The sequence below is a fragment of the Capricornis sumatraensis genome, chromosome 3 (assembly GCF_032405125.1).
Source record: "Capricornis sumatraensis isolate serow.1 chromosome 3, serow.2, whole genome shotgun sequence".
Classification (NCBI taxonomy): Eukaryota; Metazoa; Chordata; class Mammalia; order Artiodactyla; family Bovidae; genus Capricornis; species Capricornis sumatraensis.
The window spans coordinates 138,815,555-139,077,654 of NC_091071.1; the positions used below are offsets into that span (position 1 = coordinate 138,815,555).

The 262,100-nt window shown below is 40.0% G+C and overlaps 4 protein-coding genes and 2 non-coding genes across 10 annotated transcripts; 3 read left to right on the top strand and 3 right to left on the bottom strand.

The window, feature by feature from the left end:
* Positions 1–20,175: 20,175 nt before the first annotated feature.
* INO80D (INO80 complex subunit D) lies at positions 20,176–58,517 on the bottom strand. Its single transcript, XM_068969357.1, has 9 exons — positions 58,300–58,517; positions 52,980–53,722; positions 46,044–46,152; positions 36,094–36,318; positions 32,202–32,311; positions 30,338–30,471; positions 23,642–23,859; positions 22,760–22,917; positions 20,176–21,341 (listed from the first exon to the last, which is right to left on the bottom strand). The coding sequence occupies exons 1-9, from the start codon at positions 58,515–58,517 to the stop codon at positions 20,176–20,178; spliced, it is 3,081 nt and encodes a 1,026-aa protein (XP_068825458.1).
* A 53,525-nt stretch (positions 58,518–112,042) lies between these two features.
* Positions 112,043–145,226, bottom strand: NDUFS1 (NADH:ubiquinone oxidoreductase core subunit S1). 2 transcript variants are annotated; one of them, XM_068966951.1, is made up of 19 exons: positions 145,111–145,226; positions 142,529–142,593; positions 141,759–141,850; positions 139,560–139,667; positions 138,803–138,879; positions 138,098–138,179; positions 137,876–138,006; positions 137,263–137,448; positions 134,547–134,681; positions 133,761–133,875; positions 130,927–131,072; positions 130,447–130,575; positions 126,636–126,765; positions 121,622–121,782; positions 118,170–118,324; positions 116,486–116,661; positions 115,694–115,828; positions 115,520–115,592; positions 112,043–114,346 (listed from the first exon to the last, which is right to left on the bottom strand). In XM_068966951.1, exons 2-19 carry the CDS (start codon positions 142,587–142,589, stop codon positions 114,255–114,257), a joined length of 2,184 nt encoding a protein of 727 aa, XP_068823052.1. In that variant the 5' UTR covers positions 142,590–142,593; positions 145,111–145,226; the 3' UTR covers positions 112,043–114,254. The 2 variants fall into 2 exon arrangements, with proteins under 2 accessions (XP_068823052.1, XP_068823053.1); XM_068966952.1 differs by having other exon boundaries at positions 142,529–142,590; positions 145,111–145,205.
* A 311-nt stretch (positions 145,227–145,537) lies between these two features.
* Positions 145,538–148,669, top strand: EEF1B2 (eukaryotic translation elongation factor 1 beta 2). The gene is made up of 6 exons (XM_068967849.1): positions 145,538–145,853; positions 146,302–146,424; positions 147,403–147,529; positions 147,801–147,867; positions 148,270–148,395; positions 148,483–148,669. The coding sequence occupies exons 1-6, from the start codon at positions 145,774–145,776 to the stop codon at positions 148,635–148,637; spliced, it is 678 nt and encodes a 225-aa protein (XP_068823950.1). The 5' UTR covers positions 145,538–145,773; the 3' UTR covers positions 148,638–148,669.
* Positions 147,646–147,724, top strand: LOC138077304 (small nucleolar RNA SNORD51). Its single transcript, XR_011144752.1, has one exon. It is a non-coding gene; the product is annotated as a small nucleolar RNA SNORD51 (small nucleolar RNA).
* On the top strand, positions 147,995–148,128 carry LOC138077306 (small nucleolar RNA SNORA41). Its single transcript, XR_011144754.1, has one exon. It is a non-coding gene; the product is annotated as a small nucleolar RNA SNORA41 (small nucleolar RNA).
* A 10,992-nt stretch (positions 148,670–159,661) lies between the features above and the next one.
* CMKLR2 (chemerin chemokine-like receptor 2) lies at positions 159,662–209,876 on the bottom strand. Of its 4 annotated transcripts, XM_068967998.1 has the most exons (5): positions 182,555–182,662; positions 178,855–179,020; positions 173,955–174,017; positions 163,297–163,378; positions 159,662–161,873 (listed from the first exon to the last, which is right to left on the bottom strand). In XM_068967998.1, the coding sequence occupies exon 5, from the start codon at positions 161,850–161,852 to the stop codon at positions 160,785–160,787; it is 1,068 nt and encodes a 355-aa protein (XP_068824099.1). In that variant the 5' UTR covers positions 161,853–161,873; positions 163,297–163,378; positions 173,955–174,017; positions 178,855–179,020; positions 182,555–182,662; the 3' UTR covers positions 159,662–160,784. The 4 variants fall into 4 exon arrangements, with proteins under 4 accessions (XP_068824099.1, XP_068824098.1, XP_068824097.1 ...); XM_068967997.1 differs by lacking the exons at positions 163,297–163,378; positions 182,555–182,662 and adding an exon at positions 209,835–209,876; XM_068967996.1 differs by lacking the exon at positions 163,297–163,378.
* Positions 209,877–262,100: the final 52,224 nt, after the last annotated feature.

Consider the following 262,100-nt stretch of genomic DNA (forward strand, 5'->3'; position numbering starts at 1 on the left):
CTCTTCAATCGTGTCTGACTTTGCAATCCTATGGACTATAGCCCACTAGGCTCCTCTGTCCATGGGATTCTCCGGACAAGAATACTGGAGTGAGTTGCCGTGCCCTCCTCCAGGGGGTCTTCCCAACCCAGGGATCGAACCTGTGTCTCCTGCAGCTCCTGCATTGCAGGTGAATTCTCTACCCCTGAGCCACTAGGGGAAGGAAAGGGGGACAGTCTATCCCACTCCAACATTTTCTAATCCCATCCACCGCTCTGGGGGGCCTTGAGGACATGCCCAGAGCAAAGTAGAGAAACCCACTAATTTAGCTGAATTCTTGCAGTTTACGGATAAGGAAACTAAGGTCCAGAAAGGTGAGGCTATTTTTCCAAGGTTAAACTTTTAGTTTAGAGAAACAGCTTGCACATCTGAGCATTTCTTCACACTACAGTGCTGTTTCTAGTAAACTATCATTTCTAAACTGCCACACAGCTTGATTTAGTAATACAAAATCGCACCAGTAAGGAATTGTTCCCAAGCAAAACTGACTTTTAGAATTCTATTGTTCTGAGACTGAAATTATACTTTTAAAATTCACTTTTTGGACATCTCTGGTGGTACAGTGGATAAGAATCCAACCGGCCAGCGCCGGGGACAGGGGTTCGATCCCTGGTCTGGGAGGATTCCATGTGCTATGGAGCAACTAAGCACATTTGCCACAACTACTGAGCCTTCGAGCCAAAAGTACTGAAGCCCGCCCACCTAAAGCCTGTGCTCCACAACCAGAGAAAACACTGCAGTTGAGAAGCCCGCTCACCACAAACCAAAGAGTAGCCCTTGGTCGCTGCAACAAGAGAAAGCCTGTGTGCAGCAATGAAGATGCAGCACAGCCAAAATAAATAAATAGATCACTTAAAAAATTAATAAATAGGACTTCCCTGCTGGTCCAGTGGTTAAGACTCTGCCTGCTGATGCAGGGGACATAGGTTTGATCCCTGGTCCGGGAAGATTCCACATGCCTCGGGGCAACAAAATCTGTGCACCACGACTACTGAGCCCAGCTGCCTTACAGCTCAGGAGCTGGCAACAGAAAAGCTACTGCAGTGAGAAGCCTGTGCACCTCTGCTAGAGAAAGGCCACCTACAGCAGTGAAAACCCAGCACAGCCAGAAATAAATAAATAAAAATAAATTACTTTTTTCTTCTACTAGGCTAGTTCCATGGCATCAAGAATAGCTTCTATTTTTAGTAATTTAAGCATTACAAGACATTTAAGAATATGTGACTTTAATGTTTCATTGCATTTTCTACCAATATTTTAGTCTCAGACATAAAATACTTCCCAAAGGAGAGCATCTCCAATTTGTAAGTTATGTCAACAAGAAAATATGATGAATTAATATAAATCAGATTTATTGCCAACTTTTCATGAATAAATGTATTTTGTTAAGTAGCTTGTTAATTAAATAGGAGTATGATAAGATAAATGATCATAATACAAATAAGTTATAGCCCCATGTTTCTTGTTATTTTCAGAGAGAAATGTTGTAACAGCCATGAACAGGAAAACGTTATACTTTCAATACCAAAATTCAAATATAATTTTGGCACTGCTGTTCCATCATTATATGAAAATTAAATTAAAAAGACACCGGTACATACTCTTAATGATTAATATTCTGCACAGGTTTTGAGCAAGACATGGATAAATGAAATGCTGACAATTTAGCATATGCTGTGACAAATGAGTGTAATAGACAAGATCACCAACTTTGAATATCAAGATATATTTGAAGATTCCTTGTCTTCTCCCTACCCAAAGAAACCAAATGTATTATCTGGCTTCTGCTTGCATCATAATGAGCAACAATTTATTGAGGTTCTGCAGCATGCGTTGGGCCACCATCCAAAACAATAAGGGTTTTTAGAAAACAGCTATCCTAATGTAGCTTGTTCTTCTTGAGCAGGCATAGGACATAGAAAGATAAATAAGTCAAGGAAACATATTTTGCATCAAATTATTACTAGAGGCAATGGATGCAGCCCCCAAACAGAAGTGACAAAGGATTTCTCTAGAGGAGGGAGTCTTCTTGAGGGTAGGATGGCTTGAAGGAGAGGAGTTCTTAGATAAGCAAAGGGAAGGTCTTCACAGTATGCACTATCACAGGTCTGCTGCTGCTAAGTCACTTCAGTCGTGTCCCACCAGGCTCTCCCGTCCCTGGGATTCTCCCGGTAAGAACACTGGAGTGGGTCGCCATTTCCTTCTCCAATGCATGAAAGTGAAAAGTGAAAGGGAAGTCGCTCAGTCGTGCCAGACTCTTAGCGACCCCATGGATTCCAGCCTACCAGGCTCCTCCGTCCATAGGTCTAGACAGGACTATGGGTGTATGAACTGAGGTATGTATGGATGAGTTTGGCTGGAAGAGAGGAGCTGGGAAGGGAAGCACATTTGTTGTCGGTGATCACACAATGAAATGTGGTTCTTACAGGTTAGAAGAGACAAGATGAGGATCCTTGAAAACAAACCTATGGGACTTTCCTGGTGGCCCAGTGGTTGAGAACCCACCTGCCAATGCAGGGAATGTAGGTTCGATCCCTGGTCCATGAAGATCTCACATGCCAAGGAGAAACTAAGCCTGCGCACCACCACAAAAGAGGCCTCCACAATGAGTAGCCCACACCCTGCAACAAGAGAGTAGCCATAATTTGCTATATCTAGAGAAGGCCCAAGTGCAGCAACCAAGACCCAGTGTAGCCAAAAATAAATAAATAAATAAACAGTTAAAAGAAAGAAAAACAAAAACCCAAGCTATGTGGGGACCTTCCAACAAGGAAATGCAAGGAGACTGAATGAAGGAGGTTTCCACTGGAAATCATAAATTACTATCGGCCAATCTGGGAGTTTTGGGGAAGGTCAGTCTGGCAAGAGCTACGTAAAGGTTTGGTTTGAGGAAGATTAGAAGCATGAATACCAGTTAGAAAACAAATGTTTTAGTTACTGGTCTAGTCACCCAGTGATGAAAAGCTGGGAGAAATCAAGATGACTGAAGCTTCTAGTACGGGTGATTAGGAGTCTTTATAGTTGCTGAATGAATGAGAGAACAAGAAAGCAAGGGACGAAATTCAGAGCAAGCGCTGGTTTAAAAGGGAAAGATGGTAAGTTTGGGTTAGACAAACTAAATTTATAGTGATGACTGAATAGAGAGGTGAAGGTCCTCAGGAAACAGTAGGAGCTGGGAGGCTAAAGTCTAACCACAATCAAAGCTGTAGACATAAGTTTGGAGTTAATCTCCAGAGAGGTCAACATTTAAGCCAGGTCAACATTTAAGGCAGTAGAAGCATCCTACACTGGAAGCTCGTGTACAGAAAATAACAAAAGGTTGAAGAATGAGTTTGAGACATGTTCAAATTTAGGGAAAAGAAAGAGGAGTTGGAACTAACAGAGAACCCAGAAATGACGTAATCTGAGAATTAAGTGGAGACACAGGACAATGTAACGTTGTCCAGGTTGACTGGGTCAGAGAGGTTACAGAGAATGGCATCAAAGTTCATTAATAACTTTGGAAAGAATAGCTTCAGGAAAATAAGGTGGAAGCTAAAGTGCAATGGTTAAAGAGTAATGGTGGAAAAAGCAAGTATAATGTTTAGCAGTAAATAGAAATGACAGCTATTGAAAAGTAAGGGAAAGATGTTAGTCTTAAAAAAACATCTGTGACACAGAGGCTGAGTACCACAGAGCACCATATTGACCTCTCTGCATTGCAGGGGTGATACATGGTTTGGCTCTGTAAATTTGATTTCTACTCTTTAGTTTAGTAGGGGACATGCACATCTTTTGATAAAGGACCCTCTACTAATTCCTTATATTCTATTTTCTTAAATGCTTAAAAAATAATTATATATATTTATTTTCGGCTGTGCTGGGTCTTTGTCGCCACACTGGCTTTGCTCTAGTTGCGGTGAGCGGGGCCTATTCTCCAGTTCAGTGTGCAGCCTCTCACTGCAGCGGCTTCTCGTGTTGCAGAGCACAGGCTTTAGGACATGTGGACAGTAGCTGTGGCACACAGGCTCAGTTGCTCTGCGGCCTGTGGGATCTTCCTGGATCAGGTATTGAATCTGTGTCTCCTGCACTGGCAGGTAGATTCTTTACCACTAAACCACCAGGGATGCCCTCTTAAATGCTTTGTAATCCAAACTATATTCTACAAGTCAGATACAGTGATACATTTTGTTCCACTACATAATACTTTGTACTATGAAAGAGTAAATATAGGACTTCCCTGATGGTCTAGTGGTAAAGAATTTGCCTGTCAATGCAGGGAACATGGGTTTGATCCCTGGTCCAGGAAGATCCCACATGGCTCAGGGCAACTAAACCTCCGTGCCACAACTCCTGAGCCCATGCACCCTAAATCCTGTGCTCACCAAGAGAAGCTACTGCAATGAGAAACCTTAGCACCACAACTAGAGAGCAGCCTCCGCTGGCTGCAACTAGAGAAAGCCCGAGCAAAGCAACGAAGACCCAGTACAGTAAAAAAAAAAAAAAAAAAAAAATTAAATGTAAAATCTATAAATGTTAAAAAGCAAAAGACAAATAATAGTTAACAGGGCTTCAGTAACTGAATCCATCCTAGAATATTTTGGAACTTGAGTAAACGTAACCCTACCTGTTGGTGACCCATATCCTCTTATGTTACAAAAATCAGCACTGCCTTTTTCTTTAGAAACTTCTTGCCCAAGCTTCTTGCCTATCTGCATCCTCCTTCTCCACAGCTAACTTTTGTTCATTTCCCTATTTTCTTTCCACTTTCCCCCAGACACCTATGTTGTTTGTATCTTCCTTGAGTCATAAAATGAGCGTAACTAAAATAACCAAGTGTTTACTTAGTGTGTGCACTAGCCACTACACCTACTTTCCATAGGTTGTGTCATGTAATCCTCCCATTGCATTTAATGGTTGAGGAAAGCGAAGCAAGGAGAGGTTAAATGACTTACCGGAGATCACAAAGTTTGTATAGTGGAGCCAAGATTAGAATAAAGGAAGTCTTACTCCAAAGTCTGTAGCCGTCACCAGTTGCCACAGTGCCTCTCACCTGATCCTCTAAGTCTCTTCAGATCTGCATTCTTTCCAGTTATGAACTTCTTCAGGGTACTGAATTCATTCAGTAATACTTTCCTGTGATTATGGGCAACCACACTGTGCTAGGGGCTGGGGCTTCAGGCGCTAATTGTACGGACACTGGGTGTCCTGTCCAGGTGGGATGAGCAAGTCATTGGAAAGGACTGTGAGGGGTGAATGTCTACAGGCCCTCATGAGGCCAGGGGTGGGGAGGGCCTTTCCTCAATACTATCACCCCTAGGCAAGTCAGTCTGCTAGCCTCTGTAAGAGACTCTGGAAAGATTATTTAAGCTCTTTTAGGCCTGTAAGTAAAATATAATAGATTATGTAGAAGTGGTCTCCAAAATTTGTCCTTATCTTTCTTCCTCATCATTTATAGCTGGCTTCAACAAGCAACTCTATGTCCACAACTTCCGATCTCTAACTTCAGTTTGATTCTCTCTTCTGAGCCCTAACTCCAACCAGTGGGCCATGCCAACAGAGAGGATATCCCTGTTTCTGACTCAACCTTTATGTATTTAAAAACATTGGAAAAAATAATTGACTCTGAAAACCATTCTGTGTTGAGAGTGGTGCTGTCCACTCTTACCATCAGTACCACTGTTCTTCCAGAAATCCAGAGATGAAGTCTTGTTTTCGTTTCTCTTCCTCCTCCCTTGCTCCTGACATCTGAGTGGTCCCAAGCTTTTTTTTATTCCTCCTTCCTTTCCACTTTTCACTGCCACAGTCTTGACTTCATTAGCAAGCCTAACCATTGCAGTAGCAACATCCCAACTCACCTCTCTATCATGAACCTCTTAAATGATGGTATCAGATTAGCCCCCATCCCTCCTTTGTCCCACCGCCTGATCTAGCCTTCCATGCTCATTATGCTCTCATCCCTATTAACTTCTCCGCTCTATTCCTCACCACCCTCCCTCATACATCTTATACGCACAGGTCAAGTTAAACCTCTCACACAAACCATGAGGCACCTGACCGAGTATGCACCTCTCTCTCTGCGGAATACTTCCTCTGTTTTCGGATGTCCAAATACTGTTCATCCTCGAATGCTCTGTTCAGACGCACTGTTCTCTACAAAATTTTCTCTCCCCTTTGGTTGGAAACGATCTCTTTTGACATGAACTTACATAGCATTTTGCTACTCTTTTAAGCACTCGACAATTTCTACCTTGTTTGTATAGTTACGCATCTTCTCTCTTCTATGCGGTAGTCTTGAGGATGTAGAAACTAGTTGAGATTCATTCTCACATGTCCCATTGTCCTTAACAGGAAGTGCTCAAACATATAAACAAGTGAATAATAATAATAAAAAAAATGAATGGAAGGCCAAAAAGACAGATCAATGGGAAGACAGAAGAACAGAAGCAGCAATAGCATACCACCAGCAGCTTGAATGACATTTCAGAATACTAAGCAGTAGGCATCTCTCTATTACAGAGATTTAGAGTAGGAAAAATAACTGACTACAGTCACAACACGTTAGAGAATTTTCCAGGACACCAGTTATGTGAAAGAAACAAACTAATACCTCCTTAATGTTCAGATCCACACATTTCTAAAAGCTACAAATTAATGTAAACACCAGTTATGTGAAAGAAACAAACTAATACCTCCTTAATGTTCAGATCCACACATTTCTAAAAGCTACAAATTAATGTAAATGTTTTTTAACAATACAGGTTTTTTTTTTTTTTTTAAAGAATTACTGTTAATGAGGCAGATGATAGGGTAAGGAGCTGGAGATATGCTAATAAAGAAATTAAGTATATTATCTTCTAAACTTGAATTTTTGCTTGTACTTGGTAATCCACAGGTCCTCAGCACCAACCCTTTAAAGATGTTGCTTAACTCAAACATGTCACTTAAAAGCTTGTCTCCTTAAGGCTACCTTTTAAAAATCAAAAAACTCGGCACAACCTCAAGTTTTTGCACTTAAGCAGATATTTATAAAAGCATCCTTAACTTCTGCACAACAAAGGCAACTATAAGCAAGGTGAAAAGACAGCCTTCTGAATGGGAGAAAATAGCAAATGAAGCAACTGACAAAAAACTAATCTCAAAAATATACAAGCAACTCCTGCAACTCAATTCCAGAAAAATAAACGACCCAATCAAAAAATGGGCCAAAGAACTAAACAGACATTTCTCCAAAGAAGACATACAGATGGCTAACAAGCACATGAAGATGCTCAACATCACCCACTATCAGAGAAACGCAAATCAAAACCACAATGAGGTAACATCTCATGCCGGTCAGAATGGCTGCTATCCAAAATTCTACAAGCAATAAATGCTGGAGAGGGTGTGGAGAAAAGGGAACCCTCCTACACTATTGGTCGGAATGCAAACTAGTACAGCCACTATGGAGAACAGTGTGGAGATTCCTTAAAAAACTGGAAATAGAACTGCCATATGACCCAGCAATCCCACTGCTGGGCATACACACCAAGGAAATCAGAATTGAAAGAGACACGTATACCCCAATGTTCATCACAGCACTGTTTATAATAGCCAGGACATGGAAGCAACCTAGATGTCCATCAGCAGACGAATGGATAAGAAAGCTGTGGTACATATACACAATGGAGTGTTACTCAGCCATTAAAAAGAATACATTTGAATCAGTTCTAATGAGGTAGATGAAACTGGAGCCTATTATACAGTGAAGTAAGCCAGAAAGAAAAACACCAATACAGTACACTAACACATATATATGGAATTTAGAAAGATGGTAACGATAACCCTGTATGCGAGACAGCAAAAGACACACAGATGTATAGAACAGTCTTATGGACTCTGTGGGAGAGGGCGAGGGTGGAATGATTTGGGAGAAGGGCATTGAAACATGTATATTATATGTGAAACGAATCGCCAGTCCAGATTCGATGCATGCTGCAGGGTGCTCGGGGCTGGTGCACTGGGATGATCCTGAGGGATGGTAAGGGGAGGGAGGTAGGAGAGGGGTTCAGGATGGGGAAACACGTGTACACCCATGGCAGATTCATGTTGATGTATGGCAAAACCAATACAATATTGCTAAGTAAATAGCCTCCAATTAAAATAAGTAAATTTATATTTAAAAAAGAAGAAAAGCATCCTTAAGTAGAAAAGAACAAGAGTTTAAAATCAACTACCATATAACCAAAAACATGGATAGATCAATGCCAAACATTAGTCTTCATAACTTGTCAGTTTCAAAGGCAGAGAGACGGATGAATGAAGCTCCGTCAGTGTTGGCCGTTACATTAGTGCTGTGGACATCTGCTGCTAGCTAGCTGCAGAATGTTAACTTTAGAGAAGCAAAGTACAATTCTGGAATGTACATGCCTGGTTAGAGATCAAGAAAAAAAAAAGTTCAAGGGGCTTCCCTGGAGGCTCAGTGGAAAAGAATCTGCCTGCCAATGCAGGAGACAGGTTCGGTCCCTCATTTGGGAAGATCCCACATGCCACGGAGCAACTAAGCCCGTGAGCCACAACTATTGAGCCTGTGCTTGAGCGCCTGGGAGCTGCAACGAGAAGCCACCGCAGTGAGAAGCTTGCACACTACAACTAGAGAGTAGTCCTCATCTGCCGCATCTAGAGAAAAGCCCACGGAGCAACAAAGACCCAGCACAACCAAAAACAAATAATAAAAAATAAGCTTTTAAATAATGTCCCACAAAAACAAAAAATCATACATCTCTACAAGAGGAAAGTGTGATTAGAACATCACTAATTTTTCTTTGTGAATTTTGTCCTAGCCTCTATCAGTACCACACAATTCCTCAGCATAGAAAATGAAGCATTCCAATCTAACATATTAAAAAAAAAAAAGTAATTCAATTTCAAGGAGATACAAGGCAGGCACTTGACAATGCCTTAAAGGAGGAGTGTTAAAAGTTTTTTGTTTGTACTACTTTGGTTATACAACATGAAGTTGTTCTTATACTTTTCAAACTATGAAAATGAAGAGAAAAAGGTGCTCCTGATAAATTAAATAGAAACTGACTTGCAAGACCTCCATTAGAGTACATAACAATTTCCTATGCAACTTCTGCTTGGATTTCAAGGTTGGATACCACTTTAAAGTCACTTTGAGTAGCACTTAATTGATCCACAGATATGATACATATTAATCACTGTTAGTCTAAATATAAAGAACCATGAATAAAGCCCCCCGGAGTTCTTGCCAAAATATAAGATATAAAAAACATGTATACATACTCCAGCTAACAAAGGGGAAAAAATCCTTACTCTGGATTAACAGCTTCCATCAACATCCAGGCAAAAGAAATTAAACCAACAGCAAGGCTACTTCACAGCAAGATTTATTAATACATCCAAAAGAAAGAAAGAAAATCATTTTGTCACACTATATACAGATAATACATACAGTGTTTTATACACATATTACATCAGTTTTTACACAAGAAAAATATACATAAAAATGTAAACTTTTGTATACAAAAACCCTTAAACAAATTAAACAAGGACCAGAAAACAAAAGGAGACCAATCCATTATTATTTCATCAAATTTTTAAAATGGTAATACAGTACATTCATTGAGATATACATGGAAAATGTGAGCCATCTCTTGTTTAAAGGGAAATTACAAACCAAAGCCCATCATTTCCCCAAATGTGGTCTCCCCACCAGCAATAGCACACCCAATACCATGGATACGCCTTTCCTCAGAACTGGGGGCCCTGTCCCCAAACCTGCCAATCTCATCTTGCTCCTACAATCTGAGTAGAAACAAGTGGCTTCTAGCTTTTGTGCATATAACTAAGCTTCTACCACTATTAACATAGAGAAGAGTCTCAGTTTGTAAGTTCCCTTTAAGCAGCTTTAAATTTTTTTTTTTTTTGTATCTATATTCTAATGTATGGCCTGTTGAACATACTTGTGTGCCAAGGTAAAGGAGAACACTGAAAAGGGCTTTGAGGACGGCTCGTCCTTGCTACCGTGCAGCTACTTTGTTAGAATATATTTCAAAACTGTGCAACCTGTTGTTTTACTGGTTTTGAACCTGTTACCTCACCTTTGATTTCCCACTGCAACTTGGTTTCAGCGTGCACTTCAGTACTCTGGTTAGTACCATACAACTGCCAAGAGGCTTCTGTTAAAGGCTGCTTCTGATATCAAGTTTTAGCTAAGCTAGTCTGAAATCCCTCAAACCCCAACTTCTCTATTTGTGTCTTCAGGGGTATTCTTACTCCATCTGTTTTTTGCTAACATCTTACAATTTAGGATTGTCCATCTATACTCCTCTCTCTAGAAGGTCTTGAAATGGAATCTGCTGCCAACTCATCACAAAATAAAATACTGAACAGGTTTTCTTAGTATTCTTCCATTCAGCATGTCAAATTGATATACTAAGGAAAAATACCTGAAGCTGTGGGGAGTAAGAATTAAATCTAGGTCGGGTACATGCAGACTGGGAGTTCTTTAAAAAAAAAAAAAAAAAAATGTCTGGGAAGACCTTTGACTAAATAAATGTAAAACCTGCTTAAGATAGCTTCATGAGAGAGCTGTCTTTTCTCAAAGTTGAATTTTGAACAAGGCAGAATAACAAGTAGGTGATAAATTTCCCTGCAGCTAGAGAGTAGTTAACTTCCCCCAGGCAAAATGATCTCAATGATCATTAATTATTAACGAAAGGAAGAGGCAAATTGGTGAATTAAGTTGATCTGGGAGATGGTGGATGACATACGGTAATGGAAATGTTAGGGTTGCTTTATAACTGAAATAAACAGGCTGGTTTGTGGTATATCTCCATTTCAGAGAGAGGAAGACATGTAAGGGGCCTCAAGTGAGTCTCCAGTTCTCTTCCTCTCCTGGGATAGGTGGCATTTTTAAAATGACAGTCTCCCTTTCAGTTAAAAAAAAAATAATAACAATAAAAGGAAAAAGAGGAGAAATAAATAATGTGTGGACCTCTTTAGATGAGACTTCTAAATGTTCTTTAAATAACTTTTGATAATGTATTTTAAATCATTACATACAACTGCTATCGCAGTGACAATATTCCAGTAGGGGTAGCATTTTGCTAAATGTAAAAGATTGCCATTTAAAACTCATACATATACATGTGTATATACAATATATCAACACTATTTATATACATATATATCTAGAGAGCAACATTTCATTGCCTTTGAATATCTATATATTCACTCACACAGTATATACTAGAGACATACTGTGTGAGTATATAGGAAAGTATATGTACACATGCTCCAACATGTATATATACACTTCTGTCTGTGTGTGCATAAAAGCTTTAAAGGCACAATATATAGGGATGCAAGTTTTCCAGAAAGCTGCAGCAAAGTTAAACCAGATGTCACAAATGTGAGAAAAGTCAAAAGGAAATATAGCAGAATTCATTAAAGCAGTTTCATCATGAAGAAAATGAGTTATAGAATTCAAGAGGCTTTCCATTAAAATGAAAATGGTAAAAGTATGATCAAATCACAAAGTAAAACAAAATTTTAAAATGACAAATTAGTCACAATAAATGACAAATATAATACTAATGTCAATCATAAAAGCACAATTATATTTTTTCAATTTAAGTAAAACATCCCCAAATTATCTAGGTAAAACTTTCAAAGTAGTTCTGTTTGAATGTTGGTCTTTTGTTTATTGGTTGGTTGTTTTTGAGACAAATGATGCCCAATTTTCAAAATTACCATAGAAAGTATTGCCAAAATTTGTGTCTTCCGGGAAATTTCAGAGACAAATGAAGTGTTAATGAAATATGGTTAGGCCAAATGATTCTGGCGAAAAGGACCTAATAAAGGAGAAAGAAACACAAAGAAGTGTGATTTTTAAGTGGTGAGAGACTGACTTAGAAGTCAATGAAAATGAAGAATAGTGGGATTGGCCAGTAAGAACAGTTCTAAGAGGAATTCATAAACAAGACTATAATCCTAAGGACCTTCATCTTTGTATGTTCTGATAATTACGCTAGACTGTCCCTCTTCTTGCTTATAGAATAATCCACAATTCTCCAAAGATGTATAATCTTGCTTAACAAAGGCTGTTTATCTATTATACACACACTTTTTTTCTTTTAGGGAAATATATGTATATAGATTTATCTATACACACACATATACATACGTGTATATATAGATTTATACAAATGTATAAATAAACATAATATTTCTCAATCTTTCCATCGACAAGGCAAGTTCACATTCAGCAAAGTGCCACCACATCCCATATACACATCTCTGTACAGATATACACAAAAGGGCTTAGCTTCACCCTTCAATCGGGGGAATTTATTCTAGCAAATCCCATTTACCAGTAACTGAAGGGAGAAATGGCACCAATACAAACTCCCTTCTTTCATTTGCATGCATATGTACAAGAAATACGCAGATTTTTAAAAAATCCATAAAGCAAGAGTGAATGAAACTGGGAGATGCTGCAAAAAATACAACTGTAAAAACATACAAAAAGCTTTCCTAGGTCTTGAGTATATCTAAAATGAATGAGGCTTCAAAGAACAACAAATCCAGACGTTATTTATCAGAAGTTGTTTTAACATGTTTCAAAGTACGATTTTTTAATGTTAAAAATAAATGTGATTGGAGCATTTAATAAAACTCTAGCTTTGACTATTTTAGACCACCAGACACTTCAGTAATGAATGTATAGCAAAATGACAAAACTCAAAATACAGGAATGCATTTTTAAAAAATTGCATATAAACCAGATAAAAAGTCAAGGGTAGCATAATTTTCCTATAGCCAAAATATGGTGGTTTGGGGGCATGCTAACTTCATAAAATAACAACACAACTGAGTAATTAAAAAAAAATTTTTGGAAATAACTGAAATCAACCCAGCTTTGAAATGTGCATGGTGAAATGATCCCACCAACTCTTTAAACAAAGGAGCCCCTTTAAAAATGTCATTCCTTATAAAAGGCCTCTACTTTTATTTCACCAAGAAAAGGTGATCCATAATATTTTATAACTCAGAATATGAAGAAATCATTATTAACATAAAAAAGGTTCAACTGATCTCTGGTCCCATCACCCCAATAGACAAACACAGCTCATGTCCAGGTCTGTTTTTCTCTTATTTTTACACTCAAAAGCAAGAGACTGGTCTAAGAACCTGCTGTTTCTTGTGTTATTTTAAAAACGTAGCATAAGCTAATCAAAAGCTTGAAATAAAATGCACATGATATCAGAGCTAGCCTTTTAACATAACACAATCAAGAATTTGGTGTATTTATACAACAGAGACAATGAGAAAGGAACTCCAACGCCCTCAACTAAATAAATCGTATTTCTACCATACATTCTGTTGCCTTTCTCTTTGTACGTAAGCACACATTCATTTCTCTCATACACATGCCCCCAATGTATATTTTTGCATGTGTGTAAAAACACAGACAAATACATGCACACAAGTACTTTAATTCTATTTTTAAGTCACAGTGGGAATTCCTTAGTGAGGAGGGATAAAAAGTTCCTGAATAAGACACTGAGAACATCTAGATTTATTATTTTTCCTATTTTACTTCCCAACTTACAGAATAAACTGTAATTAAAAGAATAAATCCATAGGAAATAAAAGAGGTCTTAAAAACTTAATTTACAAATTCCAGCTACAGTAGTTGGGAGTTTTTACTTGATCTATGTATTTCTATTTACCCTGTAACTAAGCTTCTAGCCATCTTAAGTGTAAACCACAGATCATTGACTAAGGAAACGTGATTTCTCAACGGTTCTATGAGCAGGAATAAATGGTCTAAAGGTGTTCTACATTTTGAGGCCCCAGGATATCCTTCTATTTTATATATCTGCAAGGTAGCAAAGGATAGCTATACACCTTGACACGGCAGAGATCCAGTGTAAAAAGGTGCTTCACTAGTTTGTTTTGTCAAAAAAAAAAAAAAAAGCTCATATATAATTTTTTAGCTATTAAACACATAGGCAACATAATTCATTACACTCAATACAGCTTTAGTATAAAACTTATAATTTATGAGGTGATGTTAATAGCATAAATTAATATACCTTTTCTCTTAAAATCTACAATAAGTATTCTGAAAGCTCATTAGGGAAGGAAAATTTTAAATAAAAGTTTTAAAGCTGTGCATGGTGGGAAAGGATTCTGTATGCTGAGGCTGAGATGAGAGCCTGAAGGAGAAGGAGAAGCGTCCCAAGCAAGACACCATGGGCTACGAAACCAAACGTTTTCTCTTTCCTGCGCTCTCTCAATGATGAGTCACCTTTAGTTGCTTTTAAAACTAATTTCTTATTTTAAAAACTGCCCTAATTTCCACAAGGAATCCCTGAGACATACTCAATACTATACAGTGAAAAGATTTATCACTGTTGAGAGGAACTGATTCAACCCTTCTGAGCAGATGAAGACAACGTCCTAAGTACCAAACTTCCCAGTCCCTTCCAGGCTCATCAGCTGGAGCCAATTGTACTTCAGTGACGCAGGGTGGAGCCATATCAGGGCAGATCAGTCTATTCTCCAAGTAAAAGCAAGGGTGGCGTTTAAACTGCACTGGAGCCTCTGCACTGCATGTTGAAAAGTTTTCCATGAGGAACTTTGGGTGCATATAGAGCTTACTTCAGTGGCCCCCAGCTTAAAAAAAAAAAAAAAAGAACCTAGTGAAAGAAAAGGTTCTCTTGGGCCAGGAGCAGTACAGTGGGCCGAGCAAGCAGGCAGAAGGGAAAAACGGAAGGAAAGCTGTGCTCTCCTACTTTGCTAAGAGGGAGACAGGTTTTCTCTTAGAAGACTGTTTTCCCAGACTGCACTTGAGACCACCACAACGCTGCCATTCAAAGTAGCCAAACATTCCCAAGCTTTGGGCACCTGGGGGGAAAAAAGTCATCCCACATTTGCTCTTTCACTCTCTCTCAAATGCCACATTTCCTTTCCTTTGCTCTGTGTCACAGTGCAGAGAGAGGGAAGCTAACAAAAAATCAGAGGAGGAGTAAAAAGAGAGAATTTTTGCTATTTAGAAATAAGGCTAAGTTTGACCCACAATTTTTGCATTAATGACACTGGTTATTAGAAGAGACATAACTGCTCATTTATGGTTTATGTTTTCTTTCCTAACTCACTGATCAGACAAAAACACTTGAGATATTCAAATATATTCTTCACTGACCTCTTATTACATCTTTTTAAAGATAGTATTATTAAAAAAAAAAACATTGCTTTAATTTACTAAACATGGATTTTGTGTCCCTCCAATATATGATATTGGGCTTCCCTGGTGGCTCAGAGGGCAAAGTGTCTGCCTGCAATGTGGGAGACCTGGGTTTGATCCCTAGGTCGGGAAGATCCCCTCGGAGCTAAGGAAATGGCAACCCACTCCAGTATTTTTGCCTGGAGAATTCCATGGATGAAGCAGCCTGGTAGGCTACAGTCCATGGGGTGGTAAAGAGTTGTACACGACTGAGCGACTTCACTTCACTTCAATATGATATTAGAAATCTTTATAAAGTTCAAGGTATTCACTATATTGTTTTACTTTTCTATAGAATGCCCATTAAAATTCAGTTGTTTTCAATGTATTGGGGGGGGGAACAAAACCTATGTTCTGTCACATATATATTTCCACACTCACCTTTCTCCAAGAAATATAATTCTCGGCAGGAAAAAAAAATCCTTGGAGCAATGTAGCTGTCTGTGATGAAACATTCGGACTGACTACACTTTCTTCCAGGGAATCCTTTAAATTGCCTCATTAAACTGCAGAATTCTGTTGACCATTTAAACAACCACTGCATTATTCTATATACACCAGATTAAAAACAGAATTTAATAAGTGTTAAAAGAAGGCTAAAAAGAAAGAGGATGAAGAAACCAGAAACTAAATACCTAAACAAATTTTAAATGAATTTCAAACCTATTAGCTTGAAATGATAGTTTAGTGTTATTAATAGCCTCAGCTCTTTGCAATAACAAACCACAGCAACCTCTTGAACTAACTTGGAGAAAAAAGCAACTTCCCTCCCACAAACACTGCGGATGAAGCTACCACCACCATTACCAGCCCCACAAGGCAGGGGCACAGGAAGGACTGCAGGCAAGTACCAGCGAACTTACAGGACAGGGGTGACCTACACAGGCTCAAATTCTAGTGCCAAATGATAAAAGCCCAACAGTATGGATCAACAGAAATATTTTTTTCAGGTAAGAAGAAAATCACACAGGTAGGGCAGCTGTGTGTATCATGGACACTGTCTTTGCCTCTGTGGATTTACGATCATGGACCGAACGACCTCTGATAAGGAAAAGCTTTAGTGTTAGTCACAGAAAATGATGCTACTTAACTTACAGTTGAGAGATTAGGCTTATTTAAGAAATAAATCTTATAAATAATTATTTGGCAAAGATAAAAGTATTCGCTTTCTTTAGCCTTAAACCACTCAATAACTATGATTTTAAGGAAAAGAAAAATTTTTTTCCAACTTTATGTCCATACCTACTATTTGCTTCTCATTAAATTATACTCTTTTCATGGAGGGACTCTAGGCACATCAAACTGCCAGCCAACATGAAATTGCTCAAGAAGTCATTTATGAGACAGTTCTAGTTCACATGGTAGGTTACTAGAGAAAAGAATTCTTCGCCATATAAGCTATGTGGTGATAATTAGAAAATTTTTCCATTGCATAGTCTGTCACTTGGTGGGTTAAATGTAATTGCTATTTACTATTGTGGATTGTTTACTAACTACATAATCTACCCAGATGTGCAAATAGCTAAGCCATTTTTACAGGGGAAAATCAATGTCTTAAGCACTTTAACTAAAATAATATTAACAGTTATGTAGAGACGGTAAAGGAGAAAAACACATCTTTCCTTCAGATGCTATAGATCACAGCCAGTGAACATTATACATTAGCATGGAATTCAGATTCTCAGAGCACAGAATGTATCCATTAACTGCAGCAACTTTGTAAATTGAATCACATTAACATAATCTAACTGGCCTTTATAAATGGTCCCAAAGAACTGCAGAAACAGAGTGAACCTTCTTTGCCACTATTTCTCATGAGTTGAGTTTTAACACTAAAATGAAAACTAGTATCCACGTAATAAGAACTTTATATAAAATTTGTTTCTGATTCCAGTATTGCCTTATTGGAGCATTAAGTGCTATTTTAAAAGACACTAATTTTCATATTTCTGGAGTAAAAGATATTTCATTCCTTTCTTTCCATGTTAATAGCAAACCTGCTGCTAAGAGACTAAAATTGCTCCATTAGCTCAACCAACAACGTAATGGTTATCTCTGGGTTCACAGATGTTCTTCTCTTTCCAAAAAGGGACTCACAAGAAACATCAACAGTAAAGTGAATCGCAAGCTTGGATATTTGTTTTGAAGTAGACAAAGTGAGAAGAAAAAAAATTTTTTTTGCTACTTTCTTAAATCTACACGGGTACTTTCTACGGGTGCCGTTTCTTCAGCTATTATCATGGGCATCTACACAAAAACGAATTTACTCAAAAGTTTTTGGTGTGAAGCTGTAACTGGCAACATTCCTGATCATTTCATGCCTCCTTACCAGAAAGCAGGAAAGGGCTTAAAAATGCACAGAAAACAGAAAATTGCAAACAATAAAATGTGCAACTTACTGCAAACTCAGTTTTGATAACTGAAGAATTTTAAGCAGCTACCACGAGGGACAAATTGCCAGAAAAATTCAAATCGACATCCCATGACTTTCCCTTCACTGTCAAAGAAGGGCTGATAAGAAAGTCAATGTGTATGTACCACTTTTACCTCAGTAAAAAAGAAAGTCAACGGGCTGCTCTGCTACAACCTGTGATTAGTACACAATGGAGACGGAATCGAATCACTAAGAATGGACAATTAGCATGTGATGGTTATAATGGAATATGAAGAGTTCAGTGAACTAAATGACACTTTTGAGCGGAGGTAACTACTCATAATCATTTCATTACAGTACATTAAAATTAAAAAGCTTACTAACATAGGTTCACAGGTGAGAAATATTCAGATTATCTGTTCTCACCATTCAGAATAAAAATTTACGGTGCTACCAAATATAATTTTGCTTTGTGACATAATTTTATAATTTAGAAATTTCTCAATCTGCAAAAAAGGCAAAGCTATTAAAAAATAAATCTTCCAATCAATTATCATGATTAAAAAAAACCTAAATATATTACAAACATATTTTTGGCCCACAAAAAGAAAACTTCAATAAATACAAAATAGGGCATATCATGATTTCATACAGTCATGTGACATTTCCCCTCCATAATCTCAGGCACGTGATATCTGCATAATGCCTGCTGATCACCATCATTCCTTTAAAAAGCAGAGAAAGAAAAGCTTTCAAAAGAAGGGACTGGTTAGAATTAGCATGGCATAAAGAGAAATACATAGAGGAAGTAGGAAAATACATCCAAATCTTTACCTATTGAAAAGGAATTAAGATCAAATATTCCCTGACAAATGAATTATTATATCACATCATATAGATATGTTCTCTCTACGCATCTTTTAAAATATATATATGTAAATTAGACTAGATTCAGGTATAAATAGCCAATGGTATCTCAAGGGACAGTGAAACTTCTCAGCAAAAGCAGAGAACAGATGCCTTTAAAATCTAGTTCCACCCTTGGGCGGAGGGTGGGGGGGTCGGGGAGAAGGCAAGTTAAAAAGAAACCTCACATATTCATCTCATAGTCACCAACTTACTAAACTATCCAATATGATTTTTTACCTTCAAGATCTGGTATTTCAAAAAAATTCCCCAAACTTAAACCTAAATACTTAAAATTATTTTAAAAGTACCAAAGGGTGAGTAAGATTTATGTCTAATTTCCATATTTTGCTTTGAAAGAAAAATTTAAAATGTATATCCTTCAGATATTACATGTCACTTCACAACTGGTACATTGATTCTACAAGTGTCATCAACATTTTACAAACTTTACCAAAGAATCACTACTGTAAACATGAAAAATCCCAAAGCAAAAGATGGATCAAGGAGTTCACAGATCCCATCTCTCCAAACCAATCTTGAACTATCCTGCTTTTCACATCAAAATATTTTCTTTAATTACATCTTGCGAATATATTCCATGGAAGAGGGATTCAGAAACAAATGTGTGTCTAAAAAGGCAATACAACCAACCACCAGACCTCAGAATCGCAGCAACCCCTGCAGTCCCTCTGGCCAAGCTCTTCACCACATCCGCCGGGCACTGATGTGAATTCAGCTTTTTGTGTTCTGGGCTAACTTAGCAGAAAAGGGTTGTGCTACTCATGCCGCCAGACCGCCACCCTTCTCCATTTACCAAGGTTGGCTAACTCAGTGGGAAAGAATGGCCAACCTTATTAGGGCTCTGAGATGTGGGAAAGGAGAAGAGACTTCTACTTATTAGGAAATAAGAAAACAAAAACAAAAACAAAAACAATGGGACAGCTGCTTCCTGCCCTGCACAGAAATACACGCGTGGGTGCACACATACACACAGGCAGTCAAAAGACTAATTCTTTTTCTTTTTAATTAAACATGACCACAATTAGGAATGGAATCCTGGCCTCATGTGGTGTTTGAGCAGTTAGTGCTAAGACAGAGGCTTGAATCTGCCTCTGCACACCATTTGCCATCTCTTACACAGAACTCGATGAACAGGCTCATTCTAGCTAGAACCACCTGTGTAAAGACCTGGTATTAGAATGGAAAGCGTTGATCTGCAATACTAGGAAATAGTAAAGGGCACTGGTAATCTGAGGTATCTTCCACTTCTAGGACTTGCTGCTGAAAGTCGATTCTATCCAGTCACTGTGCTGAGCCGCTAAGGAAACCACTGGGGGGAAGGTGGACCCGCCAGGAGGGAACGAGCACCAGTGCCAAGGAGCACATGTGAACACTGAAGCGAGGTCCACCGCAGGGGGAACTTGTTTTAACTGGAAAAGGGGAGTTCTCCTCTAGTCCCCGTTTGTTATTTTTAAAATCTTCTTTAGGAAAAAGGGCAGAGGGGGTGGGTGATAAAGAGGGAAAAGAAGATAGAAAACACCAGGTTCCCCACCTGCCTGCAAACACACAGACACGCTCAGTTAGGGGAGGTGAAGGGAGGAGATGCGTTATTGGTACTTGTAGCTGTGGCACCTGTTACTGTGAAGCCTGTGGGAGGCGCTATCGAGCTGTGGCTGGGCTGCAGGTCCTTGGGAATGCCACTGTGAGAACTCAGCTGGTGGCCGAAGGCTGCGCTGAACTGAGGGAGTTGCTGCTTGGGGGAGGTGGAGGCCAGCAGTTCAGCGGAAGGCCCCATGCCACTGAAGCTGGTCTGCGGTAACCCCGGAAGCACACTGGAGCTGCTGGGGGTCACGGTGGCGAAGGCAGGCTGTGTGGTCTCTGAGTTCGAAGTGGTGGGCGGCGTGGAGAGGGACGTGGAAAGAAGATGCCCATCAGCGACGAGCAGGTTGCTGAACGGAGAGGGGTCTCCGAGGTTGACGGGGAGATTGCCCCAGTGAGTTCTGGGGTTCACGACCCCTCCGAGTGGCACCTCAAGTGGCGTCGGGAGCAAGTGCTGCGCCATGACGGGCATCTCTGCTGAGAAGGTAGCTGCCATGTTATCACCAGAGTAGGATGTCGTGTGGGGAGAGGTGATGTGGTCACTGTAGGGAGACGGCACGTGCTCGCTGTCATAATGGCTTCCATGGGGCGAGGAGTGTGAGTGATCACTGCTGTATTGCTGTCGTGAGGTGATTAGGTCATCTGCCTTGCTCAGCAGCTGGGCAGGATGTGGCCTCTGGGAGGCATGGCTGCCATCATGAAGTCCATGAAACTGTCCTGGGAAGGCTCTCTCCCCAAGGGCACTCTGGCTCATCAGAGTGGCAGAAGTAAGGCCGACGCTGGCGGGGGCAGAGAACTGCCCCTGGATCTGCCCTGCCAGGGGTGTAGGTGGGTTAGACAAGGTAGCTGAACGGAGCAGGCTCTCATCCAGCTCTAGGCTAGAGAAGTTGTCATGGACTATACGCCCATTCAGCAGCTCCCCCAGGTCCGTGTTGACCTCTCGGCTCAAGGACGGGATCCCCGACGCTCCCGTCCCTGTGGAGAACACCCCTATTCCTCTGTCTGACAGCTCCTGGACGGGCACACCGTCTGACTGGGTGAGCACCCCAATGGTACTCAGGCACTCGAGAGAAGTCACGGCCTGCAAGGCCCGTTCAAGTTCCTCGGCCTCTTCGGTGGTGGGGAGGAGATCTCCGTTCTTTCCTGGGTAAACAAGAGCTATCAACAAGTCAGTGGGGCTTCCACCATCCTGACCACAAAAACCATACATTGGAACTATCTGTCACGACATTCTACTAAGGGCTGGGTTGGAGAGCAAGAGTGACCTATTCACGGCAGGACAGGTGAGCCTGAACCACATTTTCGGGTCACTGACAACACTCTCACAGCCATCTCAACACAGTGTGCAATGCTCAGGAATCTAAGGATTACCTATTTAAAACCCGGGGTCACTATCTGATTATAGGTATGTTTTTACCCAAAGTTATATTAAGACATTAAAACACAAAACATATCAGTCGGTTCACATTTGAGACAAAAGGCTGTGCAGGAGGAGCCCTGTTAGCTCTTCTGCTTTTGGGCTCTTTCAGCTGGAGGGACAGCCGTGAACCCAGAACACAGAACTCACACGTATATCTCAGCACAAAAGCAAGTGCTCAGCTCACTTCGTTGGTTACCTTTTCCCACGTTTCTGTGTTACTCTCTGCTCTTCCCTCTCACATGTCTCCCATTTCTAAGGAATTTTCATAAAATGGAAGCCACACTGATTTCCTTTCCAATATCAAAAAATCTACTGTTAGTAACTGGAGTAATCTCTATAAAAATATCCAGTTTTTAATGGTGAAGGAAACATTCTCAGAGTAGAAAAGATTTCCCTTGAAAGCACTAAACAATTGGTGGGGTTAAGCAAACTTTGTTGTGGAAAAGTGCACTTCAACTGAAGTACCGGGTGGGATATCAAAATGAAGACAAGTTCTGAAAAGTTCAATAAACTCAAGTTTAAAATGTCTTTATTCAAAAACAAACTAAAGTAGGGACATTCCCTGGCGGTCCAGTGATTAGGACTCAGCGCTTTCACTGCCATGACCTCTGGTCAAGGAACTAAGATCCCATAAGCTATGCAATGTAGTCAAAAAGAAAAGGTTAGAAAATAAATTACTGATTTTGGGGCTTCCCTTGTGGCTCAGTTCAATGCAGGAGACCCAGGTTCAATCCCTGGGTCGGAAAGATCCCTTGAAGAAGGGAATGGCAATACACTTCAGTATTCTTGCCTGGAGAATACCATAGACAGAGAAGCCTGGTGGGCTACAGTCCAGGGGGTTGCAAGAGTTGGACTCAATTTAGTGACTAAACCACCACCACCACCACCACCACCACTACTCATTTTAAAGGAATAAAGTTATAAATCTAGCTATCAAACCTACTGATTTACTAAGCCTAATTTATTATTTTTTAAAAAATGTATGCCTTCTAAAGAAAATAGCTTCAGGCACTTTATATTTTCTGTCCATGTTACATGTGAGGAGGAATACTTTGAACATATTTTTAAAAAACTATTTCCCTTTTTTTTAAAAAAATTCATTTGAAAAACGAGTTTTCTTGAGTCAAAATACTGACCATACCTTCAAAAAAATCGAAATCTTGTAAGTCATCAGGTAGCCGCGGAAGGACGTCAGAGAAGTCCTCCTGGTTCAATTCCAAGTCGTGTGGAATGTCAGTGATCTCATTGGCAATGTCATCCGGCAACTCATCAGCGCTCAGCTCCGGTGTGGATGGGCTCCTGGGGAAGATGACACGGTTGGCCCACCATTCCCACTTTACCTTTGCACCAAGTCACCAGAAGCAGAAATGGAAAACCCTAACTCAAAATAATCTCCTCACCTACTTTAAGATCTGAAACCAGAACGGCAGACCTCACCATATGCAGTCACATATTTCTACAATTTTTCACCCATGTATTAAGAGAAGGAAACCAGTTTGAGATACTATTTTTACTGCAAATTAGTAGAGTGAATTGCAATTTGGTGTACTAGTAGAACGAATTACAATCTGGTCTATCAAGTGTGTCTTACTATTTTCTGGTAGAATTTTCAATCTGGCCAAAATAATTAAAAAAAGAAAAAGATAAAACTGAAATTTGCAGCTGAAACAGAAGCATCATTCATCGGGTCAAAATGCTTTCCCCTGTCAAAATTAATAATGCATCACATTTCTGATGGAATGTTTCTGTTGGAACATATATGCAATTTCTGTTGAAACAGAAAAATCTGAGAACAGACAATTAAATTCCCAATATCAGCATCTGCTCTCTTGGGTTTTAATCAAAAACTTTACTTCAGATCTAAACCCGTCAGGTATCTGGTAAAAATCCTACTGGAAACTACAGAGTCTAGGCTGATACACCACAGGGTGCCTTTAGCCTACTTCCAACAGGAAAGGAAGCCGATGTTCTGAGAACAATCAGAACACGTAAAGGAGACGTGAGTCTTGGCGCAGTCACTGACCGCATGTGGGAGGCCTCCACTGGCAGTGAGACGCTGGTGGGCATGCTGAGGTTCCCCTGGGGGACTGCAGGGGGGATGGGCTTCTGGGGTCGACGAGGTCCACGCCTTCTCTTCTTCTTGTGTTTTTTGGTAAGTGCAGGAGGCTTGGTTTTTTTCCTGGGTTTCCTCTGCTGCTGGTGCTGAACTTTACGGGAGCTATCTCCTCTCAAGAAATTATCCTTTGGAATGAATAAATGGGTATTTTTAAACTCAGATTATTCAGGAAAAAGCAAACCGCTATCTGAAAAAAACACTTATATCTCTTATTATACAGTGCCCCAAACTATTGTAACAATAATTAAATAAGAAATTCATTTAAAAATTTAATTCACATCAATTCAATATATACAGAAAGCTCATTCCGCACTTAAAAAGGCATTGTCACAGGTGCTGTGGTATAAAAGAACCGAATAAAACTTGATTTGCACTCCAGAGGAACTTACTTGGTATCCCATGGGGAAAACATGAATACGAGTATACATAAATACTATAGGAAAAACTGGGCAATGATGATATATTACCATCTAAGGGTATGCAAATGGAGAATTCATTATTTGTAGTTATGTGGGATTAAAGGATAAACAGGACTTTCAGTTGTTGGGATCAGGGGGAAGACCACTCTAAGCTAAAGGAAATAGCACAAATGAGACAAAAAGGACAGCAGATAACTGGGGATGGCCTGTTGCTTGAGGATATGATGGAGGGTCAAATATAAAAATCAGCTGTGAGGAAGTCGGGCACCAGATCCTGTATGACTCTGAATACTCTGCTCAGAATTTTAAACTTTATTTTGTAGGCAATCGGGAATGATTCTTGATGACAGAATGTTTTAAAAAGATTAACTGGACTTCCCTGATGGTACAGTGGATTAAAACCCACCTGCCAATTCTGGGGACGTTGGTTCGATCCCTGTTCTGGGAAGATCCCACATGCTGTGGAGCACAGCTAAGCCTGTGTGCCACGACTACCAACCCGCACTCCAGAACCTGCGATGTAACTACCGAAGCCCATGTCTTAGAGCCTGTGCACCACAACACGAGTGCACCCCTGCTCTCTACAACAAGAGAAAGGCTGTGTGTGGCAACGAAGACCCAGTGCAGCCAAAAAGTAATAGGGATAATAACAAAAGGATTAACTAACCTGCCAGGAGCACTGTAAATGAATAAAGAGAAGAGGCAAGTGAGTGAAGGCAAAAATTCTAATCAGAGGGCGATTTCAACAGATATCAGAAGATAAACAGCTGAGGGCAAAGTGAGCAAGAACAGAAAAGCAAGGGCCTGCTGAGAGAGAATTCTCAGCATGTGACAGCTGCGTGGATGTGGTGAGGATGAGGGGAATATAAAACTCTCAAGTGTTTCTAGAGTTTCTAGTCGAGGTGATTATTAGGTGAGGATGCCGTTCGTGGGATACCGAACACAGCAGAATAAACAGAATCAGAGTTAAGGAATTCAGCTGGGCTCACATACAGTTTGAGGTGTGAAGATGGCAGACGGGGGGCAGGAGAAAATTGTATCTGGTGCACAGGATGCAAGAAAGGGATGGAGGTGTAGACTCGGAAGTTGCGACACAGTGGAAGTCCTTCAAATAATTCACATGGTAAAGAGAGAAGACAATGGGGACACAGCTTTATAAAACTGCTGCAGTTAAGTGAGGAGGGAAAGGAAAAAGAACCAGCAAAAACAAGCAGCTTGCACTATAACTAGCTTTCTTCAGCTAGTAGCCTTAAATCTAAATACGGTATTTCATCAATTCCCAGATGCACATTTTACTATCACTACAGTGGGGGAGCATTTTACAATAATGGCATATTATTATCTCTGTCAGCCAGGTCATTATAGTTGCTGCTGCCTACATGTTCGAAGTTGGTCGTAGCTCTCTGTACTCTCCTTGTTTGAACTGAGGTTCGTGCATTGTTGGTTTTACAGTGTAGAGGAAAAACACGGGTATGCAGAAAGGCACAGAAAGAAGCAAGGTAGAAAACTGTTATTAGCGAAGCAAATATTCACTATTAAAGAACTGACCACAATCCCCACCTCTACCTTTTTTTTTTTTTTTCGCAAAGCAACAACCAAATGAGAAAGGAAAATAATCACAAAGAGAACAAAGCTGTGTTATAGCACATGTTATATACTGCCTTTCACACATCAAGAATTAGCTGAAATCAGGAGTGAAATAGAAGATAAAAATATTTATGTCTAAGTCTAAAAAAGCTATTTTGATAAGTATAAAATAAAAAATTTAAGTGATAAGAAATGCACTGTGCAACATTTTTTCCATCTAGGTGGTATATATAATAATTGTGGTTTTTATGATTGATTTCACCTTTGAGTTGATGAATTCAGTAATAACTTTTATAACCAAATACATTAAAAGATCTGAAGACTAATAAGTGTCAGTAGCAACAAACATACCAAGAAAGAATAAAATTAAGCATTAATCCAAGAAATCTAAAAGACGGTTAATCCCAGCCAAACACCTGAATCCAAACACAATTACAAACTCAAAAGTTGCAAACAAATTTAGAAAACAACAGAAGACAGGCTGCTTTCCAGCCTCTGTAATTCCTTTTGGTTCAACACTTGATGTCTACATTTTTTATGCCCACTATGCAGTGAAGAAGCACCTGCCAGTCCCCACCAGGAGCTGGCATGCACTCCAGGATCTCCCTCTAGCACCAGCGTGGGTCTTGAATATGAGGAAGTCAGAGAGCTCTAGTTAGAAATATATAAGCCCTACTAGTTCTGGTTCTAGGCTTCTTCCTTACTCTTCTATGCTTATGCTGTGTATCCTGACAACACTCCACATAGAATTGCCCATGACCGAGGCCCCGCCTGGCTCTTGCTATCCCCTTACTTGGCTCCTCCAGAAAGCCCAGCACCCATGTCCTAGAAGCATTCCTTTACTTACGCGACTCACAAACACTGTTCGCAAACACTGTTCATGAACACTGTTCACTCCCAGCGTTCTCAACCGTCCCCTTCTATTTATATTTCTCTGCAGGACAACAACCCATTTAATAACTTACCCTCTGTTCTATGAGTTCATTCCTGTTGAATACCATGTTCTGTCTGCCAGCCTGGACCTCGTACAGCTTGAGTCGCTTCTACCAATGGCTGTCCAATCCAGCGGCTGAGTCTAATCCAGAATCTCCCCCAACCCAACAAGCCATGTGCCTACCAATAATTTATTCAACAATTACTTATGGAGTATCTTTGCTCCAAGCACTGCAGATACAGCAACGAACAAACAACGCTCCTGCCTTTGTGAAGTTTACATTCTAGTAGGGGGATTCAGAAAATAAACAAATGAATAAACAACATGAGGTAAATACAAATGTTAGGAAGGAAAATAGGTAGAGTATGAAGATTCCCTGGTAGCCCAGTGGCAAAGAACCTGCCTGACAATGCAGGAGACTTGGGTTCAATCCCTGGTTTGGGAGGATCCCCTGGTGAAGGAAATGGCAATCTATTCCAATATTCTTGCCTGGGCTTCCCTGATAGCTCAGTTGGTAAAGAATCTGCCTGCAATGCAGGAGACCCCAGTTCGATTCCTGGGTCGGGAAGATCCACTGGAGAAGGGGTAGGCTACCCACTCCAGTGTTCTTGAGCTTCCCCTATGACTCAGCTGGTAAAGAATCCACCTGCAATGCGGGAGACCTGGGTTCAATCCCCGGGTTGGGAAGAATCCCTGGAGAAGGGAAAGGCTACCCACTCCAGTATTCTGGCCTGGAGAATTCAATGGACTGTATAGTCCATGGAGTCGCAAAGTGTCAGACATGACTGAGGGACTTTCACTTTCTTTCACTCATTCTTGCCTGAGAAATCCCATGGACAGAGGAGCCTGGTGGGCTATAGTCCATGAGGTCACAAAAGTCAGACACGATTTAGTGACTGAACAACAACAAATGGGAATAAACAGTGGCAGGGTAGAGGGGAGGTAGAAATGAATGGACATTTGATCAGAAACCTGAATGATATGAAGGAGTGAGACATGGAGAATTTGGGGAAAGAACATTCCAGGAAAAGACAAAAACAAGTACAAAGCCCCTGAGATGGGAGCGTGCTGTGCTGTGCTGTGCCGTGCTGAGTTGCTCAGTCATGTCTGACTCTTTGAGACGCCCCTGGACTGTAGCCTGCCAGGCTCCTCTGCCATGGCAAAAGGAGGCATGAAGACTGGAGTGGTTTGCCATGCGCTTCTCGAGATGGAAGCATATGTAAAGTGTTTAAGAAAGAGCAAGAAGGCCAGTGTTGCTGGAGCTCTAGAGGTGAGGAGAGGGTGTAAGATGAAGCTGGAGAAGATGCTAGTGCCAGATGAGGAAGTGCCTCACAGGCACGATTAAGAATTTTGAACTGGATTCTAGATGCGATGTGAAGCCAATGAAAGGTTTTGAGCAGGGAACTAAAACGATCAGATCTATATTCTGAAAGGCCTGCTCTAAAGGCTACATACTGAACGATTCCATTTATAAGACACTGGAAAATGTAAACAGAGACAGAAGTAGATCAGTGAGGATAAAAAAGGGCTGACTACAGAAGGCAGCACTAGTGACTTTTGAGGGGGTGATAAACTATTGTGTATCTTGATTGTGGTGTGTTTATGCAACTGTATGCACTGTCAACATTCACAGAACTGTACAATGAAAAGAGAGAACTTTATTATATGTAATTCAAAGACAGTGGGACCCATGTACACGGTCTACACCGACTGATAGGCAAGCAGCACATGTGGGTGCAGGAGGCATGGCACGAGGAAGGGAGCCTAATTATGAGACTTTTACAATAATGTAGGGAAAAATGATGGCGTATAGTTGTAAAGTAGTGCCATGAGATTAGCATGGTTTTTACCATCGAGATTCTCTCACTGGTGCACTGATGGAATACAAGTGTTGCTATACTCTCTTATGTAATTTTTCACTTAAAAATAGCTCAAACCAGTGTCAGATTCTACAACTGCCTCCAGAGAGAAAACCATTTGTATCATTTGTATCACTGTAAAAACTTTGCATTGAAAATACCTTTTAAAAACCTGATTAATATAATTTTATTTACACTATATTTTTTATTATATAATAAATATTATTTTATGACTAAGTTTATTATACTAATTCAACCTTATGTTTGCCCAGCTGAATTTGTCTAAGTAGAATATTTAACCAGCTGAAAAGAATGAACTGCTTTCAATTTCTTTAGAAGTATTCACATATTGTTATACTGATCAACTCACTGAATCAATAAAGCAGATCCTGAAGTACAGACCCCCGCTATTTAACAATATTTTCCTAGTCTTATTAGAAGTATGCTAGAATGGTGATCATTTACTTCAGTGGTTTGAAAGCTACAGAGCCTGTGTTACCAAGGGTCCATGAGACCACAAATGAAGGGCCCCAAAAGTGGTTCAAAAAACATATGAAAGTCATTCTTTAACCATGATAAAGCCTCAATGAGCTAACAAAAATGTCTTTATTTTAAATGTTAAAATAATTACTCAACATTTGTATGCATAATTTTAGTATACAACATTTCAAAATATATGGTCAATAACGTAAATCTAAAAACCAAAAGACATTCAGGAAGAAGCAGCCAGTAAACTTAATATATGACAACTGAGGTCTAAAAAGAATGAGGTCTAAAAAATCCTCAATATGCACTTAGCTAGTGGCCATGCCAAGACCACGGTGTTACAATACGAAGTCCTGTGCAACGGCCACTGGGTGACCCTGTCGCAGCCCTGCAAACTGAAATATGCTCATAGCAAGTAAAGGCTGTCTTACTCAGTTTTTTAGCACACAGGCACCAAGCACAATCCTTTGCAAACAGCAGAACTCAGGAGTGGTCTCATGGGGAACTGCCTTTATCTTAAGTGATTATATAATTCAGACAGTTCACTGATTCAGACTTGTCTCTCCTCTCAATTATTCTGCATTAATTAGGGCTTATGCTACCAGCACTAACTAAAGCAATAATTAAATTCAATGGGATTATAATAGGGTTTGGCTTTTGGCTGAAATTTTACCAGATAAGCAAGACAGTCACAGAGTTATATACAAGTAAAGCAAAAACCTAGAGAAATGAGGCAAGAAAGATCTTGGAAACTCAGCTTAAGTATAAGAAAATGTATCTTAAGAAGTATAGACTAAGGTATAGATAATAAGCAAAATGACCATATCTAAGTAACTACTAAATATTTTCTAGTTTCTTTTGTAATGAGGGTATAAAATTAATCAATAGTTTATTATCAACTTTTTTTTTTAGTGAAATAGAACAGACTACAAAATAAGAGGTACTAAAAGAGCTTCACAAAACTTGTTTCAGTGATATATATACACACATCGTTTGTACCAAGCCACAAAATATTTCCTACTGTGGATAGCTATCAAACCATTTAAAGCCTCAAACTATTATATATAAGATGGATGAACAACAAGGTCCTATTGTATAGCACAGGGAACTATATTCAATATCTTGTGACAAACCATAATGGAAAAGAATATGAAAAAGAATGTATATACATGTATAACTGAGTCACTTTACTATAGAGAAAAAAAAAATCAACACATCATCATAAGTCAAATATATTTCAATACAATTTTTAAAATACCAATATGAAAAAAAAAAAACCATGAAAGCCTATGTTGCAGAAAATAAAATCTGAACTTACCATTTTTTTGGCATGTTCTTCACACAGAGGTGTCTGGTGTGTAATGTCAAAGACGGGCACAGAACACTGCTGTCCATCTGCGAACTTGGCTGTGCAACTTGAGAAGAGTTGCTGAGAGCGGTTTAAAAGGATATCTGGGGTTTTTTTAAGTTAAGAATAAAATATACTGAAACAATTTAATTTTTCAATTTCTATATAAAATGTATTTCTTCAGTTACTTGTGCTTAGTAATCATAAATTTTGTTTTCTACAAAAGCTAAAGAACCAACCCAACTACTATTACAGAAAATGGTAACAGTTGAATTTATCATCTTCAATTATCAGAAGATACTTCTAAAGGAGTCTATTTTGCTAATGAGCTCCTAACATGAGTCTCGCTTATGACCATTCTGATTTCTGTTATTTAGAGAAGCAGGGTCATTTCCTTCCTAACATACTAACTCCTAAAAGTTACACTATGATGGTTTAAACAATAACAAAACTTTCTTTTAAGGAAAATTTCTGCCTAAGATACTAATCAAGAATAAACAGTTAAAGATTTAATTACAAAAAAACTCATCTATCCATATTTGAATTTTTCACTTCACATTTCCAATACCAAACTCAAACTTCTAACTTATGAAAAATTACTTTAAAATTAAAACTGTACTATTAAAAGTGGAACATCAGCTTTTTGTCATCATCATTTTTAAGCATTGATACTTTTAGCCACTATATATTTCCACAGATATACTTTATATCTATTAAGGGAATATCTTTCATTTATTCCTTTATGCTTTTACAATTAAGCATACAGGAAAAAAACCTTTACTGCACAGAAACTGTTGCTGAAAAAGCTGTGAAAATACAATACCAAGAGAAAGGAAGGAAAAACTCAGAAAGATAGTAAAGAAAAGTAATTGCTACTATATTAATTTTTAAAATCCTACTCAACTTTAAATGTTTAATAGAACTGAAAGTAATAAGATTTCATGATCACCCTGAAGTTCCTTAACACAGGTTTTCCTCATGTATATTCTGTCTTATGATATCGTCTTTCCTAGTTAGTGATGTTTGTTATCTTTCATACATTTCAGATCAGCAATGTACTCAATAAAAAGAGCAAATTAATCCCACAATTAAAAAAAAACACAAAAAACTGTAAAACTGTTTAACTTTCTTGGAAGACTAAAGACACGGTTGTTGAATAACGGGGTTTGATTTTCCTGTCAATGAGTGTCATGGTTATCTCTTACAAACTACCTACAACTACTGGAAGGACCAGAATCCTATTTTTAAAAAATTTTATTTAAATGACAGCCACTGGAAGAACCTACTACTTGCTGTCCATTTTGCTCATTTTGATATAATTGCTGAATACAGAATTATAATGACATAAGCAGAAAAACGGAGAAGGCAATGGCACCCCACTCCAGTACTCTTGCCTGGAAAATCCCATGGATGGAGGAGCCTGGTTGGCTGCAGTCCATGGGGTCGCCAACAGTCAGATACAACTGTGCGACTTCACTTTGACTTTTCACTTTCATGCATTGGAGAAGGAAACGGCAACCCACTCCAGTGTTCTTGCCTGGAGAATCCCAGGGATGGGGAGCCTGGTGGGCTGCCGTCTATGGGGTCGCAGAGTCGGACACGACTGAAGCGACTTAGCAGCAACAAGCAGAAAAAAAAAAAGCTATTCAGTTTTTGGGCAAAACAAATGCAAGAAACTTTGAGTAAACACCAAGAAAATCAGAAGTAATATAAAAACTATTTTAAATACTAAACAGCTATGATTTCAAAAATCATTCACTTGACCTAAGAATGAAATATATCACCCAATGAGTCAGTACTTTCCAATGTGCACTCAGGTAAGTTAGGAGGATACGTTGGAAGCAATGTCTGGTGAACGGAAGGGCTTTGTTGGTGCACTGTTCGCCCTTCACGGTCCCACTGCACGCTGCAGCTTCCATCTCCTTCAACGTGGTCCGACTTATGCTAAGGAATGAAAAACATAAGAATTTTTTAAAATGCGTTAAGAATCTAGGGCAATTATTCCATAATGTTACTATTTTATAACATTCACACTTTTAACTACCTAGATTCATTAATTAATATGCAAGTATGAATTATAATGACCAGTTCTAATATTTCCCCAACTGACAAAACAAATAATTACATTATAATTTGGCCTCAGCTATGTCTATCTATTTTGAGGTTTTGTTTGGCTTTTTTTTAAGTGATATTTTGGTTTCTTTTACTTCACAAGGAAGCAGTAGAAAATAGTGAAGACCACGAGACTAGATCAGACGAGACCTGGTTCTGAATTTTGGCTCTACCTCTTACTAGCTCTGTGATCTGGGGCAAGTTACTTAGCCTTGCTTAAGTCTCAACTTCCTCACCTGTGGAGTGCAGATAGAGTCCTCTAGCTGACAGGCAAGCATCAAAAGACACATCTAAAACACCACATGCAGTATAGAGTATGGTACATAGTAAAGAATCAATGGTTGTCAGTCACCACTATTGTCAACGTTGTTAGATTTTGGCCTCAGAAAGCTTCTAAACAATACATCTGCAAAATAATGAACCTAATACATGAGGAACGGGATGCCGGAACAGAAAGCTAAGCAATGAAGAATCTCCTTTCCACCCCTGTCTCAATTTGCAGCTTCCACTTGCTCTATTAATTAATATATGTTCATTTTATTAGTTTGTAATCCTTCCATTGTTTCATACAAACATTAAATTTTTTAAAAATTTTAATTCTTGGAAGTATAAAAACTATGCTATCTATGTAATTCTATCAAATGTCATAAACTATTAGGCCTTTACACGCGCCTGAGTATGGAAAAAGAATCTACTTGGTGCATTGAGTCACCAGTCAGGCATCAAAAATTGAAAAATCTTTTGAACTGTTTGTTTCTAGTATCTTTCTAAGGATTTAAGTGAGATGATATACATTAATTAGAAAAGGTCATATAGAATCTAAGTTACATATAATATTTCTATTACAATTGTAACTTTCATATAGTGAATGTAAAAAGGTGCTGCCTCACAAGCTGCTTTAATTAAGAGTTCTACTAGGTTTGTCAGGATCACGAGTGAGGAAGTAGGTCATTAAGCTCACAATTTCCAAAAATTGAAGCTTTACTATTTTGGCAGCTAAGCCCAATTTCTCTTGGTCTAGATTTAAATAGAAGGTAGCTCTCTAATTTGAATGGATAACTTTCATTGAACTCTTTAGTAATTTACTCAACCATCTGCCAGGCCTAGTGGTACAACACAGCCCTCACTTACTTTATGCTAAACTTCAAAGTAAACCATTGGCTTCAATTTTAGAATCATCATTATGTTCTAACTCACCAATCTATCTCTTAAAATAAACCCAAAGTCAGGATTTCAATATCCCCATAGAGAATAATCCCAACAAAACAAGGATTTTGATGCTGTTAACATGAAAATATTTACTGTGGGCTTCCAGTTTATATGCTCTACTGGATCCCCTGTTAAAAAAGAAGATTCCACACAAACACTACTATCTTTCTGCAGAATTGTGGGCTATAAGATATTGAGACTCAGGTTTATAAATTTTAAGCTATTTCAATGGTTTATTCTACATGCTCACACATAAATGACAAAGTTACTAGATAAAGAATATTTTAATGTTTAGTTTATATCTAAACCATATTTTAAGAATACCTATTAGAAGGTAGCCATTATAGTTTCAATTTCTAAACTATTTAACAGCAACTTTTTAAATGTTTTCTGTGGAACTAGGCCTCTGATAACACAAATATTAAATACAGAGGAAGTTAGTCAACTGAGTTGATTTTTGAAGACCTTATATGTAATGTAAAGAAGTAAGGAACTAATCACCAAGGAATGATTATGGCACACTGGCATATGATTATCAGCAATGTAGTGAGCAATAAAGCATTTTATTAATCATGGGGAACATAGATGATATCACATAAATTTGAGATTTGTAATTTGAGTTCATCTTGGTGTCTGTCTTGCAACACATGGTTATCATGAAATTTTCTGAAAAACATCACTAAAGGTGGTTTGGGAGATGATAAGAAGGGGTCGATTCTGCCAGTTAAAAATCATAGCTAAGTACAGTTTCCATACAGATAGCGAACTGTCCCAAACTCACAGTATAGTTTCTTTATACGTCACATCTTTGACAGAGTTGTACAATATATGAGACCCAATATACACAACAATCTACATCTAGATTGCTTCATGCTGGACAAAACTAAAATTTCTACTGAAATTATACACTTGAAAGCATTATATCATACAAATGTTAGATATCTTTATTTTAAAACGTGTATCAAAATGAGTGAGTTCTTTTGACAAATAGAAAACAGACCCTCACTTGTTCAATTCTATTCATTCATTCATCAACGCTGGAGATTAAAAACAAAATATACATTGTCCCTGCCCTCGTCTGGTATGACAGAGAGACATTAATAAGTATAAAATTCTACAATGAAGCAGAGTACAGAGCACAAGAGCGTATGTATTAGGAGATCAAACATAGTCAGGGGAATCTGGGAATGTTTCTCTAAGAAAGACAAATCTCTGACCACGTAAGAAGTTAAGCCCTAAATACCTTCTAGTGCACACACTACCTCCATGAGAGGAGGCTGAGAGTTCTAAAAGCGAGAGGAAATACTGCAGGCTGCAGTCACTATGGAGGTATGTCAGATACCCATACATAGTTTCAAACCACTCCAAATATGCCAAGAAGCAGAAAATTCTTAAGGGCATATTATTTTTTGAGATACTCAACTGGAAAATAGGTTACTTTCTTAAAGCAAATACAATGAAAATCAAAATACACAAAATGAAAATGAAATTTCAAAAAGTATAGTATCGTTACGTAAGGAATATGATCAATAGCTACAAAGCAAAGGTTAATTTTTAGTTTTCAGCTTGTTTTAAACCCCTTTTCCCTCAAATGGCTCATGATCGTCCATGAAAAATTAAAATACACAAACTACAAATGTTTTTAAACTTCATCAATAATCCCATCATCTTGAGATAATTCTGGTAATATATAGGTATATAAACCCCAAAATGTTTTACATATATAATGTTTATTTGCACACACACACACATAGAGAAAAAGACTAGAAGGAAAAAGAATAAAAATATTCATAGTGCTCATTTTGTTTTGTGAATGGTGATATTATGGAGATTTTCTGCTATTTTCCATATTTTTCAAACTTTCACAATAAGCAAATATCTTCATTATAAACAGAAGGGATTTTTTCCCCCCAAAGAAATCCAATGTAATAAAACATTCTGAGTATGATATTTGGGATAATGTATATATTACCAGAAAATGTAATGGAAATCCTCATCTAAGAAAAAGCTTATTATTAGTGTCAAAAACATAAAACACCACTTTGGTAGTTAAAAAAAAAAACTATAAGTATTACTTTTACAAGAAAGTACTTAACAAGAAATGTTTTAGGCCTTGTATTTTTTAAACACAGGCAGCATTCTCAAATTCTCTACTAAAATTCTAATCGAACTCCAGCAAACTTCTAGTAATACATTTTTTTTTTTTTTTTTTTTTTTACGGTCAGCTGTGGCAGGATTATTTTGCCATCACTGTAGAACTTTGAGCAACAAAACCAAAATACAGGGCTTAAGTGCTTCAGGATAATATGTCCACCACTCTCTGTGTCTTGACTATCCTCTCAAAAAATAGAGAAAACAAGACAAGGTGAGTTCTTAGAAAACAGGTGGCTGTGTGGAGCTCTGACCTGGCTCGACTGCGTGTAGCTCTCTGCAGTTCCTGGATCAGCTGGCCAGCACACTCCGGTTCTCTACTAGCCGCCTGCAGCAAGGCCTTCCTCAATGTGTGCCGGCATTTCTTTTGACGAGATTCTGCCCGCTCCAGGCGGCAGAGGTGCTTATATTTCTGCTGAAAGTAAGTGCAAAGTTGGGTCACCCTGGAGCTCCTACTCTCCGTGTCATCATCATCCGACCTAGAAAGCGCAGGGAGAGAAGCAAAAAACTTGATTACATGGGAGGTGCATTTTAGAAAAGGGAAAAGCAGGTTGAGGAAAGGGGGCTGGATGTACAGGGCTGAAACTGGTGGCTCATGAACACACACGATAAAACGAGAGGAACAGAATTCAGTAGAGCAGCTGAAAACGAGTACAGTGTTTTAACACTAAGTGGGCAGTAGAGACAATCCAATGCTCTAAGAGGCTTAAACTTCTTAATCTGTCATAATTAAGACATTCCATTTATCTGTGTCTTCTAAATTTTAAGTGAAGAGGTATCTGGGGGAAGAAAATAATTTCTTTACCTCTATTTACTAAAAAGTCTGAACAAATGACATGAAGGTTATGATGAAACACTCAGCATAATTTCATAAAAGATAGGTCATACCAGAAATGGAGCAGTGAATACATCTAAGAGCTGCCCTTTCAGATGCACTGGTTTTTAACTACCTTCTTTTGCTAAGCATTAAAGGAATTTTGATTGTAGGGATCACAATCATTCTACAGCATTTGCTCAAACTAAGGAAATATCCTAAACATTTCACATCCCAGGGAATTACACAGAGGCTTTTCTGTCTTTGGGTTCCCTAGGTGGTGCAGTGGTAAAGAATCTGCTTGCAAATGCAGGAGACGCCAGCAATGTGGGTTCAATCCCTGGGTCAGGAATATCCACTGGAGGATAGAGGAGTCTGGTGGGCTAGAGTCCATGGGGTTGCAAAGGGTCAGACTCGACTGAGCACTTTTTGTCTCTAGGCTAATACTGATTGACGGGTGGCCCTGGCTGGAGCACTATGTTGAAAAGGATGCTGAGAGCACATCAGGCTCAAAAAGAAACAGTTCAGTGGTTAATTAGCAATGTCTACCACCAGGAAGAAGGCAATGGCAACCCACTCCAGTACTCTTGCCTGGAAAATCCCATGGACGGAGGAGCCTGGTTGGGTACAATCTATGGGTCGCAAAGAGTCGGACACGACTGAGTGACTTCACTTCACTTCACCAACAGAGAAGTTAACAAAGTCATTTTCCTAGGGAACAAATGTGACCTCATTCTTTTTTCTTTTTTACTATTAGGAATAATGCACATAAGACTGGAAAAACCAAACTGTGTTATATATTACCTTCCTTCTCTTATATGATAACATAAACAACACACGCGTGACACTCCAAATGATATATAGTATCTTACTAATTTGCAGTAAATCCTGCTCGGTTTCTCTTCTCTTCTTGAGTGGTATCACCCCTCTTTCCTTCAAAATAGCTCATAACCAGCTACGCTGTAAACTTCTGTTTAGTATATGTCCTAAGTCATGTTTTCTTCAGCACAGTTTTTACTATAGATATACCAACCGAAGGATCTCACTTCAATCTCTTCCTCTATTTGACATTCAACATTTGCTCTATGTCTGTCATGCTTTGTGAAAAGCTAGGAGCTATTAAAATTTCAATTTCCCAAGACCTACCCTAGATATGCGTGCATGTGTGCTAAGTCATTTCAGTCTTGTCCAATTCTTTGCATCCCTATGGACTGTAACCCACCAGACTCCTCTCTCCATCCATGGGGTTCTCCGAGCAAGAATACTGGAGTGGGTTGCTATCCCTCCTCCAGAGGATCTTCTGGACCCAGAGATTAAACCCCTGTCTCTTATGTCTCCTGCACTGGCAGGCGGATTCTTTATCACTAGCGCCACCTGGGAAACCCACCCTAGATCTGCTGACCCAGAACTTCCATGGCATAGAACACAGGACTCTTTTAATTGCTCCCTAAGTCTCACAGCAGGTCTCCACTTGAGAGTTCTGGTAGGGCCAGTAAATGCTGTTAGTATGTTTAATGTGAGATAGAGAACAACAAGTAACATAGGAGAGGTACAGATAAAATGCTTTTAACGCCTGCTGAAAAGACTCCAGGATGAAAGGCTTTGTAGAGTAGATGACAACAGAACAGAACCTTGAAGAAAAGGTGGAATCTGAAGATGAGAAAAGAAAGGGATCTCACAAGGATAAAGCAATATGCCAAGAAACAGAGATGGACAGGATGGGGAACAGCAAGGACTGAAGAGCTTAGGTGGGCTAAGGAGCGGGGTATGGAGAGTACTGATGGGTAAGGCCAAACATAAAGGCCAGATTAGAGAATTTAACCTGTATTCCACAGGCAATGAAGAACTCTGTAGATTATTAGGAATACAGCTAACAATAACTGAGCTGTGCATGAGAAAGACTACACATGGGCAGATATAAACGGAGAAAGAGACAGAAGAAAAAAGTAAAGAAGAAGTTATTACAAAACCCCAGGGAAGGGCTTCCCTGGTGGCTCAGTGGTAAAGAATCCACCTGCTAATGCAGGGGACATGGATGTGATCCCTGGTCCAGGAAGATCCCACCTGCCTCTCAGCAACTAAGCTTGTGCGCCAGAACTACTGAGCCTGTGCTCCAGAGCCCGCGAACTGCAACTACTAAGAAAACGCGCCACAACTACTGCCCCTGCGCACCGAGAACCTACAAGAGTTCTCTACAGTGCAATGAAGAGTAGTGCCTGCTCACCACAGCTAGAGAAAAGCCCTGCTGCTGCTGCTGCTGCTGCTGCTGCTGCTAAGTCGCTTCCACTCTGTGCCACCCCATAGACGGCAGCCCACCTGGCTCCCCTGTCCCTGGGATTCTTCAGGCAGGAACACTGGAGTGGGTTGCCATTTCCTTCTCCAATGCATGAAAGTGAAAAGTGAAAGTGAAGTCGTTCAGTCGTGTCCGACTCTTAGCGATCCCATGGACTGCAGCACACCAGGCTCCTCCGTCCATGGGATTTTCCAGGCAAGAAAGAGTTCTGGCAGCATCAATTGGCTGTGACTCGGCACAGCCAATAAACAAATAAAATTAAAAAAAAAAAAAAACTCCAGGTAAGAAATAACAAAGACCCCACACCAAGATGGCAGCTGGGCAAGTATTAAAGATGTGTCAGCTTGGCAAGGAAGAAGCCAAAGGGACAATTATAACCCAGCAGTTCCACTGGCAAAGACCAGGAAACAGCAGCAAGAGAAAATCTGGGGTAGGAAATAAATTCCATTTTGCGTGCATACATGCACAGTCAAGTCCGTCTCTTTGCAACCCTACAGACTACAGCCCACCAGGCTCATCTGTCCATGACAAGAATACTGGAGGGCTTCCCAGGTAGAGCTAACTGTAAAGAGCCCTCCTGCCAATGCAGGAGACGTAAGAGACTCAGGTTCGATCCCTGGGTTGGGGAGATCCCTTAGAGGAGGGTGTGGCAACCCACAAGATTCTCCAGTATTCTTGCCTGGAGAATCCCATGGACAGAGCAGCCTGGTGGGCTATATAGTTCGCATAGGATCACAAAGAGTCAGACACGACTGAAGTGACTTAGCACACATGCAATAATAGAGTGTGTTGCCAGTTCCTTCTCCAGATCTTCCCGAATCCACGAGTGAACCCCCATGTCCCGTATCCCCTGCACTGGCAGGAGGGTTCTTTACCACTGAGCCACCTGAGAAGCTCAAATTCCATTTTAGACCTACGTAATTTAAAATGCAGTGGAACCATCGAAGGGAGTGGTAGAAAACCCATTGGAAATTATAAACTTGAGCACTTTTAGGGAAGAGATACAGATTTCAAAGTCAACAGCTAACAACTGGGAGTCACTAAAAGTAAAACACCACAGAGATAATAGAAAGAACAAGACACATAAGGGACATTATCATAAAAGAATTCGGTGACTGGGCATGAAGGATAAGAAAGTCAATAATGACTTTGAATCTGCATAACTAAGAGAATGGAAGTGTCATAATAGAAAGAGGAGAGAAACAGCTAAGTCTTTAAGGGAAAATAAAGGTAGGGTGACTAATCAACTGCCAACACTGTTATTTAAAAAGACTATTATTGCACAGAAAATGGACTGAATGAATGGTTCTCAAGTTAACCATGGGAAGCTGCACCTGGATGTAGAGGCATGTTATGTCGTGATAAGAGTTTTCAGAGCTTATTCATAACTTTCAAATTTATCTTGCTGTGGCCCCATAACTGGCAGTTTGCAGACTAACACAGGTTCACAAACCATCCTTGGTATGGTCCTAAACTAGAGAGTCTTCAAGGTGCCTTCCACTCTAAGACGGCTTGAGAGTAATACTTCAAGGGGCTTCCCAGGTGGCTCAGTAAAGAATCCACCTGCCAATGCAGAAGACTTGGATTCGATCCCTGGGTTGGGAAGATCCCCTAGAGTAGGAAATGGCAACCCACTCCAGTATTTTTGCCAGGATAATCCCCTGGACAGAGGAGCCTGGCAGGCTACAGTCCACGGGGTTGCAAAGAGTCCGACAGGATGGAGCATGCAAGTACATTCTTCAAACCTAGTTGCTGAGGAAGATTACCAAACTAGGAAGAGAAAGGCCAGGTCCTACCATTTACCAGCAGCGACAAGAGGTTGTACCTACAACATTCCTCAGTAAGTGTTGTTTCCTTCCTTCTTTAAATTTTCTCACTGGTGAAATGAGAGACATAGCTGGCTCCTCTATCTCCCATGGTTAAGAGAAATAATATGTGTGAAATCACAATGTAAGTACAGGTATTAAGATGCTACTAATAGCCCCACGTACACAGCAGTAAAATTCTGAACCTGATTTCCTAAGACTTTAGGCTTGTCTGTAATCTCAGAGCAACAAGAAATTTTACAAATAAAATTCATGTTAATTTATTAAAACAACAAAAGAGCAAAAACTTTCCACAAAGAAAAAATTCAGGACCAGATGGATTCACTGGTGAATTATACAAAATGTTTGAAGAATTAGAGGGCTTTCCTGGTGGTCCAGTGGTTAAGATTCCATGCTCCCAATACAGGGGCATGGGTTTGATCCCTGGTCGGGGAATTAAGATCCCACATGCTGCAGGGCGCAGCCAAAAAATGAAACAAAACAAAAATAAAAACTACAGTAAGATGTCACCTTCAACCTGTTGGAATACCTACTATCAAAAAGAAATAACAAGGGTTGGTGAGGCTGTAGACAAAAGGGAACCCTTGCACACTGTTGGTGGGAATGTAAACTGGAGCAGACACTTGGGAAACAGTCTAAACAGTTCAAAAAATAAAAAATAGAACAGAATTACCACATGACCCAGCAGTCTCACCTCTGGGGACATATAATCAATGGAAATGAAATCACCGTCTCAAAGAGATATCAGCATCACCAGGTTCACTACATCATTACTCACAACAGCCAAGATGTGGAAGTAACCTCAGTGCCTACACACAGATGAATGGATAAAGAAATTGCAGGAGATGTACATAATAGAATATTATTCAGCCACAAAAACAAAAATCCTGTCATTCGTGACAACATGGAGGGACATCAAGGGCATTATGCTAAATGAAATTAAGTCAGAGAAATAAATACCATATGATCTCTCCTTGTACATGGAATCTTTAACAAAAGACTTGGTTGGTTGATGCCAGAGACAGAGGTATATGGGAGGAAAAACAGATAAGCTATGTTTTAGGACATTTTGTTTTATTTATTTTTTAGTTTAAATAAACTGAATAATAAAAAAGGATTCTGCTTAGTCTCTCATGGTAGAAAAAAGACCGCAAAAGAAACTTTTCAAACACTGATCCCAACAGTCTCACTCAGGAGCTGGCGGTCCTACACTCCATCTACATTGCCTAACCCCATCTTTCACATTCAAGCATATACATGTTTTCTCTATCGGCAAATGTAGTAATATTAAGGATAATTTAAAAATAAGGAAGAGATGTAATTTTCCTAAAAAAAAAAAAAGAAAAAAGTCAAATAGAGATTTCAACATCCCATTCTCAGTAATTGATAGAACAAAATGAAAGGAAATCACTAAAGATGAAAAGAAAGAAAATCAGAGAAAACCTCAACACTATTAACCAAGTTGACCTGACATTTACAGAACACTCTAATCTAAATGTGATCTCTGATCACAGTACAATTAAATGAGAAACCAATTTCTGATAAATCTCCAAATATGTGTAAACTAAATATCACTTCTAAATAACGCATAGATCAAACAAGGTATCAAAAGGGGTATCAGAGTTCCCTGGTGGGCCAGTGGTTAGGACTTCTAGATCTTACTGCCAAGGGCCTAGGTTCAACCCCTGGTCACGGAACTAAGATTCCAAAGGCTGCACAGAGATTAAAAAAAAAAAAAGGAGGTGGGGTGGGTATTAGAAAGTATTTTGAATTTAATAAAAATGAAAATATGTCATACCAAAATTTGTAGGATGCAGCTAAAAACAGTGTTTAGAGGAAAATGAATAGCACCAAGCATCTATGCCAGAAATATCTCAGATTTACATGACTTAAGCTATTATCTAAAAAACTTCAAAAAATTAAAGCCAAACAGAAAAAACAATAAAGAACAGAAAGCAACAAAATAGGACTTTCCTGATGGTCCAGTGGTTAAGACTCCACACCCCAGTGCAGGAGGCAGGGGTTCAGTCCCTGATCAGGGAAGATGCCACATGGTGGAGCCAAATAGAAAAGAAAGCAATGAAATAAAAAATAAGAAATTAAAAAGGAAGAAAAAGCAATGAAACCAAAAGCTTTGTTTAAAAAGATTTAAATCTATTATGAAGCTATTTTAATTAAAACTTTGAGTTATTGGCACAAGGACAAACAGGCCAATGGAAGAGATTAGAAAATGCACAAATAGACAAACAAATATATGTCAAAGGTTCCAATGCAATGGAAAGCAAGTGTTCAATAGTGTTGCTTAAATAGAAAACTCATATTGGGAAAAAAAAAAATGATCCTTGGTCCTAACTCACATCACATATAATATATACAAAAATAAATTCCAGAAAGACTGCCAATAAAACAATAAATCTTTTAAAAGATATTATGAGAAAATAGTTTCATAATCCTGGCATAACCAATGATTTTCTCAAGTGAGTCACAAATAAACTAACCAGAAAAGAAAAAAAAAAAAACTAGTAAATTGTACTCATTAAAATTAAGAACTTTATTCTGTTGAAGACATCATTAGGAATGTGAAAAGGTAAGTAATTCCTGTTCCTTAATAATCCATTTAAGATACCAACTTACTTCTGCTACTGAGAGATCTCGGTAAAATCCTGCTGCTGCTGCTAAGTCGCTTCAGCTGTGTCCGACTCTGTGTGACCCCATAGACAGCAGCCCACCAGGCTCCCCCGTCCCTGGGATTCTCCAGGCAAGAACACAGGAGTGGGCTGCATTTCCTTCTCCAATGCATGAAAGTGAAAAGTGAAAGTGAAGTCGCTCAGTCGTGTCTGACTCTTAGCGACCCCATGGACTGCAGCCCACCAGGCTCCTCCGTCCATGGGATTTCCCAGGCAAGAGTACTGGAGTGGGGTGCCGTTGCCTTCTCCGAGTAAAATCCTGAGAGCTCCGCTTTGGCATATGCATCTACAACTAAACTAAGTAACCAAGGAACCTCTGCCAAAACAAGGCCAAACTTTCTCCCCAAATTTCTTTAAGTACCATTTTAGTTTAGGAAGAAAGTTCATAAAAAGGTTCTTCAGAGGGGAATGCAGTGATCACACCGCTGTCCGTTTTTCTACCCGAAACACAATGAATGCATTGAGGGATTTTAAATGGCAAAACCTTTTGAGAAATCTCACATGGCAACAATTTCTTGAACATGTAATGGACAGGCTAGGCAGGACCAGCTTCCTAGAGCTCTCCATTTGCTCTTACAGTGGCGTACAGCTAGAAGCTGGAAGGAAGCTGTTCCACAGGTCATCTGCAGTACAGGACAAAGCTCCTGAGAGAGCACAGCAGTACAGGCAGACATGCAGCTGCAGGCATAGGAGGGATGATAAACCAACGCAACCCCAGCTTCACCCAAGGGAAAGAATGCGGTGCCCTGTGCCTGAAGCAGAACACTGCCTGAAGCATAATACGAGTTCACCGAGATTATGCTGAGTGAGTGAACAAACAAATGAATGAAGAGGAAAAGATTAAAGGGACAGCTGGGCAAGAACGAAAAACAACTGCTTGTAAAAAGGAGAAATACACACTGAAGGGAAAGAAGGGCCAGGAAAGCAGAGTATCACGGTGAGTCAAGGAAGATGCAAGTTGGCAAAACTGGCCAAGAAAGTAAAGTGCTACAGAGATAAAGACGATGACAATTGGTCACAAGTCTAACACAAATTCTGAGAACTCTGCAATTAAGGAAGAAATGGAATACAAACTGCTCCTGATCAAATGCAAATACTGCCAATACTAATGTTCAGGTCACCTGCAGAATTAAAATAGGATTCTTGGCTACCATTTGCCAGTCGTTTCTCATGAATCAGGTATTATGGTGAGCATTTACTTAAGCTACCTCATTTAGAGCAATTTGTTAAATTAACTCAAAATATTCCAAGTCAAGCTAAGCTGATATGAATATCAACCTTAGGAAACATGTTTGATATTATCTATAACTTGGAAAGAAAGCTTAAGCTCAGTTGTACTTCCATCTGAAAGCAAGAAATGCTAATGATAGGGAAATGATCTTGAACTGACATATAAAACAGAGCCTCAGAGAGAAAAAAAAACATATAGCATTTTCCAATACTAACTCAGAGACAGGAGAGACAGGGACAACTATATGGGATATAAGTCCCAAGAGTGGAAACGGAAGCATTAGGCTATTAAAAGGTTAAGGACAACAACAATTAATAAATACAGCTAACTCTCCTGCTCTAACTCTACGTCTAAATAAACTTCCGACTATAATTTGCTTCCTGTATAGTTTTGCTTAGTGAACATTTGCACCACTTAATGATTGTATTTCTGGCTATAAACTGGCATTTTGGCTTATACGTTAGTCTCTAGTGAATCAGTTTCTTAAGCTTAATCATCTCTGGGTATACTAACAAATCACATTGTATGCCTATAAATTCAGAAATCAGACCCTAGAATGTATATCCATACAAGGATACTTTGAAATTCTAGGAGCTGGCCTGGGGCAGATAGTCTCCCTTCTATCTTGTTGAACATCTATTCAACAGAACTTAAAAAAAAATTAGCTGAATCTGTAAGTCACCTTTTGGCCTCACAGAAAAGGATCTATCTCAGTCCTCTCACAGTGTACCCAGAGCATAGCCCCATGATGCTGAGGCAGTCCTCTGAAAGAGAACTGAAGGGGCTGGGCATTAACCTACAGCTTTCTGATAAGGCAGGTACCAAGAACCTCTAATGAGACTACTTTGGAAACTACTTTAACACATTAGAAATATTCAGCACATTAGAAATATTAAAGAAAGGATCAATCTTGCATAAGATGGAGGTGAAGTAAAAAGAACTATTCCCAGCTACTGTGTGGATAGGGCCAAAGAGAACATGGAGAAATCAGACAGGGGGACTCCAAGTAGGCCAGGGACACTGGCAAGTTCCTTAACCCGTCAAGGCCTCGATTTCCTCTTCTATAAAATGAGGAAATGGGATCAGATAAACTCTCAGGTCCCCTTCAGTTCTAAAATCTATTACAATTGGTTCCTTCAGTCATAACTGAAAAAGGTACTGAAACAAATTTACCAAGGAAACATAAACATCACTCTCCTCAAATAATATAGCACATCTCCTCTCAAGTGGAACCTATCTGTACCTCCATTACAATAAAACTACATCCAGTAACATTTTAAAAATTAGCATATATAGGAAGAACCCACTTACTACCGTGGAAATTGAAGAATAAAAAGGAAAAGGGGGACTCACGTGTGTCTTTCGTATCTGAGGGTCTCTCGGATGGACCAGGCCACCTGGTATGGCGAGGCCTGCTCTGAGTCCTCAAGTTCTTCTCCACTCTCTTCAGACCAGTCCAACCCTAGGACAGGGGAGAGGATGTGGCAAGTTAGAAAAAATTCATGTTTATCTAAAATTTAGATGAAAAGCTACTGGAAACACATGACCCAATACCTGTGGCAAACACTACCATAGTGTGAATAAATGCCTCCTGATGAGTGTCATCCCTGTTTCTAGCAAAGATATCAATAATGAATGTATAACATGCACTCAAATTTATAACAACGACACTGTAACAAAAAGGCTCAGAGGAACTTCTATAGGATGCGTCACAAAGGGAGAAGAAACAGCAGAGTTCAAGTCAGAAAGAAATAAAGGGTAGGATTTCTTAAGTATCAAAACATATACACTAAAATAATGTCAGAAAAACATAAGAGATATTCAAGGCAACGGGGAAAGAAGCCTAATGTATGTTCAGGCAAGAAAAAGCCAAAAGGTACCACCGGACTCATTCTATACCACAACAAAGAAGGGCCCTCGAATAAATTGCTAAAAGCCAGGCACACTGCATCCCCCCTCTCCCAACATCTCTGGAGGAAAGAACTCCATCCACAAGGCAGAGATGTGCCCAGTCTTTTGTTCCCCAGGGGAAGAGGGAAGGGCAGGACTGTTTTCAGTCACTCAGTTGTGCCCAACTCTTTGCAAGCCCATGGACTGCAGCACGCCAGGCTTCCCTGTCCTTCACTGTCAGAGTTTGTTCAAATGCATGTCCATTGAGTCAGTGATGCCATCCAACCATCTCATCCTCTGTCGCCCCATTCTCCTCCTGTCCTCAGGGGCAGGGTAGCAACGTTCTATTTCTAATGTTACTGGGGTTGCTTTTAGTTAAACAAAAGCTGTCACGTTTTGAGTTCCATTTTGAAAACAAGATTAGAAGGAAAAGCAGAGAAATAGACTATGAATAATGCTTATTCATTTTGTTAAATGCATTATTTTTAATGACTGGATAATTATTAGCTTCCAACATAAAGGTTCTGCCTTTTTAAAAGTTTTTTATCTTGAAGAGGTCTTGATAAATACTGATTCTGCAAAGCCTAAAATACAACAGTGTGTGGACTACTTAACATATTCAAAACCACTATGAAACTTTAATTAGACACCCTGATGACTAGTATTCAATGTCTTCCTTCTTGAGACCCTCAAAAATCAGAGACGTTCTTTAATATGCACAATTAGTTATAAAGGATCTCACAGATTCCTCCCATAATTCAAATGAGTTTAATGTCCAATATAATTGCTTAGTCATGTCCAACTCTTTGCAACCCCATGGACTGTAGCCTATCAGGCCCCTCTGTCCACAGAATTCTCCAGGCAAGAACACTGGAATGGGTAGCCATTCCCTTCTCCAGGCGATCTTCGCCACCAGGGACCAAACCTGGGTCTCCTGCATTGCAGGCAGATTCTTTATCATCTAAGCCACTAGTTCACATGTGCCAAACTAGGAAATTAAGAAAAGGTTCACTGAAATGCAAATTAGAAATGCTTAAAATTAAATAACACTGCCACCAGCATAAAGAAACTCTAAACCTAGTTCCAAGATGACTATTCAAACTATCAGGTCATCTTAAAAAGTTACTTTCTCTAACTAAAATAACCATTAATTTGTTAAAGAGTAAGTAAAAAAAAAAGTGATCAAATCATTAGCTTCAGGATGTTGAATCTTTCAAACACAAAGTGACACTTAAGGCACCTTTAAAAATTAGAACATGAACTGTTATTTTTTAAGTTTCCGTAAAAAGTCAAAATAATGTCTACTAAGTCACCTATGCTTTTTCTGAAAAAGCCAAGATCTAAGTCATGAGAACTGAGATTGAAGTGCTTCTCCTGTTGTAAAATTAACTGTCCAATAAAGCAAACCTTTGATCTTGGCTTCATTATCACCAGTTTCAACGTAACTAATTGAGATAACCAACCCAAACGGGATGGGAGGAGCCAAATGCAGTATTTAACTGCATTTTCCTTTAAGTATTCTTTGCTGACATGAATGCAGACTTGGTTGTAACACTACATTACAATTTCTGGTTTCTCCAGAATAACCTGTTTTAAAAACCTGGTGGCAGAAAACACACAACATTGTAAAACAATTATCCTCCAATTTAAAAAAAAAATTAAAAATTAAAAAAAAAAACGAGTTCCTCAAACATTTACATTTTCTAAAAATAAAAAGACAACACTTTTCTATGAGTTTTAGTTCTGTTCAAAATGATTGAAAATCAGCCCTCAACATAACATAAAATTTCAAAAGCTAAAATATTATCAGTATCTAGAAATAAATAGAAATACAAATAAAAATTTAGCAGATGATGTGGGTAAAAGCTGGAACCAGAGGCAGATGTGCAAAGAAAACTTAGGTCTCTGCCTCAAATCTAATGCCTAATGAGTTCCAAATAGATGACTGAAATAACAAAAGGACTAAAGAAAATGTTGGTGAATACATACATATACATATATATATACGTTTTCTTGGAATGAAGACAGCCTAAAAAAAGGGAGAGGAAAAAAACACTGATTCAAAAAGAAAGCTTAAAAACAAAGAGAGAGAGAGAGAAAGAGAGTGTACATAAAAAATTTTAACCTCTAAATTCCAAAACCTTTATGCTGCTGCTGCTGCTGCTAAGTTGCATCAGTCGTGTCCAACTCTGTGCGACCACATAGATGGCAGCCCAACAGGCTCCTCTGTCCCTGGGATTCTCCAGGCAAGAAAACTGGAGTGGGTTGCCATTTCCTTCTCCTGCTTTATTGGACAGTTAATTTTACAACAGGAGAAGCACTTCAATCTCAGTTCTTATGACTTAGATCTTGACTTTTTCAGAAAAAGCATAGGTGACTTAGTAGACATTATTTTGACTTTTATGGAAACTTAAAAAATAACAGTTCATGTTCTAATTTTTAAAGGTGCCTTAAGTGTCACTTTGTGTTTGAAAGAACTCACTTTCAACATCCTGAAGCTAATGATGTGATCACTTTTTTTTTTTACTTATTCTTTAACAAATTAATAGTTCTTTTAGTTAGAGAAAGTAACTTTTTAAGATGACCTGATAGTCTGAATAGTCATGAAAGTGAAAAATGAAAGTGAAGTTGCCCAGTCGGGTCCGACTCTTAGCGACCCCATGGACAGTAGCCTACCAGGCTCCTCCCTCCATGCGATTCTCCAGGCAAGAGTACTGAAGTGGAAAACCTTTGTAATGGGTACTAAAAGCAAATAACAAATGGGAGGGCGGGAGGCTTTGCAACAAACATGAAATATGTGTAAAAGGCCCTTACCTATCAAGTAAAAAGAGAAATGCTTAATAAAGTGGATGAAAAAATTGACAAGATAAAATAGGAAATACATATGTCCAAAAAAGGCAGTATGAACCAATAGTCAAAACTACATCATTAATCTAGAATAGCAGTTTTTACTCAAAGCTTGGCCTACAGATCCCCAGAGGTCCCTTAAACCCTTCTGGGGAGACCTCTAGGTCAATACTACCTTCAAAACAATATTAAGATATCATTTGCCTTTTTTACTGTGGTGACATTTGCACGGTTGGTAAAAACAATAACAAACCATGGTGGGTCAAACTGCTGATGCCTTAGCATGAATCAAGAGGGGCAAAAAACTGTACTAGTTGTCAATATGTTCCACACAATGACTTACAATGAAATGAAAAAAAAAAACAGACCAAAGCTCAATTCTGGAGTAAAACTTGAATTTATCACTGATGGTATAACAAATTCTTAAGAGTCAGATTTTTCTGATATGATTAGTGTTAATATTAATGAATGCAACCTAAAATTTTAATATAACAAAATATGTCAACATTTGGGACATGTGTGTAATTCAGTAAGCCAGTATTTACCAAATGACCAACATACGATGTTACAATATCATCCATGGGTAAGATATTCATTCAAAGTACAAGGCAAATCAATGGATTTTATTGTAACTGTATGCAAAATTCCTTGACATGGTTTCAAATTTCACATTGAAACTAATCTTTAAAAACTATCACTTGTCAAGTTATGGTGAAGAACCAATTACAAATATCTACAATTGTTTGGAAAAAAACTATTAAAATACCTGCCCTCCTTTTCCTACAACAAATGTGTAAAGCCTTCTTTTTATCTACTAACCAAAACCACATTGAATCAGGACACAATGAATGCAGATATCTAGCTGTCTTCTACTACACCAGACATTCAGTTTTGCTGAACAGGGACTTACTTCCCTTATGGTCCAGTGGTTAAGACTCCACGCTTCCATTGCAGGAGCACAGGTTCAAACTGTTGGTCGGGGAACTAAGATCCATCCCATAGGCTACACAGTGGTGGCCAAAAAGATTTGCTAAACAAGGTCAAAAAATGCTGTTCTTCCCATTATATTTGTTTTTGTTTTGGAAAGTTATTTTTCATAAAAATAACATGTTAACATGCAGTAAGTTTACTGTTATTTTTAAATGAATTAGTAATTTTTTAATTTCTCAGTTTTAACTTCTAATCCAGTAACTAGCAACAGATATAACTCACATATATAAAAATCTCGACAGTGACCTCAACAACTTTTGAGAGTGCAAATACAGTGATTCTAAGGCCAAAAATTTGAGAAATACTGGTCTAAAGTATTAAAGCACACCTCAGAAGTTTTTTATATGTACTGCCAAATTTTCTATCAAATTTGTAAAGGCAAAATAATAATAATAATATCTAATATCCAGATCTATAAAGAGGTAGAGAAACTCATACACTGCTGAAAGAAAAGTAAACTGAAAAAACAATTCTGAAGGCCAATTCGGCAATACATATCAAAAACCTTTTTAAAAAGTGAAAAAGCTTGGAATCAGCAATTCTGCTTCCAGGAATCTATTTGAAGGAAAAATTAAAGATGTGATGGTAATTATTTTACTGCAAGGGCTATACAGCTGCAATACTTTATAATTAAATAAAGTGGAAATGATTTAAATTAGAAAAAGAATTCAGCTGTGACAAATTATGTTGTGTATGAAAAATTACTAACTTAATACATTATAAAATTTTTAAATAGGTTATAATACTGTACATGTAGCAGGAATTTAATTTTATATATCTGAAAGAATATGCCAAGGTATTAACAAATAAGTACTAACAAGGCTTGCTTTGTTATATTTGCTTATCTATATATTTTTTCTTTAAGCTTCATTAGTTTCTTTAATAAACAAAAGTCAAGTTTTGTTGTTTAGTTGCTAAGTCCTGTCTGACTCTCTATGACCCCATAGCCTGTAGCTCACTAGGCTCCTCTGTCCGTGGGATTCTCCAGGTAAGAATACGAGAGTGGTTGCCATTTTCTTCTCCAGGGGACCTTCCCAACCCAGGAATAGAACCTACGTCTCCTGCATTGGCAGGTAGATTCTTTACCACTGAGTCACCTGGGAAGCCCAACAAATGTCATACATTGCTTAATAACGAGTGAAACAATATAAAGCTATATAACAGTTATCACTCCCATCTCCCTAAAAACACACCCTGTCCAATTCCATCCCATATGGCAGCCAATGTTAACAGCCTAATAGTGTACATTCATTCACACTTTACGCTTGTAACAAAGAGACAAACATTTATTCACATGCTTGATCAACAGATATACTGGTGTCCTTTGTTTATTCATTTTGCTTACTTTTACAAAAATGGGACAGTACAATACCACGGTATTTTTCTGCCTGTTACGATATCATGGATACATCCAGGTAAAAGAGATTTCACTCATTCTTTTTATTTTTTACTTATTTTTTTAAATAGCTGTGTAATACCTTCATAAAATGTATACATATCAGAATTTACTCAAAATTTCCCACAGGTTATAAAGGTGGTTTGCAGATTTTTTGTATTGCTAGTAATGCTGCAATAAACATCCTGGAACACATACCCTTATATTCTGGTATTTTTTTAAATACACAGAGTTCCAAAAGTGAGCTTGCTGACTATACATATACTTTTAATTAGTAGATATTGTTGCATTACTCACCAGCCACGTTTGAGATCCCATATTCTCATTAACAACGGATATAATTTTTGCTAATCTGATGGTAACTGATTGTTATTTTAATTTGCGTTTCCCCATCTGTTAGGAGGATTGAGGTTTTCATTTGTTTATTGACCATTTATATTTCTTCTTCTTCTATTCCCATCCTTTTCCCATTTTCTATTGCTGTCATATCTCATGCAAATAATCTTTCCTAAAGTTAGAATCACAGCTCACAACACAAGAATAAATTCCAAATATATCAAAGGTTTAAATGAACAAAAATAAAACAATCAAACTATTAACAGAATATGTAGAATATCTGTATAAACTTGCTCTCAGAGGATTTTCTTGATTAAGTAGAAAACTCAGAAACAACAAAGGAAAGATAGATATTTGTCTCCACTACAGTTTTCTGTAACTTTTTGCTTTTAAATCATGAACAGGCATTACTTTAAGAAATTTTTTTTAGAAAACTGTCAGCAGATGCCAACAATACTATCTTTATTCCGAAGTTCTGTGATAAGACATGTCAAGAACTTCATTAGACACACAAGGACTGAGCTCTCAGAAGTATAAACCAAACACAACTGCTTCCATTATTGCTACTACCCTACTAGAAGCTGTAACTGGAATTCTAAACTCCCAGCTCCTATTTTTCTCTATCCTGTTCACCAATTACTGTTCTCTCCAGTAGCATGTTTATGTTAAGGTGATTTATCTAAATACAGAGTCTTGATTGGACAGTCTGTCCAAGTATTCTTCTACCCCTATTACATATGAGAAGGCTATGAAAATAAAACCTTGTGCAAAAGGGCACATTTTGTTATATTACACACTTATATGACACGGTAAAAGAAACAGTAACTCACCTAAATGGGGAAACAGATCAGTGTCCAACTGATGCTTTTGGGTGCACAGTTTCACCAGTCTCTGCAGTCGACTTATACAAGAGAAGTGTGGAGAGAAGGCTGTGGCTTTCATAAGGACCCGGTCAGTCCTGGGCGGGTCCACGGCGGGAGCCCTACTGGATGGCAGGAGGGGCAGAGGCCTCTTGTGAGACAACTGCCTTGCTTGTGCTATAGTGTGTGTGGTGGGGGCCACTCCCTGCATTGGTAGGCTGGTGTTCTGAGGTTGAGGTGACTTGCAGACTACACCCTGCGGTGGCGCTGGAGGTTTTAAAGTGGGTAAAGGTGACAGGTGGGAGTGCTGCTGTGGAGGCTGCTGCTGAGAAGGGGCAGGAGGGGGACTAAAGTGCTCTTGTCGAACTTTTAAAATCTCTGTCTCTCTCTGGCGCTGCCGATTCTGGGCCAACTTGCTCTGCAACTTCTTTCTCACAGTTGCCCCTTTCTTCAGGTCATCATCTTCCTCGTTGAAAGCAAAGGGGTCTTCCAACTCGGTTTCCAGGTAGTGGACAGGGACCCTTGCCCCTGGTGGAGAGAGGGACATTCCATCCAGTCCATTGGGCATCTTCAAGGCCAGCGTGGGCACTGTCAGGCTAAAGGCCATGGTATCCATCTGGTGCCTGACCTTGACCTCATCTATAGGGTCATTCTTTTTCTTCCTCTCTTTTTTCGGGATAAAGCCAAGTACCTGCAAGTGGCTGTTGCAGTACCTATAAAAATACACACATATACAGGAGACTGTTCATAATACATCTTGAGAAAAGTAGAATACAAAGCTATATATCATAAAATGTGAATCCTTGTACGCTCAAAATGCATGACTATAATAACTCTGCATTCGTGGATGTAACATATACAACTTCCATTACCCTCAAGCAATCCGCAAAGTCTGTGCAATTTTGCTAAAGCAAATAAATGAATTGCACATGCAAAGAGGCTGCCAGACAGAAGCAAGTCATTCAAATAGTGAGTGGTCCTGGATAAGCACCTAGCTATTGGTTCTCATGTGGCTTTGTTATTCTCTATTTATAGCATACAAAGTAGCCCATCAGGAATCTAAAGGATCACTTAAAATTCTCTTCCAGAGAAAAAAATCACATGTCCCAATGCCATTCAAGTATCGGAGAGTCACAAAGATCTTATGATATAACACTTAAGAATGTCAAATGTTTACTGTGTGTTCTACACACACACACACACACACATAGAAGAGGAGAAAATAATACAACTAGTTGGTGTGATTACAGTTAAATGAGTTTCTCAACAGCCATGTGTTGAGTACATGAATTTTCTCTTCTAACTTCTACCTGCAATAGGTACCAAAATAATGCCCTTTATACAGATGAGGAAGCTAAATTTTACATAAATTAACTTACTCAAAACCACCTATATAGAAAGTGACAGAGCTAAGACTTAAACTAAAAATCAAAACTCATTTAGCACAGGTAACAATATTTAATATCCTGTGATAAACTATAGTGGAAAAGAATATAAAACAGAATGCATGTATGTGTAACTGAATCACTGTGTTGTACAGCAGAAATTAATATGTAAATCAACTATACTTCAATTTAAAAAGTAGAAGAAAAAAATCAAAGCTCTTGAAGACTCTTATTAAGAATGCATGTTCATGTTTGGGAACACATGTAAGAATTAAAGATTTTAAAATTAAATTAAAAAAATTAAAAAAAAAAAAAAGAATGCATGTTATTTGAATAAAATTACACTGAAAACCTATAGAGGTTTCTAACCAATAGAAAAGTCATTTGTCGTTTAGTTGAAGTCATGCTCAACTCTTTGCAACTCCATAGACTGTAGCCCACCAGGCTTCTGCATCCATGAGATTTTCCAGGCAACGATATTGGAGTGGGTTGCCATTTCCTTCTCTAGGAAATAGAAAAGTAGTATTTCCCAAACTGGTATACCTCATGCGGTTCTAAGGTATGCTGACAAGTATGCCATAAAGACAGTATGCCATGCTTAAATAAATTTGGGAAAATGCTGGCTTAAACAGAAAGAGATAATAATTATATCATTTGTTTCTGCTGAACAATCTCTCAAAGCATCTTGTATGAGATGTGCATTATACTCCAAGGGTGGAAATGTACCCATGTGGCACTGTTTCCCAAACTTATTTAAAATGGTGCCTATTTTTACTGCAGCATATCTCATAGAACACAGTTTGGGGAAAAAGGCAATAATGTAAATAATGTCAATTTCCAAACTCGCTGGGCTGCAACAGAAAAGTGTTTTAAAAACTGTTAAATACACAGATTCACCAAAAATGAGGACACATGGTTTTGCTGCTTTGTCTCACTCTTTCATTGTAAATACAACTATTTTGAAAAAGCTTTCTGGACTGTAAAGAGACTCTGCACTGCACGTGTATGTGTGTGTAACTAGCAGGTTTGAGCTAGGTCCTACCTACTCTAAATAGAAAAGATTCGTAAAACTACAGCTAATAAGGAAAAGGGTTTCAGGTATAATTGTATTAAGCTTCCCAACAAAGTATTGATGGTTTTTGTTGTTTTCTACTCATTTTCAAATTATCAAAAGGATTAGTATTTTTAGAGAGGAGTAATGAAGTGGGGTTTTTTAAATTTAGAAATCGAGCTGCTCTGCTCACTGACATGGGCCGTCTAGACTGGTAAATGAGACTACTATTCGTGCATCACCTAACCCAGCGGAGGCCAAGCCACAGGGACAGTCCTCCTTCAACCCCACCCTCAGCCCACTCCAGCCACTGTCACACTGCGACCACATAATTAGAATTACAACAGCTTACTTAGTTATGAACAGCATTTAAAATAAGTGTTTATTTAAAGTAAGTGTGTAAATATGACTTTCCAGTCAAAAAGAATACAGGGAAATGCCTGAAAACGTGTTCCTTTATGGGGCTGCAAATGTCAAATTAGACTATGTTGATAGTTACACACTCCTTTAAAGACATTAGAGAATACTGAACTGTATACTTCAAATGGGAAACTTGATTCATATATGAATTGTATCTTGAGCTGTTTTAGGGAAGAATAAATACAGGAAACAAGAAAATTTCTTGGTAAATACATACTACTAAATAAATATATATATATAAAACTATACCAAACTTAAATTTACAATACTATATAAAATAGCCAATTTAATATAACCATTTATCTCTGAAATATCAAGGCTACAGTACTAGGCCTTAGCTTTCCACTGTGAAAGTATATTAGAAAATAGACGTTACTTTTTAATTATAATAGTGTTAACTGAACTTAACACTATTCTATCCAAAAGATGGAATTTCACAAGTTAGCATTTATAATACACACCAGGTAAGTTATGCACTTATTCTAGCTGACTACTGACAAGATATTTTTGTCAATTAAAGTCCTTGGGAATTTGTTTTCTAAAACTATACATAAAACCATTTCAAATCCCTAAGTGTCCAAGGAGTAACTGCCTTAACGATGATAAAAGCTTATTTTCAAAAAAATATTAATATTAATCTTTTCTACATTGTGTCATATAGTATAGTTAAAAATATTACATTTATACACAGCTTTAAACATATTATGACATGAATTTAACCTGGGTTTCTTGAGGTTAAGTAAGAATATTACTTCCTACCAACATCTACTTTAATCTGCTTTCAAACAGCCCTACAACAACAAAAACACAAAAATATTAACAGCATTTGTGTTCATACGGTCTTGGATCAATTTTGAAAAAATATATAACTCAGTACTTTTTAAGCCCAGATTCTCCTGATAGAGCAACACAAAAGTCCTTTCCTTTCTTGCTCTTAAAAAAAAGAAAATTACTTCGAAAATAAAGGTGAAGACATATTAAATTAATTCAGAGAATTAATATTTTGGAGAAATTCAGAGTGACTCTCAATTTACTTCTTGGTATCTGCTGTTAAGATAATACTTTTCAACTGAATTGAAAAAAAAAATCCAAGGTTGACAAAAACTGCACCTCTGATAAACTGAATTTAAGACAAAATTATAGAAATGTGATTATAATGGATCTTGATGTGAAAAAAATAATAAAAATAATCCCAGTCCATTCATTCTTCAAGTTAAAAAGGGGTAGGAGTAAGAAATTATTTTTAGTCAGCTAAAACCAACTGGACAGACATGGTTAGCCTAATACACTGGTACCTTTCTCACCTGAGATTAAAATTTTATTCCTTTCCTCACTAAACAGCTGTTTCTAACTTTCAGGTATTGTAATTTGAACCCTGAAGTGCTCATTAGATATTCTAAGAGAGTATTTCCAAATCACCACATTATGCTGTACTCATTTTGGTGGGATATTTATCAACACAAATTATTTATTTCACCCTAAAAGTTTATAAGCTGCTCACCATGACATACAAAATACATGAATCCTTTTCAACCAATTTACACAGGTGACATTTGTTTATATATAGGAAAAAAAAATAAAGGTTGTATATGTATTTTTAAAATATAGAAGTAAAAAGTTCAAATTTTCTACCTAAAGACAAGTATTTGAAACTTTCAGGAAAAGAAGCATGCATCTCTCTGTAATATTCTACAATGATCAACATGGTTTCTGAAGAACTGACAAAAAGAGACATAAAAAAAGAGATTATATGTGAATACAGTATAAATTTTCCTAAGGATATGAAAGATGAATAATCAGCATAAAACTCCTTTAAAAACATCTCATTATTTTCTTTAACGCAAATTCATAATCCCAGTCATAAAGCCTACTTTACTATGAAAATACAGGTTCTAAATTATAGTAAACATAGTTTATAGGGAACTCTTTTTAACCAAAGAAGCCTGAGAGGAAATAAATTTTCTGAATGATTCAAGTAATCATTCTTTTGAATAATGCTTTTTCAGTAAGTATATATCATTTGCTACCTTTCAAGTGCAGATTTAAAAATTCCAAAATTATTATCATTAACTATAACAACAAAGTAGTTCCTATCATTTGTCTCATTTGTATCATTTGTAGGCTGACGAAATTCTAAGTAGAAAAATCAGAAAATACTTCCTAAGGCTGTAAACCAAGAATATCAGTACCAAGACGTCAAGAAAAAAAAAAAAAAATTTTACACACTTAAACATACTTCACAAAGAATTCTCCAAAGTTACTATTCCATTTCCTAAAAATTGCCATCTCTCATCTTTAGAACCATTCTAAAGTTTACTTAGATTAACCCCTGAACTCAACATTTAAATTCATCATATCACACATCAAACAAAACAGAACCAACTTCCAAGCTTGCTGATTCAATCAAAGGCTGCTCCCCACTGTCAGCGCTTACCTGCGGTCCTCCGATTTAGGAATGGGGTTGGTGCAGCGCTGGCTGTTATACTTGGCCACATATTCACATTGCTTGAAGGGGGCAGTCTTGTCCTCCAGAACGTGTCTGATACAGAAAGCGTAGCCGTTGAGTCGCCGCTGCTTGCACAGTTTGGGGCTATATGAGCACAAGGGCTTATTGTCAACCTCAGAGAAGTGTATATGTTTCCCTTCATACATCACGTGACTCTATTCCTTGTGAACATCAGCTAAAAGACCACCACAAAAAAAGAAACCCAAATGATAAATCAGAGAGTATAAGGCAGGTTTAAGTTGAGAATTTCACTGAGGGACTTTGGGCCCCACAGCCATACCTGATTTTAAATCTTCTGCACCATAGCAATGTTAAGAGAACCCCAAGGATACCACAGTTTGGAATGCTGCAGAATCAAGATGAAGCAGATTGTCTACAAAAATATCAAAAGGCCTAGTTAACAAATAGAAATAAGCAAAGTTTGCTCACCTGGGAAGTAAAATGCTAGGGTATCACCCTTCCTAACAGGATGGATTCGTCACTGTAATCCAACATCCCAGTATTGAATTCAAATAAGACACAAAATATTAAGTTAACCTACCACTCCAAATTGAACTAAATAATTTTTGCTTTAACTCTTGTAAATACCTCAAAATAGCAGGGTTCTTCCACCAAACTCATGTTATAACGTGACGGGTCCTTTTTTTTTTTTTCTTTACTGATGGTTTTACCTTATGCCGATTTTCAGAACTCAAATCTCTTTAAAATGGCAATGGAATGAGCTCTCCAGACCCAACCCTTCCCCCAGATATTCTACATTTTCTGATGTGTTGGCAAAATATTTAGCAAATTGTAACAAAATATTTCTATGAAATATTAAAAAAGAACAAATTCCTGTTTTTTAAAAGTTATTCTTCCCTCTAATACTCCCCCACACCTGTCCCATCCAGACTATAGCCTTGAGCCCAAAGACTAGTCACTACCACATTTCCACCATTCAGCTGAGTGCTCTGCACCACAGAATGCTCCCAACTACACCAGATAGTATAATTACCATGGCTGATGAGTCTCTGGAAGCTTAATAAGACAGAAGGAAGAAATCACACAGTAGTCACTACCTCTCAACACACAAAAGGTCTAGGAGTAACATGTATGAGAACACCATACCGTCTACAATGAAACTGAAACAACTGATCAGTCACATTAGGACACAGGGGGCTGCTGTGGTCCAACCTGCTTGCTCTACACTCCAGAAGTCACCAAGACAGATGATGAACAGCTTAGACATCAGCTACAGAAAACCTCGAGAAGCACTCTCCCCTTTACGAAACTAAATAAAAAACTCCTTACATCAGTGAATGACAAGATACACAAATCCTTGAAGAGTCAGAAGATATGTCTGCTTAAGTCAGAGATCTGCCAAGATAACTACAGTGTTTACCTTGGACAAATCATTTAACCTTGGTTTTCTCATCTGTAAAATAGAGATAATATTAGTAGCTATGTTATGAGGTTGCTTCAGGGATCAAATCACACAAAGCATGCAACACACTAAGTACCATGCCTTGAACAAATGTGAGTTATTACTCATAAAGTTCTTATTATTACTATATTTTACCTGCTGATGATAAAGGTAGAAAATTTATATTACCTTTAAGAAGCATTTCACTTACATCAGTAGAAAAAAATCTGAAATATTAACTTGGGTAATAAAAAAAAAAATCACACATTACTGAGTAAACCTAATCATGCATCAGTGAAAAACAAAAATAAGAACTTTGCCTTTTCACTTTATTAGGAGGCAAGGAAGAAAAGTTGCACTAAAAATTTAAATTCAGCTGCCATGAAGGTCTAGATGTTCAGGACAGGAAATTATTTCAAAGCAAACCTATGCAGTTTCATTTTTACACTCTCTTTGGCCTGCTCATCTACTTGGCAAACATAAATCTTTCATGAATTAGTTAAGTAAATCTATATGAAATTCAGGAAATAAATAGGCTGGATATAACTAACTGAAAAAAGGGATTTACATATTCAATTTGATTGCCATTATGAAAAAAAGCAGCCTATATGTCTAGATGGATGAGAATATTTTATAAATCACATGAAGGGTAACGTTCACTTTTTATTCTGACATATCCTAGGTGGCATCATGTCTATTAAGACTGATGATTCCCCCTTGCTTGCCAATGTTCATGCATCCTTTTTCCCTATTTGAACTGGCTAGAACTGTTGAACCAACGTTTATAACAGCAGCCACTGTTACTCCTAATTTTAAATAAGAATTGTTTCCAGTCAATGGCAGTAAAATGCTGACTTCTGTGTTATGTTAAGGAAGTATGAAGTAATTCCTATTTTATTAAGAAAAAAACAAACTCAGAATTGACAGCTAATTTTTACCAAATTTTTTTTCAGTTTCCGGGGAAATGATCATTTTTCTTTTGCACTTTAAAAAATATATACTAAAAATATTTAGTATTTAGTACTTCCTGATACCGTACTCTTCTTACACTCCTGGGAGGAAAGCAACCTGGTCATCACGCATTACTCTTCTAATGTAGACTGGGCTATATTTGCTAATATTGAGGATTTTTGTATTTTGAGAATGTCTAGAGTTTTATTCTATGTGTGTGCCTGGGCAGAATTAGGTATTGATATTTTAAAAAACAATTTATAAAATCTATGTTCCTGAACAAGTTAAAAAGCACTGGAGTTGTAACATTCCTTAGAAGGTTGCCTGGGCAGTGTTTCGTGCAGATCAGGTTTTCAAATTTACCTGTATACAATTTAGCAATGTGACCTCTTATACTTAATTTACTAAATATCCGCGACTCATCCTTGTATTTTACGTATGTCCATACACATTTGTGATATTTGTGCTTTCCCCTTTTGTTCATGATTGGGTTCAACAGGAGTTTATCTGCTTAATATTTTTACCAATATACTTTCTCCTGCGAAAAGAAAGAAAAAAAAAATCTCTTGGAATTATCAGTGAAGTGAAGTGACGTGAAGTTGCTCAGTTGTGTCCAACTCTTTGAGACCCCATGGAGAGTAGCCTACCAGGCTCTGCCGTCCATGGGATTTTCCAGGTAAGAATACTGGAGTGGGCTGCCATTTCCTTCTGCAGGGTATTTTCCCAACCCAGGGATCAAACCTGGGTCTCCTGCATTGCAGACAGACACTTTACCGTCTGAGCGAAGTACCTCCACATATTTTCTAATTCATCAATTTCTGCTTTTGTATTTGTTAATACTTTCTTTCCACTCTTTTCATTGTATTTTTTAACTTCTTGGGCTTAATTCTTTTACTTTCATTCTTTTCTTGCTTAGTAATTTGTTTACATCCATGAATTTTCCTGAGTAGTGTTTTAATCATATCCCATAGGTAGTACTACATATGCTGATTTGGATTTTATTTTTTAATTTCTCCTTTGACCCAAGAGTTATCTAACATTTTTGGATGGCAGTTTTAGGCTTCCCTTTGTTTTAGTTCTAGTTGAGAGTAAGGACCACTGCGAATTCCCTGGCAGTCCAGTGGTTAGGACTCCATGCTTCCACTGCAAGGGACACAGGTTCGATACTGAGATTCCACACACACACACACGCACACAAAAGAAAAAGGAGCATATTGGTGTCTCACTGATTCCCTGGGCCCAGCAAAGGACCAAGCTTCCAGAGCCCTGAAGACAAGGGGTAACACTCCAAAACACGGACTTATTTCCCATCCTGCCTTCACTGACCAAGCAACTGCCAAGAACAAAGGCTGCCTTTCCTCCTAGCAAACAAATGAGGTACTTCCTCACAAATGGACAGCTTCTCTGAGGGTTGCACAAGTGTATTCGGGGAGAACTCGACCAAGCTGAGGAACACCTGTCCTAGGAGGCTGAAGAGATGCCACAGAAGAATCTGGATGTCGTGAAGGAGGATAACGGTTCAGGCAGAGAGCAGCTGCTGAGATTACTAGGAAGCTGGAGAAACAGGAGAAGAAACACTGGAAAGAAACAGCTAGCTGCAACTGCCCTCCTATCATCAGAAAACAGCAGCTGTGTGGAAAAGGAGTATGAGGAAAGAGGTGCTGGGACCTTGCAGAGAGCCAGCTTGAACACACTCTGGTTCCCTGGGCTTGGCTGCCTCCCAGGAGGCTAGGACCCCAATGAAGAAAAAGCCCCAGGAGACTCCTCGGGAGAATGGAATGAGAGACCTATATCTCTTTTTCCAAACCCAAGAAGGAGAAATCTTTTTCCAAGGAGAAGCTGGTTAGCAGCGATCTTGAAGACACAGCTAGCATGGAAGTCTTCCCAAGAGGAAGAAATCTTTCCCCAAAGAGGAACCAGTTTGTGACCCTGAACTGTCAGAAACAACAGTGTCCCCAAGAAAAAGAGGAAATTCTCTTCCATGGAGGAGCCACTCAAGCAGGGGGGCCTTCAGAGTCTGCTGGCAGCAAGAAAAGCAGCTCTAAGATGTTCCAAAAGCTATCCCAGGAAGATCGGAATGGACACCTCCCTGGTGGGGCATAACCCACGGAGATATTTCTCAAATCATCCCCTGTATTCTAATAAAAACATATTTCACAAGGAAAAAAAAAAAGAGCATAACCTGCATATATCTCTGATTTTGGATTTGACTGCATTTTTATTTGGGGACTAATAGGTGCTCCTGGAAAAAAGCATTTGTTGTTTTTAGGGTATCTTGCTAGTTACACCATATATCATGCTATTAACATTCACTGTTATTTAGTTTGCTTTTTTCTGTCTACCAAGGGATGAAACAAAATCTCCAACTACATTATTTTCCCTTGTATTTATTTTATAAATTTTAAAACTATATTATTTGATACAGAGATTTCATTATCATTAGACTGTCACTTTTTATCATTAGAAAAGGCAATTGATGTTATTTGTCTTAAATTCAACCTTGTCTGATATTAGTATTTGGAGTTCATTTTTTGAACCTGAATTCGCTGGTTAGGTCTTTGCCCATCCTTTCACTCTCAGGTTTTCTGAAGCACTATTTAAGATCACAGGTCAACAAACTCTAGCTTATAAGACAAATCCGACCCATTGCCTGCTTTTGTACATAAAGTTTTATTGGAACACTGTCCTGTTCATTCATTTGTATATCGTATATGATTGCTTCCATGTTGTAACAGGAGAAGTGAGTAGCTCTAACAGACTGTACGGCCACAAAGCCTAAATATTTACTAAAATATTACTTGCTTTTCCCTTTTTAAGTGTATCTCTTAACAGGTTTTTTTCCCCCCTCCAATCTGAGTCATTTTCTTTTAATGAGTTCATCCAATTTATAATTTAATATTTACTTACATGACAAATGTTTCATCTTAATTTTACTACCTTATTTTTTGTATTGTTTAGCTTTCAATTCTATCTTTTTATTACATATTTCATTTTATAGCCTGTTTTCTTGGAAGATTTATAGTCTGTGTCCTTTAAATCACATTTCTTTACTCCAAACTAAGAAAGTTAGTGTGGTTAGCATTCCTGTGATTGACCTTGCTATGAATGAGAAAAAATTACATTTTTGTTAACTACCTGTCATCCCAACTCAGTATTTCTTCCTTATGTTATTTCTACATTGTTATAGTTTACGACACTTTAATGTTTGTCCTATATTCAAAATTATTTGATGCTAATCACTAACTAATCTTTTAACTTAGTTTTCAATCCATCTCTCGATTCAATAGTTTATAATTTACTTACCTCCATTCTCCATCTTGCCCATCAAGGGCTGACTTACTGAAAATAAGCCATGGTTTTTCTATTTTAAAATATGTCAATTGATATTACACTTAAACTAAAGCTTGCCTGGACATAAAGTCTTAGGTCATATTTTCCCCGTATTTTAACGTAACAATGAGCGTCTTCATAGGAATTCTCTGGTGATCCAGTGGCCACTTTCACAGCCAGACCTGGGTCCAACCCCTGGTTGGGGAACTAAGATCTGCAAGCTGCATGATGTAGCCAAAATAATTTTTTTTAATTTTTAAATTTATAAAGTCTAGGAATCATTTTAGAATTAAACTCATTTTTTATTGTGGGAAACGCTTCCTTAATGTCTTGAAACTGTTTTTCTATTTCATTTATTCTATTGTATTTTTTAGGGGTATCAATTATAGGCATGCTAAATTTACTGTCTTCCGTATCTGTCTCTGTCTCTAGGCTTTTACTTTTTCCATTTTGAATCGCTCAAATTTCTCAAGTTTACCTCCATTATCCTCAGCTATCGGGTATATGTGCTACTTTGAAAGTGACCTTCCTTTCTATAATAACTATACATTTCTCTTTTGTTTCATACTTTGGTTCCATTAGCTCCACTCTTATATCTTATCATTTATTTCTTGAGCATTTGTATCTATCTATAAACTTCTGTTTCAGAGGAGCCATGTCTTACCCCAACTCTCCAGACCACCTCCTACCATAAGGAACTATTTATTCATAATTTTTACTTTCTCAGGTCTTTCTAAAAATGATCATCTTCAATATTTCTCCCTTAAGGCTTGACTCAATGCTGGACTAGTCTCCCCTACTCAAAAGGGCCCACATGGCATAGATTTTGGAGGATTGATCATTTAGGCTTTATTTCTCTTCAGCTGACCAGATACACACCTATATAGCTACACGCTGCCAGTTTCTCCTCTACACTTAACTTCTTGCAAAAACAGTTCAACTCTACAGCTTGTTTAGAGAAGGGCATGGCAACCCACTCCAATAGTCTTGTCTGAAGAACTCCACGGACAGAGGAGCCTGGTGAGCTATACAGTCAATAGGGTCGCACAGAGTTGGACACGACCGAAGCAACTTAGCACACATATGGTTTGTTATTCAATCCCATCTCTCTCGCCACTCAGGGAGCACAATGTACATACCAACCTTGCCATTCCTAGTGAGGGGATCACTGGTTTTGTCCTCATGGTGTTTCCCAGCACTCTGCTTGAGTCATATAGAGGAAATCATCTCTCCTTGCGGAGAAGGCAATGGCACCCCACTCCAGTACTCTCGCCTTGAAAATTCCATGGACGGAGGAGCCTGGTAGGCTGCACTCCATGGGGTCGCTGAGGGTCGGACACGACGGAGCGACTTCACTTTCACTTTTCACTTTCATGCATTGGAGAAGGAAATGACAACCCACTCCAGTGTTCTTGCCTGGAGAATCCCAGAACGGGGGAGCCCAGTGGGCTGCTGTCTATGGGGTCGCACAGAGTTGGACACGACTGAAGCGACTTAGCAGCAGCAGCAGCAGCATCTCTCCTTGCATCCTTTCTTGCCCTGGGTCAATTCCCACTGCACTTAAATAATACCAATTCATACGTTCAAATTATAAGGTTTTGTTAGCAAAGACTGAGTTTCTCTTCTGTTTCTCATTCTCCTCATTCTTTTTAGTTGGTTTAGAGAGAACAGAGATGTCAGTATTCTGCCATCATTAACCAGAAGTATCTTTTAAAATTCTGTGTAGTAAAATATACCAAAATATAAAATCATAAAACAAACATCTAATTTTTGCAAACATATTCTTTTGCGATCATTTTGAATTTATTTTAACGAATAAACATGCTATTAAAGAAGGTACTAAATTTGATTTATAATCACTATGTCACATCCACGTGATTCTAGCTTTAATGGCAAGTATTCGTTTATTTATTAAACACTTATGACAAGTCCATCATTTTCTGAGAAGCTAGAGTATATTAATGGTAAAAGACAACTTTTTTTTCCCTTAGAAGATTACAGTCTATGCAGTGCACGTGTGCTCAATTGCTTAGTCTTGTCTGACTCTTTGCAATCCCATGGACTGTAGCCCGCCAGACTCTGTCCATGGAATTTTCCAGGCAAGAATACTGGGGTGTTTGCCATTTCCTCCTCCAGGGCATCTTCCCGACCCAGGGATCGAACGTGCCGTGCATCTCCTGCGTCTCCTGCACTGGCAGCCGGATTCTTTACCACTGAGCCACCTGGGAATCTCCATAATCTATGCAGTGAGATGCACTCAAAAGAAAGGAAATGAGTAACTGGAGGATTTTACCCACAGCTCTGAGCACCCAGGCTCCTCCAGTCTCACCCTAACCAAAGACAGGCCCTCTGTCCAGAACAATGGGTGTCTTCCTCTTTGTATCCCCTCCTCCGGCCAGTCCCAGCCTTCAGAACACAGCTTAGTTGTCACCACTAAGATTCCCAGAGGCAGAGTTAGTTCCATGCTCTTTTGAGGTACTCTGTGCATTTACCTGTTTTAACCCTCATTAGAGTCTACTTTGCTTGTTCTTCTGCTCTCTTCCCTCTTAGGAAATGAGCTTCTAGAGGGACAGTTTCCTGTTCTTCATTATTCCCAGAGCCTAGCCCAGTGCCCAGAAGTAAATAGCTGCTCAGTAAGTACACACTGCCTACATAAATGGCTTCTGTGATAGCAACTCAATTCTAGGTTGTCTACCGTAAACAGGTTACTAGATTCACCCACCAATAATTAATTTTTAAAAATCACTAAATTGGTACTTAAGTCTACACAGTGATTTCTAATAGCCATAGCCATTTGCCAAGAGAAAGTATAATTTAGAAGCTTTAAAATGTTTGAATATCGCTGTATATCTCATGAACATCAAACGTTTCAGGGGCTTCCCATGAGGCCCAGTGGTTAAGAAACTGCTTTGCAATTCAGAGGACAGTTCAAATCCCTGGTTCTTGAAGGTCCCACATGCTGCGGCGCAACTAAACCTGTGAGCCTTGAGGCCAGCGCACCTAGAGCCCAAGCTCCACAACAGGAGAAGCCCCTGCAGTGACAAGCCCGTGCACAACACAAACCTGGCACAGCCAGAAATAAAAACATATTAAAAAAAAGTTTCATCAGATAGATTCATGTAATTTGCCACTCAAGGTCTATTTAGCAAATAACTTTTTAAAAAAAACATAATGTTTTTAATAAATGTGTGAATGCATTAAAATCTGCCTATTCAACATCCTCCTAAGAATTCATTAGTCTATCCCTTAGCCCATCTTTCAGCATTTGCTACAAGATGCCAAAGCTCTTGCTAACGATCTTGCTAACGATCTCTATGCCATTACAAAGTGTTTAATTGCAACACCTTAAAAACAATTTCTCTCCAAACGTCATGTTTTTTACATCAACCTGTGATTATTTTTTCTATTTCTTTGAATTGTAACATTTCTACAATCTTACTAAAAGCCAACTTTCCATCTTCTTTTTAAATAATCACCTCGCTATTCTCCATTTTCAAATCCCTCTTTTAATAAGCCCAATTTAATCTTTATAGCTATAATTTCAATTCCCTGATGTGTTCAGACTTACTTTATACACTATAAAAGGAAAGAATGTTCGGGGAAAATGGCCTTCTGCTTTGAATCTAACTTCTTTCTTAATAAGTATTGTTTAATCAAATAATATTTGATATTATTTAATATCAAAATCACTTGTCTATAAACTGGAAATGACCATTAATACGGTCTTCCCTATCTTAAAAAAGGTTCCCCTTTTTTAATTAAAGAAGTAATCATGACAAAAGCACTAAAATAGATTTCAAAGAAAAAAAAAACCCTACATTTTTAAAATTTTGTATATCTAGCCTCCCAACACTGAAGTTCTTTACTGCTACTCCACCAAAGGTGCAGTTCACATGGCCTTCATTCACTGACTTTCGCTGTAAGATAAAATTTGAGGAAACATATAATGTATGAGGGCCACATGATCTTAATCAAAAGTCTTATATTTAAATATGATCCCACTGAAATACTATCCCATTGTCTAATCCATTTAGAACTTCACCTTTTAATATACGATGAATATCACTTAAAAAAGTCTTAACCAGACCAAATTTATTACTACAGTAGATACTATCTTCATCTGTGGAAATAGCTTGCTTAGAAACAGAATACAAACAAGTCTGTGCTTCCTTAAAGAGAATTAAGGTAATTAAGCACTCTCAGCAGCACTAGAATATACCCTTTGAAAGTGAAAGTGAAAGTGAAGTCGCTCAGTCGTGTCCGACTCTTTGTGACCCCATGGGCTGTAGCCAACCAGGTTCCTCCCTCCATGGGATTCTCCAGGCAAGAGTACTGGAGTGGTCTGCCATTTCCTTCTCCAGAGTATATTCTTTAATATACCCTTATTATTACCAAAAAAGCAAAAAATACCTGAGAAGAGAGTCACAGAAAGAAATTTTTCATGGCAAACATATCCATATACTAGAATTGAAGAGAAGGAAATATGGGTCGCTGTAAAATCTTCCTAAAAAATCCCCCTTGTTATTATGTGCCAGTCGCTCAGTCATGTCCAACTCTTTGCAACCCCACGGACTACATAGTCCATGGAATTCTCCAGGCCAGAATACTGGAGTGGGTAGCCTTTCCCGTTCTCCAGGGGATCTTCCTAACCAAGGGATCAAACTCAGGTCTCCAGCATTGTAGGCAGATTCATTAGCAGCTGAACCACAAGGGAATCCCTTGATACTATAGGCTGAGTTTAATGAAAAATAAAACAATTCCCTTCCATAGTCTCTTTTTTCTTGCAAATACAGAGGAATAAGACATTAGTAGAAAAAAAGGAAAGAAAGATAAGCTTTTAACAAAAGTAACCTACAGCCCTTTCGGTCTTCCAACAGCAACCAGAAACCAATTTGCAAAATATGAACATTAGTCTCTTTGGGACTGCCACTATATCACCTCCATGTGGAATCTCTGTGTGTCATTACTGCTCTTTTGAGTCTCCTGTTTCAGAAGCATGTTCATTTCACTGCCACACTATTTTCTCCTAATTGCCATCTGTAATTTTATATAGTCTATCCCCTTTTAAGGACCTGAACCTACAACATACCTTACAGGTTTTTTTCTAATCCAACGTGAACCTAAATTCTCAGCTAACATATTTAATACAAATGAAAAGAATTTTTGCTTATCCCAGATCATATAAAGTTTGAAAAAGCTTAAAAACTTAAAAAGTGTCCCATTAAAAAAAACTTTTTTGAAATGTTTTGACTCAACTTCATGCAGCATAGAAATGTGAAACTAAACAGATGAGTATATTGATTTAAAAAAAAAAAAAGGCAATATCCCACACATCAGTGTTAGACTCAAAAATTATAAAAATCTATCAACTGGTGTGATTCAAAGATCAGTGAGAAAAATCTGCCTATCAGCCCAAAATATAAACAATATTCAACACAAAGTGCAAAGGAGAGTATTTTAAGCTAAGTTAAATGCTTATTGAATGTCTGCTGCTGCTGCTGCTGCTGCTAAGTCACTTCAGTCGTGTCCGACTCTGTGCGACCCCATAGATGGCAGCCCACCAGGCTCCCCCGTCCCTGGGCCTGAATGTCTACTATGTGCCAAATACTGTGCTCAAATAGCACTGTGCAAATAAGTCTGCATTATGAATTTCAATTAAAATGACCTTTATGCTAGTTGAGCTTCTTACCTAATTTATTAGAAAGGTAAGGAGAGCTCATGCAGCAGTGGAGAGCACTTACTGGCTTCAGTGGGTATCAGAGATGGGGCTTAAAGCAGGCTCAGCTCATTACTAGGTGTTTGACCTTGGGCAAGTTATTTAGGTTTCAGTTTTCTCAGTTGTAAAGAGGATTGTAATAGTATGTACCTCATTGAGTCACTTAGGAGAATTAAATTAGGTATTTCAATATGCATGTATCCAGCACATAGTAATCACTTAATGTTAACTACTATTAGAAGCAGTTAAGTAGTGGTTTATTGGTATTATCATTTTAATCAAAGATCTGCAGGGCTGAAAGGCAGTCTCCAGCTGCTGGTGGTTCTCTGAATGACACAGTGTAATTCTCCAGTAAATCAGGCCCTCCCACCTTCTTGAGGCTAGAGTAACAGAATCAGCTAAACACTGTTTCCTATTATTATCCATATTAAAAATCTAACATTAAAAATGTTTTCAACATTCTGTAGAACATCTAGACACTGGCGTTCTTGGGACAAAAATACTAGCAAAATGAGCAGTGTTTGATTGGGTTACGGCATTTATTAGCTCCAACTAAGACAAATGCTTTCTGAGTTTCTATCCCTGCTATGGGGTCACTCTCAATTGTTACAGAAACCCTATATTGCATGACAAAAAGAAAAATTAAGTTATAGCTACAGTTCTTTTGTGCTAAGAATCTGAAACTAACGGCCTCTTTGTTGCTCAATTCCAGGTACTCTTTTCCATCCTTATCTCACTTGACCTCTCTGTGGCATCTGACACTGCCGACCACTTTCTCTTTCTTGAAAAATCTCTTTTTGGCTTCTCAGTCAGTGGCTTCCTTTCTCTTGAAGCCCACACTTAAATGTCAATGTTCCCGAAGATGCTTTTAATCTTGTTTTATAAGGATGCAAGGTGAAATGCCTACATGTGCCACAGGGCTGGGCAAAGACTGGTAAACTCTGCTTATCTAAAGGCAGCAGACTCAAACCAGTTTCAACAAGTTGTTGGAATTAAAAGACACACACACACACACGGACCTATGGTTTCCAGATCTTCCCATTTTTCAAAAATAGACAAATCCAAATTTTCTCACAAAAATCTTCCATGTCAGTAGCTCATTTACACTGTTAAAACACAAGGTACGTGACCCTGAGCAAGTTATTTTACAAATCTGTTTCCTCATCTATAAGGTGTCAGTGATGAAAGTGACACACAGTGAATGTCAAACAAAAACTTTCAGCAGCTTCCATTCTGATGTCTGTTCTACGTTACCCCAGGTTTCCAGCTGAATATACATAAAACTGTAAATATGTATAAATATATTTTACTGGAGCAGGGTCCAGAAAGTTTATCAGATTCCCAAAAAAGACTAAGCATCACTAAGCCAAATTTTTCTACTTCTACAGCTTCAGCTGTTATCTATACAAGGATGGATCCCAAATTGGCGTCCGATTACCCGAAGAAGACCACTTTACCTCTGTAACCAGCCTCTCCACTGACTTCTCTCCAAGCCCACTGCCATTGCCATCACAGTAGTCCAAACCTTCAATCTCTTCTCAACAGCTGTCCACTTGCCCTCCTTTGTTCCACTTTTTTAGGATCTGAATCCTCTAAAATGCAAATAATTTGGCCAAAGGCCTACATAAAAGTACGAGAAATCCAAACCTCTTAAGTACAGACTCCTTAGGACCTGACCAAGCCAACCACTCCCTCTCCCATTATAGATTCCTACTCCCCCAATTCCTACAATTTGCAATACAGAATACTCCTTTGTCAGGTCCCACCTCCTGGAATGCCTATCTAACTCCTCCTATTTGCTCAGGGCAGAAACCCACCCCTCTAGAAAAAATCCTTACTTCTCGCCCCAGGCCAGAGTAAATAAGCTTTCCTTCCTCCAAGCTAAACTATCCCTCCTCCTTCAATGTTGTAAATGTCAACTTTATTTTTCTTCTCCACTAGACTAAAAACTCCTCAAGGGCAAACAAAGTATCTTTTTCTCACAAGGCCCAGTTGTTTTCCAGTTGCTCAGTTGTGTCCAACTCCTTGTGACCCCATGGACTGCAGCATGCCAGGCTTCCCTGTCCTTCCCCATCTCCCTTGCTCAAACTCATGTCCATTGAGTCGGTGATGCCATTCAACCATCTCATCCTCTGTTAACCACTTCTCCTCCCTTTGATCTTTCCCAAACCCTAGCAAACCCTACCATCACCTCAAACAAGCATCCTACCTTCCCAAGGTGAGCCTATGAAATCAGCCACAGACTATTCAGCTTTTCAAACCCATGCAACACACACACCTGCACGCATATAGCTGCAAGTTTAAACGGAGCTAGAAGAAAACCCACCTTCTTTGCCCTCTAGTGTACTTACTTACCACTTCCTTACATTTACCAACTCAAGAGTTCAATGGCAGAGACTAGGCTAACATAGAGCTGCTGAAACTTTCTGTGAATATACTGCTAATTTTTTACTGGCACAAAAATATTTATTTGCTCCACGAAGGTAATTATTATATTGTCTCTGTACTCAAATACTTACTAGTATTATTAATATATGCTGAGTCAAGCACTCATTCACACTGAAAAAAATTAACCGAGAATATTAAAAATCTTTAAAGGAAAATAGTACAAAGACCACATATGAGGCTTTATGTGCAGTTCCTCATTTATTCACAACAGCCCTATGAAGGTGTTATCATCACCCCCTTTCACAGATGAATAAACTGAGACTTAATGAGATTAATTTATCCAAGTCACATAGGTAGGATTCAAAGCCAATGTGACTCCACTGCCCAAGCTTTTAACCAATACAAAACTATCAGTTCAGTTGCTCAGTCATGTCCGACTCTTTGCGACCCCACGGACTGTAGCACGCCAGGCTTCCCTGTCCTTCACCGACTCCCATATACAAAAGTATACAACATTGTTAAATGGAAGATCCTGAGATCACGTGGTATGCACGTGATCACAAAACAATCACAAAACAAACACACACACATCACAAAATGTTAACAATGGTTATCTCTTGAATAGAATGAAAGTGTTAGACTCGAAAAGTGTCCAACTCTTTGTGACCCCATTGACAGCAGCCCACCAGACTCCTTGTCCATAGGAGTTCCCAGGCAAGAATACTGGAGTCGGTAGCCATTCCCTCCTCCAGGGGATCTTCCCCCACCCAGGGATGGAACCCCCATCTCCTGTATCACAGGCAGATTGAATGGAATGAATATGAGAAAATATTACCTTGGGGTATTCCTGGTGGCTCAGACTTTTACAATGCCTACAATGCGGGAGACCAGGGTTCTATCCCTGGGTTGGGAAGATCCCCTGGAGAAGGAAATGGCAACCTACTCCAGTATTCTTGCCTGGAAAATCCCATGGACTAAGGAGCCTGGTAGGCTACAGCCCATGGGGTGGCAAAGAGTCAGACACAACTGAGCGACTTCATTTTCACTTTCAACTATTACTTTTAATCAGAAAAAAAGTCAAACAAGAGAAACAGTATAGAGAATAGAAGAGTAAAGTGGCCTGAAAGTGAAAATGAAAATTGCTCAGTCATGTCCAACCCTTTGCCACCCCATGGACTATACAGTCCATGTAATTCTCCAGGCCAGAATACTGGCGTGGGTAGTCTTTCCCTTCTCCAGGGGATCTTCCCAACCCAGGGATCGAACCCAGGTCTCCTGAACTGCAGGTGGATTCTTTACCAGCTGTTGAGCCACAAGGAAGCCCAAAGTGGCCGAGGGGAATAGTATACAGCACAGAAGAGAAACAGTATAGAGCACAGAAGAGTAAAGCGGCCTAGGTGAGTTAAGAGTCAAGTACATGAGTTACCTTATCTAATCTTTATATGAAAAGAAAAAAGTTTTTTCCATTTTACAGATAAAGCTGAAGAACCTGTCCAGTGCAAGAACTGGCTGGGTTCAGAACTCAAGGCCCAGTTCAAATGTGGCTGACTGTAGGGTACTATGCTACAAATAAAATGCAACCAAAAAGCTGTCTTAAAACCAAGTCACATTCAGGGAAAGAAACCGAACCAAATAACCAAGCATCCTAAGTGCAATCAGGGAAAAAAGAGGATCAGGAAAAGAGTATCTCTGTGAGTGTCCCAAAAAGCCAGGACGAGTCATTACAGTTGAGGTTCTGGGACAAACTATACCTGATGGAAGTGAGAAGAAGACTCCACTGCTGTTTGTTTTGCAAAGCACAGAGCTGCATTAGCATAAATTAAATGGGCTTAGATGGAACACCATTGTATATGCAGTGGAGTATCTCCTTTGGGGACAATTGGCTGCCTCCAACCCAGTATCATCCATTCATCCATTGTTTACACTTTACGGGGTATGTGGGGGGAAGAGACTGGGTGCTACCAGTCTGAGAACATTGCCGTCTAACTGTATTCAGATATAAATGACTTCTCCTTACCCATAACTATGGTTCCAAACCCGGATAGTGAGAACTGCTAACTCTGGGGGAACAATTCAGGTAAGACTGAATCGATCAGCCTTTTTTTTTTTTTTTGAAGTGATGTTTAATTTTGGGTGCTCTGACTTAGAAATTTTAAAATCCATCTAAACTGTAATTTCAATTCTCTGTAATAGTATTAACATGATTTACTGAGAAAAATGGTTTGGGGTAGGGTATACAAATTTCCTTACACAATCGTTCAGAGGAAAGAAAACTTGGTTACTTCAGACTTATAAATGAAAATAAACATCTACTTTTGAAACTAAATATTTAATAGTGAAAAAGTATACTACCTTCCTCCCTGGTGGCTCAGAGGGTAAAGCATCTGCCTGCAATGCAGGAGACCTGGGTTCAATCCCTGGGTTGGGAAGATCCCCTGGAGAAGGAAATAGCAACCCACTCCAGTACTCTTGCCTGGAAAATCCCATGGACCGAGGAGCCTGGTAAGCTACGGTCCATGGGGTCGAAAAGAGTCGGACACGACTGAGTGACTTCACTTCACTTATACTATCTTAGCCACTAAACATTAATTCAATATCTGCCTTGTAAGTCTTTTTTTTAAGTTTCAAATACAATGTAACTTTTTAGATTACCAAACCCACTATTTCTTCAAAAGTAAAGCAGCCCATGGAATGATTAGTTCAGGAAAGACTGCAGGGGTGGTGGGGTACAAAACTTTTGGGATTTGTACATATACACATTTGAAAGTCTGGGAACATGAAGCCAACAATACACCTTAAAAATATCAAATTAAGAAGCAGAGATTTTTTTTAAAAAACCTCAAAATGTCCTAAGAGATTCACAGACTGATTTCTTCCATACAGTATGCTCTAAAAATAAGGACAAACTATAACATAACATAAGTAAAAATTTTGGGTACACAAGTATATGAAAACATCCAGATCAACAAGCAATTTCAATAAATCAATAAAGTTAAACAACCATTCAATGTAATTTACATTTTTTGTATGAAATCCACACAATTTCAAATATCAAGCCTTTCTTTCTTAAGCAAAATACTAAATGGCTGGATGGCTGTCATTGTAGAGAAACAGTTTTATTTCAGGCAAACAAAAGGAAAAGGAGACACACTTAGTAAGACTCCACAGAAGGAATCTCTCTTCCACGCAAACAGAAGTCAGCACTGACCCCTGTGGTGGGTTACCCACTGCCCTGCAAGTGCCAGCTTCTCCTGGATAATAATACTCTGGGGGTGAGTGGTCAGTGGAACACCTCTGCCAGCCAACTTCACAGCCTGGGACGCACAGACCTACACACAGCCTCCTGCCCCAGCTCCAGGTCTACTTAAAAACAGCTGGGAAGAAAAGAGCCAATAAAAGAGGAAAAACCGCCTCCCCAGACAATCCCACGCTGGGGGCGGGTGGGGGGTGGGGGCGGGCAGGGCACATTAACATTTGACTTCCAGACACTAAAGAACACCAGGAGGTTAAGTGGAGCCACAGGAAACATCCCATGCCCGAAAACCAGGAAATTTAGATTTGGAAATTTAAGTTTTATACATTAAAAAAAAAACTTTCAAAACCCACGGCACCAAAATATAGCTAAAATTAAATCCATTTAACCATAGAAGGGGGTGGGGGGGGGATAGCCAAACCACACTGTATTCAGTTCCCTGAGGGCTCTTCCACAGACCCTTCTGAGTTGCGGCAATAACACGTTTCCTTAAAAATCCCTCACTTTTCTATTTCTAGGGTCGAACAGAAGAGTATCACAAAAATCCAAACAGTTTTTACCAGAAAAAAATAAACGGACGATCCTTAAACGGTAGACCTTGTTTCAGGAGCTGCCCTGCCCACCTCCACTTCCCTCCTCATTCTTAGTGCTTCCCGGCGGGGTCCGTCCTGACAACCAGGGTCCCCGCCTTGGGTCCAGTCCCCGTGTTTGTTTTCCCGGACAGTGACCAAACAGGACAGGAAAACTCCTCCATCTAGGGGCTGCTCCAGACATCCAGCCCCCGTCTCCCTCCCTGACAGTTTCCTCCCCCCTCCCTGCATCTTTCCCTCTGCAAGGCTGTCCAGAAAAGGGGGCTCGGGACTCGAAGAAGTCCGGGATGGGAGGAAGGGTGGGTGCTCGGTCTGAAAATAAACACTCTCGCTTCCTGGCGTAAGGGCTAAAAAAGCGATTAGAAAAGCCTGCTCAGTAGAAATACCACCTGAATGTACCTCCTCCCTTTCCCACTGCCACAAGCCCAGTCACTAACTAATCAGCTAAGACAAATCCCTGGAAAACTTTTGCAAACGGGCAGAGAGGACCCTCTCCCCAGCCGGGGGGCTCCCGGGGACGGGGCTGGAGTTTGCAGCCCTGGAAGGGCTCACCGGGGAACGGGGTGGGGCGCGGGCGAGGGGTGCAGGGGCGGAGTACCTTCCACGGACAGGAACTGGCAAAGAGTTTCAAAATAGCCGAGTGCTCTCCCCCACGCCCTCGGGGGTCGCGAGCGCTAGGACCGGGGCTCCCCGAAAGGAGGCCAGCCCCCAATTCGGGCCTAAAAGGAAACTTTCCGGGCCGCGGCTGCACCTGACTCCTCCACCGCCCCTCCACCCCACCCCACGCCCGCAAGGCCGCCCGCCCCGCCCCGGCCTGGGCCGCCCGGAGCGCAGAGGAGGGGGAGAAATAAATCCAACTATTACCGGAATCGGGGGTGGGGGACGTCGTCGAGAGACTCGGGGGAGGGGGCGGCTGGACGCCCATTCCCCACTCTTAGGCCCTGACGCCCCTGTCCCGGCCACTCCGGGCCTGCCGCCCCGCCGGGGAACCTCCGGGGGGCCCGCGCAGGCTTCGGCCCAGCAGCGCTGCTGTCCCGCCCGGAGGCCCCGAGGGACCCGAAGGGGCGCGGGGAGGCCCGGGGTGTGGGGGCAGGGGGCAGGGCGCGGCCGCTGCGGGGCCCGCCGGCCCGAGGCCTAACCGGCACCCCCCACCCCCCCCCGCTCCACACCCCTACCCCGGCCCGCGGAGGCCGCGCCGCTCGCCCCGCTCCGGCCCCGGCTGGACCCCTGGCCGGCGGCCCGCCGTCGTTGCCCGTGGGCGCCCCCCAGGCCCCCGAGTCCCCAGCCTCCGCCACCCCGGCGCCGGCCCTCTCACCCTTTCATTCTCTGCCCGGGGCCTGGCGCGGGCCGGCGAATCCCCGGCCTCACGTAAGCGTGCTCGCCGCCCGCCCTGCTTGCGCGGCCCAGCCCGCCGCCCTACGGGAGCCCGGGGATGTGGGCCGGGCCTGGGGCCGCTTCTGCTTACCTTTCAGCTGCTTTTTTTTTTTTTTCTCCTTCCCCCCTTTTCCCTCGGCTGGGCTGACAGATCAGAGTGAGAGGCGCTGGCAATGGACTAGGAAGCTCGGCTGCCGCTGCTACTGCTCCCCCCTGGGCTCCGGCGAGAGCTTTTCCCTGTCAAGCAAGAGGGGTGAGGATCATATTTTTATTTTGGAAACTAAAAAGTGCTCCCAGGGTCGGTGATTATTAAGGGGAAATCCCTGAATATACTCTCCAGCCAAGAAGGCAGGGCTGCCGGGGCTGCACAAGAAGAGGCAGCAGCCTCCTACAGCACCACTACAGGCACTGCGAGGACATAACACCAGAGAGCCGCTCCTCTGCCCTCCGAAACGACAACTTTCCTACCATCTTGGAGGCAGAGCAAAGGGGGGCCAGGGGGAAAAGTGCACCCGCTCCCGATAAAGTACAAATTTCTACTTCTCATCTCTGGAAAAAAGTCTACACCGGCCGTCTCCACCGGCGCCTGGGGGAGAAAGCGGGGAAGAAACTGGGGGTGCCTCAGAAACGTTTGCGTTTACTCCGGGGGGAAAATGTTTCTGCATCTTCTGATGGAAAGAAATCTTTACAAGACACAGGTTTTCCGGTGATTATTGATTTCTGTTTTCTATTTAATTTTTTTTTCCATGTTCGTGATAGCGGTATTTGAATTTTTTTTCAGCCTAATAATGATTTTTTTTTTCCATTACAGATCTAAGTTCTGGGTGATGGTCAGTTTATAAATTTGAACTTCAAGAGACTTCCTAGCCACTTTATTTGTCTGCTTATTTATACGTTTTTGTGTATAGAGATATTTCTTTCCTTTTATATATAAATTTGTGCTATATATTCCCTTCCAAACTGAGATTGCTGAAGACAGTTTTAAAGGGATGTCTTTTGTCTCATTTTCCCAAAGCAATCTAAATAAAAACCTCTTGACTCTCCAGAAAGGCAAGATACAGCTGTTTATTTTTCACAGTGCAAATTAAGACAGAGATCCACTGGGGGGTTAAATACAACTCAAGTATAACTGACCATGTTTCTAGAAATAATCCTAACGCTCTTATGGTCTGCTTGTGAAGAAAGATTACTGGAAAACTGCAAATAGGCTATAAAGACAGATTTAGATTTTCTTTAAGTAAAGTTGCTTACTTAGAATTATATCCAGGCATTTAATTTTGTTGTTGTTGTTTAGTTTATATCCTTTAAAATTTAGATTTTTGGTGCATTGCACATGTTGCTGACCACTTTCTGTGGCACAGAATTAAGAATGAGTATGTCTGCTTTTGTTAGAGTTGAAATGTTCAGAACTTCCAATGTGTTACCAAGCTATGAATTACTTTTAATATATTACAATGGATGTCATGAATCAGCTTTTCTTAAATAAGCAAAAGGTTAGTAGATAGAGGGGATCAAAGTTACCCAGGATAGGCAGATCAAAGCTGAGGTAACAGAGAGATGAGGGGCAGAAGGATGCTGCTCACTTGCAACAATGCCATAGAAATCATACTGGAGGAGAACAAATCGCAGAGATATTTTGCTATTTTTGTAAAGAAAGAGAAGAATACTAGAAAATGAACAAAAGATCTTTTTGTATTTCTACAGGGAGTGATGAATCTTGTACTAAAAGTTATTTTTCTGATGCAGATTGCCTGACATAGTGGAAATGAATTTGTAATATCAGTGCCTTGTATCAGTAGAATATTTAATTCCTTTAATTTAAAATTGACTAAAAAGCATGTAGAAATAACTGATGACTCACCTTAAAATGTTTATTTTTTGAGCTTCTAAATGTCAAAATTCCCATAATGTTAAAGTGAGTTCAGATAATGCATATAACAGATATTAATTATTTTCATTCTCACTCGCATCTTTATTATCTCAGATTGAATACAGTACCTGAATAGTCTTGGTTTTTTTATGGGGTTTTTTCCTTACTATTTGCTAGAAAAATCTGAGGTAATTAAAGTAAAATTAACTGATTCTTAGCATCTCAGAAGCCTCAGTTTTAAAGTTGTGTTCTAGTTACAATTTTTTTTTTCACTGTTTAGAAATCAAACACTTCGGTCATAACAAGGAAATCTGTTCCCTTAATGAAATCTAGCGGAGTTGAAAAATATGATTTTGAGTAACTTGTTTTTTATGTGTGACATGACTTTATAAAAATACTTTGAATTTTTCAAGACATTAAGATGTGTTTGATGTAAGCTGACTGCACCCTTTTATGTAGTCCCCCTTGTGACCAGCAGGCTTTTTTGAGTAATACCTGTCTGGGGATAGGGGTATGTGCATCACTTCAGTTCAGTTGCTCAGTCGTGTCCAACTCTTTGCAACCCCATGAATCGCAGCACGCCAGGCCTCCCTGTCCATCACCAACTCCTGGAGTTCACTCACACTCACGTCCATCGAGTCAGTGATGCCATCCAGCCATCTCATCCTCTGTCGTCCCCTTGTCCTCCTGCCCACAATCCCTCCCAACATCAGAATCTTTTCCAATGAGTCAACTCTTCGCATGAGGTGGCCAAAGTACTGGAGTTTCAGCTTTAGCATCATTCCTTCCATAGAAATCCTAGGGTTGATCTCCTTCAGAATGGACTGGTTAGATCTCCTTGCAGTTCAAGGGATTCTCAAGAGTCTTCTCCAACACCACAGTTCAAAAGCATCAATTCTTCGGTGCTCAGCTTTCTTCACAATCCAACTCTCACATCCATACATGACCACGGGAAAAACCATAGCCTTGACTAGACGGACCTTAGTCGGCAAAGTAATGTCTCTGCTTTTGAATATGCTATCTAGGTTGGTCATAACTTTTCTTCCAAGGAGTGTGTTTTAATTTCATGGCTGCAGTCACCATCTGCAGTGATTTTGGAGCCCAAAAAAATAAAGTCTGACACTGTTTCCACTGTTTCCCCATCTATTTCCCATGGAGTGATGGGACCATATGCCACGATCTTCATTTTCTGAATGTTGAGCTTTAAGCCAACTTTTTCACTCTCCTCTTTCACTTTCATCAAGAGGCTTTTTAGTTCGTCTTCACTTTCTGCCATAAGGGTGATGTCATCTGCAAATCTGAGGTTATTGATATTTCTCCCAGCAATCTTGATTCCAGCTTGTGTTTCTTCCATTCCAGCGTTTCTCATGATGTACTCTGCATAGAAGTTAAATAAGCAGAGTGACAATATATAGCCTTGACGTACTCCTTTTCCTATTTGGAACCAGTCTGTTGTTCCATGTCCAGTTCTAACTGTTGCTTCCTGACTTGCATACAGATTTCTCAAGAGGCAGGTCAGGTGGTCTGGTATTCCCATCTCTTGAAGAATTTTCCACAGTTTATTGTGATCCACACAGTCAAAGGCTTTGGCATAGTCAATAAAGCAGAAATAGATGTTTTTCTGGAACTCCCTTGCTTTTTCCATGATCCAGCGGATGTTGGCAATTTCATCTCTGGTTCCTCTGCCTTTTCATGTGCATGACCTGGTGCAAATATGGTACCATTTCAGTGTCTTTCTCTTTGTTCAGTTTGACTTGTACAGAGCTGTGATCCATCAAGTTTTTCCATCAGCTGAGCTAAATAGCCTAGTCTGAGGGAATTACAGCCCAAACAAAAAAGAAATCCTGCTACAATTGCAACATGGGTGAATTTGATTGGTCAGTGTTGATTTCTACTGATAGCTGAACTCATTTCAGGTGTTATATCTCTTAATTCCTAGAAACTACAGGTGCTAACAAAACTACTGACATAGTTAACCTTAAATAACCCTATTTTGCCAGGTAAAATTCCTAGTACTCAAATTTGGCTAACATTAAGCACCTGCTTCTTGAGATATCTGTATGCAGGTCAAGAAGCAACAGTTAGAACTGGACATGGAACAACAGACTGGTTCCAAATCGGGAAAGGAGTACCTCAAGGCTGTATACTGTCACGCTGCATATTTAACTTATATGCAGAGGACGTCATGAGAAATCCTGGGTTGGATGAATCACAAGCTGGAATCAAGATTGCCGGGAGAAATAGCAATAACCTCAGATATGCAGATGACATCACTCTTATGGCAGAAAGTGAAGAAGAGCTAAAGAGCCTCTTGATGAAAGTGAAAGAGGAGAGTGAAAAAGTTCACTTAAAGCTCAACATTCAGAAAATGAAGATCATGGCATCCAGTCCCATCACTTCATAGCAAATAGATGGGGAAACAGTGGAAACAGAGACTTTATTTTCGGGGGCTCCAAAATCACTGCAGATGGTGACTGCAGCCATGAAATTAAAAGATGCCTGCTCCTTGGAAGAAAAGTTATGACCAACCTATTAAAGACAGAATATTGAAAAGCAGAGACGTTACTTTGCCAACAAAGGTCCGTCTAGTCAAAGGTATTGTTTTTCCAGTAGTCATGAGTGTGAGATTTGGACCATAAAGAAAGCTGAGTGGCGAAGAATTGATGCTTTTGAAATGTGGTGTCAGAGAAGACTCTTGAGTCCCTTGGACTGCAAGGAGATCCAACCAATCCATCGTAAAGGAAATCAGTCCTGAATATTCATTGGAAGGACTGATGCTGAAGCTTGAAGCTCCAATACTTTGGCCACCTGATGCAAAAAACTGACTCATTGGAAAAGACCTTGATGCTGGGAAAGATTGAAGGTAGGAGGAGAAGGGGATGACAGAGGATGAGATGGTTGGATGGCATCACCGACTCAATGGACATGAGTTTGAGTAAACTCCGGAAGTTGGCGATGGACAGGGAGGCCTGGCGTGCTGCAGTCCATGGGGTCACAAAGAGTCGACATGATTGAGTGACTGAACTGAACTGTGCACCTAATATATCTTGTAACTTTGCTGGATGCTTTTTTTTTTAAGTTTATTTATTTTCGTTGGAGGCTACTTACTTTACATTGTAGTGGTTTTGCCATACATTGACATTCATGTCAGTGTATGCTGTACACTTTTATCTATGCGCTCTGGTTTAATTCCCCTAACAGCTCCAAAAAAATACTATTTTTCTTTCCTTCCTCCCCTCCTTCTACTCCTTTCCCCTTCTTTCTTCTTTTAAATACTGTTGGGATAATTTCCTTCACTTTCAAGGAGTGTAGATCTTCTTGGGCTTTCCAAAGATTCCAAATCCTTTTGCTGTATAGTTGCTGAGGTACCTACCACTGCTCTATACTTTATATCTGGAAATGCTGTTTCTGCCATTTTTTTGTAATTTAGTCACTAAGTTGTGTCCAACTCTTTTTGGGACGCCATGGACTGTAGCCTTTGTAGCCTTACAGGCTTCCCTGTCTGTAGGGTTTCCCAGGCAAAAATACTGGACTGGGGTGCCACTTCCTTCTCTAGGGGCTCTTCCCAACCCAGGGATCGAACCTGCGGCTCCTGCATCGACAGGCGTATTCTTTACCACTGAGCCACCTGGGAAGCCCTTCTGCCATTTACTCTTTGCCAAAAACAGAGTAGCCAGCAGTTAGATCCCCCTTTCATTCACTAGTGGCAGCCAGTGGCTTATTTCACCCTTGTGAAGTCTAGTTCCTATGTCTATCCATTGTTTTGAGGAATGCTTATATATATATAGATATTTATATGTGTCAGCTGAAACACTGTTTAAGAGAGATTTCCTTCCTGATCCTAAAAGTGGACAGTATATGTGGAGCACTAGTGTAATTAGAAATGTTATTTATGGTTGTAAAATTGTACTTTCTGAAAAATCTAAACAATGGATGAAGTGACCTGGAACCATGAATGCCAAAGTTTACCTATGTGATCTTTAAAGGAGTGCCTTAATTTCACAAGTAGCTTGTTTAGCCGTTAGCTGAAATAAGAAATGCTTGCCTTAATATTGTTACTGTTATTAGAAATTTTAATTGATCTGCCTTTTGGTATCAGTGAATTTAATTTTTCAAAAATTAACCACCTTATTGTGAACACTAGTGAAGTTATGAAAATACGACCTAGGGACTTCCCTGGCAGTCCAATGGTTAGGACTCCCATACTTTTCGCTGCATAGGGCCCAGGTTCAATCCCTTGTCTGGAATCTAAGATCCCAAAAGCCACAGGGTGCAGCTGCAAAAAAGAAAATACCACCTAGATTCACAGATTGTATGGATTTAAAGTGAAAGATTTATGCATGTTTAATGTATTAGATGTCTGTAAGCAATAAAGCCATCGAATGTGTGCTGACAGAGTCACCAGTGACATCAGACATTATTATACAGATTTAGTGGGGGGTTTTGGGAGAAGTGGGGGTGTGATTATAAACCTTCCCTAATCACAGAAATGTTTTTCTTAACATTTCTAAAGGCAAACTCTGAAGTCATATCAAGAGGTCCCTAATGTGAAGATTTCCAAAGAGGTAAAAAGAAGTGGGGTGTGTTCAGAGCCTAAAAGTTTTCAAAAATCATACTGTTGATGTCAGAGAAAGAGCAGTGAGCAGTCCTGAGGAGAGATCTTAGTTCCCTGCCCAGGAATTAAATCTGGGTCACCTGGATGAAAACCAAGAGTCCTAGCCACTAGATCACTGGAGCTAGAAGCAAAAGGGCCCTGGCTCTTGCCCCTGTTTGAAAGCAAGAATGTTTCAAGGAGGCAAAAACTATAGAAACAGGTATGAAGTTTATAATTAGAGACACTGCACAATGTGTGGGAGATCTCACAGGAAAACAGTTTGTTTATCCAACTCAGAAGCAGGGCAGAGATATACACCCAGAGAGAAAGGGTATGGGCATCCTCTCTAGAGAGGAGGAGTACAGTAAGTCAGCAACTAGGCCGAGATGCACACCGGGAGAGGAGCGCGGGCGTTGTGAGTGCAGAGCAGCGCGGTATGGAGGCGATGTAGATCACTTCTATAGGGCAGTCCTTCCAGGTCTTTGTTTACCCTTGGCCAGTTATCTTGTTTCTTTCTTCATACCTGACTGATCCGTGGGTCCTCCCCAAGATACGTGTGCAACATTTTTGCTAAGCTGGATCCCACTCTAGAGGCCTAAGAGTACATGTCCGCACTTACTATGGGTGGACTTCCCAGCAGCCTTCCTGCACATGTGCAGACAGGGAGGCTTTCCTTGACCTCAGGAGCCGGTACTTTATCTCTCTGCTCTAGCAGAGCTCAGCTTTTACCACTAGCTTTGTCCTTGGAGTATCTGGGTGAGAATAAAAGCTTGGATTTTATTCCACTTGACAAATACCAGGTGTCCAGCCCAGAGGCCCACTGTCTCCTGCCTCACTATTATGGTGGCCATAAATGTGCTTTTTTTTTTTTTCTTTAAGCGTTTGTGTTTTGGAAACATTTGTTAGTAATGTTTCTATCTAAAACAGAGATTTTAGTTTTCTTGTGGCTTTTATGCCCTGACGAAAACATCTTTGAGACAAGGATTGTATTTGGGAGATATCCTCCTCATAGCTTTAGGTTATTTGAATGTGGAATTTCTATATTAGAGATTGAACTACAGTCAAAGCACACACGGTCAGGTAATCTCCAAGTTCTGACACCTACCCAAGGGCATTGAATCCTGGAAACAGCTACCTGATACCAAGCCAGAAATGTCTTTTTTTTTTCCAATCCCCATAAGGGATAGAAGATACTCTCCAGGAGGCAGATAGTCACCTGCAGCAGCAGGGACAGAACATGTCCCTGATGCCATATCACTGCCTTCTTGTCACACTGCAGGCAAAGAATGTGACATCACTTCAGCCTTGGCAGTCTCTGGCCATTTATTTTGACCCCGACCTTCAGTTGCTCAGTCGTGTCCGACTCTTTGCAACCCCACGGACTGCAGCATGTCAGGCTTGCCTTTCCCTCACCAACTCCTAGAGCTTGCTCAAACTCATGTCCATTGAGTTGGTGATGCCATCCAACCATCTCATCCTCTGTCGTCCCTTTCTCCCATCTTCAATCTTTCCCAGCATCAAGGTCTTTTCCAATGAGTCAGTTCTTCACATCAGGTGGCCAAAGTATTGGAGCTTCAGCATCAGTCCTTCCAAGGAATATTCAGGACTGATCTCCTTTAGGATGAACTGGTTGGATCTTCTTGCAATCCAAGGGACTCGAGTCTTCTCCAACACCACAGTTCAAAAGCATCAGTTCTTTGCCACTCAGCTTTTTTTATGGTCCAACTCTCACATCCACACATGACTACTGGGAAAACAATACCTTAGATTAGACGGACCTTTGTTGGCAAAGTAATATCTCTGCTTTTGAATATGCTGTCTAGGTTGGTCATAACTTTTCTTCCAAGGAGCAAGCATCTTTTAATTTCATGGCTGCAGTCATCATCTGCAGTGATTTTTGAGCCCCCCAAAATAAAGTCTCTCACTGTTTCCATTGTTTCCCCATCTATTTGCCATAAAGTGATGGGACTGGATGCCATGATCTTCATTTTCTGAATGTTGAGTTTTAAGCCAACTTTTTAACTCTCCTCTTTCACTTTCATCAAGAGGTGCTTTAGTTCTTCACTTTCTTCCATAAAGGTGGTGTCATCTGAATATTTTGATTCCAGCTTGTGCTTCATCCAGCCCAGCATTTCTCATGACGTACTCTGCATATAATTTAAATAAGCAGGGTGACAGTATACAGCCTTGAGATACTCCTGTCCTGATTTGGAACCAGTCTGTTGTTCCATGTCCAGTTCTAACTGTTGCTTCTTGACCTGCATACAGATTTCTCAGGAGGCAGGTCAGGTGGTCTGATACTCCCTTCTTAGACTGAGGAAAACACCTTTCCAACTGAAGCTGTGTTTTAAGTAATGGTTAGTAGAAAGAAGGGGCTTCCCTTGTGGCTCAGACAGTAAAGAATCTGCCTGCAGTGCAGAGGATCCAGGTTCCTCTGTGGGTCGGGAAGATCCCCTGGAGAAGGGAATGGCTTCCCACTCCAGTATTCCTTGCCTGGATAACTCCATGGACAGAGGAGCCTGAGCCTAAGCCTGGAGGGCTGCAGTCCATGGGGTCGCAAAGAGTGGGACACAACTGAGCGACTAATACTTTTCACTTAGTGGAAACAAACACCCCCCAAAGTAGTATCAAAGGTTGGATTTGAGCAAAATTGTAAGTGATAGTCAACTTTTTCTAAAACTTTTAATGAGAAAACTATCCCAAATGTGATTGTTAGTTAAAACATTGTAATAAGAAGAGAAATCCATGGAGTCCTCAGAATAATAGGCAGAGATCAACACAAAGGTGACTTTCTGGTACGTTCCTGGTTAAGCAAGCTTTGTAGACCCTCTAGGAACTTAACTACTATTTCCATGGGAAAATTAATCCCAGGTTCCAAATAGCTAATTGACAGTGATACTCTGCAACACAATCCATTAATAAGTTTGGACTTCCTCTGCTGTAATATCTTTGCCATATATTTGTTACAGGGTGCCAGAGTTCAAGTAAGGATGGGGAAGGGGGGTGGTGGGAAATCCTCTTATTCAATTAAAGTAAGGAGTAACCATTAACACAATTTAAACAGCTTGACTTAAATTCAGGTAAAGGAGGTTTTGGAAGCTATAAAATGATGAGGCCAGTTGTAGTACACCAGTAAGAAGAAATGGCTTCAGTCAATCAAAACTGCCGTTTATCTGTATACGCTGATGTTTCTGCTTTATGCCTGAGTGCTGTATGGTCCTATAGTAGTTATTTGCATTTTGTTTTCTTCTTAAGGAAAACCAGAAAGAGAAATGAAGGCATAGACGTAGGTAAAATTTTACTAAAAATTACATAACCTAGTCTCCTGCTATTGGCCTGATGCTGTTTTACCCCACAGAGCAAGCCCTGCCCATTCCCGTCATGATGCCTCTGTTCTCAGCTCCGCCAATTAAGTCCCACTCTGCCCTGATGCTTTGCTCACAGTCTTCTTTCTGAAGCCTTCCGATGCCAATCTGAGTGTACCGTATTCTTACTCTAGTGCCTTGAGTTGTTTTCCAGAACTTTTTTTCCCCCTGATATGTGTTCTTTTGTGCAGGAGGAGCTGAAGTAGTTTAAGAGGTTAGTCTCCAGTCCAAGCTATCTGGTTTAGAAACTTGGCTCCACCATTTTCCTTGGTAGTATGACCCTGGGCAAGCTGCTTAGTCTCTCAGGGATAATAATAGTACCTACCTCATTGTATTGTTGTTGAGGATTACAGGGCATAATGCATAAGGCAGAGTCTTAGTGCCATGTGAAGGTCAGCTGCTCTCTGGTTACTTGCCAATAAACATCTTACAGGCAGTGCAGCCCAAGGTCAGGGAGTGCTGTTTTGTTTGTGTTTTGTTTTTAAACATTACCAAGACAGTGGACTTAGCAGCACTAGTCACAAGTTGAATTAACTCAGTACAGAAAAATACGACGACTGTGATTATGGCATACCAAATATCTGCACCACAATACCTACAAAAACAATCAGTTGACTCTTTTTTCTAAATACCCAGATAGTTGATAGTCTGCAGCAAAGAATTTTAAGGTTAGCTGAGATCTGGGTGTCCTTCAGACTCATTCAAGGTCTTAAAAACTATAAAATGAAATGCAGAAGAGTCCATACAGAATACAGAAGAAAAATAATGTGACCAGTTTACACCTTTTCATTAGCTGTTCTAAAGAGAAAGTCGTGTCCGACTCTTAGCAAGGCCATGGACCATAGCCCACCAGGCTCCTCTGTCCATGGAATTCTCCAGGCAAGAGTACTGGAGTGGGTAGCCATTCTCTTCTCTAGGAGATCTTCCCAATCCAGGAATCGAACCTGGGCCTCCCACATTGGAGGCAGTTGCTTTACCATCTGAGCCACCAGGGAAGCACATTCTAAAGAGAGAGAGAGAGGCATTTAAATTTCAACATGAGATCTTGAAGAAGACTTCTCTGACAAGAAGGCATGGAAAGGTTTATGAAATATCTTCAAAAGAAGTCACCCCACACACACAAAAAATAGGTGTTTGACACATATTTCTAATGAAATGTTTAATAGGTCAGGTACTAGTTCATTGTTTAAAATGTACCTACAGTGTTAAATAGTAGACAAACGGGGGAGTTTCAGAAAACCATGTGTGACTCCCAAAGCTAATATTTATTTACTAGCTGTACAAACTAAGCTTCCCCAGCCCCTGAAACCACAGTGCCCTCATTCTCAACATGATTGAATAAGATGATAAATAAACCATATAAAGTATACTGTATGACATGTAACAGCCACTCCACAACTGTCCATTCCCATTTTGTCCCTGAATTCATAGAAGGTGCCTGGAATTAAGGTAGGCTTTTAATTAGAAAACTGTAAAAGAGGATCTTGCTCTAGAAGCAATTCCTAAAGTATTGAAGAACAAACACCTAATTAGAACCCTACTTACATAATTTCCCCAGTAGCTCAGATGGTAAAGAATCTGCTTGCATGTGGGAGACCTTGGTTCCATCCCTGGGTTAGGAAGATCCCCTGGAGAAGGGAATGGCTACCCACTCCAGTATTCTTGCCTGGAAAATTCTATGGACAGGAGAGCCTGGTGGGCTACAGTCCATGGGGTCACAGAGTTGGACAGGACTGAGCAATTTTCACTTTATTTTCACTTATGTATTTACTATTTTCTTGCATGATTTGTGTGAGGTTTCTCTTTTTGACTAGTTATTACTGCTTTTGACAAAATTATTTTTTAAAAATATGATCGAACTGTATATTTTCACAAGAGGCTCAACCAACTCAAAACCACAAGTGTTTATTCACTTAGCCATGTTCCAGACAGCTATGCATTTCCCTGGCACTTGACTCTTAACAGAAAATGACGATGGGGGACTTCCCTGGTGGTCCAGTGGGTAAGACTCTGTGCTCTCAATGCAGGGGACCCAAGATCCATCCCTGGTCAGGGAACTAGAACCCACATGCCACAGCTAAGAGTCTGCATGCCACAGTGAAGATCTCAAAAGCTGCAACTAAAACCCAGCGCAGCTAAAAATAAATAAAAAAATTTTTAATGATGACAAGTCTTATTGTTCAGGGTATTGCATGATACAGTGGCGAGAGACCTCACCTCAACTCTGTGGCATGGAGTGTTTACAAGAGGGAACTTAAGAAATCAGTTTGGCAGCTTATGACCTACTGGAGAGAATAGTGATATAGAAGAGAAAATATATTTCACAAAAATATTCTCTTAAGTTACAGATGCATGTATGTATATTTTTATGGTGGATTAGGGACAAAAAATTGAAGAGATACTGGTGTATCTTATGAGGCTGACATTTGTAGTGTCCTGCAGTAGTTAATAGTGAGCAAACCAGTCCCCATCCTCATTGGCTTTATAGTGTTAGCACAGGATAAGGGTTTGAACTGACCTGGTTGAGAAGAACTTGGAGACCACTGGGCTTAAAAATATTTTAAGTTCCCCACCCCCCTCCCAACCCCCACCCCCCGTCTCTGGCCAAGCTAGGCACCTCTGTGGTAGATTTGTTGGCTGATTATAACGTCTGACCCTGGATAGGTTATCTCATCAAAATACAGTTTAGCCATGCAGTTTTGCTTGCCATACCTCAGCGACACCAAGGAGCCAATGTGTGGTCGGAAGAATGAAAGAGGACCTGGGAACACTAAGTTTCCTTTGCTGAGAAAAATCAACAGGCTTGTGATTCAAGTCAATGAAGAATTAGATCAGCTGAACATTAAATTGTTTACCTATAAGTCAAAGATAACTTGAATCTCAAATGAGGTGTTTATGACTGAAAGGAAGTATTTTTTTTTTTCACACAGCAGGTTTTGACTGTATAGAACTTGATTCAAAAGATGGGATTTATTGCAAAGGTTAACTCCTAACAGTCAAAAGTAAGAGACAGCCAGATTTGGTTAACCTTCTCGGTTAGTGGCTTATTTATTGCACACTCAGTGGGCATGGTACTTGGTTAGGTTCTGCAGGGAAGTAAAAGAAGATACTGATATAATTCACAGTTGTGAACTTAGGATCTAGTTGCAGAGGAAGATAATATCCCAGAAGCCCTTGGAGAACAAATAAGAGCTTCTAGTAGGGAATGGCAGGGGCAGAGCAAGAAGAGGAGGCTGCCTTGGGTTATTGTGGGGGATCCACCCAACTGAGTAGCCCAGGGACCTCAGGCTGCTCTCAGAACTCGGAGCCTCTCCCACGCCTTCTAAAAACCAATGGGAGTGCTTGTGTAGATTTAAGAAGAACTGTGGACAGCTCTACCACAGTCCTGGCACGTAGAAGATACTAAATCAGTGTTTGTTGAATCTAAATGGAGAAAATTTTTATTTACCTGGACAGAGAAAAGAAATAACATTTGCCAAAGCAGGAGTGAGCATGTCTCAACAGAAGGTGTGTTGGGAAAGATAGAGGAAAAGCAAGTAGTAGGGGAAGGGCTCAGTTACGAGGATCTTGAAAGCCAAGGCAAAAAGTTTGAACAGATGTAACAGGCAATGAAGAAGGCAATTATTTATACTTAAGCAAAAAAAGAAAAATCTGCTATTTAATTATTCAAGGAGTACCTATGAGTCATTTCTAGTGTGCTAGGCACTGTGGTTAAGATATGGGGAAATGGCATCCCTGCCCTCAAGTGGCTGACAAGTAAGGATTATTGCTTTGGGATGTTTTATTTATATACAGATCCTAGTTTTACTTTTTTTTATTCCCCTCCACCCCTTGCCCGGCAGAGCTATCTTGGTTCCCTGACCAGGGACTGAACCTTCACCCCTTGCACTGGAAGCACAGACCCCCAGGGAAACCCCAGATTCTGGTTTTAAAAATATAAACTCCTTGAAGGCTAGCTGTTTTGTCTTTTTTTTTTTCCCCTCTCTTCATCTGTTTTGTTGACTTAGCATGTAGAACAGTGCCTAGCACAAAATATGCACCATAAATATTTATTGAACTAATTTGAAATTTTGAATTTTTTAATAGTACAATCTCTTTGAGACTAATAAGATAATTAACATATGACTTTTAGATAGGTTAAGTGAGAAAAGGTCTAAGAAAGCTTGTGTTGTACTTACTGTCGTCAATCTCAATACAAGAGTCCAAGATGATTAGTAAAATATCTGAACAATTCTACTTATGTTAATAACTTTTGAGCATTGCATTCCATTTGACCATGTTAAAGTCCTGCTAAAAAAAAACAACCTGGGAGTGGTGTTAAGTATTCTACTTTTTTCTATTGGCATATTCTGTTGTACATTTTTTTTTTTTTTTTACCACACTGCTCGACTTGTGGGATCTTACTTCCCTGACCAGGGATCAGACCTACATTGGAAGCACAGTCTGAACCACTGGACCGCCATGAAAGTCCTTATATACTCTATTTTTAAATGACTAATGTCAGTTAATACTGAAAACTTGACAGGTTAAAAAAATGGAAAATACAGTATAAGAGAATCATCCAAAGTAAAAGACAAACATACAAGAGGAAAACAATATGGCTTTCATTAAAGCTGTTTGTGTGGAAACTCTTGAGCATATTTGAGCAAATGTCTTCAAGTATTCCCTTCCCCACTTTTTAGGATGGGATCAATTTTACCATCTGCTCTTCCAGGTAACTTGGCAGCTGTTGATTAACTAACATTGTTCCCTGAGTTTTGCTGTCACCATAGATGGTTCTGGAACATAAGAACAAAAGATTTGTCAGAATAGCTTTCCGAACACAAGTTTCCTTTAACTTATAGACAGGAGAAAAAAAATCAATATTGACCAGCTGGGAAGAATTAAATAAATATTTACATAGTCATAAATCATTTCAGTTTTCTCAGAGCTTATTACCATGACGTTTTATATATCTAAATGTCTTAAATGTGTAAAGAAAGAGCAGTTAAGTAATTTAATACCAACAGAATTTAGACTTCAAGTGGGGAAAGAGTGGATCATCTCAGTTGTGGTAAGATACACAGATGCTTCCTGTTGCTCTGTCCAGGACGATGTTAACATTAACCTCAGAGGAGGCCGTTAAGCCAGCCTTGAGCTAGATGGTAGGCACTAGATTTCTCTCTATGGAGGAAGGAGGGAAGAATTACCTTACTTACAAGTATAAGCAGCAAAGTCAGAGTACTTCATGCAATAATATGATGAGGTGATAAATTATCACTTAATCTCTATAGCATGTGTCCAGTTTTCTAAAATGAAGCTGAGAAAAAAATTATAAGGAAAGAGATTCATGATACCATTCTTAGAAAACTTAGGCAAATACCCCATGCAGGTCATTTATCTTTTTTTTTTTCCATCTTGTATGAATCAAACTGTTCATACAAACTGTGTGTTAGTTTTTTTGCTTCCCTCTCTGTTTCTTAAATTCAGGAAACGTCTAAAATGTTAATTCTTTTAAGCTATTGAAAAGATTTTGTGTATTTATACTTTTACATGCTAACTTCTTAATTTGAAATAAAAGTAAAAAGCAAACATCAAAGCAACAACCACAAAAGCCTCTACAATGTACTATATTGTCCGATTTTTCATTTTCGGATTTCACCCATTAATAGTATTTGCTTTCATTAATCTCTGCCACTGTGTCAAAGTCATTACAATGTTGAAGCATACCAAGTCTCCCAAAACACACCAACTCTTCCAAAATTAAGCCATCTTAAAGGCAAATAGAATTATTAAAAGGCAAACAGTAAGCAGCATAACTTACCATTTCACACTGCAAATGCTTTTTATGTTACCTAACAATTGGAAAAATAAGTTCTAGAAGTGAATTGCTTACTATTACACGGGCTTGCCCAATTCTACAGAGAAATAGCTTTGGGTATGTTCCGTTGTAATTTTTTCTGTTAACTAAACTACAGACTTTATTCTGACTTTTGCCAGTTTACCACTGCTGTCCTTTTTCTGTCTCAGATACTCAAATATTCCTTATCTTTCATGACCTCCACACTCTTGAAGAGTACCAGTCCATTATTTTGTAGAACGTCTCAATCTGAGTTTCTCTAATATTTCCTCGTGATTAGATGAGGGAATCTGAGACATGGCGTGTCCTTTCAGAGCATGCTGTGAGGGAGGATGTGATGCTGATCTGTGTTGGGACTGGTTGTGAGGTTTTGTACTGCTGCTGTGACACAGCTCCACAGACCTAGCACCGCAACACAGCACCCAGTTCTCATCTGGAGGGCGGGGGTCCAGGCAGACTGTGGCTGGTCTCCCTGCTCGGGGTCTCCCAAGGCCAATACCAAGGTGTCAGCTGGGCTGCGTTCTCATCTGAAGCTGGTGGTCCTCTTCCAGCTCATTCAGGTTGTTGGCAGAATCCAGGATGGATGGTTTACTTGCTGACTGGCAGTAGGAATCTCGCTCAGTTCCTGGAAGCCATTCTCAAGTTCTCACCTGCAGCCTCTCCATTTACAAGGGCAGCAGGAGAATTGCCCTCCCTGACAATCCCTCTTACACTTTGCATCTCTGACTTCTAGACCCATATTTACAAGATTCATACGATTAGGTCAGGCAAACCCATAGTCTCCCTGTTTTTAATGTCAGTTGTGTCACATAATATAGCCTAGTCACAGGATTAAAATCCATGGTATTTACAACCTGGAAGATTACGACCGGTGTGTCCCAAGAGTGGGGAGGGAAAGGCAGGGAGTGAACATCTCAGCATTCTGCCTACCACATTACTGCTATTAGCCTGGTTCCTTGGTATAGCTGGTGTCTTCTGGTTTCTCCATTGTAACCTTAACTGTCTTTCCATTTATAATTACAAGATACCTGGGGGGAGGTCATTTGAACTATGTAAACATTTTATTTCTCCTCAAACTTTCCTACACTAATGTTAACTCACCAGTGGAATTGTCCATTCTCTGCCATTTATTTATTTGTTTATTTCATTGCAGATTCATGGATACATATTTTATTTGGGAGGTTATAATCCAACACTATCATTATTTTGCTGTGCTAATTGTCCCCGCTTTGGCCATTGCAGGCTCTTTCATTTAGCTCCTGTGCCCTTTCCATGTGCCCTCACACTTTCTCAGCACTTCTTTACTTTCTAACACTGTGAGATACTCTAGATTCACCTTGCATTTTTTCCTGCTCAAGCCCCCAAAGAAATCATTTTTCCACAGATAACTCCAGTTTTAATCCAAGAGAACTAGAAGCACCAGGCTTCCCTGGTGGCTCAGATGGTAAAGAATCTGCCTGCAATTCAGGAGATCTGGGTTGGGAAGATCCCCTGGAGAAGGGAATGGCAACCCACTCCAGTATTCTTGCCTGGAGAATCCCATGGACAGAGGAGCCTTGTGGGCTATAGTCTATGGGGTCGCAAAAAGTTGGACATGACTGAGTGACTAACTAGAAGTCACTTCAGTTTGTACTGGCTACAAATTAGTGTCTCCACAGGTTAGGTGCAGATTAGTAAATGTATTTAGTTTCCACCTGCTATACTCACATGGTGCCACAAATTTGGTGGCTTAAAACAACACAGATGTATTATCTTACAGTCCTCAGGTCAGGGATCTGAAATGGGTTTTACTGGTTGTCGGGAAGAGCTACATTTCTCTCTGGAGGCTCTAGGCAAGCATCTGCTTCCTTGTCTCTTCCAGCTTCTAGAAGCTACTTGCATTCATTGACTACTGATTTCTTCCTATGTCTTTATTTATGTATTTACTTTTGGCTGCATCTCGAAGTTTGTAGGGTGTTAGCTCCCTGACCAGGGGATGAACCCCATCCTGCAGCAAGAGCACAGAATCTCAATCACTGGACCAGGGAAGTCCCCTTTCCTATGGCTAAAGCCAGCAACATAGTGTCTTCCAGGCTCCAGTGACTCTTGTCCTGTCCTGCTCTTAGGATCTTTCTGCTTACATTATGCCCACCCAGATAATCCAGAATAATCTCCCTATGTCAAGATCCTTAATTCAGTCACATCTGCAAAATCACTTTTGCCATGTAAGGTAATATTCACAGGTTGGGGGGAGGATTAGAACATGGACATATTTGGGGCCATTATTCTACCTACATCGTGAATATATTTGCACAGATGGGGCCATCAGTCCACAAAAATAAGGCAAAAGGAAAATATCCCTTTAATAACATCCTTTTTTACTTTTTCTTCTTAGCCCCGTAAGTCACTTTTTAAAAAACTGCAGTATATTTTGCACATTTGTCCAAATCCTTGGTAAAAGTAGATGTCATTAATCCTCCATTGGTAGGACATCAGTTTTGATTTGTCCTCCAGCAGCCATGAAGAGCTCCTGTTCATCCATCTGTTTCTCCTCCTCCTTCGGTGTTTGTCACCAACAGCACAGATTTTACAGGATCGTACCCAGTTGTAAAAAGCAATGATTATGGTTTCCCACGATGCATTACTCTGCTGTCCAAAGACCTCAGTTTCTATAACACGTATGCACATTATTCGTTGGAAATTACATTGCCAGAGTGAAATGAAAAAAATTAAATGTTCTCTAAATACCCTTGCCTATAACTGTGTTTACTTTTTAGTTCATTTATAAAACCAAGGTTTTCCCATTCTTACTATTTTCAATGAGCTATAATAAAATTTTGATGTAAAGTATTTTGTGTAAAAAGCCGTTTAATGTTGTCTGTTCTGATACTAAACTATGGATTGGTTGCATACTAAGTTGCAGGTAGGCTTCTAGGTATACATTTTTATTCTTTCTTTTTAAAGGATGGAATAGCAACAGCACCTTACACTCATTGAGCACTTACTCTTGTCCAGTGTTTTACACGTATTAAATTATTTAGTCAAATCTATGAGGCAGGTGTGTTGCTATCATCATAGCATATGCAACCTCCATATCAATAGGTAATAGTGGGAATTCCCTGGTGGTCCAGTGGTTAGGACTCCGTGCTTTCACTGTGGAGATTGAGGGTTAATTAACTTAATTCCTGGATGGGGAATTAAGATCCTGCAAGCGTGTGGCTTGGCTGAAAAAAAAAAAGGGAATAGTAATAGAGATGACATAGCTGCTAAGCAGTGGAGCCAAGACTTAAATCTAGGAAACAGATTATGGAGCTTTCTCTTTTAACAAATCATTTTGTACAGTATCACAGTGTTCTGTTTTTTGTTTTTTTTTTTTTAAGGAAGAAAAAGTTGAATATAATGATTTCTCCAAACCCTGCTCTTAACCAGATCATTTTCTCCAAATTGGCATATAGCTGAAAAACTATAATGTCAAAAGACTGTGATACACAGAGTGAACAGAAATTTTAGAAGCAGCCTAAATGCTGCACAGACTTAGTAACTCCAAGTCCTACTGAATGCACATATGATAATTAGAGCCCAGGACATTTCAGACTCCAGTTCATCATTGCTGCTGTTGAAATCATCCCTTTAATTTGATAGCGTGAATCAGGGAGAATGTACCAATAGCTCCCAGCACAGTTATCTAGTTTACCATTGGCAGTTACTTTGCCATAATTGAGGACAGCTGCTGTCAAGTTAGGCATTTGCTATGATTTGAACGTTAGTGTTTCCTTAACATCATGTGTTGAAATCCTAAATCCCTAAGGTGATGGAATTAGGAGATGGCACCTTTGGAAGGTGCTTAAGTTATGAAGCTGGAACTTTCATGAATGGGATTATTTCTGTTATAAAGGAGACCCTCCAGGGTTTCCTAGTACCTTCCACCATGTAAGGACGCAGAGAGGGATGATAGTCTGCACCCTGGAAGGGGGTCTTCACCAGAACTCGACCATGCTGGCTCCTGATCTTGGACTTCTAGCCTCCAGAACTGTAAGAAATAAATTCCTGTTGTTTATAAGCTACCCCGTGTGTGGCATTTTGTTATAGCAACCCAAATAGATTAAAACAGTATTATTTCTCCAGTTCTTAGAAAAATCCTGGAAGAAAACTTGGGCAAATAAATTTTGGCTGCCTCATAATATTCTATTTACATCTAGTCAGAAAGAATGCTCTTCATGTTTACTTTATACATTTCAGTACTTACATATTTCATTTATAGAAACATGTAAATTTTTCTATTCCAGAACACTCAAATCCAAAATATTTTTATGTTGAAGTTCATAGATATTTCTCATACTTAGTTTTAGAAATCTGTAAGTCTAGACAAATTGGAAAGGGAGAAAATGAATTCAATTTATATCCATGTTTGTACAAGTCTTTGAAAATGGATACACTCAGCAAGAAAGAACATTATTCAACATAGTTGAATGTTTTGGAATAAAATAGATGAAGTATATGAAATGTGATTTATATAGTCTAATAAAATACACATAATCTAAAATCTATTCAAAATGAATTTATATTATGATCTGAGAGTAAGTTTTGTCAACATATATATGACTGTTGTTGTTGAGTCGTTAAGTCGTGTCTGACTCTTGTGCGACCCCATGGACTGTAGCCGCCAGGCTCCTCTGTCCATGGGATTTCCCAGGCAAGAATGCTAGAATGCCTAGCCATTTCCTTCTCCAGGGTATCTTCCTAACCCAGAGACCTAACCCATGTCTCCTGCATTGTAGGAGTATTCTTTACCACTGAGCCACCTGGGAAGCCCATATATATGACTCAGTTTAGTTCAGTTCAGTCGCTCAGTCGTGTCCGACTCTTTGCGACCCCATGAATCACAGCACGCCAGGCCTCCCTGTCCATCACCATCTCCCGGAGTTCACTCAGACTCACGTCCATCGAGTCAGTGATGCCATCCAGCCATCTCATCCTCTGTCGTCCCCTTCTCTTCCTGCCCACAATCCCTCCCAGCATCAGAGTCTTTTCCACTGAGTCAACTCTTCGCATGAGGTGGCCAAAGTACTGGAGTTTCAGCTTTAGCATCATTCCTTCCAAAGAAATCCTAGGGTTGATCTCCTTCAGAATGGACTGGTTGGATCTCCTTGCAGTCCAAGGGACTCTCAAGAGTCTTCTCCAACACCACAGTTCAAAAGCATCAATATATATGACTACACATGACTAATTTCTACTAGATTGCTAACCAGTTGGAAGTGATTTTCATAAGTAGTCTTGTCTAGCAATAATTTTAAAGAAATAGAAGATAGTTTCCTGAAGGACCAATAAAAATGTTTATGTACAAGTATGATTAATACTAGGGACTTCCCTGGTGGCTCAGATGGTAAAGCGTGTGTCTACAATGCGGGAGACCCGGGTTCAATCCCTGGGGTGGGAAGATTCCCTGGAGAAGGAAATGGCAACCCACCCCAATAGTATCGCCTGGAAAATCCCATGGACAGAGGAGCCTGGAAGGCTACAGTCCATGGGGTCGCAAAGAGTCGGACATGACTGAGCGACTTCACTATGGTTAATACTATGTTATCTGTAATAGAACAAAAATAGGAAAGCCCTAAATACCACATCAATAGAGAAGCAATATGGCATTGTGGTTAAGAATTGCCTGGATTCAAATCCTATCTCCACAATTTACTGTGTGATCATGGACACATTATCTCACTCTCCAATTAGTTTGCTTGTGCTCATTCGCTAAAGTAGTGTCTGACTTTTTGCGACCCCATGGACAGTAGTCCCCAGGCTCCTCTGTCCCTGGGATTTCCCAGGCAAGAACACGAGTGGGTTGCCATTTCCTTCTCTAGGGGCTCTTCCCAACTCAAGGATCGAACCCTCATCTCCTGCATTGGCAGGCAGGTTCTTTACCACTGAGCCACCAGGGAAGCCCCATTTGTAAAATGAAGCTAATAAAATTTACTCCACTGGTTTCTTATAGTACTTAGAATAGTTCCTAGTCCATAGTATATACTCAATACATTTTAGTTATCATTACTGATAGGGAATTGGGATACATCTTGGTAGAGGCACACGAGGGAATACTAGGTAACTTTTTTTAAAAAGACAGCTGTATGCATTACCTAACTAGAAGACAGTCTGTTGCCAACTCACTTTGTCTCCCTCTCTCCAGTGCCCTGCAAAAAACTTAGCTAGAGAGGGGCTGAATTTTGTGCATATATATTGAAGAACAGAGAGCAGACTTGGGGGGCCTCTGATGGAAAATAAAATTATTTGGTGGGGGTGTGTTATAGGAGGAGAAAGGGAAGAGGCTTTGGGGCAATGTGGATTGTATAGAGAGAAAAGACCTGCCAGCTTTTTTTTTTTTTTTCTAGGCAAAGAAAACTGATGTTTATTAAAATGTTCATTAGGTGACATGCACTTTGCTGCCAGCTTGATGTAAGTAAATAATTCCATTTAGTCTTTGAAGTAACCCTAAGAGGTGGGTGTTACTGCTGGTTGACCACAAAATTATAGAGGTGAAATGGTTTGACTGCCACACCTGGAGCTTAACTATGCTATGCGAAGCTCAAAACCTGTATTGACTTTATGACTTCAAGATACTTCTCTCAACTCAACGCCCTTCACTTCAGTGCCTCCAAGGAAAGTGTAAGGTCTTTCATGAAGCAGACCACATCATCTGGCACCCATTTTGTCAGAGCTACTTCCCATTTTCCCAAAAAGGCATCTGTCCTTGCTCGCTGTGCTCCTTCTGTCCACTTGACTTATTGCTACTCAGCCCACAGGCCTCCTCACAGTAGGCACTTCCTCTCGGAAGCCTTCCCTGATAGCTCTTGATAGCCTCCCAGTCAGGGCTGTCACAAACGTGTGTTCCCTGCTGTTCCCAGGGGACCTTGTTCTGTCACAGCACTTGCACATATATGCAATCATCAGTGACTCTTCTGCTTTTGCCACTGAAGACAGGGTCAGTCTCCAACACCTGTATAGTCCCCAACCACTGGTAGTTGCTCCATTAATGTACAGGAACTAGGGATGAATATGATCCCCTCTCCTTGGGCTAATTTTTTAATTGAAGTATAGTTAACTTACAAAATTATATTATTTTCAGGTGTTCAACAAAGTGATTCAGTTATATTATATATATGTATCAGTTCAGTTCAGTTCAGTTCATTTGAGTCGCTCAGATGTGTCTGACTCTTTGCAACCCCATGAACCGCACGCAGCATGCCAGGCCTCCCTGCTGCTACTGCTAAGTCACTTCAGTTGTGTCCGACTCTGTGCAACCCCATAGACGGCAGCCCACCAGGCTCCGCCGTCCCTGGGATTCTCCAGGCAAGAACACTGGAGTGGGTCGCCATTTCCTGCTCCAGTGCATGAAAGTGAAAAGTGAAAGTGAAATCGCTCAGTTGTGTCTGACTCGTCGCAACCCCATGGACTGCAGCCTACCAGGCTCCTCCATCCATGGGATTTTCCAGGCAAGAGTACTGGAGTGGGTTGCCATTACCTTCTCCCCAGGCCTCCCTAGTCATCACCAACTCCTGGAGTTTACCCAAACTCATGTCAATTGAGTCGGTGATGCCATCCAACCATCTCATCCTCTGTCATCCCCTTCTCCTCCTGCCCTCAATCTTTCCCAGCATCAGGGTCTTTTCAGATGAGTCAGCTCTTCGCATCAGGTGGCCAAAGTATTGGAGTTTCAGCTTCAACATCAGTCCTTCCAGTGAACACCCAGGACTGATCTCCTTTACGATGGACTGGTTGGATCTCCTTGCAGTCCAAGGGACTCTGAAGAGTCTTATCCAACACCACAGTTCAAAAGCATCCATTCTTCGGCACTCAGCTTTCTTTATGGTCCAACTCTCACATCCATGCATGACTACTGGAAAAACCATAGCCTTGACTAGATGGACCTTTGTTTTTTTTTTTTTTTTCTTTTCTTTTTTGGGATCTTTTGTGTTTCCATATGAATTGTGAAATTTTTGTTCTAGTTCTGTGAAAAATGCCATTGGTAATTTGATAGGGATTGCATTGAATCTGTATTGGGATTGCATTGGACTTCCAGAACTATGAATAATAGTGGTGAAAATGGGTACCCTTGTCTTATTCCTGATCTTAGAGGGAATGCTTTCAGTTTTTCACCATTGAGAATAATGTTTGCTGTAGGCTTATCATATATGGCCTTTACTATATTGAGGGAGGTTCCTTCAATGCCTGTTTTTTGAAGAGTTTTAATCATAAATGGGTGCTGAATTTTGTCAAAGGCTTTTTCTCCATCTATTGAGATTATCATGTGATTTTTATCTTTCAATTTGTTAATATGGTGTATCACATTGATTGATTTGTGTATATTGAAGAATCCTTGCATCCCTGGAATAAACCCAACTTGATCATGGTGTATGAGCTTTTTGATGTGTTGCTGAATTCTGTTTGCTAAAATTTTGTCAAGGATTTTTGCATCTATGTTCATCAGTGATATTGGCCTGTAGGTTGCTTTTTTGTGTGTTGTCTCTGTCTGGTTTTGGTATCAGGGTGATGGTGGCCTCATAGAATGAGTTTGGAAGTGTTCTCTCCTCTGTAATTTTTTTGAAAGTGTTTTCAAAGGATAGGTATTAGCTCTTCTTTATATGTTTGATAGAATTCTCCTGGGAAGCCATCAGGTCCTGGGCTTTTGTTTTTTGGGGGAGATTTTTGATCACAGCTTCAATTTCAGTGCTTGTAATTGGGTTGTTCATAATTTCTATTTCTTCCCGGTTCAGTCTTGGAAGATTGAACTTTTCCAAGAATCTGTCCATTTCTTCCAGGTTATCCATTTCATTGCCATATAGTTGTTCATAATAGTCTCTTATAATCCTTTACATTTCTGAATTGTCTGCTGCAACCTCTCCTTTTTCATTTCTAATTTTGTTGATTTGATTCTTCTCTCTTTTTTTCTTGATGAGTCTGGCTAAAGGTTTGTCAATTTTGTTTATTTTTTCAAAGAATCAGCTTTTATTTATTTATTTATTTTTTTAAATCTAAAATATTTATTTTATGCCAGTGAGACAAATTAACTGTTCAGTGATTAGGAAGATAACAGAAGACATACATAGAGATAAACTAAATATACGTTTGATTTGGTTTATGTAGGCCATTTAGAAACTGTGATCCAATTATACGGGTAATTACCATAACAAGTAATTGAACATAATTACAATTTTAATTTTACTACAAAGGAAGCTTCTTGTTTATTCACTTGCTTGGCATGCTGGACCTCCCATGCTAGATGGACCTTTGTTGGCAAAGTAATGTCTCTGCTTTTGAATATGCTGTCTAGATTGGTCATAACTTTCCTTCCAAGGAGTAAGCATCTTTTAATTTCATGGCTGCAATCACCATCTGCAGCGATTTTGGAGCCCCAAAAAATAAAGTCTGACACTGTTTCCCCATCTACTTCCCATGAAGTGATGGGACCATATGCCATGATATTTGTTTTCTGAATGTTGAGCTTTAAGCCAACTTTTTCACTCTCCTCTTTCACTTTCATCAAGAGGCTTTTTAGTTCCTCTTCACTTTCTGCCATAAGAGGGGTGTCATCTGCATATCTGAGGTTATTGATATTTCTCCTGGCAATCTTGATTCCAGCTTGTGTTTCTTCCAGTCCAGCGTTCCTCATGATGTACTCTGCATAGAAGTTAAATAAGCAGAGTGACAATATACAGCCTTGACGTACTCCTTTTCCTATTTGGAAACAGTCTGTTGTTCCATGTCCAGTTCTAACTGTTGCTTCCTGACTTGCATACAGATTTCTCAAGAGGCAGGTCAGGTGGTCTGGTATTCCCATCTCTTTCAGAATTTTCCACAGTTTATTGTGATCCACACAGTCAAAGGCTTTGGCATAGTCAAGAAAGCTGAAATCGATGTTTTTCTGGAACTCTCTTGCTTTTTCCGTGATCCAGCGGACGTTGGCACTTTGATCTCTGGTTCCTCTGCCTTTTCTAAAACAAGCTTAAACATCTGGAAGTTCACAGTTCACATAGTGCTAAAGCCTGGCTTGGAGAATTTTGAGCATTACTTTGCTAGTGTGTGAGATGAGTGCAATTGTGTGGTAGTTTGGGCATTCTTTGGCATTGCCTTTCTTTCGGATTGGAATGAAAACGGACCTTTTCCAGTCCTGTGGCCACTGCTGAGTTTTCCAAATTTGCTGGTATATTGAGTGCAGCACTTTCACAGCATCATCTTTTAGGATTTGAAATAGCTCAGCTGGAATTCCATCACCTCCACTAGCTTTGTTTGCAGTGATGCTTCCTAAAGCTCACTTGACTTCGCATTCCAGGATGTCTGGCTCTAGGCGAGTGATCACACCATTGGGATTATCTGGGTCGTGAAGATCTTTTTTGTATAGTTCTTCTGTGTCTTCTTGCCACTTCTTCTGTATATATTTATATTATTTTCTAAAAGTTCTTTTCCATTATTTTTTACTACAAGATATTAAATATAAAATGAATATAACATTGAATTAAAAATAACAAATGAACTTGATAAATCTAAAAATAAAATTACTCTTGAAATGAGATGAAAAGGAAATTATTCTTAAAAAGCTCAGTACTCAAACAACCACTTTTGATTTTTGGGGGGTTGTAATTGCTTTCTGTAAGAAACTTTCCTGTTGTTGTATAATTAATAAGACTGTATTTAGTGGAAACACGTTAGAAGTTGGGAGTTTGAGTCTGATATAAAGGGAGAACTGTCCCCTAACAGTAGCTTGATAGAATAAATTGTTAATGAACTATTAGAAATCAAAGCCTGTCTAATTAAAAAATAAACATTTGCTCTTAAAAAAAAGATATTGAATATAGTTCCCTGTGCTATGAATCTTTGTTGTTAATCTGTTTTACAAATAGTAGTGTGCATCTGTTAATTCCCTACACCCAACTTATCCCTCCCTGACCCCTCCCCTTTGGTAACCTTAAGTTTGTTTGCTGTGTCTGTGAGTCTGTTTCTATTTTGTAAATAATTTTATTTGTACTATTTTTTATTTACTTGTGGCTGCACTGGGTCATCGCTCTGCTCGGGTTTCTCGAATCGTGGTGAGCTGGGCTACTCTTTATTGCGGTGTGCGGGCTGCTCCTTTTGGTGGCTTCTCTTGTTACAGAACACAGTCTCTAGGCGTGCAGGCTTCAGTAGTTGTGGCACACATGCTCAGTAATTGTGGCTCAGGGGCTCTAGAACTAGGGCTCAGTAGTTGTGGCACACAGGCTTAGCCGCTCCAAGGCATGTGCAATCTTCCCGGACCAGGGATCAAACCCATGTCCCCTGCATTAGCAGGTGGATTCTTATCCACTGTGCCACCAGGTAAGTCCTGTACTGTTTTTTAGATTGCACATATCAGTGATCTCATGATGCTTGTCTTTCTCTTTTCTCTCAGAGAAAAGACAATCCTAAGTAAGTACATACTAAGTGAGTACTTCACTTAGTATGATCATCTGTAGGTCCATCCCTGTTAGTGCAAATGAGCAGTCAGTGCTTTTGATGTAATACTTTGGTGGGTGAGACCAGGGAAGAATTATGGGCCCCACAGGAAACTGGGATGTGGTATCTTTTGGTTCACTAGATACATACACACATGTATATGTCTGTGTGTGTGTGTGTGTGTGTGTGTGTGTGTGTGTGTTCTACTGCATCCAGAACTCTAGCAGACAATATTTTCTCAACTGTTTATTGTGTATAAGCATGATGAGTCAGAGGTGAGTTAACTCTGCTCTCTGGGAGGGAGATGCTCACCAGCAAGAAGGAATGACTTCCTGGGCTGCAGGGCTGACTTAGGAAAATTCCTTGCCTAGAGCCCTAATCAGTGTCTTGGTGCCTAGGAAAAGTGAAGTGTTATTTCCAGGGGTGAGCAGTTGATTTGGTCCATTCAGTCTTGAGGATTATACATAGTAATCCTAGTTAACATCACAATGTTCAGATTTAAAAGCACACTGGGTACTTCCCGGAGGAAAAACACTGAGCAGACCCAGTCCTTGCCTAGTAGCCTTAGTTGTAAGTTAGTAATGATAAGAGCAGGTTGGTGTATTAGGAACATAGAACTTCCTAATAATTTCTTGGTAGTTTGTCTCAGAGAAAGATCTCTGCCCCCTTTTAGGGTGGTTTTCATTTCCCTTCTGAAAATTGCTCTTCTTGCAAGGGACTTAATTAAACCACAAAACATGAAATGGAAGAACCAATTCCAATCAAAAAGATCTTAGTGGAATAAGATGTGGACTCTCAAGATCAAACAGGTTATTTAAAAAGATCAGGTATCTCTTTTCTGGCAATCAATCGATTTGTACAGGATACCACCCTTTCCTAAAACCACTCCCTTATAAAATTATTTTCCTAATACTCCAGTTTTGGATAAGAATTGTTCCAGTTTAACCAAAGGGCACTGTATTTTATATGTGGAGTCAAGATGAAGGAAAGGTACAGAATACATGAGATGACAATGGCAAGTGTGAACCTGTAGAAAATGCGCTTCATATATGACTGGGAAGAGTACAGAAGTATTAGCTAAGAACATTCGGGAAAGGGGTCAGGGGTGCATCCTGCCTCTCATGGAACAAAAAGGCTTGGAGAAATGGACACACGCACTTACTAGAAAGCGAAGCGTAAGCAAGGAGAGCACAGAGGTCACGGAGTAAAGACGCAGACACAGTTACTGAGGAACAACCCCAAACTCCCAAGAAAATGCTGCTGCCCCTCCCTCCTCATTCCTCCCAGCTTGCAGATACAAAACAAGCCCCATCTCAAGAAGGGGTGTAGCTGTTTAGTGCCAGCTACTAAGCAAACCATAAATTTCCACTTTATGTTTTATGGGAATTGGAGTTTGGGGGACCTACCAGAAGGCTCTATTATGATTTAACTTTATCCATGTAACAATATATCTCAGATAAAGTCCAGGTTCCGGGGGGAGGGGATGGACTGGGAAATTGGGATTGACATATATACACTGCTGCTAAGTCGCTTCAGTCGTATCCGACTCTGTGCAACCCCATAGACAGCAGCCCACCAGGCTCTGCCATCCCCGGGATTCTCAAGGCAAGAACGCTGAAGTGGGTTGCCATTTCCTTCTCCAATGCGTGAAAGTGAAAAGTGAAAGTGAAGTTGCTCAGTCCTATCGGACTCTTAGCAATCCCATGGGCTGCAGCCCACCAGGCTCCTCCGTCCATGGGATTTTGCAGACAAGAGTGCTGGAGTGGGTTGCCATTGCCTTCTCTGAATATATATACACTGCTATGTATAAAATAGATTACTAATGAGAACTGACTATATAGCACAGGGAACTCTAATCAGTGCTCTCTGGTGACCTAAATGGAAAGGAAATCCAGAACAGAGGGTTTATATGTAAACATATAGCTGATTCTATATATGTACTTTGCTGTACAGCAGAAACTAACACAATATTGTAAAGCAAGTATACTCCAATTGGGAAAAAAAAAAAAAGCAGAAACAGGCAAAAAAATATTTGGGCTTTATTTTTCTTGGCAGGGCAAGTTGAGATTAATGAAATTTAATCATGCTTTATTGCTCCTTTTAGATTTCCAACATTAACCCAGGGCTTCCCAGCAGCAAAGTAGATTGCTTCTGTTCTAGAACAAAGGGACAAGGTCACCCTAACCCTCGGAACATGAGGAAAATTCCCAAGTCTTCAAAGAGTTTAAAGATCTCCATAGACTCAGTTCTTGTCCTAGTTCTTGTCCTCAAGATTTGCCACTTTTTTTAAATTCAGAAAATAATTTATATTAATTACAGTACATTTTCTAGCAGGGAGGTTACTTACCCTACTGAAGAATATAGTAAATCCTGTAAAGTGGAAATGGAACAGAAGACACTGAAAAACTACACTTTGGGTTCTACTATTGTACTCAGACTGTGATATTAAATCTATTACTTGAGGAACATTACTCCATCTGGCCCAGTACTTACTCAATCTATAGCAACCCAGACTGGACAATCTGTGAGGAAACTCACAAAGGCTCATTTCCTCCTATAAATAGCCTTTATGCCCCCCAAAGCATCTGTTACGGGTGCCAATGTCCTATAAGTAGCCTTTATGCCCCCCAAAGCATCTCAGTTATGGCTGCCAATGTTCTTGGGTTATATTTAAAAGCTTAAAGAATTTGAGCCAAAGGAAAGGGTCTTCATCCTATCTTATATATGACAGGAGACTTACCAACTCTATACTGGATACAAAAGCAGTTGAGTTGTGGTAACTAATGAGAAAACAGGTATAGATTAATTGGTATGTTATATGAAGCTTCTCTTTATAATTCATTACAGTCTCTTTTTCCTGCATATCTCCTTCTTCACTACTGCAGTAGGTATCATAGGGCTTGTCTCCCAGTGTCTATTCTTGTGGTTGTTTTAATCATTTTACCCTCCTCCTCTCAAGAGGAAGGGTGTATGCTTTCTTTCTTTGAACCTGGGTGGGCTCCGAGACTGGCTTGACCAATAAAGCACAGTGAAGTGATGCTATAGTTTCCGAAGTTGTCATCAAAAGCCTTGCAGCTTCCCCCTTGGCCTCTGGCAACACTATGGTTCTTGGAACCCTGAACCACCCTGTGAGTACATCTGTCCTGGGACTGTCGTGCTGAATGTTCTGGAAGATAACCCCCTCTGAACCTGTCCTTCCACCATTCCAGCCCAGGAGCCAAGCATGTAAGTGAAGATGCTCTCTGGGGATTTAAGGTGCTTCAGCCAGAGCTTCTCTAGCCCCCAGCTCTTTGAGTCATCCCCCAATACTCGAGTCACCCAGCTGAGGTTCCATCTTGCTGAGCCCTTTCTGCATTTTGGACCTATGGAATCTCATGAGTATAATAAAAGATTGTTGTTTTACACCACGAAGTTTTGGGGTGGTTTGTTATACAGCAAAAGATAACTGGAACATCTCTTGGAATCTATTTTAGTTGAAAAATGGCTGTTGAGCTAAAGGCTATATTTTCCAGCATCCGCTCTTGCAGGTGAGTGTGGTAATGAGTCTTGCCTGTGGTGTGTGAGTGGAAGTGATGTAATTTCCAAGTCATGTCAATAAAATGTTAGTGCTGGTCCTCTACTTGCCCTCCCTCACTGCTTCTTGTTGACTGAGATATAGTGATAATTGAAGCAGCTATGTAGGATCCACAGATATTCCAGAAGGCTGTAACAGACTGAATTCCCCAGGGAGCACATACTGAGCAGAATTCAATGTGCAAAACACTCATTAAATAGTTCCATGGGGATCAACACCTGTAAAGAAGGGGAAGAAGGCAGAAGTGGGCAGAGGGCAAAGTTAAACTGCAATGCAGGGCCAATGACATCCTCAGTCAGGCCCATAGAAAACCTGGACGCTTAAAAGAGCCCTTCACATTTGTCCTCCACTAGGTCTAGATGGCCAGGCCTTTATAATCCCACAAGTCAGTTATTAGATTTGGGTGACTCTAGGCTTTGCCTCGGAGAAGGCAATGGTACCCTACTCCAGTACTCTTGCCTGGAGGAGCCTGGTGGGCTGCAGTCCATGCAGTCGCTGAGAGTCGGACACGACTGAGCGACTTCACTTTCACTTTTCACTTTCATGCACTGGAGAAGGAAATGGCAACCCACTCCAGTGTTCTTGCCTGGGGAAGCCCAGGGATGGGGGAGCCTGGTGGGCTGCCGTCTATGGGGTCGCACAGAGTCAGACACAACTGAAGCGACTTAGCAGCAGCAGCAGCAGCAGGCTTTGCCTAGATGTAATCATAGTGTACTAGCTATTTCTTTTTTTTTTTTTTTTTAACATTCATTTATTTGGCTGTGTTGATTCTCATGGGCTCTTTAGTTGTGGCACGTGGTCTTAGTTGCCCCACAGCATGTGGGGTCTTAGTTCCCCAAACAGGGATAGAACCCAAGTCCCCTGCATTGCAAGGTGGATTTTATTAACCACCACGGAAATCCCTGTACTATTTCTACATAACAAAATAACGTAAAATTAAATGGTTCAAAACAACAAGTATTTATTAGCTCATAATTTCTCTGTTAGGAATCCAGAAATGTATGGGGTTGCAATTAAACTGTTGGCTAGGGCTGTAGTCATCTCAATTGGCAGCCAAGATTCAGCTCACTTATAAATGGTGGCTGGAAGGCTTCTTCCTTACCACACGAGATCTCTCTGTAGGCTAAGTATTCTCCAAGATGGCAGGTAGTGATCTGAGAGGGAGAGAATCAGAGCAAACCCAAGACCGAAATCACAGATTAAGTTTAAAAAAAACCAAAACCTAATCTCAGCACAAACATCCCTACTCATTAGAAGCGAATCAGGAAGTCTGGCCCACACTCAAGGAGAGATGACGACAAAGCGGAGGGAATCCCAGGAGGCACGGGTCACCGGGGCCATCTTAGAGGCTGCCAAGCACAGAGAGGATGCACACAATTTTGTATCCTATTTTTAGCTTTCATCAACTTCAAAGTTTTGTTTTGCCATTCTTCGTTTATGTTTTAAAAAATTATAAAAGCAATATATTCTTATTGTAAAAATCTTCAAATAGTCAAGTGATAGAAGGGTACTGTCTTCTTTTTTTGCCATATGGCATGTGGGCTCTTAGTTCCCTGACCAGGGATCAAACTTGCGACCCCTGTAGTGGAAGCAGAGTCTTAACCATTGAACCATCAGGGAAGTCCTGACAATCCTTTTCTTTAAGCTGTTTCCTCAACTAGTTCAACTACCCTGAGGTAGTTGCATCTAAGATACTTTTCACACATAATAAACATGTATGTATGTTTACAATACATACAATAAAAATGTATGTATATCTCTTGTAGTCCTAGTACTTATTACACCTCACACAGCAGATACTCTGCAAATGTTAAATAAATGTTGGAGCTGAACTGAAGGCTTTGAGATGTCACTGAACCAGGAGTCAGAGGGCTGGCAAATCACAAAACCTCTCCCTAATTTACCCTTATTCTCCTTGGCCTCCAATTCCATAATTATCAAACACATGTGTAATGCTAGATTTTTTCCTAGTCCTTTCCAGATTTGAAAATACATGTCTAAGGAAATGGCTCAGAAGGTAAACAAATCCGTCTGCAACACGGAAGACCCTGGTTAATCCTTGGGTAGGGAAGATACCCTATAGAAGGAAATGACAACCCACTCCAATATTCTTGCCTGGAGAATCCCTGGACAGAGGGTCCTTGAGGGCTGCAGTCCATGGGGTTGCAAAGAGCCAGACACCACTAAGTGATTAACACTTCACTTTCACTTTCCTTCAAGAAGGAAACTGTTATTCATCTTAAGATCTCTTTACAAACCAATTCAAGTTAAATATTATAATCACTAGTCCTAGACCATGCATTTTACTCTATTTTTCAATGCCCACATATATTTTTCATTTTAAAAATTATACAGATGTCAAAGATTCTGAACGTCAATCACAGTTTGAAGATCAGTTTCAAGTAATTAAATCTTGAATCTTTTGGGTTTCAAAAAGTCTCTATCAAGGATCATTTTTTTCACGAGTACTTGTTTCCAAAAACTGGGTCACTCACAAACCTACGGTCTAGCTATAAGGTAGGATTAGCCTTACAAAATGTCCTAAAAAATTGTCATGCATATCATTTATTTCTGCTTGGACTCTTTCCCAGCCACACTGGGCCTTTGGTAACAGGCGTTTTTAACGATTTTGCTGCTGCTGCTGACCCCACAGACGACAGCCCACCAGGCTCCGCCGTCCCTGGGATTCTCCAGGCAAGAACACTGGAGTGGGTTGCCATTTCCTTCTCCAATGCATGAAAGTGAAAAGTGAAAGTGAAGTTGCTCAGTCGTGTCCGACTCTTCGAGACCCCATGGACTGCAGCCTACCAGGCTCCTCCGCCCATGGGATTTCCCAGGCAAGAGTACAGGAGTGCTAGTGACATTTTAACAGTGGTCATGAATGACGTTAACATTAAAAAAAAAAAAACGAAACAAAACCTTACCTCTTACCACTGCTTTGGTTGCTAAGTTGCCTCAGTTCTTCTCTCCTTGGGAACTTGAATCATGGTGGAGTTAATTTGTTTTGGTAACAATAAAGGTGACAGTTTATATTAGCCAAAGGCTTATGCCAGCAAAAAAATCCTCCTGTCCCCTTTTATGCACATCAATAGCTCTCACACTCCTTCTGCTCCTTTTCTATCAGCATATAGTTTTCCCTCTTCTGATAGCACTGCTTTATCTTTTTGCTTTCAGAGTAATCTCTTTTAAGGGTTAGAATTCAACAGATTCAGTAAGTCTTATTCTAATAAAAATTCCATCAAAATCTGCAGAATTCTGCATAATAAGTTAATCTTCACAACCCTGGTGGACAGTTTGTAGTAGCAATATTCTGTTTACTGGATTGACCTTGGATAAGTCATTCAATTCTCTTCAATTAAATAAATAGTTTTCTTTAGGAAAACAGAAGCTAGAGGTTTTATTAGGCTTGGCTTTCCCTCACACTTGACAGAACTGAGTTTTTCTCTTGGTTCACTTAGAATGGGGACTTTAAGGACTCCCATGGATGGTTAGCTGCAACTTCCTGAAACTCAGCAAAATTTTGAACACACCCTTTCCCTATAATGATGGTTCTCAGTTATTAACCACTACTATATGTCAAGAAATAGCCTAAGAAAGTTTTAGACTTTCTAACTTAATCCTCATTACAACACCGTGAAGTTCAAAGTAGGTACAATCATTAGAATTTTTATCATTTTACAGATGATGAAACAATCTTCCATTTTTCTAAGTAACATTTCCAAAGTTGAACAAGATCTGTCTGACCTGGCAAGAAATGGTGTTTAAAAAACTCAGTAACAAACAATAGTAAATTATTGCATACTGAGTATTATTAATGCTTTTATTAATGTATTCATTATAATATAATTCACAATAAATTTGAGGGGCATTCTGTATAGAGTTAAGGCTTTTAAGATTTTTCCTCTGTATCTATTAATTGCCCACAACATTTTTTGAGGCAAAATGAACAGTAAAAATATCTATAGTTAAACATTCTTGCCTTTAGTCTTTAACTGGGTAAAAATGGGCAAGTTATTTGATATTTCTTGGGTCTTAATACCGATCATTATGGCTTTAACTAGACATAATGTACTTAAAGCTCTGATGACACATATTAGTGGTCCTCTCTAAATGGTACTATTCCAGGGTCTTTCCAGATTGCCATCTTCAACTAAAAGGACTCGGCCTTGATTCTTTGCAGTTTTTTCATTGTTGACTCCCTCATTGCTTACAATCAAAATTCCATCAACAGTGTTATTCTTCTTATCTATATGTATTTTTCTTCTATCTGGATCCATTCTTCAGAAAGTCTTGCAACCATCTTCAATGTTTATGCTCATGATAACCTTAATATGGGCTCTTCCCTGGCGGCTCAGATGATAAAGAATTTGCTTGCAATGTGACAGAATGGAGAAGGAAATGCTACCCACTCCAGTATTCTTGCTTGGAGAATTCCATGGACAAAGGAGCCTGGTGGGCTATACAGTCCATGGGGTAGCAAAGAGACAGACACAACTGAGTGACTAACACTTTCACTTTTCAACCTTAATATTTTGTATTAAGTGACTGATAGGTGCACATGGGACAGACTTTCATATTTACTTTATGCAAAACCAACAACTTTAATGAGTACTACTTAGCCCAGACTAGATATTCTTTATGAAACTAGAAGGCAGCCCTAGGATCCTGGACCATCTTAGTCATATCACCATTTCTCCATCTGAATGCAACATTCCCTCACCAAGAATCCTATGAAGTATATACTCATTCACTGAAGAGTACTGTGTAAAATAAAAAACCGAAAGTGTCTGCCCCGTGAGTTCAGCAACAGGCTAAGGAGTAAAGAAGGTAGAGAGAGATAAGGAGTTTGTATTAAATTCAAAGTCTTTTAGGAAGAAGTTATATTTCAGGCAACTGAGAATTTAAAACAAAGTACACAACTTTATGACTGAAATGAATAAAATAATTCTGAAAAAGCTGTTATGGGTGACAAATTCTGAGCAATTTTTGAAGATGACAATCTATATTTTAAAAATTTTACCTCTTATATCAGTAAAATTGCAACCTATAGTTGGGCTAATAAATCTCTGGTGAAAGCAAAAAGAAATAAAGATTATAAAACAAATGATTCTGAACATAAGATTTCAAAAAAAGTTAATACAGCATTAGATCATCTCCTAGATTAATTGTAAGTTTTTTACTTTTTTTTGGACAATTGAAAATTACGAAAGCTGTTAATTTTGTCTTTTATTACTGGAGTAATTTAGTTGACTTAAATACTACAGATGGTGTTAATATAATAAATATGGAACATCAATGAGAACCTAAATTATATTTCTTGAAACCTCATTCATTCCAAGGGATGTGTGTGCAATCTATTATACAAAGAAAAAAATCACATAAATCACCATGACATTATATTGTATAAACAGATGTAAGAAAAAACAGAAAAATGTGTTATCCATTAAGCTTCTCAATACTAATTCTTAGAGGTAACAACCTACGGAATTTGTATTAATGAGAGGAAATTATGTCCAACACTTAAGGACAATGGGCTTTGAATTTGAAGCCAGAGAACCAGGTTTGATTCTATGACTTTTTTTGCTGTGGACTCAGGCAAACTATCCAGTATCTCTGGGCTTCAGTTTCTTCACCTGTAATATGAGATAATACTGTCTCACACGGATGTAACAAGGACAAAACAAGATGATGCAGGTAAAACCAGAGTGCTTAGTATACAGAAAATCCTGAATAATCATTAAGCTATTATTATTAGAGTTGTTCAAGATACATACCTGATATATGATTATATTATATGTATTTTTTCTATTTACCCAGTTTGATAGAATACGTAAATCTTTTCTTTAGCACTAGAACAGGAGCAATGGAAGCTATTCTTATTTTATCCACTTTACAAGCATAAGTGATCAATGAAGATTAAAAAATTCATATTTTAAGGACTTTCTTTTTTATGTCACAAAGATTATCAGTGCTTTTACATGAAAAGTCCTCTATATAATGTTTATTAAACTATTTAACATTTACATTCAACACATTAGTTGTTTTGAAACCTCAAAGTTCTCTGATAATTGCAATATAATTTTCAAATAAAGCATGGTACAACCTTAAATATTACATCAAGATTATTTTTTAAAGAGATACACCTTCCAGAGATCGTGCCAACATAACTGTCCATTAACTAGCTGGGCCTTAGTAGATGTTTCAGCATATGGATGGTTCCTCTACTGCGTGGGCACCTTCTGTAACAGCTTTGATACATTTAGCCATTGTCTGTGAGGCTCTGCTAATTGAATCTGAAAGATATCAAGAAAATGTGCATTTTGATAATATAACTTCAACAGAGGCACACAGTAAAACTTTCCTATTGCGCATATTCAGGAACAACAAACAACAAAAGGACTAAAAGTCTATGTAACAATATGTAAATATTGTAAAAATCAACTTATAACTTCAGAATATAAGCCCCATAACAGCTAAATGGTTTTAATAAGTACTCATAGGAATGATTAAATAATTATATATAGCCATACAAAGGGCCAGTATGCAATCATTAAGAATATTATAGAAAAGTGTTGAATTAACAACAAAAAAAGAATATGTATATATACTGTTATTGAAAAAAAGGTTACAGAACAGTGTACTAAAAGCCATAAATCATACACTTTATGGGTGAATTTTATGGTATGTGAATTATATTTTGATAAAGCCATACAAACCCTCCCTCCCAGAGTAAATGAATAATCTCATTTATATTTAAATAAATACATGTGTATATCCCTGGCTGATTGGCCAAAATGTTAAACATAAATATAGTTATTTCTGGGATGGTAGTGTTTTTCTGTTGTTATGGTGGCCTTAGGTAAGTATTCTACAATGAACATAACTTTTACAATATAACTAAAAATCCTATTAAAACAATCTTGGATACAAACTGTACCAAAAACTTAAAAATATCTATCTGCTTTTAGACAGAAAATTGTTTTAAAATGTCTATCAACTACCTCGTAACCTAGAGACCTACATGTTCTAGAATGTATTATAAAATCTATAGGTTAGTCTGCATTCCTTAAGAATATTCTTAATTTATATCAGAAGCACCATTTAACATGGTTCACATTTTAGTGTTTTGATTCTTCTACTGTAATTCTCAGAAAAAACCTTCAGTTTTTTGTCACTCAGAAAATTATCCCCATATTGCTGTATAGTAATTCTATATATAATAGTAAAAGTTTATATTTAAAATCTGCTAATTCTTACTGGATTTTCAAACTCTACTTACATTTCAGAAAGAAAAGAAATTAGAGTAAAATCAGAATATATAGTTATATTAGTTTGATATTTGAAAAATCTTGTGAGAGTAGACATATCAAATATTACCACCAGCAGGTGAGAATCATAACACTAAATTAGGTGATGATATTCCTTCCCACCTTCCATTCACGGCAGTCATGCTAACAACTGCATACCTGTCATGTAGAAGTCTTTTATTGTTAGCTGAGGTGGAACAAGTGGATCAGCAAGAAGCTGCTGGTTCACTAGCTGCAAAAACAGGAATAAGAGATCAGTAATAGTATTGAAAACTAGTACTGCTACACCAGAGGATACGTTATTATGAAAACTGCAAAGAGACAAGTTTTTACCTTGGAAAGCTCACTTGCTTGCTGGAAATAATTAGCTCCTTCAACATCATCATATCGAACAAGATTAGGGGAGACTTCTTCCAGTCTGTTTCTCACTTGATCCAGAGTATCATATGGAAGAGTCATACCTGCAATCTATAATGTAACAGGTTCCAAAGCATTAATACTTATAAATTTCAAATAATACATCATTGGAACTATGGTAAAATAAGGCAGTACTAGTATGAAAAATATACTGGTGTCCATTTGCATGTATATTAAGCAAGTGGCTAAGTGGGAAATATTAGAATATTCTTCTAATTCATAAGTAGCTGTCAACACATTAGTAATTTATTTTTAGAAAACAGAATGATTATGAAATAAATGCTTTGCTAAATCTGAATATTTCAGCTAACTTGTCATTGCTCATAGACAACTATATTATTACTTTAAATCTCATATGATGCTTCTTTTTATAATAAGAGTTGACTCTTTTTAGGCAAAAGACAAGTCAAAAATAAAAAACACCAGTTTCACATTCCCATTTTCTTTCTCGCCAAGTCACACAGCTTGTGGGATCTCAGTTCTCTGACCAGGGATTAAACCAGTGCCTTCGGCAGTGGAAACGCAGAGTCCTAACCACTGGACCACCAGGGAATTCCCCAAGCCCCTGTTTGGGGTTTCTCATGTTTCCCCCCCAGACTGTTTAAATCATCTCTGCATTTCAGACCTGCATCCCCCTTGACTCTGGAAATCATTCTGACAAGCTAACATGTCAAACATCCTACTAGCAGCATCACTAAGGACAAATACCTCAGAAAGGGCTCTTATAATTTTCCAGTCTTCTCTTGCCAAGCCGGGAGGCGTCACTGCTACTTTTGTCTGCTGAGCTCGGCCCTCGGTATTGACATAAGTAGCAGACTTCTCTGTGTAAGCAGCGCCAGGGAGAATAACATCAGCTATAGGAGCTCCCACGTCGCCATGATGTCCTGTGAAAAAGATAGAAAATGGCAAGCCACATTTTAGCACAAAACTGATTACGTATTAAACACAGTAGATATCCTTTTAAATTTTCATTTTTATAAGTGTTAAAATTCCATTTTATGAAGTGTTTAAAAATTTATTGTTAAAAAATTAAAACAATACTATATTGAGTATATGGAATAAAAATTAAAGCCCAGTGGGTCCACAGTTAAACTCCCTTCTCCAAAAAAAGGTACTGTTAAAGCCTTTGGTATGTATCTTACCAGATCAATTTTTGCAAATACACAAACACATAATACCATACAGATACATCTAATGGGCAGCTAGGTATATTATCTCACTTGATGGTTACAAAGTGGAGATGCTCAGACGTCTGCTAGCGAGATTTGGTAAAGTAAACTGAAATGGTGCAGGAACAAGAAGTGTGTGACAGGGGCATGACAGGAATAATACTAAAAAGAGCATGAAGAGAAGATTACAGAAAACAGTATGCTAAAGACTGTCACTCATTAACTAAACTGTTGGAAGAAAAGAGGAACTTTGGTTAAGTGAAAGGAAGCTATAGAACAATACATAAACTTTGATCTCATTTACGTACTTTTGTATACGTATAAAAAGATGTATGAAGCATACATATCTAAAATATCATCAATGATTATCCCTGGATAGAACTAGGACAGGATTTTAGTTTATCAAACAAAATATTACGTAATGCTTTTATGTGGCATGGCAATAAAAAGCCTATTACAAATTAGTGTTGTTTCTGTATAAAACAAGGTTTCCCTGGTAGCTCAGCTGGTAAAGAATCCACCTGCTATGCAGGACACCCCAGTTCGATTCCTGGGTTGGAAAGACCCTCTGCAGAAGGGATAGACTACCCACTCCAGTATTCTTGGGCTCCTCTGGTGGTTTAGGCGGTAAAGAATCCGCCTGCAATGCAGGAGGCCTGGGCTTGATCCCGGGGTTGGGAAGATCCCCTGGAGGAGGGCACGGCAACCCACTACAGTACTCTTGTCTGGAGAATCTCCATGAAGAGGAGCCTGGTGGGCTACAGTCCATGGGGTTGCAAAGAGTTGGACACGAATGAGCATGCACGCACACAAAGTGCAAAATTTAACAAAGGACTCATGATTTTTTAATTTTTATAGTTTATATAAAAGTGCTAGCCCTTTAATATAGAATCACACTAAATATTCTTTGAAAAACTGAATTTAATGCTATATAATATTTCATAATCTAAATTACTGTTACTGGGGGCATTAGGTTTCTTCCAATTCTTTGTAATTAAATAATGTAAGGTGATGATTCTTAATAGCAATAGCAACTATATAACTAATAAAGCCTATTTTAAAAAATAAAAAATCTATAAAAATACATATTGTTTTGAAACTGGTGACCGTATAGGGAAATTCTCAAATGGAAAATATCATTACACTAAATATACTGCCATGCAGTTTCTAATATACAAAATGTACTATTCTCTTCTGTTTCTAATGTCACAGATGCTACTAACCTTGATAAACAATGAAACAATCCTTTGGCAAATCCTGTCGAGTGACACAACCTCCATCTGCTCCCAGGAGAAACAGCATTTTAGGAGGATTCTTCTGAATTGCTTCCACCCCAGGCTTATAGCCAAGATCCAAAGCAGCTACTTGGCTTGCAATCCTGTAAAACAATTATGGGATTTCAGCATACTTGCTGTTTTCATTATAAAAAATTGAATGTGATTCTTGAATAATACCAAGTCTTTTTTTTCTGTTCGATGCTGTCAAAGATCTTCCCTCATTTTTTTTACCCATGTGAAATAAATGTCAAAATCAGAAAAAGCAGTCTTTCACTGTTTTAAGCATGCCAAACAAAGAAATAAGATGTTGAGGACACTGTTTCTTCATGACATGATACTTAATGGAATAATTCGGGAAACTATGCCAACCGCAATTGTCTTAAGTTGATTTTTATTCAATATAGCAAGATTTGATGAGTCAAAGACAGTCATTAGAGAAAAATTAGAAGACTCTGAAAACCTAAAAGGAAAAATTAGACACCACTCATAAACCTGTAATTCAGAGAAAACTATAATTAGTACACTGGTGTATGTCCTTATGGAAGTTTTTCAATGAATATATATTGTTACACAAGCAGATAAAAATCTTTTAAAGAAGTTTCAAGTAACTATACTTTGAACATTTGGGAGTTTTTGCTCTAGTTAGGTATTATCAATTTTCTTTATAGAAACAGTAGCCATTTTGAGAAGCTACTATGAATAAAGCTAGCTAATCTTTACCTGTTAAGGGAGGAGGGCAGATCAAACAAACTCCCACTAGATGCTGCTTGCTCTGTAAAACTCTCTAATAGGACATCAAAAGAATACTTGGAGAATATTTAACAAAAGAAGCGTTAAGATTTATATGATGAAAATTACAAAACTCCAAAGGAAATTAAAGACCATAACAAATGGAAAGACATCCTATGTTCATGGATTGGAAGACTTAATGTTGTGAAGATGGCATTACTCCCCAAACTGATTTATAGATTTAATGCAATCCCTATCAAAACTGACAGCTGAGTCCTCTGCAGAAACTGACAAGCTGATCCTAAAAGTCACATGGAATGCAAAGTGAAAGTGAAGTAAAAGTCACTCAGTCATGTTCGACTCTTTGCAACCCCATGGACTATACATTTCATGGAATTCTCCAGACTAGGATACTGGAGTGGGTAGCCTTTCCCTTCTCCAGGGGATCTTCCCAACTCAGGGATCAAACCCAGGTCTCCCGCATTGCAAACACATTCTTTACCAGCTGAGCCACAAAGGAAGTCCAATGCAATGCAACGGAATGCAAAGGACCCTGAAAAACCAAGTCTATCTTAAAAATGAACAAAGTCAGAAAACTCAGACTTCCTAAATTCAATTTCAAAACTTAGCTCCTCTTGTCTCTCCACCTATACCGTATTTTTTTTTTTTAAAAACATCTGTCATTCTGAGCCTTGATGTCTCACAAAGATCTGAGCAGAGACTCACACTAACTCATGACAGAGCCCACCTCATCTTGGAAAACAAAGTGGGTAACGTAAGTTTGCCTCTGAGAGAATGATGAGTAAAAAAAAGAAACTACAGGCTGATTAAAAGATTCTTCAAGAATGAGAAATTATGCTTTACTATGAAATAAACTTACTGTAAGAAATTTTAAAAAGGTTTATAAATACTCTTCATGTTCTCAACAAGCATTAATCAGAAGGTATGTCTTAACAAACTGCATTGAAACAAGCTGTTCTCATGAAAATGAAATGTTATGTAAGAATGAAATGAAATTAAAAAACAAGTCTAGTCAATAAAAAAATTACGATGGCATTAGTGCTCTCCATAATCAAAGCTCACAAATGACAGAAGATAAATAAGAAATTCTCCCTAAACACAGGAAAAAAGTGAGAAAAATTATGAGTGAGAAGAGACAAAAGTCTGAAGGGCCAACCAGTGCATAATAGATAGAAGCTTCTGCATGAGAGCAAACAACAATGTAAAAGTAGACAAACTGGCTTTTTCTGAACTTACACGAAAAAAAAACTTTCAATTTGAAAATGGAGAGTTCTATGATACTCCCAGGCAAAGGTGATGTCAAACAAGTGTCACTTAGTTATATCCCAGTATAATTTTTTTTTTTTCTGGCCAGGCTGTACTGCGGAGCATATGGGATCAGATTTCCTGACAAAGGATTGAACCTGTGTTCCCTGCACTGGAAGCATGGAGTCATAACCACTGGATCGCCAGGAATCCAAACGGTGGGCAGGCAGACAAGAACACATACATACATAAAACCAGGTTATCAGAGACAAAAACCCACACAAAAAAACAGATGAGATGAGATCCTCTCTAAAATGTGAAAGGGTGAAAAAAATACTGAGCATTAAAGGAAAAAAATCTGTGATTTATGTATTTAGCCAAGTGGTCCTCAGTGAAAAGGAACCATAAAGACATTGTTAGACATGCAGAAATTTTTCTTAAAAAGTTATTATGTTATTGTTTTTCAGACAAAAACAGAAACGAAAAATATTAATCAAGACATATGTTCAAAAGTGAATTGAATTCTAAAAACTGTGGCTAGAAAGGATCTGAAGGTGATCAATGCAAATAAACTATTTAAAAAACAGAAGTTTTAAAAAAATGTTTACATGATGACCTACGATGCCAAATTAATCTATTAAGAGGGGAAATGTAACACTGAAATGAATGTTTAAGAATGCATTTGAATACTTTTAAAATAAAAAAATTTGCTTATCATGGAGTGTGTATTTTACTGTTGTTTAGTTGCCCAGTCATGTGCAACTCTTTGTGACCCCATAGATTCTCCAGGCAAAAATACTGGAGTGCAATGCCATTTCCTTTCTCTGGGGGGGTCTTCCCAACCCAGAGATCGAACCTGCACCTCCTGTTTGCATCTCCTGCATTGCAGGCGGATTCTTTACTACTGAGCAACTGGAGTGTTTACCCTCAATCTTTAAACAAATCTGAAGATTCAAAAAGTAACACTTAAGGTAGAAAGAATTGTGTAAAATGGGAAACTCGTTCACTAATGCAAAACTGGTACAATCTTCCTAAAATAAGTTGGAAATATGCATTAAAAACCTCAAAAATGTTCATCCTGTTCACTGTAATAGTTCTACTTTCAGAACAATTCTACTTTATAAAGAATTTATAATCACAGGAGGAAATTCTTATTTCAATTTTTGAACCCAGTATATTAACATGATACAAATTTTCAAGATTTTTTTCCAGCACTTACCACAATTTGGATATTTTAAATATTATTTATTATCTTGGGTTCTTCTCACACAAAATAAAAGTTGCTATTTCACATCTGCTACTGAGATGTCACTAAATATTAATTTGTTTTAAAAATAAATGTGACAGTGTACAGAAACACATATACACACAATTACAGATTACAAAACAACTATTCAACTTACCTATGAAGGATATTCATAACTTTCCAATCACCAGTAACACCACTACTTGTCCGAATCTTTTGAGCAATATTGGAAACAGCTGCAAGAATTGCTGCACCATCATTTCTCTGGAGTGCAGAACTGCCTAAAACCACCATTGGTTTTTTAGCTTCCTGTAGGACCTATTTTTAAAAAGAACTTTGAATTAAAAAAAAAAAATTAGAAGTAACTAAATCTAACCAAATTTGTATCTACAATATGCTGTCCCAAGCTTTAGTTCTAAGATGAACATCATGATTTGCTAGTCAACCTATGGATATACATAAAAACCGTATTTACTCATAAACCTCTTACCAGTGCTACTGTGAAATAGCTAAATAAGTATTAGATAAAATAGTTTCAATAAGGAAGCACTGGGAATAAAACTTTCTCCAAGGCAGGCTTCAGCAATACGTGAACCATGAACTTCCTGATGTTCAAGCTGGTTTTAGAAAAGGCAGAGGAACCAGAGATCAAATTGCCAACATCTGCTGCGTCATCGAAAAAGCAAGAGAGTTCCAGAAAAACATCTATTTCTGCTTTCTTGACTATGCCAAAGCCTTTGACTGTATGGATCACAATAAATTGTGGAAAATTCTGGAAGAGATGGGAATACCAGACCATCTGACCTGCCTCTTGAGAAACCTATAAGCAGGTCAGGAAGCAACAGTTAGAACTGGACATGGAACAACAGACTGGTTCCAAATCGGGAAAAGGAGTACATCAAGGCTGTATATTGTCACCCTGCTTATTTAACTTCTATGCAGAGTACATCATGAGAAACGCTGGGCTGGAAGAAGCACAAGCTGGAATCAAGATTGCGGGGAGAAATATCAATAACCTTAGATATGCAGATGACACCACCCTTATGGCAGAAAGTGAAGAGGAACTTTTAAAGCCACTTGTTGAAAGTGAAAGAGGAGAGTGAAAAAGTTGGCTTAAAGCTCAACATTCAGAAAACTAAGATCATGGCATTTGGCCCCATCATTTCGTGGGAAATAGATGGGGAAACAGTGGAAACAGAGTCAGACTTTATTTTTTTGGGCTCCAAAATCACTGCAGATGGTGACTGCAGCCATGAAATTAAAAGACGCTTACTCCTTGGAAGAAAAGTTATGAGCAACCTAGATAGCATATTCAAAAGCAGAGACATTACTTTGCTGACTAAGGTCCGTCTAGTCAAGGCTATGGTTTTTCCTGTCGTCATGTATGGATGTGAGAGTTGGACTGTGAAGAAAGCTGAGTGCCGAAGAATTGATGCTTTTGAACTGTGGTGTTGGAGAAGACTCTTGAGAGTCCCTTGGACTGCAAGGAGATCCAACCAGTCCATTCTGAAGGAGATCAGCCCTGGGATTTCTTTGGAGGGAATGATGCTAAAGCTGAAACTCCAGTACTTTGGCCACCTCATGTGAAGTGTTGACTCACTAGAAAACACTCTGATGCTGGGAGGGATTGGGGGCAGGAGGAGAAGGGGACAACAGAGGATGAGATGGCTGGATGGCATCACTGACTCGATGAACAGGGAAGTTGGTGATGGACAGGGAAGTCTGGCATGCTGCGATTCATGGGGTCGCAAAGAGTCGGACACAACTGAGCGACTGAACTGAACTGAACTGGGAATAAAAGCCTAAACCAAACATCCTTTAGTCAGAATGACTATGGATAGGTCCCAGAAAAAAATGGAGATATATGCACAGAGGTTCAGATGATGCAACGTTTAATAAGAGAAATCAAGCTGAAGTACCATGTCTACCGTCTTCCATCTACTTTCTATGTTCCAGACAGGGAGGAAAAGGTAGGGAAAGCAACGGACATAGATCACAATGCAGAATATTTTAAGGGCTTTGTTCTAAACCACAGTAACTACCTGAATATTAGAAACTGAGAAGGAATGCATCCCAAGTGCAAAAGAAACTGCAGATATGGTGGAGGACAGAAAAATTAGAAGTAAAGCTGTAGACTGTTACAGTTCATTCTTCTGCCCATCCATTCTTTGATAAAGGGCTGGTCCCAATCAATGAATCAGCATGAAAATCATTTCTACATACTACAAAGAAGAGGACATTCATCTTAAGAGGAGTTTCCCAAGGAAATGTGAAGAGTTTTCAATAGCCTTAAAAAAATGAGAAACAGTTTTCAACAGCCTCTAAGAAAATGAAATATTTTTAAAAAGAGCTCAGAGAAGTTACATGATAGATAATATCACAGAGGATTTTCATCAGAAAGTTCAAGAACTAAAAGATAAACAAAGCAGAGATGAACATCATTCCAGAAATGACAAAAAACAAAATTTAACATGACTTGTAAATACAGGAGCAAGAAGTATACAGGAAATTATATAAAATTGAAAAACAACAGAGGAATAAAGAAATAAGTGACAGAAAAGATAGAAAAAGGGATTCAATATCTGCATTAAGAGTTCTTAACAAACAGAACAGAAGTAACTAATGAAAAATACATCTAAATCTATTATAAAAGAAAACTTTCCTGAAGAACACTCATCTCCTTCTGGGGAATGGGGAAGGGAACTATAGAGAAGAGAGGGCTTCTTCTCAATAAAATTTTTAAAAAATATTTTCTATGCTAGTAATAATAAAGATGTTATTCAAAACTGACAACAAAGGAGTTGGGTTTGGCTGCTTTGTCCCCTCACACTTGACTTCTTCATGCCTACACCTGGAGGTGTAAGTGAAGCAAGCACCTTGACATCATGAGAAGAGGCTCACACACGAACACGTGTGAGTGAACTAGTACACTGAGGACAGCAAGCAGGAAGGCAGGCTCCTGCCTTGATTAGATCCGTGGACAGCTGCACAATAGGTCAAACTGCCTACCTTCAGAATCGCTGTTACGTGAGAAACAGAAAACTTTTTCATATTTTTTTAAAATAATCACTAGCCTGCACACCACATACAAGCACACATGCAACTCCTAAAATAAAGAGGACCTTGAATATTCAAACTGAAGGAGGCTGCATATCCCATTAAAAAAAAAAAGAAAAAAGGGTATGGAACCGCCATTATTAAGATATATTCTAGTGAAGTCACTAAATTTCAAAGATAAAAAATCAAGTATGAAATAGCAACAAAAATGTATCTAGACAACAACAATAAGACAGGGTTAAAACAAAATAATACCTCAAATCAGGATTCTCCACAATAACAAAAGGCAGTGTCTAGACATCCTTGGTGGTCCAGTGGCTAAGACTCTGTCGTCCCAATGCAGGGGGCCAGGGCTCAATCCCTGGTTGGGGAACTAGATCCCACATGCCACAGTAAAAGATCTTGCATGCTGCAACTAAGGCCCTGCACAGCCAAATAAATACACTAATTTAAAGGGGGAGGAGGGCCCATATCTATAAAGTTCAGAGGGAAAAACAGAAGTATAACCCAAGATCTTTACATTCTGCCAAGGCTCTCATCAGGAATAAAATAAACATTTTCAAGCAAGAAAGAACTTAAGAAATGGTGTACCTACATCTCTTGGAAAAAAAAAAAAAAACAAAGAAATAAGAAGCCTAAAAGCTCTGAACTTCAGGTGGCAGATAAAAAAAAATTAAATAAGGAATTTAGTCATGAAAAGGTCATATAAAAAGACCAGTGAAATTTCTTTAAGGAATAATAACTCTTGCTGTAAAGAAAGACTTCACTGAAGTTTAAAATTTAATTCTTTCAGCTTCACATCATTTTCTTTTTTGATAACTTCAAGTAAAATTAAACTCTGGTTAAAAAAAAAAAGAGCCGAGTCCCAGAGAATAGCAAGGAGAGATAAGAAAGTCTTCCTAAGTGATCAATGCAAAGAAACAGAGAAAAACAATAGAATGGGAAAGACTAGAGACCTCTTTAAGAAAATCAGAGATACCAAGGGAACATTTCATGCAAAGATGGGCATAATAAAGGACAGAAATGGTATGGACCTAACAGAAGCAGAAGGTATTTAGAAGACGTGACAAGAATGCACAGAACTATACTAAAAAGATCTTAGTGGCCCAAATAACCACGATGGTGTGATCACTCATCTAGAGCCAGACATCCTGGAATGCAAAGTCAAGTGGGCCTTAGAAAGCTAGTGGAGGTGGTGGAATTCCAGTTGAGCTATTTCAAATCCTGAAAGATGATGCTGTGAAAGTGCTTCACTCAATATGCCAGCAAATTTGGAAAACTCAGCAGTGGCCGCAGGACTGGAAAAGGTCCGTTTTCATTTCAATCCCAAAGAAAGGCAATGCCAAAGAATGCTCAAACTACTGTACAACTGCACTCATCTCACACGCTAGCAAAGTAATGCTCAAAATTCTCCAAGCCAGGCTTCAACAGTATGTGAACCGTGAACTTCCAGATGTTCAAGCTGGTTTTAGAAAAGGCAGAGAACCAGAGATCAAATTGCCAACATCCACTGGATCATCAAAAAAGCAAAAGAGTTCCAGAAAAACATCTACTTCTGCATTACTGACTATGCCAAAACCTTTGACTGTGTGGATCATGACAAACTGTGGAAAATTCTTAAAGAGATGGGAACACCACACCACCTGACCTGCCTCCTGAGAAACCTGTACGCAGGTCAAGAAGCTAGTTAGAATAAGACATGGAACAACAGACCGGTTCCAAATTGGGAAAGGAGTACGTCAAGGCTGTATATCATCATCCTGCTTATTTAACTTAGAGCCTGCATGCTGCAGTCCATGGGGTTGCAGAGTCGAACACAACTGAGCGACTGAACTGAACTGAAATAAAAATGTAGAGTATAATTTCATTTTTTGCTTACCTATCCATCCATCCTTCTCTATATAAATGAGAGATGACCATAGGACATCTCATCAACAGTCGTTTGTAGTGGGATCTTTGATTATGTTTACTTTCTTATATATTATTTTCTATACTGTTATACATATATTTTAACAGCAATCTCATAGTTATCACGAAAATAATAAATTAAAAAAATAAGACTTAAAAATCATATACATATAACTTTAAAATATTATAAATGTAACTAAGAGCACCTGGCTGAATGGATGGCTACCCGAAGCAATGTCTTGAAGAATTCTGGGAGAATCTCCCAGATGGTCATATCTGTAAGTGAGATCCACTGGGCTGCCTATTAGGGCCACTTTTAAGTCATTATGAAGCCAGCTGAAATAAAAACAATGAAGTTTTTAGAGCTAAATCACTAAGTCAGTACAGTTACTGGTCTCATCAATGCTAAGTGCTACATCTATTTAAATTTAAAAATGTTAAAAAGCATTAAAGCTTTCCCCAAACATTAACAGATATTATTGTGTACTTTTCAAAATAAAGTGTTGTAAAAATACAGGTATACCTGTGTTTGGTCGCAGACCACAACAATAAAGCAAATATCTCAATAAAGCAAGTCACACACAGTTTTTGCTTTCCCAGGGCATATACAAGTTATGTTTATACTACACTGTAGCTTATTAAGGATATAAAAAGTATTATGTCAAAATAACAATATATACATCTTAATTAAAAAATACTTTATACTGAAAAAAATACTTTATTGCTAATAAATGCTAACCATCATATGAATGTTTAGCAAGTGGAAATCTTTTTGCTGGTAGAGACGCTTGCCTCAATGTTGAAGGCTGCTGAATAATCAGGGTGGTGGTTTACTTAAGATTAGAATGGCTGTAGCAATTTCTTAAATAAGACAACAGTGGACGTTACTGTATCAATTAACTCTTCCTTTCATAAGCCATTTTTCTGCAGCATGCAGTGCTATCTGATGGCATTTTATTCACAGTAGAAATTCTTTCAAAACTGGGAGTCAATCCTCTCTAATCCAGCTGCTGCTTTATCAACTTAAGTGTATGTCACATTCTAAATCCACTGTTGTTATTTCTACAATTTCTTTATAGAATCTCTACCAGGAGCAGATCCTATATCAAGAAACAACTTTCTTTTTGCTTATCCTTAAGAAGCAACTCCTCATCCATTAAAGTTTTATCATGAGATCACAGCAATTTAGTCACATCTTCAGACTTCAGTTATAATAACTCTAGCTCTCTATTTCCACCATATTTGAAGGTATTTCAACTGAAGCCTCTCAAAGTCATCCAGGAAGGTTGGAATCAACTTCTTCCAAACTCCTTTTTAACACTGATATCTTGACCTCTTCCCAAGACTCAATGTTCTTAATGGTATCTAGCAGAGTGAATCCTTTCCAGAAGGTTTTCAATTTACTTTGCCTAAATCCATCAGTAGAATCCTATATATGGCAGCTACCTCATGCGAAGAGTTGACTCATTGGAAAAGACTCTGATGCTGGGAGGGATTGGGGGCAGGAGGAGAAGGGGACGACAGAGGGTGAGATGGCTGGATGGCATCACTGACTCAATGGACGTGAGTCTGAGTGAACTCCGGGAGTTGGTGATGGACAGGGAGGCCTGGCGTGCTGCAATTCATGGGGTCGCAAAGAGTCGGACACGACTGAGCGACTGAACTGACAGCCTTCTGAATAAGTATTTCTCAAATAATGAGACTTGAAAATTGAATTACTCCTTAATCCATGAGCTGCAGAATGGATGCTGTGTCAGCAGGCACAAAACAAGATTAATCTTATTGTATATCTTCATCAGAGTTTTTGGGTGATCAGGTACAATTATCAATTAGCAGTATCTTAAATCTTTTTTCCTGAGGAGTAGGTCTCAACAACGGGCTTAAAATATTCAGTAAACCATAATGCAAACGGATGTGCTGTCAACGAGGCTTTGTTGTTCCATTTATCAAGCACAAGCAGAACAGGTTTAACAAAATTCTCAAAAGCCCTAGGATTTTCAGAATGGTAAGTTGAGCACTGGCTTCAACTTAGAGTCACCAGGAGCATTAACCCCTAACACAGCCTATCTTTTGAAGCTCTGAAGCCAGGCACTGATTTCTCTTCTCTAGCTATAAAAGTACTAGGTGGCACATTTTTCCAATAAAAGGCTGTTTTGTCTACACTGAAAATCTGTTGTTCACTGAAGCCACCTTCATTATCTTAGCTAGACCTCTGGGTAACTCGCTGCAGTTTCTAAATTAGCATTTGCTGCTTTACCTTGTACCTTTATGCTATGGAGCCAGCTTCCTGCCCTAATCTCATGAACCAACCTCTGCTAGTTTTAACTTCTCTTCTGTAGCTTCTTCACCTTTAGAAATGAAGAGAGTTAGGGCCTTGCTCTGGATTAGGCTTTGACGGAATGTCATGGCTGGTCTGATCTTCAATCCAGACCACTCAAACTTTATCCACATTAGTAATAAGGTTGTTTTGCTTTCTTCTCATGCACTGCGCACTTTGGAGTAGCACTTTAAATTTCCTCTGCATTCATGACATGATTGTTTGGCACGAGAGGTCTGTTTTTTGGCTTATCTATGCTTTCAATATACCTCCTTCAATAAGTTTAATTATTTCTAGCGTTTGATTTAAAGTAAGATGTGCAAGACTTCCTTTCACTTGAAAACTTATAAGCCACTGTAGGTTATTAATTGATCTACACTCCACACTATTGTGTCTCAGGGAATAAGGAGACCCAAGAAGAGGGACAGACATGGAGGAATGGCCAGTTGGCAGAGTAATCAAAACAAACCAACATCTACTGATTAAATTCACCATATTATATGGATATGGCCTATGGTGCCCCAAAACAATTACAAGAGTAACAGCAAAGATCACCGATCAAAGATCACCATAATAAAATGTAGTAATAATAAAAAAAAGTTTGATATATTGTGAGAGTTACCAAAATATGACACAGAGACACAAAGTGAGAAAATGCTGTTGGAAAAATAGCACTGAAAGACTCAATCAACAGCTGCCATAAACTTTAAATCTGCAAAAAACAGACTATATCTGCAAAGTACAATAAAGCAAAGTATAGCAAAATAGGGTCTGCACACACCAAGTAAAGTCAATGAATTAACTTGCTGTGTTAGAATGCTAACTCTAAGCTAGCTATAAACAAAGACTTTAATTTTAGAATAAGTGACGTTTTTATTTTGCCATATTTACACAGCAGAGTCCTAATTATCTGTTAAGATCATTTAAATAAAAGTTCATAAAAAACAAACTACATCATTCATATTTACTGTCTATTGACAAGGAAGTATGGATCCAGCTCCTCCAAAAATATTAATAAATGTGGTGACCATATATTCTGGTTTGTCAGAGACAGTAGGGGTTTTTATCTGTCACCCTGGAATAATAAATCCCCTTTCTACTCTCAACATTGTCCCAGTTTAGACAATCAACTATATGGTTGAGCTATTACAAGTCTCTAAGATATAAAAAGATAGAGAGGCATTTTACAAAATAACTGGCCTGTAGTCTTCAAAAAAAAAAATGTCAAAATGCAAAAAATTATGGAAAAAATTCAGTGAAATTTAAGCACAAATAGATAATAATACTATATCAATACTAAATTCTTGATTAAATAAAGAATCAAATTCTTAAATGGAGAATGTCCTTGTCCCTAGGAAACCCACACAAATGTGTTTAGTTTGGGATTAAAAGGGCATACAACCTACTTTCAAATGACTATGTTCACACAAATATATAGATGGAGAGAAAAGAAATATAAACATTAGCATTGATTAATCTGGGTGAATACTACACAAACATAGGTAAACAAAGTTGAGCTATTTCAAACTAAAAAGATTAAAAAAATGAGCAGCAGGGAAGAAGTGGGAAATGGAGCTGTTAGAAACTGCCCTTCAATTACCTTTCAGAATCTCACTCCCACTATTAGGAATCAGCTAAGACAGTCATTTTTCATATATAAAACAAATTATCATGTAAATGTTTTTATAACTATTACTAACCTCTTTCGAATTCTAGCATTAAATAGTGGTGCCTCAAAACGTGGATTTGTACCAACCAGAAGGACAACATCTGCCTCCTCGACACCAGCGATTGTAGTATTAAGAAGATAACTGGAACGTAGATCTGTGCTAGAAACATAAAATATAAAATTCAAGTTTACTTTAAAATTAATAGACTGACAATCCACGAAATACTCTGTCATTAAACCCATGGCTCACTGCCTGACAAAAAAATTTTGGAAGTAGTCTTAAACTGCATCAAAAGTTCAAATACTTTATTAATAATTAGATTTTCTAATAGCTCCTGGTTTGACTTTGGTATATATGTGAAAATAACCAGTAGGTATGTTGGAGTATCCAAGCTGTCACATATAAGTCACTGATGCCACAGATGTGTTGATTTAAGCACAACCTATAAACAGAAAGAAAAAAAGAAAGAAAGAAAACAAAACACTTAGATCCTAGCCTCAAATTTCTCACCCAGCTCCTGCAGTGGGGAAGACCTCTTCAGTGCACAGGGTGTCAGAATCCACTCTATTAAGTAAATCCTTGAGAGCTATGAGGGCTTCAGCATCCACCAAGCCACCTGCAACTGCTGCCACATCGTTGCCTTGACAACTCTGCAACTAGAAATGGATGAAAAGGCTATCACCAAGAAATCTTCGTTCAGAAAAAGACCACAATGACTCATTCAGAAAGCAAAACAATAACGTCATTTTCAAGTAAAATAAAAGCAACAAACTTCTAACAAAAAAGCTTTTCACACTAATTATTAGTCTGAAAGTGAGAAGCAGAAAAGTGTATGTGGGGCCAAGGATAACAACATCTGCTTGTAATAAAGTTGTTTCTTTTAAATTAGGAACAAAAGGCCTCAAAATGAGGTCTGGAAGATGAAGACTTCGGAGTTATATAGTTAAATACAATCTTCTGAAGCATCTGTCATTCCTTCAAGCCCTTTATGTATTTTGCTCTGGCAAGCCGGTTATTGGCTCATCTACTAAAGAGACCATCAGATGCATTCTTCATTCCCGGTAGTGTTTCTGATCCCTAGCATTTGTCTTTTTTCTTAGAATTTCCATCTCTCTGCTAACATTGTTCATCCATTTTTGTATGCGGTCTTCTCTTTCCAATATAGTCTTTAACATTTTAGTCATAGTTTAAAAAATACCTGGTCTGATACATCCAATAGTCTTATCACAGATGACTCTGGGTCTAATGCTTGTTCAGTCTCTGCAAGCTGTGTTTTTACCTTTTAGTATGCCTTGAAAGTCATTGCTCAAAAATGAATGTGAGGTACTGGGTAAAAGGAACTGAGGTAACAGGTGTTTAGTAAATATGGTGGTGAGGTTGAGTGGGCAGGGAAAGTATTTTCTAGTCCTATGATTAGGTTTTAGTCTCTCAATGAGCCTGTGCCAGTGGGCAGTGAACTATCAGTTTCTCTCATCCCCTCCCCAACATGGTATAGGACTGCAAGAAGTGGCTGAGGTTAGGTATTTCACTTCTCTCGGGTAGGCTAGGCTCTGATTAGAAACCCAGCAAATTAGGATCAGGGCTTCCTAGGTGGTTCAGTGGTAAAGAGTCTGCCTGCCAATGTGGGGGCTTGGGTTATGACCCTGGGTCAGGTAGATCCTCTGGAGACGGAAATGGCAACCCACTCCAGCATTATTGCCTGGAAAATCCTGCAGACAGAGGAGCCTGGGGGAGTCTAGAGTCCATGAGATTGCAAAGAGTCAGATATGACTTAGCAACTAAACAAAGAAGTCATCTTACCTAGGTAATATGGTAGCCCTGGTAGACATCCCTCCAATGTGCTCTTTCATATATCATGTTCTGAATAACTACCCAAAGCAACATACAATAATTGCCTACTAAATGACTGTGGAAGTAGGAACCATGTGTTACTGATCTTTATATCCCTACATCTAGCATGACATCAGATGGCTCTCAATAAATGCTTCTTAAATGGAAGGTAATCCTGGTAATGTGTGGATCACAATAAACTGTGGAAAATTCTGAAAGAGATAGAGCACCTGACCTACCTCTTGAGAAACCTATATGCAGGTCAGGAAGCAACAGTTAGAACTGGACATGGAACAACAGACTGTTTCCAAATAGGAAAAGGAGTACGTCAAGGCTGTATATTGTCACCCTGCTTATTTAACTTCTATGCAGAGTACATCATGAGAAATGCTGGGCTGGACGAAGCACAAGCTGGAATCAAGATTGCCAGGAGAAATATCAATAACCTCAGACATGCAGATGACACCACCCTTATGGCAGAAAGTGAAGACGAACTAAAAAGCCTCTTGATGAAAGTGAAAGAGGAGAGTGAAAAAGTTGGCTTAAAGCTCAACATTCAGAAAATGAAGATCATGGCATCTGGTCCCATCACTTCATGGGAAATAGATGGGGAAACAGTGTCAGACTTTACTTTTTTGGGCTCCAAAATCACTGCAGATGGTGACTGCAGCCATGAAATTAAAAGACGCTTACTCCTTAGAAAAGTTATGACCAACCTAGATAGTATATTGAAAAGCAGAGACATTACTTTGCCAACAAAGGTCCATCTAGTCAAGGCTATGGTTTTTCCAGCGGTAATGTATGGATGCGAGAGTTATACGGTGAAGAAAGCTGAGCGCCGAAGAATTGATGCTTTTGAACTGTGGTGTTGGAGAAGACTCTTGAGAGTCCCTTGGACTGCAAGGAGATCCAACCAGTCCATTCTGAAGGAGATCAGCCCTGGGATTTCTTTGGAGGGAATGATGCTAAAGCTGAAACTCCAGTACTTTGGCCACCTCATGCGAAGAGTTGACTCATTGGAAAAGACTCTGATGCTGGGAGGGATTGGGGGCAGGAGGAGAAGGGGACGACAGAGGATGAGATGGCTGGATGGCATCACTGACTCGATGGACGTGAGTCTGAGTGAATTCCAGGAGTTGGTGATGGATAGGGAGGCCTGGCGTGCTGCAATTCATGAGGTCGCGAAGAGTTGGATACGACTGAGCAACTGAACTGAACTGAATCCTGGTAAGAGGAAACACGTGAAGAGAAACAATAACCCCTCTTCATTAGAAAGATGTTCCCTGTGGGACTTTGCTGGTGGTCCAGTGTCTAAGACCTTATGCTCCCAATGCAGGGGGCCTGGGTTCAATCCCTGGTCAGGGAACTAGATCCTACATGCCACAACTAAAGAGCCCACATGCTGCAACAAAGATAGAAGACCCTGTGTGCCATAATGAAGACCTGGCACAGCCAAAAAAAAAGATGTGTCTTGGAAACCACAAATACAGTTATTCTATATTTCAATTGTTTACCATTCCAGCTACACGAGAGAGTGCATCCTCCCAGGTGGTATGTGTTAAAAGTCCCTTTTCATTTCTGACCATCGGTTCGGTAAGTCTTTGACGTTTTAGCCCATCATAGGCAAATCTAGATAACAGAAATTACACCATTTGTGGAATCTTTCTAAAAAGGCAACTATTTTCAAATTTAAAATCTAAAAGAAATGTTATTTAAATACAGTGTTGGTTAAAAGTAAAATAGAAGAATAAATACATGGATACAAATAATTATTCCAGATTTCTTTGGAGATAAATTAATATTTCACAAACATTTTCTGAAACTCAAATGCCACCTAAAATGTTTGAGTTCTTATCATTTATTTTCAGCTACCCAAAGAAACTTAAAATTATAATACGTTTGGTAGCTGAGAAAGCCAAATCATTTATAAAACCTGAGTATCTCTAGATATTTCATCAAAATTATGTTATGCAAACTCAAACTTATATTTAGCTTCTATTCTCCAATGAAAAAGAGACAAACTGAAATAGATTAAGTATCTTAATTTACTTCAATTTCTCCATCTAGAAGAAAAAAAGATATTTCTGAATATGAAAACCAGTAAATATGAAAGCCAGTAATATACCTAGGATTATTATTGTCAGTTTTGTCCAGTTCACTGTATATCCTAACAATCCCGATTTCAACAGTCTATAAACAGTAACTTGCAAATATAAAAGACTGCTCCTTAAAATGAAAATTATTATAAAATTTCCTTTAAATCAACTGCAAAAGTTAAAGGAAAAAAACACATCATATACCTGGTTTTATCAGAGATCCACTCTTCATTGATGTCCTCATGCATCCTTGGCAAAATCCTCATTACCTCTCCAGTTCTTGTGCTGACCACAATATTACTTCCAACTGCATCCATTACATCAATGGATTCTGTCTTTCTAAGAAAATAAACACATATATTTACTAGTTGATTTTGAGAATAAATGGACAAAGTTTCTGTTACCTGGTTTACCAAAATCAAAAAACTTTACATATACTTTCCTTTCCTTACATATATACACACACACTCTCATATTTGAGCAGACCATAACACAAAAACAGAAGCAAGTTATCTAAAACAGTTATCTAGTAATCTGAAACAGAAGCCAGTTGGAAAGGCTGTAAATAGCCAAACTGTGAAAACTTGACTATCAAAATAAATAAATTTTTGGGTATGGCTGATTAAGGAGCTTGACAAATCCTCCCTCCAAAAGCAAAAATAAAGCTAGACAAAACTGACAAAAGTAACCAACTCAACTCTCTGGAGAGCTAAAAAAGCAAAACCATGTGAAGGTTTTATGTTTAGAGAAACTGCTGAACTTCCAGAAAGAATGGTGGAAACCAGTGGTGTTCTGGCTTGACACTGTTCTTATTGCCCTTCTCACCACCTTGAACTGGAGGTTCTGGTAGGATGGGGCAGGCTATGAAGATAGGGGATTTTTTCTTGCAGACAAAGACTCACTTGATTTGGAGAAATGGGAAAAGTTGTCTGCAGAAGTGATACCTTGGAGGTCACTGAGCTGAGGAGCGTCAAGGACCTACTAGCATGAGGCTGCAGTCACAGTCAGGGTAAGCATTCCTAGTGGAGGCTGCACAAATGTGACCAGAGACAGCCCAGGCTATTCACACTCTCCTGGACAACACAGAGACCCAAAAGACCTAATGTAAACTACAAGTTGGGCAGAGTTGAAAACAGCCTGAACTCTGAATATGCTTTTCTATCCACACACAAGGGCAACCCACATGACTCAGTGGTAAAAGAACCTGCCTGCAATGCAGGAGATGCAGGTTCAATTCCTGGGTCGGAAAGATCCCATGGAGAAGGAAATGGCAAACCACTCTTGCCCATATTCTTGCCTGGGAGATTCCATGGACAGAGGAGCCTGGCAGGCTACAGTCTATGGGGTCCCTAAAGAGTCAGACACAACTTAGCAACTAAACAGGAACAACAATCCACGCACAGATCCACTGGCAGAGGATGGAAGCTTTACTGGCTCAAAGAATTTGAGCATGATCATTATCAACTACAGACAGAGAAGCAACTCCTAAGAAGCCCTGCTTAAAAATAAAAACAAGAATATTAAAATGTTCAATGAAAGAAGGAAAGTCGTGTTTAAAGATGAAAGAGAAGAACTTCCCTGGTGGTGCAGTGGTTAAGACTCTGAGCTCCCAATGCAGAGGACCTGGATTCAATCCCTGGTCAGGGAACTTTAGATCTCACATGCCACAACTAAAGATCCTGCATGCCACAACTAAGACCTGGCACAGCCAAATAAATAAATAAAAATAACTATTAAACAAAAGATTAAAGAGAAATATAAAACCATGAATCAACAAGTGAAGATTCCCAGTGAGGATACAAAAATTAAAAAAAAAAAAAGAAACAGAAATTCTGGAGTTGGAAAGTGTAACTGTAATAAAAAGCTGACTGTAGCAGTTCAACAGAAGATTTGGGATGGTAAAAGAATGAACTTGATATAAGTCAACAGAATCCATCCAATCTGAAGAACAAAGAGAAAAATGTTTTAAGAATAATGAATAGTGTCTCAGAGACCTGCTGCTGCTGCTAAGTCACTTCAGTCATGTTCGACTCTGTGCAACCCCATAGACGGCAGCCCACCAGGCTCCCCCATCCCTGGGATTCTCCAGGCAAGAACACTGGAGTGGGTTGCCATTTCCTTCTTCAATGCATGAAAGTGAAAAGTGAAAGTGAAGTCCCTCAGTCATGTTCGATTCTTAGCGACCCCATGGACTGCAGCCTACCAGGCTCCTCCGTCCATGGGATTTTCTAGGCAAGAGTACTGGAGTGGGGGGTCTCAGAGACCTATAGCAGATTAAATGTACCATCATATGTATTATGGAGAGGAGAAAAAACTCTCTACTTAAACTTTTCAGTTATGTACTGTCTTTTTTTATACATAAATACATGGTTCAAAGCCTGGAATTTTAAGATGCTCCCATATACTCTGGTAGGAGTTTAAAATTAGAGGGCAATTTAATATGCTTCTAGAACCTGAAAAGTATTCAAATTTATTTCAATGATCTATTTAATTTCTTAATCAGAAGAATCAGAGAATCAGAGAAAATGTAAATATATTTATCATAGACTTGTAATTATACAGAAATAAACTAAAGGTCTAATAAGAACTGATTAAATAATATATGATATGTATACATGGTTGAAAGTTTAATATACAATGAGAGGAAACTATACATTTTAAAAAATCAACACAATCTTACTCTTTGGAAGAAGTAATTAATTTTGTGATTAAGTACTCTGGAATTAATTTCCAAGGAAACAACAATTGACTTGCACAGGCTCATCCTATCTATCTAACAACCTACATTCCAGTAAAAGGGTTTTACTTTAAGCAAACAAAAACTAAGCAGACCAAAACAATTAGAACTCAGGAAGAAAATGAATCTTAAATTTTTTTTAACAGTATTGAAGTAAAGAACAAAAAATACAATGATAAATACCTTGTTTCCCAAGGCCGAGCGGTAAAGGCATAGGGCTTAGAGGTCAGGGCACCTACAGGGCAGATGTCAATGATATTGCCAGAAAGTTCAGACATGAACATCTTTTCAATGTATGTGCCAACTTGCATATCGTTTCCTCTGCCTGTAGTTCCCAAATCATCCACTCCTGCAATCTCACTTGCAAACCTACAGGATAAAAATGCACCAAACAACTGGTCAAAGCCGCAAAATTACCTCCTTTCTTATTATTGCAAAGATAATGATTTTCAAAACACTAAGAAAGTTGTTTTCAATGTTAAGTGCAGTCCCTGAATAAAAATTAATAATAAATGCTGGAATCTGAGGTATAACACACATACAGAAAATTGTACAAATCGTGTGTACAGCTCAACAAGTTATCACAAAGTTAATGCTTGTAGATTCTGATTTTTAAATCCAACTGAAGTTGCTATTAATTCACTCTATTGGCTTATGTAAAAAGCAACCAATACAACATCCCTCTTTTCCACCAAATAAAAGTCGCTATCGTTTCCAGTGTTATTATTCCACCAAGTTTTGTGAATATTAGAGCTAAGAATACAAATGATATTCCAAGAGACAGAAAAATAATTACCTGATGCAGCGAGTACACTGTATACATCTAGTCATAATGGTTTTTACCAATGGCCCAATGTTCTTGTCCTCCACAGCACGTTTCCCCTCTAAAAACCGGCTCCTATCACTTCCAAACATCATGGACTGGTCCTTAAGTAGATTACAAAAGAGTCAACCTAATTTTGCTAACAAAATTAAAACCTGAGACAACCAAAAGAATTAGGAAATTAAGACTACACACCTGCAGATCACATTCACCTCCCTGGTCACAAATAGGACAGTCCAGTGGGTGATTTGCTAATAAGAACTCCATCACACCTTCTCTGTAATATATAAACTTAAGTAAATTGCTGGCATTCAAACTGGTTTACATACAGGGTATTTAAATAACTGTGACAAGTGTATGTTCTCATTCAGTTAGTATGGATTTTATATTTACTATCAGAAACACCACTGTTAACTATCCTAAAAGTATTATTAAATACATAATTTAAAAAATGTTTATGAATCTGGAATAAAATATCATTGGAGAACCTAGAAAATTATGAGTTTTAACAACACAGAATTATCAAAAGTTGCTGAATAGGCCTCAGAAAACTCAGGTATTAATTCAGAAAAACATGAACGCAAAGCGAAAACAAACATGATCAGTGCCAGTACAATATCACTGCAATAATCTCAGATCAGTAAGCCCCAGACCCACTGCCATCATAAGCTGAGCAAAGTTCTAAACAAGGGTTTTTAATGCTGATTCCAGCACAGACTCAAAAACATAAACACCTGACTTCACCTCCTCTATGTGTACTTAGTTCCAACTGCTGCTAGAAGCCAAGCACAGCTTCTTCAGAGTCTGATACTGAATTTCTCATCTATAGGAAGGCCTACATTTTGAGATGTGCAATTTTCTGCCAAGAAAAGTCACTATGCTGAGTTAACAATAAAGTACCTGGCTTTCTTAGTTTTCTCAGAGTTTGTCAGGATATTCCAACCTTTCATTACTGGCATGGCACAAGCAGCTACAACCTGGAATTTCAATGGAGAAATCTCTAAGTATTTGTAATTATACAAATTTTATTTGTAATTATAAGTAATCCAATATATAAAAATATTAAATCATATATTTGAAAACAAGCAAAAAACAGAATATTTTTGAAGACTGAGTTTTTCAGTTTTCATATTTATGATAGTCTGGCACTTTACATTTCTCTTAAAAATAAGACATCACCTTAATTTTATTATAATAATTAATATGATGTTTTAATAAGAGGCTCTGAAACAGAACATCAAATAACTGTTTTGATGAGCAGGCACTACTGAACTAAAATTGCATAAGCCAAAACAGAGTTAAATTGAAAGTGAACCTTTTTTTTCACTGCAAGCCTTTTCTCTAGTGAAAAATGGTACAGTATAAGCACTTCCAATGTGTGTCATACAGTCATTTGGAAATACTGACTGCTCTAAGAAGATCTCTTTAATTTCTAAACATTACAATTATATAGGACTTGCACTTATAAAGTACTTTCTTCAATGTGTTTCCAGTTGTGAAATGAAGAGAATCAATCACACAGAAAATAAATTTATAGATAGAAGTAAACAGGACCAGACTCTTGGTTACAACAATACTGATTTTAAATAAAGTTTGCTACATAATTTAAAGTTTTCTACCTTCTACAGCATGGTGTGTAATTTTAGGTATTAAGTACCTTAGGAGCTTTCTCAATTTCAACAAGGCACATCCTGCAGTTTCCAGCAACAGACAACCTTTCGTGATAACAGAATCGAGGAATCTGCATGCCAACCTTCTCACAAGCCTAGAAAAGAAAGTAAAAAATATCTGCAGTAGAATAACCTGACCGTATTTGTGTCTTGTCTAAAACATAGGAAAAAGAAAACAAACAAAAATCAAACAACAAAAAAATGAGGCCATCCACTACTTATCTAATTACTCCTAACTCCAAATATCTGTGTCTTCATTCTACCTTCATCCTCAAAGAGATTTCCCTCCTTTTCTTTGTTCTTGACTCCAACCTCTGTCTGCTCTGAAGATACCTCTTTAAAGATCCTGACCATGCCTAAAAACTGGATAAAGCATCCTCAGACTGTGTTTGACTACTCACTTCTCCTCTGGTCCATTCTTTACAAAGATTCCTCATTCAAACTCTGTCCCAGTGGTTTCATGTCCCTGGATTTCCTCATTGACTAGCTTTCCTCCTTTAGATTAGACTTCATTTCACACCATCTAGGTGACTATAATCTGGTTCTGTGTTTGGCCCCATATATCCCACTCAGGACTCCCCACTGTTGGCTAAGGGCTCTTCTCAGTTCCCATTTGCCTAGGGAGGGGGATTAGTTCAGCTCTGCCAATTATCCCTGCTCCTTCTCTGAGCCTATAAATGCACTTAAATTTCGAGAGTTAGTTATTCCATCCTTAGCCCTCACTCTAAAGCAATCTCATCAATTTTCAATATTTTTTAACAATTTGATAAAAACGCACCGAGTCTTCCTGTGTGCTAGATGCAGTGGGTCCTGTCCCAACCTTCACACTAGCTCATTTTACATACTGATTACATTCGAACCTTCATCTGCAATCCTGACAGTCTTCCACTTTGTGTGCATGTTCTTCAGACAGTTAAAATTCAATCTATTTCCGTCCCCTACGTCTCCAGGGGATCTTCCCCACCCAGGGATCGTACCTGGGTTTCCCGCACTGCAGGTAGATTCTTTACCATCTGAGCCACAGGCAAGCCCTGTCCCCTCCTTTATATCCCCAAATAAGATAACAAAGCCAGAATTCACAAAAACTCCTCTGCTCTTCATCGTTCCAAAAGGCCTGTCTATCTACATCTCACTCTCTCATGAATATACCCTTTTGTTTCCATTTCCATTGCCACAATTTTGGGCCTTCTCATTTCCTGCTCCACTAATGCAAGATATACTCTATCCTTGTCTCATTTTAATCTTAATCTCCAAACCACCATCCTCTACAGTCAATGTCATACTGCTTAGTAGCCATGAAAACTCTTGCTGGGCCAAACTACAAGCTCTTTAACATTGCACTATCTTTAATGACTAGACTTTCTCCAACATCACAGTTCTGATTTCCTGTTATCTCCTCTTCTACACATACCTTGTTTCACCAGTACTAAATGACCTGAAGTTTCCTTGTCCACATATAAACACCTATTCATCCTTTAAAAACTTCTCAGGGATCATCTGAGATATTTATGACATCTCTTCTACCACCTCCTATTCATGCCAAAATACTCTCCACTGTACTCGGAACATATTTCTGTTATATATTTATTGTTTATATTTCTATGCCTGATGGTGCAAAAGTTACTGCTAAAATGAACAAAGAGCATTTAGCTCTGTAATAATTTACAGTGGAATAAAGCACGACTTCTCCATGACCACTTTTGTTAGTTCTGGAAGAAACTGGAGATATTAAGTGTTTGGGGCATAAATTCAAGAACCTACTACCCTCCATTTACATGCTTTGTAGGACACCTTCCTAGAAACATTGTTAAAAACAGGAAAGTTACGTAAATGTGCATCAAGCAGGCTCACAACAAAGATTACCTTTCTCCCAAACTTACTCATATTAACTAATAATTTATTTCACATAACTTGAAATTTCTAAATAGGAATTTATTTGTAAGGCAGAAGTGAAACAAAAGAATTGCTATAGTTCATTAAGAAAGTCAGAAACAGAAAAGCTCGTTCTGATATGCCAAGATTTCAAATCAAAGTTATTTTCATATAATTTTACTATCTACAGTTCTTTAAAGAGCATTTGTCAAGGAATCTTGAAAATTTTAGAAGTAAACAGTATCAAGAAAATAAATTGTTTTTTTTTTTAATCAGATTATGCACAAAAATAAAGAATTAAAATTAATGCCTACTTGAAGGACGGTAGTTCCTGGTTCCACCATGACAGACTGACCATCAACAAATACTTCAATCAAGTTGCTTGCTGCTGTGGCAGTTGTTCGAACTGATCACCCAAAACATTGAGGTGAAGATGAAATTAGCAGAGGGTAATGGATTACATAACTAACCTACAGGTCTAAATTTTTTCCTCATTTTATACTATTCCCTTCTATTTCTCTAGATGCAGACTTTTAAAATAGTGAATTAGAGGAAAGCTTTTCCAATCCTTAATACCAAATGGAATATAGTTGTCTGTTTTTAACAGCAGTTTAGGCTGTAACTTTTTTGGCCCTGCTGTGTGGCATGTGTACAATCTTAGTTCCCTACCAGGGATTGAACCATGCCTCCTGCCACTGTCAGTGTAGAGTCTTAACCATGGGACTGCCAGGAAGTCCCAGTTATAACTTTTAATGCCACTGAACACATGTTCCTGGGAAGATCACTTCTCAAAAGCAGAACAACTGCTTTTTCCATTCTGGCACTGATGGGCACTTCCTGTTACTTTCTATTTCTATGAACTGTTTAAAGCTGTATTATTCTATTCAACTATTCTATTCTATTTTTAATAAAAACTATTATATTTTTAAATAAAAATAAACCACTGACTCAACATTGTTTCTATTTTTATTTAAAATCTATTATGGATTTAGGGTCTTTCAAGAAACATTCCATAAACCTATAAATTTACAAAGATAGACAGTTTAGTGCCCACAAAATTGCAATTAAAAAAAAAGATACTCACCACATCCTTTAGAAGATTTGGAAAGGCCTACTAAGGCCTTTCTTACAGGTATCCTTAACATACTGCTAAAAATAAAACAAAGAAGGGATATGTTATGATAGAAAAAACAATCCAAATAACAAACTTTTCAGTAATATTTTATGGGTTTAAAGCATTTCATATACATATTTTATTCCATCAAACATTTCACAAATCCTAATATTGTTTCTCAAATTAGAGAGATGAGAATACTCCATCTCAGCTAAAGTAACTGACTTTTACACCATCAAGAAGCTAAGGAAGAGCTGCTAGTATATAAATATGAGCCTTCTAATTCTATACAAAGGGCAGTTTTGTTGTTTTTAATTATAAACAAATGGTCAAACTTAAATACAACTATGTAGTAAAATAAATTCCAAGAATTAGCTTATCATTAGTTGCTATGTAAAATAAAGCCTACCTTTCTGCCTTCATTTCCTGCTGATACGCATTCCAAAATTCTATGTTCTGAGCAGTTATCTACTAAATGCTCCTGAGATATTCTGAGCCTAAGATATTCACAAGTCTAACCTTGAAAAAGTCTGGAGTGCCATTTTCTGTGTCAAGCAGTACATTTATCTTTCAGATTTGCAATTATTTGTTTATGTGCTTGTTCTACCCCTACACTGTATCATGAACTTCTTGAATCTTTCTATCTCTACCCCCAAGGATCGTGCACAGTAAGCTCTAAAGAGTGGTTCTCTACAAGACACAATTTTGTTTCCCAGGGAACATTTAGCAAGGTCCAGAGAAATTGTCTGTGGTCATGATGAGAGGAAACCTATTGGTGTCTAGTGGGTAGAGGTCAGGGTGCAATTAAAGATCCTACAATGCTCAGGACAATCTCCCATAATATAGAATTACCTAAAGTGCTGCAGCTAAGAAGCCCTCTCTACAGGATTTGCTGAATTACTGAAATAAATTAAAGTAGGTTACAGAACTTAACAACAATTAAAGGTGTACATAAGCAAACACTGAAAAGTTATTTGATCTTTTACTTTCCTGTCCATTCACTTGATCATATGGACAAAGCACTGCTGAATCAGAACAGGCCAGATTCAAAATCAACAATCAATGTTTCATACAACTGTGTAAAAATTTTTAATTACTATTTTATGTCCAATACAATATGAAGCTGGTGCCTACTTTAGCTAGAAAATCCACGAGGACTATTTGTATTGAACACTCAGCATCCAATGGAAGACTGCATAACCTCAACATAAGAAATACAGATTCGCAAAACTTTGGTAAGTGCTTTACACTTATTCGGCTACCTTGCAGGAACAGAAAAAATCAAATATAAGATGGGAACGTGCTAATGATGACTCACTTCTAAAACTAGACTGAACATGTTTTGGTAGAGGGATAGATAATACCACTCCACATTCACCATGTACCCTGCATCCATCCACTTCCCTCCCTCCAAGGTACTATCCTATTCCAAGCCACCATCATCTCTTGCTTGGACTATAAGAGCAGCCCCCTAACAGGTCTCCTGGCTTCCACACTGCTCCCATTGCCTCTCCCATCTTCCCAAGGGCTGTGGCCTCAGACTGAAATGCTCTTTCCTCAGATCTTCCTGGGCCCTCCTCATCCTTCAAATTTCTGCCTTAAAAGGCATTTCTCAGGGAGATTTTCTTAGACCAGCCTAACTAAAACTATCCTAACTACTCTCCAGTCATGTCACCCATTTAATTCTTCCTTGCAGACTCACTTCTAGTTTATAACAGACGTCCAATAACTATTTGTTCTATCTCGACCATCTGGCCATCACTTCCACTTTCCTGGCATTAGAGTGTAGGTGCTCTGGCAGTCTTGTAACACCCTGCTTAAAGATGCACATACAATTCAGTGGGAAAAAAAGAAGACTTTCAGTAAAAAACCAACCTGATGCTTATTCATCAGAAGCAGTTCATGTTACAGCTTCTATACTCTCAGAAAGTTCTGTTTCGGAGCAGAGCTGTATCTGATCCACGCTTTTATAGTACATGTGCATGCATTAGATCCCCCAAATTTAAACAACGTAGCTTTGTCATTTGCAGTGCAACCTTTGGGCCAACTGTTTAAATGTCCCTTTCTTCCCCATCAGTGAAAATGGTAAGAAGTGCTACCAAATGCAGCCCTTGCACAAAACCAAAAAACAAAACAAAAGGCATGTACAGTTGCTAAGGCAACAGCGGCCAAAGATGTCCTGTAGCAGGTATGTGTTAATTTGGGAGGAAAGGCTCAGTCTTTAGGCCTAAGTCACTGACACAGGTCCTCTCCAGAAAGGGGACTGTCTTGCATTTCCGTGCAAAGGGAAGGTCACCCACAAGGTGCACTCGGGCCAGCGTTCCCCAGGGCCTCCAGGTTTCCTCCTACTCTCTGCTCCATCAGACCAGAGATCTTGCCTAACAGTCCTCACCTGCCGCCTCTCGGGGGTTCCCGAGGAGGCGGGGTGGGACGCGGCGCAAAGTCAAGGACAAGAGGAGAATGAGTGGGCTGAGACAAAGGAAACAGTCTCGTCAATAAACAAACGCCGGGCGCTGGGGCACCTCGGCCTTCTCACCCAAACACGACCTCACCTTCTCCCTGGAGCCGCGGAGGCTACCCTGCAGAATTGTCTGCAATACACCGACCCCTTCAGAGGCCGGGTTGCTTATTCAATATGGCGGCCTCGGGTATCTCCGCCAGCCGGGCCTGGAAGAACGGAAAGCCGGGAGGGACTAGAAACCCCAGTTCGACAATTTCCGGCTGATAGAGTTCGGCAGCTTCCGTCGGCTTGACAGAGGGCGGGGCGGAGGGCGTAGCACCCGGGAGGAGGCTGGGGTGGGGTTGGGGGTGACGGGGGCCGGCTCGGACCCGCAATTCCGCCGGAAGTGGCCTGTCGGCTGAGGCCGAGCGTTTTCGGCTATCTCCGGCACCTTCAGAGGGCGGGTCCTAGAGTCTTCAAAACCCTTGGAGGTAGCAATTTAAGAAATACCCATTTTATTAATTGATTTCCAAACGCAAAGAAAGGCCGAAGGATGAATTGCGGGCCATTAATTTAGAGCCTTTGCTTTGTACGTTGAAGAATCTTAACGTACTTTGACCTTTAACCTGCGGCCGGGGGCTTCGGAGAGAAACGCCTCCTTTTCTATATAAGGGATTTCCGGCCTTTTGCGGCCCTTTTTTCCTCTTAGCGCTGGGCGCTGACCGCTTGCGCGCCTCTTTCTTCGCTGCCTCCCAGTTCTAGGTTAGCCGTCGCCATGGGTTTTGGAGACTTGAAAAGCCCCGCTGGCCTCCAGGTGCTCAACGACTACTTGGCGGACAAGAGTTACATAGAGGGGTGAGCGCATTGGCCCGGGTCAGGCAGGGCCGGGTTGGTGGGGCCACGTGGCGCCGTCTCGGCTGCGGCTAGAGGAAGGGAAACCCGGTCCCAGGGCTCTCCCAGGGGAGGGGGTTGCGAGGGAACAAGGGTTAAAATATGCTTTTTCCGCATGCTTATCTCCACCAGGTTTTTCCACGTCTTTGCTCCGTTAACAGATGTAAGCCTGTAGCTCCATGTTAGCAATTGTAATTTCTGAAGAGGTCTACTGAGTGGCAAGCATGCCTCCGGGTATCGCGGAGACCAAATAAATGATCCCTGATCCTAAGAAGCTTATTTCTTACAAAAGACAAAGCAACTTAGGTACCCCGGTGACGAAAGGGCGAGTTCGTAGTGTTTGTCATTCATTTGCTGGTGTTTGTATCTCTCCTTATAAAAGTGTGTGTAATTGCGTTTGTATCATCGGCAGGTATGTGCCATCACAAGCAGATGTGGCAGTATTTGAAGCCGTCTCCGGCCCACCACCTGCCGACTTGTGTCATGCCCTCCGTTGGTATAATCACATCAAATCTTATGAGAAGGAAAAGGCCAGGTAAATTATCTGTGTGTTTGCTTGAAGGATAGAATACTTTCGGAGCTTAAACTCGGGGTTTTCACGTGACAAGTTAGGGTTCAGGGTGTTATAGTTTTATTGGGATATTGTGAGCTAATTTCTCCATGACTTGAGAAGGGCCAAGAGACCGAAATCCTCCGGTTTTTTCAGGTAGCAGGTAGAACGTGACCATATTGAAGAAAAAAATTGGTCAATCTAGGAAATAGAAAATTTTATTAAAGCCACACCGAGGATTATAACCTCTGAAAAACTCCTCCGAAACCTGACAACTGTTCCCTCCACATAAGTAAGACAAGGCTGTACATTAATTAACGTATTATTTAATGACGGCTTATATAATCTAGATCTACAGGTGGGAAGCAGGTCATGGTTCATCATGACCCAAGATTAAGAAAAAATATTTCTTTAAGAGGGTTGATTAATGCACATATACAATACAGCCTAGAGGGGAGGGAAGTGGTTCAAATGGACCAAGAAAAGTTTTATTTTGTCTTACCACAAAATATGAATTTTACTTGATCAAAAACAGCAATTCGCCTTTTCCCCACACTGCCCTGCCAATGTGCCTGACCTTGACCTGGGAGCAGGGGAGGGGGGCAGACCTCTGAGATGAGCGGGTCCTTCAATCTTCGGAAACTGCTAACAAGAATGGAAGTTTGGGGGGGTAGACTCCAGTTCACTAAGAATGGAACTGAGCATACTTAATGAAATCTCAAGTAGAAATACTCATTCTGAAAGTATGTCATTGTCCGTATTGAATATAATGTTTCACATGGTACTGATGATGGTTGGGTGAGAAGCTAAACGTATATATAAAAGTATTTACCAGGGAGGGTTGAAGGGTAAATTCTTAGTACAAAAGAGATTCTTTAATTGTAATGAAAACAAGTTCTCATGTGTTATGTGAAAGGGGACATCATGGTGACCTAGTAATATTTGATTAATTTTTTTTTCAAGCCTGCCAGGAGTGAAGAAAGCTTTGGGCAAATATGGCCCTGCTAATGTGGAAGACACCACAGAAAGTGGAGCTACAGATAGTAAAGATGATGATGACATTGATCTCTTTGGATCTGATGATGAGGAGGTATGGCATAAATTGACTTATGTGTGTATCACTGCTTAAGCACAGGCTCTGTAGCCAGAATCCCTGGGTTTTAACCCTGGCTTCACTTAAAATTACCTGCCTTTTAAAAATTCTGACTGGCTACATGATGAATAAAATCAAATCACCATCTTTCGGCTGAGCTCGTGATGGATTTGCTTTTTTCTGACAAAGCCAGTCTTTGTTACAACCCACCAGCTTTAAACTGAGGAACAACCCACTTTGTGAAACACATGAAATTTTTCCTTTACAGGAAAGTGAAGAAGCCAGGAGGCTAAGAGAAGAACGCCTTGCCCAGTATGAGTCAAAGAAAGCCAAAAGTAGGTCATTTTATAATTCATGTCTAATTGACTTAATAGATTTCAGAATGTGAATAATCTTTTTAAAAAACTAACCTCCAAAGTAATTTCCTTTCCTCCATATTTTGTTGAATTAGAGCTTCAAAACTTCCACAGCTACTGGTCTGCAGCTGTTCTTAAAGGTAGCAGCTGTGGCATTCCACTGTGGGAAAGAAACTGTCACACAACTCAACACCTCTTTCTCAGCACAATAGAAAGTGGGCATGTGTGTGACAAACACAAGGTGTGTGTTCTATACTTTTGTGTGGCTAAGGAGATGATCCACTTAGAAACAAATTTAAGATTTGTTAAGTGACTTGGAGTAGGGCAAAAAGAATTGTTTGAACAGTGCTGTTTCCTGTTCACTTTTTAAATTTTTTTTAGAACCGGCACTTGTCGCCAAGTCTTCCATCTTACTAGACGTGAAACCTTGGGATGATGAGACCGACATGGCAAAACTAGAGGAGTGTGTCAGAAGCATTCAAGCAGACGGCTTGGTCTGGGGCTCTTGTGAGTTTAGTCTTCTCTTTCTGACACTGGCATCTGCATAATTTCCAACTGTGTCAGTTCTAAAACTTTTTTCGATCTTCTTTTCAGCTAAACTAGTTCCAGTTGGGTATGGCATTAAGAAACTTCAAATACAGTGTGTAGTTGAAGACGACAAAGTTGGGACAGACATGCTGGAGGAGCAGATCACTGCTTTCGATGAGTATGTACAGTCTATGGATGTGGCTGCATTCAACAAGATCTAAAATCCATCATGGATCAGTGCCCTTAAATAAAAGTTTGAAAGACAACCCTTGGCTCTTGGTTTCTAAATAAGAAGGTGGTACTTATATTCCATTTTTGAGGGAAGAAATTCAATGGCTAGATAATTCATAAATAATGTAAATTTAGGTCAGCATTGTCATTCAACATTTAGCCAAAAAAGGACTACCTGTTATGAATACTATGGCTACATGTAGATATAAGGTAGATTTTATAAACAAAAGTGGACTTAGGACAACTTCTCTACCTGTTAGTGACGTCCTCTGTAAGTGGTGATACAACTTTTACTGCAGTATTTCAAATGTTTATATTATTGGAGAGGTGTACTTGACTGATAATTTGTATTAAGAGGTTTTTTTTTTTCTTTGACCACATCACTTGGCTTTTGGGACTTTAGGTTACCCAGGTCCAAGGCAGTTAACTGCCAAGAGTTGATTTTAGATTAATTTGGCCCATATATAATGGCTCAGTTAACAAAGTTCTCCAATATCTGAGCTGACTCCTCAGTGAGAATATTCAGAATATCTTGAATCATAAGAAATGAGTGAAAAACAGGTAAAGTGCTTATGGTAATACTAGGCACGTGGCAAATATAATTTTGTTGGATAGTTAAACATTTGGAGTTAAAGGAATTAAAGGCCAAGACTAACTCATTTTGTAGTTGGTGACAATGGCTGACAGTAGTTTGTTGTGACGTAACTTTTCACTTTCATGCATTGGAGAAGGAAATGGCGACCCACTCCAGTGTTCTTGCCTGGAGAATCCCAGGGACGGGGGAGCCTTGTGGGCTGCCATCTATGGGGTTGCACAGAGTCGGACACGACTGAAGCGACTTAGCAGCAGCAGCAGCAACAACATCTTCAAGCTAGTGTCTACTTGTGACTAAAATCACAATTAAAAGTCCCAACTAAAAATGTTACGTGTTACATGAGAGTTAGGATGTGTGTGATTTACTAAAGGATACCTACCAAACCCAGAGCTTGGTTTCCCAGTGGTGCTAGTGATAAAGAACCTACCTGCTAATGCAAGAAACTTGGGTTCAATCCCTGGGTTGGAAAGATCCCCTAGAGAAGGAAATCACAGCCCACTCCAGTATTGTTACCTGCATAATCCTATGGACAGAGTAGCCTGGTGGACAATGGTCTATGGGGTCACAAAGAGACAACACAAAGTGATAGCCTGTAGGCAACCTGGAGGAGGGGAGGAGTCCCAGAATTTGCCATGAATTGCAACCTGTATCAAGGCAACATTGTCAATTTTAAATGATGCCTTCTGTACTGTTCAGGGAGAATTTGTGTACCTGTGTGGTAGTGTGGAGAGGGAAGCAAGGGTAACAGTGATAGACTTCATTTTCTGCAGCCATGAAATTGAAAGATGCTTGCTTTGGAAAAACGCTATGACCAAACTAGACAACATATTAAAAAGAGATATTACTAACAAAAGTCTGTCTAGTCAAAGGTATGGTTTTTCCAGTAATCATGTATGGATGTGAGAGTTGGATCATAAAGAAAACTAAGTCCCAAAGAATTGATGCTTTTTGGTGTTGGAGAAAACTCTTGAGTCCCTTGGACTTCAAGGAGATCAAACCAGTCAATCCTCAAGGACATGAGTCCTGAGTATGCACTGGGAAGACTGATGCTGAAACTGAAATTCCAATACTTTGTCCACCTGATACAAAAAACTAACTCCTTGGAAAAGACCCTGATGCTGGAAAGGTTGAAGGCAGGAGGAGAAGGGTACGACAAGAGGATGAGATGGTTGGATGGCATCACCGACTCCACGTTCATGCATTTGAGTAAGCTCCAGGAGTTGGTGATGGACAGGGAAGTCTGGCTTGCTGCAGTCCATGGGCTCATCTCAGAGAGTCGGACACGACTGAGCAACTGAACTGAACTGTGTAGTAGTGTTTGGGAGGGAGGCCTAAAGCTGGGTGATTGATCCCTAGGCTGTGGTTCATGAGTCTAGCTTGAGTGAGGAAGTGGGACATTCTACCTGAATTTGTAAGTCTGACTAACTCTGTCAGGGTGGGGGATCTTCAAAACAGATGGTGCTACGGTCAAATGAATGTACTGAGAGGAGAGTGGTACTGTAGTCAGATGGTAGTCCAGTATTGGAAACAGCTGCATGTTAACAGTTTGCAATATACTGAATGTTTGAGTATATATATATTATATATATATACACATATAATGTTTTTTGCTTAACTTGCCTGTAGCTGGTCTTGGTTGCAAGAGGGGACAACATGATGAGATGGATGGCATCACTGACTCAATGGACGTGAGTTTGAGCAAACTGGGAGATGGTGAAGGACAGGGAAGCCTGGTGTGCTACACTCCATGGGCTCACAAAGGCTTGGACACGACTGAGCAACTGAACAAGAAGTCTTACATGTGGCATGTGGGATCTAGTTCCTTGACCGGTAATCAAACCCAGGACCCCTGCATTGAAAGTGTGAGGTCTTAACCACCAACCACCAAGGAAGTCCCTTGATGGGACTTCCTTTTTTTTCTTTCAGTAGTATTTATATATATATATATATATATATATATATATATATTTTTTTTTTTTGCAGTAGTAGTTTTCAGAAAAGTAGAGCTTTGGAATTGTAGACCTCCAAAAATGTTTATATTGTAGTCTATAGGCGAAAGAGATTACAACAGACCCAGTCTGAAATCACTGGAGATATTTTCAGGTTGTCACGATTATGGGAGCCAGCAGAGGGCAGCACTTGATTTTGTGGTGAACAGTGGAGCCTGGGGATTCTGGAAGTGATAGGAAAAGCAGAGATGTAGCAGCCTAGTGAATAGCCAAAAATAATTCACAGTCACTTTAGTACCAGATAGCTTGAGTACCAAGTAGCTTGACCAAAATGTTAAGTATGAAAAGTCATTAATTTTAAACTAATGATTAAAAATGTTTGTAAGGGGCTCCCCTGGAATCCAGTGGTTAAGGCTCAGTGCTTTCACTGCAGGGGACATGGATTCCTGATCTGAACCAAGATACCACAGACCACGCTGCTGAAATACAGGAAAAACAATGGTTAAAAGTAAGAGTTAAAAAAATTTAGAATAGTCAATTCAAACCACAGCTCTCTGGTAAATCTTAAAATAATGAAGCATATGACTTTAAGATCTTGACTCCATGGTCTTGAGTGAAAAATTAATGGTATCTTTTAATGTCATTTAAAAAGATTACACGTTAATATCATTCAAAATCCTAGAGTTTATACAGTGAAGTCTTCCCTGTCCCCCAGATCTCCCATTCACTTTCATGAAAGCAACCAAGAGCTAGTCTAAGCATGTGTAGAGACTAATTGTAGCGTATGATGCAAATTTCTGCGTCTTAAATTTTGTCCATAGAAATAGACTTGGATATCTTTTATTCTGTAATGGTACATAAAAGACTTCCTCATTTTTAAAATAGTTATATAATCCATTTTCTCATATTTTACTTAGTCTGGTTATTGGATCTTTAGTTTGCTTTCAGTTTTTTTGCTGTTATGAGCAATGCTCACATATTCACATGAGCCAGTATACTGAATTGTTTTTTGGAACCAATATGTTCAGAAGGCATAGGTATACATAGAGAAAGAGATTTTTTTTTCCTGTTTCTGGCCTTGGAATAAGAACACCATCTTTTTTGATATGTTCCCTAAGTGATTAGCTGATGCTGAAACCTTATTTCTTTTTTCATATTCATCCAGTATAAGAACCGGGCACAGTGTGGGAATTCAAAACTGATTCATTCAGTGTCACTATGTTAGATGTTATAAAATTACAAAAGGAGTAAGAAAATAGCCAAAGGGAGGTGGTTCAAACATCCTTAAAATTGTTGAGTTATTTTGTGATTAAACAAGTACAGTCATCCTTCAGTATCCAAGGGTGGATTGGTTCCAGGAACCACCCCCAAACCTCAGGTACCAAAATCCTAAGATGCTCAAATTTCTTATATAAAATGGCATAGTATTTGCATATAACCTACTAGCATCCTCCTGTATTAAATCATCTTCACTATTTATAATACCTAATACAATATAAATGCTATGTAAATGGTTGTCAGCACGTGACAAATTGAAGTTTTGCTTTTTGCAACTTTCTGGAATTTTTTCTTCTTTCAGATATTTTTGATCTATGGTTGGTTGAATCTGCAGATGTAGAACCTGCAGATAAGGAGGTGTCACAGTAATACAAAAGTCCAGCGACTCAGGGAAGGCTAGTATTGAATAAAAGTTTTTTAAAAGAGTTAGGACTTGAGTCAGATAGATCTTAATAAGTCATTCATTTAAAAAAAAGGAAGTTCCAGGATGATGTGAAAGGCAGAAGGAGAAGCCAAGAATAAGAACAGTTTGGGGAGGCAATTAGACCAGTTTGGCTGGATTTTTGTAGTGTCTTTTGGGATTATTAATAGACAGGGCCAGGTTGTAGAGACATCTGAGTTATAGGCTGGCTCATTCTGTGAGGGCAATGGGGAGCCTGGTTTCCAAGCCAGACAATGACAAAGGCAGAGCAGAGGTGGGAGTGGGAGTGGGTGGGAGGGGTAGAGGGTGGTGAAATAGATGAAAGGAATTAAGAGGGACAAATTTAAAATAAGTCACAGCAAAAAAAAATAATAATAAAATAAGTCACAGCAATGTACAGTGTAGGGGATATAGTCCGTAAAATTGTAGTAGCTTTTTATGGTGACAGGTGTTTACTAGATTTAATATAGTGACCAATTTTAATATACATAAATGTCGAACTACTATGTTGTACACCTGAAACTAATATAGTATTGTATGTCAACTATATTTCAGTAAAAAAAAAAAAGGTCTGATCTGGAGATCTGTGGACAGAAGCAGGGAAATAAGAGGACTGTTTAACAACAGAAAGGGCTAAATCATGGCATATGTGAAAGTTTTTATAAATTTAATACATTTAGTTTAGAAAGTAATGGAGACTATAGCAGCAATGAAAATGCTTGATTTTTTCACTGACCATACCTATGAACTATAAGCTTATGGACAAAGATATAAAAAAGAGTTGCATTAGTGTTTTTGAATGTGTGTATAATTTTTCTCCAAACAAATACATTTGGTAATGACAGTTATTGTCCATTGAACAAGTGTAAAAAAAAAAAAACAGTGCATGCCTCACATACTTTGTCTAATATGAACCCCATTATAAGCCAGTGAGATAAAGCAAACACTGCCATCAGCACTTACAGATAAGGATACACCTCTGAAAGATCATTCCCCAGTTATTCACCTAGTAAGTGAGACAGAAGGAATGAAAGCCCATGTCTTCATGGGCCAGGTCGTATATTGGCAACAGAATGGAGAAAGTTCTTCATTCCTGCATTTAGACAATTTGATCGTATTTCATCTAACCCTTGCTTGATACCCTCAACTAGGAAAAGTAAAACAACAGTATCACATAAGGATAAACTTAAAATTAAGAAAGATAAACAGATATTCTCTCCATACATGCCCTGTATGGATAATAGTTGCATCTAGAAAATGTCCCAAATGAAAGTCTGTCATTTGAAATGTCATTATCCTGAACAGCTTTAAGTAAAGTGAAGTGAGGGAAAATCACTCAGTCATGTCCGACTCTGCATCCCCATGGACTATACAGTCCATGGAATTCTCCAGGCCAGACTACTGGAGTGGGTAGCCTTTCCCTTCTCCAGAGTATCTTCCCAACCCAGGGATCAGGCCTGGGTCTCTCGCACTGCAAGTGGATTCTTTAGCAACTGAGCCACAAGGGAAACCCAGCTTTTAGTAAAGTGAGCATCAAAGAAAACTGTCCACAGGCTTCTAAGTGGGCATCCCCAAGGAACTACTCACATGTGGAAGAATATTGAGTGGTGAATTACTATTCAAGCCTGACTCCAACCTGGGAATCTTCTATCCTTGCTTTGCCCCTAGAAAATGGGACTCCTCTCTTTTCTGAACACAGTCTGTTTTCCGTCCTCTAAACATATGCTCTTGTGGTGCCACGTACCTGAAATACTTTTTCACCTGCACTTGTTAAAATTAGTCATTCTAGCTGCACTTAAATCACCTCTTTTAATGTCTTTCATTCTACTTTTCCTGCCTCTTGTAGCCTCTCACCACATAATATTCTTTTATAGTATTTCTAAACTTTATAAATTTTAAGAAATATTTATTAATTTGGCCACAATGTGCATCTTATAAGATCTTAGTACTCAGACCAGGGATTGAGCCTGGGGCCTAGGCAGTGAGTGTACAGAGTCTTAACCACTGGACTTCCAGGAAATTCTTAATAAATACACATTTTTAAATAAAATTTATAAAATTTGAAATTATTTGTATAAGTTCCCTTCTTCCTATGAGATTTTTTAATATTCATTCAAGAGGTGAAATGGCTCTAACATTAATAAGTAATTACTAGTGGCTCAGAGGTTAAAGCATCTGCCTGCAATGCAGGAGGCTTGTGTTTGATCCCTGGGTCAGGAAGATCCCCTGGAGAAGGAAATGGCAACCCACTCCAGTATTCTTGCCTGGAGAATCCCATGGATGGAGGAGCCTGGTGGGCTATAGCCCACAGGGTCGCAAACAGTCGGACACAACTGAGCAACTTCACTTTCTTTCACTTTCACTATGTCAGAAGATGCTGAGAGTTTCACTGAATAAGTATAATACCAGGTAATATTAAGTATTTATAGGACTAAGCACCCACTTGAAGTACTTTACCTTTGTCAGTTCATCTAACTTTCACAATAACTCTATATAGTAGGTACTACTGTTATGAATTCATTTTGCAGATAGGGTCAATTTAGCCAAGGTCATCAGTTCAGTTCAGTTCAGTTCAGTTCAGTCGCTCAGTTGTATCCGACTCTTTGCGACCCCACAAATCGCAGCACACCAGGCCTCCCTGTCCATCACCATCTCCCAGAGTTCACTCAGACTCAAGTCCATCGAGTCAGTGATGCCATCCAGCCATCTCATCCTCTGTCGTCCCCTTCTCCTCCTGCCCCCAATCCCTCCCAGCATCAGATCTTTTCCAATGAGTCAACTCTTCGCATGAGGTGGCCGAAGTACTGGAGCTTCAACTTTAGCATCATTCCCTCCAAAGAAATCCCAGGGCTGATCTCCTTCAGAATGGACTGGTTGGATCTCCTTGCAGTCCAAGGGACTCTCAAGAGTCTTCTCCAACACCACAATTCAAAAGCATCAGTTCTTTGGCACTCAGCTTTCTTCACAGTCCAACTCTCGCATCCACACATGACCACTGCAAAAACCATAGCTTTGACTAGATGGACCTTTGTTAGCAAAGTAATGTCTCTGCTTTTCAACATGCTATCTAGGTTGGTCATAACTTTTCTTCCAAGGAGTAAGCGTCTTTTAATTTCATGGTTGCAATCACCATCTGCAGTGATTTTGGAGCCCCCAAAAAATAAAGTCTGACACTGTTTCCCCATCTATTTCCCATGAAGTGATGGGACCAGATGCCATGATCTTCATTTAGCTGGGATAAATTGGGAGTCATAATTCAAAGCCAGATATCCTGCCTCAGGAGGCCCTGAAAACTGCACCCTGTTTGACTGTTTCCTTCCATTGAGAAGGAATCAGATCTGTCTTGCTGGGTTCACGCCCCAGTCCCTGGGAGCCATGGGATTCTTTACTCTTCTGCCAACTAGGCATTGAGCTTCCTTGCTTCCTCCTCAGATTGCCCCAGTGCAGTCCTCTTCCTCTAGCCCCCTCTGTCCTTTCATTCATTCATGCTATTCATTAGAGGTTATTAGACCCCTGGAGAGCCCCACTATCCAATTCCAGCTGCCAGGGGAGGAGGCTTGAAGTCTCTATCTGGGTCCAGCCTTGGGTCCTACACTATGCTCTGGATCTTCCCTCAAGTTGAGAATAAAAATGAACTGTTTCTGCTAGAAAGTGCTTGCATTGGTTGCTACTTTCTACTAGTAGATTCCTGTAAGTTATACCCAGGCAATCAGCTATTTTATTTGTTTTTGGCTGTGCTGGGACTTCAATGCTGTGCTTGGACTTCTTATTGTGATGGGTTCTCTTGTTGCAGAGCATAGGCTCTAGGGCACGTGGGTTTCCATAGTTGCAGCACTTGGGCTCAGTAGCTGCAGCTCCCCGGCTCCAGAGCACAGGCTCAATGGTGGTGGTGCATGGGCTTAGTTGCCCGCAACATGTGGGATCCTCCCAGATCAGGAAGTGAACCGTGTCTCCTGCACCACAAAACAGACTCCTAACCACTGGACCGCCAAGGAAGCCCCGTTTTCATCTATTTTAAAAGCCACTAACATTGGAGTTCTTTGCCTGGGGTACAAGGACTCCCTGAAATTTTATTTAAAAGCATTTTTTCTGGGGAAAGGACCCATCACTTTTCATTAGACTTTCAAATAATCTCAGAATATTTATTAACTTTGACTTTTCAAGTTTCCCTTTTTAATTTTAGAGACGATATTTTTTCAGGATCTCAAACATTTTCACAGGCCCTTGGAAAGCTCACAGGCCTTAGACGCCGTTCCCCTAGCATGGGAAAAACTGAATTGCTCTGCACGGGTTCCTAACTCACAAAGCTTAGGAAGCACTGTCCTGAACTTCCAGACCACCACCTGCTCCGTAATGTACTTTTGACCCTGGTATCTTAATTGCTTTCCTTCCTACTCCTCAGCCTTCTTTCTCCCCCAGCCTTCAGGGTCAGTCTCTCTGCCCAAACCAGGGATGAACCTACATAATTCTCTTTTCTTTCTTGGATCCTCCAGCTTTTCTCCTGATCCTGGGAGCCCATCCTTTGAGAGTTGAGGGGTACACCAGAGTGAAATACTGCAAACCCTCCTCATGCAGGGGCAGGGTTCAACGGAGCACAGAGGGCTAGAAACTCAGAATGAGCCTTTCTCCCCAATCTTCCCTTAACCTGTACTGGGTATGGCAGGAGGCAGGAAGCTTGGGAATGGCAAAAGTTTGGGATATGCTGAGCTATGCCACGTATTTTTTTTTTTCTTGGAATAATTTCCAAATCAGATCTGATTGTCACATGGGGCTAACAGTAAAGAACATAGCCAGTAAATGATCTGATATTAGCATTTCTAAAAACTAAGATGAAATTAAAAAGATACATATCTTCCCTCACAAATTTCAAATAAAATCAAGAAATTATAGAAAATTAAGTATTTTAAAAATTGCAGTGAGTAGCAGAGTTCGTATTTATAAAAGACAAGAGAACCAGCAGAGAGATGGAAAAGGAGAGGCATCTTTAAGAAACCCCAATGCCAAGGACATAGATTTCCAGTGCTTCTTCGCTGGCCCACTGGAGCCCATCTCTTTCCTCTCTGAACAGGCTACACTCTTCTTGGCTCTCTTATAGTATTTCTCCAAGCCAGGCTTCAGCAATACGTGAACCGCGAACTTCCAGATGTTCAAGCTGGTTTTAGAAAAGGCAGAGGAACCAGAGATCAAATTGCCAACATCCACTGGATCATGGAAAAAGCAAGAGAGTTCCAGAAAAACATCTATTTCTGCTTTCTTGACTATGCCAAAGCCTTTGACTGTGTGGATCACAATAAACTGTGGAAAATCCTGAAAGAGATGGGAATACCAGACCACCTGACCTGCCTCTTGAGAAATCTGTATGTAGGTCAGGAAGCAACAGTTAGAACAGGACATGGAACAACAGACTGGTTCCAAATAGGAAAAGGAGTACATCAAGCCTGCATATTGTCACCCTGCTTATTTAACTTCTATGCAGAGTACATCATGAGAAACGCTGGGCTGGAAGAAGCACAAGCTAGAATCAAGATTGCCAGGAGAAATATCAATAACCTCAGATATGCAGATGACACCACCCTTCTGGCAGAAAGTGAAGAAGAACTAAAGAGCCTCTTGATGAAAGTGAAAGAGGAGAGTGAAAAAGTTGGCTTAAAGCTCAACATTCAGAAAACGAAGAGCATGGCATCTGGTCCCATCACTTCATGGCAAATAGCTGGGGAAACAGTGTCAGACTTTAATTTTTTGGGCTCCAAAATCACTGCAGACGGTGACTGCAGCCATGAAATTAAAAGACGCTTACTCCTTGGAAGAAAAGTTATGACCAACCTAGACAGCATATTAAAAAGCAGAGACATTACTTTGCCAACAAAGGTCCATCTAGTCAAGGCTATGGTTTTTCCAGTGGTCATGTATGGATGTGAGAGTTGGACTGTGAAGAAAGCTGAGTGCTGAAGAACTGATGCTTTTGAACTGTGTTGTTGGAGAAGACCGAGAGTCCCTTGGACTGCAAGGAGATCCAACTCGTCCATCCTAAAGGAGATCAGTCCTGGGTGTTCATTGGAAGGACTGATGTTGAAGCTGAAACTCCAATACTTTGGCTACCAGATGTGAAGAGCTAACTCATTCGAAACGACCCTGATAATGGGAAAGATTGAGGGCAGGAGGAGAAGGGGACGACAGAGGATAAGATGGTTGGATGGCATCACCGTCTCAATGGACATGGGTTTGGGTAGACTCTGGCAGTTGGTGGGCAGGGAGGACTGGTGTGCTGCAGTTCATGGGGTCACAAAGAGTTGGACACAACTGAGCAACTGAACTGAATGGAATAGTATTTACTACTCTCTATCTTGCTTTAGGATTGTTCTTATCCAAGTTTACTCTCACTCTCTATAAGTACCTTATTCATCTTGTGTGTGTGCTAAGTTGCTTCAGTCATGTCCAACTCTTTGCGACCTTATGGACTATAGCCAGCCAGGCTCCTCTGTCCATTCTCCAGGCAAGAATACTGGAGTGGATTGCCATGCCCTCCTCCAGGGGATCTTTGCAACCCAGGGGTCAAACCCACATCTCTTACATCTCCTGCATTGGCAGGCAGGTTCTTTACCACTAGGGCCACCTCTTGACATCCCTTAAAATATCTATCTACTAAAGTTTTATATAACTGTTAGTCATCTATTTGCTAAAGGGATAAATGAATAGAAGTCAAAATACTGTTATAGTCTTAAATGCAACAGATTTGTATCATGAAAAGGTCATTGACTTGAAGGTATACTTTATTGGTCTTACACTGTTGTCTATACAAATATAGAAATAGAAAGTGGAAATATCATACATGCCTTCTTTTCCTGAAATCTTTCTTATATTGGGCTGGCCTACCTGCTATCTGGATGTGTTTCATGTTTATAGCAAACTTATACATATTTGCACATATCCAGAACTTTCCAGAAAACTTTATATAAACATTTATATTTATAATATTAGTGCAGGGGTTTAATTGGGCATATATCCCAATTGAGAGATGGGGTCTATGTCTCCTCTCTTTGAATCTGACCTGGCCAGTGACTGCTTTGATCAATAGAGTACAGTGGAAGTGTGCAGTGTCTGGCATAGCCGTTAAAAGGAGTGGACGTTTCCACCCTGGTCTCTTAGAGCCCTGTATTACCCTAAGTCTGGCTTCCCTGAGGTGCCATGCTGGAATACCCATGTGAAGAAACAAGAGGAGAAGATACAAGAAACGAGGGAAGAGAAGAGGGCGGAAGGGAAGAGAGCTGCTCGGCCCATCCAGCTGAGGCCCCTGATACTGTGAAACAGAGAGACGAACCTCCCTTCTGTGCCTTGTTTAAACTCCTGATTCTCAGAATTATGAGAGATTATAATAATAGTTATTTTCTATATTTTGGGGCAGTTTACCAAGTATTCATATTTAACTGGAACAATTTTAACCTACTATAATCAACTATCACTTTAATTCATAAAGGCACATATACAGATTACATGAAATAAAGAAATTAAGTACATATGTTGCATTTTAAGAATAAGTCTAATAGGTTACTTATACAGAATTAAAGTGAGCTTAAACACACCTATTTTTATATTTTTGAAATCAATCATACATTTAATAGTAAAATTTAGAAGTTTCAAAAAGTCATTAAAATTAGAAAAGTTGTGTTGGTTAATCCACTATGGTATAATTAGCAAGAATAAGATAATTTAAGTAGCTGAAAAGAAAAATGAAGATCCTTCTTACGTTTTATATCTAAAGAAAAATAGGATGCCAATAAAATTACCAAAAAAATAAAAAGATACAATGAGCTCTATGTCTTGGAACCAAATAATCTGAAAGCATGTCAGGGGAACCACACAAAAGTCGTGTGCTGATGGGTGGGAGGGCAAGAATTCACTGGGCTGTTTCCAGGAAACTCGGATTCTTGGTTTCAGAGTTCCTCAGCTGGTCACTCAGGGTGCCTGAACAGCTCACCTCCCACAGAGTGTATTTTAGTATCTCAGCCACTGAGGCCCGGAAGCGCGCTTGGAACTTCTTACTAATCAGGACGTAAAGGATGGGGTTCAAGCAACTATTGAGGAACGCCAGGCCAGTGGAGAGGGGGATGCCAGCCTGTAGCACTTGGTGGAAATAGCTATTGTGGTGAATCGTGAGTTCCCAAATGCTAAACAGGTGATAAGGAGTCCAGCAAATCAGAAAGGCCATGACCACAGCCAGGATGGTCCAGAAGTGCTTACTGTAGATCAGGATGCTTCGCTTCTTCACCTTGAAGATGAGGCACAAGTAGCAAATGCTCATTGTTAGCAGAGGGAGGAGGTACCCAACAATAACTTTCACCCAGGTCAGAACATGATGCCTCATCAATCTGAGGTCCACATCATGCTCATGGAAGTTGTTATAGCAAAGAGTGTGGTTATTCAACTCCAGAGTGTCCCGGAAGTACAGAGCTGGCCCACCCATTAGTGAAGCCAAAAGCCAAACAACTATAATAACAATCAGAGAGTTCCTGAGGGTACGGTACCGATGAGATAAGACAGGGCGGATCAAGTAGATATAGCGGTCCAGGCTTATTACCATCAGGAAGAAGACACTGGCAAACATGTTCAACTGGGCAATGAAGGAATTGGCCTTGCACAGCCAGATGCCAAAGGGCCAGTGAAAATTCATGGCCACATATGAGATGTACAGAGGTAGGAAGAGAAGAAAAATGAAATCTGCGATGGCTAGATTGAGGAACCACAGAGTGGTGACTGTCTTCTTCCACTTGAATCCTGTGAACCAAATGACAGTGGCATTTCCTGGAATGCCCAGGACAAATGCCAAACAGCACAACACCAAGGAGACCCAGTGAATGGCTCCCAGGTGTGCTTTCTCCTCTGAATCAGTCTCTGGGGAGTAATATTCCAGGGCATAGGAGTAGTTCTCAAAGTCTTCAAATAATGTCTCCTCTAGATCTTCCATGGTCTTGCAGAATGAACAAATCTATGGAAGCAAATTTAAAAAGAAAGAAAACAACTTAAAAAATTTATTTATAGAAAACAACTTATAAAAGAAAAAATGTTTAGTAAATAATAAAGGACATAAGGATAAAAATACTTTATCTTAATAGGCACTAATAACAATTAAGGGACAAAAGGGAGACATAACTATAGAAGCAGAGATTTTTTATGACCCCCGCCTCTTACAGCAATGGAAATAAAAACAAAAGTAAACAAGTGGGACCTCATTAAACTTAAAAGATTTTGCATAGCAAAGGAAACTATAGGCAAGGTGAAAAGACAACCCTCAGAATGGGAGAAAATAATAGCCAAAGAAACAACTGACAAAGGATTAATTTCCAAAATATACAAGCAGCTCATACAACTCAACACCAGAAAAACAACCCAATCAAAAAGTGGGAAAAAGACCTAAACAGACATTTATCCCAAGAAGACATACAGATGGCTAACAAACACACGAAAAGATGCTCAACATCACTCATTACTAGAGAAATGCAAATCAAAACTACAATGAGCTATCACCTCACACTGGTCAGAATGGGCATCATCAAAAAGTCTACAAACAATAAATGCTGAAGAGGGTATGGAGAAAAGGGAATGCTCTTTCAACCTTGGTGGGAACATAAATTGATATAGCCACTATGGAAGATGGTATGGAGGTTCCTTAAAACACTAGGAATAAAATCACCATATGACCCAGCAATCCCACTCCTGGGCATGTACCCTGAGGAAACCAAAATTGAAAAAGACTCATGTATCCCATTGTTCATTGCAGCATTATTTACAGTAGCTAGAACATGGAAGCAACTAGATGTCCCTCAGCAGATGAATGGATGAAAATGTTGTGGTACATACACATAATGGAATATTACTCAGCCATAAAAAGAAATGCCTTTGAGTCAGTTCTAATGAGGTGGATGAACCTAGAACCTATTATACAGAGTGAAGTAAGTCAGAAAAAGAAAGATAAATATCATATTCTAACGCATATATACGGAATCTAGAAAAACAGTACTGAAGAATTTACTTACAGGGCAGCAATGGAAAATAGACATAGAGAATAGACTTACGGACATGGGGAGAGGGGAGGAATGGGGGAGATGTATGGAAAGAGTAACCTGGAAACTTACATTACCATGTGTAAAATAGATAGCCATCGGGAATTTGCTGTATGATTAAGAAACTCAAACAGGGGCTCTGTATCAACCTAGAGGGGTGGGGTGGGGAGGGAGATGGGAGGGAAATTCAAAAGGGAGGAAATATATGTATACCTATGGTTGATTCAGGTTGAGGTTTGACAGGAAACAACAAAATTCTATAAAGCAATTATCCTTCAATAAAAAAATTTCAAAAAAGGAAGTAGAGATTTTGTAAATGAGAGAGAACTATGAAAAAAAAATACTTACTTGAAATATTTGGCAAAATATTTCTTAGGAAAAAATGTATTCTTCCAAGATGGACACAAGTAGAAACAAAACCTGAACAGACCTACAATCATTAAAGAAATATCATGAATTAAAACATTTTTTTCAGACTTTCCTGGCAGTCCAGTGGTTAAGACTCCTTGTTACCAATGCAAAGGGCTTCAAAGTCTGATCAGGGAACTAAGATCCCACATGCCACACAGTGTGGCAAGAAAAAAAAAAGCATTCTTTTTCATGTTATGAACTAGAAATAGTATATTTCTTGGTAGGACTAACGCTAACACTTTCTTGGTAGGATTAATACTCTAGGTGTCCAAGTCTTGATGGACCTAAATTTTTCTATAATCATTCTCAAAGCGTGGAAGTTTATTTTTGTAAAATATTCAATAAGTGCTAAATTAAAATGATTCACACTATAGGTGTAATTTCTATGTTCATAATGTTTGCAGGGCTGACTCGAGAGAATCTAAAATTCAAGTACTTATTAAGTTCTTACCAGGTATTTTTATTTTATGGAAGATGCAAAAGAAAACAGATTAACATTTGTGTGTGATGACTTCAACCTCTTTATTTGCATCCATGAACCTGTTTACAGAGAAGAGAAGGAGACACAGACATAGAGAACAGACTTAGGAACACAGCAGGGGAAGAAGCAGCAAGGAGAAATTGAGAAAGCAGCAGAGACAATATATACACTATCATGTGTAAAACATATAAACAGCAAGCTGCTATATGACACAGGGAGCCAGCCTAGCACTGTATGATGACATAGAGAGATGGAATGGTGGGGGGAAGGAGGCTCCAGAGAGAGGGGCTATATATATAACTGTGACTGATTCACTTTGATGTACAGTGAGGCCACTACAACAGTGTAAAGCAATTATTCCTCTAATTATAATAATAAAAGACTTCCGATTAAAAAAAAAAAAACTTTAGTACTTTGACTTCTTAAGATCTGGACAGAGTTCTACTTGCTTCCTTGGCTTACCACCTGGATGTCACAGGCAAGCACTGGAGATTTTGACCCTATTTGGCACTCATGGATGTTCTGATTCTGTGTTTATGAATTCAAATATGTTCATCAGAATTATATCAATATGGAAGACTTTTCAACTAAAAGATACATTTTGGAATGAACTTGACTATGACCACTTAATTTCTACATTAACTTCCTGTAGAGTGCATTTAAGGGAAAGGCTGCCCACTCCAGTATTCTGGCCTAGAGAATCCATGGACTGTAATAGTCCATGGGGTCACAGAGAGTCGGACAAGACTGAGCGATTTTCACTTTGAAACTTTATTTTCTTCTGTGGTCTCTTTTTTCTTTCCTGCTATCAAGTCTAGTTTCCTAGGCTAAGAAGACTTAAATGTCAATTTTTCAACCGAAACAAAGCTTATTGGGTACAATTCTAGCTTCATCAATTTGTTTTGCTATTTCTATCTGTAGTATTCAAAATCAAGTAGAAAAAATATTAGTAGTTATAGTCATCTCATGGAGCTATAATCACTGATAGAGTAGATATATAAGATTTGAGATTATAGTAGAGTTATAATGAAGAGGTCAAAACATTTTGTATTGCTCACAGCCATCTCAAGCTCAGTTTGACTAACACTGAAGTCATCATCTTATCTAAATTCATTTAAGGAATCTGAACATAATAAACAAAAGCAATTCATTAGCATCTTCCCAAACCCAAACTCAGCCAACTTCTCTTTATTTTTCATTATTCAGCTCAAATGCCACCTTTTCTTGGGAACATTTTCTAACATTACCTCCCCTCAGATAATTATATTAATAATACTTAATCATAACTATTAACATATACAGTAGTCAATGCTGTTGGGAATTTCCTAGGTGCTAGGCAGGTATGATCTAATTTGATCCTTGAAAAAAATCATATAAAGTGTATAAGTACTACTATTTTCCTATTTACAAGGAAAAATACTGAAGCTTTGAAAAGCTTAGTGACTTTCCCAGTATCACAGCAACCTATAATTGGAGAGTCAGAATCAAAACTCAGCTCCATTGAATGCAGATCCTGAGCTCTTAACCATGTGACATTCTCCTCTTCCGTCACACTGCTCTTACCGTACTTAATGCATTACGCTTTCATTGATTTCTCTTTGATTTCTGCTCTACCAAACTGTGAATTCTACAAGAATGACTGTCATCTCTGGACCCTACAGTGCTTAATACAGGGCTTAATTTGCTGTGCTTAGTTGCTCTGTCGTGTCTGACTCTGTGACCCCACAGACTGTATAGCTTGCCAGGCTCCTCTGTCCATGGGGATTCTCCAGGCAAGAATACTGAAGTGGGTTGTCATGGCCCCCAGGGGATCTTTCTGATCCAGGGATTGAACCTGGGTATCCTGCATTGCAGGCAGATTCTTTACCAACTGAGCCACCAGGGAAGCCACTTTTTTTGTGCTTGTGGCCTATTCTTTAGACTATTAGCAATCCTGAAACCAGATGGCCTGGAATCACCTTACAAAACCCGAAGGAATGAATAGATGGAATCTCATTCCCCAAACATAGAAAAGCCATTGGAGGACCTGTAATTGCACACAACCACTATTTTCACCAAGTCAGGAGCTGTCACTGCTGACCCTGCTGGGCCAGAATGGTCATAGGGTCTGCTGAAGGAGGCCAACTACCCTTCTTCCCAATTCTCTTGGGGCAGGAGAATTACCTTGAGGATGAGTGATCTTTCCAAACAGAATCCCTTCTAACAGAAAGCCCTGTTCCAGAGAAACTGCTAATCTTCCAGAAAGCAGATGCATAGGTTAGACGCAATGACCAGTTTAGGCTTGGAGAAAGATCTTCAAGAGGAGCTGCATACTGCCCAGCTGAAGCCTTCACAGGAAATATAAGCTAGGAATTCCCCTGTGAGTTACAGCAGATGTTTTTGTGTGTTGGTGATGGTGAGAGGGAGGGGTGGGATGGAGAAAAGAGAGAAGTAAGGCAGAATTCAAAGACTACCCTACCAAGTCCTTGGCTAGACAGTTAACCCTTGAGGACATATTCTTAATTATATGCCTTGCTTGTATTGGGTTGGCCAAAAAATTTGTTCAGGTTTTCTGTAACATCTTACAAAAAACTCAGATGAACTTTTTGGCCAATCCAATACTTTGCTTTACAGTTTACAGGTGCCTCCAGATCGAATTAAGTTTCCAAATGGTACTTAGACCTATCCAAATATCTAGAGGCTAACTTTATTAGATTCCTAGGGCTGCTGTAACAAAGTGCTCTATGTTGAGTAGCTTAAAATTACAAATTTTTTGTTTCAAAGTCTGGAGATAACTGTTCTCTAGGTGTAGGCAGTCATTTCCTTCTGAGGGCTATCAGTGACAATCTGTTCCATGTTTCTTGCCTGGATTCTGGTGATCCGTTGGCAAACTTTGGAAGTCCTTGGCTTGTATACACAATAAGATGTTTAGACCTCTTGATTCCATGCCAGTGTCAGGCCTTCCCCTATCCTCTTTCTCTTCTTCTTATTGGCTGAATGAGGATGCAGTGATGAGCCATCATACGCCAGGTGGATGAGGAAAAACATGATGGTTCACAAGATAGAAGCCTGGGTGCCTGGATGATCTCATGGAGCAGTTTTTGCCATTGACTATGACGGGCTGGTGAGACTCTTGTTTTATAAGGAAATGAGGAGCAGATCTAGAGTTGTAATAGGCCTATGTGACTTGGGCAGAGTTAAATGACCTCTGCCCTTTATTTCATAATTTAAATGTCACAAGGGCAGGTAACTTTAATGGTACAATAGTCCAAGTTGGGGAGATAATGGGATTTGGGTGATCCACAAAACAGTGGACTTGCTTTCAATGGAAAGTAGCTACTCAATTCCAGCCAAATGTTTCCATGTGGGAAATGAGGGCTTAGTGTTGCCACAGTTTTGGATGAATGGATGAAAATTTATACATATATACATACACACTCACATATATATTTTAAGGTATTTCTTTTATTTATTTTTTTGGCCATGCCTTGCAGCATGCTGGATCTTAATTCCCCCCAGGGATTGAACCTGTGCTTCCTGCAGTGGAAGTGCACAGTCTTAACCACTAGACCTCCAGGGAAGACCCTGAATATCTGTATTTTTAATGTGGAAAGTTCCCAACTCTTAAACTACTGTTTTAAAACTAAATAGCTGTGGGCCATATTCAGCCCAGCTATAAATTTGTGACCTCTGGGGGAGGCAAACTCTTTGAAGACTGAGCTTTTCAACAGTGAAGGAGAGGAGGCTATATGTTAAATGGAAATAGAAACTCTGAGTTGGCCTCTGAGAATGACTTGCCCCTTGGTGCCAGTGAGGCAACCATAAGATTTAATGCTACTCAGGGCCTCTCCACAGACCCTCATTTTAACCTTCTCCAAATTGATATAAGAATCGAGATAACTCTTCTTTTCTCTAGGAAAAAAGATGCTATGGACAAGTTCCTGACTGTGCTGGGTTTCTGTTAGAGTTATTAAAGAGGATCCTGATAAGAAAGGCAAAACAATGGATCATTACTAGAAGCAGAGCCCTTCCATGGAGCTGTAACAAGGCTCCTGGTTCTCAAAAGGGGATGATGAGCAAATTCCCTGATAATGACCCTCACCCTGCTTTCTGCCGTCTCCGGTTAGACCACTATTTCCCTGCCTCATCACTGTTCTAATTCTCACAACTTGGGCTTTCAGCTTCCACCTGTAAGCTCTGCTCTGCCCCAAACTTGGACTCAACTATATTTCTTGTTCGAAATGTAACTTGGCAGCTGTCCTGATCCATGGTTCTATTTCTACTTCATTCTCTGGTTTGAATAACTGGGTTATTGCCTTGTTCCTAGTCCTTACTCCAGGTTCCAGCTTTGGATTGCTATACCTTTGGTCCTCTAGAGAACACTGTTACCACATTTCCATCACGCTGTTCCTTTCTTCTCTAGGAAGATCTATGCTTCTCTCCCAACCTTGGTTAGACTATCTGCTTGCCATCCCAGGGGTCAGTGCTCTGACACCAATTCCCATTGTCCATCCCTGCCACAATCTACACCTGTGGATCTCAAACTGGGAACAACTTTGCCTCCCAGGGGATATTTGACAATATCTAAAGACACTGTTGATGGTCACAACAAAGAATGGAGGATGAGGGGGAAAATGCTGCCGCTATCTAATGGGTAAGGACCAGGGATACTGCTAAGCATCCTAGAATATACAGCCCCCTACAACAAAGAATCATATTGCCCCAAAAGTCAAGGATGCCAAAGTTAAGAAACCCTCATCTACACACACTAGGCTCAGTCTGAACTCCTTTCTTCTATCTCCTGCTGCTGAATCTGCTCTCTATCTGTGGGCACTCTCACCTGGGATTCCTGGCTTGGTCTGGTCCACTCTACCCCACTAAACCAACTGCACTTTGTAGAGACTGCAAACGTATTTGATTTGGTTTAAAAAAGTGTTAAAAAAATGTATGTTAGATGTCAATGCTAATATTAAACATTAATAGACTTCACAAAAATAGTTGCAATTTCTAGCTTCTTTGGAAAATGTATATTATCTGGTAATAACGGACCTGTATTTCCTATAGCAGCATTTGGATTCCTCTTCAGACAAGGGATGCATTCTCTCATTTGTCATGGTTACCACTTCTAAATCACTCATTTATGACACTTTCCAAGATGCTGTCAATACTTGAATATGCAATCTTTGCTAACACTATGCCTTGTAGATAGTAAGAAATAAAATTATTGAAAAAATAAAAGCTATACACATGTGAGAATGCAAACAAACTGTATGATAATGCAATCTCAAGAAAATACCTGCAATCTCAAAGTAAAAATGTGGTCTACAGAGAAAGGATATTACCTTGGCCATTTCTGCCAATTTAAATTTAAGGGCCTTTATTTAAGAACAAGTATTTTTAAACTTTTTAAAACTGATATTCAAGCAACTATACTCCAATAAAAATTCTAAAAAAAAAAGCCGCTGTATCATCACACATACTGTGTTATACTTATCTATTTATTCTTGATAAGAGAGAAAGAGCAAAAAGAGATACAGAAAGAAAACATGGGGGAATTGTTCTTCAGTTTCACCATGTGTATACACACATACAGGGCTTCTCAGGTGAGACAGTGATAAAGAAACTGCCTGCCAATGCAGGACACACAAGAGAGGTGGGTTTGATCCCTGTGTTGGGAAGATCCCCTGGAGGAGGAAATGGCAACCTACTTCAGTATTCTTGCTGGGAAATTCCACAGAGGAGCCTGGTGGGCTACAGTCTATGGGGCTGCAAAGAGTTGGACATGACTGAGCACATATACATGCTACATACACACACACACACACACACACACACACACACACACACACACACGGGTATATTTAGACACATAAAACTTTTCTGCTTTTGAGAAGAGGAGATGTGAATGAAGACTCAGATGAAACTGGAGGGATGTCTGAACAATAGAAAAAAACCCTGGCTAGGCAATAACCAGAAATGAAGATGTGGAGCAGGCCAACTTAGAATCCAGATTTAAAGGAAACTTTCACATTCATTAAACAGGAAAAATGAAACTGTCTTGGCTGGCTGTGGCTTTCCACTGAGATGTCATATATTTTTCTCAATTTGGAAGTGCACAAAACATCGCCAAGATGAGTCCTTTTGACTTGACTGAAAAAGAGGAAATAGCTACTGTATTTGTCTTAAACCATATGTGCTGCTAAAAAGCGAATAAATAATTCTGACTGAAATAAAGACAGAAAGATCTTCATGATCTTAAATCTTCTGAGTAGCCACTGAAGTGAGTGCCAAGCTGTATTGTGGACATGAATATAAAAAAGGTCCGCCTGAGTCCATTAGAAATGTGTGAAAAATGCTTGCTGTGGAGCAAAGTTCAGAGAAGCACCCCCTGAAGTTCATGGTTTGGTTTCCAAAGAATGTGGTGAGGCATGTTTACCGCAGGGATTCAGCTGCTGTGGGGAACCAAGTTGTCACATTCCTGGGTTACAGTTACATTGACACTCAAGTGACAAATATCTACTTTTGGAGCACAGAGCAGTTTATTGAATTAAGCAAATTGGTTTCTGATCTATGCAGACTTACTAGATGGTAAGGCTGAAACTCTTTCCTGAATAAATAGATTTCACTACAAGAGTCCTGGCAGAAAAAATAGTGATAAATATTCCATAAAATCCAGATGATTTGGGGAAAGAACATCTGGTAGAAATGTGTATCTTTAAACATTTAAGTGTGGTTTTAAATGAGACTTGACTGTAGAGGGAAACTTTTAGTTTATTTACCTTGACAAAACACAAAGATTCCTTCTGGCAGAACATTTGGTGAATGCAAAGGAATTAAATTTAGTTTCATATTGTTGAGTTAGATGGGTTGTCATGGACCACTGCAAAAATGTATACCTAACAGAATCTTAAGAAAATTTAGATCTAATCTGCTTCAACCAGAGAGAAGGTTTTGATGTTGCTGACCACTGTCTGCCTGTGTAGAATTTCCCATGTTGTTGTTTAGTCACTAACTCATGTCTGACCCTTTTGCAATCCCATAGACTGTGGCCCGCCAGGCTCCTTGTGTCAATGGGATTTACCAGGCAAAATTACTGGAGAGCGTTGCCATTTCTTTCTCCAGGGAATCTTCCCCACCCAGGGATCAAACCCATTGGCAGGTGGGTTCTTTACCACTGAGACACTGGTAAAGCCCCAGAATTCTCCCATTTATCCTGATAAAGTACTCAAGAATACAACTCCTGTGAAATGTATCTCCTATGAACCTTGAGGGTATCTATACCCTGCTTCTGATTAAATGACAAAAATAAGCAGGAAGAATCAATGGACATGAGAGAGAAACTCTTTGGTGAAAACCAAAAATCCATCAATCAGCAAACATAAGTGATCAGCATACTATATCTCTCAAAAGCTGTCTACTTAGGGAAGAGACTTTGTTCAAAAGCATGTGTGTGTGTGTGTGAAAGAGAGAGAGAGAAGGAGAGTGGGGGAGGGTTATTTGAGGTCATTGCTCAATATTTTTCACTCACTATCAAACATAAACAGTATACCACACCCCAGTTTGTGCTCAAGATGTTTGGCACCAGCAGAATATTTTGTTGCCCTTTGGAAAAATGATCTCTGCTTGGAAGGTGTTGGGACACAGCAGTATTTTATAAAGATTCCCTGTTTATTCACCCAAGAGAAGCAAGGGAGTTTTAAACGGAAATTGAAGGTTGAGTGTGATACTGATGGTTAAATGGTTAATTTTGGATTGCTCCTTTCCACCCCAACCCCTGGCAGAGCCTATCCTTGAATAAGAGGCATCTAGGCAATGGCACCCCACTCCAGTACTCTTGCCTGGAAAATCCATGGATGGAGGAGCCTGGTGGGCTGCAGTCCATGGGGTTGCTAAGAGTCAGACATGACTGAGCGACGTCACTTTTACTTTTCACTTTCATGCATTGGAGAAGAACATGGCAACCCACTCCAGTATTCTTGCCTGGAGAATCCCAGGGACGGGGGAGCCTGGTGGGCTGCTGTCTATGGGGTTGCACAGAGTTGGACACGACTGAAGCGACTTAGCAGCAGCAGTAGCAGCCTATCTATCTGTAGCTCCCATGTCATTTATTCCTTAGTGCCACACATTAAAACAAATGTTAATATTCCTTATTAGGAAAATGGGCATATTAGGATAAATGAAAGTGTTTTGGTTTGACTGGAAAAGACACAACCAATCAAGGGAATGTTTTGGTAATGAAGGCCTTTGAAAGTCATGCCTAAGTAGTTAAGATTTTATTCCATTGTGAGTTGGGAGCAAATAGAACTATTTGTAGTAGTGAGTGTCATCACTGAATTTTTGTAAAGATCATCTGGAGGCAGTTTGGGACATATTGGCACACTTGAGGTCAAAGATGGAAGGGCCCCTAGGCAGTGAGAGTTAGAACGAAGATGAGGCAGACATATTCGAAAGACATTCATTTAGGAAATTAATAGAGTCTTTTAGGAAGCTTAGCTAAACTAGGGTAACACTCACAATAACTTTTTACTGACTTGGCACTGAAACTCAATCCTGGATTTAAACACTAGCTAATTTCAAGGATTTCCCTGGTGATCCAGTGGTTAAGCCTGTGCTTTCACTGCAGGGGGCATAGTTTGATCCCTGATAGGGGAATTAAAAGGCCTCCTAGGTGGCACTAGTGGTAAAGAACTTGCCTGCCAATGCGGGAGATGGAATGGATGTGGGTTCCATTCCTGGGTCAGGAAGATCCCCTAGAGAAGTGCATGGCAACCCACTCTAGTATTCTTGCCTGGAGAATCCCATGGACAGAGAAGCCTGTGATCCCATGGGATCACAAAGAGCCAGATATAACTAAAGTGACTTAGCATATAGGGGAACTAAAAACCCACAAGTCATAAACAAATGGGGGTAGGAACCCTCTTAAATTGTTGGTGGGAATGCAAATTAACACAGCCACTATGGAGAACAGTATGGAGATTCCTCAAGAGACTAGGAATAAAACTACCGTGCTGCTGCTGCTGCTGCTAAGTCGCTTCAGTCATGTCTGACTCTGTGCGACCCCTGAGACAACAGCCCACCAAACTACCACAAGACCCAGCAATCCCACTATGGGGCATATACTCTGAGGAGACCATAACTGAAAAAGACACATGTACCCCAATATTTGCTGCAGCACTATTTACAATACGGGGACATGGAAGCAACCTATCCATCGACAGATGAATAGATAAGGAAGTTTTGGTGCATGTACCCAGTAGAATATTACTCAGCTATAAAAACGAACACAGTTGAGTCAGTTTAATGAGGTGGATGAATCTAGGGCCTATTATACAGAGTGAAGTAAGTCAGAAAGAGAAAGACAAATATTGTATATTAACACATATAAATGGAATTTAAAAAGATGGTACCAATGATCGTGCAGGGCAACAAAGGAGACAGACATAAAGAAGAGACTTTTGGACTCAGTGGGAGAAGGAAAGAGTGGGATGATTTTTAGAGACTAGCACTGAAACATATGTATTACCATATGTAAAATAGCCAGCCCCTGGGAGTTTGCAGTATGATGCAGGGAACCCAAAGCCAGGCCTCTGTGACAGCCCAGAGGGATGGGATGGAGAAGAGATGCGAATGGGGTTCAAGAAGGAGGGGACATAAGTATACCTCTTATTGATTCATGTTGATATATGGCAAAAACCAGCATGATATTATAAAGTAGTTATCCTCTAATTAAAAATAAAATGGGGAGGGAGGTGGGAGGGGGGTTCATGTTTGGGAATGCATGTACACCCGTGGTGGATTCATGTCAATGTATGGCAAAACCAATACAGTATTGTAAAGTAAAATAAAGTAAAAATAAAAATTAAAAAAAAAGATCAATTATAAAAAAAATAAAAATAAAAACAATAATAATAATAATAATTTAAAAAGAAATGGGTTTAGGGAAGAGAAAATTTTTTCTTTAGTTAAAAAAAAATTGAACCAAGTGGACATGAAGTGATACCTATTTTCACTCTGTTGGGATCAAGGTCTTTTCATAAAAGGCACTTGCTGACTGATTTGCAGGTCTAACCCTCATGCTTCATTGGGACAGTTCAAGAGAACACAGCACATGTTTGAAAGGTCAGTGCCTACTTACACAACAGTTGATTTGACGTTCCACCCAGAGGTTTATGTCCTGATTTGCACAATCTGTTGAGCTCTGTGGATTTGGGGGAGGAAAACAGAGTGAATGAATAACCTTAGGTTAGGGAGAAATTTTCAGGCTTAATTCTTTTTGCAAGACTTTAAGATAGTTAACACATGGGTATAATTTAAATATCAGACCATAAAGGGTTCTATTGCCTCTGGAATCGGAATATCTGACTTCAAATCCCAGTCCTATCTCTTCTGGCTGTGGATTTTTGGACAAATCACCTACTACCTTGAAATGCCAGTTTCCTCATTTGTAAAATGAGAGCAGTAATAGTTCTAAGTCATAGTGTTGTTATGATGATTACATAAGGAAATCCTCAAAAAATGGTTAGCTCAGTGCCTGGCACACAGAGCATGCTCAGTAATTATAGCTATTTATCACTACCATTGTTTAAATGTTTCCTTGTGATAAAGAAAGCAGAGTGCCGAAGAACTGATGCTTTTGAACTGTGGTGTTGGAGAAGACTCTTGAGAGTCCCTTGGACTGCAAGGAGATCCAGTCAGTCCATTCTAAAGGAGATCAGTCCTGGGTGTTCTTTGGAAGGAATGATGCTAAAGCTAAAACTCCAATACTTTGGCCACCTGATGCAGAGAACTGAAAAAGACCCTGATGCTGGGAAAGATTGAAGGTGGGAGAAGGGGACAACAGAGGATGAGATGGTTGGATGGCATCACTGACTTGATGGACATGAGTTTGAGCAAGCTCCAGGAGTTGGTGGTGGATGGGGAAGCCTGGCATGCTGCAGTCCATGGTGTCGCCAAGAGTCAGACACAACTGAGCCACTGAACTGAACTGTGATGAGAACTCTTAGGATTTATTTGCCTTTTTAATACTTATTTATTTAGCTGTGCCAGGTCTTAATTGCGGCACTCGAGATCTTCCATCTTTGTTGCAGCCTGCAGGAGCTTTAATTGAAAGATGTGGGATACAGTTCTCTGGCCAGGGACTGAACTCAGGCCCCCTGCTTTGGGAGTCTTACCCATTAGATTACCAGGGAAGTTCCAATTACCACCAGTTTAAGACTAAAAGCAGTACACAATAGAGGGTTAGAAGGAAAGTAGAAAGATAATGGGATTTCTTTATGTCACTTTAGGAGAAGAGTGAGAAGACTTAAGGAGAGATTTCAAAACTTGTTTTGTTTTGTGCGCTTTATGTTATGAAAAATACTTCATCTGGACTGAGATCACACATTGTCAGATGCCTGTCCTCCAAAGGAAGTTGGGGAACCCTTGTGTCTAGCCCCAAATGCTAGTACTATCCCTATATCTGACCAAGAGTGGTGAGAAAACAGAACACTATAAAGCATTATATTTCTCTTATTCTTTAAAAAAGCTATTTTTCACCTTTTATTTAAGATCTAAGTCTTTATCTTGCTTTTCTCCAATTTTTTTTTCTTTTCTTCTTTTGCTGTGCCACATAGCACATTGGATCTTAGTTCCTCAACCAGGGATTGAACTCTGTAGTATAAGAGCAGAGTCTTAACCACTGGACCACCAAGGAAGTCCCACTTTTCTCCAAATTTTGTCTGGAATCTGGGAAAGAATCACCACAATTAACAATGTAATGTTTCAAAGCCTTGGTCAGAGCAAATTTTAAAAATGTTCTTCAAAAAGGATTTATGTATATGAAGATAATTTTTTAGCAGGAAGAAGTGGGCACTTAATTTGGAAACCTTGATGCTAGAGGACTTCTGTAACTTTATTTTTGTAAGGCATATGACTAGATAGCTATTGGAGATCTGAATTGTTCAATTTATGTCATGGATATATCTATCCATATAAGCAATCAAAACTAGAGCTTTAACCCTTTTTACTGTCTTCTGGGCAATGTTATGTTTACTGAAGAACTGATTTTGGAAGCAAAAATCACAACAAGGTACCTACCAGATTATAAAACTTCTCATAGATGCCATCCATGGTTTAGTCAGTAAAAAAAAAAAAAAAGGTCAAACATGACTATGTTGGTGTGCATCAAAAATCTTTAACCATGACCTGACATCTCTGCAGACAAACATATGCTTCAGAAAAGTCAGGGACACACAGTAGAAGTTTGTGCTGCTACTATAATACACTTCTGTTTTCTGAAGCCTTGGCACTACTGATGTTTTGATTTAATCACATATTGCTGTGACATTGACAGAAATCTAGGAGAAACATCCAGTTTAGGGTAGAAACTGAATTAGCCAGCTACTACATGCTTATTTCAATTTTTCTCAAGATATTTCCTTTCTTTAAAAAAGAAAGGTGGTGGAGGACTCCCTGGTGGTCCAGTGGTTAAGACTCTTAGCTCCCAATGGAGGGAGCATGGGTTCGATCCCTGGTTGGGGAACTAAGATCCCACATGCTATGTGTCCAATAAATAAAATAAAACAATTTTAAAAAGAAAGAAAGGTGGTGGTGCAGTGGCTGAGACTCCAAGCTCCCAATGCAGAGGGCCCAAGTTCAATTCCTAGTTGGGGAACTAGATCCCACATACCCAATTGAGAGTTCACATGCCACAATTAAGATCCCACATGCCACAATTAAGATCCCACATGCCACAGCTGAGATCTGGAGCAGCCAAATAAGTAAGTAAATATTTTTTAAAACAAATAAATACCTAATAAAATTAAAAAGAAGAGAGAAGGCTAGTCTCCAGAAGGAGAAAAAACAGTACTCAAGTAATTCACAAAATATATTGAAGTTTCAGCCACTTCACAAAACAATACTATTCATCATACAGAGAGATGGTTAGTGAACTTGGTAAAGTGGGGGGAAGGGAAACTTGTTTTGGTAGCAAAAGTAATGTTTTCTCAAGATAGCAGCAAAAAAGTAGGAGGAGGGAGGGACAACAGTTCTAGAATTTCCTCCCATTCATACAAGGTTATGCCTGAAAATATTTCTGCCGTTTTTTTCACTTCGAGGAGATAGAAATGTGTATAGGATCAAACGTAGTAATGGAAGGTAAAATAAAGCACCAGTTGAAAGATTTGCCCATTGATAAAAACCAAACAGTTGGATACCAAAGTCAATATTGCAATGGTTTAGAAACAGTCTTCAGGAACACTTTTAATTATTTGACTGTAGTGAAAGTAAGCTAGCAGGCTCAGCACTCCACTTTACCACTGTCAGTCTATAGGAGGTATAGTTGGTTGAAGTCTGCAAAAACAGATTTTGAGAAGATCATTGGAAAAAGAAGCAATGCAAAAGAAAGGACTCAAGACTAAATTACATTTGTTGGAATGGTTGAAGGAATCAGTAAGAAAGGAAGGCTGTTTACAATAGCCAAGCCATGGAACCAGTGTAAGCATCTATCAACAGTTGAATGGATAAAGAAGATGTGGTGTATATGTACAATCGATATTATTTAGTCATTTAAAAGAATAAAATGCTGTTTGTAGCAAAATGGATGGAACTGGAGTCTATCAGACTGAGTGAAGTCAGACAGAGAAAGACAAATACCACAAGATATTGCTTACATGTTGAATTTTAAAAAATGATACAAATTAACTTATTTACAAAACACAGACTCACAGATTTAGAGAATGAATTTATGGTTACCAGCTGGGACAGGTCGGGAGGAGACATAGATTGGGAGCTTGGGACTGACAAGTGCACACTGCTATATTTAAAACAGATAACCAACAAGGACCTACTGTATAGCACAGGAAGTGCTACTCAATATTCTATAATAATGTAAATGGGGAAAGAATTTTTTAAAAAAATAGACTTACGTATATATATATAACTGAATCACTTTACTGTACACCTGAAATATACTCCAATATAAAAAAAATTAAAAATAAAGGAGGTCTGAGAGCTCTTTTCACATACCTGAAGATGAGGAAAAAATAAAACATTTATTCTGTGTGGTTCCAATGTAGAAGATAGGGCAAAAAATTACTTGGCACAATAGCTAGGAAAAGTTTGGCTTAGTAGAACCCAAAACTTACAGCCGTTCAAAATCTATCAGCCAACAAACAAACAAAGAGATCCATGGCACAGGGTGGGCACAAAAGGGGCTGCATGGCTGCTGATGGGGACATTTTAGAAGGTATTGACATCTGTATTTAGAGGGTCTTTAACATCATCCATCAAGGACAAGAATCTATGATAACAGATATTACTTTTGAGCTTTTATTCTCTACTTACTGACTGGGAAACTGAAGGTGAGGAAACTTGAGGAAATTGCAAAAACCATTCAGTTGGCAAGTTAGAATGGTTAGATTCTTACTAAAATGTGTAAGTGCCCAAGTTCTTACCCTCTAGGCACCCAAGGTATAAGAATCCTTTCTCCAGAGTGTTTAAAGCAATAGCTTCTAAGAACAACACTGAAATTAGAGAATAATTCTACTTTTCTTTTCTAGAGCCATAATTGGCTGAATAAAAAGCAAAATAAATAAACCCCTCTTCCTTGCAAGTGAGAAGGATTAGACAGGAGGAAGTTCAGAATGACGTAAGAAAAGAAAGGTGCTTTGGGGACTTCCCTAGCCATCCAGTGGTTAAGACTCTGATCTTCTGTTGCAGGGGGCACAGGTTCAATCCCTGGTCATCCCTGGTCAAGGACTTAAAATCCTGCTTGCCATGAAGCAAAAAAAAAGTAGCTACACTGTTTTTTAATCAGACCCTTTCTCACCATTCCTCACCCCACACCCCCACCTCCAGGCCGGGTGGACCCAGCTTATGAGAAGTTTTTGTCTTTGAGCTTCTCTTGTGGCTACACATTAGAGCTGCGCCAGAGATCCATATTTATCCAGAATCCGTTCTATTCCTGGGCTTGGTTCTAACTCTGCTGTTAAAGTTACTGCAAATGTAGAAACGTGAAGAACAAAATTACCAGACCAGGAACCTAAACCAGAGCTCACCCAGCCGTGGCAGCTGTGTTCTGAGGACATCCAGGCAATGCCTGTTCTTTACTGCTCCACCGCAGGCCAAGTCTCAAGTCCCCTTGCGGCCTGGACCACATAGGTACCGCATTTGCCCAAGAGCCTCTTCTTTTCCCCCAGGACTCCACTGTGATTTCTTCTTGTCCTACAAAGGGCAAGAGTATTTTCAAATGGTGTATATTTAGGACCTGGACTATCACTTAAAGCACAGGACATGGGTGAGAAAGAGAAGAAAATCAGAAAGAGGAAGAAAAATTTAACCCAGTTTCTAGTTCTGATCAAAGCCCTCCAACCAAACCCCATTGTGAGGCTCTCAGGACTCCACTTTGTCCTCACCTTGCAGAGCCCTTGAGGGAAACGGGGTTCTTGTCCCCTAGAGGTTAGCATGACCCACCATCGCATCTCAAGTTTTTCCTCTTGTCTTCGATATGTGTCTTATTGAAACAAATGGGAGCTATTTTATCTCAGTACACTACTACGTGGATCGTGTGTGATCCATCTCTGAACATCTGGACATGTGACTCTATTTACATCCCAGTCCCAGAATATTTTCATATTGGCTTTCCCCATTGGTCCCTCCACAAATTCAGATTACATGATATAGGGCCAAGACTTGGGTGAGGCAAGTGAAGTTGGGTCATGCAAGTACAGGGTCAGATCCTGACTCCACTTAAAATTTTGATATTTTGTTCAGCATGAACTTCTTGTACTCGTTTCGTTTACTGAGATTTTTGGTGTCATGATGCTTGACCCCATTGACGTTCATTGGTATTAGGTAGCCTGGTGTGTTGAAAGAACATTGGAACTCAGGAAAGATGTTTCTAAGTTTTTGTCCTACGTGTCATTAGTTCTATGACTTTGTATGAATTACCTTCCTACTTAGGATCCCAGGTGCCAAATCTGAAAGATACAGGTGACATTGAGTTTAAACTTTTACGAGAAGATCAAATATGGCAGTACAAAGTATTCTAGCCCTTTTATTCTCTGTGCCTCCAAGTAGCATCAAATCTGGTGCTTTGCCTAGAGTGAGTATTCAAAAAATGTCTACTAGCAAGTGGTGTTTTTGAACATTGGAATGCAAATATGGACCAAAGCCCAAAACAAAAAGCCTACACAAATTAAAAACACTTTGCAAATGAAAACAAAACCTCCCCAGACAAGAATGCTGTCCCTCCCTCATTCTCTTCGGGAAAAAAAATGGATTTGAATTCATTTAAGTGTGGCAAAATCTTGTTGCTTTTTTCTTCCCCCCAGGAAATATTCTATTCAAATATCTCGGGTTCTGAGTGAACCAGACTTGTGTAATCCTTCATCCCTCAGAGATTTCTTTCCATCTAGACACCAGTACCACCCTTGATGAGTCATAGTTCATAAAATGTAACATCTGCAAGAAAAGTTTATAAACACACAGCCATGCCTGAAATTGTCATAGAACTGCAGAAAACACGAGACTCCCCCTTCCTAACCAGATCTCCATACAGTATTTAAGTTTGCATAATTGGAAAGTAGGGAGAGACAGTATTTATTCACATAGCCCATATTCCTGTTTATTTCCTCCTCTTTTTTCCTTGACAAATGACAGAAGGAAGGAAGGGAGGGAGGGAGGAAGGCACGAGGGGAAAGACAAGGGAGGTAAGAAGATACTGGTAAAACATATGATTTTATTTTGAGAGCTATTTTCCTTATTCTTAGCTCATTTTAAAGTACGGCCATTTTTAACATTTACTTACTCTCTGACCAGTGGTAGAAAATCAAGGCAAGAACCACTTTAAAAAAATACATATAGATGTATTTTATTTATTTGGCTGCACTGAGTCTTAGTTGCAGCATGTGGGATCTTTAGTCTGGCATTTGAACACTTTGTTGCAGCATGTGGAATCTAGTTGCCTGACCAGGGGTCAGACCTGGGCTCACTGTATTGGAAGCATGGAGTCTTAGCCATTGGACCACCAGGGAAGTCCCAAGAACCACTTTTGAGACCTCAACTATGTTATTTTGCACACTGGTTCTGAACACAGTAAAAATATTCAGCAAATAATTTTAATATATTTAATTTGTTTCTTTTATATTTAGTATTAGTCACCTTGCCTCAGAAACACCTTGCCTCTGGTACTTCAGGAAAATAAATTGACCTTCTCAAGGTTATTAGTATGGTGGTTCATGAGAAAGACATAGGCCTATATCTGGTATATGTAGGCATATATGATCTCAGTACAGATCTTCCTTGATCAGGTTTATATCCTGATGGTGAAAAAGTGAAAGTGTGAGTCATTCAGTCATGTCCAACTCTTTGCAACCCCATGGGCTGTAGCCCACCAGGCTTTTCTGTCCATGGAATTCTCCAGGCAAGAATACTGGAGTGGGCAGTCATTCCTTTCTCCAGCGGATCTTTCCTAACCAGGGATTGAACCTGGGTCTCCAACACTGCAGGCAGATTTCTTATTGTCTGAGCCATCAGGGAAACCCATCATAACTTGAAAATATTGTAAGTCAAAAATGCATTTAATACACGTAACCTTAGGAACATTACAGCTTAGCCAGCTGACCTTAAAAACATGCTCAGAACACTTAGCCTACAGCTGGGCAAAATCATCTAACACAAAGCCTATTTTATAATAAAGTGTTGAAGAGCTCATGTAGTATACTAAATACTATGCTGAAAGTGAAAAACAGATGGTTGTCTGGGCACGGAGTGGTTGTTTACCCTGGAGATCACTTGGCTGCCTGGGAGAGGCTGCTGCCGCTGCCCAACATCACAACAGAGTATAGAAGTATATCATACACTATACACTGCTAGCTGGGAAAAGATCAAAATTCAAAGTACAGGGACTTCTCTGGTGGTCCAGTGGCTAAGACATAGTTCAGCACAGGGCGCCTGGTTGGGGAACTGGATCCCATAAGCAGCAACTAAGAGCTTCTATGCTCCAACTAAAGGACCCCACATGCCACAGCAAAGACTGAAGATCCCGCATGCTGCAACTGAGACCTGGCAGACCCAAATAAAAAAATAAAAATAAACATTAAAAAAAAATCTTTAAAAAATTGGAAGTAGTATTTCTACTGAATGTGTATCACTTGCACACAATTGTAAAGTGAAAAAATCGTTAAGTTGAATCATTGTAAGTTGGAGACAGTCTGTACTTTGGATAATTCAAAAGCCAAGTACTTCTCCAAGTACTCAAGCACCAGGGAGCAGTCAGAAAATATCTGGGCACCTATACAAATAACACAATATATGTATTAAATGAACAAAATGTAGGCAGTATATTTCCTGACAAGGAACTCGGATGAAACTCAGTAGCAAACCACTTGATATCCTTGATGCAATAAAATCTCTTTTTAAAAATTCTAGTTTTAGAACAAGTTCCTCTTTCTTTTCTGCAAATCACAGATATTCTCTAACAAGATAAAGTCAGATAAACTACTTCAAGTCTAAAGTCTGATTCCCTGAAACTATCTTTAATAACTCATGTGACTATTTATTAAAAGAAAAAACCCTGGCATTTCTAAGCTCCACTTCAATGACACTTAAGAAGAGTCATATAATACTAACCATAGATACCTTGAGTCTAAAACACTAGTTTTGCTTTCATTCAACATAAAGTTTTGAAGGTTCTAGAGAGATATTCAGAATTGTTATTCTACTGCTTTTAAAAAAGTCTAATTCCACCATACTGACCTGGAAAATGGGGCTGAAAGGCAGTGTCCAGAATGTCCTTTAGAATTTACCTATCTTCTTTCACTTCAGAACTCGCTTGTTAAGCAATACCTGCACTGAACTTTATGCCAGTTACAGCACAAAGCAAATCATCTTCTCAGACAGGTTTTCCCGGCTCTGATGTGCTTAGACAGCAGTCACAGGACTGAATTATTTCCCTAAAATGGATTTGGTAAGCCTACATTAAAGAGATACATACCTATGAACTAATGGTTTATTCCATGCCTTTACACCATCCATGAGCAGGGAGGTTTCCCCTCAGCCCCCTTCACCTGCATTTCCATGGGATGGGCACCATTCACCAAATGTACTGAGATCAGTGCCCTCGGGTAACCTCTTCTGACCTCTGGACATGCTAAATTTCTGCCTAACACATGCTTTCTCCTTAACCATGAGCTTAATGAAAGTTAAGAAAGGGATGCGGCAGTTTAGAAAAAACAGAAGGAGTGAATTTGCCCTTGGCTGTTTTGATAGAATTGAGGGAGTATTTGTCCAACTCTGCTTGAGTTGTCAGAATGCACCTGGAGGTACTGTGTTCTTTCCTGGAAATTCAATTTATGAAGAAGGATACACTGGAACATGTCCAGAAGAGAGGGAACAGGATGAAGGGAAAGCTTAAAATGACATCATGGGAGGAGTTTTGGATGACCTGGTTCTAGCTATTTATTCTGGAAAAGAAAGAGCAGGGTAACATTTTTTTCATGCAGATGCGGGAAATATTTTATCTGGCCAGAGGGTAAAGCTAAGACTATGAGGGAAAGAGACATTTTAACTCAATATAAAGCAAAACTTTAAGATTATAAATAGCTGTTAAAAGTGGCATTTGTTCATTTAATAGGTATTTTCTGAATATCTCCTATCTGTTCAAGGCCCCGGTGAAACAGTGCTGAATAGTAATGAAATGAAGCCATGGAGCTTTCGGTCAAGTACAAAGCTTTGTCAGATGATGGTGCAGATCTCATTCTTAAGAGATGTTTAATGAGACAACAATAAGCTGAAGGTTTTTCTGACATCAAACGTGACTGGATTTAATGTCTAAAGTTCTGCCAACCCTGTAGAGTACTTGGTACAGTTTGATGGCTCTCCGGGCTAGGGATCAGGATGTACAGCTGATTCTGTGGCTTAGCCATGGTCTTCTATCCATCAATGTATATATGCGGTGCTGTCTCTCCATGTTTTATTTTTTTTAATTAATTTTTTCTGCTAAGTGTTTAAGATGGATAGGGTAGCATAGAGGGTAGAGAGAAAAGACTAGAACAGTTCTTTCATATGTGATGTGCAATGAAGGGAAACAATCTTCTTATATCCCATCAGTTCAGCTCAGTTCAGTCACTCAGTCATGTCTGACTCTTTGCAACCCCATGAATCGCAGCACGCCAGGCCTCCCTGTCCATCACCAACTCCCGAGTTCACTCAGACTCACCTCCATCGAGTCAGTGATGCCATCCAGCCATCTCATCCTCTGTCGTCGCCATCTCATCCTCTGTCGTCCCCTTCTCCTCCTGCCCCCAATCCCTCCCACCATCAGAGTCTTTTCCAGTGAGTCAACTCTTCACATGAGGTGGCCAAAGTACTGGAGTTTTAGCTTTAGCATCATTCCTTCCAAAGAAATCCCAGGGCTGATCTTCAGAATGGACTGGTTGGATCTCCTTGCAGTCCAAGGGACTCTCAAGAGTCTTCTCCAACACCACAATTCAAAAGCATCAATTCTTTGGCGCTCAGCTTTCTTGACAGTCCAACTCTCACATCCATACATGACCACTGGAAAAACCATAGCCTTGACTAGATGGACCTTTGTTGGCAAAGTAATGTCTCTGCTTTTCAATATGCTATCTAGGTTCACCCCCAAATATCTGGTTGTCATTTCTGTTACTTTTATTCTTTTTCCATTATTGTTTGTGGAATGAGAGTTCTCTTCCCTTACAGATGAATTTCAATTCTTTAATTTCTTTGAAAGTGGTTGGAGTCAGGGTGGCTAAACACCATAGAATCATAGTCCTTGAAGTGAGATAAGATAATAGAGATAATCTACTCTAGTCTTTCCATCTTATACACAAGAGAAGAGAAATTTAGCAGAACAATTTAAAACACTGAATACAAAGGACAGAAGCACCAATAACCACTCAAATTTTAGGCAGATTATTGAGTTTTGGAAAAGAAAGCTTTACAAAGAATCAAATAGAGGGACATCCCTGGTGGTCCTGTGGTTAAGACTCAGAGCTCCCAATGCAAAGGCATGGGTTCCAACCTTGGTTGGGGAGCTAAGAACCCACAGGACATGGCCAATAAATAAATAAATAAAGTAGTACTTTTAGAAATTACAAAGTTAACCTTGAAATTTAATTTAGTGGATACACAAAATTGTAGTTTATACCCAGTTGAAGGGAGAATGTAAACTAGAAGACACATCTGAAGAAGTTATCCAAAATGTAGCATAGAAAGATGATGATATGCAAGATATGAAAGAAAGGCTAAAAATGAGGAATGGAGAAGATCTAATATGTATCAACTCAGAGTTTCAGGACCTGGAAATTTCCTTAAATGCCTAGAACCAACAAGTATCCCAGCTTTTGGTGAGAGGCTCTATGTGCATGTTGGGAGCGGGGTGCATTTTTCAGCTCTGCCTTAGCCTTCACCTCCCTTACACAGAATCTTAAGGTCATCGAGAGGTGAGAGCTTAGAGCCTTTTCAGGTCGGTCTTGGCAATGCACAGAGCCGTGGGCATGAGCACAACCCATACATGTGTGTGGCCTTCTTGATTCAGAAGCTTCAAAAAGACCCTCTGTATGTCTCATTCCCAGTTTTTAATTTTTTGGTTAGTCTAATGTTTTCACCCAACTGGTATCCATCACCTCAGGCAGCTGCAAAGTTAAGTAACTGCCTGTACTTTTTTTTGAAAAATGCTTATGGGGAAAAAAATTTTCACGCTGAATGAGCTCTGAGTAAAGTCAAATAAATCACCCAGCAAGTGGAATTTTCCAGGGAAAATTCCTATGCAACAGACAGGCCATACCATAATTCTCTGGGGATGAAGCTTTGAAAGAGCTTCAGCCCCTTTCTGTCCCTTCCCTTGGCTCTAAGGCTGCTGTTATTCACCCTTCACCAGCAGGCTGTTGGGTTTTAAGAATATCATAAAGCAGGAGAGTATGAGATGGGACTAGGGAAAGTTAAAAATGCCATAGAGGGACTTGCCTAGTGGTCCAGAAGTTAAGAAACCATGCTTCAAATGCAGGGAGCATGGTTTTGATCCCTGATTAGGGAACTAGGATCTTACCTGCTGAGTGGTGTGGCCAAAAAATTTAAAAAAAAAAAAATTTTTTTTTAAAGACAGAAAACTCATTTCTTTCACTGAGATTGAGCTGTTTTTCCTCCTCGCCTTTCTCTTCCTCCTCTTTCTCTCTGACAAACACTCCCCAGATTGTTGCAAGTCTTTGGGTAATTTCCAGAGTTCTGAAAAATTTGATTCTGACTATTTGCCAGTTTATTGCAGCTTCTGTGAAAAAGAATTTTCTGAGATCCTTACTCCACTAATTTTGCTCATGTCACTAATTTTGCTCATAGGGAGTTTGAATTGGCATATTTTGTGTGTCTGGAAACCATTTGACTGAAACAGCATGGTGTTCTTTTAAAAATTCAGCTTATGAAATCAAAGAAGAGGAATAACCACTTAATAAATCTCTATGGAAAAACATATATTTTTCCCACCATTTCCTTCTCTTTTCTAAACTTGCTTTAGTTCTAGACACCATAAAAATGAATGAATAAATAAATGAATTAATGAAATTTGTGACTCACACAGTACAGGGACTGTACAGTCCAGTACAGGAACCTAAACATAATCGGCACTCAAAGAATGGTGCTGAACCAAAGTAGATTAGCTCAAAATAGGCAAAAGTGACCTGCTGTCTATTATATTTTATCCTATTCATAACATTAAATATTTAGTTTTATATTTAGGTTTCCCACTTCTTTTAGTTTTTATGGGATATATCTTAGTTTGGGTAAAAATATAGGTTTAATGGTAAATTCTTTCTGTTAAAAATAGAAGAAAGGAGAAAAGAAGGAAGAGACAGAAAAGTATTCTTGTTAGCTGAAAAGATGTGGCACCAACAAATTTTGCAAGTGTTCTGACAAACACCTAGCAGAAATAAACTTATTTTCCATCAGAAAATTCATAACTAGCTCAACTGAAGGACATTAGGTAAAAAAAAACCTGTTTGGAAATAATCTGAAAACATTCTTGTGTCTCATACCTTTCTTAATCTGTTATAATGAATGAATCATAATATTTTAAGAAGATAAGACTGTTCATAATGAGTGCTAAGTTGAAAGGACTAAAAATCTTTAGTAATATGATTATGAAACAACATAATATGATAGGGTGAGATAATGAGTCTTTCATTTCCTGTTTTAAAAAATTATAGAAATACTAAGTGGCTTTTTATTTTGCTTTACTTTTTGTTAGAGAAGATGTGAAAGTTAAATAGAATCTAGTTATGTTTTCACATACAAACACACTTGTGCACAAATATTGACTAAATTTTGTAAAAATGTAATAAAAATGGTATAAAAACCATTTTATCTCTTTATTCCTCTTTGACTCCCTTTAATTAATAATGGATATAAAAGTAGGCCTTCAATTACGATTCTAAAAAAGATTGTTGTTGCTCAGTCACTCAGTCGTGTCTGACTGTTTGTGACCCCATGAACTGAAAGGAGTATGTCAATGATGTATATTGTCACCCTGCTTATTTAACTTGTATGCAGAGTACACCATGTGAAATGCCAGGCTGGATGAAGCACAAGCTGGAATCAAAATTGTCAGGAGAAATATCAGTAACCTCAGATATGCAGATGACACCACCCTTATGGCAGAAAGCAAAGAAGAAATAAAGAGCCTCTTGATGAAAGTGAAAGAGGAAAGTGAAAAAGCTGGCTTAGAACTCACTCAACATTAAAAAAAAACTAAGATCGTGCCATGTGGTCCCATCACTTCATGGTAAATAGATGGGGAAACAATGGAAATAGTGAGAGACTTTATTTCGGGGGGCTCCAAAATCACTGCTGATGGTGACTGCAGCCATGAAATTAAAAGATGCTCCTTGGAAGAAAAGCTGTGACCAACCTAGACAGCATATTAAAAAGCAGAGACATTACTTTCCCAACAAAGGTCTGTCTACTCAAAGCTATGGTTTTTCCAGTAGTCATGTAAGGACATGAGAGTTGGACTATAAAGAAAGCTGAGTGCTGAAGAATTGATGCTTTTGAACTAGGGTGTTGTAGAAGACTCTTGAGAGTCCCTTGGACAAGGAGATCCAACCAGTCCATCCTAGGGGAAATCGGACCTGAATATTCATTGGAAGGACTGATGCTGAAGGGGAAGCTCCAATACTTTGGTCATCTGATGGGAAGAACTGACTCATTAGGAAAGACCCTGATGCTGGGAAAGACTGAGGAGAAGGGGACGGCAGAGGATGAGATGGTTGGATGGCATCACTGATTTGATGGACATGAGTTTGAGCAAGTTCTGGGAGTTGGTGATGGACAGAGAAGCAGGGCGTATTACAGTCCATGGAGTCACAGAGAATTGGACATGACTGAGCAACTGAACTGAACTGGACTGCAGCATGCCAGGCTTACCTGTCCTTCACCAACAAAGATAGTTCACATCTTTCAAAATCATTTCATCTGTATTAATACTTAAAATCATCTAAGAAAAAGCAATATCCTCAGTTCTTGCAACATTAAGTCTTATGACTTTTAAATTTGAAAAAAAAAGAAGCACTCAAAAATAGGAAGGTTCTTGAAGACATCAGACCCCATCTCCTTAGAATGGCTTTTGTCATGGAAAAAGAGTGATTATTCTAGTTAAAAAGAGAAAAGGGAGTTTAATATGATTAGCGATTTAATATGATTGATTAGATACTGATTTTAAAAAGCTATAAAAGATATTTTGAGAATAATAGGGAGACTTTTAGTATGAATTGAATATCATTAAGATATTTTATTCATTTTCTTAGGTATGTTAATGATATTGTTTTGTACGACAATCTTCTTTATTCTAGGTAAATGCTGAAGTTTTTAGGGCTGAAGTCTACAATCTAACTTTCAAAAGATTCAGAAAAGTGCTAGGATAAACCATAATGGAAAAGAATGTTAAAAACTGTATATATAACTGGGTCATTTTGCTATATAGCAGGAATTATTGTAACTCAACCTTGTAAACCTACTATGTGCATGCATGTGTGCTAAGTCACTTCAGTTGTGTCTGATTCTTTGTGACACTATGGATCATAGCCCATTCCAATAAAAAAGAAAATATACATGTATATGTATACATATACATAGCAGTCATCCAGATAGAAGTGAAAAAATCTGATTTTAATCGTGAAATGTGGTGAATGGAAACGCATTCTCCAGATCCCTCTATAAGGACAACCTTGTTGTCCTCACTCCTGGAAGAGCTGTCAAGAGAGTGCCTCCGTCTATAAATAACAGCCCTTCAGAGACTTCTACTACTACGTAGAGGCCCTTGGCCCAAGGTCCTACCCTTCTAGAGTAGCCAACTGCCAACAATGATTAAGATGGAAGTAGGAAGGCCTGGTCGCCTTGGACCAGTGAAGGGTAATTCTGATGAGTCCGTTTTAGTTTCAGAGGTCCATCGAGAGTCAAATATGGTTGTCACTTCTACCTTACAGCTTAATCTCTCCCTCTGCCTGGTTGTGTTGTCCCCCATGCCCACCCCCTCACCTCCCATTCCACATGTAGATGTTGATTCTAAGGGCATAACCTAGTAAACATCTGACCATCAAACTCTGTCTTAAACTAGAAGAAGACCATTAAAATTTTCTTCTAGGAGAACTGAATCTGCAATGCAAGATGGGTATCAGACAAACTTCAAATAAAGAACATTTTTTTTTTAAAGTTCTGTTTTCATTAAAAAATGTCAGAGTCATCAAAGTGAAAAAAGCCTGTGTAAATGTTCTGGATTGAAACAGACTAGAGAAACATGGCAGTTTTAATGAGACATGTGATACTGGCATGTATCTTGTACTGGAGGAAAATAAAAAGCCAGAAAGAACATTGCTAGATCAATTGACAAAACTAGAATATGGACTATAGATTAGATTTTAAAAAGGATTGCATCAAAACTATTACACATAGAATGGATAAACAACAAGGTCCTACTGTACAGCACAGAGGACTATATTCAATATCCTGTGATAAACCATAATGGAAAATATATTAAAAAGAATGCATATATATGTATAACTGAATCACTGTGCTGTATACCAGAAACTAATACACTATAAATCAACTATGTGTGTGTGTATGCTCAGTCACCCAGTCGAGTCCGACTCTTTGCTACCCCCTGAACTACAGACCACGAGACTCCTTTGTCCATGGAATTTTCCAGGCAAGAATACTGGAGCAGGTTGCCATTTCTTTCTCCAGGGGATCTTCCCGACCCAGGGATCAAACCTGCATCTCTGACACCTCCTGCATTAGCAGGTGGATTCTTTATCATTGTGCCCAAAATACAGCATCAATTTTAAATTTACTGTAATTGGCAAATATACAGTGCTTAGATAGGAGAATGTCCTTGTTCTTAAGAAATAGGCACTGAAAAATATGGGGGAAAGGGGACGTAATATATGCAACTTTCTCTCAAGCAATTCAGAGAAACAACATATACACATACATATAGTAAAACCAAATGGGGCAGGGAAGTGCCAGTGGTTAGGACTCTGTGCTCTCACTGCCCAGGGCCTGTGGTTGATCCTTGGCTCCTCTGCCCTTGGGATCCGCCAGGCAAGAATACTGGATTAGGTTGCCATTCCCTTCTCCAGGGGATTTTCCCGACCCAGGGATTGAACCCCTATCTCTTACGTCTCCTGCTTTGGCAGGCAGGTTCTTCACCACTAGCGCCACCTGGGAATTTCGGTATAGATGAATAATTCTACCTATTACACATCAGCTCCTATCATTATGGCCAAAAAAGAACTTCGTTTTACTGTTTTTGGTTACTTTTTCTTTCTTACTGTAAATTGAGAGAATTGGAATTCTGTGATCATTTCAACTGCCAAGTAGTTAATCTGGGTGGAGCTGAGTTGAGAAGCAGTTTGAGGTAATGCTTCTGGGTTCCTGGAGGGGGCAGCAGAGAGCCTTTTGAATGCAAACCTGTTATGGCGCTCAGGTACAGGGTGACCTTGAGGAAAAAAGGACAATGGCAACTAAGGGCTTAGGAGGAGAGGACCCACCACCGCACAATTTCGAGCTGACTTGAAACTAGGAAAACCAATGCTCCACTACATGTGGAGGAATGAAATCAGGAAGCTACATGAAGCCAACACATCAAAGCCTGTAGTTTATTTATTAACAAATGGTCAATACTCAACGAAACCAGAAATGAATAACGCTGCAGGGGACTGAACAGTCAGGAATCAGAATGCAGAAATCAGGACTGGAGCAAGAACCAACAGGAAACTAAACAGATGTGGAAAAAGGGCACAGTAGCCAGGGAGGGGGCGGGTGGATGGGGGGATCCATTTTGTCCTATTTGGATATTTCCCCACCTGGGCCTGGGTGGAAGTGTTAACCATGAAACAAATGCTTTCTCATGATCATGACTTCCTTGCAGACCACTGAGGCTGATAGTGCTGGTGGCTAACAGGGCTAAAGTGTCCCCCAGAAGCGTACAATGTGGTTGTTTCAGGGCACGCTTTATATTCTGCTCTTCTAGCCTTACTATTTCCACTTCCAGCTTAGAAACAGAGAACGTCAAGCGAAGTATCACTAAGAGACTTCAATTTTTCATCTTTAGCTTCCCGTCCAGCACCCACCTTCTCATTTTCAAACCTAAAAAGCTGCTTGCTCCCTAGGCAACTTTTATCCAAAATAATTTGTTTAAATTTGTAATTAGTTATTTTACATGGAGTAACCTAAAAACGGCAGCCCACTCCAGTATTCTTGCCTGGAGAATCCCATGGACAGAGGAGCCTGGTGGGCTATAGTCCATGGGGTTGCAAGAGTTGGATACAACTTAGTGACTAAAACCAACAACCTAAAATTATCCTTTTAAATAAGATCAGCAAATGATCTAAAGCGTTTTCAAAGTGATATCTTATCATACTGCTCAAAAAGGACCATAATCCTCAAGTTCTTGACACACTGAGGTGGGACATTGGAGATAAAATCAGTAAGTACAAGTGGTCTTAACACAGAGGTACACTGTCAGACACGATTTATGATATATAGACATCCTGAAAAATATGATTTATGGTGGGGCTTTATTTCAGGTTTTCTCTGCTTGTCATTGTCTTTTGTGTATTTTACAATCATGAAAGTTACAGACAACTTTTCATAATGCAAATAATCTCCTCCAGAGAAATACAAATGAATTGTGTCTAGTGAGATGCAATTGATTATTGTCCTATAAATATTGACCAGTTTTGCAACTGTTTATAAATCCATTTCAACAGTCCTGATGGTCTATACTATACATGTGTGAGAATTTGAATTCTCCTTTTAACCCATTTAACTGATTGTATCATTAATTAATGAGTTAAGTAAAAGCCTTTGAAACAGGTTAACTTTATATTTATATGTGAGTCATGATTTACCTGTTTTTTGTTTTTTTTTCCAAATCAGGTCTTTTAATAGGTCTTTATTCCAACAGTATTAGTCTAACCTTGGGAGGACAAACGGAAGTAGGAAGAGGGAGGTAGGGATGTGGTAAGGTGTTTTTAAAAGTGTCTATAAAGTTTCTTTCTGGCCATGAATTTCCAAAATCTAAATTTACCTTCTACTCCTAGGGTAATGATACCACTAAACATTAGGACAGGGGGACACATTTAGAGGAAGGGGTGAGGTGGTGTCAAGGGCTTGGTTGAAGTCCAATACCAGGCAAGCAGGGAAGGGTTGAAGGAGAGAAAATCTGGATACCACCACAAGGTTGTACTGCTGAAGCAAATTCTTCCTAAATTTAGGGATCTCAGACTCTTTTCCCTTCGCTCTTCATTCGTATCTGCTCTCTTTAAGAATGGTATGTTAAAGCCAGGCCCTTGATATCACTGTTGGAAGCTTAGTACAATTGTTTTACACAGCCAGGACATTAAGACAGCATTCAAATATGTACAGCTTTCATTTTCTCTCTCTTGCTTTCTCTTTTTTTTTGCAGTCAGACTGAGGCCTCTTAATCCCTTCAGCCACTACTCAGAGAAAGGGAACCAAGCCAATGTTCTAGCCACCTCCAAACTTCAAAATAATTGGCTAGCCATGGCACTTTGCCTGGTCAGTGCTGCAGCTGGAGAACACAGGATGCCTTCCTCATCCTGAGGATATACCATTTGCCTCACCAAAGCAGGATGAAGAGAAGTCCCAGCGGCCACCCAAGAAATTTCCGTTCTATGAGATCAGCAGAGAGACCTGCCCTGCCCTAGCTATTCCCTGAGATAACTAAACCCATGAGGGTGTTTATGTAGAGTTGACTTTTACTCCTACACCCCCTTCTCCAGTCTTCCCTGCCTGTCTTCTTTCTGTCTTGTTACCCTGGGTAAACTACCTTCTTCCCTACCAGTCCCGCCTCACCATGTGTTTTGATGTAATCCAGAAACAATCAGAATCCTTTCTGGGCCACATTTTATGATGGGTAGGAATGACAGCCCTGGAGTCAGGCAGACCTTGACTTCTAATTGCAATGCCACTTTGGAGGCAGGAAATAGATGGGCTCCAGGCTAGGCATTTACAGCTAGCCTACATTTTACAGTTCTGAGCAAGGAGGCCAGTGGGCTCTGGGCTAGATATTTACTTCCATCTTGGAATGCAAGTAACAGCTGGAGTTTGCCTCCTATGGACACTTTAAGATAATGGTTATGGCAGGGACAGAGAGAGGCTAAATCCTGTTGGAATAACAGATCAAGAGGTCACGTATTTCCCATTCTCGGGCCAAGGGAGTCACTGCACATGTGTAGAAAGTCTCATTAGGGGTCAAAAAGGAGGTGGCACCGCCCCAGCATAGGTGATGCCAAGGTCCCTCCATAGGCCCCTGGGCTGGAATCCATCTTGGGAAAAAGTTGCACATGCATGTTGGGGAGGGTCCTAGGACAGATAGGGGGTGGGAGAAGACAGATAATTGGCCAAAGGTAAACAAAGACCCAGAACTGCCCTACCTAAATGATTTAACCACCTCTTTACCACACTCCTCCTCATCAGCCATGATGCTCACACCCTTTCTCTCCTGGTGTGTATCTCTGTCTTGCTTCTGTCTTAACGAAACAAACTATTTCTCTGTGTCCTCTCCCACTTGGTGTACTGTATTTCTAAAAATAAACTTTGTACCTGTTTCTACAGTTTTTGCCTCCTTGAGAAATGCACTTTTCAATGGGGGCAAGGGCCAGGGGAATTTTGTTTCTAGCCTCTAGCCCCTGGTGAACTAGTGGCTGGGATTCCTGATTTTCACCCCAGGTCTAATTCCTGGGCAGAGAACTAAGATCTGGATTCTCGCTACCACCCACTGCTATCTCTCTGTCTCTCACCTGTGTGGCCTTGGAAAGTCAGTCAAAAGCTCTAAGTATACAGGGTTATCGTTCCATCTATTGTAAAGTAAAATAAAGTAAAAAAAAAAAAAAAAGCTCTAAGCAGCAATTTCTCCATCTGTAAAAATAGGGTTAATATAATATAATATCTATTGTATCAGGAAGTTGTGAGGAGAAAAACTTGGCAGTGGAGTGAAGCTCAGTGTCGGATACATAGCCGTCTATACTTCTGTCTCCAGTCTTCTCTCTGTTAATAGTGTACTTCTATTTCCTATTTTGTTATTTGTAGGTACTACTTCACATTTCCCCCCTCAATCCAACATAGATGCTGATGAGGTTCTACTGCTAGCCCCAAATAATGGCACCTTGGCATATGCAATAGTTTAAGCTGAAGGCGTATGAGAAACAACAGGTGCAAGAAGGATTTCTGACCCTCCCCTGAGTCACACGACATGAGATTCTCAAGTGAAAGGTGCTCTCCTTATGCCCTAAGGAAAGGAACATCTTTATCTCCAAAGAAGGAAGGATACTGAGTGGAATCTGAATAAACAGCCTTGCTACGTTTCCCCCAATTTACTACTCTCAGTTCACATTCATTTTGTGCTATCACATTTCTCGATGACGCTTCACTTTTCATCAAACCTAGTATGCATAAAAACACTCAAACTTAACTATTTCCTTAGGTCTTCATTTCCTTGTGAAGGCTCGTATGTCATGTGAAACTTATATTTAAAAATCTGAATGCTTTCCTCCTATTAACCTGTATTTTTTATAGGTGCTCCAGCTGAGAATCTAGAAGAAGAGGAAGAAAGATGTTTTTCTTTTTTCCTCCTCTACATCAGCAAATCAATAACAGTGGTCATAGGTATCATATTTTTTTTATTACAAACATCTACTTCTGCTTCATTGACTACGCTAAAGCCTTTGATTGTGAGGATCACAACAAACTGTGGAAAATTATTAAACAGATGGCAATACCAGACCGCCTGACCGGCCCCCCTGAGATATCTGTATGCAGGCCAAGAAGCAACAGTTAGAGCCAGACGTGGAACAACAGACTGGTTCCAAATCGGGAAAGGAGTAGGTCAAGGCTATATACTGTCACCCTGCTTATCTAACTTATACACAGAGTACATCATGAGAAATGCCAGGTTGGATGAAGCATAAGCTGGAATCAAGACTGCCAGAAGAAATATCAATAACCTCAGATAAGCAGATGATACCACCCTTATGGCAGAAAGTGAAGAGGAACTAAAGAGCCTCTTGATGAAAGTGAAAGAGTGAAAAAGCTGGCTTACAACCCAACATTCGAAAAACGAAGATCATGGCACCCCAACCCATCATTTCATGGCAAACAGATGGGGAAACAATGGAAACAGTGACAGACTTTATTTTGGGGGGTGCTCCAAAATCACTGCTGATGGTGAGTGCAGCCATGGAATTAAAAGATGCTTGCTCCTTGGAAGAAAAGCTATGACCAACCTAGACAGCATATTAAAAAGCAGAGACATTACTTTCCCAACAAAGGTCCGTCTAGTCAAAGCTATGATTTTTCTAGTGGTCATGTATGGATGTGAGAGTTGGGCCATAAAGAAAACTGAGCACAGAAGAATTGATGCTTTCAAACTGTGGTGTTGGAGAAGACTATTGAGAGTCCCTTGGACTACAGGGAGATCAAACCAGTCAATCTTAAAGGAAATCAGTCCTGAGTATTTATTGGAAGGACTGATGCTGAAGCTGAAGCTGCAATACTTTGGCCACCTTATAAGAAGAACTGACTCATTGGAAAAGACCCTGATGCTGGGAAAGTTTGAAGGCAGGAGAGGGGATGACAGAAGGATGAGATGGTTGGATGGTATCACTGACTCGATGGACATGAATTTGAGCAAGTTCTGGGAATTGGTAATGGACAGGGAAGGCTGGTGTGCTACAGTCCAAGGGGGCCACAAAGAGTCAGACATGACTGAACCACTGAACTGAACTAAATTTTAGTTTCTTCATCTGTGATCTGGGGAGGAACACCATCAGCAAACCACTCTAGGGTTGTTGTAAGAATTACACAAGATAATGTATATAAGTGCCTAGCACAGTGCCTGGATCATAGTAAGAGCTCAGGAAATATGCAATATCATTTTTATATCTTACTTTATGAATGCTTTTTTATTAGGGTGTACTATGAAATAATTCACATAACTAACATATGGTTTTGTTGAAAGGTAGCAAATTCTTGGGCTTCCAGCTAGTTTAATGATCACTGGTTCTAATCAGAGAGCTCATTTGATGTTATTATTTGTAATTAGTTTAGATAACATTCTGGATTTGTGCTTCATCCTGAAAGAAAACACCAGTTGAAAGATACCACGGGAGCAACAAAATAATGGTTTCCTGCTGGGACAGTAAAGCTACATTACACTCATTCCTTCCTTTCCAAAGGGGAACATTTTGATCCTGTGATAATATTCTATTTAAAGGAGTGTATTTATTTTATGTCAAATGATTTATGTAGATCAAGTTCATTTCTTGTGATAAAGATGGGAATGAAGTAAACTGGGCTTCTTGCTGAAATCTCTGTGACTTGCTGTGATCCAACTGGTTAGGAAATATATTAATTGTCTGACTAAGCAAAAATTAAAAAAAGCCCCACAAAAAACAAAAGAATGAGCTTTTCCAAAGAAATCCTGTTTGGGCACTCTCTTCAGTTTGATGAATGAGTTATTTACTGACTGCTTGAGTAAAGTGTAAAAAGGAAGTTGTCTTTTTTAGAAAATTATTGAAGTGTACGTAGTACAAATTTCATTTGACAAGGTTTGAAAATAGACCTAGTTTTTAACAAATCAAGCTTTTGTTTAATTAAGACTGAAATAAATGAGTGTGAATATTCTTATAAATAATCTAATAGAAAGTTAAAATGAAGAGAGACTCTTCACAATCATTTCCTCCACCTGCTCCTACGTTCTGGGGGATAGAATACATTTGTAAGGAGATATGAAAATACACTTTTAAATACTGTTTGGTATATTATGATCCCTCCCAAGAGATAAACCGTGTTAGGCATGTTCTGAAGTTCCTCCTTCCCTATTCAATCTCTTAGAAATCAAAAAGCAAACCAAGGAGAAATGCCTCCTTATACCATCCCAGAGCAAGGCACCTCTCCCAAACAAGGAAGAATTTAGTCATTTTACTATCTTCAAAGTTTTCCATCTTCTTGGTTGTTAAATGTAAAAAACTGAATTAAATATACATTTTATGTCTGAGTGTGTTGATAATGATGGAATTACCCTAGAGGTGAGTGGTCTTATTTTGAATAGTTAATGAAATGAAAGCCCATATGGGGCAGAATGACAATCAAAAGAAGAGTCACATTTAATATTATCTATACATTATCTAATACAATAAACAATTTCTATAGACTTAGTATTTCCCATAAATTAACCAAACAATTGATTTGACTAAACTCATTTCCTGAACTTGCTGGTGGTTTGGAATTGAGGAGAAAATCATCAGTTCTTCTAAAGGGTAAGCTATGTTTTTAGACATTTACTTTCCTAAGTGATTTCTTTCCTGATCTCCACAAGTCTATCCCCCAACCTAAATCAAGGTCCCTGCTCTACACTCTTCCTTTAGAATTTTTATATATTTGAATGTTCGATGAATCTCTCTGCTCCACCAGAGTGTTGCTTCGCTTCCCTCCATACTCCCAGATACTTCCTTCATACTCCCTTTGTCCCCCAGGTGGCACCAGTGGTAAAGAATCTGCCTGCCGATCCAGTACACACAAGAGACACAGGTTGGATCCCTGGATCAGGAAGATCCCCTGGAGTAGGAAAATGGCAACCCAGCCCAGTATTCTTGCCTGAAAAATTCCATGGACAGAGGAGCCTGGAGGGCTACAAAGTGTCAAACATAACTGAGCGCACATACACAAATATTTATTGGCTGGCAGTAAAACTATTCAGTGGGGCTTAAAAAAATATTTATTTACTTGGCTGCATCGGGTCTTATTTGCATCACTTGGGATCTTTTGTTGTAGTATGCGGGCTCAGTAGTTGTGCCACACTGGTTTAGTTGCCCTGCGGCATGTAGAAGCTTAGTTTCCCATCAGGGATGGAACCCACACCCATGCATTGCGAGGTGGATTCTTAACCACTGGACCGCCAAGGTAAGTCCCATATTTGGTGGGTTGTGAGAAAAGGTATTCACGGTCATGGGCATCTTGGCAACAACTAAGATTTTATATTTGCCTGAAAGGCAAAGGTGAGTTTGAGAAGGAAATTTCAGCTCTTAATTACCATCAAATCCATTAGTTCTTGTTCTCAGGTCCTCTTTCTTATTAATGGTGTTAAAAGAATGATGAATCTCACTCCTTAGAGATGTTTTAAATCTGTTAATTAGATCAGGATTTTTGAATGAAAACAAGTCCCACTTACCGGGAAAGATGATGAGATTTTTCTCTAAACTATTAACAGGAGCAAATTACATCCAATAACGTATGGCTTATTATTAAGAACAGTTTACCTAACTATATTCAAAAGGAAGCAAACGAAGCATAGGACATTACAGCCACCTAATTATACGACACCATTTAACACATCACAGTAATACGGTAACATCTCCTGAGTACTTGTTATGTGTACTACAACACTAAGCAACTGCATTTTCACATTTCATTCTCACAACAACCCTGTGAGGTACTATAATTATCTCTATGAGGCTAAGGGAGGTTGGGCAATTAACAAAAGTGGTGAAGCCCAGACAAGACTTCTGGGTCTGACTTCAGGGACTTCCTTCTTAATCCTTGTACACATGCTCTCTATAGTAACCACCTGTTTGTGTGTTTATCTCCCTTGCTAAATGCTGAAAGTCTCAAGGGCAAGGTGATAAAGATAAAGCTTTACTCGTTTGTGCATATCAAATACATAACAGAGAGTGCAGGAACATAGTAGGTACTCAATAAAATTTAGTGAATGAAGGAGGAAGTGCTTTCTCCATCCTCAAAACTATAGCATGTTGAGTACAGTTTTAGTGTTAGACATAGCTAACTATATAATGTGTATAAATAACATATACAAATCAAACAAATATTTATGCAATAAAATAAATAATATAGATATATCTATTTTATTAAATTAATAATCCATATTTTATGTTGAAGCATATGACATTTCCATTTTATTAGTCAAAAATCATCAAGGACAAATAACAGCACTTTTAAATGGTACAACCTCATTAAAAAAAATCCATGTCAACTCTTCAGTTACACAATAAGCGGAATGCACCATTACCATATGTTTTCCACTGAAATAGAGGTTTATCATTAACTGCCAAAGAGAAAGATTTATGAAAATTAAGGATGTCATATCTATAAGCACTTTCTACTAGGTCTAATGATCTAATTTCACATACAAATTATATTTCATGCCCTTAGGTCCTAATGAAAATTCAACCAAGCACATATTATTAGACTTGACTTGGATTCTCTCTTTTCTGAGCTGCCAGGTTGCATAGTCCATGCAAAAGTCCTTCTTCATAAAGCCCTCCCCTTTTAGTATTAACTCTGCCTTTATCCCAAGCCCTGATGCACCCCCTGCTGCTGCTTCATGATTCCTGAGAGAAGATTATGACTTCTTTTTATTTAACTCTTTATATGCTGAACTTCATTAAATAAATTACTTTCTTGAATGTTGTCATCTAGTGGTTACATTCTTGCCAGCACTACCAGTAAGGGCTCTCTTTTTTGGTGTTCTAAAAAAGTCCTCCTAAACCACTGAGGGGTCTGAATTCTTTTTCTACTCTACTTCCTTCTTCAATTCAAACACTATACCTCAGTGAGTGAAAGTCGCTCAGTCATGTGTGACTCTTTGCAGCCCCATGGACTATACAGTCATGGAATTCTCCAGGCCAGAATACTGGAGTGGGTAGCCTTTCCCTTCTCCAGGGGATCTTCACAACCCAGGGGTTGAACCCAGGTCTCCTGCATTTCAGGTGGATTCTTTACCAGCTGAGCTACCAGGGAAGCCCCAAGAATACTGAAATGGGTAGTCTATCCCTTCTCCTGAGGATTTTCCTGACCCAGGAATAGAGCCAGGGTCTCTTGAATTGTAGGCGGATTCTTTACCAGCTGAGATACCAGGAAAGCCCAGGCTGAAGGAAGGACTGCATAATTCCTAGCAGAAAGCTTGTGCCTGATTCATGTTTCCTTTTTTTTTTTACTGACACTATTTTCTTTAACAATGAAGAGCATTTTTCATCTTTGAGTATCATGGAATAATCAGTACATACTATGAGAATCAAAAAATATGAAAACATAGAATCTGAATAAAAATTTGTTTCACTAAATATTTATTAGGTATACACTGTATGTGCAAGGACCCCATTATATATATCACATTGAACAATGACTTAATAAGCAGAGTTTGGAAAAAGGGTAAGAGGTGAGACTGGGGGGCTTGAAGGAACCTAGCCCATCAGGTTTATTTAAGACTAAAGGAAACTGAGTTCCAGGAAGTTTGCTCAGCCTCAAGTCACAAAACAAGTTAGAGACAGAGCTGGGATTAAAGTCTGGGGTGACAGACAATTTCAAAATAGCAAGTTTAACAATGCTATGCAGCCATAGATTTGGGGAATGTTTTGAAATTGTCTAATTTAAGAGGGTGTTGTGTTATTTATCTGCATTTAGCTAGTTTTGCTTTTTTTCTATCTTTAAAATTTTTTTACTATCAGTTTTCATTGTGGTTTTGGCTTTTACTACTTTCATTAGAAGATTTGTGAAGCAGTAGGAGTGGGGGACGGAGAAGGCAGTGGCACCCCACTCCAGTACTCTCGCCTGGAAAATCCCATGGATGGAGGAGCCTGGTCAGAGAAGGCAAGGGCACCCCACTCCAGCACTCTCACCTGGAAAATCCCATGGACGGAGGAGCCTGGTGGGCTGCAGTCCATGGGGTCGCTAGGAGTTGGACACAACTGAGCGACTTCACTTTCACTTTTCACTTTCATGCATTGGAGAAGGAAATGGCAACCCACTCCAGTGTTCTTGCCTGGGGAATCCCAGGGACGGGGGAGCCTGGTGGGCTGCCGTCTATGGGGTCGCACAGAGTCGGACACGTCTGAAGGGACTTAGCAGCAGCATCAGCAGGAGTGGGGGGAGGAAGGATTGGGAGTTTGGGATTAGTAGATGCAAACTATTACACATAGGATGAATAAACACAAGGTCTTATTCTATAGCACAGGGGAACTGTATTCAATGTGCTGTGATAAAACATGGTGGAAAAGGTAGGAAAAAGGATATATATATGTATGTATAACCGAGTCACCATGCTGTATTGCAGAAATTAAACACAATGTTGGTAGTCAGCTATACTTCAGTACATTTTTAAAAAGACATCTCATGAGGCAGAAACCTTTGTTCAAGTTAATGTCACCAAAGAAACTGGATGAATTAGAAAAGAAGCGCCTCCACCATATTGATGGGTTTAACTTTCAGATCTTCGGGTTAAAGACCTGAAGAAAAAAATAGGTGGGAATTCTCAATATTATAAAATTTTAAAATTATACAAATAATAGACTATTAGAGAGAAAGTTTGGGGAAAGAGAAAGGATATATCAGCTGACAGGGTCCAGCATGCGCCACTGTGGCATAAAAATTATCTTGAACAGTGGGCATGTGAGGTCCCGAAAGAACTCAGTTGTTGTAAACCCCCTCCCCAGGAGCAGCAAGGAAAGGTTGACTCTTAACCTTCATGGACGAGAAGTCTCCACAACAGATCCAAACAATGTCACGCAAACTATCCTGTTGCCCATCTATTCTCCTAAAGGCCCATTTATGCTTCTCAAAAGTCGTTTGTTTTCCCATAAGTGCCCTTTCTCCACCTCCTCCTTCCTTATTTAGATATTTAAGAAGTCACTTGTGTTCCTGTAAGTGTCCTTTCTCCTCCCTTCCCTTTAAGATGATGTGAAGTTGCTTAGTCGTGTCCGACTCTTTGAGACCCCATGGACTGTAGCCTACCAGGCTCCTCTGTCCATGGGATTCTCCAGGCAAGAGTACTGGAGTGGGTTGCCATTTCCTTCTCCAGGGGATCTTCCTGACCCAGGGATTGAACCGGGGTCTCCCGCCTTCCAGGCAGACACTTTAACCTCTGAGCCACCAGGGAAGCCCTTAAGATGATGCACCAGCCCCCAATTCCAGCCATCCCTTTGAGTGACATTTTTCTGTGAAGTCTGACACCTGTCATTTATTAGTTTAATTCATGAGCCTTCAAAAACTGAATTCAAGAGGGTAGAGGAAAAGTTTTTCTTCCGCGACAAATCATCAGTTCACCATTAGCTTAACACATCTATGGTGTGTTCCACTTTTGTGTGTTTTTCTTCAATTTTTTCATCTCCATTTACTTTTTACATAATTACAGTCATTGTCAGTATTATATTATGAGCACTTGTCCATGATCCAATATATCCCTCCAAATTATTATTGCCTAATGACTTAAACATTTCACTGAAATAATATATAAGAAGCTTAACTAGCTTTATTTTCTTAATGATTGGAGTATAATTGCTTTACAATGTTGTATTAGTTTCTGCTGAATAACAACATGAATCAGCTATATATATATTATATATATATATATAAATATATATATAATCCCCTCCCTCCCACCCACCTCTTAAGCAGCTTTCTACTGCTGGATATTTAGATTGCTTTTAGTTTTTTTTAATTGTAAACAATTCAGAAAAAAAGTCTTTGAATACAAGACTTTTCTAATTTCAGAACTACTTCTGTGAGTTAGCTTCAATGGCTGTAGCCTTTGAGGGGGAATGTTGGGTTAAATAACTGTCTCTCAGGGAGATGACAGTTAGTAGTAAAATAACACAGAAAAGGTATGACATTCTTTATAAACTAAAGAACTTAAATTTTAGGTAAAATCATAAATAATATCTGTGAAAAAAACTTAAAAATCATTCAGTGTCTGGAAGAAGTGCAAACATGATGAGTATTATACAAAAAGAGAAATTACTTGAACTAGGTAATTTGAGATGTCTGTTGGCTTTTTCACAAAACAAAACATACTAGTGGATTAATTTAGCAACAAGTTGGTGGAAGCTTGGGGAAATGAGTTTGTTTGAAGGAAGAATGGCCAACTTAAGAGAGTAACTGATGGTAAAAGTTCTATTATCAAATTTTCATTTGGTTTTCATTAGTTTTCATTTAGGGGAAAAGAATAAACTATTGTTGACAAAGAGCAATTGGTGCGCACAGTTATCTGACCACCCAGGGTTAGCCCAACCTTTTCTCCCACATACCTCCCTTCAATGAGCCATTCGTCCTGCATTAGATGAGCCCAGATACGAATTCCTCTAACAGGCAATTGATAATGAGATTTCAAAAACACAGCAGCAACAAAGAAATGTTGGTAATGAAGAACCGAATGCTATTCATCTCAAAAAGGAGAAAACCAAGCCACATTACAACTCAATTTAAAACTTTTTTCCTACCATCAGTTTTCATCTCAGAGCACCATTTCCTCCTACTCGATTTCACTACAGTGAGCTTTCCACTAATGATGTTAGACATTTCTGAGTCATAACTGCATTTTGAGCTGTAATTTTCTAGGTAAAAGTTGATGAAATGACTGAAAGTTCTTCATTGCGCCTTCCCAATTGCACCTGCCCAATTCCCCCATCCCACCCCAGCAACCTAGTCCTGTTCTCTCAGTGTTTCAGATTTAATCACAGCTGTTGCAAACCCAGTTACACTCTTCCTAAACACTTTTGACAGGACCAAAAATATGAATTTGCACAGAGAGTGTTTCATAAGCTATCAGGAGTCCTTTTCCTTTTTGTTTTTTGCCAGCTGGTAGTTAGTCCAAATACTGCTTTGTAAATAAATCATCTGCAGGCATCCTCATCAGGTCAGCTGCAAACGTGTCAGTGTGAGGAAAACAAGAAAGCACTTACCAGTTAATTTTCTGTGAGGAGAGAAGCTTTTGTGATGTCTGGGTGTAACTTCCCTGCTCCAGAATGAAATGGAGAGCGGTTTTCAGAACAGCTACGTTGGACACTTTCCCCAGCCTCCTCATTGGGCTTTTATCTGGCTTTTGAAATGACACTGTAGAGGAGAATGATGTAGGGTTTCGCTTGAATGTGGTTTTTCCCTTCCTCCTCTACCCTCCATAAAAATTCATCATGTATTCCAGGAGAAAAGTAAGCAGTGAACACACTGCACAGATTAATTCTTCTGCTCAGCATGTACACGTGTGTATCAGAGGTTTGTTCCCTGAAAGGAGATCATTGATGTTGGCTGCAGCGCCTCAGGGTGGAAACCAGCGATGGGGGAGGCACCAATCCCTCCTTTGTTTGAATGGGCTTTTGCTTACGAAAAGTCAATTTAAAGTTCATTCCAATGTTAGCATGAAAAGAACCGTAGAATCTAAGTAGAGCTCTTCACTGTACCCAGGGCTCATTAGGAAAGAGATTTTATTTCCTAGGTTTCAGTGGGAGGAATCAGAATCACACAATAGTTAAGTATGAATTAATATTTTAATTTTTATTTCTTTATTGAGGTGGGTTGAGAGAGAATTTTCCAGGTTTGGGGGAAATTAAAGATCCGATTCTTATCTCTCATTTCATCTGTGATGAGGGCAGATGAGGGCAAGTCTGTGTACCTGAAGGACTCAGAGAATGAGAAGTGTGGAGGCTGATACTTCACACTAGGAAGCCAGCCCTGATGCAATTAGCTTGTCCATCTGTAGAGCTAACTCGATTTTCTTTAAGGTCAAACATCATCTTGTGAATGTGAACATTACTAGGTCTTAAAACGTTAGCCAAGCAAAATTGAACACTGTGAGGTGTGAGAAGCCAGAAAACACAATTTGTATCTGATTGCTGTGAATTCTGAGGGCTTAGGAGAATGGGTCATCCTGAAAAGTGCCTTGTTGAAGACTAAGAATTATTTTGAGACTTTTATTTTAAGGAACTTCAAGCTCAGGAAAAGCTTCGAAAACTGAGTAGAAGTTACCCATTTGTAAGGGAAAGCTTACATTTGTAAAGGAAATTTACATTAGAAAGGGGGCCGTTATCAGGAAGACAGTGATTCCTCTTTTCCATTTGAGACTTAACTTCTGGACCCAGCCAGCTCTGTTTACCAAACAATTCCTGTTTATACCAGGAATTGCCTTCCCCCACCTTTAAGCCCAGACTCCATCCTTTTCCTTAGCTCAGGATGGAATATTATCTTCAATCTTCTTTTAAGTGGGGTTTCTGTATGTCAGCTCAGTTCAGTTGCTCAGTCATGTCCAACTCTACGATCCCATGAATCGCAGCATGCCAGGCCTCTCTGTCCATCACCAACTCCCGGAGTTCACTCAAACTCACGTCCATCGAGTCCATGATGCCATCCAGCCATCTCATCCTCTGCTGTCCCCTTCTCCTCCTGCCCCCAGTCCTTCCCAGCATCAGAGTCTTTTCCAATGAATCAACTCTTCGCATGAGGTGGCCAAAGTACTGGAGTTTCAGCTTTAGCATCATTCCTTCCAAAGAAAACCCAGGGCTGATCTCCTTTAGAATGTATGTACAATGTTTCTGTATGTACATAATTTGAAAATTTCCCCCTGTTAATCTTTTATTTGCAGTGGTGGATTTAGCCAGAGATCAAATTGCCAACATCCGCTGGATCACAGAAAAAGCAAGAGAGTTCCAGAAAAACATCTATTTCTGCTTTATTGACTATGCCAAAGCCTTTGATTGTGTGGATCACAATAAACTGTGGAAAATTCTGAAAGAGATGGGAATACCAGACCACCTGACCTGCCTCTTGAGAAATCTGTATGCAGGTCAGGAAGCAACAGTTAGAACAGGACATGAAACAACAGACTGGTTTCAAATAGGAAAAGGAGTACGTCAAGGCTGTATATTGTCACCCTGCTTATTTAACTTCTATGCAGAGTACATCATGAGAAACGCTGGACTGGAAGAAACAAGCTGGAATCAAAATTGCCGGGAGAAATATCAATAACCTCAGATATGCAGATGATACCACCCTTATCGCAAAAAGTGAAGAGGAACTAAAAAGCCTCTTGATGAAAGTGAAAGTGGAGAGTGAAAAAGTTGGCTTAAAGCTCAACATTCAGAAAATGAAGATCATGGCATCCGGTCCCATCAGTTCATGGGAAATAGATGGGGAAACAGTAGAAACAGTGTCAGACTTTATTTTTTGGGGCTCCAAAATCACTGCAGATGGTGACTGCAGCCATGAAATTAAAAGACAGTTACTCCTTGGAAGAAAAGTTATGACCAACCTAGATAGCATATTCAAAAGCAGAGACATTACTTTGCCAACTAAGGTCTGTCTAGTCAAGGCTATGGTTTTTCCTGTGGTCATGTATGGATGTGAGAGTTGGACTGTGAAGAAAGCTGAGTGCTGAAGAACTGATGCTTTTGAACTGTGGTGTTGGAGAAGACTTTTGAGAGTCCCTTGGACAGCAAGGAGATCCAACCAGTCCATTCTGAAGGAGATCAGCCCTAGGATTTCTTTGGAAGGAATGATGCTAAAGCTGAAACTCCAGTACTTTGGCCACTTCATACGAAGAGCTGACTCATTGGAAAAGACTCTGATGCTGGGAAGGACTGGGGGCAGGAGGAGAAGGGGACAACAGAGGATGAGATGGCTGGATGGCATCACTGACTCAATGGACGTGAGTCTGAGTGAACTCCGGGAGCTGGTGATGGACAGGGAGGCCTGGTGTGCTGCGATTCGTGGGGTCGCAAGGAGTCGGACACGACTGAGCAACTGAACTGAACTGAATGAAAGGTTGAAGGAGAATTATTTCCCCCCCTCTACAAGATGAAGTCCAGAAAATCGAAAACAATAATCCTCTGTTGAGGGGGGTTGGTGAGACTGGGGTGGGCGCAGAGTGGGATAACACTGGGGGATAGAGTGGGTATGATTTTTCAAACTACAAATGTCCCTCAGCCCCCTAGGGATGTACACTCTCCCACGTTTGCCCCCAGTCCTTGATTCCACAGAAATATCACTATTAATAATCTTGGCATATTACTTGTCAATGTTATCTGAGTCATTGAAGGAGGTGATACCTGATGGAGGTGATATCCACTCACTAATTCCTACCCCTTGGCATCAGCTATATTCATATTTACTGAGTTATATGTTATCTTCTATAATCACACAAAAGCACAATTTCATCCATAAGGGACATTTTTTTAGAAGAAGGTTTTTCAGGAAGTTTTGGTTACTTTACATGGCTTTAGATTTATTTTCTAGTAGTGAGTGTAAAGTATCAGGTAGCAAAAAAGACAAAAGAAATGACATTTTACAAGCATTTACTGTGCTCCAAGCACAGTAATCACATTGAAACCCAGGAAAGGATCAGCCTTTTTAGTTTTCTGTTTTAGTTACCACCTAAAACAACAAAGTTGTGACAGATGCTTACTTAGCTTTGAAATTGTTCCCCCACAAATCAAGGAGAGTAAATAAAATCTCTCTCCTAATCAGCCCTATACTCTATGCTCTGTGCCTGAGGAGCTCCGCTTCAAAGTCCTAAAGCTTGTCTTATACTTGATCTTTTATTCAAAAGTAGTTAAAACTGAAGTGCTCAGGTATACTAGACATTAACTTACCTGCACTGGTTAAGCTGATGAGTCAGGTCATTGGGGATCTGTTACGAGAGCCTCTCCTGTGAGTTGCAGAGTTGGAGTTCAGTCCTGGGCATTCTGATTCCAAATGCCACACTTTTAATGTAACTGGGAAGGGTTAATTTTTGACTCCCTGCGGGATCTGTTTCTCTGACTTTAACTCTGTTTTTGCCATTTCTGTTATTATAATCATACATAATGGCCTGCCTCAGAGAGCCCTGCCCCCTCTGCCTGACCCTTAAATTAAAGTGCCTTTGGTTAGCTCACAGGGAGATAACCTGACCTGGCTCACCAATGAATGACTGTAAGTAAGAGAAACTAACATATTCCCCTGCCTGAGGCTTGCCATTCTAGGAGATAATTGCAAGAATCAAACTGTCTTTTCACTTTGTTTCCTGACCTCCCCCCATCTCTGATCCATAAAGCAACCAGGCATCCAGGTGCCAACAAGATGGTTATTTTGTGACATTAGTCAGCCATTTTCTCAGTCAGCCTCAACACTTCATTCTTCAGATTTATTGGCCTCTGGTGCAGCGCAGAGAGTGAGCCTGGACTCAGTAACATTAAGACACTTAGCTCCATGAGAAGAGATGTTTCCCGAATCAAGTGACTAGGAGGAAGGGGCAGGAATAACTTCTGCCAAATAAAAGACTTTCAGGACAGTTCCAGCATTTTCTAAATCAGTGCAAGTTCTCTGAAGCCTGCTGTGGTCAGGGTTTCAAGGGGTCTTTCTAGAGGGGTGTGTGTGTTTAACAGGTCTAAACGGCCAGCTAGGCTCAGTGGGAAGATACACAGTGCCTCTATCAATCATACTGTTTTTGGGGAATGGGATCATTCTTTAAAAATAGTTTTTCTCCACTGATACTTGACATTTCACTCTTAGAAAATCAGTCTTTTGAAGAGAGTACATTTTAAAAGAGGAACTTTGTATTGAGGTTCTAGTAGTTAGAATGGACTGGGTGCTTTTAAGATAACTGTCCCTTCTCCTTACTCCAACCCCTCCAGAAAAAATTGGGATCAGTAACTTGGTCTCCGCAGAGGATGAGATGGTTGGATGGCATCAACAACCCAATGGACATAAGTTTCAGTAGACTCTGGGAGTTGGTGATGGACAGGGAGGCCTGGCATGCTGCAGTCCACAGGGTTACAAAGAGTCAAACATGACTGAGTGACTGAACTGAACTGAACTTGGTCTCCTATATCTTGTGATGATCAAGAATATCTTTATTCTTTTCCTTTCTTGTATGATGATAAAATAGCAAATTTACCTCAAACACCTAAATACTCTGATGATAGAAATTTCAGAAATAGACATTTGAGAGAACACAATAGGTCACATTGGTTTTTGTTACTGACCATTTCTAATATTTTTGTTGTTGTTTGTAAAAAGGAAAAAAAAAAAATGGCCCAGAACATAACCTCCGGGAAAGAGACAATATGATAGAGATGGATATTTTCTTTTAAAAGAAACTGATCTGTGAAAAAGGCAAAAGCCTCACTTTTTTTGAGTTTTTTTCCTCTTGTCATACAGGGAGATGACCATCTCCTTGTGTAAATGCCCTTCTTAGGCCTGTTTCTTTGGGGTAGGCAGAGTCAGAGATTATACTTGGGGGCCTTTAGTGGGTTGACAGTGAGCTTTTCCTTGGGATTTAAGTGGCAGATTCAGTTCTTCGAGAGGTTACAGCAAGGAGCCATGCCAACATGGCCATATAGGGCAGCTTCCATGCACTTAAACTAGACAATTCTTAACAGCCACAGAAGACAAAGCCAGCTTCATATTCTTGCTTTAAATTTTGTATGGCCCCTGCAGGAACCCAGCCTGAGGATACTTAGTAAATCTGTCAAAGGAATTAAAATACAGCTTTTTAATTAAGATACACAAAGCTCTGTGGAAATGAGGGGAACAACTTCTATTGTTGTCTTTTACTTGAAAAAAACCTCTTTTAATTTGCCAAATGCCAGCTCAAATGAAATCTACATACTGAGACTTAGAATGCTGTTCGTAACTACCTATCTCAGAGGCTCTGAGCCTGAAACATTTGGAGGGCCAAGCAAACACTCACCCCTCAGACGGTGCCCATGCAGTGCAGCGGCAAGGAGTCGGGTGGGCCAAGGCTTCCAAGCTCCGCGCTCTGAATCTTTGAGGTAAATAATTTCTCTGGAAGAACTGGCCGCAGCTACCCAGAGTCTTGGAAGAAATATTTCTTCTTTTTGTAACCAAGGGAGGTAAATAATCTTTTAACTCATTGCCCTACAAAGAAAAAAAAAAAAAGTGGTTGCCAGTAGTTAAATAAATCTGGTATATATCACTTAGTTCACAGGCATCTGGGTGACACCATCCTTGGCCCTGACTCAAGAGAAAGGAGGACTCTGGGAGTTCAGGCCACTCCCATCTATTTACTGTAATTATGCTTCTTTTCTCGTTAAACTGCAGATTATGGATGTGATGTAAGTGTAGCTGGATTTTTCTAAAATATCACATTTGGGGAAAGGAAAGAATCAGAAAATAAATTATATTTTCTCAACTTCTGTAACTGATTCAATCACTACTTGCATTTTTATTAGGAATTTAGTAGCCTGCGGCTGAACTGCAGCTGTGGACCTGTTTTGTTTGCGTCGCAGTGTTTTTCTAGAGTTTGAATTAATTTCCGTCTTTTAAAAATCAGAGGATATTACAAAGACATCAGATTGTCAGCTCCTCATGAAAAAAAATTGCCAGAGCTAGGTAACTATGGGCCTGTATCCCACAAGGATACAGTTGGGGAAGGCTGAATAGGAGCTGCTCCTGGTGTCACCTGCCACTTGCAGCCGGGCATTTCTATTCATTTCGATACCTTTCTCCCCTGCCTTCTCACTCACAATGTTCATGTGGACCCTCTAGGAGTTTGAGCTTGCAACCCTCATGTTCTTTTCCAACTGTTTTCCTGTTGAGTTTCTTCAATTTAGGACAATTGCGTACACAGAAAGATAAGTCATTGTGCAACCGTTTTTATTGCATAAGGAATTTTAGGTTTGGTCACTTAAAAACTATGAATCCCCAAAGCTTCCCTCATAAAACCAGACTGCATTATAAAACATGATTAAATCAATGAAACCAGCTTTAACTAGCTTAACTAATGGTAGGTGCAAAAGAAGAGCAGTGGGAGCAACCTGCCCTATGTAGGCAATAATGGAGTGCTGTCTTTAGGGAATTTCAACCCAATAATAAAACCAACTAAAGCCTTTCTGCTTTTTGTGATCACTGTGTGCCAGAAATTCCAAGCAGGTGATGAAACACTCTCCACCTCAAAAAATCTTTAGAAAATTGCTGATATTATATTAGTGGAACCACTGACAGAAATTGTCTGCCCTGGCCAGGAACAATAGTAATGACTTGCATAAGTTACCTTACAACAGGAATTCCTGGTAAGGAACGCAGAACTTAGAAGCAACCACCAAGCAGAAGAATTTGGCAAAGGTCAGAAGGAGAGAGGGGAGGCCAGTCCATATGTCCTACCAACCTCAGAATCCTTCTCGTTGGAATCCATCTTGACTGAGCAATGCACAAGCCACCAAGAAGCACCTTGAGTCAGAATGATTGGCCAGAGACAACCCGGAAACTAACCCCCACCACCATGAAACCCAAGACTGCAAGCCAAGTGGCAGAGCAGTTCTCCTGGGTGTCCTTACCCTGCAGCTCCCTTCCCATTACAGTCTCTTGCTTCGTCAGCACATGTACCTCCTTGGACAATTCATTTGAGTGCTAGACATGAGCCCACTTTTGGGCTCTGCAAGGTGTCCACTTTCCAGCACCAATTATTTTGAGTTTTAATTACATATACATATTTTTTATTACATATACATTGCCTTATTTTTTAATAGGCGATGTGCTTTATATGAAAGCTACTTATTCTTAATTTCTGTTCAGTTCAGTTTAGTTCAGTCACTCAGTTGTGTCTGACTCTTTGGGACCCCGTGAATCGCAGCATACCAGGCCTCCCTGTCCATCACCAACTCCCGAAGTTTACCCAAACTTACGTTCATTGAGTTGGTAATGCCATCCAACCATCTCATCCTCTGTTGTTCCCTTCTCCTCCTGCCCCCTGTCCCTCCCAGCATCAGGGTCTTTTCCAATGAGTCAACTCTTCGCATGAGGTGGCCAAAGTATGGGAGTTTCAGCTTCAGCTTCAGTCCTTCCAATGAACACCCAGGACTGATCTCCTTTAGGATGGACTGGTTGGATCTCCTTGCAGTCCAAGGGACTCTCAAGAGCTTCTCCAACACCACACTTCAAAAGCATCCATTCTTCCGGGCTCAGCTTTCTTCACAGTCCAATTCTCACATCCCTACATGACTACTGGAAAAACCGTAGCCTTGACTAGATGGACCTTTGTTGGCAAAGTAATGTCTCTGCTTTTTAATATGCTATCTAGGTTGGTCATAACTTTCCTTCCAAGGAGTAAGCGTCTTTTAATTTCATGGCTGCAGTCACCATCTGTAGTGATTCTGGAGCCCAAGAAAATAAAGTCTGACACTGTTTCTACTGTTCCCCCATCTGTTTGCCATGAAGTGATGGGACCAGATGCCATGATCTTCATTTTCTGAATGTTGAGCTTTAAGCCAACTTTTTCACTCTCCTCTTTCATTTTCATCAAGAGGCTTTTTAGTTCCTCTTCACTTTCAGCCATAAGGGTGGTGTCATCTGCATATCTGGATTATTGATACTTCTCTCGGCAATCTTGATTCCAGCTTGTGCTTCTTCCAGCCCAGCATTTCTCATGATGTACTCTGCATAAAAGTTAAATAAGCAGGGTGACAATATACAGCCTTGATGTACTCCTTTTTATTCTTTAATGGACAATGCCTTTACATACATGTGCTTATATATTATCAAAGGGGGATGAACAAAGGGCAGTCTATTTCAAATTCTTTATTCCATGAGACCACTTGGAATTTTTAGTTATGTTTAAAATGTACATTGGTAAAACCAAGGGGGAACTGCAAGTTATGCTATTTTTTGTTTTTGGCAAATGCAAATTTTAGTCCAGAGATAATTTTCTTTTTTTACTGAATTTGAATAATTTTTTTAAAATTGAAAATCGTTCAAGAAAAATGTTTGTTTTAAAATGACTGATTTGGGCTTCCCTAGTGGCTCAGTGGTAAAGAATCCACCTGCCAGGGCAGGAGACATGAGTACTATCTCTGGACCCGGAAGAACCCACACGCTGAAGGACAACTAAGCCCATGGGCCACAACTACCAAGCCCATGTGCTGCAAATACTGAAGCCATTGTACTCTAGGGGCCCATGCCCTGCAATAAGAGAACCCACTGCAATGAGAAGCCGAAGAACCACAACCAGGGAAGAGACCCACTCTCCGCAACTACAGAAAGCTGCAACCAGGGAAGAGACCCACTCTCTGCAACTACAGAAAGCCCGCGCACAGCAATGAACAACCAGCACAGCCAAAATGAACTAACTAAATAAATCTTAAAAAAAAAAAAAAGACTGATTCTAAAAGTAAAAGCATGGATAGCAGTGATGTGACTAAATAGTTGCCTAGGACTTCCCTGATGGTCAAGTGGTTAAGAATCTGCCCTACAATGCAGGGGACACCTATTGGATCCCTGATCCAGGAGGATTCCTGGAGGCTGGGCTTTGAGACAAGCCACTGCAATGAGAAGCCAGAACACTGAAACAAAGAACTCCCACAGGCCATAACCAAAGAAAGCGCTTGTGCAGCAACAAAGGCCCAGCACAGCCAAAAATGAAATAAATGAATAAACATATTAAGAAAAAAGTTGCCTAAATTGTATCTTCAGCAGGCATATCAGTTTTAGTAAAATTAAGCTATTAATTGTTGATGTAGGGCAGGAAAAGAATCTTTCACCCCATCCATCAAAAGAGGTCCCTCTAACAAAAGACAGATTAACAACAAAAAACATAAAAATTTACATAATTTTAGATTTACATGACTTGAGAGACTTCATAAAAATATGCAGGCCTGAGGGAACAGTTGAACCTGAGTGTTTTTATGCTTGGTTTGATGAACAGCCCAGTCTTGAGAAAATTAGATGGGATAGAAAAATTATGAACTAAGTGCAGTAAACTGGAGGAAATAGCAAGTCCCATCTGTTCAGATTCCCTCGGTGTCTTAGAGATGAGAATGCCCCTTTCATCAGTATAGGAAGGGAACCACGCACATGATGGTTTCATGGCTCAGGAGCAGCTCAGGACAACCTGTTTCTTAAATTCCTTCAGCTCAAAATATTCAATATGGCAAGGTGCCATACTTTGGGGTGATGTATCCTGAGCCATGTCATTGGACAATTATTTGCAGAAAATATTACAGTGGGGGTTCCCTGATAGCTCAGTTGGTAAAGAATCCGCCTGCAATGCAGGAGACCCCAGTTCAATTCCTATGTCAGGAAGATCCCCTGGAGAAGGAATAGGCTGCTTCCTTTGTGGCTCAGCTGGTAAAGAATCCATCTTCAGTGTGGGAGACCTGGGTTCAATCCCTGGGTTGGGAAGATCCTCTGGAGAAGGGAAAGGCTACCCCACTTCAGTATTCTGGCCTGGAGAATTCCATGACTGTATGGGGTCACAAAGAGTCAGACAGGACTGAGCGACTTTCACTTTCATTATTACATCAGACTGTAAACAAAGGATCTACAGTCAAATTGTTAGATATTAAAAATTGTTGAAGAAACAGTTCAATTTTTCTCCTTTTGTGTTATAACTATGTATTTATTTTCCACTTTGTTTCCTGGCATAATTATGTAGCCAAAGTTGAGTAAATAAAAATTCTCACTACCTAGATTTCTTTTTGTTTCATTTCATGACATTGCTGGAAATTATTTGGTCAAATTGAGGGGTATGTGTGTGTGTGTTAGTTGCTCAGTCATGTATGACTCTTTGTGACCCTATGGACTGTAGCCTGCCAGGTTCCTCTGTCTATAGAATTCACCAGGCAATAATACTGGAGTCAGTTGACATTCCCTGCTCCAGGGGATCTTCCTGACTTGGAGATCGAACCTACGTCACATGTCTCCTGCATTATTAAGCAGGTTCTTTACCACTAGTGGACCTGGGAAAGTGAAGTGAAAGTGAAAGTCAGTCAGTCGTGTCCGACTCTTTGCGACCCCATGGACTATACAGTCATGGAATTCTCCAGGCCAGAATACTGGGGTGGGTAGCCTTTCCCTTCCCCAGGGGATCTTCCCAACCCAGGGATCGAACCCAGGTCTCCCACACTGCAGACGGATTCTTTACCAGCTGAGCCACAAGGGAACCCCAAGGATATTGGAGTGGGTAGCCCATCCCTTCTCCAGGGGATCTTCCCTACCCAGGAATTGAACAGGGGTCTCCTGCAGTGCAGGCAGATTCTTTACCAGTTGAGCTTTCAGGGAAGCTTATTTTTAAAACTTGTTAAAGACTAAGTCAAATAAAAAATCTTAGCTGTGTAAGGATAAACAAGAGAAAGAGACAGGGAGAGACTCTCCACTTGTCCCAAGAGATATTGAGGAGGAGATTACTAAAAATCAGTGTAGTCCAGGTATCAATGTACTTGTACACCATTCCCATCCACATAGGGACCACCCAGATAATGTTACAGAGGAAAAACTTCTCTCTCCCCTCTTAGGTTTCTTAGTGAGGCCTGTGAATTAAACTGACAAAAGATATATTAATAGAAAGAAAGGTTATTTCTCATGCACACAAGGACCTCACAGAAAAGAAATGAAAGCCTAAAGTAGTTAAGCCTGGAAATTATATATCATTTTAACAAAGAGCAATAAGTTAAGGAGAAGTGACTAGGCCAAAAAAAGGTTAGTGATTGTGCTTTTTAAAAAATAATATTGATTTATTTATTTGGCCGTGTTGAGTATTGGCTGCAGCATGTGGGATCTAGTTCCCTGACCAGGGATTGAACCCAGGGTCCCTGCATTGGGAGCATAGAGTCTCAGGCACTGGACCCCAGGGAAGTGCCAATGATTGTGCTTTTGTAGATGATACACTGAGGAAATTTAACTAGAAAATTTAGTGTGGTAGATAAGATTGTTTAGTAAGTGCTATGGTCTGAATGTGTCCCCCAAAATTCATACACTAAGATAGTACTAGGAGAGGGGGCCTTTAGGGGGTGGTTAGGTAAGGAAGCAGAGCCCTCATGGGTAGGATTAGTGCTCTTATAAGACAGGTACAGAGAAATGCCTTCCTTGCCCTTTCTGCCTTTGAGGACACAGCAAGGTGCCAGCTATGAACCAGGAAAAGGGCCCTCATCAGAATACCACCATGCTGCCAACTTAATCTTGGGTTTCCCAGTCTCCAGAAATGTGAGAAATACTTGTCTGTTGTTTGTCAGCTGCACAGTCCGTGGTCTTTGTCACAGCAGCATGAATAGACCAAGAAGTCAGTCAGGTTTATTATGCAGACTCAAGTCAGTGCCATCTCCAGTACTAAGAGTCATTCTCTTCCTGGTGCAGGAACGGGGGCACCTGTACAAGTGGAAGATGAACGCCTTGCTTTTAGGCAGAAAGAGGGAGGGCAGAGAGTTCCTCCTGTGTCTGCTGCTTCTTAACTGCTTTCAGGTAAAATAATCCTTATGCCAAAGGGCATATTCTGGGTTGGCTTATGCTGATCCCCTTCAGTTACCTCATGGGCTCATGTGTCTGTCCCTGGATTTGTTCTGTGTTGGAGTTCTCGGCGGTTTAGTCGCTAAGTCATGTCTGACTCTTGTGATCTCATGGATGGTAACTTGCCAGACTCCTCTGTCCATGAAATTTTTCCAGCAAGGATACTGAAGTAGGTTGTCATTTCCTTCTCCGGAGGATCATCCTGACCCAGGGATCAAACCTGAGTCTTGAACCCAAGTCTCTTGCGCTGCAGGCAGATTCTTTACTGTGGAGCCACCAGAGAAGCCCCTGGAGTTCTCTGTACTCCATTTAATTTTTTTCTTTTTAAATCTCCCAGATGTGTAACTCTATACCTATTAAACAAGAACTCCCATTTTTGCTGTGATTTTCCCCCCCACTGCACCACATACATAGCTTGCAGGATCTTAGTTTCTCAGCCAGGGATTGAACCCAGGCTACAGCAGTGAAAGTACTGGGTCTTAACCACTGAACTGCAAGGGAACTCCCATGTGTGCGTGTGAATTTTTAAAAGAAATTTCAACTGACAGTTTAGGTAGAGGGAGGACCCCTGGCTATGTAACCAGCATGGAGAAGGGCAATGTGAGGGGTGAGGGAACCAACATCACCCAGTGCCCATGGAGATAGAAAGGACGATATGAGCAGATCCGACAGGGGAAGCCCGATTTGCCACGTACGGCAGTCTTCCAGGTGGAGTTGTTGGAGGGGCTAAAAAGAGGCCAAGACCACTATTTCTTTCAGCATTTGAAGACGCTTGGTGTCCTCATCCTGAAACGTCCATGGAATGACACATCAGCGGCCAGTTAAAGCTTGATCACTGTGCTGTCAGTGTTATGACTGACACCCACAAAGTCATTTTTTAAAATAATAACATTTTTCAATTGAGTAGTATGCTTATCATAAAAAAAATTCAGAAAATGCAAAAGAGCATAAAATGAGAATTCATCTTTAGCTTCACCATTTCAAGAAATCAAAGCCTTGGAATTTTGGCATAATTCTTTATTTTAAAAATGTTTATGTGAGATTAGATTGTACTTACAGTTTTATAACCTGCCCACTTCGCTTACTCCAGGAGCATTTTCCATGTCATTATAAGTTACTCAAAAATATGTTTTTTAAATGACTGCATAATATCACAATCTACAGATGTTCTTTAAGACATTTTTAAAGATGGCAACTTTACTGCCATCCTAGAACACAAAAATTGCAGCACCGTCAAACCTGTCTTCAAAGTAATTTCCAATACATCTTATACTGACACAAAGTTCTATCATGTTTGATACCAAAAATGAGCACATTTTCAGAAATATTAAAATGAAACATAAAACCTTAGCACAGGCTGAAATTTAGACAAATAGAATCTGGTATTATCTGTCAACAAACAACTTAGAAAACTTTTTCCTAGAATTAAATAATAATTTGATGTGTTATCCACTATATTTGTAGCAGTATAATTACAATAATGAGATGTATTTAATATAATGAGACTTTATATTTTGAAAAGGTTAAGTCATGGCAAACATGCTATTTGGTGGGGCCTAGCTATTAAGCCATTTAATATTTTCCATTTAAATGTTAAGAGCAAAGGAAGCAAAGTGGGGAGAAATGTTGAATTACAAGCATATTGAAATGGAATAATGAGAACTTCTCTATCATCTTCCAGAATTAATTAGCAACAGAGCTGCAAGTTATTTGCTTCAGTTAGATTCATGAACCCACTCCAGTGAAGGCAAATTTATGGCATTTTAAAGCATAATTTAAAAAGCATACTTAATTCTTTCCTATCATATCAGCTGTCAAAATACTGCAATAAAATCACACTTGGAATTTACCTGAAAAAAAAAAACCACCCCAAATTATTATGGTAGGAAAGCACATAAGGGTGATCAATGCAAAGACCAGGACACCTGTGGCCAAAACAGAACGTGGAAACAGAACTGAAGAAAGTACCCATTAGGAGAAAAAGTAGATTGATTAACACTGCACTTTAAGATAAAGAGCCCAGTCCTTAGAAAGGCATGGACCACACATGTTCTAGAATTCTTTCCTCTCTAGGATAGAAATGCTCAATTTTGTGTTTAGTCACTTGTTTCAGAAAAGTAGAACATACCACATATTGACTGCAAAACATTGGGCATTAGGAAAACCTGGTTTTCTGATTCCATCTGCTCGCCCACTGACCAGCTGAATGACTTTGAGTAAGTTTCTGAAATTCTCTAAGCCCTGATTTTCTTATCTGGAGAATGGGATAATGATACTGTCTATATCATGGTGTTGTGAGTTTTCTATGACATATATAAAGCCACATAAAGAGTAAGGTCTCAATAAACATTTATATTATTACTTGCTCTGAATTGCCCAAGGTGCTGTTCATTTACACAATCTGTAAATGAAGTGCTTTTATTGTCCATACACTATGTGACAGGGACCACAGTTACCTCCTCAAAATCCATTCCTTTCTTCTTTCTTATTATCAGAACCACAATTTTATTTAGCAAATAAGTATTGTTGTTGTATTCAGATAAATCAGATAAAGGTCTCAGTTTCCACAGATGCTGAGAATGACCATTAAGATTTATGCAGAAAACATGGGCTGGGGCTTCAAGAAAAGCAAGCTCTGCTTTGGAGTTATACTTTGGAAGGCAACAAGATGACTGAAGATTCAGCAGCTCTTTAGGAGCTATAAGGGAAGGAAAAGTACAGGAGAGATGTTTCAAAAAGCCTATACTTCTAGAGACCTCAGTCTTGAAATTCTTGAGACACTAAGTGCCAGCAATCTTCTACCTCCAAACTTATTGTTTATTAGAAATATAAGCCTTTATGTGTCTGGGTCACTACTACTTTGAGTTTGTTGCTGTCATATTTTACCAAATCAAATGATAACTCACATACACCAACACCATGCTAAAATCCCTGAAAAATACTGATGACTTCATTACTCAAGGTATCGTTATAATCAAAATAAAGTCTCATTGTGTGAGGTAAACTGAGTAAGTCTGTCTTGAAACAAACAAACAAAAAAACTCTGAGAAGTTACCTGACAGTGCTGTAAAGATGAAATGGAAAGAAAGCAAGCACATAAAGTGACTTGCCTAATAGAGTCCCTGGTATGTGTGACTATTTGGTTTGTAGTGGCTGACATTACAGGGCTATCACAAAGGGAATCAAGCTACAGACAACTTTGCCTTGTCCTTGGAGTAGAAAGTAGGGACAGTTATTTTTATAGCTCATCAGTTGACATTTTATATTATTGGTTTTCATCTGATGTATTCAATAGGATTTCAGCTCAAGAGTGATTGAGAAGACAATCAATAGTCCAGTGGCTAAGACTCTACACTCCCATTGCAGAGGGCCTGGGTTCAATCCCTGGTCAAGGAAATAGACTCCCGCATGCCTCTACCAAGAGTCTGCACACTGCAACTAAAGACCCCACATGCTGCAATCAAGACTGGAGATCCCATGTGCCGCAAATAAGACCTGGCACAGCCAAATAAATAAATAAAAATAGCAAACATTTTTTTTTTTTAAAGAGTGATTGAGAAGGCCAGGCATGAAGGAGGGTCAATAGACTTCCTGAGACTGGAAGCTCAGAAGGAGTAGCTTTGTACTCAGAGGATATCAGGCAACGATTTATCATCTCCTGATGTGTTTCTGGACTATGAGAGAAATCACATCATTGTACCCTGAACTGACTGTGTCATGGTTCAATGTCTAGGTAGGATGTGTATTCAGAAAAGCACAGCTGTGCCTGGTCCTGAGACATTGGCTCATCACTGCCTGTTTCTTTACTCCTATTTGCTGGTCATACAACCAGCACATCACAACACAGAACAGGAACGAACTCAGTAGCTCTGTGTATTTTTGAACAGTGGAAACATCTACAAGGATTGTCTCCCCAATCTACAGTGCCCAATGTGATTAACAGATGACTCAAATGGCAACCCACTCCAGTGTTCTTGCCTGGAGAATCCCAGGGACAGGGGAGCCTGGTGGGCTCCCGTCTATGGGGTCACACAGAGTCGGACACGACTGAAGTAACTTAGCAGCAGCAGCAGCTGAAACTTTCAGATGAACTGTCATTGCCAAAGCCCTAAGTGAAGTCACAATTTATACACTGAGGAGAATTTTTTTTTTTTAATTGGGTTAGTCTGTTTTAGCATTATATTCTTTTTAGTTAAACTGTAAAAGAGCAATAAAAAGCCAGAGACAGCTCCCAGGTAATGTATATTTATCTTGTCTTAAGCTTATTCTCATTGGATTTAGGAGACAGGCCTCTCTGAAAATTACTATGTCATGAGACATTTTTGTGAAGCCATAGTGTCCAAAATGCTGTACAAAACACATAAAAGATAAGACTACTGCTTTCCCAGCATTTTGTCCTGTTTATCCAAACAGTGGCCTAATTTAAGTGGAAGGAAACATTTTCTATAGCAGTCATTCATAGTTAGGGTCATAAAGAGATAGTGTAAGAATTGGTAACCGCATTCTGATGTCATAAATTGTTTTATGATGTTAAAAAACAAGCTAACAATTCTGTGGTATATATAGGAATCACCCCTAAATCAAAGAGATTATGTTACCTCCATACAATGGAGTCTTCTGCAGGTGAGAAAGGAATAAAGAATTTCTCTATAACACATCCTAACACCATACACAAAGATAAACTCAAAGTGGATTAAAGACCTAAATGTAAGATGAGAAACTATAAAACTTTTATAGGAAAATATAGTCAGAGTACTCAATGACATAAATCAAAGCAAGATCCTCTATGATCCACATCCTAGAGTAATGGAAATAAAAACAAAAATAAACAAGTGGGACCTGATTAAACTTAAAAGCTTTTGCACAACAAAGGAAACTATGCTTCTGCTGAATCGCTTCAGTCGTGTCCGACTCTGTGCGACCCCACAGACGGCAGCCCACCAGGCTACCCTGTCCCTGGGATTCTCCAGGCAAGCACACTGGAGTGGGTTGCCATTTCCTTCTCCAATGCATGAAAGTAAAAAGTGAAAGTGAAGTCGCTCAGTCGTGTCTGACGCTTAGCAACCCCATGGACTACAACCTACCAGGCTCCTCCATCCATGGATTTTCCAGGCAAGAGTACTGGAGTGGGGTGCCATTGCCTTCTCTGAAAGGAAACTGTAGGCAAGGTGAAAAGATAACCCTCAGAATGGGAGAAAATAGTAGCAAATGAAACAACTGACAAAGGATTAATTTTCAAAATATACGAGCAGCTCATACAACCCAATACCAGAAAAACAAACAACCCAATCAAAAAGTGGAAAAAAGACCTAAACAGACATTTCTCTAAAGAAAACATACAGATGGCTAACAAACACATGAAAAGATGCTCAACGTCACTCTTTATTAGAGAAATGCAAATCAAAACTATAATGAGCTATCACCTCACACCAGTTAGAATGGCCATCGTCAAAAAGTTTACACAAAATAAATGCTGAAGAGGGTGTAGAGAAATGGAATGCTCTTGCACCGTTGATGGGAATGTAAATTGATACAGCCACTATGGAAGATGGTATGGAGGTTCCTTAAAACACTAGTAATAAAACCACCACATGACCCAGCAATCCCACTCCTAGGCATATATCTTGAGGAAGCCAAAACTGAAAAAGACACATGTATCCCATTGTTCACTGCAGCACTATTTACAATAGCTAGAACATGGAAGCAACCTAGATGTCCATCAGCAGATGAATGGATAAAGAAGTTGTGGTACATATATATAATGGAATATTCAGTTAAGTTCAGTCGCTCAGTCAGGTCTCTTTGCGACACCATGGACTGTAGCACAATAAGCCTCCCTGTCCATCACCAACTCCCGGAGTTTACTCAAACTAATGTCCATCGTGTTGGTGATGCCATCTTATCCTCTGTCATCCCCTTCTCCTCCTGCCCTCAGTCCTTCCCAGAATCAGGGTGTTTTCACGAGTCAGTTCTTTGCATCAGGTGGCCAAAGTATTGGAGTTTCAGCTTCAACATCAGTCCTTCCAATGAACACTCAGGACTGACTTCCTTTAGGGTGGACTGGTTGGATCTCCTTGCAGTCCAAGGGACTAGCAAGAGTCTTCTCCAACACCACAGTTTAAAAGCATCAATTCTTCATTGCTCAGCTTCCTTTATAGTCCAATTCTCACATCCATACATGACCACTGGAAAAACCATAGCCTTAACTAGACGGACTTTTATTGGCAATGTGATGTCTCTGCTTTTTAATATGCTGTCTAGGTTGGTCATAACTTTCCTTCCAAGGAGCAAGCATCTTTTAATTTCAAGGTTGCAGTCACCATCTGCAGTGATTTTGGAGCCCAGAAAAATAAAATCTGCCACTGTTTCCACTGTTTCCCCATCTATTTGCCATGAAGTGATAGGATCACATACCATGATCTTAGTTTTCCGAATGTTGAACTTTAAGTCAGTTTTTTCACTCTCCTCTTTCACTTTCATCACGAGGCTCTTTAGTTCTTCTTCACTTTCTGCCATAAGGGTGGTGTCATCTGCACATCTGAGGTTATTGATATTTCTTCCGGCAATCTTGATTCCAGCTTGTACTTCATCCAGCTCAGCATTTCTCATGATGTACTGTGCCTATAAGTTAAATAAGCAGGGTAACACCATCCAGCCTTGACGTACTCCTTTCCTGATTTGGAACCAGTCTGTTGTTCCATGTCATGTTCTAACTGTTGCTTCCTGACCTGCATATAGGTTTCTCAAGAGGCAGGTCAGGCGGTCTGGCATTCCCATCTCTTTCAGAATTTTCCACAGTTTATTGTAATCCAGTCAAAAGCTTTGGCATACTCAATAAAGCAGAAATAAAGGAAACTCTCTTGCTTTTTTGATGATCCAGAGGATGTTGGCAATTTGATTTCTGGTTCTTCTGCCTTTTCTAAAACCAGCTTGAACATCTGGAAGTTCATGGTTCACGTATTGCTGAAGCCTGGCTTGGAGAATTTTGAGCATTACTCTACTAGTTTGCATTGGAGAAGGAAATGGCAACCCACTCCAGTGTTCTTGCCTGGAGAATCCCAGGGATGGCAGAGCCTGGTGGGTTGCCATCTATGGGGTAGCACAGAGTCAGGCACGACTGAAGTGACTTAGCAGCAGCAGCAGCAGCTACTAGTGTATGAGATAAGTGCATTGTGTGGTAGTTTGAGCATTCTTTGGCGTTGCCTTTCTTTGGGAATGGAATGAAAACTGACATTTTCCAGTCCTGTGGCCACTGCTGAGGTTTCCAAATTTGCTGGCATATTGAGTGCAGCACTTTCACAGCATCATCTTTTAGGATTTGAAATAGCTCAGCTGGAATTCCACTAGCTTTGTTTGTAGTGATGCTTCCTAATGCCCACTTGACTTTGCATTCCAGGATGTCGTGCTCTAGATGAGTGATCATACCATCATGATTATCTGGGTCTTGAAGATTTTTTTCATATAGTTCTTCCATGTAATCTTGCCACCTCTTCTGCTTCTGTTAGGTCCATACTATTTCTGTCCTTTATCGAACCCATCTTTGCATGAAGTGTTCCCTTGGTATCTCTAATTTTCTTGAAGAGATCTATCAGTTCAGTTCAGTTGCTCAGTCGTGTCCTGATTATCTGGGTTGTGAAGATCTTTTTTGTACAGTTCTTCTGTGTATTCTTGCCACCTCTTCTTAATATCTTCTGCTTCTGTTAGGTCCATACCATTTCTGTCCTTTATTGAGCCCATCTTTGCATGAAATGTTCTCTTGATATCTCTAATTTTCTTGAAGAGATCTCTAGTCTTTCCCATCCTGTTGTTTTCCTCTATTTCTTTGCATTGATCACTGAAGAAGGCTTTCTTATCTCTTCTTGCTATTCTTTGGAACTCTGCATTCATATGTTTATATCTTTCCTTTTCTCCTTTGCTTTTCGCTTCTCTTCTTTTCACAGCTATTTCTAAGGCCTCCCCAGACAGCCATTTTGCTTTTCTGCATTTCTTTTCCATAGGGATGGTCTTGATCCCTGTTCTCCTGTACAATGTCATGAACCTCATTCCATAGTTCATCAGGCACTCTATCTATCAGATCTAGGCCCTTAAATCTATTTCTCACTTCCACTGTATAATCATAAGGGATTTGATTTAGGTCATACCTGAATGGTCTAGCGGTTTTCCCTACTTTCTTCAATTTGAATCTGAATTTGGTAATAAGGAATTCATGATCTGAGCCACAGTCAGCTCCTGGTCTTGTTTTTGTTGGCTGTATAGAGCTTCTCCATCTTTGGCTGCAAAGAATATAATCAATCTGATTTCGGTGTTGACCATCTGGTGATGTCCATGTGTAGAGTCTTCTCTTGTGTTGTTGGAAGAAGGTGTTTGCTATGACCAGTGCATTTTCTTGGCAAAACTCTATTAGCCTTTGCCCTGCTTCATTCCGCATTCCAAGGCCAAATTTGCCTGTTACTCCAGGTGTTTCTTGACTTCCTACTTTTGCATTCCAGTCCCCTATAATGAAAAGGACATCTTTTGGGGGTGTTAGTTCTAAAAGGTCTTGTAGGTCTTCATAGAACCATTCAACTTCAGCTTCTTCAGCATTACTTGTTGGGGCATAGACTTGGATTACCGTGATATTGAATGATTTGCCTTGGAGACGAACAGAGATCATTCTGTCATTTTTGAGATTGCATCCAAGTACTGCATTTCGGACTCTTTTGTTGAACATGATGGCTACTCCATTTCTTCTGAGGGATTCCTGCCCGCAGTAGTAGATATAATGGTCATCTGAGTTAAATTCACCCATTCCAGTCCATTTTAGGTCACTGGTTCCTAGAATGTCGACGTTCACTCTTGCCATCTCTTGTCTGACCACTTCCAATTTGCCTTGATTCATGGACCTGACATTCCAGGTTCCTATGCAATATTGCTCTTTACAGCATTGGACCTTGCTTCCATCACCAGTCACATCCACAGCTGGATATTGTTTTTGCTTTGGCTCCATCCCTTCATTCTTTCTGGAGTTATTTCTCCACTGATCTCCAGTAGCATATTGGGCACCTACTGACCTGGGGAGTTCCTCTTTCAGTATCCTATCATTTTGCCTTTTCATACTGTTCATGGGGTTCTCAAGGCAAGAGTACTGAAGTGGTTTGCCATTCCCTTCTCCAGTGGACCACATTCTGTCAGACCTTTCCGCCATGACCCGCCCGTCTTGGGTTACCCCACGGGCATGGCTTGGTTTCCCCCACGGGCATGGCTTGGTTTCATTGAGTTAGATAAGGCTGTGGTCCTAGTGTGATGAGATGGACTAGTTTTCTGTGAGTATGGTTTCAGTGTGTCTGCCCTCTGATGCCCTCTTGCAACACCTACCATCTTACTTGGGTGCTCCAGCAAAGCACAGCCACTGCTCCTTACCTTGGATGAGGGGTGTCTCCTCACTGCTGCCCTTCCTGACCTTCAACGTGGGATGGCTCCTCTAGGCCCTCCTGCGTCCTTGGACATGGCGTTGATCCTCTCGGCCGCTGGCCCTGGCCTGGGGTGTAGGGTTGCTCCTCCCGGCTGCCGCCCTTGGCCTCAGGCATGGGGTGGCTCCTCCTGGCCGCCCCTGGCCTTGGGCGCCGGGTGGCTCCTCTCGGCCGCTGCCCCTGACCTCGGACTCGGGGTGGCTCCTTTTGGGTGCCGCCTCTGGCCTCGGACGCAGGGTAGCTCCTCTCGGCCGTTCCTGCGCCGTCACAGCCTGGCACTCTCGGCTTCTGCCCCTGACCTCGGACGTGGGGTAGCTCCTCTCGGCCACACACTCACCCATAAAAAAGAACGCCTTTGAGTCAGTTCTAATAAGGTGGATGAACCTAGAACCTATTATACAGACTGAAGTAAGCCAGAAAGAGAAAGATAGATATCATATTCTAACACATTTATACGGAATCTAGAAAAATGGTACTGAATTATTTATTTACAGAGCAGCAATGGAGAGACAGACATAGAGAGTAGACTTATGAACATGAGGAGAGGACAGGAGAGGGTGAGATGTATGGAAAGAGTAACATGGAAACTTACATTAGCATGTGTAAAATAGATAGCCAAAGGGGAATTTGCTGTATGGCTCAGGAAACTCAAACAGGGGCTCTGTATCAACCTGGAGGGGTGAGATGGGGAGGGAGATGGGAGGGAGTTTCAAAAGGGAGAGGATCTATGTATATCTATGGCTGATTCATGTTGAGGTTTGACAGAAAACAACAAAATTCTGTAAAGCAATTATCCTTCAATTGAAAAATAAAGAAATTTTAAAAGAAAAGAGAGAAAAAAAGAAAATAATTTCTCTATATACTGATGTGGAGTATTCAGCAAGATAATTTCAGTAAATTAAAATAAAATAAAAAATTGATGGGTCCAAAACTGTGTTACAGTGTACTGCTTTTTGAGTACGTGTTGGGCTATATCCTTCAGGCCTACAAAGCCTGCACTTCCTCAGCTTCAAGACCAAAGAAAGAGCCCAGAATCAGCAGCAGAGATATCAGTGATCTAATACAAAAAAGATCTTCACGACCCAGATAATCATGATGATGTGATCGCTCATCTAGAGCCAGACATCCTGGAATGTGAAGTCAAGTGGGCCTTAGAAAACATCACTACGAACAAAGCTAATGGAGGTGATGGAATTCCAGTTGAGCTATTTCAAATCCTGGAAGATGATGCTGTGAAAGTGCTGCACTCAATATGCCAGCAAATTTGGAAACCTCTGCAGTGGCCACAGGACTGGAAAAGGTCGGTTTTCATTCCATTCCCAAGGAAAGGGAATGCAAAAGAATGCTCAAACTACTGCACAACTGCACTCATCTCACACACTAGCAAAGTAATGCTCAAAATTCTCCAAGCCAGGCTTCAGCAATACGTGAACCGTGAACTTCCTGATGTTCAAGCTGGTTTTAGAAAAGGCAGAAGAACCAGAGATCAAATTGCCAACATCTGCTGGATCATGGAAAAAGCAAGAGAGTTCCAGAAAAACATCTATTTCTGCTTTATTGACTATGCCAAAGCCTTTGACTGTGTGGATCACAATCAACTGGAAAATTCTGAAAGAGATGGGAATACCAGACCACCTGACCTGCCTCTTGAGAAATCTGTATGCAGGTCAGGAAGCAACAGTTAGAACTGGACATGGAACAACAGACTGGTTCCAAATAGGAAAAGGTGTACGTCAAGGCTGTATATTGTCACCCTGCTTATTTAACTTCTATGCAGAATACATCAAGAGAAATGCTGGACTGGAAGAAACACAAGCTGGAATCAAGATTGCTGGGAGAAATATCAATCACCTCAGATATGCAGATGACACCACCCTTATGGCAGAAAGTGAAGAGGAACTAAAAAGCCTCTTGAAGAAAGTAAAAGAGGGGAGTGAAAAAGTTGGCTTAAAGCTCAACATTCAGAAAACAAAGATCATGGCATCTGGTCCCATCACTTCATGGGAAATAGATGGGGAAAACAGTGGAAACAGAGTCAGACTTTATTTTTTTGGGCTCCAAAATCACTGCAGATGGTGACTGCAGCCATGAAGTTAAAAGACAGTTACTCCATGGAAGAAAAGTTATGACCAACCTAGATAGCATATTCAAAAGCAGGGACATTACTTTGCCGACTAAGGTCCGTCTAGTCAAGGCTATGGTTTTCCTGTGGTCATGTATGGATGTGAGAGTTGGACTGTGAAGAAGGCTGAGCACCGAAGAATTGATGCTTTTGAACTGTGGTGTTGGAGAAGAGTCTCGAGAGTCCCTTGAACTGTAAGGAGATCCAACCAGTGCATTCTGAAGGAGATCGACGCTGGGATTTCTTTGGAGGGAATGATGCTGAAGCTGAAACTCCAGTACTTTGACCACTTCATGCGAAGAGTTGATTCATTGGAAAAGACTCTGATGCTGGGAGGGATTGGGGGCAGGAGGAGAAGGGGACGACAGAGGATGACATGGCTGGATGGCATCACTGACTCGATGGACATGAGTCGGAGTGAACTCTGGGAGATGGTGATGAACAGGGAGGCCTGGCGCGCTGTGATTCATGGGGTCGCAAAGAGTCGGACACGACTGAGCGACTGAACTGAACTGAACTGAAGAACAATCTCTACCTGAGGCCTGGGGCAAGTATGTAGGAAGATCAGTCATGTGAGTCATAGATGAAGCAGGCACTGGTCAGGCAGAGGATGTACAGAGAGCAAAGAACAGCCATCTTGAACGGTCTGACCATACAGTAAAATAGGGCCTGTGTGTATTTGTGTATCTGTATGTGTGTGTAGGTGTCTATATATTGACAAAGATGCCTCACTTGACCACACTTTATTCCATTTCACCTGAACCCTCTCCTCAACAAGGATTTGTTTTCCAAAATCTTGTTTTAGCAAGAATCTGCCAGTTTAAGAGAACTCCTCACAGTGCTGTTCCTGATACATATGCTAAATTAGTAGCCTCTTTCTCAACCACTCCCCAAATTTAAATAGTTTCCACGCTTTTGGAATATACCCCTAGGTCTCATTTCAAGGCCCTAGATTCATGGCGGGATTTTTCACCCTCCCTTGAGAAAGAAAACGTCTTTCACATCGTTTTTTTTTAAATTGAGATTTAGCTGACTGCGTTAATCTCTGCCATTCAGAAAAGTGCCCAACCCCTACAGTCACTCAACCGTGTCTGATTGTGTGACACTACAGACTGCAGCATGCCTGGCCTCCCTGTCCATCACCAACTCCCAGAGTTTACCCAAACCCATGTCCACTGAGTCCGTGATGCCATCCAACCACCTCATCCTATGTTGTCCCCTTCTCTTCCTGCCCTCAATCCTTCCCAGCATCAGGGTCTTTTCAAATGAGTCAGCTCTTCGCATCAGGTGGCCAAAGTATTGGAGTTTCAGCTTCAACATCAGTCCTTCCAATGAATATTCAGGACTGATTTCCTTTAGGATGGACTGGTTGGATTTCCTTGCAGTCCAAGGGACTCTCAAGAGTCTTCTCCAACACCACAGTTCAAAAGCATCAATTCTTCGTTGCTCAGCTTTCTTTATAGTCCAGACACTTCAAAGTTTAGTTAAGTGTATAGAGCAGCAATCCTCAAGTTTTTTGGCACCTGAGACCAGTTTCAGGGAAGACAATTTTTCCATAGACCAGGGTAGGGGTGGAGGGAAGCTTTCAGAATGGTTCAAGAGCATTACATTTATTATCTACTTTATTTCTATTACTATTACATTGTTATATATAATGAAATAATCAAACAAGTCTCCATCACTTGCCACTCACTAGGGTTTTGACAACCCAGAAACTAATCCCATCACCATAAAACCCAAGACTTTGAACCACGTAGCAGAGCAGTCCTGCTGGGTCCCCTTACCTTGCTGTTCTCCACCTATCCCTTCCTAATAAAGTCTCTTGCTTTGTCAGCACGTGTCTCCTTGCACAGTTCATTTCTGAGTATTAGACATGAGCCCACTCTCAGGCCCTGGAAGGGGTCACCTTTCCTGCAACACTTAGTTCTTTGATTGAAAAGTATCAAAGAATTGGGGGAATGGAAACCAAGCAGAATGCTGTGGGGCCTAAAATCCTTCCGAGCCTCCCATTTCTTATTTGTGAAAAAAAAGGCATTAGTCCCTTAGGTCTTTCCTTGGTTCCAAAAAGCACTCAAGCAGTTACTAATTAGAGAAATGAGGGAAAGCAGAAACAAAGGAAAAGCAGTTAAATAGGAAAAGTAATGATAGGTTAAACAATGTTCATTGATAAAGCAGAGTGCTGGTTCCTCTTAAATAAATTTACATAACAATTGGAGGCATATCTTTCAATTGGAAATGGTGGCTACTGCTGACTAGAGTGTGCAGAGCCCAGACTGGTTGGAATCTGAAGGTTGGTGATTAAAATTCCGTAAACGTCATGCTGTTGCCTCACCACCAACCAATCAGAAGAAAGTCCCCAAGCTTCAACCCTTGCCCCAAATGTTGCCTCCAAAGCTATTTAGGAACTTGGGTCTTTTGAGAAAGAGCTACTCTTCTCCCTGTTTGACTTTGCAATCAATGCTATATTTTCCTTCACCATAGTCTGGTGCCGTTAAGTCGGCTTTGCTGTGCGGCAAGAGAATCCAAGTTTAGTTCCACAAAAATTGTGGTGATTACCGAGGGAGAGCAAACCTGAGTGAGTATCTTACCTTGGCACACGGACTCCTTACTAGCTACGTCACTTGGATCCTCTCCAGCCAAGCCTGGACATGTTTGCCTCACAGACTGTCCTGAGCACTTGCCGCGAACGCATATCTGCCTACGTGCTTTCCATTCCCACATTCCCTGATGAAGGAAACAAAAGATCCTGCTGTGTAAGATACTTCTGGTAAGAGGTGGGGCAACATCAATGTATTTTCTGCTACTGGGGTTCCTTGATTGGAATTTTCCTCTTTGGGGGGCTGGTTGTGAAAAGAAAGTCATTTAAAAATATATATATTTTATTCATTTATTTTTTGGCTGTTCTGGGTCTTCACTGCTGCATGGGCTTCTTTTCTCTATTGCAAGTGGGGGATGCTCTTTGTTGTGGTGGGTGGGCGTCTCATTGCAGTGGATTCCTTGTTGTGGAGCCCAGGTTCTAAGTGTGTGGGCTTCAGTAATTGTGGAGCTCAGACTCATTAGTTGTGGGTCATGAATCATGTCTGAATCATCCTGGATCAGGGATTGAACCCACATCCCCTGCATTGGCAGGCGGTTCCTATCCAGTTTACCACCAGGGAAGTCCGGTCATCTGATTTTGAGCAGAGTGCTGCTAACACAGGAAGGGGGCACAGGTACATGCTCAGTTGTGTTCAACTCTTTTGTTACTCCATGAACTGTAGGCTGCCAGGCTCCTCTGTCCACGGGGTTTTTCAGGCAAGAATACTGGAGTAAGTTGCCATTTCCTCCTCCAGGGGATCTTCCAGACCCAGGGATCCAACCCATGTCTCCTGCACCGTATCAACTAAAAAGATGCACAGTGTGAGAGCTGTAACTTAAGTTCTGTTTGGGGCAAAGATGAGGACTGCAGCCCAAGAGATAGGACCTCAGATAGCTCTGAGAGACTGCTCCAAAGAGGCAGTGAGGATCAGTATATAAGATTTTGGTGAAGAGGGAGGGAGTTCAATGCAATTAAGTACTTCCTTTACAAAAGGTTTTCTACTAGTCATGAGGAGCTAATGTCACCCTGAAATGATTTAGTGCTTTTCTAGATATGGGGAGATGCAAGGACTGAGATCATGAAATCAGTCCCTGAAAATATCTAACTATCTAAAGACCTGTTGCACCAGTTTCCCTGGAGCACAGAGTGCCTTACTCTCCACCCTGAATTCCCCTTAGGGGGTGTGGCAGCAGCAGGAGCCCAGGGTTCAACCTCCACAGATTTTGCAGATGGTAAATGTCCTTTTTGTCATTTTCCAGTTGTTGGCAAATGCTCTTGGCAAATGCTCATTTGTAGTTGAAAATAGGCAGGTAGATTCTTTACTACTGAACCACCCGGGAAGCCCCACAGGAAGGGGGGACCCTTTCTGAAACAGCTAGGAAGGGGGCAGGGCACAAACTTTATTTATTTTTTATTTTGGCTGCACTGGGTCTGTGTTGCAGTGCGTGGGCTTTCTCTAGCTGTTGCACTTGGGGTCAGTAGTTGCAGCAGAGGACAACCATCACAGATCAAAAAGTGGGTGCTGGCCCAATTTCTGTAAATTCCTGCCCCTTTCTTAAAATAGTTTGAATAATCCTCCCGCTAATTAGTCTATGAAATTACCAACCAGTAAAAACTTACCATGCCATATTTCGGGGCTGCTCTCACTTTCTGAGATGGCCCACACACTGTGGAGTGTGTTTCTCTCTAAATAATTCTACTTCTTACCTATCACTTTGCCTCTCACTGAATTCTTTCTGCAAGGAGACATCAAGAAGCTGAGCTTCATTAAGTCCTGAGACCAGGTGTGTGATCTCAGTTAAAAGACTGTGGGTTCAAGTCGATATCCGAGTAGCATGGTTTCATCATTTAAACTGGATTTTTACTTCTGGGTTGAGGAGTTTCTTGGCCATCTGGCACCACTTAAGTGGTAATTGGGAAACTCCCTGCTAGATTGAGGCTTGTTTGCACTTTTGCCCGGAATGGCAGGTAGGAAAGTTTCCATCCTAGCGCTAGGGAACTTGCTACCCTTAGAAGTTACCAGACATGGATCTGCCAGTCTGTCTCTAGTAATAGTGGCCATGACTAGAAACAATTCCACCTTCTAGTCCCCTAGCAAGTATTTTGCAAAGCTGGGAGATCTTCAGCTATGTTCCCATGGAAAAAAAAAAATTGTATTGATCATAATACTCCTTAGCTTCAGTACTCCTTGGGATCTGGAGAACAACAGCCCTTTATACTTCAATGACTCTTTATAATACTATCTTCCAACTAGAAATGTCTTGTAAAAGGGAAAGAAAATCGGATGAAATTCCGTATGCATAGGCTTCTTTGGCTGTTATATCAAAGTGAAAGTGTAGTCGCTCATTTGTGACCCCATGGATGGTAGCCCACCAGGCTCCTCTGTCCGTGGCATTCTCCAGGCAAGAATGCTGGAGTGGGTTGCCATGCCCTCCTCCAGGGGATCTTCCCAATCCAGGGCCTGAACCCAGGTCTCCCGAATTGCAGGCAGATTCTTTACCATCTGAGCCACCAGAGAAGCTCTATATCAATGTGAGCCTTTTGGAATTGGTTTGGCTTTCATCTTGGATGTTTGAGTATTTCTGTACTTGAGTCAGAATCTTATTTTTTCTTGGTTTTTACTCTCATTAGGGGTCCTGGTTTGGGGGAAGATTCCACTGGTGAGAAAAAAAGGAACTGAGAAAATTAGGCATTCTCAGAGACACTCCTGGTACTGAGGAGGACACTCCTTACAGGATCCTGATAACTTGTCAGGCTGTTGAATGTTCTCCTAGGCTCATCTGCGAACTTTTTTCTATAATGCAATTTAGTAATTTCACCGAAACCTCCCGCCTTCCAGATTTGATCACAGAGTCCTAACCACTGGACCAACAAGCAACTCTCAAGAAGAATTCTTTTGCTTAAATTCTTCTTGAATACGAACAGGAATTTTATTTCACGAAGCATCATGGAATAGTCTTCTTTATGGCTGCACCATAAGGGATACCGCGACACCTTGAGGCGGAACTGCAGCGCCGCACTGGAGTCCAGCACATTGTTTTGGATTTCGGAGTCTGGTGAAGCTGTGGGCTGTGGTTCCCTAACTGATATAGTTAAGTCCCCTTCAAGCTGTGGACTCTGGATACGAATGTGCGTCGGTATGTTCAGTCATGTATACTGTTCAGGTGTGCACCCTCTACGGCTGGTTTTGCTTTTGTGCACTAGTACAGTACAGTAATATATAGGGTATAGTAGTCCAGTATCTTTATTACAAGCCCAGAATATCCAGAAGCAAGATGGTAGAGAGAATTGAATCCAGCAATGAATCACCTATGGTGTCAACATCAGGCATGAGTGAAATTATAGCATGGATCAGACGGGGAAAAAAAAATCTGCCTGCAGTGCGGGAGACCCGGCTTTGATGCCTGGGTTGGGAAGATCCCCCGGAGAAGGGAATGGTAATCCACTCCAGTATTCTTACCTGGAGAATCCTTGAACGGAGGAGCCTGGCAGACTACAGTCCGCGGGGTTGCGAAGAGTCGGACACAGCTGAGTAACACTTTGACTAGTGATATATCAGCTCTACCATTCCCCAGGATAGGGGTTTGGGGCATTTCTCTTTTTAATATTTATGTATTGATTTATTTTGGGCAGCATCAGGTCTTAGCCGCGGCACTGGGAAACTTGTTGCCGCATTCTTTTTTTTTTTAAATATGTATTTCTTGGGTACCTTGGGTCTTAGTTGCTGCACCTGGTGTCTTTAAGTCGCAGCTCATGGGCTCCTCGTTTGGGGCACTGACTCTAGAATGTGCAGGTTCAGTAGCTGTGACTCAGGCTTAGTTGCCGTTCAGCAGGTGGAATCTTAATTTCCCAACTGAACCTCTGTCTTCTGTATTGGAAGATGGCTTCTTAACTATCGCGCCAACAAGGAATCTCCTCTGGGTACTTGTGTATGCAGTTCCTGCATGTGGCTCAGAACTGGTCTACACAGTCTGACGCTTTGACACATTCCATTCCAGAGATCCCCAACCTTTTTGGCATCATGGACCGGTTTCATGGAAGACAGTTTGTCCATGAACGACAGCGTGGGCATGATGGTTCAGAGAGTAATGAGAGGGAGGGAGCAGCAGCTGAAGTTTCCCTTGTTTGCCGGCAGCTCACCTCTTGCTGTGAGGCCCGGCTCCTAACTGGCTGCGGACCAGCAAAAGGGAGATTTCCTACTGAACTCTCCTCTGGCAGCGTCAGTCCGTGCTCTTTCTTTGGATCCGTGGGTTCATCAGCCACCAGCTCTGCATTTCTTGCAGAAACCTACAGCGGCAGTACCTTTTGATGGAGTGTGTGTGTGTGTGTGCGTGTCCGTGGGTGCTCAGCCGCTTAGTTGTGTTTGACTGTTTGCAACCCCATGGACTGCAGCCCACCAGGCTCCTCTGTCCGTGGGATTTCTGTGGTAAAATAAGTGCCAAACTTTCTTTCACTGAAGCCAGGAGTTCACAGAGGGGCTGGGCAGGGTCCCCCCACCGAGTGCCAAACATGCCTCCACAGCAGCCAAGAACCCACAGACGGGCCCTGTGGGGTGCCCCAAGTAGTAAGTGCTGTGTGCTTCTCTCCAACAGCCAGGGGGCCAAATAGGGGCTCTGCAGACTCCCCTCAAAGTGCCAGGGAGGTAGGTTGCTCCACAGCGCCAGAAGTCTGCAGTGGGGCTCAGGGGGCTCCCTCCCTGAGTGAGCTCCCTCCCTGCACTGCTGGGTCCTCCACGGCAGTAATTAGTCTGCAGACAGCTCCGCATGCCCTGCGGAAACCTGACCAGTTACACACTGTCCTCCTCAGGCACCGGGAGCCCACAGAGGGACTCGGCAGGATCCCCTCCACGTGCCTAGTACGCCATGGTCTCCTTCACCAGCCAGTTTATGGAGAAGGGCTCAGCCAGGTCCCACTCCCAAATGGCCTGTGCCCCAGGGTTATCCACAGCCACAGGGAACACACAAAGGGGTTCAGAGGGGTTCACAGGGCTCCGCCCACGACCACCCAGTGTCCCACCGTTTTACACAGTGGCCAGGAGTGCACAGAGGGGTTCAAGGGTTCTGCCCACACCTGCCCAATGTCGCAGGACTTTTCAGAGTGGCCAGGGGCAGGCAGAGGGGCTCAGTGGGCTCCCCCTAAACCTGGCCAATGCTGGAGGTTTTTCCAAAAGCAGCCAGGAGCACAGCTGCCGAGTGCTACAGAGTTTTCTACAGAGGCTAGGGACAAACAGAGCGGTTCAGAGGGCTCCCACTACACCGGCCCAGGGCAGGAGCATTTTTCCAGTGTTCAGGGGCATGTAGGGAAGTTCAAGAGCTCCCCCCAACACCTGCCCAGTGCACCAGCATTTTCCACAGCATTCATGGGTACACACGGGTTCAAGAGCTGCCACTAACCTGACCGATGACACAGGCTTTCTACAGTGGCCAGGAGCTCCCAGAGGGCTTCAAGGGGCACCTCCCCACCCGCCCCCCCACAGCTGCCCAATGCTGTAGAATCTTCCACAGTGGCCAAGGTAGAGCAGAAGGCTTCAGCAGGTTCCTCCCACCCCTGCCCAGAGCCACAGGGTTCCCCACAGCGGCCAGGGGCGCACACAGGCGTTCAGCCGGCTCCCTCTATACCTTTCCAGTGACACAGTGCTTTCCACAGTGTTCAGGTGTGTGCGGAGGGGTTCAGCGGGCTCCCCTACGTCTGTCCAGTTCCCCTGGGTTTTCCACAGTGGCCAGGAGCCAGCACGGGGGTTCGGAGGGCTCTACCAACATCTGCTAATTGCCGCAGGATATTCCTCACGGCCGCTACAGCGAAGCGCAGCTGCCGCTCCTCACCGCCGCGCAGCCGCAGCTTCCGCACCGCGCAGCCGCCGCACTGGTCATAGCAAACAACTCTTCCAACAACACAGAAGTCTCTACACATGGACATCACCAGATCGTCAAAACCGAAATATTCTTTGTAACCAAAGATGGAGAAGCTCTACACAGTCTGCAAAAACAAGACTGGGAGCGAACTGTGTCTCAGATTAGGAACTCCTTATTGCCAAATTCAGACTTAAATTGAAGAAAGTAGGGGAAACCACTAGACTATTCAGGTATGACATAAATCAAATCCCTTACGATTATACAGTGGAAGTGAGAAATAAGTTTAAGGGATTAGATCTGATAGATAAAGCACCTGATGAACTACAGACGGAGGTTCCTGACATTGTACAGGACAGGGACCAAGACCACCCCCAAGAAAAAGAAATGCAATAAAGCAAAATGGCTGTCTGAGGAGGCCTTACAAAAAGCTGTGCAAAGAAGAGAAGCGAAAAGCAAAGGAGAATAGGGAAGATAAACCCATTTGAATACAGAGTTTGAAAGAATAGCAAGGAGAGATAAGAAAGCCTTCCTCAGTAATCAGTGCAAAGAAATAGAGGAAAACAATAGAATGGGAAAGACTAGAGATCTCTTCAAGAAATTAGAGATACCAAGGGAACATTTCATGCAAAGATGGGCACAGTAAAGGACAGAAATTGTATGGACCTAACAGAAGCAGAAGATATTAAGAAGAGGTGGCAAGAATACACAAGAACTGTACAAAAAAGATCTTCAAGACCCAGATAATCAGGATGGTATGATCATTCACCTAGAGCCAGACATCCTGGAATGCGAAGTCAAGTGGGCCTTAGGAAGCATCACTACCAACAAAGCTAGTGGAGGTAATGGAATTCCAGTTGAGCTATTTCAAATCTTAAAAGATGATGCTGTGAAAGTACTGCACTCGATATGCCAGCAAATTTGGAAAACGCAGCAGTGGCCACAGGACTGGAAAAGGTCAGTTTTCATTCCAATCCCAAAGAAAGGCAATGCCAAAGAATGCTCAAACTACTGCACAATTGCACTCATCTCACACACTAGCAAAGTAATGCTCAAAATTCTCCAAGCCAGACTTCAGCAATACGTGAACTGTGAACTTCCTGATGTTCAAGCTGGTTTTAGAAAAAGCAGAGGAACTAGAGATGAAATTGCCAACATCCGTTGGATCATGGAAAAAGCAAGAGAGTTCCAGAAAAACATCTATTTCTGCTTTATTGACTATGCCAAAGCCTTTGACTATGTGGAACACCACAAACTGTGGAAAATTCTTCAAGAGGTGGGAATACCAGACCCCCTGACCTTCCTCTTGAGAAATCTGTATGCAAGTCAGGAAGCAACAGTTAGAACTGGACGTGGAACAACAGACTGGTTCCAAATCGGGAAAGGAGTATGTCAAGGCTGTATATTGTCACTCTGCTTATTTAACTTCTATGCAGAGTAAAATGCTGAGCTGGATGAAGCACAAGCTGGGATCAAGATTGCTGGGAGAAATATCAATAACCTTAGATATGCAGATGACACCACCCTTCTGGCAGAAAGCAAAGAAGAACTAAAGAGCCTCTTGATGAAAGTGAAAGAGGAGAGTAAAAAAATTGGCTTAAAGCTCAACATTCAGAAAACTAAGATCATGGCATCTGGTCCCATCACTTCATGGCAAATAGAGGGGAAACAGTGGTAACAGTGACAGACTTTATTTTCTTGGACTCCAAAATCACTGCAGATAGTGACTGCAGCCATAAAATCAGAAGATGCTTGCTCCTTGGAAGAAAAGTTATGACCAACCTAGACAGCATATTAAAAAGCAGAGACATTACTTTGCCAACAAAGGTCCATCTAGTCAAGGCTATGGTTTTTCCAGTGGTCATGTATGGATGTGAGAGTCTGACTCTAAAGAAAGCTGAGCACCAAAGAAATGCTTTTGAACTGTGGTGTTGGAGAAGACTCTTGAGAGTCCCTTGGACAGCAAGGAGATCCAACCAGTCCATCCTAAACGAAATCAGTCCTGATTATTCATTGGAAGGACTGATGTTGAAGCTGAAACTCCAATTCTTTGGCCATCTGATGTAAAGAACTGACTCATTGGAAAAGACCCTGATGCTGGGAAAGATTGAAGGCAAGAGGAGAAGGGGATGCATAGGTGGAGATGTTTGAATGTGATCACCGACTCGATGGAATAAACTCCAGGAGTTGGTGATGGACAGGGAGGCCTGATGTGCTGCAGTCCATGGGGTGGCAAAGAGTTGGACACGACTGAGCAACTGAACGGAACTGATTCCACAGCTGCCAGGGTGAGCAGAGACATTCAAATCCTCACACCTTCCCAGTGTTGCTGGGTTTTCCACAGCCTTAGGCCTGGTTTTCCATGGTGGCCAAAAGCCTGAAGAGGACCCTGGCAGGCTTCTCTTTCACCTCCCCACTTCCCCATGGTACTTCATGACAGCCAGGAGCCCAAAGTGGGACCGGGCCCCAGAAAAAGGGCCCAGGGGGTTACCCCACCACCTGCCCAGTTCCACCGGATCTCTCACGGCAGAGGCCCCACCATGGCTCAGTGGTCTTAACTCCTTATCACAACTTGCCCAGTTCCCCACGGTCTTCCACATTGGCCATAAACCCACAGAGGGGCTCAGAGGTCTTCTCCCTTTCACTTGCCCAGTGCTACCCAGACCTCCATGGTGGCCTGGAGCCCAAAGAGGGGTCAGTGGGTTTCCCTCAAGTGTCCCGTGCCAGCGTGTCCTCCACATTAGCCAATACAATATCATGTTTGTTTCAGATGTTTCTAATAGTGATTCATTATTTTTACAGATTATACTCCTTTCTTCCGTGTAATCTTTTATAAATTGGTCCACCTCTTGGGGAATTTTGTGGCTAACTTGAACCAGTTACTCCTTCCCCTTCTTTTCATTAGCCTTAGTCTCCAAAGATGCAATCCCTAAATCTCACTGAGTTGGGTGACAGTCACAATAGCAACAAGGCAGACAACAAGTTTTCACAGCATTTGTTCAGATCCCTGATGCTTAAAGTGGTGTGTGACGACTCTCTGTGTCTCTGGGACCAAAAGTGATAGAGATTGAGTAGGATGATCAAATAGTTGGCTTAGAAACCCCATTAGGGAAGCTCCCATTGGAGATAGAGAAAGGGTAAGACTAATGATCACTTAAAGGTGTAATGGGAAAATTCTGAAACAATGTGGGCTTGCTTGACTCATAAAGCAGAACAAATCGCTGAGCATCAAGGCCAGATTGGCTTGCTTAATTAATCAAGCTAACTTGCTTAGAAACTGTTGACTAAAAAATATAGTCACAACCTGAAAATAGAGAGTTATTTTATTTGGTGGTAATGTTTAGGACGGAGAAGGCAGTGGCACCCCACTCCAGTACTCTTGCCTGGAAAATCCCATGGACGGAGGAGCCTGTCGCTGAGGTTTGGACACGACTGAACGACTGAACGACTTCACTTTTCACTTTCATGTGTTGGAGAAGGAAATGGCAACCCACTCCAGTGTTCTTGCCTGGAGAATCCCAGGGACGGGGTAGCCTGGTGGGCTGTCGTCTATGAGGTTGCACAGAGTCGGACACGACTGAAGTGACTTAGCAGCAGCAGCGATGTTTAGGACTCCAGCGCAGGAGACAGTATCTCAGTAGCTCTGAGAAAACTGCTCCAGGGAGATAGGAGGGGAAGTCAGGCTGTATGCAACAAAGGGAGCAGGCAGTCAAAACATCAAAGGTCAGATATTAAGTTAAGGAATTTAGCATCCTGTGTATGGGAAGATTCAAGCCTCTGGGCTTACTGAATTCATTCTTTTCATATGCACCTCAGCTACCTGGTGGGGGGCGAATCCTATTTCCTTATTCATCTTGTTTCTTGCATTCCCTCCGCTCCTCAGCAATCACTGTGGGGACTGGCAGCATGCACTGGATTGCAGTTTTGGGTGCCCTCATTCACTTTTGGAGGCCGGAAATCACTGATGGCTGTGACATTTCTTCTTTATTAATATGGCAGGTGCGTGCTAAGTCGCTTCAGTCATGTCTGACTCCTTTTGACCGGATGGACTATAGTGCTGGGGTCCAGCCCCTGCAGAATCCAGGGAAACCCGAAGGAGAAACGGTGTCGGCGATTGCGATCGATGTAGAGAGAGAGAGATAGTTAAGAATGTGGTAGATAAGAAAATAGAGGAGAGAAGAAAAGAGGCTGATGTTCCTTGGTTTATACAGAAAATCAATAAAGTCTCAAGACAAGAGACTTGCACCGTCTACGTGAGGCCACAGGTGCCCTCCTGGTCTCCCAAGGGAGTGAAGGCACAGGGCGCCTTCCCGTTCAGGTCTTAGAAACCCAGGCAAATAAGTAGACACGGCGGATTTCTGTACTCCAGATGGGAACTAGCCTGAAAGAGAGAGTAAGAGGAGGAAAATGATTGACACAAGGAGATCAAGCTGTTTTGATGAGCGAGATCCATAGCTTTAGTTTTAAATGGTACTTCTATACTTTTTTTGTACATAGAGGGAAATGAAAGATGCAAGGTCATACAGAGTCAGCCCAACATTCTAGCAGTTTTGCCCTTATCGAAACCATGATTTTTTCTGCATACCTTTCCCACAAATGATGTTGTGTACAGCATCTTCTGGCCTTGGAAGCCTGTGAACATTTTATGACCCTCTTTTGATAAAGACTGCTCAACCAGAAAACTTATTTTCCCTCAAAGTGTTTTTTCTTTATATTTCTAATCTATGTCAGTCTCAGAAAATGCCAAACAGAGTTATGTATTTTACAGAGCAAAGGCGCAGTGAGTTACAAGAAAGAACCAATTAGCTCAAAAGTCTGATATGGTTAAATTCAAGGCTACACGTGTTTTTCTTGCATTCTCACTATGTTAACTAATGCATTCCCAGGTGCACAGTGGATAAGAGATATGGGAACTTAGCAACAAGCATTGGCCCAATAATGAAATCCTACATCAGCACTAGCACTACTCTAATAACTTTTAACTCTTTCAAAGGCTCTACGTTTTAGGCTTTCCGTGCTTCTCACAGTTGGGAGGATGTAAATAATTGTATGCATAGCTGCAAGAGTCTGGATAACCTGCCAAGCAAGCTAGAATGCTAATAGGGGGGGTTTGATTTGAAATATTTCTCTCATGTCCAGGAGACTTATTAGCTATAGCCCTAAGTTGATTTTCTCCAGAGAAAGGTGGTCAGGGTTAGCACCCTGTTAATGTCAGAGGAGTTGGTGAAAGTCATGAAACAGTAAAACAGACAGATTCTGGTTTTGGGGTAGATGCTTGAGAAAGCCTAGGGAGCCCCTTGAGTTCTGAAGCCTTGCTTAACAGTTTTCTTCCACATGACCCTGTCATGGGTAGGATCTCCCGTGGTGGCTCCCGGCACTATAGCCCTCCAGGCTCCTCTGTCCGTGGGATTCTCTAAGCAAGAATACTGGAGTGGGTTTCCATGCCCTCCTCCAGGGGATCTTCCTGACCCAGGGACTGAACCTGTGTCTCTTATGTCTCCTGCATTGGCAGGCACGTTCTTTACCACTAATATTTTCATTTCACACAACCAAACTATGCACCAGAGTAGGAAAAATGCCCCCAAACAATAAAAGGCTGGTGGCGTGAGACCTACATCCTGTCCAGTGGTGCTGCCAAGTTAATGAACCGCAAAACATGCTCTGTGCACACAGAAGAAGAGTCATTTATGGAAAGGTGACTTTTAAAAGTGAAAGACCCTTATTGTACAGAGACCAGAAAATATTTTTCCAAAGTGTTATCTATGACAGTTGTGACCTGACCATATAGGGACAAGTACACTTTCCTGCCTTACCTGAAGGAGGGACTGATAAGGAAACGTGATGTCTACTCGAGAAATACAAAAAAGATCTTCTCTCCCTCCCCTCCCTTCCTTTGATTATAAAAACGTAACCCACTGAGAACTTGGGAAGTGCAAAGCTTGCTTGCATCCTTGTGAACCCTACAGAGGTGCTATTCTAATAAATCACTTTTTATCTATCACTTTGTCCCTTGCTGAATTCCTTTCTGCATTGAGATATAAAGGACTGTGGTGCCATGAAAACTACACCAAACAGTTTCAGGTGGCGACCGCAGCAGGACCGTGGTAAGATAAAAAGTTTGGAGTCAGGTCCTAGAAGGGTTGTGGGTCGCCACAGGCCAGGAATATCAAGGAAGATGCTCTGCCACAGCCGACTGCAATTTTCAGCCTCAAATGCATTGGGGCTCTGATTGGATACACACAGGCCAGAGGAAGGATGATACAGATATGGATATTTAAGACAGGAAATTGGAAGAATTGTGACAGTCAGCATGGATTGCCATAGAATGGTGGTGTGGCGATGTGGAAGGGATCTTATCGCTGGTTCAGGAGATGCGGGAGAAGGCATATGAAAAGGAAGGAATTTCACTCCCCGGGTTGCTTTGGCCAGGTTCAAGTCCTGGCAGCACACAAACATAAAAAGACTTTGCAAAAGGATGCTGTGCATATCCAACCACCAAGTCTGGAATAAAGTCAGATGCTACATGGTGTTACAGGATTTACCAATCTATACTCTTCTCTTTTACTCTGAGGTTTTCCTGCTATGCTTTATAGCTGTTTCTGTTTCATTTCTTTTAACTCCAAAAGACCTGTATGATCACTGAGATATAATAATTCATCCTTCTCTGTCAGTTTACGTGGAATGCCCAACGGAGGACCTACCAGGTCCTGATGTCAGTCTTTTCCCTCCCTCTGGCTCTTGAAAATGTTAACCGTTTTATTTCTGATTTGCCGCTAGACTGGTTCCAGGTTGTCATCTGAGGACCACTGGGGATCTCTTCCGTACTACGCCTTTGTGGCAATTTCTTGGCCACTAACATCTGGTTGGAAGACTGCTTTGGAAGCGATACCATCTACCACTTACATACTTGCAAGTGCAAATCTTGATCATATTGCTTGAGAACAAAACTTGTGGAGACTCAGAATCAGAGATGTTTCCTCAGGTGATGGGTCAAACTCAAGTTGATACCCCTCTGGGATGCATACCCCAGGATTGGAAAAAAACCTGAACAAGATTTGAAGGAAAAAAAAAGTATATTAGGCTACATAACCAGGTTTGCCTGCAACATAAGTTAGAGAGCCAAGAAAAGTGGCCACTGAATGGGTCTCTAAGTTATAATACTGTATTGCAATTGGACTTATACCATAGAAGGGAATCAAAATGGAGTGAAATATTCTGTGTTCAAGTTTTTATGGCCTTGTTTCTGTAAAATATAACTGGAAGGGAATCTAGTATATGTGTAACCCAGATGGCTAATTTAAGGAAGGAATCAGAGGACATTTTAGCTGACCCAATGTATGGGCTGTGCAAAGACCAGATCCCCAACAAGACGAAGCTGCTGCTTCTACCAAAGTTGCCTGCCCAGTGGGAGCTGCTCCCCACCCTCCTGGAGGAGATATTGTGCCAGCAGAGGCTCCTTGCTTCTGCAAGAGCTGCTGCTCCAGTTGAGGCCAAAATCCCAGGGGAAAGTGTACCCAAGGCTGAGGAGAGGTCACCACCATATTCTGGAACTCCTGAGTTACGCAAGGGACCCCAATCTTAGCCCAGCTAGCACCCATAGTGGCATAAGTCATCAGCCAACTACTTGTACACTCCGGCTTCTGAGGGGAGTTTTGATGAGAATCAAGAACAGTAAGGGTTCATGTGCCCTTTCCACTATCTAAGTCTGGCAGAGGAGACATTGGGAAGTTTTTCTGAGGACCCTAAACATTTTACTAAGGAATTTACCAGGTTAAATAAGATCTTTTGATTTTACCTGGGGAGACTTGCAGATTTTTACTATCCTATTACTACATCCTAGAGGAAAAACAATGTATAATACTAGCAGCCAGAGCCTACCTGACCAAATGGCAAATGGAGCCTAAGAGGGACATGCAGTCTTTCTGAGTGGGGCATGACACCATCTCTGAGGCTGACCCACAGTAGAATTACCAGAATTACTTATAGGGACAGATGGGACCATATGATTAACTGATAGAGGGCTTTCCAAGTAGCCCTGGTGGTAAAGAATCTGCCTGCCAATGCACGAGAGTCAAGATACTTGGTTCGACCGACCCCTGGATCGGGAAGATCCCTTGGAAGAGTAAATGGCAACCCACTCCAATATTCTTGCCTGGAAAATTCCATGGAGAGAGGAGCCTACACTCAGAAGGCATGCAGAAGCTTATAGTCAAGCTTGTTAATTACAAGAAAGCAAAAGAAGTCCAACAGGGACAAGGTGAAAATCCTGAAGTTTTCTGAAGGAGATTAGTGGGCACTTTTTAGAAAATATGCAAATCTGGATCCCTCCTCCCCTGAGGGACAGGTCCTTCAGGCTATGCATTTCATAGCCCAGTCTGCCCTGGATATCAGGAACAAATTTCAAAAGGCAGCTGCTGGTTGTCAGATCCCTACAGATGATTTAGTCTGATAGGCTTAGTCGGTTTTCAATAATTTGGATATACTTGAAAAAGCTGAATACATGCAGACAGATAAACAAAAGGCTCAAATGATTGCAATGGCTCAGTCCTCTCAGAGACCACCGAAGGAGAGGCCAGGCTTTCTGATAATGGTAGACCACAAGGTCCATGGGTACCCAGACTAAATCAGTGTGCCTAGTGTGGACAAATGGGAGCTGGAAGAAAGACGGTGATTGATGCACCCTTTGCAAACAGCCAGGGCATTGGCAGAGCAGATGCCCCGGACACCAGTGAGCTACAGGGGCCCCTTAGTCATCTTGTCATTGAAGGTTTCACAATCAGAAGACTGATAGGGCCAAGACCAGAAGAGGCTCTGCCTAGAGATGTCATCTACATAACTAGTGCCAAGTCTCGAGTGATCATTGAAGTGGCAGGTCACTTAATAGAATTTCTTATAGACACTGGTGCCACCTTCTCTGTCTTAACCCAAAGAAATAGAAATCTTAGCAGTCACAAAGACTATGTAATGACCATATCAGGAAAAAGACAGGGGCATGCTTTCCTGGAACTCCGTATACGTAACATTAATGGCCAACTACTTTTACATTCCTCTTTGTTTATTCCTGATTGCCCTATCCCTATAATGGGAAGAGATTTATTAACCAAGCTGGGGGCACTCTGTTTCTCAAGGGACAAAAGGAACAGACTGAATCTGCAGTTGAGATAGAAGCCCTAGCAAATCCTGAAGTTTGTACATTGAGGTTTGGGCTTAGCCAAAGACATACAGCCAGTAGTTATCAGGCTAAGCGCTTGATGACAATATCTTTGTAAAAAAAACAATAGCTCTTACAACTGGAAGCCTAGAGAGGAATTTCTACTGTAGTGAAGAAATTTTTTTCATATGGATTATTGGTACCTGTTAGTTACCATGTAACACTCTAATATTGTTGTTTAGTCACTTAGGTCGTGTCTGATGCTTTGTGACCCCATGAACTGCAGCACGCCAGGCTTCCGTATCCTTCACTATCTCCTGGAGTTATCTCAAACTCATGTCCATTGAGTCAGTGATGCAATCCAACCATCTCATCCTCTGCCGCCATCTTATCCTTTGTTATTCAATCTTTCCCAGCATCAGGGTCTTTTCCAGTGAATCGGCTCTTCGCATCAGGTGGCCAAAGTATTAGGGAAGGGTGTATATTGTATATTGTATATTTCACCCTTCACCTTCAGCATCAGTACTTCCAATGCATATTCAGGGTTGATTTCCTTTGGGATTGACTGGTTTGGTCTTACTGTCCAAGGACTCTCAAGAGTCTTCTTCAGGACCACAGTTTGAAAGTATCAATTCTTTGGCACTCAGTCTTCTTTCTGGCCCAACTCTCACATCCATCCATAACTACTGGTAAAACCACAGCTTTGAGTATATGTACCTTGGTCAGCAAAGTGATGTCTTTGCTTTTTAATATGCTATCTAGGTTTGTCATAATTTTCCTTCCAAGGAGTAAAGTCTTATAATTTTAGTCACCATCTGCAGTGATTTTGGAGCCCAAGAAAGTAAAATCTGTCACTGCACCCCGTTTTGCCCCATCTATTTGCCACGAAGTGATGGGACCATATGCCATGATCTTAGATTTTTGAGTGTTGAATTTAAGCCAGCTTTTTCAGTCTCCTCTTTCACCCTCATTAAGAGGCTCTTTGGTTCCTCTTCGATTTCTGCCATTAGATTGAGGTCGTTGATATTTCTCCCAACAATGTTGATTCCAGCTTGTGCTTCATCCAGCCCAGCATTTATCATGATGTATTCTGCATGGAAGCTAAATAAACAGGGTGACAATATACACCCTTGCTGTATTCCTTTCCTAATTTTGAACCAGTCAGTTGTTCCAAGTACAGTTCTAATGGTTGCTTCTTGACCCACATACAGATTTCTCAGGGGGCAGGTAAAGTGGTTTGGTATTCCCATCTCTTTAAGAATTTTCCACAGTTTGTTGTGATGCATAGTCAAAGGCTTTAGTGTAGTTAATGAAGCTGAAGTAGATGTTTTTCTGAAATTCCCTTGTTTTTTCTATGATCCAATAAATGTTGGCAATTTAATTTTTGGTTTCTCTGCCTTTTCTAAACAAGCTTGTACATCAGGAAGTTCTCAGTTCACATACTGTTGAAGTTTAGCTTGAAGAATTTTGAGCATAATCTTACTGGCATATGATATAAAAGCAATTATACAGTAGTCTGAACATTTTTTGGCATTGCCTTTCTTTGGGATTGGAATGAAAACTGACCTTTTCCAGGCCTGTGGCCACCGCTGAGTTTTCCAAATTTGCTGGTGTAACAGCATCATCTGTTAGGATTTGAAATAGCTCAACTGGAATTCCATCACCTCCACTAGCTTTTGTGTGTAGAACCGCCTCACACACAAATGCCAGGAGTCTCACACCCAGTCCCACGGCGTTTAGGGCAGGGGATAGAGTCCTAAATGTAGAGGTCTGATAAAAGAATCCACCTGGGTAGGGGGTATGCATGGACTCTGAATTGGTTTGCTTGCATATCAAAGTTTTGCTGGCAGGCATGTTGTTAGCAACTCTGATTCAAAAGACTTGAGTTTGAGCAAACTGGAAGATAGAGGAGGACAAAGGAGCCTAGCGAGCTGCAGTCCATGGGGGTCACAGAATCGACATGACTTAGCGACTGAACAACAAGTAAATTTTTTGTCTCCGATTTAGTTAACCCTGGAGAGTGGGTTCCCACTGTCCACAAATGGATCAGGAGTACATTAAATAAGATAGGACAGTTAATACAACTGACTCTGTTGTACTCAAGCATTTCTTAGAGTTTTGGCGGTAAGGATACAAAAAATGAACAAGTTTTAGAGACCTGCTGGGCAACATTGTTCCTACAAATAAAAATGTAGTATTGTATACTGATGAAGGGGCTTCCCTGCTGGTTCAAACTACTGCACAATTGCACTCGTCTCACACGCTAGCAAAGTAATGCTCAAAATTCTCCAAGCCAGGCTTCAACAGCACGTGAATCGTGAACTTCCAGATGTTCAAGCTGGATTTAGAGAAGACAGAGGAACCAGAGATCAAATTGCCAACATCTGTTGGATCGTAGAAAAAGCAAGAGAGTTCCAGAAAAACATCTACTTCTGATTTATTGACTATGCCAAAGCCTTGGACTGTGTGGATCACAATAAACTGTGGAAATTCCTGAAAGAGATGGGAATACCAGACCACCTGACCTGCCCCATGAGAAATCTGTATGCAGGTGAAGAGGCAACAGTTAGAACTGGGTGTGGAACAACACACTGGTTCCAAATTGGAAAAGGAGTACATCAAGGCTGTATATTGTCACCCTGCTTATTTAACTTCTATGCAGAGAGTGGGCTTCCATTATAGCTCAGTCGATAAAGAATCTGCCTGCAATGCAAGAGACCCAGGTTTGATTCCTAGGTCGGGAAGATCCCCTGGAGAAGGATATGGCAAACTACTCCAGTATTCTTGCCTGGAGAATCCCATGGACAGAAGAGCCTGGCAGGCTCATGGGGTCGCAAGAGTCAGACATGACTTAGCGACTTAACCACTGCTACTACTACTATGCAGAGAGTATTATGCGAAATGCTAGGCTGGATGAAGCACAGGCTGGAATCAAGATTGCCGGGAGAAATATCAATAACCTCAGATATGCAGATGACACCACTCTTCTGGTGGTGTCAAAGAAGAACAAAAGAGCCTCTTGATGAAAGTGAAAGAGGAGAGTGAAGAAGCTGGCTTACAACTCAATATTCATAAAAAGGAAGATCATGGCATCTTGTCCCATCACTTCATGGCAAATACATGGGGAAACAGTGGAAACAGTGAGAGACTTTATTTTCTTGGGCTCCAAAATCACTGCAGATGGTGACTGCAGCCATAAAATTAAAAGATGCTTGCTCTTTGGAAGAAAAGTTATGACCAACCTAGATAGCATATTCAAAAGCAGAGACATTACTTTGCCAACAAAGGTCATCTAGTCAAAGCTATGGTTTTTCCAGTAGTCATGAATGGATGCGAGAGTTGGACTATAACGAAAGCTGAGCACCAAAGAATTGATGCTTTTGAACTGTGGTGTTGGAGAAGACTCTTGAGAGTCCCTTGGACAGCAAGGAGATCCAACCAGTCAATCCTAAAAGAAATCAATCCTGAATATTTATTAGAAGGACTGATGTTGAAGCTGAAACTCCAATACTTTGGCCACCTGATGTGAAGAACTGACTCCTTTGAAAAGACCCTGATTCTGGGAAACATTGAAGGCAGGAGGAGAAGGAGATGACAGAGGATAAGATGGTTGGATGGCATCACCGACTCGATGGGCATCAGTTTGAATAAGCTCTAGGAGTTGGTGATGGACAGGGAAGCCTGGAGTTGGACACGAATGAGCAACTGAAGTGAACTGAACGGAACGGAACTGATGCTGGGAAAGACTGAAGGGAGGAGGAGAAGGTGACGACAGAGGATGGTATGGTTGGATGGCATCATGGACCTGATGGACATGAGTTTGGGTAAACTTCAGGGGTTGGTGATGGAAAGGGAAGCCTGGCGTGCTGCCATTCATAAGATCGCAGAGTCGGACACGACTGAGCGACTGAACTGACTGAACTGAACCGAGCGACTGAACTGACTGACTAGTATGTAGTTCAGATGGTAAAGAATCAGCTTGAAACAGAAATAATAATTTTAAAACCCCCTTATTTCTTCATTTTCTATTTTTATTTTTGCCGCGCTGTGCGGCAACAAGTTTAAATTTAGCTGATATTTTATTTTTATATTTATTTGAAATTTTTCTTTCTTTACTTTTGGCTGCATTGAGTCTTAAGTTTCAGCATTTGGAATCTTCTGCAGCTCTAGGGGTGGTGCGCAGGCTCTGTAGCTTGTGGTAAGAAGGCTTAGTTGCCCAGAGGCCTGTGTGTGAATGCTCTGACACTAAGTGTCTTAACTCTTTGTGACTCCTTGGTCTGTAATCCGCCAAACTTCTCTGTCTTTGAGATTCTCCAGGCAAGAATACTGAAGCAGGTTGCCATCTCCTCTTCTGAGGGATCTTCCCCATCGAAGGATTAAACTCCACCTCCTGCATCTCCCACACTGGTGGGCAGATTCTTTACCGCTGTGCCACCGCGGAAGCCCCTAGCTAATATTTTAAACAGAAAAAAATTCAGATGACTCATAAACCAGAACACAACAAGCACCAGCGAAACATTTCACTCTCTAAACCTTCATTTTTCCTGTTTAAAACAACTTCCACTCTGCCACAGAGGATTCTATTCATATCCTGAGTTTCATTTGAGTGTCATTGTGAAAATACAATTACTGTATAACTTTATATTCCTAGTTCTTCGTTGCTAATTTAGACTTATTATACGTTGCTTTTTTCTCTTACAATATTCTGGAGCTCTTTGTCAAATGTCACCAAGAAAGTTTTAAAAAATAGGGCTTATGGAATTCACATTAGACTTTAAATTCTTCCTTATAGCAACTGTATTTCTTAGAGAAGGAAATGGCAACCCACTCCAGTGTTCTTGCCTGGAGAATCCCAGGGATGGGGCAGCCTGGTGGGCTGCCGTCTATGGGGTTGCACAGAGTCACATATGACTGAAGCGACTTAGCAGCACCAGCAGCAACTGTATTCCAATGAAATACTTCTATATTGTTGTAAGTCAATCAATGAAAACACCTGGGAGCTTAAATAGAGGAAAAATCTCAAGAATATAGTTCTCATATTGATAACTTCATCAAATAAAAAGGCCATAGTAATTATTATTATTTTTTTAAATTAAAACACCAGAGAACATGAGCTTTGCAATGACATTTGAGTTAAAGGAAGGGACAAGTGTTAAGTAATGACATTTTCAGTCCTTATCAGTGCCTGAAGTTGAAAGCACTGTTTTTGAGGAGTACAACCTGTTTCTGTGCAAGAAAAAAGGAAGGAAAAGAAGAATGGGCAGGCAGAAGCAAAGAGGGGAAGAAGAGAAAGGAAAAAAAGAGAAAGGAGTAGAATATGGTAAAAATTAGGCAAGAATTATTGCGAACTATGCCAAACATGTTCCAAACTTGTCTTAGTATGAAGGCATGTTACAGGTGTTTCCACAGGATGTAAAAGTGGAATAGAGTTGATCTGATTAGACTGAAGGAAGAAAGTAGAACGAGAAGGCTATAACAGAGAAGTTAAACCTCACTGTACATAATTTTAAATTGCTTTAGGGGAAAACGCTATGATGTTAAAAGTGTAGTCATTTGCCCTGCTGCTATGCCTTTGCCTACATCCACTTCTGACGAGCAGAACAACCAGTAAAAAATATTTTTGGTCTTCAGTTCTGAAGGATAATCTGTAAGTCTACTTAGAAATAGGTTTATATTGCTATTTGGTGATATGCCAACTTTAGACATCATGCAGGGGTTAGAGGTACTGACTCCTCTCCTCCAGCAGTTCAAATCTGTGTTGTCTGAGGGTCAAATCTGAGGGTCAATTGTATATTAAATTCTTACATGATAAATGAAGATTTGACTCATCTGCATAATATCCCCCTGAGCTCTCCTCCCCAGGGTTTATACTGCAATTTTCCTAGGTCTACCATATACCTCTGCAACTTGAAGCTATATACTTTAACTTTCATTTCTTTTCTCAAATCTCTTTCTTCTTTCTTGTTCCAACAATCAGAAAGATGAAGACGTCAGCACTATTCTTCTTTCCTTAGCCCTCCTTCTTTTAGATGAAACTTTTGTCAAAGATGGGAAATATAGGAGGGGATCAATAACGAGATGAAATGGGAGGTATTTTTTGACCATTCTCATTAATTCTTAACTAGTCATTTGGATGAGGCATGTGAGTGAATTCTTTTCTCTGAAAGATGACATTATACCCTTTAAAGAGGTAAAATGCCAAGCTAATGATTAAAAGCTTCAAAATGATCTGAATTAACTGTAAATAGGTAGGTAGGCGCAACAACAGAACTTGGCAGAAACGTAATTCAAACTCTAGATGGATGGAATCTAAATTCTTTTATGACTTAGGAATGAGATCTAGGTTTTCCCTGTAGCCATCTCCCTTAAGACACGAGCCTAATGTTAGCTTACACAGCTTACAAAGTACAGGTATTTGTGGACACAGAACAGCTTTTTTGCTTCCTTTGAAGAAAGAAGATAATGAAATTATGTATGTGTGTGTATACATATATATATAGTCATTTTCTCCCTGAGTAGGGAGTGAAATACATACAATTGCAACCTTGATCCTTAGCATCTTTTAAACAAGTATTTGCTGAATGTATGGGTTTATATCTATAATGGGTTAATAAAGGATTGGGAGGAAATTATTACTTCTGAGCTTAATCTTAAAAATAATTAAGTTTTATTGAAAATGCACCCACTGCCACTAGTCTGAATCTTGTCTGGAAGGACTGCTAGTAAGTAAAATTGGTTATAGTGTTCCTCAATTTTCTTTACATTCCAACTTTTCTGAATCACTTTTTAAATCAGTTGTTGATGGCTGCAATTTTCCACACAGTACTGTTTTTGTGTGTGTGTGTGTGTGTGTGTGTGCAAAAGTGTTGGTGGCGTACATCCTTCCTCTTAGGGTTGTGAGTTTTATTAAACAATGCACTTAACTCAGCTAAAGTGAGGACAATGTGAACAGCTACATCCAAGTTTCTACGTATGGAAGGAATGACAACTTGGTTAATATAACCAACTGGCCAATAATATTGAGACCATTTTGTAACATGCACCCCAATTTCAGAGACGTTAAACAGTACATCATGTTATGGTGTTTGGGTTTATGTGTAAAGGGTTTTCTTTCATCATTTCCAAGGTTAGGATTTGGAAAGGGTTTGCTTCAAATGAGCACTTTTTGGTGTGTCAAAAAAATCTAAACGGGTTTTAAATGAACAGTTGCAATAATCCCAAGTTTAAAGCGGGAGAAAGATGTAGTGGGGGGGGGGGCAAGAGCTGAGAAATGCAAAAAGAAAGGAAACTATGGACACCACTTCAATGCATACTTGAAAAAAAACGGGGGGGAGGTGCAATGTCACAATTTGACCAAAAAAGTGTAATGATAGTTATCAGTTCAGTTCAGCCACTCAGTCGTGTCCGACTCTTTGCGACCCCATGAATCGCAGCACACCAGGCCTCCCTGTCCATCACCAACCAACTCCCGGAGTTCACTCAGACTCGAGTCCGTGATGCCATCCAGCCATTTCATCCTCGGTCGTCCCCTTCTTCTTCTGTCCCCAATCCCTCCCAGCATCAAAGTCTTTTCCAATGAGTCAACTCTTCACATGAGGTGGCCAAAGTACTGGAGTTTCAGCTTTAGCATCATTCCTTCCAAAGAAATCCCAGAGTTGATCTTCAGAATGGACTGGTTGGATCTCCTTGCAGTTCAATGATAGTTATAGCAGCAACTAAAAAGAAGAGTAGCCCATGCTAAGGTTATTTTTATGTAAGATACGCTCTCCAATTGGAGACCCTTTCCATTTTTGGAATGATGATTTTCCTCCTCACAAATTATTATGATCTATTCTATACTGTGGTTGATTTAGGCTTATATCTCTCATACACAAAACTATAGTGTTTCTTCCACTCCACTATATTCGTAGTGAGTAGCAGTACCGTATGACTAAGTCGATTCTGGTTAATTTTCATAGCCTTTTCATGTGCAGTGCAGGTCTCCAAATATCTAACTTCTTCAAATCTCACTTTTCTTATCTGTCAACTGAAAGTTGCTCAGTCCTGTCGGACCCTTTGTGATCGCATGGGCCGCAGCCCACGCTCCTCGGTCCGTGGGATTCTCCAGGCAATAATACTGGAGTGGGTTGCCATTTCCTTTTCATTTGTCAAAGGAGGTATTAATAGGATTCGTCCTAAGATCCTATAAAGGGGTGCCTTGAGTATACATTGCAAGAATACACAAATAAACCTTGAACAGCTCCATTTTCTTTTCTACAGTTGCTCTGAGGCTTTGAATAGGCAAGCAATTTCTAGGCGGGTCCTCAAAAGCTAAAACCTTGAAGTCCATCCTGCGCTGGGAGTCTAGTCGCTCGGTTTATAACAGGTTTGATCTGACAAGCTCCGGACTGGGGCCCTGACCCTGGAGGAAGTGTTCCTTCGGAAGACGTGAGGAGGGGACATTGCGGCGGGAGGAAGGGGCATTCCGGCGCCAGGGGCGAGGGGTGGGCAGGGGGCGGTCCCGCGGCTCCTGCGTCAGTGGGGCCCCTGTTCTCGCACCTTCCTTGACGTCAAACCTTAATGAGAGCCGCAAGGCTGTATTCCCCGGGGATGTCTACGTGATGAGGCGTGATGCGGGACGGGGGACCTGCGAGTGACGCTCCCGCTCTGCTTATCCTCCCGCAAAGGCGGGAGAGACGGCGGCTCCGATTTCTGGCTCCGCGGGCGGCGGGCAGCGGCTGCTGTCTGGCCGACCTTGGGGTCCGGACGCCGCGGTGGAACCGAAGTAAAAGGGAGCGCAGTCCCCAGGTCCTCAGCCTTCACCCCAGGCCGGGAAGAATTGGGGAATCTTTCACCGAGGTGAGAACGGCGGCGGGGCGGAGTGGGGGCGGAGCGGGCGCGGGCCGGGCGGGGCCGGCGACACCTGCGGGCTCGGGCCGGGCGCCTTCTTCCTCCCGACGGACGCGCAGACGGCTCGCCAGTCTCCGGCGCCTACCGCGCAGGTCCTCGGCTTCCCCTCGCCCCGAGGCCCCTTCGGCTCCTCCTGCGGGAGCCGGGCCGGCACCTCCGGGCCGCGATCCAGGGGGCCTGGGTGGTGGGTGGAGGTGGCGAACTGGCTGCCTTGCGCTTCTGTCGGGGCCCCTGGGTCAGAGGGGCTCCCGGACGAGGCCGGAGGGTGGGGCTGGGGAGGGGGCTGCCTGTGGAGGTCGGATTTAGGGCTTTGTGCCCGCGGGGACGTGCAGAGGCACCTGTGGAGCCGAGGCCCGGAGCCCCCTGTCCACAGATCCCAGTGTCCACTTTCCCTCAGTGTCCCGCGTTGTGGCCAGCTGTCCCCAAATCTAGGCCTTCAGCGGCCTCTGGCGATCAGAATTTGCTTTGAAAACGTTAGATTTTTGTGTTAATGATCGTTTTACTATTATCGTGCAATGGTTGTGTAAATCTGGTCAGATCACGCCGTCATTTTCACGTGCTCCCAAGGCCCTTTCCAGTTCCTAACATGATTCTGGCAGCGCGTGGAAGAGATACCGGCTCTCACGGAACGAAAACACTTTTTTCTGCCCCCTCAAATTGAAATTTTGTCTACTTTTTTTTTTTTTTTTTTGCAGGAATTATGTACTATCAGGGAGGGAAAAAACGTTGAAAAAAGCTATAAAACCCTTATCCTCAAGAGAGTCACTATTAACTGTTTGAGACACAAAATATATATTCGTCTTACATAAATGGGTTGCTAATATGATCTGTATTTTAATACAAGAAAGACTTTTCCTATATTAATGTGTAAACATCTTTCTACTGCCTTCCCAAATTGCACTGATTTGGACCCAATTGCACTGATTTTGGAACAGCAAAAATTTTCTTCTTCAATCTTGACCAGTGACTAACCTTAGCAGAGAAACTATTAAAAAGCCTAATAAATGTCACTGCAGTGGCCAAGATGTTGGATGAACATAAACTGAATTCAGAGTACCAGTCATTTTCTAGAAAATATTGTTTGCTTTGTTTAATCACTTGAGACAATGTTTTTTAAAATGGCAGCTTTCAAACCATTAGTGAATTGTGAAATTAATTTAGTGGATCATAACTACTAAATTGATTTCATAAACCAAAATAAGATAACATAGAAACACCAGAGTTCATTACATGTAATGAAGGTATTGTTTTGTGAAGCTGTTTTAATGTGTGTGTGGTGTGTACATGTGGGTTATGATATAAAATGAATTGCTTCCCATGTGCCATGCTAATTAAATTTGGAAATCACTAATCCAAGGTACTGTCAGCACTCATCTCTGAATGGGAGGGGAAAAAAATGAAAAAAGGAAAAAGAATGGGCGCAATGATGCAGTTAAGGTTAACAATAGTTTTACTCTTTTCTCTGGTCTATGTGACCTTTTTTGTACACATTAGATTTGTAATTACGTGTTTTCACGTATTATTAAAACAATCTATTAGCATTCCTGAAAATACAGAGAGAAAGCCTTTGAAAGAAGTTCACAGATTAAGAGCATAAACTGCTCAGACTGACCAAGAGTCAATTTGGAGCTATACTGGTGATTGGTGAGTGACTGGAATAAGATAGTGCGTCTCTCTGAACTTCCTGATTTGTAATGTGGGAGTTATTGGAACACCAATCTTTTAAGGGTGTTTGATATTCAAATGCAGTAATGCATGTGAAACTGTTGATTTAGTGCTTAGAACATATTTGATTAAGTATTCACTAAAAGTTATCTATTAAGACTGAGTGAAGGTATCCAGGATAATTCTTGTCATCAGAGGTAAACCCCTATAAGGCAGATAATCCAAAAAGGTGGGAAATTGAAAATTAGTTAATAATGTTATAAAGAAGAGTACCCTGAATTAAGATGGTCTTTCAATATCATTTGGTCATTATTTTGTGATTGCTCCCCTAATGTTTTCCTATTGCTAGAAAAATATTTTAGATTTTCTTATTCAGTAGACCAAGTGCCCTTGATAGTTCAGTTGGTAAAGAATCCGCCCACAATGCAGGAGACCCCTGTTCAATTCCTGGGTCAGGAAGATCCCCTGGAGAAGGGATAGGCTACCCACTCTAGTATTCTTGGACTTCCCTTGTGGCTCAGCTGGTAAAGAATCCGAAAGCTTGCATGAGATCTGGGTTTGATCCCTTGGTTGGGAAGATCCCCTGGAGAAGGGAAAGGCTACCCACTCCAGTATTCTGGCCTGGAGAATTCCATGGACTCTGTGGTCCACAGGGTCGAAAAGAGTCCGTTGAGACTTTCACTTTCACTTATTAATTTATTTATTTTGGCCCCTCTGTAGGGCTTGTAGGATCTTACTTTCGTTACCAGGAATCAAACCTGTGCCTCCTGCATTGAGAACGCAGAGTCTTAACCACTGGACCATTAGAAAAAGTCGCAGTCTTTCCTTATTTGCTGTTGAGCTGATATCTCTGTTGTCAGGCAATTGAATAATGTTTCTCACAGGGATTCTGGGTTTAGTTCTTATTCAGTGTCACAGCTTGAGAAACTCACATGCTTCTAACTCAAGGCATTTGAGCAATGTTTTTATCTCTGCAGTAGGTACAGATCTCAGATATGCAAGAAATAGTTCTGGGGGAAAAAAAAGCACAACTTTATTTCTGTTTTGAGTCAGTTCTGCTGGAGTTATCTCAAGCACTTCAGAGATCTCTATTCGCTGCCCCAGATTGGTTTTTACAGTTTTAAAAGTTACATAAACCAATGAAAAAAGAGTGTAAGCACTGTCATGTTTTTTTGTAGCATTGTTATTTTTATGAAAAGTAAATGCTTTGGCCTCAAAAAAAGGCTGTTGCAAATGTACTTAATTGGGTATCACAACTGTGAAAGGTTTGGGAAATTCTTAAGCATTATCATAATACTGCTTTCGGTTTTGAAAATGTCTTTAAGTTCTTATTCTGTTTTAGAGGAACCAAAATGGAAATGTTACCGAACCGAACTTGGGTCTGCTCGCCTGCTGCACAGCAAAGCCTGTCTACTGACACCAGGTTGTAAAGGAAAGTACAGCGTGTATTTGCAGGGTGCCAAGCAAGGAAAAAAGGCAATTCGTGTTCCAAAGAACCGAACTCCCTGGTGACTTTCAGGAAGTGTCTTTTAAGGACAACATTTGGGATGAGGGTTGATGGACTTTTTTCTGATTGGTTTGTGGTGAGATAATTGGGTGATGGCTCAGAACTCTCAATCATTAGCCTTCTGGTTCCAGCCAGTCTACCTACTTTCAGTCTACCTACTTTCAGCGTGTAGTCAGCTACACCCATCCCTGGCCTGGGTGTGGGAGGGGCCTTAGTTTCTGCAAAAAAGAGCTGGAAGTTATGCTTCAGATTGTTATATATATATATATACACATACACACACACACATACCCTACGATTGTTTTATTACTGAAATATTGTTTAAGCTATACTTACTTTTCTTGACTAACTGCTTTTCCTTTGTTTCTGCATTCTCACTTCCCTCTTTGCTTTTTGAAACTCAGGGAAGGTCTAGGAGACTAAAGCCTTTTTCTACAAACAAGAAATCGGAGACATGGAGGGGCTTTTGCACCTGGGAGGGCCCTTAAGGGTCCTGCTGGGTCTCAGAACCCGCCTTTTCTTTGATACTTACTTCAAACCTAAAGGGAGCAGGGGTGGGATAAGAAAGGGAATAAAGTTTTGGATAGAAAGGTTAATTATAAAAGTCATCTGAGGAACTCAGTTTTAGGGGGACTTGGTTTTGGAAACTCCTTGAGGGTAAATCAAATGTGTTTATGAAAATATGACAAAAAAAAAAAAAAGACTCAGAACTCAAGCTGACTTGTCCACAAAGAGACCTCAATGAAGCAAAAAATCCCATTTTGACCTTAAGTCAAACATGTATTAATTTGTGTGTTTTAAGTTCGATAAAATATTAAGATTATATGTCTATATATTTTACAAGTCATCTTATTGACTAATTTTTAAAAAGTTAACTCACCAACTGCTGGGTCTTTTCTTGTTAGGCAAGAAGACTTTTATCTTACACTGATAAAATGAAATAGTATGTAGTCTTTAAATATTCTGTTTTGGAATTGTATATATTATCATATAGAGGTATTCATCATATATAGTTAAGAGAGAGGAGACTATAAAATAGAATGGGTAGTATCATTCCATTTTCGTGAAAACATGTTTAGAACAAGATTATATGGCAAATGTGAATGGTGGGTAGTGGGATTATGGCTGATTCCTATGCTCTTTCTTTCTTAATTTTTATAATTGTGCTATAATTTTGTTTTACTTTCATAATATAAGTCAATAAATTTCATAATAAAATTAATAAAAGTCACTTCTTAAAAAAAGTTAATGTGTGTTTTCCTAATTTATAAGCATAAATGGGACTAAGTCTTTGCTCTAAGGGATACTGACTCTTTGAACTTAAATGTTTTGGGTATTAACTAATTCTTCAATATTCTAGGAAATGGTGCTGAATAGTTTAAAGCTATATTCCTAATCCTGTGAAAAACATCTTTGAGTAGGGAAGAACTGTTGTTCTAGAATTTTCTTAAAGCACTCTCTGAATACACTGCTTTTCAAAAAATTTATATGCTGCCTAAAGATATGGTCTAAATCAGGGGTCCCCAGACTTTTTGGCACCTGGGACAGGTTTCGTGGAAGACAGTTTTTCCACAGACAAAGAAGGGGGTGAGGGAGATGGTTTTGGGATGATTCAAGCACACTGCACTGATTGTGCACTGATTTCTTTCTTTCATTATTGCATCAATTCCACTTCAAATCATCAGGCATTAGATCCCAGAGTTTGGGGATCCCTGGTCTAAATCTTTGGTCTGCTTTTAAATCCTATTATGTCAAACTTCAGTCTACTTTTCTTGCTCTAATGCCCCTTAAATTCTTAAGTGAAAATGTAGCTCAAGCTCAACTTGTCAACTTACCATCTCCAAAGGTACCTCGTGCTTTCTTGCTTTTATACTTTTACCTCTGTGATACTTGGAATATCTTTTCCTGATAATTGTGTCAGCAAATTCTGTGCAGTTCCCAATGTCCAGTTATAAAACCATATCTGCTGTGACATCCTGGTTCCTACAGCTAAAACTGAATTTTGCAACTAAACCCATTTGCACGTATTATTTGTGCCTAGACATTTCTCAGATACCACCTCATATTTTTGCATTTATTTCCCAGTTCCATTTAAACTTATTGAGAGCAAGAAAGCTTGTCTTATATTTCTTTCTATCCCTTCATGCTCCTAGCGTGGACCTTTGTCCAGGGTAGGAGCCTGATGTTTATTTCTTGATCAGACAGTGGTGTCGGGTGTTGAGTCCAAGTGTTGGAATTTTTTGCTAACCAGTGATTCTGGATAAGGGGGAGGGGGAGTCAACATTTAGCTCACAACAGTGTGGAGGAATCAAAAATGGATAATTTGGCTGAATTGTCAATTGATATAGATAGCTGAGAGGGAATCGACAGTATTTTTTTTAAAACTAAAACTAACATAAGAGCTAAGTGTTGGCGTGGTTAGTACAAGACCCAAACCTAAATTTCACATGAATATTTCTTCGAGAAGTTTCTCATAAAGTTCATTTTGGGTTTGATGGCCTCTTTGTTCTTAACCCTACCAGAGGCACAGGTGTGCCTTGCGTTCTTACAGCTACTGTTCCCAGAACCCAGACATCTGAAGTGTTTGACGGTGGGTTCAGTGAACCATCAGAGTTGCTCTGTTCCAGAACATCTTAAGAGGTCATGTGGGATTCAGTGAGTCATAGTATGTAAAGTGCTCTGTGTTCAAAAGTTAATTTTCTTCTGTTATTGAAAACATAATTGTGTCACTTTTCAAATTTAAACTGTGACTTGAGGGTGTTTATTTAGTTAATGGTAGACACTTAGAGGGCTTATCTTTTTTTTTTTTTGTTAAACAGTTTTATTTTGATTTATAGATGTTTGCCAGGACTAAATATAGCTGATGAAATATCTGATCTTTTCTGCTCAAGGTAAATGATTTGTTACTTTATAAAAATACCAGGTACCAATAGAATTCAGAGTTTATATAAAAAGAGCCATTTGGTCATTTAATGTCATCCCAGGCCCCAAAGAAATGGTACCTTTAAGGATTTTGTTACTACATGAAAAATGACATGTTATTGGTTCAGCCTATATCAGAATAATCTTGGAATGTTTTAAATTTGTGTAATATGCATGTGCCTGCTTCCAACCAGGGGATTTTGGTTCCATGTTTTTGGGGTCCTAGCATGTGAATTTTTCAAAATGCCAATGGGTGCTTTTGGTTTATTGTAGGTCTGTTTCATTGTGGCATATATATGGCACTAGAGATGATGAAAATGGCAGGTAATAATGCCTTGGGAGTTTACCATAAGGGTGAAAGATAAAAAAAATTTTAAATTTTGCGCGCATGTGTGTGAGATGGTAGACTTACACTTTCATTTTGCCTTTTATTCAATGAATGTTTTGATTATATTTTAAATAAAGCACTAAAAAGTTTATTTTAAACTATCTTCAGAGTTTAGGTTTAAACTCTAGAGTTATCTCAGCCTGAAAATTGCCATATCTGTGAATGCAACTTAAAATTTCTTTCATTTTGTTGCTTCAGGTTAATAAAGTAAATTAAAGGAAAAAAGATCAAATTTTAAGTAAATAATTTCTTTAATATTCTTTATTTCAGAGGCTGATTTAATTGATTTATTTTCCTTATAAGCGAGAAGTCAGACACTATCAAATTTTCTCATAATAAAAAGTAATGGGTAAGTGAATGTTATGATACAGTTTTGATTTAATGAAGCTTTGTTATTCTCACTGGTTTTAAGGTTGTGATTTCAATGTTTGAACACTGATTTTAGTGAATAAACTTTTTCTGTTGCAGACAATCTTATAAGAAATACTCAATATTACAGAATTGTTCTCTTTATACTTTTTGACAGTTAAGAGTGTTTAAAATAATTAGAATTAAAATCTTAATGAAATTATTTCTTAAAAATACTATTTTCACTTTCAAAAAACAGCAAAAAGCTACATTGTATTGGATTTATTACTTAAATTTGTCACATTTTGTATAAATGAGTATGTAATGAAATTAAAAAAATTCTAAATTCTAGGCTCTATTCTCAGATTTACTAAATCAGAATTTTGGAGGATGATTTTTATATTCAGTCTGGCTTGGAAATCACTATATTATGAAGTGTTGAAGGATTATAGTTTTGGGCTTGAGGGTTGAAACTTGGAAACTATTCTTTATTTGTTTAATAAATAAACTGTTCCTGTTTAACAAATAAACTATTCCTTTGTCTCTTATTGTTTTTCATTAAGAGAAATTTTTGTTGGATTTCCACTAGTTGGAAAAAAAATCTTCATGTTTGGTTTATGTAATTGTCAGAAGAGAAATATCTTTTGCTTCAGAGGCTGTATTGGTTGCTATTTTGTTTTTTAGCAACTTTGTTGGATAAATTACTTTAAAACCTGCCTCTTTGTGGATTAAGCAGAAAATAAATGTGGTATCTTTACTCTCATGATAGAGAATAAGGTGTTATATATGACATCGAGTGTTCACATGATGTGGGATTTTGTGTAGAAACATGATGGAAAAATTAACGAGCTTC

Coding starts and splice junctions, on each gene's coding strand:
- NDUFS1 (XM_068966951.1), bottom strand. CDS start 142,589: ATGTTAAGGATACCTGTAAGAAAGGCCTTAGTAGGCCTTTCCAAATCT. Junction 138,880..139,559: donor AAATTGAGAAAGCTCCTAAG/GTACTTAATACC, acceptor TTGAAATTCCAG/GTTGTAGCTGCTTGTGCCAT. Junction 116,662..118,169: donor TTGTTTCATTGTTTATCAAG/GTTAGTAGCATC, acceptor TCTTTTTCACAG/GACATCATGGCGACGTGGGA.
- CMKLR2 (XM_068967997.1), bottom strand. CDS start 178,884: ATGTCCTCAGAACACAGCTGCCACGGCTGG. Junction 174,018..178,854: donor AACACAGCTGCCACGGCTGG/GTGAGCTCTGGT, acceptor CCAAATCCACAG/AGCTCAACAGATTGTGCAAA. Junction 161,874..173,954: donor AACGTCAAATCAACTGTTGT/GTAAGTAGGCAC, acceptor TTGCTTCCATAG/ATTTGTTCATTCTGCAAGAC.
- EEF1B2 (XM_068967849.1), top strand. CDS start 145,774: ATGGGTTTTGGAGACTTGAAAAGCCCCGCTGGCCTCCAGGTGCTCAAC. Junction 145,854..146,301: donor GACAAGAGTTACATAGAGGG/GTGAGCGCATTG, acceptor TATCATCGGCAG/GTATGTGCCATCACAAGCAG. Junction 147,530..147,800: donor TTGGATCTGATGATGAGGAG/GTATGGCATAAA, acceptor TTTCCTTTACAG/GAAAGTGAAGAAGCCAGGAG.
- INO80D (XM_068969357.1), bottom strand. CDS start 58,517: ATGTATGAAGGGAAACATATACACTTCTCTGAGGTTGACAATAAGCCC. Junction 53,723..58,299: donor CCTAAATCGGAGGACCGCAG/GTAAGCGCTGAC, acceptor GTATTTTTATAG/GTACTGCAACAGCCACTTGC. Junction 23,860..30,337: donor AAGAACATGCCAAAAAAATG/GTAAGTTCAGAT, acceptor TTCATTCCAAAG/GATAATTTCTTGAGAGGAGA.